General features: G+C 46.0%; 18 protein-coding genes, 1 long non-coding RNA gene, 1 other non-coding gene and 4 pseudogenes across 21 annotated transcripts; 6 read left to right on the forward strand and 18 right to left on the reverse strand.

The window, feature by feature from the left end:
- Positions 1–4968: 4968 nt before the first annotated feature.
- On the reverse strand, positions 4969–6602 carry LOC117863472 (uncharacterized). The gene has a single exon (XM_034747186.2). It carries the CDS (start codon positions 6522–6524, stop codon positions 5193–5195), a length of 1332 nt encoding a protein of 443 aa, XP_034603077.1. The 5' UTR covers positions 6525–6602; the 3' UTR covers positions 4969–5192.
- Positions 6603–12702: 6100 nt separating this feature from the next.
- LOC117841567 (peroxidase 70) lies at positions 12703–14693 on the reverse strand. The gene is made up of 3 exons (XM_034721987.2): positions 13925–14693; positions 13652–13843; positions 12703–13513 (listed from the first exon to the last, which is right to left on the reverse strand). Exons 1-3 carry the CDS (start codon positions 14138–14140, stop codon positions 12950–12952), a joined length of 972 nt encoding a protein of 323 aa, XP_034577878.1. The 5' UTR covers positions 14141–14693; the 3' UTR covers positions 12703–12949.
- Positions 14694–21457: 6764 nt separating this feature from the next.
- Positions 21458–23081, reverse strand: LOC117841569 (peroxidase P7-like; annotated as a pseudogene).
- Positions 23082–29362: 6281 nt separating this feature from the next.
- LOC117841570 (cationic peroxidase 1) lies at positions 29363–30820 on the reverse strand. The gene is made up of 3 exons (XM_034721989.2): positions 30510–30820; positions 30219–30431; positions 29363–30104 (listed from the first exon to the last, which is right to left on the reverse strand). Exons 1-3 carry the CDS (start codon positions 30732–30734, stop codon positions 29601–29603), a joined length of 942 nt encoding a protein of 313 aa, XP_034577880.1. The 5' UTR covers positions 30735–30820; the 3' UTR covers positions 29363–29600.
- Positions 30821–38123: 7303 nt separating this feature from the next.
- Positions 38124–39966, reverse strand: LOC117841568 (peroxidase 70). The gene is made up of 3 exons (XM_034721988.2): positions 39416–39966; positions 39128–39319; positions 38124–39013 (listed from the first exon to the last, which is right to left on the reverse strand). Exons 1-3 carry the CDS (start codon positions 39623–39625, stop codon positions 38450–38452), a joined length of 966 nt encoding a protein of 321 aa, XP_034577879.1. The 5' UTR covers positions 39626–39966; the 3' UTR covers positions 38124–38449.
- A 17156-nt stretch (positions 39967–57122) lies between these two features.
- On the forward strand, positions 57123–59535 carry LOC117841448 (thermospermine synthase ACAULIS5). The gene is made up of 7 exons (XM_034721813.2): positions 57123–57450; positions 57804–57870; positions 58012–58106; positions 58216–58646; positions 58768–58826; positions 58917–59053; positions 59144–59535. Exons 1-7 carry the CDS (start codon positions 57275–57277, stop codon positions 59220–59222), a joined length of 1044 nt encoding a protein of 347 aa, XP_034577704.1. The 5' UTR covers positions 57123–57274; the 3' UTR covers positions 59223–59535.
- Positions 59536–60001: 466 nt separating this feature from the next.
- On the reverse strand, positions 60002–66620 carry LOC117847316 (peroxidase P7). The gene is made up of 4 exons (XM_072293841.1): positions 66163–66620; positions 65879–66073; positions 65237–65779; positions 60002–60672 (listed from the first exon to the last, which is right to left on the reverse strand). The coding sequence occupies exons 1-4, from the start codon at positions 66373–66375 to the stop codon at positions 60244–60246; spliced, it is 1380 nt and encodes a 459-aa protein (XP_072149942.1). The 5' UTR covers positions 66376–66620; the 3' UTR covers positions 60002–60243.
- A 1923-nt stretch (positions 66621–68543) lies between these two features.
- On the reverse strand, positions 68544–69502 carry LOC140221294 (uncharacterized; annotated as a pseudogene).
- Positions 69503–106566: 37064 nt separating this feature from the next.
- On the forward strand, positions 106567–108797 carry LOC117839379 (peroxidase P7). The gene is made up of 3 exons (XM_034719700.2): positions 106567–106948; positions 107090–107281; positions 107803–108797. Exons 1-3 carry the CDS (start codon positions 106724–106726, stop codon positions 108361–108363), a joined length of 978 nt encoding a protein of 325 aa, XP_034575591.1. The 5' UTR covers positions 106567–106723; the 3' UTR covers positions 108364–108797.
- A 4350-nt stretch (positions 108798–113147) lies between these two features.
- Positions 113148–117104, reverse strand: LOC140221295 (uncharacterized; annotated as a pseudogene).
- Positions 117105–121156: 4052 nt separating this feature from the next.
- Positions 121157–122549, reverse strand: LOC117864105 (uncharacterized; annotated as a pseudogene).
- Positions 122550–126483: 3934 nt separating this feature from the next.
- LOC117852380 (shaggy-related protein kinase eta) lies at positions 126484–131012 on the forward strand. The gene is made up of 12 exons (XM_034734452.2): positions 126484–126774; positions 127503–127592; positions 127692–127751; positions 127837–128109; positions 128213–128287; positions 128372–128428; positions 128861–129001; positions 129107–129157; positions 129255–129350; positions 129637–129720; positions 130219–130320; positions 130525–131012. The coding sequence occupies exons 1-12, from the start codon at positions 126655–126657 to the stop codon at positions 130618–130620; spliced, it is 1245 nt and encodes a 414-aa protein (XP_034590343.1). The 5' UTR covers positions 126484–126654; the 3' UTR covers positions 130621–131012.
- Positions 131013–131153: 141 nt separating this feature from the next.
- Positions 131154–138576, forward strand: LOC117852362 (probable LRR receptor-like serine/threonine-protein kinase At5g45780). 2 transcript variants are annotated; one of them, XM_034734428.2, is made up of 12 exons: positions 131154–131525; positions 131616–131734; positions 134026–134158; positions 134307–134378; positions 135743–135886; positions 135962–136033; positions 136119–136178; positions 136643–136716; positions 136796–136945; positions 137020–137355; positions 137552–137943; positions 138028–138576. In XM_034734428.2, exons 2-12 carry the CDS (start codon positions 131626–131628, stop codon positions 138343–138345), a joined length of 1860 nt encoding a protein of 619 aa, XP_034590319.1. In that variant the 5' UTR covers positions 131154–131525; positions 131616–131625; the 3' UTR covers positions 138346–138576. The 2 variants fall into 2 exon arrangements, with proteins under 2 accessions (XP_034590319.1, XP_034590311.1); XM_034734420.2 differs by lacking the exons at positions 131154–131525; positions 131616–131734 and adding an exon at positions 133657–133896.
- A 554-nt stretch (positions 138577–139130) lies between these two features.
- Positions 139131–143525, reverse strand: LOC117852372 (aspartate aminotransferase, mitochondrial). The gene is made up of 10 exons (XM_034734439.2): positions 143069–143525; positions 142871–142956; positions 142302–142508; positions 141959–142064; positions 141518–141622; positions 141253–141425; positions 140705–140864; positions 140498–140593; positions 139591–139685; positions 139131–139480 (listed from the first exon to the last, which is right to left on the reverse strand). The coding sequence occupies exons 1-10, from the start codon at positions 143252–143254 to the stop codon at positions 139408–139410; spliced, it is 1287 nt and encodes a 428-aa protein (XP_034590330.1). The 5' UTR covers positions 143255–143525; the 3' UTR covers positions 139131–139407.
- A 216-nt stretch (positions 143526–143741) lies between these two features.
- LOC117852384 (berberine bridge enzyme-like Cyn d 4) lies at positions 143742–145783 on the reverse strand. Its single transcript, XM_034734463.2, has one exon. The coding sequence runs from the start codon at positions 145551–145553 to the stop codon at positions 143859–143861; it is 1695 nt and encodes a 564-aa protein (XP_034590354.1). The 5' UTR covers positions 145554–145783; the 3' UTR covers positions 143742–143858.
- A 21350-nt stretch (positions 145784–167133) lies between these two features.
- LOC117846483 (uncharacterized) lies at positions 167134–171056 on the reverse strand. Its single transcript, XR_004638321.2, has 2 exons — positions 170562–171056; positions 167134–169218 (listed from the first exon to the last, which is right to left on the reverse strand). It is a non-coding gene; the product is annotated as an uncharacterized lncRNA (long non-coding RNA).
- A 3929-nt stretch (positions 171057–174985) lies between these two features.
- Positions 174986–177430, forward strand: LOC117846469 (large ribosomal subunit protein uL16z). Its single transcript, XM_034727653.2, has 4 exons — positions 174986–175142; positions 176320–176821; positions 176897–176978; positions 177158–177430. Exons 1-4 carry the CDS (start codon positions 175133–175135, stop codon positions 177236–177238), a joined length of 675 nt encoding a protein of 224 aa, XP_034583544.1. The 5' UTR covers positions 174986–175132; the 3' UTR covers positions 177239–177430.
- Positions 177431–178016: 586 nt separating this feature from the next.
- LOC117846476 (actin-related protein 2/3 complex subunit 3) lies at positions 178017–181816 on the reverse strand. Its single transcript, XM_034727665.2, has 4 exons — positions 181194–181816; positions 178999–179107; positions 178648–178917; positions 178017–178473 (listed from the first exon to the last, which is right to left on the reverse strand). Exons 1-4 carry the CDS (start codon positions 181194–181196, stop codon positions 178331–178333), a joined length of 525 nt encoding a protein of 174 aa, XP_034583556.1. The 5' UTR covers positions 181197–181816; the 3' UTR covers positions 178017–178330.
- A 25464-nt stretch (positions 181817–207280) lies between these two features.
- Positions 207281–208232, forward strand: LOC117860101 (uncharacterized). Its single transcript, XM_034743361.2, has 2 exons — positions 207281–207796; positions 207898–208232. Exons 1-2 carry the CDS (start codon positions 207500–207502, stop codon positions 207913–207915), a joined length of 315 nt encoding a protein of 104 aa, XP_034599252.1. The 5' UTR covers positions 207281–207499; the 3' UTR covers positions 207916–208232.
- Positions 208233–208826: 594 nt separating this feature from the next.
- Positions 208827–214092, reverse strand: LOC117860008 (protein HIGH CHLOROPHYLL FLUORESCENCE PHENOTYPE 173, chloroplastic). The gene is made up of 16 exons (XM_034743246.2): positions 213824–214092; positions 213124–213339; positions 212858–213019; positions 212698–212748; positions 212094–212228; positions 211975–211998; positions 211750–211861; positions 211260–211385; positions 211111–211160; positions 210687–210845; positions 210484–210579; positions 210052–210167; positions 209800–209923; positions 209541–209654; positions 209371–209451; positions 208827–209277 (listed from the first exon to the last, which is right to left on the reverse strand). The coding sequence occupies exons 1-16, from the start codon at positions 213887–213889 to the stop codon at positions 209137–209139; spliced, it is 1773 nt and encodes a 590-aa protein (XP_034599137.1). The 5' UTR covers positions 213890–214092; the 3' UTR covers positions 208827–209136.
- TRNAQ-CUG (transfer RNA glutamine (anticodon CUG)) lies at positions 213491–213562 on the reverse strand. The gene has a single exon. It is a non-coding gene; the product is annotated as a tRNA-Gln (tRNA).
- Positions 214093–215373: 1281 nt separating the features above from the next.
- Positions 215374–218452, reverse strand: LOC140222923 (G-type lectin S-receptor-like serine/threonine-protein kinase SD2-5). The gene has a single exon (XM_072294059.1). It carries the CDS (start codon positions 218019–218021, stop codon positions 215499–215501), a length of 2523 nt encoding a protein of 840 aa, XP_072150160.1. The 5' UTR covers positions 218022–218452; the 3' UTR covers positions 215374–215498.
- A 2378-nt stretch (positions 218453–220830) lies between these two features.
- Positions 220831–223735, reverse strand: LOC117859915 (U-box domain-containing protein 4). Its single transcript, XM_034743144.2, has one exon. The coding sequence runs from the start codon at positions 223424–223426 to the stop codon at positions 221225–221227; it is 2202 nt and encodes a 733-aa protein (XP_034599035.1). The 5' UTR covers positions 223427–223735; the 3' UTR covers positions 220831–221224.
- Positions 223736–230126: 6391 nt separating this feature from the next.
- LOC117858535 (uncharacterized) lies at positions 230127–235777 on the reverse strand. Its single transcript, XM_034741620.2, has 7 exons — positions 235541–235777; positions 235349–235447; positions 234332–234514; positions 233399–233569; positions 233114–233323; positions 231384–231469; positions 230127–231134 (listed from the first exon to the last, which is right to left on the reverse strand). Exons 1-7 carry the CDS (start codon positions 235626–235628, stop codon positions 230508–230510), a joined length of 1464 nt encoding a protein of 487 aa, XP_034597511.1. The 5' UTR covers positions 235629–235777; the 3' UTR covers positions 230127–230507.
- Between the last annotated feature and the right edge of the window lie 10502 nt (positions 235778–246279).

Below are 246279 nucleotides of genomic sequence, written 5' to 3' on the forward strand. Positions count from 1 at the left end.
AGCAATTAGAGTAGGACTCTCTAGTCGAATCCGACTAGTATTCTTGTAAACAACTGACCTGTAACCCTGCCCCCGGCAATATAAGGCGAGGCAAGGACCCCCTCCAAAAAAGTTCAACCGATACAACACAACTAACACATTGGACGTAGGGTATTACGTGACATAAGCGGTCCGAACCCTGTCTAAATCGTGTGTTCGAGTTCACCTTCGAGTTCCTGATCTCGACGAGCCCATAAAACACTACCTTGGGTACCCCCTCGGTAGGTTGCTGGGTCTATTCTTCGATTCAACCTAAGGCTCGAGGGCTACTCCGTATGGAGTGTGATTTTCATCGCACTTCCAATAAAATTCAAGATTGAAGATTCAAGACCAAGTTAAATGAGGCTCGAGCACATTCTAGCCGCATGACAATACTCGAGTGCGTTTTGAAGACTCAATCCGATCGAGTACTCAAAAGGAGCACCACAAACTAGTAGAAGACGCCTATATAAGTACTCGGAACTGCTACATTGGACTAAAAAGCACTCTGGGCTTGTCAGCCATACATCTATGGACCTACCAGAAGGTTTGGATAATCCTAGATACGGGGCTGTACACCGAGACGTGTTAGACATAGAGACTATGGTGCAGGATGGCGTGGTCTACATGGAGGACAAGAACTAGTCGAGGATTAGGAAACTACTCGTAGCAATTAGAGTAGGACTCTCTAGTCGAATCCAACTAGTATTCTTGTAAACAACCAATCTATAACCCTACCCCTGGCAATATAAGGCAAGGCAAGGACCTCCTCCAAACAAGTTCAACCAATACAACACAACCAACACACAAGACGTAGGGTATTATGCGACATAAGCGGCCCGAACCTGTCTAAATCGTGTGTTCGAGTTCACCTTCAAATTCCTGGTCTCGGCGAGCCCCACGCATAAAACACTACCTCGGGTACCCCCTTGGTAGGTTGCCGGGTCTAAACACTAACAATATGTGAGTGTTTCTAAAACCTTCCGCATTCAATTTTTTTTTTTTGACTCCGGCTGGATGTGGATTCAAACTTTGGTGAGGGAAGTTTCAAGCTCAGGTGAGTCACTAAGTATCTCTAGTGAGAAATTAGGGTTGGGTTCGGGTTTTGGGGTTCAGGTTTGGGAGTTGGCGAAGTCCGACTTGCTTAGAAGGATGGTGGCGATGGCAGTCTGGCTTGGTGGTGGTGGCAAGCGCTGGGCAGCGAAGCAAGGAGGCGCGGATGTCGTCGGTGCGACCGGTGGAGGACATTCAGTATGTGCGATTGGGTAGGAGCGACGACAACAAGGATGTCTGTGGCGGGAGGGGTGTTGCGACATGCTAGGGTCTCATCGATGCTCCATGTTGATCTGGCTAGTGTGGAGCTCTGGTGAGATGCTGAGACCATAGCCCACAGTTGTAGGGCAGTAGCACATGGGGGTGGTACCAGGTGTAGGGTAGAGGAGGAAGGAGTCCACAATTGGAGGTAGCTAGAAGTTGAAGATGAAGGTGGTTTGTTGGATCTTCATCTAAAGGTGTAAAGCGTTGAGTGTCTAGATTATTGTAAACACTCTAGTAGCATCAAGATAGACCCATCTAATTTTCCAAACACCATGCAAGAATGTCCAATCTAATAGTGGAACAAATACTTTACTAAGGACTAGTATATTGGTATCATCCGATAGATGGTCTCATACATTGATATGTAACCTTGCGACGATTTAACAAACAACCTATAAAATGGGTTGTCTTTTAAGTTGTCTTATAGTAACTCTCTACCACGTGGAGGGGATGCGGTGAGGTTAGTGGACTATGCACAGGAGGCAGCAAGCCAGCGATATGGGGCCATCAAGTGGAGGAGGTGTGCGTGGGTGTTGGTGGCAGTTAGCGCACCAATTGGTGAACCGCAAGCGCACGGATCAGTTGTAGCTTTTCCCTTAGAGTCTTCCCCCAAGGTTTATCAATCCGTGGAATAAGTGGATTGCACGCTTGACTAAGCACTAATCACTAATCAACATAAATAGAAAGCTCTATGTATTTGAGTATGATTAAGCTAACAAAAGAGCTAATAGTCTAGATCAAGCTGATGGAGATGTGAATGTAAACAACATAGATGGAACGCTTGTCCAAGAGATCTAGGATCACCAAGAGCCAAGAGTGAACGAAACTGATCTAAATGTTATCGTGAGTGAATGTGAACCATGCTCATCACTTTCCCTCCCGCATATTGTCACTACACAAGGGTAATCCACTATTGAACAATCAGAACACGGCATGATGATAATTCTAGGTATGCAACAAAGCAACCCAAAATAGCGTTGGCTAGCCATTGCATGTAAAAGTATCATCAATAGATAAATGATAACAAACTTATCTCAACAAGAGGTTCGGCGATTAGATCTCCTTACAATCCCAAGGATAAACAGAGACTTTACCACATGATCTTACACATGTTGACGCACAAAGGGGTAAAGAAGACTTTGGAGATCAACCAGATCAAACGGGGTGACGAATGGGAGCAAGAATGCCCCAAGTTGATCGACCTGGGCATCTCCAAGATGTTCGGTTAGGGGTGTTTCCTCCTCCTGAGCTCTTCCTCGGGTGACCTTCTATTGATCCGATCTCTTCTTTGTTCCTGACCTTGTGGCGGCGGTGGATTGGTGCATGCGTGATATTTCTCCTCCCCTCTAGCTCTTTGTTGCATGTGGTCCTTCAAGGGGTATTTATACTCCTCTCACGGAAGGTTGGGAGGCGGCTCTAGGCGAATGGTCACTAGAAAAACCGTAGAGGCTTCGTAGACTTCACACCGAAGAAATATGAGTGCAGCCAAGCCATGGAACAGATCAGGCCGATCGGCCTGGGCCCTTTCTAGCCTATTTGGTCCTCCCCTTTCACGTGTTGACCTTTCCCGACGATCCACGTCCAGTTATGAATTCAGCTCCGCATGAAAACCCTCTAATTATGTTATATTTCCTGTCAAAACACAATATGCTCCAAAATACAACACATATGCAATAATGAGGTTATTTCTTATACCAAGTGGCGGGTTAGTGTAACAATTGATCCAAAAACACCACTTAGATAGTATAAAAAGGGTGGCAATAATGAGCGCCAACAGTGAGGATGCGGTGGGCTGGCGCCAAGACTGACAAAGGAGGTGGCTGTGCCGCGTGACTGGGCTAGCAAAGGAGGCGCGTGGGGCCCGTGACATGGCCCGTGAAGGAGGCGATGAGCTAGGGACGAGCAAAGGCGGCAGGGGCGGCTCGAGTAGATGGGAGGTAGGGCTGGATGAGTGCATATCCGATGGACGAGGATCGATCTCCACACGAATCTCAAACACTGAAAATTCAATAAGAAATGAGTTTCTAGAAGTTATATATGATCTCCGGATCGCCGGCTGCTGCTTGCCATTCTGGCCTAGCAAACGGGCTGGCCTAGCTTGTTGCCGGGCCTGCACACAGAGCTTGGCGCACCTGGGCTACTGTCTACCGAGAAGGCCGAGCATGAGTGGGCGGCCCATGCAGTGTGGTTGAAACGATCCAAGGCCATGTGGTGGTATTGTAGCCAAACATTGAAGTAGCTTCTCACCTGCTACCGTATCATAACACAGTAGCGACAACATACTGTAGCACTTTCTCCGTGTGTGCTCCCTATCAAACTTTCGGTCGTGTGAGGTTCCATGCGCTAGAGTATTGTGATGTGAGTACTATTTTGCAAAAAAGAAATAGTGTACTATTCTTATTTTATTTTCTATTGTGTGCCATAGCACTGCCTATAGACTATATTACCTTAGCATTATACTCCCTCCCTCCTATAATATAGCTACGTTAAGCGTTCAAAATTTATCTCAAATATAACTACGATTAATGTTCCCAACCCACTTTTAACATATCAATGGACAAAAATACCCCTCATGCTCTAAACCCCCTCAGCAGTCAACGCGCTACGAATTGGTACCTACCACGCACTGAATGCATCATCGTTCTTCCCCCAGCACGATACGAATCGTCCCTTATCCTCTCGTACCCCTCCTTGCAGAATGCATCATCGTTCTTCCCCAAAATTGCCAAGACCATGTGCTCGATCTGGCGCATCGAATCACCGCTCGATCCTAGCCTTCCTCCTCTCTCCAAATCATCAGATTTTATTTTTTTAATCTCCATAGATTCATTTGCTGGTTGTTACCGTACTTCTACCCAGATCACAGATAGCATGATAACTATGGTTGGAACTAGTCTCTCTCAGGCGACGACGACGGCCGTCCACGTCGCCGTCCCTGCCAACGCCGGCGACAAGCACTCAGTTCAGGTTCAGATACAACTCGGTTCCTCTCATCTCCACATAGGGAGGAACAAATAGCTCACGCAACCTTGACAAAGGAAACTGGGCCTAAGCTATTACATGGGCTGGGCCTAGATGACCCAGTCTTTTCTATTGAACCTGGTATTGGGCTTGATGCCTTCCTGGTTCCCGCCTTTTCTCCTCTGCTGGCAGATCCTCAGTATGCGACACCTCCTTACTGATGACGGGTAACACTAGCGCCTTGCAAATGAATTAGCACGGCATGTAGACAAAACAGGCAAGCATCCCTATGCCCACTAGACTTGGTGGCCGCCACCCGGAATTAGTGTGCGTGTAGTGCCTTTACTCTTCTTCTTAATCTTACTGAAAATCTCAAAATGTAGCTATATTGTAGGACGGATGGAGTATACAAATATCCCTTTGACTATTGTCTGCTCGTAACCTGTCTTGTATTTTTACTTGAACCATTGACTTAATGCCTAAAAACTCATAAATTCTCAGTTAAAGAGATATTGCATAATGTTCGGAGGAGTACGGCACAAGGAGTAACTGATTCTGGGTGAATTTTTGTTTAGATGCGATCAATTCAATCCTGGATGTCATTTTGGTTGTTTTTTTTCTGAATTGATTCGATGCATGGATGCGGTGTTATTAATATCTTTTAGAGGCGTATGGCGTGCCAAGCTTACTGCTGGTTACCATAAAACTTGCAAGCACAATGCAATATACAAACGTACAGCGACGCAGGAAATAGGAAATACATTAGAGATCAGAGAGAGGGGAAGACACTTAGACACATAGCTGGTACTAGAGTACACAGATGCATAGGAGCTACGCACACGTACGGTGCATATCACCAATCATGGTCCCGATTATTTAATTTAAGATCGCCTGTATCAGTTGCAGTTGGCGACGCCGTCGACGAGGCCGAGGTTGATGATGCCCCAGGCGGTGCGCGGCCACTCCCGGCGCTTGGCCTTGTCCCTCATCAGCCTGCCCCACGACACCCACCCCTCCCATGACATGCGCTTGTCCCAGCTGCTCCCCCACTCCAGCAGCAGCCGCACCCCGCGCGCCGCCGCCGCCGCCGCCTCCTCGTACCTGCCGCCCCCCTCGTTGAGGAGCACCTGCGCCAGCACCAGCCACGGCTCGCCCACGAACGGGTTCCTCCTGACGCTCTCCCGCAGCAACCCTTCTGCCGCTTTCTTGCCGCCGCCGCCGCAGATGGCAGCCCAGTACAGGTCCCTCGCCGCCTTCTGCTCCTCCGGGTCCAGCACGCGGGTGCACCCCTCGAACACCGGCGGGACCACCATCTCACCCACCAGCATGTCATCGTCGCTGACCTCGACATTCTTGCCTCCGCCACCCTCCCGCAGCAGCAGCTGGTCGTCCCTGGCGATGAGGTTGTAGAGCGCCGCCATCCGCGACATGGCACTCACCCACAGCCCCGGCTTGCCGGTGCCCGGCCACAGCGCGGCCCAGTTGTCGCCGGCGAACTCCAGCCGCCCGTCCTCGTTCCCGAACAGCTCGTCCTGGTAGTCCGTGTACTGGTCGCTGAAGTCCGCCACGGTCATAAGGAGGAACGCCGCCACCACCCGCCGCGACAGCGCCACCGGCTCCCCCGTGCGGATGTGCCGCGCCACCACGCCGTCCACCGGGACCAAAGACCGCAGCTTCCGTCGCCACGCCGGCAGCTCTTGTCCAGTGGAGGCGGCGTCGCCATCCACTGCAGCCTGCGAGGCGGCGAGGTGGTCCCTGAGCTCCTGGTCGGTGTAGTGGAAGAGCAGGTCGTCGTGGATGATCTGGTGCCTGGGGACAACGCAGAAGAGGTGGACGAGGCGCTCGGCGGGGGCGCCGACGATGCCCCTGACGCGGTCGCGGCCGGTGTCGGGCTGGAAGATGGCGAGGTTGACGTAGGAGTTGGAGTAGGAGGAGTGGAAGAGGCCGCAGCGCGCCACGGCGCCCGGCGCGCCCCACAGGCGGAGGATGCGGTAGACGTCGACGAGGTGCGCCAGGAACGTGCCGTGCTTGTGGTAGCACTCGCCGGCGCCGGCCGCGCGGAGCACGGACACCAGCGATGGCAGCTCCGGGTCCGCCGCGCCTAGCTCGCCGCGGAGGAACGGGCGGGCGGCGGCGAGCAGGGACGGAAGCACCTGCTCGTCGTCGTCATCATGATGGTGGCGGTTGCCGACGCCGTTCACGATCATGTTCTTGTTGACGGTCGCCATGATCGATCGATCGATCGGTCGATCACTGTAGCGCTCACTTGTGGATGCAAGCTAAGAGCGAGTGACTGAATGAACGACGGCTACCTTGAGATAGATGTATATATAGGCAGGCGAGGGGAGGTAGGGGGCCTTCATGTACTGACTGACTGTAGAATTATTGTTGTTGGTAAAGCTGCGTGGTGACTGGTGAGGCAGAGGCCTGCAGTGTTGGTAACTAGTACCCGATGATGCTGACGATGGATCGAGGTGGTTTGCAGTTGCACCTATCGATCATCGATGGGCGCCATTACAAATTTTGAGGCCCGTGTTGTACTCATCATATCGCTGAGTGTATGCATATGATGAATAATGCTGCCAATTCAGTTTCAGCTGATGGACGATGGATCGACGACGACGATGACGCTAAGGCCTGAGGCATCCAAAGATTGCCGCCTTTGATTGGTCATCTCTGCTCCGAGACTCCGATCAGTTGGATGCAAGCTAAAACTGACGATCGATCGCGATGCCAGCGATGGATGCGTCCATGTCACCCTGAGCTACCTAGCTAGCTTTGCGTGTCAAGCTTGGAGCTATATGCCGAGGCCCCCACGTACGCCCCGTGATGTCGTCCTAAGAGTCTCGTTTCAGTCTGTGGATGCACACACAGTACAGGCATGCTGCCAAAGAGTACACAGCTAGCTGATCGATGCCGACGGAGCCAAAGTTTGCCTTCATTATATTGATTCACCCAGGCTGGTTGCAGTTGCAGTTGCAGGTAGAGAAATAGATCCATCTCGCTTCTCTTCTTCATCTCATCAGCAGCACAGCAGCAGCAGACAAAACATTCAGAATAGTATCCATTGGTCACAAAATCACAAGGTTTATTAACAAATGGTGAAAATATATGGCCCAATCCATACAAATAACCCAGAAAAAAGTCCTTTCGACATTCCTCGTGTATTGCCGTAGTCTGAGTTTCGTCCCTCATGTGTAAAATCAGGTATTAACTATCCCTCAACTTTAAAATCCATTTATTTTGGACCTCAACTATTTTGATGATGGTTCACATGACATATCATGGGCTCCACATGCTAGACAATATGTGGTGGGGAAAAAATTGGGTGGGAACGGTCCGCATACTGGATCCCATGCGGCCCGTCCCCGATGCCCGACACGTCGTCACCAGGAAAAAAATCAATGATCCGCAAACTCAGCTCAGGTTCTCATTTGACGATCCGCAAACTCAGCTCAGGCTCGCAGCTCGGGCACGGCTCCATCCAACCCACTGCCTGGAGCTCGAGCTCTCGCTCTCCCTCGCCGCACGCTTCGCCACCTGCCGAGCCGCGGCCGTCGAGTCCGGGACCGCCCGTTTCGGCTCCAGGGCGAGAGCGAGCTCGGGACCACCACCGCCACCGATTTTCGAGACGGTGGAGGAGGAGGAGGAGGAGCGCACGCGGAGGCAGAGTTCAGTGACGGGGTGGAGAAGGATGAGCAGGAGTGGGTGGGCGGCAACGGCGCGGCACGCAGGGAGGACCTGGGCGCGGACGCCGGTGAGGACCTGAGCGGCTGGACGCGGCAGTGGCCGCCTGGACGCGCCCGCGGGAGCTCTTCGTGTGCAACCTTCTGCGCCGCTGCGACGTCGAGGACCTGCTCTAGCTCTTCAGGCCCCATGGCACCGTCCTCTCCGTCGAGGTACCCTGTGCACCCGACGAGCTGCGAGCCTGAGCCGAGTTTGCGGATCGTCAATCGAGAGCCTAAACTGAGTTTGCGGATCGTTGATTTTTTTTCCTCGTGGTGACGCGTCGGCGGACGGACCGCACGGGATCTAGCATGCGGACGGTCCCCACCCAATTTTTTTCCTGTGGTGGTGGCCTCCACATGCGTCGTGGCTTTCATCTTCCCCGTCTCTTCCTCCTCCCCCATCCCCCCTGAGTGGCCACGTCCGGGTCGAGATCCCCCACACGGCGACAAGCGCAGCTCCCGACGACCGCTTGCCCCCGCAACAAAGTCCGCAGTTCGCTCCTCCACGTTCGGCGGTTGCTCATCTCCTGCCTGGAGGTCGGGTTGCTACTCACCCCCCCCCCCCCCCCCCCCCCACCTGCAGGTCCGCCGCTCCCGGTGGCTGCTTGCTCATGGTGGTAGCTTATTCCCATCTGGAGGTTCGGCAGCCGCTCGTCACCCAACCCCAGACCCGGCGATCTTCGTCCCTCTCCGTCACTCGTCCTCCACCCGCAGGCCCGCTAGCCAAATTCATAGGCTGTGCTCCCCCATCTTCAAATTGCTGCAGTCCACGCCTCAACCACCTCCAAAGCTCCATCCTCAGCCACCCTCGTACTGCCGCCATCAACTCCTCCAACGGGTATTTGGGTTTTCCCGACTGCCACTACTCTTGAGCCACTGCTAGCCATCTCGACATAGACAGCCATCCCTGGTCTTCTTCCGCCTGACCCTAGCACCTAGCACGTAGATGGCTCCTCGTGACCTACTGACACCCAAGCTCTCACCAACACCACGCGTTCGCAAGTGTGTCTGCCGGAGCGCCGCCACGTCCATGACCGTTGTCCTACTCGCCGCTAGCCACCTAGGGTTAGGGTCTCGCGGTAGCTAGGGAAATCAATGCGCCACTTCGTGCTGATGCTGTAGGTGGTGACTTCATCGCCGTTAGCGAGATAACCGCTGGTCAAGGCCGGCCATGGGGTCGACCAGGCCATTGCTGATGGCCATGCCTTCGGAGAGGGAAGGTGGAGAAAGTGACCCGGCATGTAGGGCCATAGCCACATGTTGCCTAACATGTGGGCTCCACACCACGTCATGCAAAACTACTAGTAAAACTAGGACGTAGTAAAACTAGGACGTGGTTTGCACGGTATTGTATAGTTCAAGCTATGTGATACCTGATTTTGCAAATTACGAACGAAATTCAGAGTACGACAATACATGAGCAACGTCGAAAGGATTTTTGTCCAATAATCAAAACCATATGGGCCAGCTAAGAGAACCAAGCAAGTTAAGCATATGGGCTATAATGGGTCAAGTCACAGCTAGCTCTCGATATAGCCGCCGCACAAGAAGCGGAGCCACTCGAGACTTAGGGCCTGTTTGGCAGAGCTCCACGCAGCTCCAGATCCAAAAAAACAACAGCTCCACCACAGAGCAGCTCCAGCGTGGATCTATACTCTCACCGTGGAGCTGAGCAAAAGTGTTTGGCTGAGGCAACAGCTCCAAATCCAGAAACAGAGTTTTTTGTTGGATTGTCCACTAATGTCCTTGGTGTTTTCCTTTTTTCTTCTCATTTTTTTCTGCTTATAAGAAATAAATGTAAATGTGAGAAAACTGTTATGCGCCAATTTTAGAGCACTAGAATTTCTGTAAAGGATCATGCAGCATGCAGACTAGTCCAGGCCTGTTTGCAACAAGAGTACTTTTCAGATTTTTAGGGAAAAAATAAAACTGTTTCTTCTGTAATTCTTGTGAAATTATTGCATTTCTAAAATGGCCTTGTCCTTTTGAAATTACTAGCACTATGTGCTGCTGTGCATTGTGGAGTGATGGAGAAGCCTGCTCTCCTACCTAGGCCTAGGGGACCTATGAGAAACAGATCAAAAGCGAAAAGTGGAAGCCTCCAGTACTGACAAGCGTGCCTGAGCTTGGCAATGCCGGCGGCGGCGGCAGCAGCGGCCGCGACCCTGCCGCAGCCGGAGCCGGAGGTGAAGCCGAGCGACACGGACGCGCTCACCATCTTCCGCAACGGCGCCGACGCGCACGGCATCCTGGCCGCCAACTGGAGCAGCGGCGACGCCTGCGCCGGCCGCTGGACGGGCGTCGGCTGCTCCGCCGACGGCCGCCGCGTCACCTCGCTCGCGCTGCCGTCGTTGGACCTGCGGGGCCCGCTCGACCCGCTCTCCCACCTCGCCGAGCTCCGCGCGCTCGACCTCCGCGGGAACCGCCTCAACGGCACGCTCGACGCGCTCCTCCGCGGCGTCCCCAACCTCGTGCTGCTCTCTCTCCCACAACGACATCTCCGACGCCGTCCCGGACTCCATCGCGCGGCTCCCCCGCCTCGCCCGCGTCGACCTCGCCGACAATAGCCTGAGCGGGCCCATCCCGGCGGCGGCGCTCGGCAAGCTCACCGGCCTCCTCACGCTCAAGCTCCAGGACAACCTCCTCACCGGCCTCCTCCCCGACGTCACCGCCGCGCTGCCCCGCCTCGCGGAGTTCAACGCCTCCAACAACCAGTTCTCCGGGCGGGTCCCCGACGCCATGCGCGCCAGGTTCGGTCTCGCATCTTTTGCCGGCAATGCCAGCCTCTGCGGGCCCGAGCCGCTGCTACCGCCTTGTTCCTTCCTGCCGCGCGAGCCCGCCCCGACGTCGCCTTCGTCCGTGCCTTCCTCCATGGTGCCGTTGAACCCGGCGGCGTCCTCTTCCGTTGCTTCGTCCTCGCCGGCACTGGCAACACCGGAGTCGCTCGGCGGGGCTGGCAAGGGGAGGCAGCGGCATGCGCTGGAAGAAGAAGGAGAAAAGAAAACGTCGGATGAAAAAAAGAGGGGCGGCGCGAAGAAAAGAACAGACCCGAACCGGTACGAGATGTGTGTAATCGATGGTATTGGTGGGTAATTTCCACCAACTCCATGAGGGGTTACAAAACCAGCATTTTGAGAGCACCCCCTTGGGTGCTCCATGGAATTGGTGGATCTGGGAGCTGGATCCAATTTTTTTGCGGATCTGGAGTTCACGGAGCTGCACCGTTTGGCTGGAAAAAATAGGAGCGGAGCTGTTTTTAAGGATCTGGAGCTGCGTGGAGCTCTGCCAAACAGGCCCTTATACCAACAGGAAGGTGATTCCACCGTTCTATTTCGTCCGATACTTCTCTGCTCCGCATTACATTTTTTAATCGAAATCCATGAGTCAGTGATTATGTTTCTGCGAGGATTCCAGATAACTAATAGCTACTTCACTAGACCAGTTAGCATGGCCCGTGTGTAGGATTTCCATGTTTGCTTCAGGGAGCTTGTCGCATGCAGCGCAAGCAAGGAAATGGATTGGCCTCATCCATATATGATAGATGTTCAAGATGGTTTCTCATAACCAACGTCATTGCAATACCAAAGCGTACAGTAAAAATTATGCAATACCAAAGCGTACAGTAAAAATAAATGTTCCAGGGTTCGTAGAGACCGTATAATGTAGATTCACACATCCATCTCAGAGTTTTCCTCTCACTTTATCTGTAAAACTAAACTACTTAGGCCTTGTTTTGTTATGTTTGAGATTATAATCCACCTAGATTATATAAATTGGATTATGAGTTATGGGTACTTATAGTAAAAAATCACTTTGGGATCATACTGGGACCAAAATAATCTGAAATAAGCTAGCTTATTTCAGATAGTGGTCCCAAAGTGATCTTTTACCCTACTACCCTTAGAGTATAATCCAGCTTATATAATCTAGGAGGGAAACAAACATACCCTTAGCTCCTTTCGGTATTTTGAAACAGCGCCTTTATTTCCAATTTTGTTTGATTACCGTATAAATTCAGCAACACAATGCACATGCTTAAAAACATGGTTCAGTAGGAAACTGCCTCACTAGCTAGTTCAGTTTTCTACTTCATCGTGATATCAGTACTGCACAGAACGTCGTTCGTATTAGCTCATACATGTCGGGCTAACAAAGTGCACCAGTGTGTTTAGTCAATTCGCACCGGCGCAAACAACAACTGATACGAATGAAGACTTAAATTTGCCGGTCTTGTTTCACATCAGCACGTTTACTTAAACGTACCGGTGTTGATGCTCACCGGCATATATATTTCAATATTGAAGCCGGTTTGAAATTCAACGGATTAAAATAGTTATTAAACGTAGCGGTTTGAATTTTGACTGATTAGGACGAATTTAAACGGTTACGCACGCGAGAGAGAAGTTAAACCGCTCTAGTCTCTTCGATGACGGGTATGAAATCGAGAAGTTGCAGCGCTTTGTCTTCGATGACAGTTAATTACGAGGGGTATCGACTAATATAAATACCGGTTGTGTATGCATGGCCTTTCACCAATAATTCTGTTCATCGTCTCACTCGTTGTACGTCTCTGCGTCCCGTGCCTATGCTTCCTCTAATTTGATCCATCAAAGCCCCCCTTCTCCAAAAGTAGTGTAAGTTGTGACATACATACATAATTGTTGTAATTTTTCTTTTGTTTATTTTTGAATCTTAATTTGTATCCTTTAATCTATATCGATATCTGGCTGGCGTGGACACTGGCGAATAACCGTCGGCACCAATTCAGGAGCTCTTCGTCTCTCTCGACGCGTGCTGGCTCAACTAGGCGTCACCAATGGTGATCAGAATATCAGATGGAGGTTGTCGTGGCATACGTTGAGAAGATCGTTGGACACGGACGGTCCGAGATAGGCAATGACCTTATATATAAACCAGCTAGCTGGTCAGCTGCTGTTGACCACACTACAGTTGGCCCTGATCTGGCCGGCGTTTCCGGTGAGCGGGCTGATGTTCCCCAAGTTTATCATCGCCGCCACGAAGTCGGCGAAGAAGAGCGCGCCGTCCGTGCTGTAGTCCTGCACCAGCGAGTCCTGCGACCCGCCATTGAAGAGCTCCTGGTCGGAGCGCAGCAGGACGCGCCTGGCCTCCAGGTCCGCGTAGTAGGCGTTGTCGAAGGCCAGCTCCGTCCGCTCATCGAGCGGCGCCAGGTTGCCATCGGTGGGCCCAGCCGTGTAGTCGCAGCTGCCCCGCCGCAGCGCGGCGAACGCCGCGTCAATGTCGGTGTCGTTGTAGATGTGGCTGCGGAAGTTCTTGCACTGCGCGTAGCCGACGGTGTGCGCGCCGGAGAGCGCCGTCATGTCGCGCGCGCTCAGGCCCTTGTTGCCGAACGCCGTGATGAGCGTGGCGAGGTCGGAGGCCGGCGACGGGAGGTCGCTGCTCGCGAGGGTACGGCTCGCCGTCGTCGAGTCGCGCCGGCCGAGAGGCACGTCCCAGCTTGGACCCCCGAGCTGCGATGCAACAGAGATCGAGAATGTATAAGTAGATAAGGATTGATGACAGGTGAGAGACGGCGACGAGCTCGATCGCCGGCGCCGCTCACCACCATCGAATTTCTGGCTCTAGCGGTCTGGCCTGGCGCCGCGTACCAGAACGGTGCCGTCTCGTGCGGCGAGGGCGACGATGTCGGCGCAGGAGACGACGCCGGGGCAGTTGGCCTCGACGGCCGTCTTGATACTGTCGATGACATCGTAGCCGCGGACGGAGTTGACGTTGGGGAAGGCGGTTTTCTCGCCCACGAAGCTGCCCACGTCGTCTAGAAGAATAGAGGCGTCGCAGCCCTGCATAACCAGACGATACATCATTCGTGACACCCTGAATGAGACACAGTGCATGGACGATCAGAGGAAGAAAATGGGTGCCTGAACGAAGCAGTCGTGGAAGAAGAGCCTGAGGAGGGAGGCGCCCATCCGGCTGTCGGTGGCAATGGCCTGAGCCACGGCGGAGCGCACGATGTGCTCTAGCGCCGGGCAGCTCGAGGCGTAGAATGACGTCGAGAGCTGTCCGTATACGGCGGAGGAGAGCGGGAAGAAGGCAACGAGTAAGCAAAAATGGCTTGTAGTGGACGAAGAAGCCATGGCTAGCGTACGCGTGCTCACAATTGTACCAAGTTTGATCAGCTATGCTTTGTGTATTGCAAGTGAGGTGTGCCTGCATAGGCCCCCAACTTATAGCGTGGTCTTGCTTTATTTGCATACATGCAATCGAGTAACTCGATTTGCCACTCTCTCCCATGGGACACGTACGTGCAATACACATGGAGAAAGTCATAGAATAACGCGTGCTCCTCTGTGATTCTGTTCGGATTTCGAGCATCTCCGACGTCGTCGCCGGCTGACGACGGCCGGGGTAACGTGCAACTACGATGAGCTGCCGGCACATGTGACTACCCGGCGGGAATCCGGGATCATCGCAGGTCTTCATGCGAACGAAATATGCCGCTATTTCTTCGTCAATTTCGCTAGCTCAAGGTTTGATATCGTCTATTATTTCTTTCAGGAGAACAGAGCTTTTTATACTACTAAAAGACAATATTACACATTCCAGAGCAAGATTGCTCAACACACAATGGGTCTGTGAAAAACCAAACTGCTGTGTCTCGTTCGCTTCACCAATTATGCGACTCATGCGCTAAACTATTACCCTCTCTTCGTTCTCTTGTGGACACCTTCCACCTGGGGAGCCTATCGCCAGCTTGAACTGCATCTTCAATGATAAAGAATTAATGAAATACGTGTTCTCACAAAATGTGTGCATGTGTCCGTTTTGTTTTCATTAATTCTGTGATATTACAAAATACATGAATACATGACTCGGCAACTTTGTCTTCTCTTGTCTTCTATGCTCGATGCTTAAAGAGGTCTGACTTGTAGGGATTGCGTGGTGATCTTAAACCCTCTCACTTCGCTAGCATCTTGGCAATAGAGTTAAAATTCGTTTCAAGGCATTAAGCTTTGTTGGCACTACTCGGCAGCCAACAACAGTCCCTCCTTGCGTGCCAGCGCCTTCATTTTCTCCGCGTCTCTTGCATTCCTCACATATCGTCATGAAGTAAGCTGCAGAACACTGCTCCCATCGTATTCCGGATGGTCACCCAACGCCACCCTCCCCGGATCAGAGCTGTCATCAAAAGCACCATCAACATTAACTTGTATTCATCCCTCATGCAGCTAGCAGTGCAATAGTCCCGTGCACGTTTCGAGCTAAGTAGTCTTGATGACACTTGGACCTTATGCACCAGCATCACGAACGAATCACATAACTAGAGGGTTTTGCTAGCAATGATCTGATTGTTGGGCAAAACTTACCATAATTTCAGGCTGCAAGATTGCTCGAAAATAAACTGTAGGCTGCATAGGTGCGTCAACTAAACGTGACGGTGAAGACACTTTTCGATTCTATGAGAACATTTAAATACCCTATAATCAGCACATAGAGTGTGTCACACACCTCAGCAACATGTGCACACTACAGGCATGGGCACACAAGCATGGGCGATTCCGCGATTGCACATCAGCCCGCATGCAACGTAACGTGTGCGCAAGATGAACGATGAATGGAAACTTTTTTTATGAAGAGAAGGGAGCTCTATTTATTACTCTGAAGTAACAATACAATCCTGGGCAATAATCTGCTCTACACGTGCCTGCGCTCTAAATCTCCAAACTGCAGACTGTTTTGTTCGTTTCGCCAGCTGTGCAAGCTCATGGGTCGCGTAATTTTGCTACCTTTTGTGTGGACAATCTTCCACTCTGGTAGGCTTCTCCCAGCATCAAATACTTCCTCGACTATGAATTTCATATACGATCTCTGCCCTTCTCCCTTCCCCAGCATATGCGCCATTGATGTGCAATAAGTTTCAACTTTCAAGAACTGTCCTTTGCCTGCACCTCTGCCGCACGCTGAAGAGTAGTAACGTGATCTAGATGAGTCTTGGAGTGTAGGTGTAATGCACACTAGTGAAAATTTCCACTAGGTAGCTTAGTTGAAGCCTAGAGAAGTGAAGAAGCAAATTCAAAACTAGAAATTGAATTGGACAACTTTTGCAGACTTTAGCTGCACCTTATATAGCATCACCAGACCATCCGGTATCAACAATAGCTTCATCGGATGGGTCGGTGTCAGTAGTTCAACTGTTGATACTTTCTAGATGGAAACAGTGCCACACCGTATGCTCTGTTGTTCGCAGTGACAATCACCGGATGAGTTAGTGATCATCAGCTCAGTTCAGCATTGTCTCAGATTCGGCTCTAGATGTTCAACTGCCACACAGGATGTGACAATGTCGATAGTGTAAAGGCGTCACCAGACTAATCGGTGCTGTCGTGACTACTGAATTCAGGTGAAAAGGTGTCACCGACTTATCTAGTGTCAGCAGTAACATGTCATTGGATAAGTCAGCGACCATGTTTTCTGCAGCAAAAAGAGGCCAACAGTAAGGTGCTTGCATTGGCCTACAAATACTTGACGGGTTCGTCCATTTTAACTCTCTTGCTAAAGGACCGGGATGGGTGATCAGAGGGGATGTAAGGGAGATTTTAAAATTCTCTCCGAGAACAAGGTATGTATTCCGATTGCCACCCCAAATACATCTCGCTTCTAATCGTCAAGATAACGCAAGTCAATTCATGACAAGCTCACCTAGGAATAATTAGGAAAGCTCAAAACGTAGCGGAAGCAAAGCAAAGTGAAGCACAAGAGATTGATCACAGCTCAAAAGGAAAAGGTCAGTTATAAGCTTTCCTGCACACTGATTTATTTAAGCTGTCAAAAATCGGAACAGAACTGAACCTGTGAGCTATTCATAAATAAATAAGCAGGCAGTCACACGGCAGAGCTAAAACAAACTACGAATACCACCAGCTAGCTAAACAAGCCAAAGGAACTAGCAATGATGGCCTGTTCGCTTCAGCTTATTCAACCGGCTTATCAGCTATCAAACAGTATTTTTCTCTCACAACAAATCAGCCGTTTCAGCTTTTCAGCCGGCTTATAAGCTGAAACGAACAGGCCCGATAACCTTCACTGTATCTTAGGATAAATAAACAACCAACATTAGCTGCTGCTCAATTATGTGCTACGGCTGCCATCGACCATACATAACGGAAACAAACAAGCAGAGCTGAGATCACTGAGCTGTGACCTTGCTGCTTACCTGCCGTGGCCGCTGAGGACACATGCCGATGCTTACCTGCTCTGCTCCAGGCCTTGCGCTGTCTTGGGCTGCTGCGCCAGGAAGGCCGCCTGCCTGAGCCGCGCGTGCCTGGTCCGAGCCGGCCTGCTGGGCTGCTCGACTCAGCAGCTGGGCCGCTTGCTCTCCTGGCCCGCGAGGCAGAGCAGCTGGCCTGCCTCGCCTGGAGCTGGGCCGCCTGCTCCTCCTCTCGCTTGGGCTGATCGCCTCGCTGGGCTGCTGTGCTCCCACGCGGGCCGCGTCGCCTGGTCGGCCTGCTGGCCTGGCCTGACGCGCTGCACGCTAGCTACTGCTTAGTTGTGACGCTTGTTATTGACCCACTTTTAGTACCATTTAAGTATTTTCATGCATATTCTTATACTAACCCGCCACTTGGCATTTGAAATAACCCCATATTCTCATGTATGTTGTGTTTTGGACCATATTGCAAAATCACAGGAAATACGACATAATGAAGGGTTTTTCTACGAGTTGGATTTGGACCTGGAATTTGCTGGACCAATTCATCGTCCAAATGCGTCCATGTTCAATGAACCATCATTCCAGATGACATAGAGGCGAAGTATGTGGTGATTTGGCAAGTTAATCTCGTGGTCAAGCTAAGGGAAACCTAAGATTTGAAGCTCAGAAGGCCCGCAGAAGCAGCAAATCTTGCACGAGGCATATCTCCCTCGTCCGGATGCTAATTAGGGAGAGTTTGGTGTCTAAATTGCATGGCCGAAAAGATCTACAACTTTCATATAGAAAGTTTTAGCATTTGAGGCCTGGAAGGTGGCGAACTCGCCTAGGCTGATCAGCCCAATGGGCCCAGGCCGATCGGCCTTGCCCGTTTTTGGCCCCGATCGACATGCCCTTTGCCCCACGGCACCTCTGAACTATAAATATGCCCAATTTTTATGGGTACACGGAATCCATCCACCAGAACTCGATGAAATCTAGGGCATTCATCAAAAGGAGCTGATGGCCGCCGCAAGTCTTCGGAGTTGTCTAGGAGATGGCTTAGGCTAGACCTAGCCGCCATGGCCTCCCTATGCAATTGTGCCATAGTGGAGATCAGGAACAGAAGTAGATCATAGATGGTATGTACTCAGAGGTGATGATCTAAATACATCTATTATATAAGCAATGTTCTTCATCATCCGATCTGTTAACGACTCATTGCCTCTTTCTATGCTTTCTGTCTATCGTGGATACGCTTGTTCTTAGTCTAGTTCCAAATTATACTATCTAGCATGCTTGGTGTAATCATGGTGGTTAATAGTATGTCAATCCTTCATGGTAGTTAGACATGTTCACCTGTGTTCGTGCCCTTAAACTACTGTGCCGATAGAGGGGATCGTGACGGGGTGTGCTTCCGTGTAGGGTGGGGATTTTCAGGAGGTTGATCGGAACTAGTAGTTTCAAGATAGCTTTGGATGAGATGCATAATTTACTTGCTTATTAGCTAGATTTACAACTAGAAGACTATAGGTCCTTGTTAGCCATGGTTATTCTATCTCATATGAATCTATGGATGTGATTAATCTATACTCTATCATTCACATCTATTAGGTTTACCCTTCTTATGCAATCCATGCTTCATGTTAGGAATAGATCCATTGAATTAGATAGAAAATCCTAGTTAGTTCCCTGTTGATCCATGGATTTATAAACCTTGGCCGCATACTCTAAGGAAAAAATTACGATGATCCGTACGCTTGCGGTTCACAAACTGGCATGCTAACTGCCGTCAACAAGCTTTTCTGGCGTCGTTGCCGAGGATCGGCAACTCAAACCCTAGGGCGATCTATCTAATTTTTTTGGACTAACCATAATTTTGCTATTGCATATATCCTATTTTTTTTATTTGCGTCCTTGGAAACAGGTAAATACTAGACACCTGATGATTGAACATGGACTTCATCAAGTCTCAATTCACTCCGATAAGATCATAACAACGTCAAGCTCAGCTCTTTAGCAGTAGGTGCTAACTCTGTTAGTGGTCCGGCATCTGTTATTGAGTCCACGCTAATGAATACAATACAAATTATGATAAACAAGATATGCCACTTTGTCAATTAATTTTTAAGACTAATGTTTCTTGGAGATTTGTTTGTTTAAGTAGTAGGTGTTGAAAGCGACCATGTCAAGTAAAGAGGAAAAACTGTAGGACCTCTTTGCATATAAGGTGATGATTTGGGGTTGATCAAGACCGGAGGCAACAAGATTAGAAGCACCATGACAACTACCAATCTTCTCCAGTGGGATGCTCAAGAGCTTCTAATTGAATGATGCAATCAAGGAAGAAAACTATTTAGATCGTCGACACAAAGCGCAGGAGCCTCCTCTGATCCCGGCACCTTAGCTAAAGCAAGAATTATGGAGAAGACGCATCATTGCTGCCATGCTACTCGCTGGTGCAGCAATGGTGATGACCTTGAAGCCAAAGGATGTATGACATAATGCCCCAAAAACCACAAGATCAAGATCATCAACATCTCCAAATCATTCTATGAGAAGCTACTATTGTCATCGAGATTTTTGCTCGATCTTAGAAAAAAATGGTAGAATATTTTTGGATATTCAAAATCCCCATAAAGTCTACGTTCCAACGAATCAAGAATCAAGGCAATCAGAGATTTCTACAAGCGGTTATGGCCAAATCATTGAACATCGCGCGTCAGTTCTGGGCAGCGCGCAGTGCTAAAATAAAACGGGCATAACTCTCTTATTTGAACTCCGTTTTAGATGAAATTTTTTTCAAATTTCATGGAACTCGCGAATTTCACTGATTTTCGGTGACCAAAAACATAAGAAAAATAAAATTTAAAATCCACTGGGACCAAGATTTATTTGTTGGAACTATTATGGTTAAGAGTATGTATGTTTTGTTTTGCAGCCCTCCATTTTCTATCGTAGAATTCTTGCAGTGGAGAAGAAATTATCTAATTAATTTATAATTATAACTTATATGGCACAAACTATATTCGGGTGGCAAGACTTTATTATAGAAAAGTAAATGAACATTTTTTTAAGAAGGCCTTCAATTGAAACCTAGCTAAGCCCAGTCCATTCTCTTTTCCTCTCTGTGGCCATGTTACTCTACCTTTGGGCCACAACTCTCAGCCCATCTCTTGGGCCAGTAATAACTCATTGCTAGCCAGTGTGACGATTTCCATTACAGTGATCCTACAAGTATAGCGATATGTTTTATCGTACCGCTTCTCCTCTAGTTGAACAAGGACGAAAAACATGGCCAATACGTTCCACCGGTGACCTACATCACAAAAAGTACTCTCTCTCGCCCCCCCCTCCCCCCTCTCACTCTCTCTAATTTTAGATTGTTTTGACTACATGATTTTTCTATGCACCTAAATATACGTTATGTCTAGATATATAGCAAAATAGATGTATCTAGAAAAGCTAAAATGACCTACGATTTGGAACAGATGAAGTAACTCAGTTAGACGCATCAGTTTAGTTTAGGTGATCCAATGATATAAAGTAGCTACTCTAACAAAAATTTCTAATAACATATAACTTTCAAACATATCGGTCCTACATAGAGAAAGACCTACAACTATTTCCCTTTCTATATTCTTAATGTGAGGGAAAATAATTTCCCATATCATTTTATTGGATTACATATTCATTCATACTTTTCTAAAATATTTCATTCAAATTTAAGGTCTTAAAAGTTAGATTTCATGTACTTTTCCTTGAATTGTATTAGCCATGGAATTTTTTCTTACATGTGTACTTATAAAAGGCAATCCTTAAATTTTTTCTAGCCGACAGATCTTAAGATTGAAGGTCTCAACATAGACGCATGTCACCTACCACTAAAGAAATAGTGTTGTTAGTTCTTCCAATAAATCTGAGGGAAAACAAGTGCACATTCTTCATCTAGCACTTGAGTCTAGGTGGACATTTTATACAACAAGGAACCTAACCGAGTGTTTCTCACATGACATTTTTAGTTGTACCCCTTCCTTTTTTCTCTTTATTTTAGGGTATATTATAGGATTTATAAAGAGGTCAATCTTTGTAAGTTTTGACCAATGATTATATTCACACAAGTGTATAGGAACTGCATTCATATTCCATATATCTTCATTATTACATATCAATTTTTTAATGTATTCGGAGAGAAAATAATGGTCAAAGTTTGTTTCCAAAGACATTTTCTAATGGTAATATGCCTTGCATAAAAAAGGAAGGAGAATTAGACATTGAATCTCGATTTAATTGTACTTCGGAACCGACTAAATATTCTTTTTATGGATGTTAAATAAATATGGTTTTTATTACTAGAAAATGGATACCATTTCTCCGAAGCGTATTAGACATCAATTTGCTTTTGAACTAACAGCTTGCGTGCATGTGGCCGGCCTCTCAGCTGTTGAGACAACCCCAAATGATGACCAGCAACAATGAGCTGCTGCTGTTAGTTAACCACAGTACAGTTGGCTCTGATCTGACCGGCAGTTCCGGTGAGCGGGTTGATGTTCCCCATCTTGACCATTGCCGTGACGAAGTCGGCGAAGAAGGCGGCGCTGTTGGAGCCGTACTTCTTCACCAGCGCATCCTGCGAGCCGCCGTTGTAGAGCTCCTGGTCGGAGTGGAGCAGGCCTTTGTTCTTGAGCAGGTCCCCGTAGTAGGCGTTGTCGAAGGTGAGCTGCGTCGCCACGTCGAGCGCCGCCAGGACGGTGTCGTTGATGCCCTGCGTCGCTGGGCAGTCGCTCTGGCGCAGCTTAGCGAACTGTTGATGTTGTTGTCGTTGTAGATGCGGTCGCGGTAGACCTGGCACTGCGCGAAGCCGACGGTGTGCGCGCCGGAGAGCGCCGTCATGTCCTGCGCGCTCAGGCCCTTGCTGCTGAACGCCGCGATGAGCGTGCTGAGGCTGGCGAACGGCGAGGGGAGGTCGCTGTTCGCTTGGTCCCGGCTCGCCGTCGTCGAGTCGCGCCGGCCGAGGGATACGTTCCAGGTTGGTCCGTTGAGCTGCAATCATTAACGAGCGTAAATGGGGCATGCGACGAGGGAATCGAATCAAGTATTTTCGTGTGTCGATCTGGCTGTGGCTCGCCGGCGGCGCGCCGGGCACGAACCAGCACGGTGCCGTCCCTCGCGGCGAGGGCGACGATGTCGGCGCAAGAGACGACGCCGGTGCAGCTGGCCTCGACGGCGGCCTTGACATTGTTGATGACGTCGTAGCCGCGAACGGAGTTGGCGTTCGGGAAGGCGGTTTTCTCGCCGACGAAGGTCCCCGGCACGTCGTCGAGAAGAATCGAGGCGTCGCAGCCCTGCACAGCGTACCAAATGTCACACCAATTCATCGATCGTTCCATGACGGTATTATAATCTGGGGAGAATACTGCTTGTTGATTACGAGAGGGCACAGTACAAGCATATATATGGGACTCGTCAATACCTGAACGAAGCAGTCGTGGAAGAAGAGGCGGACAAGGGAGGCGCCCATGCGGCGGTCGGCGGCGATGGCGTTAGACACGACGGAGCGCACGATGGACTGCAGTGACGGGCAGCTCGTGTCGTAGAACGACGTCGAGAGCTGGCCGTAGGCAGCGGAGGAGCGGAGAAGAAGGACGAGGAACAGGCAATGCCCGGTCGTGAACGAAGCCATGGCGTGTCACAAATTGTTGGAAGCTTAGCCAAGGTCCCTGCTGGTTAGTCTTTGCTAGCTAGCTAGGGCTTAATTCCTTGCGAGTTGCGACTGCTGGCATTAGCTGATGAGATGGTGTCCGTGTGCGTGATGTCCTATTTATAGTGCTCTTCCGTTGCATGTAAATGGGGTAGCTTCTGCTTCTCGCTCCTACCCATGTGAATCTAGGACAACTTATACGATACCGTACTGCATATAGTTGCAGAGATGATCTGTGTTTTCATAGTTTTGTCCTGAATTCCCGTATCCGTCGCTGTTAAAGTACAATTGCAACCATCTTCCGGCGGTATCCGTAAACAAAAACTAATCATTCTTCTCCCAACAGAATTTTGGTTAGGTTTCTTGTCATATAAACTGTTCATTAATATTTGGGCTCAAGTGTTCGAACTAGTATGACCGCTAATATTTTTCTAGATTTATTGCAGAATAAACAATAATATTTTTAATGGTAAACAACATGTTTATCCATTGCAAAGCATTTATGGTGACTTCGCCAATTTCAAGAGCTATCAGCCAAATCTCTCTAGGTGCTAAGAGAGGAAGGGTCGCATGCATATATGTTAATGTCTATGCTTTGTGCCGCATGTTTTGCAAATATTTGAGTGGGGTGATGAGCTAGCCTACATCAAAGTATCACCCATTCCTGACACTTGAATTTCCATCCTAATCGTTAGATCTGCAAACGTCTATAGCATGTTTCTTCCCCCTAAACTCTTAGGGTAGTCTCTCAACCCAAGACATTAGTCATTTCCATAAATTTCACATCATCAAGAAATTAGTATTAGACACTATTCTTCCAATGCAAACACCACTATTTCATACTTGCATTTAATACTACTCATCTCTCATTATATCTTGGATGGTGTGTAGAAACTAGGTCTCATGCAAGACTTGATTTCCTTTTCTTTCTTCATTTACTCCCTTGCCATATCATCTTTTATCCTAGGTAGCAGTTCATTTAATTCTATGGACATCATCCTAGTCATTGGGTTGGTACTGCTCTTGTGACTCAAAGCCACAAGAAGATTTTCCAACACCTTCGCCTCCATTAATTGCACAGTTATTCGCATGTCCTCGCTGGCTCCCTCTAGCACCGGATTCACCCGTACCCACATGCTAATCCGTTGAAGTAAGTTTTAATTTCCCTACCCTAAATCTCTCCCCTACATGAATAGATGCACACACAATCACCCACTCATGAATAATAAGCGTAGACAAATCCGACCCTTGTGAGCATGCACAGTTCCGAAAGAATGAGCGGTCAGATCTTAAAGTTGACGAAGACAAAAAAAATATTTTGCTGTCAAAGGGCACATCGCTTACCAAATTAAAAGTATAGGGCTGTTAATTTCTAGAATAAATTAAAAAACTTAATTTCTAGAATAAATTAAAAAAAAATTAAGAACATTATTTGCCGAGTCTTCGAGGACTCAAACCCTCAACCCAGTTGACACATATACAATTAATGGACCTTGTAGCCTTGCTGGAAAACTCAGCCTCTCCCTGCATATATTATGTATACATGATTTTAGTTGGGTGATGATAAGAAAAAGAATATCATAAGAAATAATAATCCAGGGCAGGTACTGTTATACGTAAATCACATGCTAACCTGTGGAACTGAGTTTTAATTTCCCTACTCACAACCTCTCCCTGCCGGTCATCCTACAAATGCTCTGTCACCAGATTAAATGTGTTATCTGAAGGTTATGATATATAGGCCCGACGAATCATATATCCCATAAGAAACCAGCAGCTGCGATGTTTCTAGCTTTCCATTCTGCGATGAGCGCCCTTGACATTTTCTTACCACCAAATAATGAGCGACAAAATAAAAGTAAAGAGCGCAGCTCATAACCAGGGTGTTTTCTGTTTTAATTTTCAGCAGCCAGAGCATGCAGTGATCGATCGAGGCCGCCAACCGAAGCATGCAACCTTAGCTATAATCCGATGGAAATGCTTTGATTTGCGCGCGGCGGGGGAAGATGCTGCTTTGCATGTGCTCCCAACACAAGCACAGTAGTATGCGCGGCGGCGGCGAATCCGCTTCGCAATCGTAGCTCTCGCGCGCGGTCAACTGAACACGAAGATCATTATCGAAGCTAGGGAATGTTGACCTTGATTGTTAAATGCATGGAATATGAATATATCGCACCTACACCACAGCAACATGCACATGCAAGCGTAACTTGCGCGTGCAGGGGAGCTATGAACCAACGCGCCACCAGCCACTAGCTATTATTCCTGCCTGGCCACCTTGAGGAATAACAAGACTGAATTATAAGTAAACTATATCGAGCTGGCTGCTGCTTGTAATTTTATTTTTCTTTATCATCACGCAACTATAATCATATATATACGTAATATATGCAAGTTGTGGCGACGGCCGGCTGGGAGGGATTGGGTTTTCAAGCTAAGGCTATAAGGTCAAATAATTATATACATGTGAACTGGGTTCAGGGTTCAAGTCCTTGACTCACGTAGGTACTCACGTTCTAAATTTATTCCAGAAATTAATGACGCTATTTGTTCAGTATAATAGATGATGAGTCCCTTGACAATATCCAAGGTCTATTAAAGGTCAGAGAAGATCTTCTGGGATTGTGGAACATTCAAAATAAAGGATGGCACACAAATTAGATTTTGGGAAGACACTTGAGCGTGGGCTAAACTCTTGAGTGTGGGCTAAACTCTTAAGGAGCAATTTCCTAGTTTGTACAATATAGCCTACTACCCACACACACATTACCGTGACAAGTGTTTTGAATCAAATGCTGACAAATATATCCTTTTGGAGAGCCATAGTTGGGGACAAGCTTATGGATTGGCGTAGCCTAGTAGCTAAAATGTCTCACTTCCAACTCTCTAATGAAAAGGACATTTTTACTTGGGGCTTACACAGAACTGGCAATCAATACTTGATTAACCAAGGAACCCCTTTCACCAGTAATTTCATCTAGAAACTTGAGCTACCTTTGAAAATTAAGATCCTCCTTTGTAATCTGAACAAAGGATAACTCAGCTAAATGGAATTGGATTGGGAGTCAAAAGTTTGTTTCTGTGATTCTAATGAAATAATTAAACACTTGTTTTTGATTGTCAACATACTAAAATCATTGGAGAATTGTTCAGATAGCTACCGGGCTAACCCCAACTAGATATGTTAATCACATGCTTGGACATTGGTTAACAGGCATTGGGAAGAAAGAACAAAGTTTGCTTTTTGCGGGGGCTGCAGCCCTTGTGTGGGTAATTTGGTGCACTCACAATGATCTAATCTTTGAGAAAAAAATATTTTACTTCTTTCATGCAGGCTACCTTCAGGGGAACGTATTGGCTACGATTTTGGGTTGCAATGAGGACACAAGGGAGATTATTCGTTTGGCAAGCAGGGCAATGGAGATAGTTGCTTTGGATATTTTCATCAAGAATGGATGGAGAAACAATAATAAAATCACTTTAATTGTTTTTGATCATGTGTGTGTTCAATTCCCTTAGTTGTGTAATCAACGGTATGGCTGGAAATTGTAAAAATAAGCAGCGTGCACTTGCAGAGGCAGGATTTAGTTCTTTTTCTAAAAAGAATCCAAGGTGTTTGCCGTGACTTTGCCAATTTTAGGATCGGTCGGCTCATTTTTTTCGGAACTGCTTTTACGAGGTAGAATTTGCATGCATATATTAATAGGTTAGGTGAATGCGCACTGTGATTCAAATTAAAAAAAAAGATTGCATATGTGTAAGTGGCCGCCGTTCCTCAGCTGTCTCCTTTGTATGCCTTAAGTATTTCCTAGATGGGCCGGCACTGCATGCTACGGAAACCAGGCCCGACATTGATTTAGCCTCATGATTTGAAACATTTTATTGTTCTGCGCTGGCCCAATATTGGTTCATTGGCCCGTGTACCGACCTTGTGTAGTTTTCAGATCAAGTGTCCAAATCAAACTCTTGCACTTTGTATGCTTGATAACATATTTGAAATTAGATTACGGTTAACTGTATTTGGATGGCTTTCCACGTGGACTATTTTTTTAAGGTGAGTGGGGTCTGCTTCCTCCGTCTCAAAAGATTGTTCATTTAGCCTTCAAAACTTGTCCAAAAAAGTGTCTATATAACTTTCAGACAATCCAACAAAGGCTCTCGTAATACTTTATGGCTGTTAACAAATCGATCATTTACTCCACCATCGATGCCCGAACTAGACTCACTAAATAAGGAAGGCTAATAGGTCTGACAATTACTGCAAGTGTGCATACATAATCTCGGTAATCCATCCAATTAATCCATCCAATTAAGAAGAGTTATTAGAGATACTTTTAACTTTTAGTATTGCTACTATCTTGTCTAAAATTTTCTAAACGAACAGTCTTTATGGGATGGAGGGAGTAGTTTTAAAGTCTCGTCACACGGAACACAAATTTGATTTGAACGACATCTGGTTTGGAAACTATAGATTTATTTGTTTTAAATCTCTCTTTACATGTTCCTTCTCGAGGTGCGTGGCCTGGCAGATGGCCCACAATATCCTTCCGTGACAGGTGCATACAGCATACCCCAGTCGCGTGCACGACCCGTAGTACTCCGAAATCCAGTTAGCGGAGAAAATGTGTAGTCATTGGGGAAAAATTACTCTATTCATTTGAGATTATAAAGACTTATGCTTGTTTTGAAATCACAACACCATCAAACAAAAACTTAGAAAATTAGAAAACAGGTAGTGACCATAAAATTAGAAAACTTTTTGTGTGCTACGTGGCAGCTATACAGTCATCAACAATCGAGCTTTTGTGATGCTTACTAGACTGGATAATGACGAAAACGAGTGTCATAAAATTTGTGATAAAAAAGGATCATCTCAAGATCTATGATAAAAAAGACATGTTTCATCACAGATCATAATTTAACATGCATGCATAATAGGTGGTGAAATTTTTTTTATCACGTAGCATCACGTATTTCGTAAGATGACAAAGTTTTTAGGTTAATCTGACATAAATGAAATTTCACATAAGGTCACATGTTACAGTGACCACCAATTTTACCGTGTGCATGGTACTACTATTTGAGCCTCAGACCGAGAAAAGATTACGATTGAGACATAAGGCCCTCCACTGTCTTGAGAATTTGTGATCTACATGCACGTGCGAGATGGACTCACAATTACAACTACATCTGCCTTTATCTCTAAAAGAATAACAATATTTATGATATCAAATTAGCGGAGTGGTTTTGCTGCGGAGCGAGGCCCGCGGGAGCTGGTGGGATGGAGGGAGGAACGCGGCAGAGGAGCTCGTGCCAGCAGCAGTCCTCGCGGCTGAACAGGAGCACAGGTACCACGTCCTCGCCGCGCTCGCCAATGCTGTCACTCTCACCCTGCGCTGGTTGCTCCTCGTAGCCTCCGCGCCCGCGAGAATCGTCCCGGCACCTCGCGTCCTTCCCCCTGCTCCTGATCTGGGACGCGCTGTTCCATCACGCGCCAATGTCCAAGCGGATTATCTGCCATTGACGGACTTTATCACGCAACTTAAGAGCAGCAGCAGCTAGTGGTAAATAAGCTATCTTCAATAAAATTAAGAGCATATGAGAGAAGAGGAGTCCATGGACCATGGATTTTACCCGTGCTTGTTGCAAATTGTTGACCGGCGGCGATTGATTTGGCCGGCAGCGCTGGTTGCATGAGCGAGCAGTGAGAGAAAGCAAGGAAATCGCTGGCTTGGCCAGCGTGGATCCCTGCCGCGGCTGCTAGCTCCAGCTCCACCGCGAGTCTTGCCACCGTTGCGAGCCCTGCGGCCGCGAGGTCCTGCCCCGCCGCAAGTCTTGCCCCCGCCGCTCGCCTTGCTCCATGGCCTACGTGGACAGGCGGCGCAGGGAGCAGCTTGGCCGGGGGCGCTGACGGGCGACGCGGGGAGACGGGCGGCCAGGCGCACGGACGGGCGGCGCAGGGAGCCGGGTGGCTAGGGCCGCGGACGAGTCACAACTGCAGCAGGTGGAGAAGGGGAGGGTAGAAGAAAGATCTGAGAAGTGGGCTCACGCCAGCGTGGCATGCCACAGTGGCAAAACCGTCATGCGAAACCACCCAGGGGATAATTTGAGTGGTATTGCATAGTTTAAAGTCTACAAAATCCACTTTTGTAGTTTGAGGGTGAAGTAGTCCGCTTGTAATAGGTTGGGGGTTATATAAACTTTTTTCCAATTAGAATAATTAGGGATCATTGGGAGGGCTTACTTCATCAGTGAAGAAAAAAAAAACATCTAGTTTACTTTTGTTTTGATTGGTGGAACGACTTGACGATATTGTACCTCAAGGTGCGTGGAACATGTGAAGTTGAAGCCACTATAAACCCTCCCCAATGAGATCTTAGATATGCTATGAAACACTATTTTCATAGCCCACTTATTTGATGTGGTAAATTTTAGTACTCTTTTTATAAACATTTACAAAATTTAAGGTAGTTTGACTTAAAACTCTTACTCATAAAAGAGGAAGGAAGAGCGCGGTAAACTGCACTTACACGATCCACGCACTCGAAACACTAGAAGCCACCGAGAGACTCGTGGTAAACTGCTGTCCCTTTGCGAACGCGACGACTCACCGCGCACAGACGCAAAAATTAAATTAAATCGGTACACATAGTAGACGGTAGACCGGATCGTTGTACTCAGCGGCTAGCACCGGTCAACGGCAACACAGCTAGTTATTGAGCACCCTCCTGCAGTCGGTCCTGATCTGACCGTTCGTTCCGGTGAGGACGCCCAACCGCGACATCCTCTCCATCGCGATCGCGAAGTCGCGGAAGAAGGTAGTCTGGTTGGATTTGTACTCCTCCACGAACACCTTCACGTCCTCGCGGCTCGTGAGCACCCGGTCGGAGTGCAGCAGGCCGCGCTCCGGCAGGTTGCCGTAGTAGCTGTTGTCGAAGACCTCAGGCGTCTGCACGTCGAGCGGCCCCGGCGTGCCGTTCAGCAGGCATCGTGCTTGCTGGTTTTGTTCGGCGAATTGGCATTGTGCCCGGCCGATGGTGTGCGCGCCGGAGAGCGCCACCAGATCTCTCGCGTTGAAGCCCTTGTTCTGGAACTTTTCGATGAGCTCGTCGAGGTTGGAGTTCGGCCCCGGGAGGGCGGTGTTCGCTGCGGTCACGTTCGCCGTCGTCGAGTCGCGACGGCCGAGCAACAGCGGCCAGGTTGGTCCCTTGAGCTACAAACGCCGCAACGACGATTGAAATATGCATGGATGTGTTAATATAAGCAGCTACATATAAAGCAACTACACGTTTTTGCATGGTAGGTATATGTCATGTTAAGCTCTTACTTCGACGACGGCTGCCCGCGTGGCGAGGGCGAGGATGTCGGCGCAGGAGACGACGCCGCGGCAAGCCTTCTCGACCTCGCCCTTGATCCGGTCGATGACCTCGAAACCGCGTAGGGAGTTGCGGTTGGGGTCGGCTTGCTTCTCGCTCGAGTCTATTATTCTTCCCTTTGTCACGTCCGCGTTCATGTCCAGAAGAACAGAGGCGTCGCAGCCCTACATTATTCACAACCAAATAAGTGAATGTCATATATGATACCTTGAGTGGTTTTCAGGATCGCGCACGGTATATACCTGAGGTAAGCAGTCGTGGAAGAAGAGCCGAAGGAGGGAGGCGCCCATCCGGGGATCGCCGCCTCGGGGTCTTGACAAGGCACGAGACACCTCCTCTTTAACGATTGTACCCAACTTCGAGCAATTTTTGGCGTAGAAGTCCTCCGAGAGCTGCCCATAGGCGGCGGAGGAGAGAAGGAGAAGAGCAAGAAGGAAGCAATGGCCGCCGGCGGTGGACGAAGCCATGGTGCTCGCACGGAGTCGGGTAAGCCCTGCTAGCTAGCTAGGCGACTGCCTTCGTTTGCTGGTACTGGCACGAGCTCAGATGTCTGTATGGTGGCCTTATTTATAGTGCCGTTTCGTTGCATACCTGATTATTGGACTGATTTGCCTAATTCTCCCCCAATGTCCATGTGGAAGAGATCTGGTAAAGTTATACGATGTGTGATCATTATGTCCTGAATGTTCTGCAACCGTTAGTTGTTGCGTAGGGTACAACTACAAGCAGTTTGCCAGCCTGCAGATTGATCAAATATTAGGATGTTATAATCTTTTGCTCCCATTTTGCTCGCCATTGTATTATGAATGCACTGACCTCTCAAATTGTGATCCAACCATGTATGCTTATTCACCTCATTTGATGACCACTATCTTCACGCATCTAGCCACAGCAATGGTGGTAAGTCAGAAATTACCAAACAAGACTACTTTTCCCCAACAACAAATAGAACACGCGATAGAGGTTTTGACTAAAACGCTATAGCTCGTGCACGCATGTCATAATGACCCAAGAAACCCAACAACAGTACGACGTGCCTGTGGAGCGGCCAGCATTCTCATCATATGCTGGCAACTCGCAGGTCGTCGCCTCCAGCTTCAACGTGCTAGCATGTTGCCAAGGCTCGTGTGACACGCGGTTTACTAAACTACTCCTGATAAGCTGACCTGACAATAAGCTAATCTGCTATATGCCAAATTGCCAAGCCAACCTCGGTTATATATACATGCACAATGCCAAGTACCTTGAGCAACTTACAGTAATTTTAGGTGATGTTTGGTTATTAACTCAAATGTAATATAATCTGGTTACTGAAGGTAACGAATCCCATTACATATGTTTGGTTGCGGTGGGTTGTAATCAATTGACACTATAATCGAATCCCTTACCTAAATAATATCTATACAAGCTTGTTACCCTTCCTCCCCCACCGTAATCAGATACAACACCCACACTGTAATCTGATTACGTTACCAGAGTGCAACCAAACAACTCATTCCGCCACCAAATATATTGTTATCTGATTCACTTTGCGTTTACATTACCTTAGCACAAACCAAACACTATCCTATACATCTGTCCACTCCATCTAGCCTGGCTGGCTCGGAGAAGCACTTGTTGCGTGCAACTAACATTCATATAGATGCAGTTGTGTGTGGGTTGATGACTATGAAAAAGAAAATGTAGCTAAATTAGACAACTCAACGTAATCCTTCATATCCATTTGTTTAATACTATTCATAATGAACTGCCTGTGCATTATTTGCTGGGACCAGTCAAGTTCTTTTTTTTTTATTTTGCAGCAAGCAGAGAATTGCACAGCCAGCCAAATGTATACACATAAAAAGCCACTAGTTACTCTTTTTTTTCAATCTATATATACGAACCTTACTGTTTACGAGAGGTCAGGGCTGATTTCTAGCATCCTGGGCATCTTTTGTAGTTTTGTTGATAACATAAATATGGTTTCCATGCACACCAAAATATCAAATTCCTTTTTCTACTTCTGTGAAACAACAGTGAATAACACTTCTAATCCAAGTTGATGTTGTCCAAGAAGCACTAATCAAATTTTAATGATCTTGGCCACTATTTTATACAACAAATTACTTATATTTTTTAATATGCAATGATATTGTTTCCTCAGTGTTACATACATATGTATCGTTAATTACAATTTTATCATTTTTGTTAATATATATGTTGAAAAGCTAAGTAGCTAAAGTGTACAAGGAGACTGATCGACCTATCTATTTACATAATAAAATATCTGCAAAATATGAACAAGTGTTGCCTATGAAAAGAACAAATTTATTTTATAAAATAAAATATAAAAATCATTTCTATGTTGACATATTACAAAAATTTTGCATACTTTAATTAGTTTTACAATTGTTCATTTTCCATGTTCTCTCTAATGCAAAGAGCAAATTCCCTAGATCTAGCTAGAAATTTTGGGACCAGGGTATGTGTGTCAACCTTTTGAGAGGATATATGACAGTTTTGTAGACACATACTCTAAGAGCTCAGTCAGCTTACTATCGGCCCAGTCCGGGGAAGCAAAGGGCTACCAAGTATGGCCCGCTAGCAGGAGGTTCGGTGGCTTTTCCTTTTTTCCGTTTTCTTTCAACTTCGTGTGTTGTACTGTCATTATTAATCCATCATTCATGAAGGTGTAATATTTCAAAAAATAGTAAGTAAAAGAATTGCTACTCACTCTGGATGGATATTTAGGTAGACCTATTATGGATTTTTGCTAGTGTATAGAAAGAGAATCGTGTGCCACATACATAGGAAAGATAGAACTCCATTCCTTCTCTGGTCCTTTCATGGTCCATGATGTACAAAGGCTAATACAGGAATAGAATTACTTAGGAGCTGGGATGGGATGTAGAGTATAGCCTAGAGTTTCTTGGTAGGAATACAACATTAATAGAATTTGGAATGGGACTTCAGCATTTTCCTCCAGCACCGCTTTGTTTGGGGATGGTTGATTGCTTTTTGATTCTCTAAATCCATGACTAGAAGGCACACTTCTTTTTTATTTTTTTATTTCTTTTTCCCATTTGCGCCGGGTAGTTGATCCACAACCTTACTTATATGTTGGCTTTCTTTAACAATGGAACTGAAACATGCTATAGGCACCTCAATCGCAGCGTGCCTGAGACTTTCCTTCTTCTTTCTCTCATTTCAAGATCATATACACATTTTCTCCTCTTACAATGCAACAACCAAAGCACTAGCCAACTTCTGAAACTTAATTCAAAAATTTTATCAAATTTTCACAAAGGAAGTTGTTTAAATACCTTTCAACATTCTCCAAAACTTTATCCAATAGTTTGGACAGATGTTTTAGTCTAAGAATAAGCTTTTGTATATAATATATACAAAATATTTCTATCATAGTTTTTAAAAGCTTTGTAAAATTTGTCATATGATGTTCTGGGCGAAAAAATTAATCCCCCAGTAAATAAAAATGTGCTAGTTAGGCAAATTGAATGCCCTAGAAGCAAACAACATGAAACTTTTTTCATTTCTCCCACTTAGCCACTGTGAAACAAAAAATGATGGTAGGAAACGGGATAACTAAAAAAATGTTCCAAGCAAAGAGAAAGTGTTTTGAGCAAGAAAAAATGTTTTGATTAGTAGAAGAAATTGTTATGAGCAACAAGAAACATGTTGAGCAAAAACAGTTCTAAGAAAGGAAAAGAATAGTCCCATCACATGAAAAAGTTGAATGTCTCAAAATTTGAAATATATTTGCATACGATCTTATTTTGTTGCATCAATTGCGAGTACATCATGGTGCAAAAATATTTCAAAAAATTGTTTGATTGGAAGAAAATTACATTCAAAGTCTAAAAACACCCTAAAAGTCACATTTGGAACCATGAAAATACAAATGGCCTGATACGAATAGTGTCAAGTTTGGATTCAGTGAGGATGCCGAGGCTGTAGTGGCTCACGATAGTTTGAGACCGGGATGATTAGCATCAGGGGGGACTTGTATGAGATCTATGGTGCACCGTACCAACGATGGCATGTAGATCGAGAGGTTGGGTTTGTGGTGGGGTACACAAAGCAAGAGCGCTCAATCCTCGTGCGGTGGTAGTTCATTTGGGTTTTTGTTTTTAAAACATAAGGTGAATTTATAGAGATGTGGTTTTTATAATGAGTAAAATGGACCACCATACAACAACTTGCAACATTGTATTATTTTTTTCCATCAAGCTAGGTTCAAATAGTGCAATACGGTGCATGAATTTGTCATCTACATGAATGTACAGTCAAAATTGTCTTGTTGGTAGACTTTGCGGACACATTCACACGGGTCACACATTAGGCAAATCGTGCTCTCCCATATTTTTTCCACATGACCCCCTATGTTGCGGACACATTCACACGGGTCGAGCGATGATTGTAAGAAAGTAGCGGCAGGAGAGAAGACGCTTCCCTCTCCTTTGAACTAGATGGAACCACACCAGCGGAACCAGGCGACCTCCCTCCCAACAACGGTAAATCTACATTTTACGAAGCAATCTGTTAGCTCCAGGCCTACGGTACGTAGCAGTTTGCTGGTAGGAATAGGAAGCGAGATGAGGGAGAAGGGACCCACTGCGATCTACCCCGAATCCCTATGGCAGTAGTTGGCCTAGGCTCCACCACCGTTTATGAGGTCGCAGCCTCACATGGCAATCTATCTCTGGCCACGATTCGTAGATGTGTGTTGCTGGAGCTCCATTATGCATTCAGGTGATCGATCTGCGATTGCTAGCTGCTACAGCTCTACTATGCTAGGCTCCCATTGCAATTTAGTCCTTATGTACCAATGCATGCCAACCAATTGCACTTTAGTCTACAACATCAAGGCTACCTGAATTTACAAATTAGATAAGACATTATTGTGTATAATGCCTATCGCTTGGTCCCCGCGTATTGGTTAGTGCCTCTCAAGAGAGATGAATTGTTCCCCTTATCCCAAAACTTGTCCAAGAGAGATGATGCCCTTCAGTTACAAAGCTTTTTTTAATTTTGTTAGAGACGGCAACCAAACAATGGCAGTGTTTGCTTACATTATTTCAGGTCAACATGTCCTTAGATAACATACTGTTTGCGTTTGCATCTCCATATCCGAACCAAACAACAATTGAAGTTCCTTTTTTGTTTTGATTCAGTCATATATGGATATGGTGTGTGTTGTCCAGTCAAATTATAGCACAGTGAAATCAAGTTAATTTTACTAACTTTTTTATTTGGATTCATTATGAATTTTACTATCTTTTCTCAAGAAATCATGTCCCTAATATGCTTCATGTTCATGATCAACTAAGAAACAACTCGAGGCAGCCACCACGTCTACTTCCGGACTCAAGTTTCGTTGAACATCACAAGGATACAATGCCACCTCCAAGAGTACTGCCCACTGTAATGGCAAGAGGCAGTATAAAGAGGGCTAGGGCACTAGACGTGGTGATGGCTCAAGAGTGACCAACAATGACATAGGAGGGCATGGTGGGAGGGCAAGCTGTGCAATACGACATGGTGGGAGGGTTAGCAGCAGAAGAGAATATGGTAACCCGATGCAAAATCCATACATTGAGGAGATGGAAATAACCCAAAAAAATCAGTACATAAACTCATTTATCATTGTTGTAGCCGCAGAAGTTTTAGACCTCACAGTCACGTGACATTAAACCCTTCAGCGGTCCATGTCATGCTGCCACCATGGCAAAATACACTGACTTGGCGTATTTAGGACCGTATATGCAAACACTTAAAACTTGTTGCACGTGAAATAACGTTACAAGTTGTTGTGTGGTGGGTGCAATTTACTCTTATATAATTTTAAACTATGCTTTGGAAGATATTGATATATGTATGTTTGGAAGTTATGACCAGAAGCTTAGGCAAAAACTTCGCATTTATAACTCGATATTCCCACATGTCACCAAAACAGAAAAACAATTTGAACATGCAGCAACGAGCAGGTTGCGGGGCCGGTTGACAGCAAGTGCTTCAATGTTGATTCATGTTTCATCGTGCCATACTTACTGGTTTTACTATAAAAAAGTATGAAACAATGTCTCTTCAGACGCCTAAACAATCACACTCTATATATTTACACTATTCTATTTGATTTGACTCAATATAGTTTTCAACCGAAAGTAGTATATCCACATAGACGGTGGCGGTAGGATATTCTGTCCTCCATTGTCTCAAAGATATTATTTGACCTCTTATTTCTCCTATATTACACTATCCATGATAGTGAATCATGATTGCAATCAATTACTTTTAAACATAAATCAAATATAACAATTTTAAATCAAAACATGTCAGAATATACATATTGGTTACAACTCTAGAACAACATTAGTGATGGTAGATCATCATGTCATGAAATTTTCAGTGTGATGAGGAAAAATTGTTACTAATTTAGGTATTCAGAGACAGTTCTAAACTACCACATCATTAATAACACCAATCAGAGACCCAGCACAAATTCATAGTGATGTGTTGCATCTTCAGTTATCTCTAATCTTACACTAATGACTCATTTTATTTTAGAGTTACTAATATAGGTGTCTCCTTTGTCTGCTTCTGACATAGTGGTATCTATAGATTTTTAAGGTAATTGCTGGTCAAATTCATGATGTTTAAACCTTCAAGTGCTTGGACACCACTACTTGTGAAACCCTCGTCACTGCATGCTCATAAAAAGCTTAATGATCAGTTAGAAACTAGGATTGAAAATCAAACCCATGCGATTTTTCATGCGAAATTATCTATGTGTGCAATTTGTGGGACTCCAACAAATAACCCCTAGCCTCACCCATTATTTCCTTGAGGTCCCATATATGTAAGGTTCATTGTTGATAGCAACGGGAGTTTTACTTATTTTGATATTTGTTGGCCAAAACTTTTGATAGTACTTTGATCATCTGAATGACTTCAAATTTAAAATTTCTCAACTATAAATTATAAATATCATTGTGAGCTACCCGTGCTTCAGCATGGGCTAGTAATTTTGAGATACATAAGTACAATTTATGAAAAAATAGGGCCCATACCTAATAATAAAAAATGCTTATGTTGCTTTCTCTATCGTACTCATAAGATACATACATATATGTATCCAATTATAATAGATTCTATTTACAAAAGCTTTATCCAGTTTTTCACCAATATTAATAATTTTCCTGCTTTGCATCACAACTCTATATGTGTTTGACATAAGTTTAATTGAACCATTTGGGCTATGCGTTTAACACAGAATCGGTATTCTCATCATTTCTTCCACATACATGTATGCATAGTCTACATGGTGACACACATAAATTGCACATGTACCTTTAAGTTAGTATCTTCCATATTAGCAATGGTAAAAAAAAGGTCATTTAGAATAATATTTGGTGTACTTTGAGATATTTTTTATAATGAAAAATGTAGATAAATTTGATCCAGATTTGTGATTACTTTAGGTTATCTCTAATAATGACATATGTTGGTAATTATATGTAAATTTAGGGGTTATTGTAGATAACTTCTTGTGATGACATATAAGGGTAATTTAGATGAATTTTAAGGGGTTACTTTGTTTTTTCATATGGAAAAGTTGGATAAATTAGATATAGATTTAGGGGTACTATTCTTCATAATGGCAGATGCAATAACTATGATGATTAGAATCTGATGACCACATGTTTCTTTTTTTTAATTTCTCTTATTCATCTATTATTCTAGCACGTACTGCGAGGATTAATCACGGAGACTTGAAAAGAAGTCTACAATTACTAATTAGTAAGATTTTTCTTGGTGACTTGTCAAATAAATTATACTTTTTGAAAACTGTGAAATACGAACCAACTTCAATCTGCATATCTATTACTTTGGCAACTTGACATGAACAGACTGTTGGTATTTAATAGGCTTGAGGCTCACCCATTCTGGATCATTGGCCCCATGCCATACAGAGGTGAACTTTTGATCAAGTTCTTATTCTCCCATGCATGGTTGGCTACCTTTTGAAGCCAACCGAGCGACTTCCAGTCTGCGACACACATACTTCTCTACCACAAAGTACTCATACTGTTGGAGAACATATGAAGGGGCCAAGGGGGTGTCTTGTACACTGACTGTCTGACACATCAATCGTACACGTAATAGTTCGCTGGCGCAGCAATCAGCGGCTGTTGACCACCCTGCAGTTGGCCCTGATCTGGCCGGCGCTCCCGGTGAGCGGGCGGATGCTCCCCATTTTTATCATGGCGGTGACGAAATCGGCGGCGAAGAGGGCCGGGTTGGCGCTGTACTGCTGCACCAGCGCGTCCTGCGACCCGCCGTTGAAAAGCTCCTGGTCCGAGTGCAGCAGGCCGCGCCTGACGAGGAGGTTCCCGTAGTAGGCGTTGTCGAAGAGCAGCTGCGTCGTCACGTCGAGCGGCGCCAGGTTGCCGTCGCCGCTTCCCGCCGCCGCGGGGCAGGTGCGCCGGCGCAGCGCCGCGAACGCCGGGTTGATGTCGGTGTCGTTGTAGATGTGGTCGCGGAAGTTCTGGCACTGCGAGAAGCCGATGGTGTGCGCGCCGGAGAGCGCCGTCATATCGCGCGCGCTCAGGCCCTTGTTGCCGAACGCCGTGATGAGGGTGGCGAGGTCGGAGGCCGGCGACGGGAGGTCGCTGTTCGCCAGGCTCTGGCTCGCCGTCGTCGAGTCGCGCCGGCCGAGCGGCACCGCCCAGGTTGGCCCTCCGAGCTGTGCAGTATTGATCGTGTTAGATTTCGCTCAGCGTGAGTGCATTGTGTACTTTGATAGTACACGTTAACGTTGGCCTGTGTCTATATATGCACGTGTGTTTGTGTAGTGTACCAGGAAGGTGCTGTCTCGGGCGGCGAGGGCGACGATGTCGGCGCAGGAGACGACGCCGGGGCAGAGGAGCTCGACGTTGGCCTTGATCTGGTCGATGACCTCGTAGCCGCGGACGGAGTTGACGTTGGGGCCGGCGCCCTTCTCGCCGACGAAGCTGCCGACGTCGTCCAGGAGAATCGAGGCGTCGCAGCCCTGATGACGAGAGCAAAACCATATTTCAGCATATGCACGGGCAGTCTCGATCCATTACCACTCTGGATCAGGGTTGTTGTTATTAACAACGTGTACCTGGACGAAGCAGTCGTGGAAGAAGAGCCTGACGAGGGAGGCGCCCATCCGGCGCTCGAGTAGGAGGGCCTTGATCATGGTGGCGCGCACGATGAGCCCCAGCGTCGGGCAGGTCGTCGCGTAGAACGACGGCGAGAGCTGCCCCTGCGCCACCGAAGCGAGCATGAGCAAGGCGACCAAGCAATGCCAGGTCCGGAACGAAGCCGCCATGCTTGCTCCGTAACTAGGTAACTAACTGATCAGGTGATTTCTTCCCAACTAATCACCAGATCGAGGACCACTAGCTGCTAGCTCAGTAGCTTGCTTGCTTGCTTATCTGGGAGTGACACGAGCTGTCTATTTATAGCGTCGTTGGCAGTTGCATGCATGCAAAAGCGTAGCCCTCCATGCCGGTACTGGAGGTCAAAGTTAGGCCGCTGGAGCTGTGGAAAAACGGGACGAGTTCATGGGCCTTTCTCCCGCGGTTGACAAAGCGAACGGCACACATGCCAACAAAACCTTAGCATGTCATTTGCACATTCCTTTCCTCAGCGGTGCTCCCAAACTAACGAAGATCGATCATGTCGTGGCTGCAGATAAACAATGGCAAGTTGAAGCGTAGCTTGTCGTTACGGTTAGGGATCGCATTCAGACAGCTGTTTTGAATTAGGCTTGACGCGCGTCGTCCCAATGCCTCGAAAGGTTTGCTCTACTGCTGTGTCTGTGCGTGTGTGAACTAGTTTTTAAAGATATCTTACCTGAAAGTGATCATGCGTGCATGGAGGCATTGGAGCTATCGTGTATGTGTCCCACGAATTAATATGATGGAGAGAAACGAGAGGGATGCATATGTGATATGTGTAAGCTAGCAGCTAGCTGTGGATGTGTGAATGTGTCGTGGACTTAATTGGGTGTCTGAGCAATGCACTAATGCAGGATCCTGATAAGATCGGATGGAAGGAAGTGATGATGCTAAGTGCGCATGCTTACTGATGATCTGAAAGTGGTGCAAGCACCTAACTAAAATGCATGGGTCCTTGACACATACTACTGATCATCGGCCGACAGTTTTTGTGGTTCAGGAAAAAGTCATGCACGCGTGATCTTTTGATGAGGTGTCGGTAGTCGGTACTGATTTGTAGCGATCGACGCTCTGAGTTTCATGCTCTATCAACCAACTCATCCAAATAAAAGCTTAACCTGATTGAGGGAAAAGCTTAACCTCATGACTTGATGTGGGCTTGTTTTTCGATCACCACTTGAGACCATCACATCCACAGCCGAAAACCAGCGCAATTATAGGATGATCGACCAGCTAAACCCGTTGAAATTCTGGGCACGCCAATTCAAGGAGGAGACCGAGATGGAAGTTGGATGATGAGAGTTTTGCACATGTAGTACTCGAGACGACTCGGCGCGAAATGCGCAGGGACGATGCATCAGCCAACGAACAGGCCTGGAGTCAACGTGTGGCCGACCTGCTGTGCAAGTACAGTAGTCCAAGCAGTCCAATTTGGTACCTAGCTGGGGGAGCTAGTCAGAGACGCAGCTGCTGTACACACACTCCCAGCCTTGGCTTCTTCTACACCCGTCATCAACTAGGATTTTGGCTTCTGCGAGTGCCGATCACATCACTCATCTGCCTGCGAAATCTTTTCTGAATTTTCCAATAATCGATGACGACATGGGGGCCGGGGATATTCTACAACGGGTTGGCATGCAGTCGTGTCCGGTTGCTGCTTTCAGCTTGCTTGTCTCTTTCCGTCGTTCTGCTACTTGCAATGGAGCGGCAGTAGTTGACTGTTGCGTCCACGGAGGTAGCTCTCGCTCCAGCTCAGAGATCATGTACGGTAGCACGTACTTCGCCTCGCGCAACCTGTTTTTGCCCGATTCGACCCTATCACTGCCATGTAGAGTCAATAAATATTCCACAATCGACGGTTCGACGTGCACCTGCTGCTTGCCAGATTGATTGGAATTAATGTTAATTGCTTCCTTGTGCTAAAGGAAAAATTGTGCTTTTTGGATGTGGAAAAAAAAAGGTCTTTATTCTGGCCTTGCAATCTTCAAACATGTTGATTCAAAAGCATGTGTTTTTATAGGTACAATAGAAGTAGCAAAACATCTTTTCTACTCCCTCCGATCCAAATTGTAGGTCGTTCTAGCTTTTCTAGATTCGTAGATGTTTGTATGCACCTAAATATAGTGTATGTCTAGATGCATACAAATATCTGTGAACCTAGAAAAACCAAAACGACCCACAATTTGGAACGGAGAGAGTACAATTTTGCTTTGGGGCTGGATTCTTATTTTGCACAGTGTTTTTTAAAACAGAACATTCGAAACAAGCAAACTCATAATCAAGCATTGATTGGATGGTTAGCAGATAAAACCCAGATTTGATTTATGACATTTGTGTCTCATTAATATGTGTCTGTTTGTTTCGTGGTAAGCAACATGATATTGACATTGAAATGCTATGATGGAATTATCAATCTCAAGATCCACGTTCATAGTTGTGAGTGCGTGGATGTGTATGGTAATGGTGTGCATGTGTGTGGTCGTCTGAAAGATTGTATTGCGTCTCTAAAACGAAGGAAATGCACAATATTTCCCATGAGCCATGCTAAAAAAAAGAGAAATCAAAATATTTCTCATAAAATATCGAAATATCAATTGTATAGACTGATAGCAATATGTGTTGGATCTAATTTTCTTCCAAATTGCCCCCTTCCACATTATAAATACTCCTATAGTGTAGTACTCCTTCTATCCCAAAATATAAGACGGTCGCATTTGGTACAATCTCTAATATTATCAGTTGACTCGTAAAAAGGTACTACAAATCTAGAGTTTTAATAAACATGCCAAGAGTTCTTTTGGAAATTGGAAAGCCAAAATATAGATTAATGAAGGCATGATAAATTGTGCTTTACTGCGTTAGCAAGAGCTAATATAGGTAAAGCTAAGTTTCCAACTAAATATATGTCAAACACATGAAGGTAAGACGCAAATGGAAAACTACCGATAAGACAAGCATCACAAGTTCACAACTGAGCACCAAGAGAGACATGAGGTAGAGCGCCAATAGCCCTATTTTGTCTATTTATTTCAGCTCACAATCAATGCATCATAGCAATAATTAATTTTTTTATGTGTTTCTTTATTCTAAATGTATAACTAATCATGTTTATTATATTACAAGTTTCAACATTCTTTTAAGCTTGATTCAACAATCTACAAAAGCTAATCCAATTCAACGTTCTAGATAAAACTGATTTCACATTTTTATGTGGAAATATTGATTACGATATGTTTAAAATGTTGAAATATTACATTTTTATTATTAATAGTTTTTTGAAAATAAAAAATAAGTAGATTTTAGTTTAGAAAATGGAATGCCTCCTGCAACCGCACACAACGTAGAATGTATACTCATTTTATTACATGGGTTGCCCCTACTCTAGCACTTTGATGTGCTTCCTGCTGATTCATGCCCGCGTGCCCACAGCCCCACATCTATAGCTGGCAAGGTGGGCCAGACCCACTGGGCAGCTCAAGGCCCAGCACTAAAAAGCCCAACACTAACACGGCCCAACCTGAGACGAATAGTGCCCGGGTTAGCCCAGCACTATGCATCGGGTAGTGCCTGGGCCACCATCCCAGCCCGTAGTGCTAGCCCAGGCACGTCACGATTTTTGACCAGCCCAATGTGGCCCGACGGCCTACTAGCAACTTCCCACTATCCCATATAAATATGTAAAAATCCTAACCCTAACCCCTCATTTCTCCCCATCCCCAACACCCAGCAGCCGCCGGCCCTCCCTCCCTTCCTTGCTCACCCACCGTCGCTACCCCTCCCTCCCTCCCCTGCTCACCCAGTCACCCCCACCGCTGACCCCTCCCTCCCCTATTCAAAGAGTCACGCACGCTCGCTGCTGGGAGGCAAGTCGGATGGCGCTGCCACGGGGGCACGACCGGGACATGCGCCAGTCACCACCAGGGCTGCCACGGGGCGCGGCTCCGCGGCCAGGAGCCACGTTGATCTCCGCCGCTGTCGCGGGGTGGGGCTAGCACCCCAGGAGGCATGCCCTGCCACTGCTTCCATTGGGGGCCGCCACCAGGTGGCGTGCCCGTCACTGCCACAGGGGCGGCGCGGCAGTGAACGACGCCAATCAACCCAGCCACGCCCATTGCCGGAGATTCATTTCGATTGATATTGTGTGACATATTTGATTTGTGATTATTATGATGAATTTATTGATTTTTGCATCTTCATTCAATTTCCTCTTCAATTTGCTTGAGGTTGTAGTGCTGGGCCCGGCACTAGCACAGTAGGCACTACCGTGTTGTTGTAGGGCCAGCCCGGCACAATAAAAAAGCCTTAGGGCCAGGCCTAGGCTGGTAGTTCAGCACACAACGCCGACCCGGCACGGCTAAGCCACTGCGTCTGATAGTGCTGGGCCCAAGAGTACTAGGCCTAGTCGGGCCAGGCCAAATCAGGCTAGTGCCGGGTGAAAAACCTATCCATCTTCCGGAAGGTAGGAAGAGGTGGAACTTTCTAATGTTTGAGATTCGTGCAAGGAATAGCTACTATTGGATCGTCACTTCAAACCCTAGCTCCACTCCGCCCTCCCCATGGTTGCCCCAGCCGTTGCCCTTCTGCGCCGCCGCTGCAATCAGCCGCAGGGCCCCCTATACGTCCCCCACACGCAGCCGCCCTCCCATGTGCTGCTGCCGCCACCACGCGCCCCTGTAGTGCCGCCGCTGCGCACCCCTTTAGAGTCGCCGCTGCGCGCTCCCCGCGGCCGATCGCGCAGTTGCTGACGCCGCCACGCGAGCTCCCCCGCCGATTGCGTGCCACCGCGCGAGCTCCCCGCTGCGCCCCGCGCGGGCTCGCCAGCCCTAGCGCCGCCGCCGCACCGCCGTGCGCCTCCTCTGCCATCGTGGGGCTGTGCAGCCGCCCCCGCGCCGGCGGCGCACTACTCGCCAGCACCGGAGAAAATGACCAAAGTGTAACATTTTCCCTCTAATCGAACATTTTTCGAAAAAAAGCATGCTCAATTTTTTTTATACGAAATAGAAGATCCAACTTTTTTTTGTGTTCAACGTTTTTTTGAAAAATATTGGTCCCAACATTTTTTGTTCAACATTTTTTCAGTTAAAATGTTGAATGGGCCGTCAATCTAGATTGAATCTATGCCTAGATGGGCTTTATAGTTCAATCACTAAACTATCTTCTGAGTGCTATACCCACACCCACCTCATGTGCATCTCAATAGTTAGATTATTCCGCCAATTTCATGCTGCATGCTAATCTCAACGCTTTGAGGGAGTGCGTAGGAATAAAAAAAAACTTGGCTGGGCTTGGAACGAGGGGTGCGGTTATGCATCGCAAAAGGCAACAGATCAACCGATGTCACCTTCTGTTGCTGGCCTGTAGCTTGATTGGTGGGCCGCGTGATGATTATTGGGCTGCGCGGGTAACAAAATCGAGTGGAGTAACAGCTCACTAGAGTTGGTGATGTCATCCACATGCAAGAGGTCCGAAAATTAAAAAAGTTATAACTCTTGAACCGGACCTTCAAATCAAATTTTGATTGCACCATTAAATTTTGATAACAAAGATCTTCAAAACAAGACCCCACTTGACTATGTTTGGAGAATATTTTTTAGAGACGGATTAATTAGTTATGACTACTACAAACAAATGCTTGAACACCACGAACAAATAACTATTTTCTAAACATAACAAACAAAAAATAGTATAATGTGAACAAAAAGATTGAGCATCACGAACATTTGATTGTCCAGGAAAAAATATAAACTGAACATCATGAACAAATAAATCCACATCATCGAATAACTTAGGCTGCAAAACTACATAAATAATTTAGAAAATAGTATAAGAAATGAATCAAACAAAAACTAAAAAGAAAAAAAGAAAAAGGAAAAATAAACCATAACATAGTTTTCGCCTGAAACAGTGATAGACCTCCTTACTTTAGCAGTGCATGCAACAATGTGGAAAGAAAATACATCGCTGCATGGAGCAGTAGATAGCATGCATGCATATAAACAAGATAAAAGTTATGATATGACCCACATGTGAATATGAAAACTAAAAAAGTCATAATACCTAAACCGAGCATCTGAATTAAATTTTAATTGCACCATTATATTTTTTAGACAAAATTCTCAAAACAAGACCTCACTTGATTATGTTTGGAGATTATTGTTAAAGATATATTTTTAGGTATGCATTAATTAGTTATGACTACTGCAAACAAATGCTTAAACATACGAACAAATGCTAGAACACCACGAACAAATAACTATTTTCTGCGAACAAAAATTAAACTTGACAAACAAAAACTAGTATAATGCTAACAAAAGATTGAGCACCACAAACATTTAATTGTTCTTTTAAAAAACATATAAACTGAACAGCATGAATAGATAAATCAACGTCACCAAACAATTTAGTTTGAAAAACTACATAAATAATTTAGAAAATAGTATAATAAATAAATAAAACAAAAATAAAAATGAAAAAAATTTAAAAAGGAAAAAATAAACCATGACATGAAAAACCAATTAAATAATAAAGAAAGAATAGAAAAAGGAATAAAATGCAAAAAGACTACTATAGGAAAACAAAACAAAAGAAAATAAAGGAGTAACGAAATAAACAAGAAAGAAAGAAGGAAATTGAACATCATAACTATAGAACAAATAAAAGAAACTGAACACCACAAAAAAATTACTATAAGCATGAACAAATAAATTAACATCAGGAATAGATTATTGTTACAAATGATTAATGGATATATACACATTGTGAACAATTTAGTATACAAAGAGAAAAGGTAAAATAGAGGAAAAGATGAAACAATAAATTTTTATCATGAAAACAATCAAAAATATATTATGAAATAATTACTACTATTAAATATATTTTTTATTATTATCTGAAATAAAGATGAATTTTATGAACTATGAAGAAGCATGAATTGCAATCTAAGTAAATCATACATAAACAAAGATCGAGAAAAAAGTAAAATAAGATAAAAATGAAGAAAATGAATCAATATATGCGAGAGGAGTAGATGGAATAAATGAAATAGAAAGGAAAAGAAAGGTAGAAAGAAATAAATAGAACAATGTATATATAAATAAATTAATATATAAAGCGAAAAATTTAATCTTACGCTTGAATAAGTTAACCTATAAACCGAATAATAATTTGACATTATGAATGAATTCATATACACAAAAAGCATTGAATCATTCATCTCTATGCGAGCAAATATTTAGGACAATCTGGTATAATATTATTAACATCCAATTATATAAATTATAATGATGGATGATATGAACCATTAAGAAGACAAATTACAATCCAAGGAAGGATACCTATATCAAGCTAAGAACGTAAACAAAGATCGAGATAAAATAGTAAATATAATATACATATAAAAATGAATAAACAATAGAGAAAATATGGCCATGACTAGCCTCAGTAAGAAAAAGAAATACAAAGAAAAAAATAAACACAAAGATAAAAGAATGAAAAAAGGAAAAGTAAAGAAATAGAAAAGGTAAATAAACACTAATGGGAAAATATTAATACAAGAACCACTAATAAGAAAAAGCAACCATAATATATCAAATGGAATGGCATCATAAAGAAATACTAAAAAAAAGGAATGGAAGCAAAGAAAAAAAAAAGATGAACCTCCACGGAAGGAAAGCCGAAGAGAAGAAATGCCAAAAAATAGAATAGAAAATTGGAAGAAAGAAAGAAAAGAAAAAAATATGGGAAAACAGAAAAAATAAGAAGGAAGTAACAAACATAGAAAAAGTTAGAAGAGAAGAAAAAAAGAAATGCGCCTCCTCAGGTGATCACGTCACATGCGAATGTTCTCGATCTACAGCAGCAACGGAGGGAACTTCGTCTGGCTCAAAAACTGCAGCGCCTGCAAACAGACTGCGCGGGCCGAATACAGCCGGCCGAAATCAACTCAACGTGGGCTGTAATTAAGGTGCGGGCCCGCTTGAATCTCTTAAGGCGACAGCGGGAATTCCATCGCATACGCGATTCATAGCCAGGGCGTGGGACGAGCTTCAGCCTCGAATCGTTGCGGGCCGCGGCCTATGGGGTGTGCACCGTATATCTCTGGAGGCCTCAGCACACATGGGCCGAGCTTGTTCTTCTTTCAGCAGCTGCATGTCTGCAGCGAGCAGGCTGAATTGAATAGCCGAAAGCCCGAAACACCAGGCCCTGTGGCCCACCGTGTTCCATGGCTCTCCCCCGTTAAAAGCAGCCACTCCCGTCCTCATAGAGACCGCCGCCGCCGCCGCCGCCACCGGCGTGTTCTAGGGCTTCCCCTCTCCCTCCTAATCAGTGGCGGCGGCTGCGTGCTAGTTGATTTCTCCCATGGATTAGCAGGTCCAAGTCGGATGTTCCCTTGCCTCTGATCCTGAACCTGTATTTTTCTTTGTCCATTTCTGTTTCTTCAATCCGAGGCGATGATGGACCACATCACCGATTTGTTCTCGTTTCTCTATTTCTTTGTTCGATCTGATCTGTTCGTTTCTCGCATGGTTGCGATGCATCCTTATCCTATGCGGTATTTGCTGTGCTACCAAGCATCAACCGAGCACACCGATATGTCCTCTGGCATGATTACTGAGTTACTTAGAGTGCAGTGGTGCTCGGATATGAATCGACCATGGTGGAGTTTGTCAGACTTCTCGTCGCCTTGTGGCCTTGGAGTTTGGAATACTCTCCAACATTTAGGATCCTCCTGGATCTTGGATCAGTTCAGTCGATTTCACCCAACTTTTGAGAACCTTGTGAAAATAATTGAAAACGTTGACGATATCAAACCGAATGTTGTCCTGACGATTTGAGTGGGGAAAATTGCGGCACCACTAAATGTTTCCTAGCTACAAGGATTTAGAATTTATTCATGCTACCACAGAATTTTAAGCTACAAGATTAAAAATGTATGCTGCAATATAATTTCTAATCAGTATCATAGTACTACTTACTCCCTTCTGATTTAGATTTATACTGTCGTTGCAGAGCTTCGTGCAGTGGATAAAAAATTTTCTTGGAGCAAATATTGAAGGCTTCGGACGAGTGTACCTTGGTTGTAATTGCTGTGATTTAACAATGCCTGCATATCGAGCTCTTGGAGAGCTAGACGCTGCAGATCGTGTAAGCTCTTCTAGGCAATCGATGCGAAGCTTTTGGAAATCACAGCACCGTTAATTACAACCAGGGTACACTCATCCAAAGCCTTAATTATCTTCTCCAGCCATAGAAATTTTCATCCACTCCACGTAACTCTGCAGCGACTAGAAATCTAAAACTGGACAGTAATAAGGATGGTAGTAGAAGGATGGATGTTGCGCCATTTCCCCTCCAAGTAAACATTTCATGGCTTCAGCATATGTGCATTCCATTTGTTGTGCGCATTAGATTGATTGGACCCGCTATCAACCCAGTAACAGTCCTCTGAAACTATGTACATGCCATGTTCCAAATTTTCAATACTGAGATCAGAATAAGATTTTCCTCACAAGAAACTGAGAGCCAGATATTATTCTTTGTTATTGCAGTCCTTAGTGAATTTCAGTCATGACTGACGCAGTGTGAGCCAAGTTCTCTTGCTGGACTCAAGGAAAAAAGCCGGCGACTGTTGACCAGCTGAATGATATCCGGTGAAAATTGCAGCCTACTTGTTGACCAGCTGCTCACTTCAATTCAAATTATAATCCTGCAAATCACTTCATCATTGAGCCTTGCTCATGCCATCTCAAAGTGGCATCAAGTATTAAAGTAATATCGTTTTCCACGAAAAATCAGTTAGTGGTTGCAGAGTTGGTAGAAGGACAGATATGATGCGCCATTTCCCCTTCCGTTGTGGACATTTGGCGATGCAGGTAGATACGCATTACGTTGTGGCGTAGACGCACTATCAACCATGTTGCACACCACAGTTCATCAAGTATTTGCCGTCCTCTGCACTACACATTCAGAATCAGAAAGGAAGTAACCGTCTAGTGGAAGCACAGTTCATCCAGTACATTGTGCACGCGCGTTTGCTCAACTCAAGTGACGGCCATTGTCGAATCGTGCACACTACTACAATTTGTAACGCTTGCATTTCACTTGCCAAGCGAGCGAGGATAATTCTTGTGGAAAGACGAAAGTATGTCTCCGCATTTGTCTTTTTTATAAATTTTGCACGTTAATTATTATCAGGTTCTGGGCATGGTCTGTTCGCTTCAGCTTATTCAGTCGGCTTATCAGCCACCAAACAGTATTTTCCTCTCACAACAAATCAGCCGTTTCAGCTTTTCAGCCGGCTTATAAGCTGAAGCGAACAGCCTTCCCGCGCCGAAATAATAAGTAGTATACTCTAGATGGCAAATTTTCTTCCCTTTTTCTTGCACCTTTGTCAGTGAAGAAACGTTATGCAGTACATAATGTACATTGTAGTTTCTGGAATCTGGATACACCTTTGGTGCTAGTTCTTTTGGTCACAAATATAAATTCATTAAAGCATCGATATAGAGTCTACAATATGATGATTTGACAAGTTATATTACTTATATTCTTGAGCAGAGGAAGTAGTTCTCACAAATTTCAGGCTGCCGGAGTCCCTAGTTCAGATGTGGATTTTTTTTTATAAAAAGAGTTTGTGAGAGTCGCCGGATTTAACATGAAAGATTAATAAGCACTCATTCTTCTTTAGCCGATAGTGCCTAGGAATACATAGCATAGCAGACTAATCAAATTCATTAGAGCAATTCTCATGATCTGTTAGAGAATCTATGCATGTTTTCCCCGGCACTTCAAAATTTACATGCTCTTACGAATGAACCATAGCTAATGACCTTAAATAGCCAATATTTTTTTTGCCTAAATGAGGCATTTTTTCGAGAGTTAATTTCCAGGTGGTCACCACTTTTCTTTTTTGAAATTTTGGTTGCTGGTCTTGCTTGCACGCTAATCTGCTTTCACCATAACAGTGTGCTTACGCTAGACTATAAAATCCTTAACACCTTATAAAAATTAGTAAGAACAGTAACCCTTGGCCATTAAAAATGTTCGCAAAAATTAATACCATGTTGACAGGTGCTAGAGATTCGAATTCGTTCGTTTTCCTTTCGGAGAACGCTATATAGCCACTGCATCGATCCACTAACCCTTTGACGAGTGGTGGTGATCGATCCACCAGGTGCAATATTATTGTTTGGTTGGATCCACTGCATTTTTGCACGCTGGGTGCGATCCGTATTCATCATGCGAATAATGTTGGGCGTGCATGGAAGAAATAAAATAAAAAAAAAACCCCGGCCGAAACGTGCCGCGTACACGTCCAAATTTGTGATGTTGCCAACCCGCATGCCTCGCGCGCAGCCAATCCTCTACGGAGCGCGTGCCGGTGGAGTTGAGCTTAGCCATTTGGACCCTGCCTTTTCCTCCACGCAGAACCGTGGCCTTTCCAAGCGTGATCGCTTAACATACAATAATTTTGTCTTTGCAGTGGAGTGTGGCATACAAAGGATTGGCCTTTTCCCGTCGATGTTTGACCACTATTTGAGCAATGGGGCAGCTTGATTAGCCTCGTAGCCCACTGGCAGTACTCCTCATGGAAACAAAACAAGGGGCCGGAGGAAGCACAATGAGTGAACCCATGATGCAGATGCAGGAGCTGGATTGGGCAGAGTGTACCTGCAATCCACAACCAAGTAAAAATCATTCTTTTTTTCCCCGCGGAAAAAAAATAAAGCCAGAGAGCACATAATGTTCCACGATCTTGGACGTGCTGACCTGCCATTGTACCACGCGACAAGCACTCAAAAGGATACGCATGCGGGCAACTTCATGTGCCTCTCCGCCGGCATGGTATACTTCGGCGTTTTTGGCCCCAGCTAGTCCCCCAAGATCGCTGCCGACGGCCCCCACCCGCCGGCGCTAGATTTTCCATCCAGGCGCCGACCGCGACCAATCATCCACGGCCAAAATTAAGGCGTCCCATCAGGGCACGTACATCAGTTAGACGCCACCCGTCTATATAGCGCCACATAGGCAAAAGGAGCCGACGTGTACAGTATTGAATGCCCGTGCTCCGAGAACACGCCGACGGGTTGTACAAGTCATCTTCTCCCGACGACGGCGCCCGCTGATCCGATTCGCGCAGCTGCGCACGCGACTGCCTGATGATGGCGCTGCCCGATCTGCACAGATACTCATTTTGCTGGGAAAAATCAGCAACGGCGCACATACCTGAGCTGCGTGTGCGTCACGCCGGCCGCCTGCTCCACGCTGCCAGCCGGCCGCCCGCACCGAGCTGCGACATCTGCCGGATGTCTCGGCGTCCATGCCGCGTCGCGTCGGCCGCCGGACGTAGCGCAGCCCGTGCCGAGCCGCACCTGCCGCTGGATGCTTGCTGCCGCGCCATGACGGATCGAGGATTCAAGAGACGGGATTGAGACTCAGAGGGAGGAGAGTCAACGGGAGAGAGGGAAAGGTAGTTCAGATAACGATCCTTGCTACTTTTACGATATGTCCATTAGCACAAATAGAAATCAAAGAGAGGTCCTTTTTAACATCAAGAAGATAGAAAATAAAAAAACTATTACATTACAGTCCTTCTAACAGTATTGTAATCTTTTGCACGGTATACACCTTGTATTCTCTCAAACAAGCAACAAAGTGGTATACAAAGATCATACCCATGCCTCATCATCATGATTTATTTGTCCAATAGTAAATTAAATAGTTTGCATACAATATATAGACAAATCATTGTATGAATTGTATGTTTGTTGTCTATATGTGCTGTAGCAAATCTTTACAGATGGCAGCCGCCTGTACTTTTGTACATGCCCTCATGCGCCGACCGATGGGCACATGCACGAATGCTGAATTGCCGATGCCACCCGGCACGGCGGGGCGACATGCCGTCGACATGCATGATGGTGAGGGGGTGGCGATCATTGTTGCGCCCTGGTGAGGAGCAAACCATGCATGCACACCGAGGTTTTGAGTAATCTCAGCAGGTCACCGGAGCTTAAGGGGTAATGAACTTGGACACTAGTACTAGACTAGACACCATCACTTTGCGCCTGCGAGGATCTGCTATTATGCTGCATGCAGTTGATGCCATGACTTAAGACTGTAACCTAACAAACTGCGTGCACTTTGAGGTTACTGCAGTGCTTGTGTGGATGCTTTTTGTTTGAGTCCTTATCCTTTATTATAGGAAAAACGTACGAGAAGACAAATAAGGACGAAGGTGGACGTTGTATGAAGATCCAAATTGAAGGCCATGAAGAAATGTGACTGAATATCACAGTTTTGTTACGAGTTCATATGATTTTAACAGTAAGTAACAGCTAAGCTTTTAATAGGGTATGGGGAAAAGATACCCTAGTTCTAAATGAATCCTCAAACCTCTTGAAGTATATGTGTTATAGTTACACACTCATATGGCCTCATGTCAAAATGAATCCTAGAAACCTGTTCGGCTGAGATTGTTGTAGCTGCGGCTGCAACAGCTAGCCTGCTAAAACTACAGGAACCGGTGTTGATGAAATTGTAGCCGCAGCTGCAGTACAACGGTAAGAATCACAGCTGAAAATGAGTCTGCTTCTCTCCAATATTCCTTTAGAAATGAACATTATTAGTTCCATGCGGTCGATGTTAGAATGGCGTTTCACTCGAATGGCACTCAAGGTGGTCTGTTTTTGGTTATGGTGTGGCTCACCATCATGATGCCAAGGGAAAATGCTTTGACCAAGTTGGAGGTGTTAATGGTGGCTACTATCAAAGAGATAACAGGTTCAGGTCAGAAGGGTTTAGTGGGACTGAATCCAATGGGAAGGGATAGCTCCTGCCAGTGTGGCTAAGGAAATGACAGCTCTTGGATTTTGCGTGCTTTTCATTTTTGATACGAGATCATGGATTATCTAGGTAGATGGGCTTTGTGCCCCCACTCGGGAGAACTCATCCCTTCATTTGACAAGTGCGTTGAATTTGCAAAGAAACCAGTGGTCGCCACTTGAAACCAGATACCTTGGACATTCTTTAGCTGTTTCGTTCATGAAACTACACTCAGAATAAAAGAAACGTTTTGCCAATCAAGCATATCGCGAGCAACTGTTTAGTAGTAGTATTCCGTCTTTTTATTCCAAAGTAATTAACTATTTCTACTCAGCAACGTTTTATGAGAATATACTAGCAAAAATATGGCCCATGCGTGAGGCAAAGATACCGTTTAGTAGTGGTATCCCCCAAAAAATTGGTTTCAACTTTCCAATGCCTTTTTTGTTGTGTTTGTGTCTCCATTCCCCCCTTCTTTTTTGAAACGAGTCTCCATTCCCCTTTTGTCCTTTTCCCTTCTAGCTCAATGCAGCTTCTTTGCTTGACAATCCGCAGCGGCAGTGGCACTCAGTCGCTTAAACCAGGTGCTGGCGTGCTTACCGTCCACTCGCGGCCTCAGCTGCAGCTGCGGATCCTCTGCAAGGACGAGGAGCACTGCGTGTATCTACAGACCCTGTGTAGACAAGGCATGATCGGAGAGGAAAATATTCTAAAATGTAGTGCTCTCTTTCATGATATGTGATATGTCTAAAGGAGCATTTTCAAGAAACAACTAGGCTTATGGTGATATACATTTTGTTATATGAAAATTGTATCTTAAATTGACATGCGAAAATGCTATTGGTGCTACAAATATTGTATTGTAAAGAAATTAGAACCATAGTCTATCTTTGAATTTTGTACCGAGTATGTTTGAAAAAGACGGAGTAGTACCGAGGTACAATATGATGATGAGATCTCTCAGCATTGAGAATTCTTTTGAAGCCTCCATGTTGATCTTCATGAGACGTGTTAGAAAAATAGATAAACCACATCGAAACTCTTACAAAATCATAAACATCTTGCCATCAATTATGTAGATTCAATCATCATAACCATTTCATCTATTATGTTTTCAAAAAAATTATCCACCCCTACCATTATAAAATATTCTAATCTAACCCCTTAAACTATAACTACATTACTCACCTCACATAACCTAAAGTAACCCTCTAATTTTGTCTAAGTTATCCACCTATGTCATTATAAAAGAAAGAATCCATACGAAATTATTCTCTCTAAATTTGCATCTAAATTGCGGACACCTATCATTAGAAAAACGAACTAAAGTAGTTCTTTGCATTGGCAAATTAGCAGTGTGTATATATCGACTCATCTACTACCGTAGTTCTTTGCATCCTTTCTTTTTCATCCATTTTTCTGACTACTCTTGTGTTGTGCTTAATATAGGGACAATTTGATATTGACACCACCATTCAATCTGTCATAGAGGGATGCACTGACATGCTCAAGTCACAACAGAGACAGGGGAGGTACCGGGTCAAGAAAAAGTTCTTCAATGATCTTCCAGCAAATGAAGTCCCAACCAAATCTCATGTGACAACACAAAATGATGACCAGTTGAACGATCTGATTACGATGTGATCTAGCCCACCTCACCTGGTATGATAGAACTTGAACTTGCCAATAGCGCATTTGCATGTACTGATTTATTCCTCTTATTCATGTATCTTACACGAGTGTTCATTATTGTAAAGAAGAGGTGTAGTACAAACACCGTTAATCGTGGGACGGTCAGGTATCCTCAGCGCTTAGGATCTAGAAGCTATGTTGCACAGGCTTATGTTGTGGTAAGCAATTGAACAAGTCAAGTTTTTATTGTGTACTTTATTTGATAAACCTGCTCATGCTCCTTGTTCCAAGCTAACAGTTTATGCCTGTTTTCACATCATATTAGAGGGAGAAGCATGCTGAAGGAGACCCAACTCCAATAGATCTTTTCAAGAACTTCGATTGCAGCAAAAATAGCTACACCGCTCTAATACAGGCAACCATTGTAAGTACTTATTTACTTTGCATTCTTCTTTGCAACAATAATACTAGAAATATTTGTGAGTACTTTTGTGAGACTTTTCATTTTCTTTCTGTTATTAGGCTCGGATGGAACAAATAGTCGCACAACGTAGAGACGACCAACCAAAGACTGCTGCTGAAGCAGTGGCTGATTGTCCAATCTAGGATATTTCAGGAGGTTGCTGGCATTCATCCACCCTCAAAGAAAAGGACTAGGATTGGTATTGTGCAACAGGTAGAAGAAATTCAAGCTGATCTTGAGAATAAGAAAAAGGGGGCACAACTTCGGCAAAAGATTGCTGAACAGGAGTCCGAGATGGGTGCACTGAGATTGAGGGCTGAAACGCAAGAAACAACATTGAAGTCTCAGATAGAAGAGCTCAAAGCTTTGAAGAACACCACAAAGCAGTTGCATACTCTGATTTCTAGCCTGATTCACTTCAGCACCAGTCAAAACCACGTGAATCCTTCCCTCAACTGAAGTGTGTTGCTGGTGAACTTGTTGTTTGTTGCTGATAGACTTTTGTTGTATGTTGCATTATTGATGCTGAACTTGTTCTATGTTGCATTATTGTTGCTGGTAAACTATTCATTGATTGTGATGTGAACAATATGAAAGTTAGAAATGAGCTATTTTTATATCTGTGATTGTGATGGTGATCAGCAGCCAAAATTGAATATATGGCACTACAAAATGCAATAATGGGCTAGGGCCTGAAAAAACGGCCCAATATGGTACTACGAAATGCAATAATGATTCTTTGTTAGATGGGTTAGGGCCCAAAAAAGGCCCAATATGGTGTGCAACAAATATTTTTCGGTTTAAAAAATAGCGCGGAATCCTAAAATGGGCTAAAAATGGCCCAACAAAATAAGGCTCATAAAGGCTCTTACATGGACTAATTTGTGATGAACCGAAATCGTCATAACACCCCTGCCACATCGGAGCCGCGTTGGATTCTTGTCCAACGTGGCGCAACCTTCGAAATAGTTTTATGATGACATGTGGGACGAATTTTCATTCGTCATTATCTTAGTAACACACCGAAATAAGGAATGTCACTAGTTGTGGTTTATGACGCTCGACAAATGATAAAAGGTTTTCGTCTCTCCCACATCATAAATCATAGTTTATGACAAAAAACGTGTTTATGACACTTTTTGGTTCGTCACTGGTCGGAAGATTTCTTGTAGTGATATCTCCATGTATACCCCTATATGCTTCTAAGTTATCTATGCCTACCATTGTTAATATAGAAAATACTAAATTAAAGTGTCCATGCATGATGTGTGTGATGTATGGAACAGAATAACGATTTTCATCCAACGAAAAGTGCAGTCCTGGTGTTCGAAAGAAAAAAAATCCCACGAAAAGTGTAATATCTAGAAATTAAACCACAACTGGATCAGATTTGAATTGCATGCTAAAATAAACTTTTAAATTATTTATCGACGTCAACTGCATCCTTCGAAAATCAAGTTAGTTCACAGCGTTAGCACACGAGCCACTGCAAAATGCTTAACCGCACCGCGTCCACTGCAGTCAAACACACGTTAGTTGCAGAGGATTCGAGGAACCCGTTGCAGTTGCAGAGGATCACGGTGCAGTGCATGTACTGGCGTCTCCATCATGGTGCACCTCCATGCCGTATCGTGCTGAGCATCATGTGACATGTCCCTGCCCCCTTGTGCGCTGTGGTCGCCCCCATTCGATCTCGATCTCCAGGAGGATTTGCCCCTGTACCATGCCTGCCGGCCGGTTCCTCCCCCTATCCTATAAATAGCCGTCGAGAGGCCATTGCCATCGGCATTGACACCTAAAGCTTACTCGTAGCTCGGTAGCATATTTTGCTGATCTTAGCCAGATTTCTTGTGATTGTTGGCTTGTTGCGATCGACAAGATGGTGGGAGCTGTGCAGGACTACGGCAGAGTTGGTGAGTTGAACGGCGGGTTGGAGACGAATGGGTACGAGAGCAGGGTGGCCATGGCGAAGCAGCAGCCGCGTCGTGAAGAGGAGAGCCAGTGGTTCGAGGAGGAGATCGACGACGACCTCAAGCTCTGCTACGCTATCAACAGGTAATAATAATATAATATATGCGTGCATGATCATCTCCGACGAAATGGCTGTGCATCATGCCCGGCCGTGTGATTTAATCTGCACGCTGTCCCTAAAAAAATAATTTTGATGTGGTTTTTCATCTAGAGAGATTTTATCCACGTGCATGTAAAGTATGCAAAGTTGATAGGGCTAGTACTAGTTTTGGCAAACTGTAAGTCCATGTTACTCTACTTGCTGGCACAAAAGAGGAAAACACATAGGAGAAAATTGACCTGTTGAAATTGTCTTGGAGTACGTCATTCTAGACAGAATGTTTATTCTTCTCTACACGGATTGCATATGTTCTGTCCTGCGTCGTGCGATGGTCAAGTGTGCTTCATCGAGGGGCAAGCAAGTACCAGGAGATAGCTCTCATCGACACAAAGCATTTCGGCAAGGTAATATATTATATACATGTACTATACATTTACTGTTCTTGCTTGTGCAACTAGCTAGCACTCTAGCAGTACAGTGAGTGTACACATCCATGTTGCGTCTGAACCTTGTTTGATCGGCTGATGATCCATCCACCGTACCAGGCTCTGATAATCGACGGCAAGATGCAGAGCGCGGAGGTGGACGAGTTCATCTACCACGAGTCGCTCATCCACCCACCCCTTCTCTTCCACCCAAAGTACTATACTGAGAGCAGCTATCAATTATATCCCTTCGTCGATCAGCTAGCAGTTCTGTTCCTTGCGCACGGACACACATAAAATTTCTAATGCATGCGTGGCGTGCAGCCCGAAGACGGTGTTCATCATGGGCGGCGGCGAGGGCTCCGCGGCGAGGGAGGTGCTCCGCCACAGCACCGTCCACAGGGTCGTCATGTGCGACATAGACCAGGAGGTGGTGGACTTCTGCCGGACCCACCTGAGCGCCGCCAACCGGGCCGCCTTCGCCAGCGACAAGCTCCGCCTCGTCATCGACGACGCCAGGGCCGAGCTGGAGAGGAGCCGGGAGAGGTTCGACGTGATCGTGGGCGACCTCGCGGACCCCGTGGAGGGCGGGCCCTGCTACCAGCTCTACACCAAGCCCTTCTACGAGCACGTCGTCAAGCCCAGGCTCAGCGACGGCCGCGGCGTCTTCGTCACGCAGGCCGGGCCGGCCGGCGTGCTGACGCACAGGGAGGTCTTCTCCTCCATCTACAACACCCTCAGGCACGTCTTCAAGTGTGAGTACCCTGCTAACTAGCTCTCATGCATGAGTCATACATGAATACGTACTGAAGATGGGTAGACGAACTGGCTGTCTGAACTGATCGACTGAACATGTGCGCCTGGCTCTGATCACAGATGTGAAAGCATACACTGCTCATGTGCCATCGTTCGCTGACACCTGGGGATGGGTCATGGTACATGCGACTTTCGCTTGATTTTGCACTGAGGTTCTGATTTGCAATGTTTCTCATTTGATTGCGCTGCGTCGACCATTTTTCTGCAAGGCATCGGATCATCCGTTCGTCCTGACGGCGCAACAAATCGACGAGAGGATCAGGGAGAGGGTGGACGGGGAGCTGGCGTACCTGAGCGGGGAGTCCCTCATCTCCTCCACCACCCTCAACAAGAGCGTCTACCAGTCGTGAGTAGCCAGCATCTCTTATAAAAGATTTGAGCTGCACGCGGTTGAATTGCGAGGACACAGGCCGGTGAAATCTGAAATGAGATGCAGGCTGCTGAAGGAGACGCACGTGTACACGGAGGACGACGCGAGGTTCATCCATGGCCACGGGAGGGCACGCTGCGCCTGAATGCCACATGCTGATCAGCCTTCGATCGATCGATCTGAGAGCTTCAGAGGCTCCCTTTATGTAGCGCTTCTATGTACACGAACCGCAGACGAACGATCGATCGGTACTTGACGAGCCGACAGCAGATGGTCAGATGTTAATAGCACGAAGCAGAGGAAACAAACGAGCCGTCGACGGTGTACCAATGTAAAACCTGCGTCTGAAGAAGTTCAATTTCCTACTGGAACGCTGCAAGGAGATAAAAGGAAGAAATAAAAGGCAATAAATCGAATCGGTTGGAAGTGGAGAAAATGAAAAATTATAGTGCAAATTATCTGATTTGTGTCATTTTTCCTGCTTCCTGTGCTCTCTGCAGCCAATCGCTCGTTGCAAAAGAGAGAGAGTGAAACGAAACCGCATGGCAGGCCTCCGTCCATTGGGCCTGGCTACTCTTTTCTCCTCTCTCCTCCTGCTGGCCTGCTGCCCCCACCCACGCACGGCACGTGTGGGCTCCGCCCGACAGCCCCACCAGGCCACCACCCCACGTCGTGGAAGTGGAACTGATGAAACAGGCAAAACACCTGCCGACGGTAGCGGCTTCACGCGCTTTGACAGCTGACAGCGAGCACGGTACACGGGCACGGCCACACGGGACACAGCACACATCACCCCAAGCCGCCGACCTCAGGTAGCTGTCACCCGACTGTGTTGCACTTTGCACCATGCCGTCGCCATGCCCATGCGCGCCCCAGTTCAGAGCCCATCACGCAACCGCGCGGCGCGCCCGGATCCCCAGCATCTCCAAACACCGCAGCGCGCACGCACAGAAGCATCCACGATTTAATCACATTCATCTCAGACTAAAACACCTTCTCTTTCTGTTGGGGTATGAACAGATGAACGAACGAATCGAGCTACAAATCCTATCATATGTTTCTGCACGATCATCTTGTACAATGCATAATCATCTCTATTTATCCTCGAGCAAATCCTGCATTGTCGACTTGCTCGCCGACTCGCTTCCTCCCAAAAGCAACAGAGCCTAGTTGGGCCTCCGGCAGTTGATCCTGACCTCGAGCGGCGTCCCGGGCGCCGGCGCGAGGTTGCCCATCCTCACCATCGCCTTGGCGAAGTCGCTGAAGAACGCGGCGCCGTTGCTGGCATACTTCCTCACCAGCGCGTCCTGCGACCCGCCGTTGAAGAGCTCCTGGTCCGAGTGCAGCAGGCCGCGGCGCTCCACCAGGGCCCGGAAGTAGCCGTTGTCGAACGCATCGGGAGTCACCGGGTCCAGCGGCGCGAGCGCGCCGTCCGCGCCGCCGGCCGCCGGGCACGCCCCGCGCAGCCCCGCGGCGAACGTGGCGTTGATCGCCTCGCCGGCGTTCGCGTTGACGCGGCCGCGGAACTCGGCGCAGCGCGCCCGGCCGACGGTGTGCACGCCCGACAGCGCCGTCATGTCGCGCGCCGAGAGGCCCTTGGCCTTGAACGCGGCGACGAGGGCGGGCAGGCCGGACCCCGGACCGGGGAGGTTCGCGTTGGCGGCGTCGCGGCTGGCGGATCGCGCGTCCCGGCGGCCCATCCGCACGTTCCACGAGGGGCCGCCCAGGAGCGACACGGCGTCGCGGGCGGCGATCGCGAGGACGTCCGCGCAGGAGACGGCGCCAGGGCAGGCGGCCTCGACGGCGGACTTGGCGGCGTCGATGACCTCGTAGCCGCGGAGGGAGTTGGCGTTGGGTCCCGCGCCCTTCTCGCCGGGTGCGGTGCCGTCGTCGAGGAGCACGGAGGCGTCGCAGCCGTTGACGAAGCAGTCATGGAAGAAGAGGCGGAGCACGGCGGCGCCCGCGTTCGGGTCTGCCGCCACGGCGCGCGCCACCGCGGACCGCACCGTCGGCTGCAGGGACGGACAGCGCTTGTTGTAGTACTCGGTCGACAGCGCCGCGGCCGTGCCGGCGAGGCACGAGACGGCGGCCAGGAGGGCGAGGTCGAGCACGAGGAGGACCCTGGACGAAGCGACCATGGTTGAGCACTCGATCAGCTGAGCAACCTTCTTGCTTGGGTGATCGATGGAGGTGGCAGTGTGCGAGAGGAATGAACGAACTGAAGTGGCGGCAAAGGTGGCGCTGGAGTGCTGGTATTTGTAGTGTTGGGCTTAATGTGATGGCCTGATGGGCATTCATGACGACGGGGAGATGGAGATACGCATCCAGAGAGGGAGGCAGTAGCGGGTCGTCGTGGTCGGTTGACCGCACGCGGAATGGGCTGCGCCGTGGGCTGTGAGTGAGCGAGCCACGGCCGGGCGTGTTCTGGAAAGTGAGCACCGGGCGGCGAACTGTTGCCTCGCTTGGACGCCATGCCTGCCGTTGCCGTGCCATCCCCTGTGATGACTGATGAGTAGTCACCTGCTTTCCGTGTGGTTCAAGCGGCGGCAGGAGCAAAGGAATTGATGGACATGGATTGGCGGTTCCGCGAGGGCGCGCACGCCGGAGCCGGGTGTCACGTACCGCTAGTCTGCCCCGATGCAGCAGAGGCCGGCGCTGCATTGCCAGTAACGGGAAGGGCCCAACCGCCCAAGCTTGCCTGCCGGGGGCCGGCTGGCCGGTCAGGTGCGTCGTGCGCGGAGAAGTTTCCTGGCGCGAGCACCGGGGATGGCAGTGGCAGGCCGGCGGGCGCGTGGGATCGGACGGGTGGCGCGCGCGGATCCGGCAGTTATTGACGCGGGGCCCGGGTGGGTGTGGGTCGCAGCCTCGTAGGGGTTTTGCGCTTTTGCGGGCTGGCCAGCGCTGGCGAGCACTGTGCGCGACCGTGTGCGGCCGCGCAGCCTTCCGTGCAAGGCAGTGCCACTGCTCCCACCGGCCGGCCTGCCGTATTTGTCTGTCTCCTCATTGGCGGCTATCCCCGCCTAGCCGAACCGGATACGAGTATCGACGCTCTACAGAGTACAGACTACATGGGCAGAGATAGACGGAGACCGTGCGCGTTGCTCGTTGCCTGTGGCCAGCTGATGGGTGGCGCCGACCCGTCGAAACTCGAAAGCACAGTGACGCACGGCACCCGCGTGTCTGTCATGGCGATCCCGGCTCGGGGTACAAGTATACAGCAGTCACTCAAACAATCCCTCTGTGCTCCTATATCGTCCCTGGATTATGGAAACAGGTATGGATCCTGTCAAACTATCCTGTCACCTTTAAGAGCGAGTACATTAGTATCATCTAATAGTCGGTCTCATACATTGACACGTAATTTTGAGATGATTCAACAGACAACCCGTACAATAGGTTGTCTTATAAGTTGTCTACTAGAGCTATATAATTTCTTAATTTAATTTGTATATATGAAAAAATAAATATTATGAGTTGCATGGTAATAATAACTCGTACAATGGTTGTTGAGTTGTCTCGTAGTCTTACAATTTAACTTATGAGACGTAATCTATGAGACTGTTGACATATAGCAATGTAATTGCTCTAAATAAATTTCTTGGTAGACTTGAGGTTTGATACATTAGATTTTATTTGTTTTAAGTTGGACCTTTTAGAATATTGGATTAAGTTCATTCAAAATCTGTAACGGGAAACATGGTTAAATTCTCAACTGAAGCTCTCTTCAGTAGTAGAACTTGGCAGATGGGGCCTACAGTTCAAGATTTGTGTGCTGAGCTAGTGCCACATCGTTGCCACCTGCTCGGCAAGTCGGCATGGTGCCAAAACACCGAAGAGGTGATTTACATGGTACCAAATACCTCAAGTCTTTAATATCTATTGTTTACATTATACAAAGTGCTTATCTAGATGAACACAATACTTTTCATGGGTGATTTTTTTTGAGTGAATGACACGTGGAAAATAGACTTGTTCCGTTGCACTAAACCCAAAGTGGGCTTCTAAACCACGAAGACCTGCATGTTGTTGATTAGGAGGGCCCAGGCCCGTCCCTAAGTGTGTGCGACCCGTGCGACGGTACAGGACCTCCATTTATCAAAGCTAATCAAACCTACTAATCCCTAGCTCAAAATATGTTTCTCCTTGTCATTTGGCTCTCTGAAGCAATGCCAAATCCCAAAGTTTTTCATCACGCCACCACCATAGTGGAGGCTGGAGTCGTGGAACTTGATTCCTTAAGACCTTCTTGTTTCTGGATGGGACGTACTCACTTACTGAGTTGCACAGTCAGAAGACAAGCAAGTTAGTCGCAAGATAGTTTTCCTTTTCTTTACTCGATTGATCAATTCCTTCACATGGACTATATAACAAGCTTTTGCCTTTTTTTTTATACATGCGCATCAAAATGGTCTAAATATCTAATATTTCTAATCGAAGCCTTATCTTCTGCAGACCAACTAGAAAATATGATTCTGATCACCAAAAGTGTAAGAAAAAAAACAAAGGATAGGGGAATGAACTCAACCTCAGAAAAAAAACTATGAATAAGTTTATTATAAAAAAATCACTAGTTGACCTTGCTTATTTCTGTACGGGACCTCGGTTTTTGCCGGGACGGTCCTCCTTGGTGGCCTTGAAATTCTGTCTTTCTTACCCATTTTGTGGGCCGCGGGTGGCTGTCATGTTGGCCCGGAATCCTATGTAACTTTCGAAAGTATTTTTCACTTTTTACTGTTTGAGATTCGTGCAAGATATAATTACATGGTCGAGCAGATAGTCACCAGCATGCATGGAACAGCTGGCACAATACCATAGGAGGGAGTTAGACGTGATGTTAGCGAATTTCAAACTTTAAATGCTCGTCTCTTCAACTATATATCCGATTTCAAATCGGTTTGAATCGTAGTATTTGTTTGAATTAATGCAACAAATGATCCAATATGTTATTACAAATTTTTTATTTTCGCATTTCAACATTTCGATGTCTCAACATTTTGAATATGTTGTTTTCAACATTGGTGATATACTATTTCAACATTTTTTTAAAAAAAAATGTTGAACTAGTTTTTCTAAGTATTGAATTAGTTTTTTTCCAAATGTTTAATGAGTTTGGCAAAAAAAAGTTGAATGTTGTTTTATGAGGATCAGAATAGGAAAACAAATGAAAATGTAAGAAACAAGAAATAACAATGTTCATTGCGCTTTTGAAACTTCTCAGTTGTGCTTTTTCACTGCGTGCACCGTCTTTGCCATGCTGATGTTGCTCTCTGCGTTTTAAGCTGTAGGCTGCTAGCCTGCTATGTTTATTAACCAAATGACGCATTAGACGGGCATGGCATGAAGCAGGGATCAGAGGATGGATGGGCAAAGTAAAGCGCTGCAGAAATTAACTTTGCTCGTCCATGCGCCGGGAACCAATTGGAGACTACGCACTGACACAGCACAACCAAGCAGAGACGATTTGTACGGATTTTGTTTTGTTGGCAAGTCCTTTTCCAAAGGTTTTAGAAGCATTCAAAAACCGCATCACGCCCGACCCGACGTGCGCGTCTCGCCGGAATTCTCGTCTTTCCTGCCAATCTCTCTGCCGGATGGATCCTTGTATTCTATCACGGGCACTTGGGGTTTGTGGGTCAGTGGTCCGCTCACTGACGGACGCTGCTCACTCACACTCAGGCTGCTCGCAAAGCCGCACACGCGAGGTTTTGGACAGCTTGGAGATATGCTTTTGTTCAACAGCGCCTGTATTAATGGACAACAGGCGAAGGAATCCTTTCAAGCGGCTCAACTTATTCGTCCAGTTGTAAGATGAGGAATCCTTTCAGTCAAAAAAGAATTAATGAGCCTCCAATTCGTTGGATATCTGAGAAAAGTGGACTCTGCAATGGCCTCTGTTACTGATGACTACTAGTGCTCTTACTAATTTTGAAGTAAAAGTAAAATAAAAGAATGCACATTATATTTCCCAAAGAAAAAAATGTATGCGTAGATTAGCTCTGAACAAACAAGAACTCTCTACAAATTTGACGTACAGGTAGTTACTATCTGTCTGCTAATGAATTGGCTCGTTTGTACTCCATTTCCATAGCATGCTTTATCATCCATTGCAGCAATGAATTAGCAACAAGCTAGCATCGTGTATGCAGATCATGAATTCACTTTCCTGCAGTCGATCCTGATCTCCCCCGCGGAGCCCGTGAGCGGGCTGACGTTCCCGAGCCTGACCATGGACGCGGCGAAGTCCGACGAGAATGCGGCGCCGTTGGCGCTGTAGAGCCGCACGAGCGAGTCGAGCGGCCCGTTGTTGAAGAGCTCCTGGTCGGAGTGCAGCAGCCCGGCGCCGGCGACAAGGTTCCGGTAGTAGCCGTTGTCGAACTCGGCTGGGGTGGACGCGTCGAGCGGCGCGGCGGTGGCGTCCCCGCCGGATGCCGGGCAGAGCTGCCGCCCCTGCGAGGCGAAGGCGGGGCTGACGTTGTCGTCGCAGTAGACGCGGGTGCGGAAGCTGAGGCACCGCGCCATGCCCACCGTGTGCGCGCCCGAGAGCGCGGCGAGGTCGCGGGAGGTGAGGCCCTTGGCGGCGAAGGCGGCGACGAGGCGGTCGAGGGAGGAGTCCGGGCCCGGGAGGTCCGTCGCGGCGCCCGTGGCGTTCGGGGACGTCGCGTCGCGGCGGCCGAGCGGCACCGCCCAGCTCGGGCCGCCGAGCTGCGTCGCGTTGTTACATGGAGTGAGGCATGGCGTGGCGTCGCTTTGCTAAAAAATGTGAGAGTAGGGGATGGGAAGAGAGATTGCAGACGGACTGACCAGGTTGACGCTGTCGCGCGCGGCGAGGGCGAGGATGTCGGCGCAGGAGACGGTGGCCGGGCACGCGGCCTCGACCTGCGTCTTGATGTCGTCGATGAGGTCGAAGCCGAAGGTGGAGCCGCCGGCGTTGGCGCCGGCGCCCTTCTCGCCGGGCGTCGTGGGGGTGTCATCCAGCAGCAGCGAGGCGTCGCAGCCCTGCGCATTTAATTTGCAGTGCGATTAATCACATACCGAACGTGGCCCAAATCAGATTTCAAATGCAGAACGATTTTTGCTATACTCACGTTGACGAAGCAGTCGTGGAAGAAGAGGCGGAGGATGGCGGCGCCGCTGCGCGAGTTGTTCATGACGGCCTGCGACATGACCTGGCGCACGACGCCGTGCACGCTGGGGCAGCTCGCCGAGTAGAACCCCGCCGAGAGCTGCGCGTCGGAGCCGCGCGCCACCAGGAGGACGAGCGCCGCCGCCATCAGGAGGAGCAGCCGCGTCGCCGCCATGCCTATCCCACCACCTCCTGGCACAGAAGATGATGTGCAGCTAGCTATCGGGCGGCAGGAGGAACAGTGTTATCTGTCAGGCTGATCAGTGGCCGAGTGGGGGTACTGCCACTGGCCACTACTGCCTACTGGCTGGCAGTGGCAGTAGGAGCAAAGCAAGCCAAGCCAAGCCAGCAGCAGCGCGCGCGCGTCCACAGCGGCGGTAAACGTGCGGATGATTGTGGCCGTCCGCGCGTGGGTGGGGGCGACGGAATCTAGCTCGGCCCGTCGTCCATTTCCCTCGGCGCCACGCTAGGTCGGGTCCAGGGTCGGCGTCCCGGCGTGGCGGCATGGGCATCTATCTGCTCTATCCTTGGGGTGGCGCCGGCGCGGCCGAACCTGCTGCGAGTGCACGGAGGCACGTCGTCGCGGCTGTTGAATTGAAACCTGTCGGTTATCCTGTGTCTCGGTTATTCGTAGCGCGGCGCATGATTACGCCTGGTGTACGTAGTACTCCGGAGGTTGGGTCGTCTGGTCCGTGCCGTGAGGGTGGGCGGGCGGCGCGTGGGCAAGCGCAACCACCGGTTGGTTTGTCCTGGTGGTGGAATTTCTCATTTCTGGGCGAGCGCGGCAGCGCGGGGCATGGTGGACGGAGAGGAGAGGAGCGGGCGGGCATGGGCGTGGCAGTGGCCGGTCGCGTCGTGCCGCGGTGGGTGCGGGCGCTGTTGGTGGTGGGGTTCGGTGGCGCTTGCACTGCAGTCTGCAGTCCAGTCGCGATTGGTACTCGCGTTGACGGATCATGGGACTGCGTTGCACTTGCGCAGCGCGTCTGCGCCAGTGCCTAATAACGCCGCCGCCACCAGGGGTGGCTTTTCGATGGGCTTGGGCTGATGTTTAGGCCCGCAGCATATGAGCCCAAGGGCACGTGCTTCCAGTCCTTTTTAGGGTGTGTTTGGTTGGGCTGTGGCTTTTGGAAAAGCTGCTGTGAGCTGTGGGCTGTGGAAAAGCAGCTGTGAGAAAGCAGCTGTGAGAAAAGCAGAAGACCGTTTGGTTAGAGGAGCTGTGAAACTGTAGGCTGTGTAAGAAATACCTGTAATGCCCCTAAAGGTCTGTGAGTGTGTTTATATGCAAATTGCTCGTAACAAAATAATGCGTTCACTAGTTCAAATGTAAACCACTATTTTAGGGAAGAAACAAAAAATAAATTTTAAATGTTTTTCATCCATTAAAGTAATTGGTCCACATAAATAGAACTATATCGATCAAAAAGTTCTATACAAGGATGCCAACCCTCAACATTACTCTCCTCCTCTCGCACTAACCAAAGCATCAGCTATCCTAGTGCGAATGGTATTCATGGTATCCTCATTGTCCACATCGTCACTATCATCTCCTTGTGTTTGTCTCATACCACATGTATGTTGTACCAAGTAATCCTCATTATCATCACATCTCTTGAACTCCTTATCACACAAATTGCTATCACGAATAAAATTATGCAATGCAAGACAAGCCATAATGATATGTTTCTGAGTACGAGGTGAGAAACTTGGCATGTCCTTCAAAATACGCCACTTCTGCTTTAAGACTCCAAAAGACCTTTCAATGACATTACGAAGAGATGAATGCAAAAAATTGAACATCTCGTACTTTCCTTGAGGAGGCCCCGAACGATGCTGAAATTCTGGTATATGGTATGTGCTTCCTTTGAAAGGCGCAAGATACCCAATTCGGTTTGGGTAACCTGAGTCCACGAGATAATACTTTCCTACAAAATCAAGTTAGTAAGGTACATTTTAATACAAATTCAGGTAATTTGTTGAAAGAATCATGTATACCTTTAGGAGGCAGGGGAAATGAAGGAAAATTTGCCAATGCATGATTGAGGATACGTGTGTCATGTGCAGAACCCGGCCACCCGGCAACCGCAAAGGTGAACCTCATATCAAAGTCACAAATAGCAAGCACATTTTGAGATGTATATCCATGACGGCATGTGTGGTTAACCACTTCGTCCACTGGTACTACCACTTTGACATGTGAACCATCTATTGCTCCAATTGCGCCTTTAAAGTATGGCCAAAAACGGTCCTCTCTCACCCTTTCATGCTCCGTAGAAAAAGTAGGATCCCTCGGCTTAATATTATCCTTAGCTAACTTGCGCAAACATTTCAGGACTTCGTGAAACTTCATGTGAACTGTCCAAAGTGACCGTGTGAAACGATTTTCAGCTTGTGAAAAAGATTGTGGTCCTCCGACGATCCACAAGAACAGTTCCTAAATTCAGGTTTCATAATTAAGGAAGCGGCTGTGTGCATTAGAGCAGTTCCTTCTTGCACCCCACATTCTTTCACCATCTTCATAGTCTCTGTAATGGTAGGAGCTAGGTTAGTTGGAGGAGCTGATGATGCTTCAACACTTGTGGAGATCCTCTCTGCACATTTTCTATCTTCAAACAAGTGGACTTGTACAAACGAAAGAATGGGCTCTTCTCATCCTTCTCTTCAACACCAATAGAGGTACCCTTGCGTTTCCTTTTTTCTAGGTTCACTGTCATATCCTTCTGCGTAGGTTTCACTACCTCATCCACATTATCATCACTTGCCTCATCGGATGATATATCTCCAGGACAGGATGCAGAAGACCCAGTTACATGTGCCTTGCCAAACAAGATATGCAGGTCATCGAGGAACTTGGGTCCTTGTTTTCGAAACTTTATATGGTGGCATTTGATTCCTTTCTCACGATTGTTGCATCTCTACAATTAGAAAAAAAATTAGCAAGGCACACCATAAGAAAGAATGGAAAGAATATAATTATAAAGAAACATAGTTCTTACAGCAAGGTGTTCGTCCCACCATTCATCTGAGCAGTCAATAGTTTGTTTTGCCTCATCCCATCCAAGACCAGTTGCACAATTCTTGAACTCCATAAACGTGACATACTCCTTTTTCAGAAGATCTAACTTGTTCTTCAATTGTTTTTTTGTTCTCGTTTCACCGGATTTTTCTGCAAACTTGGAAACAACGTTCTTCCAACCGGTAGTAGTGAAAATTCCCATCGGCCTATTCCCTGCTTCAATCTCTTCTTTGCAAGCATCAATCAAATGCCTTAAAAAAGTATCACCCCAATCCGCCTTATCACTCATTCTTCAACCAATCAAAGAAAACTCATAAGAACTAAGCTAAGTCATAACTATGAATCCAACTATCCAACTATTAAACAAATGGGAAATAAATAAGCATAGATGTCAAAGTACAAACGTTCATCCATTACATAGTTTTGAATTATCATTTTGCATTTAACCATACTGATAGTAGAAAAGTGATTTATCTCATACCAGTACAATTGATTGTTCATACCTCAAGAAATTCCTTTTCGCAGGTAGCTTCCTATTTGATTTTGTGTTGTAATTGTACCTGACAACATAAAATAATTGAATTAGTATAAATAATTATGGTGCTTTTAATACTTCCATATATTCATAAGTTCTCTGTTGCATTTTGTGATCTAAAAGTAGAGGCCTATATGTGATTCTTTCTGTTTATATCCAGCAGAAACTATTTATAGAGTATTCTTTTCAGTGAAGAGGGAAATTAACTAGTAAATAAATAACAAGCAGTGCCTATCGCCCACTGATTTATCAAGTTATGTCATGCAATTCACAAAGTGTAGAGGGTATTGATAGTTATATTGTATAAAAATTGCCAGCAAAGCAATTCACAAGGGGAAGAGATTTACCTTATATGCTCCTGGTCATTCACTAGGAGCAGGACAGGAGCCGGCGATTGGGGGGCGCCGGCGATGGGGCGCCCTCCCAAGGGGGCGGCGGACGGCCGGGGGGCGGTCAACCGTGGCGGCGGCGGGCGGTCAAGGGCGGCGGACGGCCGGGGGGCGGTCAAGGGCGGCGGCGGCGGGCGGTCAAGGGCGGCGGACGGCCGGGGGGCGGTCTAGGGCGGCGGCGGCGGGCGGTCAAGGGCGGCGGCCGGCGGGCGATGGGGGCGGTCGGGGGTGATGGGGGCGGCGCGAGGCCCGGCGGCCGTCGGGGGCGATGGGGGCGGCGGCGCGAGGCCCGGCGGCCACGGGCGGCGGCGCGAGGCCCGCCGGCGGCCAAGGGAGGCGGACGACCGGCCGGCGCCAAGGCGAGGAAGGCCGGCGGCCAGGGGAGGCGAGATGCGTGCGGGTGAACGGTCTGTGCGTGTGGGAGAGAAAAATTAGATGAAAGGGTACATCATAACCAGTGGCAGGTGGGTAATTTTTTACCCCAAAAGCACTTGAAAGCAGGGGGGAAGGTGCTTTTGATTTTGTACTAGAGCAAAAGTAGCTTTTGGGCAAAAGCACGTAGAGCTTTTGGGCCCTTTGGTTGGCTTTTGGCTTTTACAAAAGCAAAAGCAGGTTGGAAAGCCCAACCAAAGGGAGCCAGCAGGTAAGGGAGGGGCTCATCTATTATCTTAATACAACAGTGTTAAAAAAAGTTATGACGTTCGTCGAGAGGATCTAGAAATTATCACATTAATTTAAAAAATAAAAGAATATACACCATTAGATTTTATGAAGATCTCTAAATCCAAAACTCCCATATTAATCATGAAAAAAAAAAGAAAACCATTCATTTGCAATTATTGTGGTTTAGATTAAAACAACAAATGTCCACCTAAAACACGGCGCAAAGCTTTCACGAGATGTCCAAAATATAGATATTTTTTTTGAAACGTAAAGGGTAGGAGCACTGCCATATCATATAAGGAGAAGAGAGTGTGTCAAGTTTACATTAAGTGGTTTACATAATGAACATTGAGCTCAAAACTCATTACAAACGGTTGCATTATGAAATGCTTAATCAACACTTGGCGCTCCGCAAGCCGTCTGGCGCATTCAAATTTCTTCCTTGATCAGATGGAATACCTGACATGGATTGGATCTGCTACCTTCAAAAATTCATCTATTTCTCTCCTTCCACAAGTTCCAAGCCGTGTACATTAGGATGCCTGCTCCTGCTTTCCTCTTTTCCTTTGCGATCACGCTCAGGGAGGATGACCACCATTCCTGAATAGAAGCATTAGCCATCAGCACAGCAACCATGTCAGTCCAGTTACTGACCAATTGCCAAACCTGTATAGCAAAAGGACAATGAATACACAGATGAACGGCAGTTTCAGGCGCCCCTTCACAAAGAGGGCATGTTGGATTGCATGGCCAATTCCTTGCCAGCAGCTTATCAGCAGTTAGGATCTTGGTTTGTAGCAGCAACCAGGCGAGAAATTTATGCTTTCCCTCCATTTGCCTTCCATATTTCGTTTGCTTGGAAAGAACAGTATGACCTTTTGAACTGAACCACATAGGCAGATTTAGCAGTATAGGTTCCATTTGTAGTCCATCGCCAAACAATGTCATCAGGCTCATCATTGAAGGATATGTTCTGAACCAGGTCTCATAATGTCACAAATTCTGCCATTTCAATGATGGTACTCATTCTCCAAAGCTCTCTTGTCCAGTTATGCTCATTGATCTCCTCCTGCACCTTTCTGTGCTTTCTCCAGGCTAGCTTGTACAGGTTAGGAGTAATGTCCCTAGGTGCCTTACCATCCAACCAAGTAGAATTCCATAATACAGCTATGAGGCCATTTCCAATATGAACCACTGCACTAGCTCTGAAAGTTGTAGATCAATTTCATTGACAGGTGCTTCACCTCCCACCTAGAGTCTGTCTGGTTCTTTCCATTGATACCACACCCATCTAAGTCTTCTACTGAAAAGCTCCAGGTCTAGTGGACCAAGACCTCCTAGTTTCTTTGATTTAATCACTTTGATCCATCTACCCAGACAATGGCCCCCGTTGGCCTCATCTATTCCCTTCCAGAGAAAACTTCTCCTGATTTTATCAATTTGCTTGACTGTCCATTTTTTTGGGCAAAGACAGTAAGAAAATAAGTTGGGATTGCTGATAGAACTATGTTCACAAGTGTGAGCCTTCCAGCCTTGTTTAACAACCTGCCCTTCCATGCTGGTAACCTGGCTGCTACTTTATCAATAAGTGGCTGGACATCCACTTTTCTAAGAGCTCTTAGATGCAGGGGCAACCCAAGATATGTGCATGGGAAGTTTTTCATTGGGCACTGAAAATGCTACATTACCTCTTCCAAATTGATTTCATTGCATTGAATTGGGTACGCTGCACTTTTAAATTTGTTTGTGATCAATCCAGATGCCACCCCCAAACTCTTCTAGGATATCACTAATAACTTTCATCTCATCACTGTTGGGTTTCAGGAATATTGCCACATCATCTGCATACATGCTCAGTCTAGCCTTTGTTGATCTGCTATGAATTGGTGACAGCAGCCCCTCTGTCTCTGCAATTTTCAGCATTTTGTGCAGTGGTTCCATTGCAAGGATAAAGAGCAATAGGCTCAGTGGGTCCCCTTGACGTAGTCCTTTTCTATGCCTGAACCATGAACCTCTTGCTCCATTGAGCAACATTGAAGTGGTGGCAAAAGACAGCAAGGTTGTCACCCATCCTCTCCACCTCGGCCCAAATCCCATGTAAAAAAAGAAAAAAGGCAATAACTTACATGCTAGAACACCCATGTGTGCATGCACACTAACCGTACAGCAAACCAAATAATAATCCATATGTATTAGGCAAAGTAGCACATAAAAAACAAATCTAGACTCTATGCAAATGCTAAACGATAATCTAAATGAAGGAAGCACTACTCTCGCTTCATCAAAGTTATAAGGTAAGAGTTTTCCTGTTAAAAAAAAGTTAGGTTCCATGAGTACAATTAGGTTATTGCAGTCTGTATAAAGTATATGCCAAACTGTCCACCCGAGAATTAGTGTTCTATATCACATCGTCATCTGCGATCCTTCCATGCCACGACAACTCCATTATAGTGCAAAACAACTCACATGAGATAGATGGTACAGCCAGAACAATGGCGAAACGTACCATCCGTGCAAGATCAAGTGTTCACAAATCACAATTGCATGGAGGGGGGGGGGGACTAGCTACAACGAAAGAGTGGATGGCATCTTGGGGCTTCCTGGCAGCAACAGGGTGGTGAATCCGTTCGCACTTGAAGGCGAAACTGACCTCGGAGCAAGAGCAACATCAAGTCATGCACGTGAGCCACAGGAGAATTTTCTACATGAACAACATAGATTGGTAGGTACATGTGCTAGCATACGTCTTCTCGCGCATGACCATGGTGCAGACTGCATACCAACAAGAGAGTTGCGGTGGACAAATGTTCAACACGAGACATGGAATTTTCTTTAGCATGCTAGATTTTAGCGTGAAACACCATGTAGGGGGAAAAGTGTAATAAATTGTGAGCATGTGTTCCAAGCATACTAAGTGTAATAATTTGTGGAACTGATTCCTCCTCTACGAGGAGGTTGAAGCCGAATTTTTTAGCCATTATCTAAAAAATGTAGGGGGCAAAGTGTACATGCCAAGACTACAACATGATGAGCTGTGGTTAGCAACCAAGCTGGGACCGCCAAATTCATGCCAAGGAGAGATAAGAGTGTAGAAAGTGATCAAGCTTGGGATGGCAACAAGGGATTATTAGTAGGCAACGGCATATGACATTGTTAGCGAGAATTTAACAATACCAGTAGAGTCACATATGGTGAGTACTCCCTCCAAAATGTAGGTCGTTTTGGGTTTTCTAGATGCTAGGTTTTGCTATGCATCTAAATATAGGATTATGTTTAGATATATAGCAAAATCTATATACCTAGAAAAGTCAAAATGACCTACATTTTGAAACGAGGGAGTAGCTTGGCCACCTCACTCATATCACCGACGAGGCCATGATGTAGGCATACATGTACGAGTGAAAGTAATAGGGATTGCGTATAATGCGTGGGATAATAGATTGATTAGGGTATACAACATGTACAAATATATAGGCAGCCCTTGGTGCAGTTTATAGAAACACAACCAACAAGGGATAAGACTGCCCATCCTAATCCATCTAGGGCACGACAGGGAGCTAGCCTGGGCCTGGCGCAGGCCTGGCGCACAGCCAGGACCCATGTACACACAACACATACAACACATACACATCTTCTAACAACGAGCTTCGTTAGAGGATCACTAGCCTGAACAATATACCATAGCTAGCCTCACCAACATGCATTGCAATAGTGTGTGAATTATAAACAACTAGGACTAAAAAGCCTAGTACATCTATACACAACAGTACGTAAAAGAAAGAAGAAGAGAAGCAGGAGAGGGATTTACAACTACTATAATAGGTATTAACTAGGAGCTGTGGCATGGGAGTAGGTGTGGTGGAACTGCCCAAATTAACCTGACTAAAATGCAATGAAGTCGCCTGACACGCGATTATGCACTTTAAGCAAGTCAACTTGGTCGATCGTCGGATTTCCTCCGATAAACCACATAACAGGATCGAGAAGCATTGCTCACGCGAAGGTGAGTAGCACAGAGATTACAACATTCCATCATGACAACATAGTTCCACAATTTATTACATCAGAGTTTTTGAAATTCAAACCGAAGTTTTGTAAGGTTCGAAGTCAAATAAAACTAGCGGAAGCTAAATGTCGATACATGACATCATGACGGAGCCGATCATGACATCAAAAACTCCTTCCCTTGCCGTCCGAGGAAGGATCCCACTCGACGGTCCAGCCTGGGGGAAGCTGGGTCGGCCAAGTGGTACCAACACCCAAGCTATTGACATTACCTAAAAAAGATTAGCCACAACAAGGCTGAGCAACTAGTACTCAGCAAGACTGACCCGTCGGAAAAACACGACCAAGACCTAGACATGCAAGGCTTTCTGGCTCTGGGGTTTTCTTTGCCAAAAGCGTCTAAAGTCGGTCCTTACTTTCAACATTTTAGCTCATGTTCTATGTTCTTTATCCATTCTAGATTAGCAACTGATAGTAAACAAACATGATTTCCAAGCAATTACTGAACAAGCATCAAGATTAAAATCCTCATTATGTTCCATCTTTACTCAGTGCAGAATAGCGATCAAGTAGTCCCAATCTGTGAGAGGCAGACGAATCGATTCGAATTTATTAACCATGCATGGCAAACCTAATCTCACGACATCCGCGCACCACTAAGGGTCGCTTCATTTGTCAGCCGTCCCCATCGATCCCTTAGGCACGTGTCAGGGCCAACTTCCTTTGGCATGCAATGCTCCACAGTCCCGGCCTATTGCTGCACTGTGACCGCACTTGCACCCACATGATGCACCATGGGAACGACGTTCCAAAGACAGCCGGAGAGTATGCCACGCCCCAGTTCAATCAGGTACTAGGCTTCCCCATCCCATACTAGGTATGAGATTAGTACTTTCAAACACTTGATCACGAACGCGAACACGTTTCGACCTTAGTTCATTTTCATTTAGACAGACGGGGCAATCCACCAAGTATCGAACATAAGCCTGACCCCGTCCGTCGTCCTTATAGTTGCGACAAATCTGAAACATTCAACTCCTATAACTCGTGAGTGACAGGGAATCACTCGACTTTTACTGAAACCTATTAAGCAATGCAACTACTCGACCTTAGCAACTAGTATTCAAAAACAAGGTACTAAGTTATGCATCTAAGGTTTCATTACAACTCCTCAAAACGTAAATGCGCAATCAAGTAATCAATAATATGGCATGAACTCAAGATAGGAATTTATGCTCCGGGGCTTGCCTCCAGGAAAAGCTTGCGGGTCCTCGGGGTCTTGCTCCGGTTCGGGCTCTCCTTCGCAGGGATGCAGTTCCTCGGCGGGGTTTTCTTGCGGTGCTGGATGAAGCTCGTACGTTCCGTTAGCGAGATTCAACTCTACATAGAAATACAATGCAGGGGTTAAACATTTTGGATGGTTATTTCAACACACTCATGTTTTAACACGGACACTTGTAGCAAAGCTACAGGAAAGGTGGGGGAGTTCAACTTCTGTTGGTGGAGAGCAAGATGAGAGGGTCGGATTGGGGAGAACTTAGGGTCTGACCCTCAGGTTTAAGGAAAACCGTACCGAGGTCCTCAGACTCAACACAGAGGAATCCCCGAAAATATTTCACCGATACCCTCGGGTCAAAGAAAAAGCTACAACCGAGCCCTCGGGAGACGCGGAGAAAGGGTCGGCGAAACTTGGCAGGGTCGAGCGAGGCGAACGGGAAAAGGTCGGGCGAGACGAAACGAAAAAGGGTCGGGCAAACCGAAACAAAGGGGTCGGGCAAAACGAAAAGGACAGGGGTCGGGCGTGAAGCGTCCCCACATAAGTAGAGACTAAATGTGATACAAATATCAGTCCTAGGAGGCTGATAGCACATTTATTCGACAGGTAATTCAGTTACTGTACAACTCCCGAGGGAGTGGGCGTGAAAGCCACGCAGCGATAAACAGTAAATAAATAACGGTGGCTAACCAAGCGACTGTCAAAAGACAGCACTCGGGACTACACGGCAGCAGCAGCATCTTGGGTAGGCCAACACCACAGGCAGCGTCGGGTGCAGACACAACCTCTACTCAAGGTCCTCGGCGACGAAGTTCGGGTCTTCCTCTGTAGCAACGAAGCAAGGGTGAGTACAAACGTACTCAACAAGTCCAACCCCATCCACGGAGGGGGATACAAGCAAGTTTATGCACAGATACAACAAGAATAGGCTATAGTTTATTTGCGGTAAGGCTAAATTTTAACACATGCAGGGGATCATTTTCGAAAGGGTTTTTGTAAAGGTTTCCATTAATACCCGAAGTCTTGAGTGGGGTTGATCCTACACAAAGGATCCAAGTTTTTATCGCTATCGGACTCCCCGTCCGCCATAGCGCACGGCACATCTGCCGAACTCTTCCAAAATCCAACAGACACACACACACATGACATCCTTGCCCAAGTACTAGTTATGTGACCAAGCCGTAACTCGTCCAATGCCGTGGACACGGCTACCCGGATAGGTTTTAACTCTGCAGAGGTTGTACACTTTTCCCACAAGTAGGGTACCGCAGCACGATCACCTTAGTGCCGGTGCGGATCCTAACAAAGCCATTACCCACCTTAGCTAAAACTGGCTAGCCCTCATGGAAGCACCCAAGGGGTTCACGGCTCGCTCACGAGACCGTAACCGGGACCTAAGTCACCAAGATCTTATTCCTTTTCCATGGGCTCCCGCTGCTCACCAGCACCCCTGAGGACTAACAATTCAGCTAGTGGGATTTATGCTAAGCCGTTGCCCATACAACGGTCGAGTGGTTGCACGACGGTGGAATTAGGCGAGATGACACATCAACTCGGTCCTTAGTCACGACAAGATGGATATCTCCCAACATTGCTCAACCACCAAGGTACGAGCACCACATTCTGGCATCCCACACAAGGAATACCCATCCATCCTGTCTACACACCTTTTCCCTTGAACCCAAAAGCCATTTTTCTCACTTGAACACACACACACATTTATTTTCCGAATAAGTCAGTGTAATAGTGATTGCAGTCGAGTAGCAATTTCCTAAGCATCCTAGCGGTGGTTATCGACCAAATAGAGCGAATCATATTTAGAGACAACCATAGGATAACAAGGAATGTTCATATCAATCAAGGGGTGGCTATCCAACCATGTCTTGCGATGAAATAATATGCATTTTGTAAAACAGGCCAATGGGTGGTGTTTGAAAATTAGGTGTTCAATATGCATCAAAGGGTGAGATTGGACTTGCCGTCTTCAAAGCCTTCCGGGAGTTCTGGCTCGCGGTACTGGTCCTCGGGCTCGGGCTCGCGGTCAAACTCCTCCTCGGGCTCCTCCTCGGGCAATCCGCGATCTACGGCACACACAAACAGACACACAAATAAATAAAAGAGGAAACAGTTTTTAACCGTGAGCTCCGAACAGGAAACGTGAACGGAAAATAGGTAGAAGGATTATTTTTGGGAAATTTGGATATAGATCGGCGAAAGTATTCTGGAGGATGACGTGGTGGAATTTGGGATTAATTGGAGGAAGTTTGGTGCATGAAATGACGGGTTAAACATGAATTAGGAGCTTAAACGAAGGCTTAGGGCTGATTTGTAATAAACCAGGGACCTATTTGTAAATAATTTCGGAGGTGGAGGGGCCTATTTGCGAAGCTGTTATGAGAGTGGTGGGAGGACCTATGTGTAATTTGGGGAAACTTGGGGGTCGGATCGGAATTGGAGAGCTTTTATCTCTTCTTCTTCCAGGAAAGGAAGAGAGAGAGAGTGGGGAGTTGGGGGGGAGGGGGTCCGGCGGCGGCCGGCCGGCGGGGCTCCGCCGGCGGCGAGCCACGGGCCGGGGGCGGCGGTGGAAGGAAGCTCCATTTGGCCCCTTACCTTGGAGCTTCGGCGCGGGAAAAGGGGCGGCCGGCAGTGGATTTTTGGCGGCGGTGGTGGCGGCGGCTCGGGTGGTGGAGGCACTGGCGGCGGCGGTGCACGGGCGGCGGTAGCGAGCTGGCGGTGGAGGTGTGGCGATTGAAGCCCGGCGGACGGCCCCTTTTATAGCCCGGCGGCGGGTGGGGCTCCGGGTAGTGGGGGCGCCGGCGGTATGGTGTGGAGGCGGGGTCCGGCAGGCGCGGCGGGGCGGCGCAGGTGGCGTGCCGCTTGGGCCGGCGGCGGCGGTGGCCGGCACGGCACGGTGGCGTGGCCGGCTGGAAGTGGGTGTCGGTAGGGGCCGGCGGCCGGCGCGCCGTGCGCGCGTGGGGCCGAGGCGGCCAGGCGCCGGGACGGGGCGGCCCAGGTGGCCGGGGCCGGCCGGCGGGCGCGTGGCCCGAGGGGAGGCGCCGGCCGGGCGGCGCGAGCCCCGTGGTGGTCGGGCGGAATGGCGCCAGTGGCGCCGGGGAGTTAAGGTGTTGGGGCCGGTTGCGGGTGCCAGGAAGAAGAAAGAGAAGGAGAGAGAAGAAGGAAGGAGGAAGAAAGAAGAAGAAAGAGGAAGAAAGAAGAAGGAAAAAGAAAAGGAAAAAGGGGGAGGGAAAAGAGAAAGAAAAAGAGGGGGACCGGCGGCGATTTCGGCACGCGGTCGGAGCACGCGCGCGGCATCTGACAACGGCACGCGGCGAGATTTACGGGCACGGATAGAAAGGTAGGGGTCGGCATGGGTACCGGGACGGCGAAATCGCCGGGGAGATTTCCGATTTCCGGGAGCTCGGCGGTAAAAAGATTTTAAAGACGGTTTTTAACGGGTGATTTTAGTTGGTGATTTCTGCGGATGTTACAGGGCGAGACGGAAAGGATAGGGAGATTATGTAGCTTACCTCCAGGTCTACCGGTGAAGCCTTGGGGCCGAACAGGAGTAGGCTGGGGCGGGAAGTCGTACGCGCTAACGCTTGGGCAGCGGCGAGACTTCGACTGTGGTCCGGCGGCAGCGATGCTTCTTGCGGACACCAGCAAGCTCGAGTACCGCGTGGAGGAGCGGGTGGCTGGTGTGTTGGGAGAAATGGCTTGAGGGTGGCGGCGAAGTCGCCGGAGCGTGGGGGTGGCACAAGGGGGTGAGCTCCATGGAAGCTCAGCGGTGGCACGGGGAGAAAGCAGTGGCTCAGAGGAGAAAGCAGGGCGTAGAGGAGAAAGCGGCGGTGGCAAAGGGGTGGCATTGCCGGCGAGGGGGTTCCCTTTTATAGGGCCGGGGTGGCGCGGAGGGTCGAGGCGGGGCTCCGGTGGGGAAAGGATAAGGTCGGGAGCGGCGAGTGCTCGGGCGAGGCGGCCATTGGCCGACGACGCCATTGGGCAGAGGAGGCGGAACTCCGGGTGGTCTTCAGCGGCGATTGGCCTTGGGCGGCGCGCGTCTAGGGCTTTCGGTTTGTCGGGTGGGCGAGGCGGAAAGGCTACCGTGGGGGTTGGGCGAGAGGGCGGAGGCGCGGGATGTCGGGGGCGTCTCAGCTTTCTCGGCGAACGGGCGGAACAGGGTTGGCGGAGCAGAGCCGTGGCAGGTGGAAGGCGACCTGCGCGTGGCCGGCGATTGGCTAGCCCTGCGCTTGCTCCGTCCTGTCACTGGCGCGGGTTGGGCGCCGTGGCTCTCGTCCTGTCGCTGTCGCGCTGGTGATAGGGCGCCGGCGAGCTGCTGGTGGCCGCCGGCTGTTGGGATACGAGGTAGGCTACACTAGCGCAAATCAAAATTTCGACCGCGTAAAACCAGGAAGAACTGCCGTATAAGGATCACGGGATTACCACTCGACGCACTACTGGTGCGGAAGGTGTAGATATGCGTCGATGCAGTGAAGACGATCACGTAGTCGTACGTAGTCGATCAACGTAGTCGTACGTAGTCGATCACGTCAACGTCCAGCAGCTCCTCAGCAGCTCGTCCACTTGCAGCAAGATCGCCCCTGGTGCCGCGGCTTGTTGTCGGCTCGTCGTGGCTCGTCGGCGGCTCGTCCGAGTGCTGCAGGCGCAACACCTCCAAGGTATCCACACGTGCAGGGAGGAAGCGTCGCAAGCCGGACTACTAGATCCGCGAGTTGCAACAGGCGAGGGCGTGGGAGGCGCGGCAGATGTGTTTCGCCAAAAGGTGTAAACCCTAGGGCGCCCCCACCCCTCTATTTATAGAGGTTCCTGACGGGCCTCTGGGTCCGAGGCCCATTAGTACCTCTAAACCTAATCCAACTCGGATCAGATCCGAATTGGGCTTCCAGCCCCTTAAGTGTGTGACCCTATGGGTTCGGATACGTATAGACATGGCCCGAGTACTCCTACTCGGCCCAATAGTCGGTAGCGGCCTCTAGCAAGACGTGCCAACTCCTATACGCACACGAAGATCATATCAGACGAACCATCACAACATAATATACATGCTATTCCCTTTGCCTCACGATATTTGGTCTAGCTTTAAGCCGACCGCTCTTTCTCGATCCTGTGATTCGGAATCCCTTTGTAGGTTAACTCTTAACCGTACGTAGCATGGCCATGCACTTTCGGATCCGATCACTCGAGGGGCCCAGAGATATCACTCTCAATCAGAGAGGGGCAAATCCCATCTTGATTGACCATGTCTCATAGCAGGCTTCTTGACAAACCCGAAAGCTAACTTTATAACTACCCTGTTACGGCGTAGCGTTTGATAGCCCCTAAGTAAGTCGATCCACATCTTGAGTACATGCGACAATCTCAGGTCTAAGGATAAAGCGTATATGTTGTGAAAAGAGAGAACTACTTCTCGTGTTGGGTCAGTCCTAGCACATGTCTCCACATGTGTCCACATTATTAGTTCAACATCTCCATGTCCATGACTTGTGAAACATAGTCATCAACTAATACATGTGCTAGTCTAATATTCATGTGTCTCCTCACATGAACTCCGACTAGGGACAATTTTAGAATAACCATACAAGTAAAGAGTTTCACATACAATTCACATAATTGCAAATCAATTCAAGTAGCCTTTAATGGATATTTAATGAACACAATATACAAATCATGGATACAAATGGAATATCATCATCTCTATGATTGCCTCTAGGGCATACCTCCAACAGCGGCCACGCGGCGCGTGGCGCGCGAGCAAACATGCTCGGGCGCGCGGGCGTCGAGGCTCCCTTCGGGCAGCAAGCCCGACCAGCTTTGGAGCGATCCTTCTCCGAATCTTTCAACACAACTCCCGAAACTCCCTTAAACAAACTTGTTCAACTCTGATTGTTCTTCAAACTTTGTTTAAGGTGTTGGTTTAGATTGTGAAAGGATTCAAAGATATTTCCGGCCAAAGTTAGCCAAAAATCTGGAATTCCAGACTTAGGATTTAAGGCACCAGGGGTGAGTTGACTGGTTTACCTCACTTTGACCGGGATTTTGAACAAGTTCGGGTCCGATTTGGATCTGGGTCAGTGTAACAAAGTTGGAACACTCTCGAGGTACTACAACTTCTATTAAGGCTCTGACTCGAGTCTAGATAGGAAAACGAGAGATGAAAGCTTGCAAAGATGGAGGAAAACTCGAATTCCAAGACTTAAAGAGATTTTCAGGGTCCTTTAGGAAAGCCGGCTTTGGTTGCTGTTTTTGACTTTCTTTCACTCCGAAATGGTCAAAGTTCCTTTAACAAAAGTTGTTGGAATTTAAAAGTTTTACAACTCTTATTTGGGCAGAAACTTAAGTTTGTATGAAGAAAAATCAAGCTTTAACTCAAACTCCAAAAGAGCTTCTTAGGTTTACAAAGGTCATTTCACTTCTTAAATTAAGGATTTATCACTGGTTTAGAGTTAAAACCACTTAATTTAGGTAGAGTTGTTACAGCCTACCTCCTTTAAAGGAATCTCGCCCCGAGATTCAAGTGCAGAAAGAACTAGTGTGGCTGGGGCAACGTACCTCCTTGACCGAAAAGAAAACTGCGGAAGTTAGCGTTGAGATATTCTTCCGTCTCCCATGTCGCTTCGTCTTCCGTATGGTTACTCCACTGAATTTTTTACATCTTGACCATTTGCCGACGAGTGTGTCTTTCCTTCTGGTCGAGGATCTTAACTGGATACTCCTTATACGATAAATCGGGTTCAATCTCTAATTCTTCTGGGGTAATGATCTCAGTTGGAATCCTGATGCACTTCTTGAGTTGCGAGACATGGAAAACATCGTGTATCGCTGCAATCTTCTCTGGAAGTTTAACTTGGTACGCTACGGGTCCACACGCTTCTACGATCTCATAGGGACCAATATAGCGCGGAGCTAACTTTCCCTTTACTCCAAAACGTTGTACGCCTTTGGTCGGTGAAACCCGTAGGTATACAAAATCTCCAACCTTAAATTGGATGGGTCTTCTTCTTTGATCGGAATAGCTCTCCTGTCGAGATTGGGCGGCCTTGAGATTTTCGCGGATGACTCTCACTTTTTCTTCGGCCTCTATGACCAGGTCAGGTCCATACACCGTTCTCTCTCCGGGTTGCGACCAGCTCAGTGGGGTTCGGCATCTACGTCCATACAAGGCCTCGAAAGGTGCCATTTTCAGGCTAGCTTGGTAACTATTGTTGTAGGAGAATTCCGCTAATGGCAAACACTTATCCCAGTTCTTGTCATAATGAATAGCACAGGCGCGCAACATATCTTCCAAAATCTGATTAACCCTTTCAATTTGCCCATCGGTCTGAGGGTGATATGTGGAACTGCGGATCAATTTCGTGCCAAGTGAAAACTGCAACTGCTCCCAAAAGCGTGCTACAAACTGACTACCGCGATCAGAGATGATCGTTTTAGGTACACCATGCAAGGAAACAATCCGATCAAGGTACAGTTCTGCATATTTCTGTATGGTGTGGGTGGTGTGTACTGGAAGGAAATGTGCCGTTTTGGTTAGTCGGTCTACTATAACCCATATGGAGTCATGCTTGCGGGAGGTATTGGGTAGTCCGACTATAAAGTCCATGCTTATGTCTTCCCATTTCCACGAGGGAATAGGCAGCGGCTACAAGGGGCCAGCTACCCTCAAGTGGCTTGCCTTAACTCGCTGACAGGTATCACACTCTGAAACATATCAAGCAATGTTGGGTTTCATCCCACTCCACCAGAAATTTTGTCGGAGGTTGTGATACATCTTGGTACTGCCGGGGTCAATCGAGAACTTGGACAGGTGTGCTTCGTCCAGAATTTGTTTCTTAAGTTCGGGATCATTTGGAACTACAAGTCAAGTTTCATAAAGTACCACTCCTTTCCAATCCCGTCGGAAACATTTATATCCTTTGTCCTCCTGTGCAAGTTTCGCTTTGATCAGGTTTATCTCTTTGTCCTCTAGCTGTGCTAGAATTATTTGGTCAAGCAGGGTGGACTCCAGAGAAATATGACTTAAGGTGCCGTGTGGAACAATTTCCAAGTTGAGTTTAGCCATTTCGTGACACAGGGTCTCGGCATAATTAACCGCCGATAAGCAGTTGCAATGGACCTTGCGGCTGAGTGCATCTGCAACTACGTTGGCTTTTCCTGGGTGATAATACACTTCTAGGTCATAATCCTTGATTAATTCTAACCATCTCCGCTGACGCATATTGAGGTCTGCTTGAGTGAATATATACTTAAGACTCTTGTGATCTGTATAGATGTTGCATCGGGTTCCCATGAGATAATGCCTCCACATTTTCAGAGCATGAACGACTGCCGCTAACTCAAGATCATGAGTAGGGTAGTTCAACTCATGTGGCCGTAACGCTCGCGAGGCATAGACAATGACTCGGCTGCCTTGCATAAGAACACAACCAAGTCTAGTGCCAGAGGCATCGCAATACACATCAAATGGCCTAGTGGTGTCGGGCTGAGCTAAAACTGGCGCAGAAGTCAATAATTGCCTCAAGGTGTGGAAAGCTTCTTCACATTTGTCACTCCACACAAACTTACTCCCGTTCCTCAGCAGTTCCGTCATTGGCTTAGCTATTTTTGAGAAGTCAGGGATGAAGCGACGGTAGTAACTGGCTAAACCAAGAAAACTTCGAATCTGATGAACTGAAGTGGGCGGCTTCCAGTCCATTACTTCTTGCACCTTGCTTGAGTCTACTGCTATACCATCTCTGGATATGGTGTGTCCCAAAAATTTAACACCGTCCAGCCAAAAGTCACACTTAGAGAACTTGGCATAGAGTTGGTGGTCTCTTAAGCGTTGGAGTACAGTATGTAGGTGCTCTGCATGTTCTTGTTCATTCTTCGAGTACACCAAGATGTCGTCAATGAATACCACAATGAATTTGTCGAGTTCGTGCATAAAAACCAAATTCATGAGGTACATGAAGTAAGCCGGTGCATTAGTAAGCCCAAACGACATGACTAAGTACTCGTAGAGTCCATATCGTGTAGAGAAGGCAGTCTTTGGAATGTCGCACGGGTGGATCTTGATTTGATGGTAGCCAGAACGGAGGTCAATTTTGGAAAACACTCTAGCTCCAGCTAATTGGTCGAACAGAACATCAATGCGGGGTAGGAGGTACTTGTTCTTTATCGTCACCGCATTGAGAGGTCGGTAGTCCACACACATTTGCAGACTATCGTCCTTCTTTTTCACAAACAAGGCGGGGCAACCCCAAGGTGATGTACTTGGGCGAATAAAACCCTTTTCCAACAAATCATGCAACTGAGCTTTCATTTCTTCCAGTTCGGCTGGGGGCATCCGGTATGGTCTCTTTGAAATTGGGGCGGTACCTGGTTGCAACTCAATGGCAAACTCGATGTCTCTCTCAGGCGGCATACCTGGCAAATCATCTGGAAACACATCCGTGTACTCGCACACTACTGGGATATCTTCCAAATGGGCTTTAGACACGGGATAGGCACAAGAAGTTTGGCACTCTCGGGGAGGTAAGTGTATAGTGGAGCTACCATACTTGGGTGAATTTATATGGATTGCCCTGGCAGGGATATCTAGGGTCACTCGGTGTCGGGTCATCCAATCCATACCCAAGATAACATCTATTCCTTCTATTCCAAGGGTAAGCAGGTCTTCCTTGAGAAGGGTTCTCCCTAACTGGATAGGTACTTTGCAGCTCACTTGGTGTGAAGCTACCTTTCCACCCGGGGTAGAGATTATGTAGGTACCTTTGGTGTGACAGAAATCTAACCCACACTTAGCACTGATTCTAGTCCCAATGAAACTATGAGATGCTCCCGAATCAAACAGAATAAGGATGGGTTGATCACAGATAGAAAAGGTAACTGTCATCACTGGTGCGCCCTCTGGAAGTTCTGCAAGGGTGGTGAAGTTCAGCCTGCCTTGTCGGACCTGCACCTTTGGCTTCTTCCCCTTGTTGCCCAGTGTATTGCTTTGACCGGGTCGTTGATTATGGTTGCGGGGGCAGTCCTTGGCGAAGTGTCCTGGGTTCCCGCAAGTGAAACAGCGGTTTCCAGTGACCGGGCGCATTGGCATCGGGAGAGCAGGGCGGGGTCCTTGCGGCTGGAAACCGGGGAAACGAGGTGCTGCCTGCGGTGGAGGTCGAGCAACCCATCTCCCAGGCTGTGCAGGCCTGCGAGGCGCTTGTGGGGGAACCATTCTGTACTTCTGGGCAGGCGGGCTGGGTGCCGGCATTGGGGCCTTCCTCTTCATGTCGGCCTTGAGAGCCTTCATGCAATCTTCCTGGGAAATTGCCACGTTCACCAGTTCATTGTAGGAATCCACTTTGATGGGGTTCAACCTTTCCTTGAGCTCCAAACTCAAGCCTCTGCGGAAGCGGTCCCTCTTCTTTTCATCGGAGTCCGCATGATAGCCTGCATAGCGACACAGGTCGTTGAAAGCCTGCGCATAGTGCAGGACATCGTGGCCTCCCTGGGTGAGAGCTAGGAACTCATTGAGCTTGCGCTCCAGAAGACCCTCAGGGATGTGATGGCCCCTGAACGCCGTCTTGAATTCCTCCCAGCCGACGACGTGGTCGGCCGGCTGCATGGCGTGGTAGTGTTCCCACCACAGGAGAGCAGAACCACGCAACTGCTGCACGGCGAATCGAACCTTGTTCTCATCCGGGCAATATGCGGTGAGAAGGGAGAACTTGGACTCGATAGCGTGAATCCAGGCATCGGCGTCAAGTGGGTCCTCCGTCTTGTGAAACAGAGGAGGCTGGGTCCCCAGAAAATCCTCATAGCGAGCAACATGTGGCTGATGATGGGCCCTTCCTCCTTGGGGCTGCTGCTGCTGCCCCTAAGCGATGTGCCTCAACAGCTCGGTATGGGCTGCCAAGATCGACTCGAGGGTGGTCGGAGGCGGAGGTGGGGGAGGCACCTCGCCGCCACTGGGAACGGAGCCAGAGCGTGTGCGATGCGCCATCTGTAAGATTCACCTTTCCATTAGTTCCATAACCTCAGAAGTATTCAAAATAAAGTGGGCATGTATGTGTTAATTCCGCAAATGCAACTTTTGTAACCCAACACATATCCTTATTAAGGAGGTGCACAAATCTTAGCTAGCAACTGGCCCGTTTCTGCAGCGTCCTTTTATCCTTGCTACCAATCGGAGAGGTATTTTGATCCATGTTTTGTAGAGTCCACAAGATCCGGTGTCTCCCTGGTTGGTCTGCACACACCCTTGGGCGAGCCAAAACCTTATCCTCAGGGTCCCACTAATTTCCGACCTCTGGTGCCGGGGTCGGGCGAAACGGAGCTTCTCAACACGGGGTCGGACGAGGCGGAGACCTTTCAACATGGGGTCGGATGAAACGGAGCCTTTCATCCCGGGGTCGGGCGAGGCAGAGACCTGCCACGAGGGGTCAGGCGGGGCGGAGACCGTCCGCGAGGGGTCGGGCGCGTTCGACCTCGCGACTCGGGGTCGGTCAACTTTGGACAGGCCCTCAGGAAACGGGTGTGTTCACCGCACCAAAACCCACACTCTTGACATCCATGACGTGTCGCAAAGTGTCAGAAGTCGAGTCAAGAGTGAGGAACTGCTTTCACCAAGATCATTTCATTGCTGGTCTTAAAATACAGGAGGAGTACTCAACTCAAGGCTAACCTATTACATCATTGGCCAAAAATATAGGTCGCCGAGGAGTACAATCAAAAACAAAATAGATCCGCTCAACCTAGTTTGCCATAACTAGAAGTCGTCGAGGTTGCCCACGGAGGCAAAGCTAAGGACCGGATAGTGAGCATCACCAATTTGAGGCTGCGGTGAGGCATTCTCATAGTCCATGCTCGAAAAGCCTTCGATCTCCTCAGGCTCCTCCTCCTGGGCCATCGGCTCGTCCAGCTGCACCTCTAAGGCGTGGATGGCATTAAGCTCATCGTGATACTCCTGCAGGTGCTCATTGGCGTTCGCCAGCTCCATGTTCACATCATAGAACTGATCAGCCAAGATCTCCATATCGTACTCCAAATCCACAATCTCTTCCTCCAAACGAGTAATCTTGTCCTGCATCTCAGCAATCTGAACATCCTTCTGTACCAGCTCGAGCGACTGGTCCACCATGCCACTCTGCACAGTAGACAAGGCAACCTGGTTGGCCACTGCCATCCCAATCACCGTAGCCATCGCTCGGCTCTGCAGCTCAACCATCCTGTAGAACACATTCAGGCAACGAGCTGAAACAAAAATCGTGCGCTGAGGATCCATAAGCCCGAGCAAATCCATATGCTCCATACGATCCAACCAGTCTAGGTCCCTCATATCCCGGGTAGGGAACAACCCAATCGGGTCTAGCACGATCTCAAGAGGGTGTGCCCGGCAGAACTGGGTCAAGGTCTGCAAGGCTGCGAACTCCCAGGCGTCGTGGAGCGTGTGTCCCTCAGCCACTACCTCCAACAGCGGCCACTGTGGCTGGTCCGGAGGCGGGGGTACCCGCACGTGTACGCGGCTCCGCGGAATCCCGTGGTCCTGGTACGCACGGCCCGCATAAACCGGTGGCGACTGGTACCCGAAAGAGCGCAGAGTGTCCCACAACACAGCTGGAAAACCCTCGTAGTGAAGGCACCATGAGTAGGTGGTGCCCTCCGTACCGACTGCCACGTGCACGGGCTGCGCCATCTGCTGGAACTATTCAGACCGAGTCAAGATAAACTGAATACATCTTCCAAACCAGAGACTTAACAAAACCAAAACTCTACCAGTAAGCCCTTCACTAAGTTCTGAAAAACTCTGCTTAAAGGACTCCTCACAGAAAAGGTCCTTAAGGTGGTCGAAATAGCAGAAACTCTGCTGGTGTGCACTTTGGGCTAACAGCCAACAGGGGGTCACAAAACTGATCACAACTCTCAACCCAAATGGTAGTACCTTGTGGCAGTTTACTTGGAAGATTTAACACAACTTTCTTATACAAACCTTCTGGAGTTAGCATGGCGGAAAAAGGACAGCTAGATAATCCTTAACGCGGTGCATTACTTTTTACGACGTACTCGAGTTTGGTTTTATTTCTGAATGCATGCACGTCCTAGTCGTCCTCTCAACCAAAAATACTTGCCAAAAATCTTTGGACTTACGTGGTTAGTGCCGGTGGCAAGGCAACAATACGGCTCTCACTATAATAACTAGTCGAGTTACTAGGCATCGTTTCGAACGCAACATTTGTTAGTGTACCTGCAGAAAAACACAACACAGCTTGAACCTTCCGTGCGAGCACTCACGAAAGCGTCCACAATCATTACCGTTCACTATAGAAATGGCACCCATGCGTTTAACGCTGCATGGACAGCGCAACAACTGTGGAAATAGGTTCCTTTGAATAGAATCCTATAACCCTTCGCATTCTCGCGATGCGGAATCATGCACACGTGTAACAAACGTGGGCGAACAACCGTGACGATAAGCTCGTTGGAATCGAACCATACTATCCTTCGCATGTATTAACGTACGGAACCTGCGCACGTATAATAGATGTGGGCGAAACAACCGTGATGATAGGCTCGTTGGAATCGAATTCCCATCACCCTTCGCATACTCTCGATGCGGATTTCGGCACACGTATGATAGACGTGTCAAAAAGTGCTGGAAGTTAGAAGATAACAAATAACTATTAGCCACCTTAAAAACAACCCCAAAATCCCCTAGGGCTCCTCGAACTAAACTTGTCCTTAGCGAACTTACGAACTTCTCGATTTTACTTCTTGCAAATTTCAGTTAGAAAAAGAGTTTTAAGGTTTGTTGTTCTCCGTACTGTGCTTCGAGCTCTGATGCCAGTTGTGGCGGAACCGCCCAAATTAACCTGACTAAAATGCAATGAAGTCGCCTGACACGCGATTATGCACTTTAAGCAAGTCAACTTGGTCGACCGTCGGATTTCCTCCGATAAACCACATAACAGGATCGAGAAGCATTGCTCACGCTAAGGTGAGTAGCACAGAGATTACAACATTCCATCATGACAACATAGTTCCACAATTTATTACATCAGAGTTTTTGAAATTCAAACCAAAATTTTGCAAGGTTCGAAGTCAAATAAAACTAGCGGAAGCTAAACGTCAATACATGACATCATGACAGAGCCGATCATGACATCAAAAACTCCTTCCCTCGCCGTCCGAGGAAGGATCCCACTCGACGGTCCAGCCTGGGGGAAGCTGGGTCGGTCAAGTGGTACCAACACCCAAGCTATTGACATTACCTGAAAAAGATTAGCCACAACAAGGCTGAGCAACTAGTACTCAGCAAGACTGACCCGTCGGAAAAACACGACCGAGACCTAGACATGCAAGGCTTTCTGGCTCTGGGGTTTTCTTTGCCAAAAGCCTCTAAAGTCGGTCCTTACTTTCAACATTTTAGCTCATGTTCTATGTTCTTTATCCATTCTATATTAGCAATTGATACTAAACAAACATGATTTCCAAGCAATTACTGAACAAGCATCAAGATTAAAATCCTCATTATGTTCCATCTTTACTCAGTGCAGAATAGCGATCAAGTAGTCCCAATCTGTGAGAGGCAGACGAATCGATTCGAATTTATTAACCATGCATGGCAAACCTAATCTCACGACATCCACGCACCACTAAGGGTCGCTTCATTTGTCAGCCGTCCCCATCGATCCCTTAGGCACGTGTCAGGGCCAACTTCCTTTGGCATGCAATGCTCCACAGTCCCGGCCTATTGCTGCACTGTGACCACACTTGCACCCACATGATGCACCATGGGAACGACGTTCCAAGGACAGCCGGAGGGTATGCCACGCCCCAGTTCAATCAGGTACTAGGCTTCCCCATCCCATACTAGGTATGAGATTAGTACTTTGAAACACTTGATCACGAACGCCGACACATTTCGACCTTAGTTCATTTCCATTTAGACAGACGGGGCAATCCACCAAGTATCGAACACAAGCCTGACCCCGTCCGTCGTCCTTATAGTTGCGACAAATCTGAAACATTCAACTCCTATAACTCGCGAGTGACAGGGAATCACTCGACTTTTACCGAAACCTATTAAGCAATGCAACTACTCGGCCTTAGCAACTAGTATTCAAAAACAAGGTACTAAGTTATGCATCTAAGGTTTCATTACAACTCCTCGAAACGTAAATGCGCAATCAAGTAATCAATAATATTGCATGAACTCAAGATAGGAATTTATGCTCCGGGGCTTGCCTTCAGGAAAAGCTTGCGAGTCCTCGGGGTCTTGCTCCAGTTCGGGCTCTCCTTCGCAGGGATGCAATTCCTCGGCGGGGTCTTCTTGCGGTGCTGGATGAAGCTCGTACGTTCCATCAGCGAGATTCAACTCTACACGGAAATGCAATGCAGGGGTTAAACATTTTGGATGGTTATTTCAATGCACTCATGTTTTAACACGGACACTTGTAGCAAAGCTACAGGAAAGGTGGGAGAGTTCAACTTCTGTTGGTGGAGAGCAAGATGAGAGGGTCGGATTGGGGAGAACTTAGGGTCTGACCCTCAGGTTTAAGGAAAACCGTACCGAGGTCCTCAGACTCAACACAGAGGAATCCCCAAAAATATTTCACCGATACCCTCGAGTCAAAGAAAAAGCTACAACCGAGCCCTCGGGCGAGGCGGAGAAAGGGTCGGCGAAACTTGGCAGGGTCGGGCGAGGCGAACGGGAAAAGGTCGGGCGAGACAAAAAGAAAAGGGGTCGGGCGAACCGAAACAAAGGGGTCGGGCGAAACGAAAAGGAAGGGGTCGGGCAAGACGGAAAGGACAGGGAGGTTAAGTAGCTTACCTCCAGGTCTACCAGTGAAGCCTTGGGGCTGAACAGGAGTAGGCTGGGGTGGGAAGTCGTACGTGCTAACGCTTGGGCAGCGACGAGACTTCGACGGTGGTCCGGCGGCGGCGGTGCTTCTTGCGGACACCAGCAAGCTTGAGTACCGCGTGGAGGAGCGGGCAGCTGGTGTGTTGGGAGAAATGGCTTGAGGGTGGCGGCGAAGTCGCCGGAGCGTGGGGGTGGCGCAAGGGGGTGAGCTCCACGGAAGCTCAGCGGTGGCACGGGGAGAAAGCGGTGGCTCAGAGGAGAAAGCAGGACGCAGAGGAGAAAGCGGCAGTGGCAAAGGGGTGGCATTGCCGGTGAGGGGGTTCCCTTTTATAGGGCCGGGGTGGCGCGGAGGGTCGAGGCGGGGCTCCGGTGGGGAAAGGATAAGGCCGGGAGCGGCGAGTGCTCGGGCGAGGCGGCCATTGGCCGACGACGCCATTGGGCAGAGGAGGCAGAACTCCGGGTGGTCTTCAGCGGCGATTGGCCTTGGGCGCCGCGCGTCTGGGGCTTCCGGTTTGTCGGGCGGGCGAGGCGGAAAGGCTACCGTGGGGGTTGGGCGAGCGGGCGGAGGCGCGGGACGTCGGGGGCGTCTCAGCTTTCTCGGCGAATGGGCGGAACAGGGTTGGCGGAGCAGAGCCGTGGCAGGTGGAAGGCGACCTGCGCGCGGCCGGCGATTGGCTAGCCCTGCGCTCGCTCCGTCCTGTCGCTGGCGCGGGTTGGGCGCCGTGGCTCTCGTCCTGTCGCTGTCGCGCTGGTGATAGGGCGCCGGCGAGCTTCCGGTGGCCGGCGGCCACGCGGCGCGCGGCGCACGAGTGAACATGCTCGGGCGCGCGGGCGTCGAGGCTCCCTTCGGGCAGCAAGCCCGACCAGCTTTGGAGTGATCCTTCTCCGAATCTTTCAACACAACTCCCGAAACTCCCTTAAACAAACTTGTTCAACTCTGATCGTTCTTCAAACTTTGTTTAAGGTATTGGTTTAGATTGTGAAAGGATTCAAAGATATTTCTGGCCAAAGTTAGCCAAAAATCTGGAATTCCAGACTTAGGATTTAAGGCACCAGGGGTGAGTTGACTGGTTTACCTCACTTTGATCGGGATTTTGAACAAGTTCGGGTCTGATTTGAATCTGGGTCAGTGTAACAAAGTTGGAACACTCTCGAGGTACTACAACTTCTATTAAGGCTCTGACTCGAGTCTAGATAGGAAAACGAGAGATGAAAGCTTGCAAAGATGGAGGAAAACTCGAATCCCAGGACTTAAAGAGATTTTCAGGATCCTTTAGGAAAGCCGGCTTTGGTTGCTGTTTTTGACTTTCTTTCACTCCGAAATGGTCAAAGTTCCTTTAACAAAAGTTGTTGGAATTTAAAAGTTTTACAACTGTTATTTGGGCAGAAACTTAAGTTTGTATGAAGAAAAATCAAGCTTTAACTCAAACTTCAAAAGAGCTTCTTAGGTTTACAAAGGTCATTTCACTTCTTAAATTAAGGATTTATCACTGGTTTAGAGTTAAAAGCACTTAATTTAGGTAGAGTTGTTACAGTAGGATTGTGAAACATAACTACGCTACCATGTATCTTCACTATCGAGGGTCACACCTTCTACCGCTGAAAGAATTATTCAAGAAAAATATCACAAGGAACTTAATCAGCTAACCTACACTAAGTTTACAATAATCTATATTAATTTCTCCATTTGAAATATATGATGATTAAAATAAAGTAATCATTTTATCCTAAATGTCATATATTAAAAACAAATGGATACATTTTAAGGGTAAGTAATTTATTTTCTCTTATTTTTATTTTATATACTTTAGTTTTGAAGCATACTACTCCGTTCAAAAGATAATAATTAACCTAAAGATTTATGATAACAAAAACAAAAGGATAGTGAGTCTATGAAATGCCATACTAGGGATGCCATAGCATCTATGAAATGCATTACCCTAAAATACCCAAATAAAGAGTCTATATAAAATATAATTAATTTGAACTAAAAATAGGATTAGAGCATGAAAAAATATTTGAGCTGAGCTAGAGTATTATAAGATCAATTTATAGCATCGTGGTAAGGACAAACGATTTCTCATGGACATGCCTCCGGTCAGAGCAAGGTGCTACCAAAGGACATGAACATCATAATGGATATGCAGGCAAAGCTCGCGATGATGAATGGGGAACATGGATAGCCTGCAAAACAAGCTAGAGTAGGTGCACACCGCAGAGAGGAACCATAACAATAAGGCAAGAATAATGACACGCCAAAGCCTAAGGCGGGCGGAAAGCACAAAATAAGACACTACTACAAAGCATGAGGACCAAGATAAACATAATTAGAAGAGCATGTACCAAGGTGGAGGGAGAGATCTAGATCCATTCCGAACAAAAAAGAAAAGAGGTCCATTAGAATATCAATGAGAGGTTTAGTTCATGATGTCGATGGACTCCACATGCACAGAGATAATGATCATGAGTGAGGAATGGTGCATTGGTGTACGTGCTAAGAATGAACCTACACAAAAGCCGGATTCTATGTGATAAAAAAATTAGTAGGAGAGTACCAAGCTGGTCCAGTTCAAGATTTCATAGGCTTCAGATAACAAGCTAAACACACTTAAAAGGGACCAATGTGATATGAAATAGCATAGGTCTATTTCATTATGTCCATGAATCAGATGCACACCAAGATCTTGATCGTCAAAGAGAAAATTGGTTTCCTCAAGGCATAAGAAAGAAGATAGTACATTGATGTAGTTGCTCAGGAAGAGAACAGGAGAAGAACAACTCAAAAAACCCTACACATGTACTTCATCACCATGAGAAAAATAAGACAAATATCTAGAGAGAGAAAAGTTGCATGTTGTTATTACTAATTAGTATGATAGCTCAAAATCATACTAGCCACGCTATTAGCGCGTGCCACCTTGCTAGTTCATTCATTATTGAAGACGCGGATCAATTTCCATAGGAAACCTATATGGCTTTTCTGAATTTTTTGTCTACTCAACTTCCACTTGGTCAATCAGCATGCTCAGAAGATGCAAGCAGAAGCATGACATCGATCGAGAGGCATGCCACTCCGGTGCTCGACGAGCTGACCAAGAACGCGAGCACGAGGAAGCTCGAGCGCGTGCGGAGTCGCTCAAGAGTGACCTCGTGATGTTTTATCTGGATAAAAAAAATACAAATATTAATTCACAGCGAATTTTATACTAGTGACCAATCATATGGATGTGTATAAAGTGTATCTCATGATTTAGAGGCAAAATGTGCAGCAGTGCTAATAACCCCAACCAAAGAAACGAGCCCGCTTTATTTGCCTCCTAAATTCGTTTCAATCTTGTCCTCTACCGGGACCCCAGCTTAAGCTGACATTTTGCTTCCTTCGACGTGTTGGATTTAGGCCTATATGTGACCCAATAGGTTGCCTTGCTTAAATATGGGAGTCTCTTCTCTATACAAAATAGGTGCAAATGAGGGAGAAGGAGACTGTTGCTATACACACATGCAGCTCGCGCGCATTTTCGCGTGAAAAATCGCGTGACTTGTGACTTTGTGACATGCTACGCGTATGTGTACAACAGGCTATTATTTGTGCAGTTTCTATTTTTTTATGCCGAACCTAATGGCACTTCAATAAGATTGAAACTACCGTTTTAAACAGCAATAAAGGTGCATCAGTTTCTACTATTTGATGGCAGTAGTTTCTGTCAAAGTTTCTACTGCTTGATGATGATGCTTGATGAGGGAATTGATACACTATGAGATCCTATAACACTAGGAGACGTCCTGGTTGAAAGGCACGCTGTCACACGCTCGCCTCCCCACTCGCTGCGTTGAACCTCTTGCTGTTGCGCCTCATCGCCCTTTGAATTCGGTGTGCACCGGACTTGAAGGAAAGCGGGATCTCCGAAACCAATGCCGCGAGACTCCTACACGGGACGGCAATCAGGTTTTTAGGCAGCGTCTACACGCGACTGCTTGGTTGTCTGCAATATCTACTTCAACACGTTCGACTACGTTCTGCACGGGATCATTGAGTAATTTCCTTGCGCAATCCTATTCTAGTCAGTATGTTGCCTGTTTACATATTTTATATGCTTACATCATTTTTTATCTATGTGTTTTTCCTTCAAATAAAATCTGGAATGTATTTTAGGCATATAATTTCAACAATCCAAAAATCTGATTGTGTCTATTTCTGTGATCTAGCAATGGCAAATGGCAAATGCATCTGATGCCATGAAACCTAAAAGGTTTGGAGGTGAGAACTTTCGCACATGGCAGACAAGGGCCAGGTAGCCATCAACTTAACGGCACTTCCATCATCAAGGCCATGGTGATAAATATATGCCAGCAGCTGTGTATGTATAGCAAAGACGACACACATGCTTCTGGTCGTTTGGTGGCCAGTAAGCTAGATTAATTTTGCTGTATGCATAGCAAAGATGACATATTGCGATGGTGTTTTTTGAACTAGCGGACATGAGACGATGCCTTTTTCTGCTGGTATAGTAGCTGGAAAAAAGTACAAGCAGGCAGCATGGGAGGCTGCCCACGGGGCAAGTTAACTGAGTTGTTTTCCTCGCAAGTAATCTCTTTAGCATCCTTAGTGGATGGGCTTTGGTTGTGATTTGTAACAACAATCATGTAATGGTGTTAGTCTGTGCTGGCACCTATCGCCACATGTTGTTTGAACTCTCTAATTTTATTATAATGATACAGCACTCTCCTAATCTTTATCTAAATTATCACCAATGCCATAACAAATATAATATAGAGTAACTTCATACATTTGCATATAAACTTCCCACTATTATTAAAAATGACTTAATATAAACCGTGCACATATACCATTACAAAAAAAATCTAATGTAGTTCTCTAAATCTGAATATAAAATACCCACCTTCACTATTATTGTTACAAAAAACCTTAATTATTAACCTATGAATCTACACCTAAATTATCTGCACATGTCATTAATCCGCCTAGCGACTAGGACCACACAATGGGCTTGCTGCATTGGGCTGGAATATGTAGAAAACATAGGGGAGTCCAACTGTCTAAGGCAGAACTGAACCAAGACTAGGCCATGGGCCTAGTTGGAAATCCACCACTTCCCAAAGCCCTCTCATATATGCTTTTAAATTCCCAACTTCTGTAATTGTTATTTTTTTAGGAAAAAACTAACTCAATGTATGCATACATGATGTATATCACCATGTAAACCACGAGTTATGTATGCATGAAGCAACGATCATATTGCTTTCTATGTCATACACATTGGTCGAGCTAAGGTTTAACTAAACACATGTCAAATACATATGGATGTGTGATTCTGAGAGGAAAAGTATATATGAATGGGGATGGAAAAATTATATAGAGTTTGGTAACAAGTCTTCCACAACCATATAAAAGTAAGAAAGTATATTATATCTACTTTGTTAGAATATAAACTAATTAAAAAGAGCAAAGATGATTGCATATTCATGGTCCAAAATTTTACTAATGGTTTTTATAAAATTTATGCCTCTTAAATTACTATTCGTATCGGAAAATAAATCAATGGACTAGATGAAATATGTTATAAGAGAAATGAAAGGTCAAATATACTTTTGAGAGGTCACGCTATATTGCGGTAGTGGAGTGCCCATGTGTAACACTCTCAACCTGGCTGGTTTTGAGCCCTGACGCTGCATGGGTCGTCCAACCATGCACCTCGCTGGTTCCTGCCTCCTTTTTGGGCTTTGATGGGCCACCCTCCCTTAATACGACGTCAAGGGACATCTCTTCCTTGATCGAGATTTTTTTAAGAACTACATTTAGCAACTTTCTCCAAAAAAGTATGCCCACCATCTCAGAATATAGCCATATTTAAGTTTATCCTAAGTAAAGCATTTTTAACTTTGATTATGAATAGCGAAGAACCAGTGAGATTTACAATGTAAAAGTGATGTTTAGTAGATTCATCACGAAACCAACACAATATGTACCCTATATTTTGAAATAATTTATTTTAAGAGATATTATTGATTAAAGTTAAAAAATATTTGACTTGGAACAAATCTAAATGTAGCTGTATTATGAGACAACGAGGAGGAGTGTGTGTTACATTGATGGCTGGAGGGGTTAATATGCAAGAGTTCTAATCAAACTTTAAACTTCCAAAATCAAATCAGAGTTTTGAATTAGTTTGTTGAACAGCTTTAATGGTTAAGTTGCAATCATGTTTTTCTTATCACATTCTTCATTTGAAAATACTCCCTCCGTCCCAAATTACTATTCGTTTTAGCTTTTCTAGATATATAACTTTTGCTACGTATCTAGACATACTATATATTTAGGTGCATAGCAAAATTTATGAATCTAGAAAAACTAAAATGAATAGTAATATGGTATGGAGGGAGTACATTTTAAAATATTTCACCTGGAGGTTATTGGATTTTTATCAGATTCTTCATATGAAAATATTTCACCTGCAACTTATGCTTTCTTTAAGGTAATGGACATAATCCCCAGCCTGTGCACCAGACTGGATACAATTAGATGTGTGAATCAAAAGATCTTTCCTGGAATGCTGGTGATTGACATCCAGAGTACTGGATTCCATTTCTCGTGACACCATTAGTGGCGATTGAGACGCCGGCCGGCCCGGTTGATTATCCTGGATGATGGAAACAGAGCAATTTTGGCTGTACACCAAACGTGTATTGGCAGGCGCATGTGTATGTAACTTGTCTTCGAGGCAAAAGTCTTGACGGGACCAGAGAAGAGTCCAACGATTTGTGTTCGTTGCAGCAGCCTTGCAGGCAAACAGCGGCAGTCCCTGGAGCAAGATGAGTCTGCTGCGACTTTGCATGCATTGATTTGCAGCTGCTTTCTTTGACAATTGATGTAGCACATCTATGTGTTGCATGAGGCTTGTTGTCGATTGACATAGCTGACTGTCAGCGAACACTCACTATAGAGCTTCTGCTGCAGGGCGTATAAGTTTTCCAATCTTGCTAGCTGTACATGGGGTTGTCCTAAACTTTAGCACCTGTCACATCGAATAATTGGATACTAATTAGAAGTATTAAATATAATCTAATTACAAAACTAATTGCACAGATGGAGTCTAATTCACGAGACGAATCTATTAAGCCTAATTAGTCCATGATTTGACAATGTGGTGCTACAGTAACCATTTGCTAATGATGAATTAATTAGGCTTAATAGATTCGTCTCGCGAATTAGTATAGAGGTTCTGCAGTTAGTTTTACAATTATCTCATGTTTAGTCCTCCTAATTAGCGTCCGAACATCCGATGTGACACTCCTAAAGTTTAGTATCTCGTATCCAAACACCCCCGTCAAATGTGGAAATGCAACAAGGAGTTATTTCAATCATTTTCCCTCGTTTCTTCTCGTGTCCCTCCAGAGCATTAATTGATAGATGTTCACATAAATTTATTTTCCTCTTTATAATAATAAGCATATCTCACTATATCATAGGGCCGGTGCATTTCCTGGCCATCACAATCCAAAACTGGTCAGGTGTCCTACATCCCTTAGTCTGTCTACTCAGTAGACACGTTTCACAAAAGATGGAGAAAGTACTCATATAGTTTGCTTTTAATGGAAATTTGACAAAAGCTTATGCTTCTTGAAGGACCGAAATGATAACACAGGGGTCAAATTGTAGGTCATTTTGGTTTTTTAGATTCTGGATATTATTATGTATCTAGATATAGTGTATGTCTAGATGCATAATAATATCTTATGTCTAGATGCATAATAATATCTATGAATCTAGAAAAATTAAAACAATCTACAATTTGAAACGGAGGGAGTACAAAATTAGTAACTTGTGGTACTTGAGATTGAGAATACAAAGGAAAATACTTCACCTAATGCGACAAAGGTCCCCTTTAGGCACATGGTAAAGATTCCCCACAACTAACCAAGCAAGCACACCCCATGCTATGCTACCACAATCAGACAAGGGACGTGCAACTAACCCCGGCAACCTTTCATCTGCACGCATACCATGGCCAGGCCAATCGCCATTTTTCATTCACTAACCACTAGGTGCACTTCTTCCCCAGCAATGCAAGACCTCTGCCATGTCCTCGTTAATCTCGCCATCGTCAACTTGGTAACCCAACAAAGGTCTAGCCGTACTCGAAGATGGAAGAAGCTTATTCAAATGTATGGATCGGTCACTGCATATCGGGCGTTTCGTCGTCTTCACAAGGCCGGGTCACAAGGCTCCAAACCTCGCATGTGCTGGTGCCGATGTGATGCAGGGTTCGATCCACTCCAGCCAGTACGATGCAAGCCAAGAAACACAACTGCTCTCTGCACAGCATCGGTCGCCATGTTTATCCATGGCTGTTTGCTACAACATGCATGCATGGTTATCCATGGCGTCAGCTAGCTTTGCTCAGGTCCAACCATGCGTTGAGACTTGGGAACTATTGCAGCGTGAAGAAGAGGACAGGAACGTCAAATGGGCACCAGCTAGCTTTGGATGCACGTACCAGGCTGGGTCTCCATCAGCTGGAATGGTCGAGCCAGCGCACTCTGCTTTGGCCCCTTCTCTACCAAGACAATTTGCAGGCCGACGGTAACAGATCCACTGCAGCTAGGTTCATCATTTTGTGTTTGATTAGTCCTGGGCACCTAGCTAAGGCCGTTATACTGCCAACTATATATCTCGTTGTCAATTTGGCTCCAAATGCAATCAAATTGTTGTGATTTGTGTTTTAGGCTGAGAGTTTTTTTACATATATGCGCCCCCATTCTACATATACGCATTGCAATAGGGCAGCAGCGGACCGGGTCACTGTTTGACATTGCCCGTTCTGAAAGGTATGTCTCCTTAATGCTGATGCGAGCCTACACTTATCTCACTCAAAACCTATCATCGTCATCAAGTTGCCATATACATCAAACCATATATAAGTTGATCCAATTAAACTCTCGAAAAAGGATTAGCACACATAACCGTCGATCAATTATGGTCATCCCATTTTGCATGCCTCCCTGGATATGCATGGTTGGGTGCACAAAAGGAGAGATGGTGGAGCTAAAAAAGGTGGTAAAGCTGGAGATGCGATTCATGATTAACGCAGCGGCAAGCGCCTCCTAATCTAATCGCAGCCTGACTCACAATAACAGCTCACATGGCCATGGGGGCAGGTTGATAGCGCCAGCCCAACCAGCGGCCGCGCAAACCCAGCTGCAAAACCCCCCTCTCCAAGCCAATCATTCGCCGTTGGATGCGGGGGTACGGGGCGTCCTCGCCTCGTTGCCGCTGGACGCTGGTCTGCAGACTGCAGGTCAGCACTGGCTTGATGGATTGGCGCCAGTCAGGTCAGGTCAGCCTCTCCAAAAGTGTGTGTTTGGGAGCAGGGCAGGGGTAGGCCACAGAGACACCTGTGCCTACCAAACTATACTCAATTGAAAAAGGGAACTAAGAATGTAGTGGTTGTATTATGCTTTTGCAGTGGGATGATTATTCTCACCTAGCTAGTGGTTGCATATTATTGGGATAAACAGAGAATTTTCTGTTTTTTATAAATGTAGTTGAGCACGATATACCAGGTAATATTGGTTGGTTTTTCTCTATGCAAATGTTTTAACGCCTTTAAGTTTGATGATATCTCTATTCACTAGAGAAACTTTTGAGTCGCGTCAAATACTTACAATTAGGATAGTTGGATTTTCAAAGTCGATATTGGAGTTTGAGTTCAGATTTCAGAAATGGATTTCAGAACTTTTAGTTTCAGTTGTTTACATTGCGAGTTTACATAAAAAAATTCGAAATTAGGAATTGAACCGAGGATGAGAAACTTCCACTTAAGTATATTCAACTAAAATTATTCTATTAAAAAATAAACGTTCTCAAGAAGTGACAATGTCAATGCACTGTTGCATGCCTCATAACGTTTAGCTGTGCCATATCAATTAACCTCCTAATATCATCAACACCCCATTCCCCTCTCTTCAAATTTAAGTGGACTGAGAATGATGTGCTTGGTTTTTTTGGACGAAATCAGCCGGGGAAACCTAAACCTATTTTTTATATTTTTTTATTTCAAATCTGTTTAATTCACTCCCACGGGGACTCAAATCCAGACCTGTTGGATGTTACTCATGTGCTCTAACCACTAGGCTAGAGGCCGTTTCGTAATGATGTGCTTGGTTGCCAAGGGGGGATTAAATATTTTTATTTTAATACAAATTACTCCGCAAATTTGATAGCTTCATCATCTTTTTCGCAGACAAAAATTGAGTTTCATCAACTGGGTGGATGAAAATAATTTTTACCCAATGAAGGAAAATAGGTTCTTCGGTTGAAAAAAGATTTTTTTCAAAAATAACTTTTGTCCATTGGATTGATGAAATTTAAGTTTCGTCCATCCAACCTACTATGTGGCTATATTTTTGTAATTAAATTTAATAATTTTGTCGATAACATAAAAAATATTACTAAAATAATAAAATAGATATTTTATTTTTCATAGTACACCAATCACTTTTTTTTCCAAATATGGGGCTTTTTTTAACAACTGCCCTTTCAAATCTCAACGGAAAATGAGAACACTACGAGTCTACGACGGATTGCCAGAGCGCAGAGCAGGATGGCCAGCTAAGATATGGAATGTCGAAGTGAAGAAGATGACAAAGAATAAGATGAGGGAAATTTGCTATATTGCCCACATGTGGTGGACCCATTGTACCCCAAGTGAAAAAAGCGTGAGCATACCAAGATAATATTGTAATGCATCTCAATCTAAGTGAATGTTTGCTCGCTAGTGATTTGAGGTTATGATGATGTGAATCCCACATTGAGGCAAAAGCATTCTCACGAGGGACAAAAATAGTCTACTAGGAGTAGCTAATTTTTTCTTCTCGAAAAAGGAGTAGCTAATTTTGTAACATTGACCTATTTCTTGATCGCGTTCTCTCGTACAAGGGAACCACATCTTTCTACAACCTACGAGGGCCCAAGCTCCAGAACCCTGCGATTATACATCTAGTTTTATCTGTTCCGTGGATGCAGCGCATCGATTCCAGCTCAGCATGCCAATGCAAACTCGATCGTACGTCCTACGCAGCAATGATTGACAATCTGAGTGATTGTGATTTTTAGATGCTAGTTACCAGCAATAGCCAACTCAATGGTTGCAGACTTTTTGCTCACTCCGGGCGAATGATTAAAGCTGCTGCTCCTTTGATTTACATGTTGATACTACGTAGTACGTTCTGTTCATCATTTTTCTACTCGACAATATATATCGCATAATTGAATCTTGATGAGCAGGCAGGAATTATTGCATTTCCTTTTGCGAGGGAAAGTTTATTGTTTTTGCATGGATGTATATCGTATATGTGTTTGTTTTCTCCTTGGTGTTATATATCCCCCAACAACCGTCGATCCAGAATATTTGGTTACTCATACTCATGCACGTGAACTTTGTCCATTTGCAGCTACATGTGTCGGGGACAGATAAGCTTGGCAGAGTAAAACAGGATCATTGTCTCTCTGATCTTGCTTTCCTGAATGACAACGTGAATCACAAGCCGGGATGGACTCCTAATTAAGTGAGAGCGTGCACAATAAAGGCACCGGCTGTTTAATAATTCTTCTGTAGGAAACAGTTAGCATCAAAATTTTCAACAACATATGGTGTTCCAAGAAGGGCTTAGGCTAGTCTCAGTGGAGATGTTATGGGGGGTTTCATGGTAATAAATTGCTGGACACATCAGTATATTTGCTGACTTAGCAGGGTTTTTATGAGGAGAGAGGAGAATAGAGTTTCATGGCTACGACACTCCTCCGACATTGTTACCAAGATCATGAAACTGGATGAAACACCCACTAAGACTGTTAGCGCTAAGGGAACGGGGTCCCTCAAGGAGGCGCTTACAAATGGGCCCACCTGGAGAAAAGGGGTTTTTCCTCCCCATGAAAACCCAAATAAAGAGGTGGGCCTAGAAATCCGAGGCCTTAGTACGACAAGAGAAATATTGCGCGCGTGGTGGGACCCGTGGAGGGTCCGCATAGCATGAGCAGGATACGCTTAGTGGGCCCTCGGGAAGGCCCCCGGAAGGCTCGTTTCGGGGCGAAGCAAGTGGTAGTGTATCCAGGTGAGGAATGGCACGGGCAGTCAAGGCAGGCTCTCAGCAGGCATCCTGTCCTCGTACAAGCACCATCATTACAGTTTCATTACGGTTGATGGGACGTGCCTGGGCACCTCGGGAACTCACGGGCTCACCCGTCCTGTCCAACAGGCGGCAGGCGCCGCCCTTATGTCAAGAGCATCCGCCTGGCTCCCGAGTGGCCCCTGCCAGAGGAGCGGGCCCACACCACTGTCCCGGGAAGCGGCAAAGGCCTCCCGGGAAGGACCCCGGGAGCCAGATTCAACGGACTCTGCCTTGGGACAGTGGGTCTGGGCTAAGAAGAGCAAGGATTATCAGGGTAAGATGGTAAAAAATGAGATTAACACACAAATGACCTTGTCATGATGCCTTAGCGCCGTGCGCGCCAAGGTGAGGAGTGTCAGAAACTGTAGCAAGGAGTGCGGTTATTGGGCCGCCGCATTCACACGTAAAGTAGAGGGGAAGATTGGGGCACAAGGTTTCCCCCGATCAGCCCTCCTTGAGCCTGGCCTATAAAAGGCCAGCCTTTGTACAAAGAAAAGGGCAACTCTAAGTAACACAACACACAGAACGTAGGGCATTACGCTTCCGAGCGGCCTGAATCTATTTGAAAACCCTTTGAGTGCTATCGTCGAAAAAACTCCCCTCAACGCCTCTCGAATCTCTTTACGCGAACTAACCCCCAAGCCGAATCTCTAAAAGGGGGTCCCATCGAATCCCCATTCTCAGTGCTCGGCCACCATCAAAGACCCTTTTCATTTCATCCGATGACATATTTGATCATAACATTATTGAAGAATTAAATGCTGGAGTCTGCAACTGTACAATGAAACTTTGCATTGAGAGTGACAATTTTATTTTATTGAAAAGCTGACATGACAGTCTTAGCTTTAAGTTCTGTGTAGGTAGGACCCGTCAAAGCTTAATCGATGCAGTTTTCCACGTGTGCGTAGTTCAAAAAAAAAGAAGTTTTTTTTTGTCGGATCATATTGAAATGAAATGATAGGACAGGGTCTATTCCACCATGAATCTCAAACAAGACATGAAGCTATGACGAAACCAATGGTGGTGCACAACCTCTTGCAACGGACGTGGGCCTAAAAGAAAAAAAGAACTCTTGCATTTGAAGTTGCACATATGACCACGCTATAAAATTGCAACAATTTTTCAAATTGTGGCAATACCCCCCACTATCTAATGCAACGACCGAAGCAGGGACGGATTCAAGGTTCAAGTGTAGGGATGCTCCTTTCCCTCTTCTTTCTCCTTCCTCTCTTTTTTCCTTCTTCCTTCTCTTCATCTATGGCTAAAATTTGGAAGGGGTGACTTCAACGGGGTAGGGGACCACTGCCCCACGTTGGATCCGTCTCTGAATCAGAGGTAGTATCGTTACTTGAAAACTTTTCGCTTAGGAACACCACCTGTTATCTTGCTGCCATAGAGGGTATGGCCGTATGGGTTGCCCTCTATACGTCCTTTTCCCGCGCCTTTCTCGCCGCTGTATATGTTCAGTTGTGCACCCCTGGAACCACACAAACATCTTGACAAAATTAAACAAGCGGTCTAAGAGCTATCACGGCGCATCATACGCGTGCGCACATATGCCCAAGGTACGCGTACATACGTGCCTCTTGTATAGCATCGATCGGACGAGATATTTGGCATTTGCTGGCTGATGGCGACGTGCCCGTGTCCCAAAAGGTTGACGACAGTCGCGCGCGCGCGCGCACAGGGCGCAACAAGCGCAATGCAATGCCCACTTCCGCTGTGCTAGGTGTTCCCAGCTCGGTACGCCGTCGTAGAGCCGGCCCTCACCTACCTACCTACCTACCTACCATGTACTCCATGTACCAGCATATGCATCATCCGAGTTACCATACCAAGCACCTCTGTAACACATTCACGTTGTACAGAGCAACTCCAAGAGGCTGCTAATCTTACCTACAATACTTTTTTTTTGAAAAAAAAAGAGAAAAAACGAACTCCAATAGTCCACCCAAACCTTCCCTAATTTTTTTAGCAACGCTAAAAAACAGCCTACCACCGCGTATATTTTAGCGTTGTCATTCCTCCCCCAATCCTGATTCCCGCACGCTCGCGCGTCCCTTCCGATGGGCTCAATACGATGACGTGGCCTGTTTTAAAATATTGGAGGTTATTTATTAGCGATCTGCTGTGGATTGATATGTTTTTGGGGAAGAATTTTTTAAAGTACTCTTGCTCGACGCCATCCGGTACTTACGTTCTAAAGGCAAGATAGATGTATATGTATATATGTATATATGTATATATATAAATAGAAGAGCAGTTAGGTTATTCGATCATCAGCTTGTTGCTAGAGTGTCGAGGACGGCTCCAGCAGTGGATGTGTTTAATAACTGAGCAATTTGGTCATCCTGGGGGTTCACGGACTGGAACTCGGCACACGCCTGCTGCTCTGTTCTGTGTCGGCCCACGCTTGCAACCACCGCGCGCGACCGCCCACTATATAGCCCAGGGCGCGCCGTGCTGGCTCCGCAGCAGCTCGGAGGCGGCAGTGTACTGGCCGTAGCTATCACCTATCAGCTAGGTCTACTCCCATCATTCTCCTTCCGGAGTCGAGCAAGTAGATACGCACAGAGGAGGGAGGGGAGAGGACAGAGCTTGCTAGCTATTTATCCATGGCGGCGGCGTTGCTATCCTCGAGGCGGGCGGTGGCGGCGGCCGTGGCGTGCGTGCTAGCACTGGCGCTCGGCGCCGCGGCGCAGCTGTCGCCGACGTTCTACGACGGGAGCTGCCCGAACCTGCAGTCCATCGTGCGCTCCGCGATGGCCGCCGCCGTGCAGCAGGAGCCCCGGATGGGGGCCTCCATCCTCCGCCTCTTCTTCCACGACTGCTTCGTCCAGGTACGCACCTAGCTCCCATTCAATTCGCACGGTTGCACGCAGCTAGCTGCCGCGCCTCCCTCGGCATCAACATTTGAATGCGCGCGCGGCCGCTAGCTGGAGTGACGCTGACGTCGATGCTTGCCGGCGCGGCGCGTGCAGGGTTGCGACGCGTCGGTGCTGCTTGACGACTCGCCGACGCTGACGGGGGAGAAGAACGCGGCGCCCAACGCTAACTCCCTCCGCGGCTACGAGGTCATCGACTCCATCAAGTCCCAGGTCGAGGCCGCCTGCCCCGGCACCGTCTCCTGCGCCGACATCCTCGCCCTCGCCGCCCGCGACGGCGTCAACCTGGTCAGTACTCAGTAGTAGTGTTACCTTCCCGCTTCATTCTCCTTCTCCCATGCCTCTACTGGAGTATAGCAGTGGTCTCGTACACCACCTGCCGACACCCATACCACATGCTGCCACCAATCAGGCAATCACCATGCACGCCCATCAAAGTTCATCGATCTCGTTCACCATGCATGCACTCGACTCGGCTAGCTCGAATGGTCCCGTCAAACATGCTCCGGGTGACGTGGGGGCCAGGCAGAGCCAGCCTTCACCAACCGCCTACTAGGCACGACGGATGCTTCCTGATCTGAGCGAGCCCGTTTTGTCGCCAATGCCCACTGAGCATGTGCCCACTGTTCGTCCTGCGCCCCAGTCACAGTAGCAACAACTTGCAGTCCATGGCACTCGAGGATCCAATGCACGGCAAATGCCAATGAAAAAACAACAACAATAGAGTAGTAGTTGTTGTGCAAGAGAGCATAATTTAGTCAGTTCGTTTGAATTTGGTTTCACTTTGATATACTGAATAAATGGTGCAGCTGAGCGGTCCGACGTGGGCGGTGCCGCTGGGCCGTCGCGACACGCGGACGGCGAGCCAGGCGTCGGCGAACAGCAACCTCCCATCCCCGTCCTCTTCCGCGGCCACCCTCGTCTCGGCGTTCGCGTCCAAGGGCCTGGACTCGCGCGACCTGGTGGCGCTCTCCGGCGCGCACACCGTGGGTTCCGCGCGGTGCTCGAGCTTCCGGTCGCGCGTGTACAACGACACCAACATCAACTCCGGGTTCGCGGCGAAGCGGCGGCAGATCTGCGCGGCCCAGAGCGGCGGCACCGACGGGAACCTCGCCCCGCTCGACGCGCTCAGCCCCGTCCGCTTCGACAACGGCTACTTCCGCAACGTCGTCGGCCAGTTCGGCCTCCTCCACTCCGACCAGGAGCTCTTCGGCGCCGGCGGCCCCGTCGACGGCATCACGACGCAGTACGCGCGCAACGGCGCGGCGTTCGCGCGGGACTTCATCACCGCCATGATCAAGATGGGAAACATCAGCCCGCTCACCGGGTCCAGCGGCGAGATCCGCGCCAACTGCCGGAAGCCCAACTAGGTGGCCGGCCGGCCGTCCTTGAGATTCGTGCTGAGGGAAAGGAAGGACGGACGGTGGGGGTGGGTCGACATGGCCAGCTAAGAGGAGTGTGGCTTTGTGCGTGGGAAAAGTGTGGAGTGCGTTGGAAGGGAGCGGCAGAGGGGGGAGACGATGATGATTGAGCGGGGGATTTGGTGGGTGGAGCGGCGCTGTCAAGAGGTGGGAGACGAGGTGGGGCCCGGCGTGCCGTGACACATCGATCACACACTAGCTGCATGGCCACTGCTTGCTGCTTTTTAATTTGGTTCCATTCTTTCTTTGATTTGTACCATATGAGGTGACGGCGATTTGAGCATGTAAGTTTGTACGTACGTGGCCGATTCATACTATTATTTTTCACGGAGGACACGAATAAGATCGAACAGATGGAATGTGTTTTCGTTTTCCCCAACAAATTCACAAATGGCGTCGTGTTGATGTGTGCATGCGAGATACTACTATACTAGTAGATGTTTTCCTTGCAATTGGTCAAAACCGGGAAGTGTATGTCAATGGCCTAGTAGCAGAAGAGTAGTTGCACACAACAGAATTAGGCAGGGAACAAGTACGTGCAACTAGTACCATGATGAGTTGCGAGTTGCCCCCACGGCATGCGACGGGCCGGACATGCACCGTCGACTGGCCGGCGTCGCGCTAGTGGTGTTTGTTGATGTGAGAGGTAGTAATGTCTGATGAGCAACGTGCTTACGTGCCTGTCGCGGCCAATTGCCACACCGACAAAGGGGCATTCTTTCTTTGTACCATATGATGATGACGATTTTAATTAGCCCGTAATTAAGGTTGTACTTCCTCATTTTAGCATTTCTAAATTTATAGAGTTTGCTATGCACCTAGATATACACTTATATCTAGATACATAGTAAAAGTTATGAATTTAGAAATTCCAAAACAACCTACAATTTGGGACTATAATTTGGAATGGAGGGAATACGTATGGACAGAATTGACCACTGTTTGGTAAGGAGGGGTGTCAATGGGCTAGCATGCACTAGCATAGTAGTTGCACACACGACGACCGTAATTGACAACAGGATTAGGCACTAGCTAGTACTAGCAGCATGATGGTACGTAGCTGCTTCCTGTGCATTCGACGTGCCGTCACGGCTTGGACGATCGACCTTTCGTACCGGTTACTAACTCCCTTTAGTACCGTTTGTTCGGTACTAAATACCACACCATTTAGTACCGGCTAAAATAACTAGTACTAAATGGGTCATTTAGTACCGGTCGGTAGTACCAACCGGTACTAAATTGCGAGCCACGTCACGCTGTTACGGACGACAGTTTAGTATTGGTGGTTTTACCAACCGATACTAAATGATTATTCCTTTTTTTGTTTTCTTTCATTTTAATTTGTGGGTTGGTTAGTATTCATATTAGTACACTATCTGTTTATCTGTTTACGTATAGTAGTAATATTACACTAATATATATATTGATCTAGCATATAGTAAAAGTTACATATATTATATTTATAAAATTTATATACACTTCAAATATTACAAGTTTTCCAAATATGTACTACGCGTCGTCATCCGAGTCCCTGATTGGATGAAGTTGACCCACACTTGTTCCATCATAATAGAATTCTCTCTTTGGATTTACGACCTCCTCCAAAAGGAATCCACATAGTTGTTCTTGAATTGCCTTGAGTCGTTCGGGGCGATGAGATATTCTCTCATTTCAGCAATCTGTCACGTGCAAATTGACATCATCATTTTAAACCAATATATGTGCAGATTGAAAAAAATTGAATTGATATGAATTGTGTTTACATACATGATGTTGACGGTCCCTGCCTTGCTTGGGACCTACAATGCCGTGGATGAACTCACAACAGTAGTATCCACATAAGTTGTTTCCATCCTCCTACCTCAAACACTAAATATGGAAAAAGGAGTTATGAAATATTCAAGCAGTCGTGGTTTTTAAGAAATGACATGCACTAGATGTCCAAATTGAAATCATACCGGAAAGTTATCCCTGATAGTAAGTTGTTCCTTGAATGATCCTGGGTGTTTTTTTATGAAGCGAGCCCATACCCTATTAAGTGCATTTACGAGGCTTCAGTACTCTGCTTTTGGTTTTCTCTTCGGGTCCATCACTGTGACGTGACTTCGATCAATCTCGATAACAATTCGTATCCAGTGGAACTTGTTCATATACATATACACACACGCAATGTTAGATACACTTATTATTAACTTGAACGGATGATGAAAAAAGGGATGAATGACTCACTGAAAGTTGTATGGCAAAAGTATGTATTGCATGTTATGATGTTTATCTAGGAAGTTGAAAATAGTCTTCAAGGTCCAATTTGGCCATTCCATTAAGCATTCCTCATTTATAACATGTGGGTCCATGAAGCCGACATGATAGTATTGTTTTCTCTGGCAATATTGAATCTCCATTCTGCATGATACAAAATAAAAGAGGGGATGAGGCGGTGCACAATTAATGTAAGAGCTAGGATGTAGATATCAGAGCAAACACTTACAGAACCCATGCACTAATGAGGAACTTGTCAAGGGCGTCTCGATGGTACAAGTACCATAGACTTTCAAACTCAATCCATATGTCATCTGGCCCTCGAAAGTAATCATGATCTTGAATCCAAGTAGCGAAAATGATTCGTCCATCTACAGCTGCCTCCATATACCATTTATGAAATGCATACATTTTCGTTGGTAGGTGAGGCACCAACTGTGGCCGCTCAAGAGGTTGCCCCAACTTAAACTCCCATTTACCAGCACCTGGGTGAGTTAACCATTGTTGATAGGTAGAGAATTGAAATCATGTACATGTATATAGTGATTCATATACCTCAGCAATTTCATCCTCCTCTTCAAGTGGAGCATCATCACCGCCATCACCGGTCATATTTAGGTGTTGGCTGCCATCATCCTCTTCGCCTGAAGCATCATCTACTTCTGCGTTGTAGTTGCTGCCTTCATTAATAATATTTTGAATAAACTCCTCTTCGTCCCTATCTCCCATTTCAACTAGTACAAACAAAAAAAAGGTATTTAGAAAGTAATTCTAAATAAATAATTTCTACCAATTTCCTATATTTTGTAATAGTTTTCTATATTGTTATCTCCCATATTAACAAGTAATTCTAACCGTTACTAAAAGAAATAATTAAGAAAGTAATTGTAAATAGAATGAAACTAAATTCAACAAAAGAAATAATTATAGGCATCATGTAAGTAAGTTTCCATGCCATTTTCCGGTAATCTCAATGATTTCTACCAATTTCCTATATTTTGTAATAGTTTCCTATATTTTTATTTTCCATATTAACAAGTAATTCTAAACATTACTAAAACAAATAATTAAGAAAGTAATTGTAAATTGAATGAAACTAAATTCAATAAAAGAAATAATTCTAGGCATCATGTAAGTAAGTTTCCATGCCATTTTCCAATAATTTCAATGATTTCTACCAATTCATTATTTATTTTCTAATTTCCAGTTGTTGACATCATCATGGGGCTTGATGATGTCATTGATCGGGGTAGGGGTTGGGGGCTTACGTACACAGACGAAGGGCCAAGGGTGCGGCGGCGGGGGCGGAGCCCAAAGCACGGGGTCCTGGCGGCAACTGGCGGTGGCAGAGGTCGGAGCGCGGAGTCCGCGATGAGGGCAGAGACGGTCGGGCCGGGGGCGGCCAACTCACAGCGAGGATAGAGGCGAAATGCGGTGGAGCACGGCGAGCATGGGGGCGGCCAACCAGGGCGCAGCGGCGGTCGGCGTCGGGGAGCCCGGAATCCTGCGAGGCGGAGTATGCCGCGGTGCTAGGGGAGCTCCGGGTGTGGCCGGACGTTGAGGATGTCAAGAAGGAGCTGGGGCCATGGCCAGTGAGAAAGGGGGCCAGTTGGTCGGGGCAGTAGGCAGTGTGGATGTCAAGTAGGAGCATGGGGTGCGGCGTGGTAGAGTGCGTCGCACTGCTGGGGAGGGTCGGGTGCGACCGGACTTTGAGGAAGTCGAGGAGGAGCCGGGACGGCGGCTGGCAGTGAAGGGGGTGGTTGGCCGGGACGGTGGACGGCACGGACGTCGAGGAGGAATGCTCCATGCGGCAGGACGGAGTGCGCCGTGATGCCGTGGAGCACCGGGTGCGACCGGACGTCGAGGAGGAACCAGGATGGTGGGTGACGGTGAACGACGATGGCAGGGGTGGTGGAGTGGCATCGGGATCGGGAGAGGAACGAGTGAGCGGCTAAGTGTTGGAGAAGACGAGGGGTGGGAATTTTGTAGGTTAGGTCAAATTAGTACCGGGCGGAGACCTTGTCTGGTACAAAATGGCTTTTAGTACTGGGCAAAGCCACTGCACGATAATAATTTGGTCAAAAAAGGCAGGAGGCGAAATTGGGGAAATTTAGTACCGGGCAAATCCTCCACCCGTTACTAATCTTCCCCCAACATTTTTTTTCTCGCCAGCATTCTATTTTCTTTTCTTATTTCTAAAATTACTATTATATTAGTTTTATGCTTAATAAATGGAGTAAATTTAGGAAAAATAATTGAAAAACATTTCATACCTTAATGTTGATTATCTCTACACCATACAACAATTAATTTATGTAGTGAAATTAGAGGTTTTTAATTACTAATACGATATGAAATGTTTCCATACTACTGGTAATCCATAAAAAAGGAAAAGGTTACTATTTTGAACATGCAAAAATATTAAGAAATATGAGCTATAATAAATTTGACAATTATGCCATCGGTATAAAATGTACTTGTATAATTGCCTCTAATTTAATGTTTTTAGACTTTTGATGAGCCAAAATAGTATCATTAATCGAGAGAAATACCACAAAATTGTTCGAATTGCACAAAATACATTACATAGTTCATCACATGACCACATAATACCAGATAATATTAAAGTTCTAAAGCGACTCATGATTATTCAATGGAACATTGATAATCTTCTTGACAAACATCCCTTGCTCATGATCACGGCGTAAGTACGGAGCATCTTTTTTGGATAATAAGATGCTGGGGTCAACCTGAACTGAGAATGGAGGAAGGTCATCAAACTGATCGAAACCTTCTGACTTGTCCGAAATGTCCTAAACTCTAACGATTTTACTTTTCACTAGCAGAACTATATGGCATTTTGGCTCAGCTTCTGACTTTTCACCGGCCTTCATCTTGGGTTTGCTTGATATGTCCTTCACATAGAAAACCTAACTCACATCCTTGGCTAGGACGAATGGTTCGTCTCTATATCCAACCTTGTTGAGATCCACTACTATCATCCCATAACGGTCTTTTGTTACGCCTCCTCCAGCAACCCATTGGCAGTGAAACAGAAGGATCTTCAAAGGTCCATAATCAAGTTCCCAAATCTCCTCTATGACACCATAGTAATTTTCCTTATTCCCATTATTGTTTATTGCAACTATACGGATACCACTATTTTGGTTGGTACTCCTTTGATCTTGGGCTCTCTTATAAAATCTATACCCATTTGTCTTGTACCCTTGGTATTGCAATATCAAGACAGATGGTCCCCTAACCAACCATTGAAGTTGTTCATCAATCGTCTCGTTACCCATGACGTGTCGTCGGATCCATGTTGCGAAAGTATCTATATGATGCCGTGTAATCCATGCCTCAGACTTCCCTGGATTTTTGGACCGTAAGATATCGTGGTACTCTTCCATCTATGGAGCCACCAAGGATGAATTCTACAGCACTATGAAGTTTGCTTTGTGAATTTCAGTCTCATGTATGTTCATATTAGCTTTCTTCCCGAGTGTGCCCTTTCCCTTCATGTGGCCCTCATGTCATGACACGAGGACCCCTATCGAACTAAGTCCACCAATAAAGTCAACACAAAACTCAATGACCTCCTCTGTTCCATATCCCTTGGTGATGCTTCCTTCTAGACGAGCACGATTGCGATCCTACTTCTTTAGGACTGACATGAACCTCTCGAAAGGCCACATATTATGCAAGTATACTAGACCTAGAATGGTTATCTCTTTAACAAGGTGAACCAAGAGATGAGTCATAATATTAAACAAGGAAGGTGAAAAGACCATCTCAAAGCTGACAAGGTATTGGACCATGTCATTTTGTAGCTTTATTAGATTGTTTGGATCGATTGCCTTCTGCGAAATTTCATTGAGGAACGCACATAACTTTACGATTGCCAACCTCACATTCTCTAGTAGAATACCCCTCATTGCAACCGGAAGCAACTATGTCATCAGGACGTGGCAGTCATGTGACTTTAGATTTGTGAATTTCTTGTCTTTCACATTTATTATTCCTTGTATATTAGAGGAGTATGCGGACGAGACCTTCATACTATTCAAGCAAACAAACATGCTTTCTTTCTCCTCTTTGCTGAGAGTGTAGCTGGCAAGGTGTAAGTAGTGTTGTCTATTCTTTCTCTTTTCCGGATGTAGGTCCTCTCATTGTTCCGTACATTTCAAGTCCTGCCTTGCTTCCAATGTATCCTTTGGCGCCCCATAAACACCAAGGAAGCCTAGCAGGTGTACACAAAGATTCTTCGTCAGGTGCATCATGTCAATTGTGATGCGGACCTCTAGAACTTCCCAACAAGCTAGCTCCCAGAATATAAACTTCTTCTTCCACATGGCTGCATGTCCGTTATCGTCGTTCAGAACAGGTTGGCTACCGGAACCCTTACCAAAGACTACCTTCACATCATTTATCATAGAAAATACATGCTTTCTGTTACGGTGCAAAGACATAGCACGAGTGTTGTGCTCCCCTTTAAAATGCTTTCCTTTCTTTCTTAAAGCGTGATTCGCAGGAAGAAATCGACGATGGTCCATATACACCATCTTTCGACAGTGTTTCAAATATATGCTATCGGTTTCATCTAGACAGTGGGTGCACACCCGATTTCCCTTGTTCGTCTGTCCCGATAGGTTACTACGTGCAGGCCAATCATTGATGGTTACAAAAAGCAATGCTCTGAGAATGAAAGTCCCTTGTTTGTCCTCATCCCACACAGGTACACCTTCTTCCTTCCAGAGCAGTAAAAATTCATCAACCAACGGTCTTAGGTACATGTCAATATCGTTGCGAGGTTGTTTTGGGCTTTGGATAAGGACTGGCATCATGATGAACTTGTGCTTCATGCACACGATCCTGTGAATGTGACATGGAAGCTGTTGAGATAACCGTAACTACTCAAGTACCTAGCTCCATGCAACAAGTCTTCACCGCGTCAAAGAAGCTCACCCCAGCAGAACTCAAAATTCCAGAAAATAAGTTAGGAGCCACTAAAGTCAAGCCAGCAAATGACAAGGATTTCAAAACTATTGACCTCAAGAAGAGGAAAGCACGCTCGTCGGTTTCCTTCGGGCAAACCGAGACATTTTCACGTGGAAACCGGCTGACATGCCAGCTGTGCCTAAGTAACTGATCGAGCACTCTTTAAGGTCTCTCTTAAGCCTCTCCTCTTTCTTCTGTGCATCTGCAAAATAAAGGAACTCAAGAAAAGATATTGGCCTCATCTACCCAAGGTAGATCTTCCATAAGGAATGAAGCCATACCAGTCAGCAAAGTGCTAAGGTCGCCCTAGACCTCCCTGGTGATCTTCTTCTACTCCTCGATATCTCGGTCCTTTTGTCGAATTTGCTCTGCGGAATCCTCCTTGCCCTTCTTGAGCTCGATCTTCAAGTGCTCGGCCTCGAGGCAATACTCTTCGGCACGGTGGATGGAGTCCGCCCTCTTGAGCGCACGATCGGATAGATTTTGTACAAAAGTTACTCCAACAATTCAAAGACGGAAGATAGGGGTAGAAGTGAATAGCAAGATTGGTCGGCCAACTTACGTATAACACCTCTCCGACTTTGGCCACGGCTTCCTTCAGGACGGCAAGATCTTTCATGTTGGCGGCAGCATCCTGCGCTAGGTCCATCCCGGAGAACTCCAGGGTGGTGGAATCATCCTCGTGGGCATTGACGTCGGCGTCATAGCCCGCCGCCTCTACGTCAGTCGGCGCTTCCCTAGGGTCTCCTCCATCTGCACCTCGACACTAGCATCTGTGGCCCCAAGCGCGGATACGACAGCGTCCTCGGCGACATCCTGGCACGGTGAAGACCTTGGCTCGGGCCCCTTAGGTCCCATCACCAGGACACTCTCGCTCCTAACCTAGATAGACATCGTAGATGCAGCCCCTATGGTTGCATCAGGAGTCTGACCTTCTGCACGGATCCCGACACCAACATCCTACAGGCCCGACTCATCCTCCATCACTGCCTTCATGCTCAGACGACGAGACATAGAGATAAAGTGAAGCAATGTACAAACAAAACTTCCAACAATATACGATGCCATGACCATACTAACAATGTGCTCTTCTTCGCTCGAAACTTTAGGCGAAGAGGGGCTGGCGGTGACAGGATCGTCTTATTCTGCTTTCCCCTGCGGATCTCCATCTTTAGCCGCTCCTTGAGCCGCTTCGTGTCGGTTGCAGTCATCTCAATGAGCTCGGCCTTCTTCTTATTGGTGGCCGGGCTGGGCGATTTGAAGTCGTCGCTTGGCACCCTGGATGAGGTCTCCGCAGGGGATGCCGCCGCCACAACGGGTGCCTTCGGCTTCGTGGCACCCCTGTTCTTGCACTTCTTCTTCTCCGCCTCCAGCGCCTTGGACTCCACCACCTTGAAAATGGCCTGGCACGTCCGCCGCCCAGTAGGAGCCATGCCCCCAGCCTCTGTCCCGCTGCCCTGGATCAGTACGTCATCGTCGGAGTTGTCAAAGGAGGATTCCGACTCCCAGTCCAAGGCGGTAGGTGGCGGGTTGGGCGAATCTTGGGTCACTACTGCTCGGCCCCTCCAGGAAGCGGTGACGGACAGAAAAACTCATACTCTTGGCTCTGAAAAGTAAAATAGAATCAAGCAGAAACAGGCGCAAAAGCGAAGCAATCAAGCCAAACGATGAAATCAAGAACTTACCGGATAAGCCGTCCTAATGAGGGAATACACCTTTGGGCATTGCTTGATCTTGATGACCCCGCAGAAGAACTCAATAACCCAACCGGCAACCTCTTCCTGGGTAACCTTCCGCCATGCCTCCCGGGTCGGATCTAATGGCCCCGAGTACTCATACGCCGGGTAGACCCTGTCCTTGATGGGCTGCGTCAGCCTCTGGCAAAAGTTGATGCTCACAGCCCCGGTTGTGAGCCCACGAACTTTTAGGTCGACAATCTCCTTCAACAACTGCTTTACCTGGACCATTTCCATGGAGGTCGGCTGGTTCGACCACTCCGGCGTTGTCACGGGTGCATACCCGAGGCGGACGGGCAGCTCGGGCTTCTGATTGGCAACAAGGAACCATTTCTTGTGCCACACCTTGTTTGAGTTCTTGAGCTTCAGATCAAAATACTCTTGGACCCTCTTTGGCCGTAGTGAGAATCCACACCCACCGATGACTCTCAGTACTTTCCCTTTGTCGCCACGATCTTGAGTTGGTACAGATACCGCTAGAGATCGAAATGGGGACGAATGTTGAGGAAAGCTTCACAAAAGTGGATAAAAGATGTGACATCCAAGATGGAGTTGGGGTTGAGATGTACCAACTCGATCTTGTAACAATTGAGCAGTCCACGGAAGAAATCTCCTGTAGGGATCCCGAATCCGCGCTCGAAGAAGGTTGCGAAGATGACTGCCTTGGTCCTATCTTCGGTGGGAACTCTTGGCCCGTGGTTGCCTTCCATTCCAGGAGGGACTTGGGACCGAGCAAGCCCCGGTCAATGAGGGCTTGGATCTTCTCCTCCATCATCACAGACTTCACCTAGTATGTGGATGGATCCGATGCCTGCTCCGCCGCCATCTCTTTGGTTTCTATCCCCTAGGACTTAGATCTAATGAAGGTGGACCTCTTTGTTCGCATATGGCGGTGTGGCGGCAGTGGATCTGGGTTACGACGGAGGAGGCGAGCGAGTCGATTTGCGGACGCGGCGGCGAGACCTAGGGCTATCAGGCACGGCAGCGATGGTGTTGGAAATGAAAATGGAACCACGCCCCTTCGGCTTTTGAAGAAGTTGATGGTGTAAACCTAGCAACGGAATCCACAAGTCCCCCATTACGGCGCACGTGATAGATAGAATCCATAGGATTTCTGTTAAGTCTCACGGCGTGGCTCCGCCAGTCCTTGCACTCAGGGGTTGGGTGCCTACCTCAGGTCGGCATGCCTCCGTGGCTCCGCTAGTCCTTACGCTCGGGGGCTGGACGCCTATCTCGGGTCAGCGTGGCTCCGTGTCTCCACCAGTCCTCGCGCTCAGGGGCTGGGTGCCTATCTTGGATCAGCGTGCCTCCGTGGCTTCACCAGTCCTCGCTCTCGGGGGCTGGGCACCTATCTCGGGTCGGCGTGCCTCCGTGGCTCTGCCAGTCCTCGCGCTCGGGGGCTGGGCCCTATTTCGGCTATTTCAGGTCGGCGTGCCTCCACGACTCTGCCGGTCCTCACGCTCGGGGGTTGGGCGCTATATTTAGATTCTTTTTTGCTACAGAAACAATACATCATTTTCTTGACCATTGGACCGATTATTTTAATTGCTTCAGTGCTCGGGGGCTACACCATATGGAGTGTGTCTTGCGACACCCTCCATGTGCTTCCCTTCGATCTACAGGATGTCGACATCCCAAAGCTCGGCAGTCGCATAGCCATGCGCATTCAGTCACATGCCTATGGAAGCTTCAATTTTTTTTCATTTTTTGAGCACTGCGCAGCCTCTCCATCACTATGATGACTCCACAACTTTAGCCGAGTACATTACAAGCTTCATTGCACATCCGTTAGGCTCCTGTTCGACTCCACATTGCTCGGGGGCTTAAGGAATAAGGGTGCCCACGGGTGCCCACCGACCAGGATACTGGCCGGTCTGACAAGTAGGCTTCGCCCGACCATGACGTGCGGGGCAAGGCATGAAGGACACGTGGAGCACAGGTTAGGAGATTAGGCAACCAGACTCCACCTAGATATTGCGAGATATACGTTGTAGTCTGACTCAGATTGTTTTTCATGTAACAACTGACTAGGATTAGATCCTATCCGATTGTAACTCTAGGTCGTCAGCCTATATAAGGCGGCCAGGGACGCCCCCCGAGGGTAACACACATCAACTCTTCACATCCCATACTAGCAATACAATCCATCAGAACACAGGATGTAGGGTATTACTCTCCAAAGGTCCGAACCTATCTAAACCTTCGCCCTTGTGTAACCATTCGAGCTCTTGGTCTTGCGATCTCCCCCACATACAAATCTACCACCTGGGTAACCTCCTGGTGACTGCCGATCACTAAATCCGATAATTATTTTTGTTTCAACATTGTACTTATGTTATTTAGGTAAAGCAACATAAGTAATTAACACAACACATATTTGTCAACATTCAATACGAATTTCTCAATATCGAACAAACTTTCATGAGTAAAAATTCTACATTCTACATGCAAGTATAAACTAAAAAACTCTCCATTCATCCTTGCTCTAAAAAGTACAAAATTCTCTAGTTACAAAGCATAAAACATAGAATACTAATTATGAGAGGAGGGAGGATGAAGTTCCTAACCTTTAGAACAGTTGGAAGAATGAAATCTTCCCAAATTGTGGGAAAAATAGGCAGCACCTCCCCTAGGTCGCCATGGGAGTGAAGAAGCCCAAGCTCTCGGTCAAATGGTTGAGCTCGGGCTCGGGGAGGAAGAAGGAGGTTATTTTATAGTTTGTACGTCAGTATCGATTGGTGGCTCTAACCGGTACTAAATTGTGACATTTAGTACCGGCTGAAGCTAACAACCGGTACACACGTGCATGAACATCATTTAGTACCGGTTGAAGCTACCAGCCGGTACTAAATGGCTTCCATGGGAATCTAGCCATTGGCCACCCGGTCCCCATGCCGCCATTTAATACCGTCAAAGGCTCCAAGCCGGTACTACAGGGCTCCGATGGTACTGTACGTGACGACCAGTACTAACACCACGCTTTAGTGATGAAAAGGCGTATTACTAATGTGTTGAATAAATGTTCAGTTTTTCAGTAGTACGGTTACCTAGGGCGTCTGGTGTTGACGTGACAATGCCAGGTCTGGGTCACGATGATGAGCCAAAATGTGGCGGCCAATGGCCATGCCCATCCATCGTGTCACACTCGCACGGTTGTATGGTTGCGCAATCATCGCAGGATCGAACGCAAGCGCGGCAAAATGTGATTAGGGGACGGCTCTCGTCCCGCCGATGTGATCGATTTGCATGGCGGGCTGCCCGGCTGTATAACTTCTGGTTGCCGGACGTTGCGTTGCGTGGTCAGATCGGAGTTGATTGAGCCGAGCGGTTTGCTCAACGGAAGCGGACGTGTCGGTGTTGGTTTGCAGCACCAGCCGATGGTCCTCGCCGCTACTCTTATTTCGTTGTTTGCTCCTTTCATTTGAAATTGTAGATTTTATTTAGTATTTCTAGATGTATATATTTTATTATTTATCTAGATATATACTATGTCTAAAATAGATATATAATAAAAATTATAAATTTAAAAAGGATAAAACAACGTGCAATTTGAAAAGAACCGGAGCGAAGCAAGTGCCTGGTCAAGTTGGGCCGCATCGGAGCGCCAGAAGCAGAAGGCCCAATAATGTCAGAGTTTATGTGCCGGAATGGACTGAGCCAATGTAAAAGGATAGCGTGTTGTGGCGTGAGTCTGCCTGTGCCGTGCGCGCACAAGGAGAGAATGGCAATAGGACAAGAGAGACAGGAGAGGACAAGAAACTTGTGACACAATTCTGAGCTCCTTCGATTTTAGTTCCTCTCCAATCCCATTGCTGTTCGTCACCTCGATTCCCCTTGCTCCCTTGCAAATATTGGCAGGGCGAGTACGTGTGTTCTTAAACTACAGCAGACACTTGCAAATATTGGCGACCACAGATCTTTGCGCAAAACAAATCTTATGAGCTTAACTGTAAAATTTAAGTTAAACCCGCGCCACTATACAAACCTTTGTCACTGATTTAGAAGAAAGAACCCCTATACCAACTTTCAGATCGAATATATACGGATGAAGAACCAAACTACGTGGCAATGGATGCCTAAGCTTATCTTGGGCTCCATGTTGAGCTTCCGTCGCCTCGACAAGAAGTACCAAACCACGGCGGAGACAATGGCGGCCGCGGCGGCCACCGACCCCAGCACCGCGAGCAGTATCACCAGCCACGACGTGCCCTTCTTCCCGCCGCGCGGGAACCTGTCCACCGTCAGGTCCCACCCACTGACGCCGACGAAGATATCGCTGACCGATGCGGCGAAGAAGCCGACGAACGCGGTCTGGGTGGTGCCTCTGCCGACGAGGCTGAGCGGCACGTCGAGGAGGGCACCGGGAGGCCTGGCCTCGCCGGCGCCGGCGACGCGCACGGACAGGCGGTGCGCGGCGGTGACGTACTCGATCCGCACGGCGCGGGCTGGCGCCGCGCCGGCGGGCGTGACGGTGACGTTGAGCCCGACGTTCGGGGCGTCGGGGCCGTACGACCTCACCGCGGCCACCTCGACGGCCGCGAGGCCGCTGGAGGCGTTGGGCGCGGCGGCGGAGCCGCTGGCGTCGCCGCGGAGGCCGGTCGCGGCGTTGATGGTCGGGAAGCCGTCGAGGAGGACGGCGAACGCGACGGGGGCGGCGCCGCGGAGCGTGAAGCTGGTGTTGAAGGACGCCTCGCGGCGGTCCACCGCGGTCGGTGGCGCCGCGGCTCCGGCACCGGCGCGCCAGACGTCGACGGTTTGCGAGAGGAGCAGGAAGCCCTCGAAGCTGTTGAGCTCCGGGTAGAGCCGCTCGGGCGGAAGAGGAGGGAGGCCGGCGCGAGCACCGACGAGTTGGTGGCCACCACGAGCGCGTCCGTCGTGGCGGCGTCGAAGGCCGGGAAGCTGTAGGCGTCCACGTCCTCGAAGCCCGCGGACGCCGCCGCGACGGTGGCGCGGGCGGCGATGGTCGCGGCGACGGCGGCGCAGAGCAGCAGGGCGGCTAGCTCCCGCGGCGCCGCGCGGAGCGGCTGAGGAAGACGGCTGATGCGTGCTGGACTGGTCTGCGGAGCTGCAGGCCGACGCGGTCTGCAGCTGGATGGACACCGACCATACATTACTACATACGTGCCACCAGGCACCAGCAGCAGCCCCCTTTGCTGGCTCCGGCTCCGCCCGGATACTGTAGCTTTCCCGTTTGTTTGTTGGGCTCGTTGATGATCCGGACTTGGACACTTGACTGGCTGGCATTTGTTTCGCGCTGGGCTTTTGCTGTTCGGCCCTTCTGCCTGGATTAGGCCTGCATCGCTTCATTCGCGTGGGCCATGTCAGGACTCCTCCTCGACAATATATATGGAGGCCTGCATGATAATTGATAAACGCGCAGCATCAGCAGCCTTTTTTAACACCATGTCATCTCTTTTTTTCCTATCAAAAAGAACAGCTCATTTTTTTCTCCTCTAAAGAAATACGAAGCTCGCGCGCTAAACAACTTCTTTAAGTTCTTATGCGTAGTCTAATATGATAAATATGGATCCTCTGCCTAGAATTCAACGGACGAACTGAACGGGAAAAAGGAACAGGAGAACTTGACCACACTCTGCTAATGTAATAAAATATTGGAGGTGCCATGTGCTAAGCTAAGGATATATTTTGATTGTTCAAGAGAGAAGATTGGTGGAAAAGGAAGTGACATCTCTCATCTTTTCTTGTTTCTCTTGCTCCGTTGTTAATGCCTAAAATTAGGCTTGCTCCTTTTATTCTCAACGTACTATTGTTTTATGTGATGGGAGAAGGTAGCATAGTAGTATGACGCCATATCAGACAGAGCCAAAATAGTAGTCCTCAGTCTATTTTTGTAAAAAAAAAATTAGGACGTGGCTAGCTAGATTATCACGAGTGTCATGTCCGATCAAACTAAGATAAGTTCTTGCTCTAATATTGAAATCTCATGCAAAATGGGGGACCGTCCAGTCTTGTCCGTGGACAATGCCACGTGACTATATTAAATTTTCTTAGAATTTGTCAAACGATACTAAGGAAACTAAAACAACCTAGAATTCTCTACCATAAACAATATTAATCCGTTGTCACGAAACAACATTAATACTCCAAGTCGTTCTTCAATCTTCATCACCCAACCTATGAGGTGGGTGGTAATATCCTTTTCATTCATATTCTCAATCAACAAAGAGTTTTGACTTGTACTTTCGCAAGAATTCCATTGTTTCTACCTATGCCCCCACGGAGGTAGGTTAGAAATCTCCATCATACTACATCCTAAACAATATCAAAGATCCCTTGGAAATAAAACAACTCCATCTGCGAAGTTCCTCCATATCACCTTTCACACTCACCTTCGCACAATTGAGGCTGTGAACGGTAAACCCGAAAGCTGCAGCGCCCTTCAGTTTTTTAGGACTTAGCTAGATAATTATGAGTGTTTGTGTCTAAGTCCTTGCTCTAATACTAAAATCTCACGCAAAATGGTGATTGTTCAGTCAATACCAACCATATCTTGACCATAGATATTACTCATCCATCCCAAATTGTATGTCATTCTAAGAATCTTAGAGAGTCAAAGTATCTTAAGTTTGATCAAATTTATATGATAATATAATAACATTTATGATATCATCTAAGTATCATTAGATTCTTCATCAATTATATTTTCATAGTATACCTATTTGATGTCATAAATCTTTATAATTTTCTCTATAATTTTGGTCAAACTTGAGATGCTTTGACTCTCCACGATTCTTGGAGTGACTTACAATTTGGGATGGAGGGAGCACTACGTAACTATATGAAATTATCCTTAGAATTTGTCAAATGAAGCAAAGGGAATTAAAAACGATCTTAGAATTCTCTATCATAAACAATATTAAGCCACCATTATGAAACTTCGTCAATACTCTAATTAAGTCATTCTTCACCGCATAACCTATGAGGTGGATTGTAATATCCTTTTGATTTCATATTCTCAATCAGTAAAGATTTTTTTTACTTATACTTTCACAACAATTCCATCATTGTGCTTGTGACCCCACGGATCATAAATCCTAAATAACATCAAAGGTCCCTTGAAAGACAACTCCACCTGGCGAGGCACCTCCACGTCACCTTTTAAGCGCCGTTGAGGCCCGCCGCGAACGGTAAGGCAGTTTCAACCTTCCACGTCGTCCAGTGTTCATAAAATTTATTAGGATGCCACCAAAAGTAAAAATCTCATGCGGCATGGCTCTGGTGTTTGGCAGACGGGGGTTAAACTTTAGCTCCTGTCATATCGAATATTTGATACTAATTAGGAGTATTAAACATAGGCTAATAATAAAACTAACTGCAGAACCTCTAGGCTAAATCACAAGACGAATCTATTAAGCCTAATTAGTTCATGATTTGACAATATGGTGCTACAATAACCATTCGCTAAAGATGAATTAATTAGGTTTAATAGATTTGTCTCGCGATTTAGCTTAGGGGTTCTGCAATTACTTTTGTAATTAGCTCATATTTAGTTCTCCTAATTAGCATCCAAACATCCGATGTGACAGGACTAAAGTTTAGCCCCTGGCATCCAAACGTCCCCTAAACTAAGTCGTCGCTTGCACCGAGACACACGAAATGACCAAGAGGGTGTTTAGTTTCCACGCCTAAAATTTAGTCCTATAGTATTAAACTAGACTATTTACAAAGTCCATTACACAGACGGAGGCTAAATGGCGAGACAAATCTATTAAATCTAATTAATTCATGATTTGATAATATGCTGTAACTATTTGCTAATGATGAATTAATTAATCTTAATAGATTCATCTCACCGTTTAGCCTCCATCCGTACGATTAGTTTTATAATTAAATCATTCTAATTAGTCTCAAATATTCGACGTGACACGGGGTATCCATAACAAAACACCCCCAATTTTTGCGTTGGGGGCGAACCTTCGTTTCTTCCGCACGCACTTTCCCCTTCCGACCGATCTGCTGCGCCCGTCCTCAAATCGACCACCTGTGCTCCAATCGGCGGTGGCCTTCCTGCCGTCGGTGGTGCCACATGGCCTGGTGGTGCTTCCCCTCCAGGCGTCCATCCTCCAGTTCTTGGTGTCAATGCACGGTGGCCGGCGCCCCCAGTTGATTCGTCTCCTGGACGCACAAATCGACCACCCTGCAATCCAAAATTTAAGCTCTACTTCTAGGATAGAAGTCCTTGCTTACCAAATCTCCACACTACTATCAGGATGGACCTCCTAATCGCTGCAGATAGAGGCCTAAAAAGGATGGGATCTTAGCTCCATGGGGGATCGAGCTTCTCCCTGTCCGAATCGATCTCCTTTCGTCCAGGATTGAGCTTCTCCCATCCTGGATTGAGCTAGTCAATGGAGAGCAGGTGGAGGAGAAGAGGAAAAATAATGTTTGCTGGAGGAGGAAGAGGAGGTCAGAGGAGGCATTGGTGGGACTGGTGTAGCTTGCTTTCTTTTACTGTATAAGAAGATAAGGAAGTGGGTGTAGCATCAATTTTTTTCCTCGTTTGTTTGGATGGAGGCATAACAGTATTCCATTTTTTATTAGCAAAAATGAAATCGCACAGCTTATCCGAGTGTTCAGCGAATTGTCGTGTTGCAAGAGTTACCGCAGTTAATCCTATCTATTTGTTGAGCATGCAAGAAATAATTAATTTACTTATCTTGGAAGATACGAGGTGGTAGTGTTTACGTTCATATTTTATTATTCTCTCTCGTCTAGAAATCACCCGCAGACATCATGGTTGGGACTGTCCGTCTTTTTTTTTTTCAAGACCGGCTTGGCCCCACCAGCCCAAGAGAGAGAGACAGGGGAGGAAGGGAGAGCCAGACTGACACATTGACCATGTCCCCCACCTCCCACTACCAAACCCCATTCTTCCACCTCGTAGTCCTCGGAATCACAAATACGTCCATCCAGGGACACAATTGTAAAAGTTGCACAGAGACGTCAACACCGGCGCGGTATTCACGTAAAGTGCCCGTCCTTGTCCGGAAAAATGCCTCCTTCCCGTAGCAGCGTAGTGGGTGGCGGAGGACGGGAATAAAAAACATGTTGGAAAAAAAAGGCGAGGGGCGGGTCTCATGGCGCTGCCTCGCTAGCCAAGCCGCCCTCCCTCCCCCAACCTCCTCACCGAGGAGAGAGAGAGGGTAGAGAGAGAGAGAGAGGACAGAGGAGAGAGAGAGGGGAGGTCCATTTCCGTGTCGTCTCCGCCCGCAGCCCCACCCTCCACATGGCCGCTCTGCCGGGTGGGGCCCACGCCGCCGGCGCCGTGGACCCGATGCAGGTGGACCAGCCGCGCCCCGCCGCCGCCGGCGCAGCAGCGGCAGCGCCCGCCACCGCTGACGCCAAGGTGAGCCGATTTTCCTCCGCCGAGGGCGCGTGGTTCCGGCGACCCGGAGCGGTCGCGCCGGCCTCCCCCACGGATCTCTCTGAGCCTGCGTTCCATTTTTTTTCCTCTCGCTGTTTGGCTGTTCCCGCGTTCGATCCGCGCGTAGATCTGCGCCGGGCGCCGCGAGGCTAGGGGTGGTCGCGTCCCCACATCCCACGCGCGCGATTTCTCTGGGGATCAGGTAGTTGGAGGTGGAGGAGCATAGCGTTGCTTGCCAGGGGAGGAGATGCGCTGCCTTCCTTTGGTCTGGTCTTTGCGTGCGCGCTATGCAAGCTTCTAGCCCCCTGCTTCAGCCAGACCGGTTGGCTTGGCATGCCGCCCTGGACCACCTTTGCAAGTGTTTGCTCCTGTATACTGCTGTATACTAGGTAATCATGACTTAGGTGTTCCAAACGGGGGAATCAGACTAGCTAATTCCCTTTTTTTGAGATGATTACAACAGTTAATCTAGCTCTTGTGGCAAAGGCGTAGTGCGATTAGCACATAGGACGCTTACGTTGAATGTTTTGTCCTGTTGGGATTCTAGTTTTGTTGTGTGGATAAGGCTTTCATGAATGGTGGAGTTTCCATTTCAAGCAAGCCCAGTTTGTGCAAGGCCAGCCAGGCTGCGATTCAGCAGTTCCACTGCTTTGTGACCATTGGTGTTCCGCTATATGATGCCTTTTCTTATGGATTTTACTTCGTTACAGCATGCTGGTTCTATGATTGAAGGGGGCGATCCAGTCACTGGTCACATAATCTCAACAACCATTGGAGGCAAGAATGGAGAGCCTAAAAGGGTAATTTTTAGCAAACCCAGAAGTCACAGGGCATTATTGAACTCTATGCACACAATGATCTCTTTCCTAACTTGGGCTGTATGCTTTTGTGCTTCTTAGACTATCAGCTACATGGCAGAGAGAGTTGTGGGAACTGGATCATTCGGAATCGTCTTCCAGGTATAGTGCTGGTTGCTTTGGTGCATACCGCTTCCTGAGTTGTTTGTAATTGCCCTGATTGCATTTTTTGTTGCATGGATGGTAGGCTAAATGTCTGGAGACTGGTGAGACTGTTGCAATTAAGAAGGTTTTACAGGACAAGCGTTACAAGAATAGGGAGCTGCAAATCATGCGATCCATGGATCACTGCAATGTTGTCTCCTTGAAGCATTGCTTCTTCTCTACCACAAGCAGAGATGAACTTTTCCTTAACTTGGTGATGGAGTTTGTTCCCGAGTCACTATATCGTGTGTTGAAGCATTACAGCAATATGAACCAGAGGATGCCGCTTATATATGTCAAGTTATACACGTACCAGGTAAGAAAGTCACCTATATTCTTTTGGAATGTTTACTGCTCTTTCTTGATAAATCTACAATAGTTTGGATGTGATTTTAGTTTTCCTTGGTCTTTTTATGCAGATATTTCAGGGTTTAGCCTATATTCACACTGTACCAGGTGTTTGCCACAGGGATGTGAAACCTCAGAATCTTTTGGTATGTCCTTTCCATACTTTTGAATTTGGTCTCACAGCATCTTAATTCTTAATTAAGATGATATTCACTTCATTGGTTTTATAGGTTGATCCTCTGACTCACCAAGTGAAGATATGTGATTTTGGGAGCGCCAAAATGTTGGTAAGCAAATGCAATATGCAGGCTTGTAGCTTTTCTACAGCTAATTAGATCAGAGTTATCCTGTACTGTTTTAAAGATGTTACTCATCAGTTTGATTTGCATGCATCTTTTGGTGGTAAAGTAGCTTCCTTTTGTTATTGAAAGTTTCTATTGATTCTCAAACTTAGGATGCTAGGTTTTAGAGAAAATTCCTTGTAAACTACTGGATAATGAAATCCTTGCCTTTGAGGATGTGTCTGGACTCAAACTTAAGCAAGTGCTTGAGTGGCATATTAAGGGATGAGAGATTAATCCAGCATCACACTCACACCTGAATCGCCTTGTCTTTTACTTCTGATTTAATGCAAGCCATTTTGTAGTTTTTCAAGCTTCTATATACACGCAACTATATTCTTTACTCATTTTCCATATTTTAAATCACAATCTGATCAGGTCAAAGGTGAAGCAAACATATCATATATATGCTCACGTTATTACCGTGCTCCAGAGCTCATATTTGGGGCGACTGAGTACACAACATCAATTGATATCTGGTCAGCTGGATGTGTTCTCGCTGAGCTGCTGCTTGGCCAGGTTAGTTCCTGTTCCCAGCTTTCCCACAGATCTGCCTATTGTTATGTATCCATCTGAGCAGCAAACTTAGAACTAAGCATCTTTCTGTTAAAATTATTCTATCAGCCTCTCTTCCCTGGTGAAAGTGCTGTGGATCAGCTTGTTGAGATAATAAAGGTGCTTTGTTGTTCTATTAGTTCTAAAGAAATGTACTCAGTAGTGTTTTTTTTAATAAAAAAATTCCATGCATCGAATGAATTTGCTTTGATGGCAGGTTCTTGGTACTCCAACACGTGAGGAAATCCGATGCATGAATCCGAACTACACTGAATTTAGATTTCCTCAGATCAAAGCTCATCCATGGCACAAGGTATGTGAAAATTTGTTTGTCAACTTTTTCTGAAGAAAAAATGTGGGGGAGTTCCCCACAGCGCTTCAATTTAAAAGATATAAAAGCAATATATACAGGTTGTTCAGAGATACTTACAGAGAGAAAAGAGAGAGATGGGGAACGGTAATACTCCCTCTGTTCTGATTTATATGAGGTTAGCTCAAATTTGAGCTAAGCAACGTCAAATAAAAAAGAACGGAGGGAGTATTATACAACATTATCTAGCCATTGGAAAACTAAAACTGAAATACCTTTCCTGTTTCAGATTTTCCACAAGCGGATGCCTCCAGAAGCTATAGATCTTGCTTCACGTCTGCTCCAGTATTCACCAAATCTACGATGCACTGCTGTGAGTTCCCCTCCCCCCTCTTGACTGATTCTAGTCAACTAAAGGAGCCATCTACCTATCAATGATTGCCAACATTAGTAATGACATTAATTGTTTCTTCCTAGTTGGTTGGTCATGTTCGTCCCATCACTTTCTAATTAGCTGTTAAATGTTCCAATCATCTCAATTTATGTGTATAAAGCTAGTACTGATGATTGGATATGATGTCACCTTTATAATTTTTTTCCATACTATCTCATGAGTTTTGGAACCGACCTTCTTAGTGGGAAGACAATGTTTCACTTTATACCATCCAAAATGAAAGACTTCTCTGTGAGTTTTCACCTATTGGAATTGACTGCCAAGTGTTAAATCCTATGCTGTGAACATCCTCGCCTGTATGCTGAGTTTTTTAAGAGGACAAATGGACAATGATTTAATGCATCAAGTTTGAGATCCCTAACCACTCGTGCTGCTCCTCTGTGCTGATTTTATTGCTAATTCTTGCAATGCTTGCAGCTTGAAGCGTGTGCACATCCATTCTTTGATGAGTTGAGAGAACCACATGCAAGGTTGCCAAACGGACGGCCATTTCCTCCACTGTTCAACTTCAAACAGGAGGTAAGTAGTTTCAAGATTGATACACCTTATTATGCTTGTCATGTGCTTTTTATTTGAGAAACTAGGCAAACCAGTTGTGCCATTGTAGTTGTGTTTGATGGAGTGATAATTTCAGCGTGCAGTTGACAAATTGCCTAGCTGACAATAAAAAACAGATGCTTTTCTGTATATAGAAGATACCAACATTTTTCTGTTAATTTGCAGCTAGCAAATGCTTCCCCGGAGCTCATTAACAGGTTGATCCCAGACCATGCTAGGCGGCATCTTGGGCTCACTTTCTTGCCCGCAACTGGACCATAGGGAAGGTTGTACGGTGTTCTACCTTGCACTTCCTATGCTTCTATGTGCCGAAGGGCAACCTGCATGTTCTCACATTTAAGGTGTAGAATCTGACCATTATTGGAAAGCCAAACGTGAGCTGGCGCCAATGTGTTGCATAATGGGAGGTGGTGTGTTTCGCGCAGCCAGCCATTGTTGCTTGTTTTAATGCTTCATCCAATTTAGCCTAAGTAGTGGGAGGGGGAGGGGGAGGTGTATTGTTAAGCCATTTGAAGGAATTCAATCTCTACTATCGTATTACTTTCTCCAATGTTAATGTTGTAGTGCGCCTGTAAGTGTTCCATATCCCTGGGTGTCAGTCAATGTAATTCTGTAAATGTTATTGATGGGAAAATTATCTTGTGTTATGGTAATTATCATGTCATTTATCCTTCGCCTCGCCAACTCCACTCGCATATAACCTGTTTTACAGGAATCACGTAAATTGTTTCATTTTCAATTTCGATCTGGTTGAGCATGGATTGTGCAATTGTTTGCTATCATTTCCGCTGGCATCCTGCAAATGGGTTTATCAGAAGATATTGCCATCCTAACTACGAATTTCTAATCCTTTCTATGTTACATGGATATGGATGATCTGACCCTGGATGAACTGTCTTGGAAAGATCATGAAATAGGCATGTGTCTAGTGCAAGCAGAAGAGCCAACAAAGCTATAATGGGGGAATAAAAGGCACAGGTGAGGGCGAATGGGTTCTGTCGGCTACGGGCGTGGTCCACCGGCGATTGATTCTGTTCGTTAGCGTGGTTGAGCAAGCCGCCACTTGTTCGCTTTATCGCTGACGCCGACACCGTGATACACCTGCTCAGTTTTCTGTCTCAACGGCTTTTGGAGTTGACCTGTCATCAGCCTACAAGTTGCTAAAGGCAGGCAGTTGTTTTCCTCTTTGAAGGTTTATTGATTTCACACTGGTCGATACTTGAATCTGATACGTTGTCTCCCTGCATAATTTTCAGTGTTCTTTCCATGGTCAATAATCACGACGAGATGTTGCGATTGAAAAATCAACAGTGCTGCAGGACAGGTTTCCAAGTGAAGCAGGTGGAGGCGTGGAGCTATGGATTCCGTCAGTTGAGTAAGGCCTGTTTTTGCTTTTGAGCTTTTTTTTTTTTAAAGCTGCTGCTGGATTTTTTTCCTAAAAAGTCAACACTAGCTTTTAGAAGATGTATTTAGCTTTCTAAGCTCAAAAAGTTACGGAAAACTTGGAAAACTGAGTTTTTCATCTTTTCATATAAACTCGACACTTTTCTGAGCTTTTAACTTTTCGAAAGAGAAATTTACCGTTTGTTTGAGCTTCTGACTTTTTACGCTGATAAGCTGCTAGGAAGCTCAAATAACCTGAAGCTTATTTGGGGCTTGTGGATTCGTACCAGGCTTAGCACTTTTAATCTCCCCTTTCTATTAATCTTTTGGAAAATGCATCCCCCGGAACCCACCAAGATGCTGGTCGCTGGGCGTATGGTACTTTTGAGCGTGAAGGGGCAGGGAAAGCTACCACGTAGCAAAGTAAAGTTGGTGCCTTGGCGTTTTGTCGAACAGATTATGTGCATGCATGAGAACCATAGCATATGCTTCACTTATTCAAAACGTCAAGCATACGAGCTTCTAAAGACGATTTACTCGCTGCAATTAATCCGCTACAACTACTCCAAGTTTTGCTGATGCAAACAATTAGGGACCGGATACCAGGGGCTAAACTTTAGCCCTGTCACATCGAATTAGGAGAACTAAATATTAGCTAATTATAAAACTAATTGCAAAATTCCTAGACTAATTCGCGAGATGAATTTATTAAGCTTAATTAATTCATCATTAATAATAGTTACTGTAGCACCACATTGTCAAATCATGGACTAATTAGACTTAATAGATTCGTCTCACGAATTAGTCTCCATTTATGTAATTAGTTTTATAATTAGACTATGTTTAATACTTCTAATTAGTAATTCTAACATTCGATGTGACAGGGTTAAAGTTTAGCTCCCCTGAGCCAAACACCCTCTTAGTTGTGTAGGATATTGATACGTTGTTTGAGGACATTGTTTCTTCTACAAAGATATGTGAACTTAAATACAAAGAATGAAAGAAGCTTTGGGTTAGGGGAGAAGCTTACTCAGTGATTTTTCAGAATTTGTTCAGAGGTTGTAAATTTTTTGCCAGATAACCCTAATTTTAAATCCTAATGACAATGATGTACAAGCCAGCTAACGCGGGATGGTGCTTATGGTTCATGTTGTCCAATGCACCTATTGCTCCTATGGTTTATGTGCCTATGCTAATTTTAGGGCGTGCTACAATATAATGGTAGTCATGCTACATGCTATTTGGAAAAGAAAAGACATTTGGATTTTTCCAGAGAAAACAAACCATTGACCACAGAAAATGTGCTAGATAAATTACAACCCTGTGTCAGGGGGAAGGACGAAAAACAGACCATAGAGGCCAAATCCATGGCACCCTAAACCCTATTAAGAAAAAACAGCATTTGGAAGAAACACCAACAACTGTGTCAGGGCTCAGAAGGGGAGAGAAAAACAAAAAAACAAGCATGAACAAACAAACAAACAGGTGGAGGAGCAGTAGGTGGCGTAATTGGCAGACCGGAAGCGCCAATTCCCTGGCCACCCCTTCCATGATCCATCCATCTCGAGGATCTGTCTTGCAGCTGCAGCCGAGTCGTCTCTTCTCCTCGGCACACCACAAGAAAAACAAAACCGCGGCGACAAAAAAGAAGGGGAATCGAGGCCGGCCGGACGCCAAACACCGGGCACAATTCCCCACCCTCCCTCCGCAGCCACCCGTCTCCACTCCCCTCTCGCTCTCGGACAGTGCCCCCACTCACTAATCGCCCTCTTAATTAACAACGTCCCAAATCCCCACCCCCTACCCCACACCCGCGCGCCTTAATTAAACCCCGCCCTAATTAACCTACACTAATATACTCCGTCACCGCTCTCGATACGCTTCCAACCCCCAAGCCCCCAGCCCACGGCCGGGTAATATACCATGGCCACCCACGCCAGCCACGCCCTCGCCGCCGCGTTCCCCGCTCGCGCTGCGCTTTCCCAGTCAGTCTCGCCCCACCCGCGCTCGCCATGGCGGCGGCGTCGCCGCGGCTCCGGCTCCCCACTCCCTTCGCCGCGGCCCTGGCGGCGGCGGCGTGGGTGCTGCTGGCCGCTGCGGGTTGGGCGGCCGCCGGGGACCCGCCGCTCTCTCCCAAGGGGCTCAACTACGAAGGTGCGTGCGCGTGTGTGCGGGGGTGGGGTTTTGGGGGTTTAGGGTTTGGTTGCTTGACCTTAGAGGGAGGGATGGGATGGGATGGGGTTCCTCGGTTCCTGATGCTGCGTCTCCGCTTGTGTGCTGCAGTGGCGGCGCTGATGGCGGTGAAGAACCGGCTGCGGGACGAGAAGGGGGTCATGGCGCTGTGGGACATCAACTCCGTCGACCCCTGCACCTGGTCCATGGTCGCCTGCTCCCCCGACAAGTTCGTCGTCTCGCTGTGAGTGACCTCTCTCTCCGCGAAGTAACCCTCCCCCCAACCACCCCGTCTCCGATCCCGCCCTTTCTCCTGTCGGGTTGGATTGCTGCTTCTGTTTGTTGCGGATCAGTGACGGTCTTCTTTTTTTGCTCTCGCGATGGAGCTGCAGCCAGATGGCCAACAACGGCTTGTCCGGGACGCTGTCGCCGAGCATCGGGAACCTCAGCCACCTGCAGACAATGTAAGGGTGTTTTTCACCTTATCTCCCACGTTTTGTTCCTTGTTTCGTTTCATTTAGCGTCTCTAACACGGCCTATCTTGCGACACAGTAAAATTGGCATGTTTTCGAGCCGAGCTTGATTGAGAATTGCATGGTTCATGGGTGTGGTTGAAAATAGGATAGCAACAGTGAGTAGGGAACGAGAGTGACAAGTTTGCCCAACTCCTTTGTCAGTTAGTCCTACAGCAGAGCAACTGATGTGTCACTCTCTCATGTCAGTTTCAGAGCTGTGAATTGGCGATACAAGGAACATTACAAAAAACCTATTGGCTTATTATTAAGTTGATGAAAATCCTACAATAGGATTTATGTACTGCCTATAAGCCTGAACCCTCAAGGCCTCAACCCTCTAAGGCCAGGACAACAACAACTTATAAAATATGATACAGTAGTTCACTATACAAGAGACGATGGACACCACAACCACAACCTTTCCTGATGACACCTTTGCCCTTTTATTGTCAATAAGGTAGCTCTGCGTGTAATCAGATCTTTTTGGAATCATATGAAAGAAAATAGAGCCCACTTTCTAACCATTGACAATGTTAGGATGGCTAGAGTTCTCATCTGGGTTCCCTCAACCTTTTATGTATTCTTCAACACTTCAACACACTACCATTTGTGTAACACGTCGCTGCTATGTCTTATAGGCTTATAGCTCCTAACTCTATAGAAGGTTGCCTATCTGTGTGGTACTTTTCTTAATCCAGACCGATTCATTTGTGCAATTGCAAAGTGTAGTTTCGCATAATACTTGGCTTTGAATATATCATAATAGAAGTTGATTTATTGTTTTTTCCCCTTTAGCTTGAATGATAAATATGCTAAGATATCATTCAGTTTGAATACCCCCCCCCCCCCCCCCCCCCAACCCAACCCGGGTGACTATTTCAACTATGGCCATTTAACCACACGTCGTGGGCTTATAGTATATAGTTGTGCTTGTGCAACACGGCCTAATGTTGGTCTGTTGGATGTAGAACCTTTGCCTCACAAGTTTTGTTTCTAAAAATGTCTGGCAGCACTATTTGCTTAGATTGGTGATTATCTCTGGAATGAGACAGCAAGAGCAGAACTGTCTGATTGGGTTAGTGGGATGGCCATCCAATTCTAAAATTATGCCAGATTGTTCACCTATCGTAAAATGCTAGGGCATTTAGCTAATAGCTATTTGATGATCACCTGACAGTACTTGCTCATATCGATTATGGACTTGTATCTAACTTGCTGCAGGGTTTCACTGATTTCCAATTCACCTCCCATCCTTGTGAAAATGAGATAGTATCTGTGCTCAGTATCTCAGTTTCTTTGCCGATTTATTTCAGGTCACTACAAAACAACAAAATATCAGGTGATATTCCTCCAGAGATAGGGAAGCTGACCAATCTGAATGCTCTTGACCTTTCTAGCAACGAGTTTGTTGGTGATATCCCAAGTTCTTTGGGGCAGTTGACTCGACTAAATTATCTGTGAGTTGATATCAAAATGCTTCTTCAGTTTCCAGCATGTATTTTGTATTGATTATTGCATTGTCAATCTGTCAGGCGCCTTGATAGGAATAACTTGTCTGGGCAGATCCCTGTAGATGTTGCAAAGCTTGCAGGCCTCACATTCCTGTATGTTTCTTTCCAACTTGTTTGTTTCTCCTTTTGCGCCTCTGTGTAACTATTGGCTTTAAACTGACAAGGAAATATGTTTCAGTGACTTATCATTCAACAATTTAAGTGGCCCAGTTCCAAAAATCTATGCACATGACTACAGGTAAGTGTTGGGAGTATATGCACAATAAGCTTCTATTCTCTTACTCAAATATATTTTTAAGTGTATTTCGATCAAGCACCTAGATTAAGGAGGCCATGGCATCCATGATTTGAATCTCTCAGGAATAGGAAATAGAATAATTACTGTGGTTGTTTATTAAAAGATATTGAAGGGAGGGAGGGCAAATGAGGGCAGAAGAGAGAAAAGGTCATTAAATTTGCACATGTGCCTTGTATATGAAAAGAAGATTACAAAACTATAGGCTGTATGTTTTCAAAATGAATGGGGGTACTATTTTGCTCCATTCGCTCAGCCAAAGTCTTTGATCAGCTGCAATGATGTTCTTTCTGACACTATAGTTCTCTTATTATAGTCCAATTGGTTATGCTCAAACTGAGCGTGCACCTTTTCTTTCTGATAGTTTTGATACTTCATATAAAGTTACTCTTTCCTTTGCTTCTCAGTCTTGCAGGAAATCGGTTCCTTTGCAACTCATCCGTTATACATGGTTGTTCGGATCTTACAGCAATGACTAATGGTAGTTATTTTACCAGATGCCCTATCTTTAACATGTCTACTCTTAGAAACTAGAACTTAACTGTAAATGCTAATGGCAGGGACGGTGTCTAGACAGGTGCAAAAGGCCAAGAACCATCATCAATTAGCGCTGGCAATTTCTCTAAGCGTCACTTGTTCCACAATATTAGTTTTGTTGTTCGTGTATTGGCTAAGTTGCTGCAGATGGCGCTTGCCTTTTGCTTCTGCTGGTAATTATCTAACCACATGCACTCTTACTGGTGAAAAAGCATGATTTGATGAATTTTTTCTTTTGTTTGTGTAGATCAAGATCTAGAGTTTGAATTGGGTCATCTGAAGCATTTCTCATTTCATGACCTGCAAAGTGCAACGGACAATTTTAATTCGAAGAATATATTAGGTCAAGGAGGCTTTGGTATTGTTTATAAGGGCTGTCTGAGAAATGAAACTTTAGTGGCAGTGAAGAGACTAAAAGATCCTGATGTTACCGGTGAAGTTCAATTTCAAACAGAAGTTGAGTTGATTGGTCTTGCTGTGCACAGGAATCTCTTGCGCTTGTATGGGTTTTGCATGACCTCGAATGAACGATTACTTGTATATCCATATATGCATAATGGCAGTGTTGCTGACCGATTGAGAGGTAACTTTTAACTGGCTGTCGACGACATTTCAATGTTTGTTATTTCTGTCTAGTATTTTCATTCTGTGCAAGTCTTTCTCATTCCTTGTAAATATTTGCTTTTAATCTTTGTTTTGGTTGGTTCTTTGCCACGGTTATATTATCCTATATGCTTATATAGCCTTTTCTCGCTCTCATATCGAGTTACAATTTTCAGATTACTGTAATGGAAAACCATCTCTTGATTGGAGTAAACGCATGCGGATTGCTCTTGGTGCTGCCAGGGGATTACTCTACCTTCATGAACAATGCAATCCTAAGATCATTCACAGGGATGTCAAAGCTGCAAACATATTGCTCGATGAAAGTTTTGAAGCAATCGTTGGGGATTTTGGACTGGCAAAACTTCTTGACCGACAAGAATCACATGTTACTACTGCAGTTCGGGGCACTATTGGGCATATTGCTCCTGAGTACCTCTCAACTGGACAGTCCTCAGAAAAGACTGATGTTTATGGGTTTGGTATTCTCCTGTTGGAGCTGATTACTGGTCCTAAAACCTTGAGCAATGGACATGCCCACTCTCAGAAGGGCATGATTCTTGATTGGGTAAACTCCGATTCACATATTTAGGTACAATTTACTGTATTTTGCTCCCAAGTGGGAGAGATTTAACACCCTGTTCCTCTCCAGGTTAGAGAACTGAAGGAGGAAAAGAAACTGGATAAGCTGGTTGACAGGGATCTCAAGGATTCATTTGATGTTGCTGAGCTAGAGTGTTCGGTCGACGTGATCATCCAATGTACGCAGACAAATCCTATCCTGCGGCCTAAGATGTCCGAAGTTCTACACGCTCTTGAAGCTAACGTCACTCTGGCTGAGAGCAGCATTGAGTTGCATAGGGAACCTGTTCCTTATGGGGGCACTTATAGTTTCTCCATAAGGCACGAGGATCCTCATGACTCGTCGTCCTTCATAATAGAGCCAATTGAGCTGTCTGGCCCCAGATGACAGCTATTGCTGTAGGTCTTGTGGGAGAAAAAGGAAGATACAAGACTGATAAAATTGTACAAAACATGTATATCCTGGATGTAGTTCTACTTAAGAAATGGAAAGAGTTTGCTGGGGGCTGCTGCACCTTAGAGACCATTTTGAACTTGGAACTGGGGAGATCATCATGGTCATTTTGTCGCATGATCCATCCAGTTCAAATCTGTATATTTAGCCTCTAGTTTTGCTTTCCTTCTGCTGCACCTAATGCTGGTCGCCGATTTTTTCCGTGACTTGTTCGAAATATTCATGGAGATCTTATCTCTCTTAACACTTTTACCGTGATAACTGATAACTGTATTGCTGGCCGGGCCTGGCGCACCTAACCGAAGCTAATTTAAATGTTTTAGCCGAAGAATTTGGTCATTAGCAGCTTCTAGTTCTCTGAACAAGAGAGCTGGATCATTAGCTGCTTGCTGTAGCTCTCTGAATAAGAGATCCAGACTTTCTGGGCGAGCCATTAACCTTTCCCTTTCACAAAAGGGCAACGAAAAGCACCACTTGTAATGGATCAAATTGGTGGGGTCAAAATCCTCGCTCAGAAGTCACCACAACATCGGCTAGAATATAATTTACCAGCTGATTAGTATAGCAATTACGAGTAGAATACAAATTACAAAAATGCTTAGGGCAAGCCTTTCGCAACCAAAGTAGCTGACTAGCTGAAACGCCCCAACCAAAGTAGCTGAAACACCGGGACAGGATGGTCCCATCCTATGGTATCAAGCTGAACGAAAGAAAACCCATAGTTCTCAATTCCACCGCTTTTATTTTATTAACACCTTAAATCATGCTACAGCCATTTGCAGCTAGTTTAAGAATTGTCATGAGAAGATGGATAAAAGGAAAAGAAATGAACAAAATCAGATCGAACTCTATGGTTCTCATTCTTGTGAAATTCTCCGTTGGACAGCCCCAACAGGCTCAACTTATTCTCGAGAATGATAATGTTAATATGTCAGGAACCAAAAAAGCCGCTTGGAAGCCTCATTTCGTTGGCTGATGAGGGTAGTAGGACGATACTCAATTTGCTTTGGTAACCTCATGAATAGCATTTGCCAAGTAAGAAACATTTCCTGTCGTCACACCAGCCATGCTGAAATAGGTACACGAATGAAGTAAGATAACTTATTTTCTCCATCCTCCAGAAGGTATAAAGAGATACAGCATTGCATCAACGTTATAAAAAATCGAGAAGTGTCATACCTTATCCTCCCATTGCGGGTCATATAAATATGATATTCATCTGTCAAACGGTCAACTTGTTCAGGTGTCATCCCACTGTAGCAGAACATTCCAATCTGTACAAAGATACATACCCTTTATCCACATACAAATCCACCAAATAACTAAAGGTAACATTGCACGTGGAGTCTGACCTCAAAAGAAACAACACTGAAATAAAATGCAGTAGCAGACAAAAACATGACAGAGATCTAAGTTGTTGAGCATTCCTATCCAGTTGACGATATAAGCAATTCAGAACCACAGGCGATTGGTCTGGGTTGGTAACTCTGTATACTTATAATTGGCTGATGTCATTGGCTCTTAGTTTGCAACTTCAAAATTTTGGATACAGTCCTTCCATTCTACTTATTTGTTGCCTAGAATGCATGCACCCAACATTTATAAAATTTTGAGCACTAATATGCATGTCACTAGAAATTTGATTCTTACAAATACCTGCTAGCATATCACCACAAAATCAATGATTGAGAAGGTGTATTTTAGACTGTACGTTCAAAGAATTAACTACAAAAGAAGCCAAAACTAGTGACACTTGATGCCTTTGCAAAAGGAAAAAACATATCAGCCACAACGGGGTTCTGTGTCATTCTCCATTCCCAACTGTCTGTGCCAAGGTGAGCCAGCTCAACAATCATAGTATTTGTAAATGATTTACTAATCCAAACCCTGTGCTGAACCGTACTCCAAAAACATTAAGATACAACCCAAACAACCTCTAATAATACAGATGTCACTGTCGTAAACTGGTAGAGCATACATGTCACTGAATTACTCTAACAATATCTACAACTATATTCAGAATTGTTTTTACCTGTCACTGAATTACTCTAACAATATCTACAACTATATTCAGAATTGTATTTACCTGATTAGTAATGTGCTCCCACGACAAAGGTGAACCTAGCTTTTCAAGATTTTCCTTAAGTGCCTTCCGCATTCCAATGATACGATCAGCCATACCCTGGTGATTAAAATTGCTTGTTAATGCAAATCTTTCTTTATTTACTTACAATAGATTTAAGAATTTAGACATTCAAGAACTTAAAGTAGATGCGTAGGTTTCACAGTTTACCTTGACCTCTTTTAACCATAAACTCTTCAGCTCTGGATCATTGAGGATTATAGAAACAACCAGGGCACCATGAACGGGTGGGTTGCTGTACATTGGTCTTGCAATCTGTTGCAGCTGGCTCTTGACAGCAACTGCTTGCATCTCATCCTCACACAAAATACTGCGTATTGTTAACAAACACAAATCATTGTATTGATCAGAACTGGTCGTGCATCCCTAGTCGATGCAGAGGTCTGAGTTATACTACCATTGTCTAAAAAAAGTGATAAGACTATAGCCACTATTGGACCAAAAGTTTAAACAATGGACCACATAATTTTATTCAATATTATCCAAGCAGACGCCCCCTCCCCCCTCTCTGAATGCACTATATCTTGAGAAAACCAACAGCTATTTTTCTCAAAAGCTTCCTTTCAAAAACAAAATTCTCAAAAGTGGCCCGTGACCATACTTCATTTCACAAAAGCATGCACGTCATAATACTACGAAGTAATGCAGGTGACAACGCTATATGTAAAACAATAGCTAGGCATTGGTCAACTGAATACCTGAGGCATCCTGCTCTCTGTCCATAAAGCCCCATGTTCTTTGCATATGACTGAGCACATCCAATTTGGTGTCCATCTTCAAGGAAAATTCGGATTGCCTTGGCATCTCTCTCTGGATCACCGCTGGCAAACCCTTGGTAAGCCATGTCAAAGAATGGAAAATGTTTCTTCACCTATAGAGGAACAAAATTGAAGTTGACAGTTGTCGCTGGTAGGAGTTCAGTACAGGAAATACTGTTGTCTGATACTTTTGCGTTCCCCTTACCTTGAACTGATGCGATATTTCTCTCCATTGTTCCTCTGTAGGATCTACACCAGTAGGGTTATGAGCACATGCATGGAGCAAAAAGAATGAACCATCTGGAGCATTCTGCATATGACAGAGAAAACATAAACAAATGGAATTTCAGACAAATTGTCAGCAGGCCAGAGCCACTGGGCAGAAAATAGTTTCTCTCTCTGGGTTCCAATTTCCAAGTTTCAAGTGACTAGGTATTTGTGTGCCAAAAGAACTATAAATGCACATAAGAGATCTCAATTAGAGAGGCAAGACTGCGACAAAATAAACAAGAGAAGCTAAGTTGGTAGCTTCTTAGCCACGAGATCTAATAATGAAATCTGTAAAATGGTCGATGAAGGAAGGAGCAAATAAAGGAGTCAAAAGAAACAATATTGAACATATAAAAATGCTAAAGAAATGAATCACCTTGATATCATTCATCAATCCTGAAAAATCAAGCCCTCTCGACTCTGGATGGTAGTATGTGAATGTCTTCTGTGGCACTTGAGCATCCCTCCAAATATTGTGATGGCTGGAGAAGTTCACAGATTGAAGTTAGCTACAGTGATTTATAAATAATACTGACAGGCAAAAGGTAATTCAGTGAAAAATCCAGGATGGCTGCCACAGCAGCCAGAATTACAATGAGACTAACTCTCTCTCAAACAAATAGCAATACAGTGCACTAATCTCCATAGCTCAGTTTCACTCCTTTTTCCTGAGAAGTAAACAAAATTTCAATCGGTGTCACAGCAAGATGCCAACTCACTTGGACCACGTTGGTGTAGGTATGTAGATCTGCGAATCCGGCAAGAAACGCTTCTGAAAATCAGCAAAGAGCCGGCAGGCACCAGTGCCCGAAAGCGCCTGCACTGCAGCGATCCTCTTATCTTTGATGAACTCAGAGTCCTCTCCGTACGCCAGCTTCAGCGATTCTTCGATCATCTTTATACTACCTCCCATTGGAAGGTACTCCCTGTTTCAAAAATTGAACTGAATCAATAACAGGGCAGTGATCAGAACCGATGGCATCCTGTTCGGCTACGAATCGGTAGCAACATGTGTTGGATGAACAAATCAATTTTACGATTGTAGTAAGGAAGCAACTGTTGTGCTCCGGAATCCAAACTCCTAAGAGAAAGCCAAATCGGTGTCCTAGTAGTAAGCTTGAAGAAACTGGGTAATGCTAAGCCATGAGCTGGATCGTAGAGAAAGTCCGTCCGGAAAGAAACACGCCGCGTAGCTCCAAAACTGTCGTTTTCACGAGATAGCGGAAAAAATGGGGGAAAAAAGCAAGAAGAAAGACAGGCGGATGGAGGAGGGGGAGATCTCACTGACATGTTGAGGTTGCCGGCGATCCGGCGCTCGGCCTCGCGCACGCAGTCGAGCACGACGGGCTGGCCGTTGTCGTCCCGGTAGGCGCCCTGCGGCAAAAAGCGCCGGCCCCATTCAATCAGGAACCTCGGACAAGCAAAGCAAGCAAGCAAAAGCAAGATTCGTCGATCGCGGTCGCGGAGAGGGGATGAGAGGACTTACGACGCCGACGTTGACCTTGTCGGGCGAGGGGTCGGCGAGGAAGGCCTCGGTGACGCCGAGGATGGGGTCCTTGGGCGCCGGCTCGACGTGGCCGAACAGCGACGACGCCATCGCCCTCGCCTGCAGCTGCAGCCTCGGCAGCGGGCGCCGGATCGCGGAGGAGGCCGCGCGGGACAGCGCCGCCATGCCGGGACGGTGGTGGTGGGAGCTAAGTCTGGTGGCTTGCTGGGTGGCGCCGCCGCGCCGGGGAGGAGGGGAGGGGGAGGAAAGCTGTGGGCTTTGGGTGTGGTCGCTGCGCCGCTGGTTTTTGCTCCGTTACTTCGCACTAAAGAGTAGGTTAATAAAGAAGCGCAGCCAGCTTTGGTATGCTGCGACGGTTCGCTGCGGCGGCGGCCACTCGGCTCCGCCGCCCCTCGCCACTTGCCTCAAACAAACAGGTCAGGACGTCATGTCCATCGGGGCAAAGCCACCTCGAAGCGAGAGAGCCATTTGGCCCCTTGTCCGGCTGCCCCACATTCCTCGTTGTTGTGACAGAAATGGTGGTCTCTCACTCTCTGTTGCACCACTGCACCATTCCTTGTCAACCTCCACTGCACAGAAATTGCCACACTGAAATGCTGAAACTAAGCAATGATCCGAAATAACTGAACAAGCAAGAGGGAAAAGAGCAAAATTCAGAAATTGCCCTGCCGATACATCATGTGATGTCATTCAATACACTATATACAGTATTTAGTTAAAAAACAGTACATCCAGCATCCAAGAACAGAAGCTCAATGCATCCGAACAATCAGGTGTCCGAAACAAGCCCACTCTCACTCTGCCTCTCCACAAACAGGGGAGGGATGCTCTGCTCGCTCCAGAACACCTGCTCGGGATCCACCTCGGCCTTCACCATGGCCAGCCTCCTGAAGTTTCCCCTGAAGTACACCTCCCCCCACGCCCTGGCCTTCTCGTAGCTCGTCTCCCCCTCCACATTCATTCCCAGGTCCAGGTCCCTGAAGTTCACGTACGCCGCTCTCGGCCCCGAGCTCACGTACGGCGCCATGAACCCGTGCACCCCTCTCACCCACCCCAGGTGCCCCTCCTCCTCCTCGCCGCCGGCGCCGCCGTGCCACTTGACGAAGTACTGCACGTTGTACAGGTACCCTCGCCGATGCGCGTACGGCGTTGCGGACTCCGGCGTCGCGCCCATCGCGCCGCCCTGCGGGTCGATGTCGATCGAACCGCCCCCGTCCTCGACGATCCTCGCGAGTAGGCCCCTCAAGCCGGCGGCCGGGATCGGGGAGGTCAGGTAGTCCAGCTTGACCTTGTAGTACTCCTTGGGCTGCAGGGTCCGGTCGAGGAGCACCTCGGCGGGTTGCCCGTCGGTGTAGCCGTAGAAGTAGAGCATGGATTGGATCCAGCTCATGTCGCGGCAGTCGCTGGGCGTGACGCCGAGCTCGGGGAGATGGGTGCTCATCTCGGCGACCATGCCGCTGCAGTTGCCGAGGAACAGCGACTTGAAGGTCACCAGTGGGCGCCGCTCGCCGGGGGCGTCGAGCTTGGGTTCAATCGCCGCCTTCACGAACAGGTCGTCGGGGAGCGCGTGCGCCACGCGCTGCCATTTGGTCAGGAGGCGCACGGTGGATTCGGCTTGCCGCCGGTCTCCGCGCCGGAGGAGGCGGCGGACGTTGAAGGTGGACACGACGGGCGGCACGGGGACGAGCCGCACCGTCCAGGAGACCACGACGCCGAAGCTCCCGCCGCCGCCGCCGCGGAGCGCCCAGAAGAGGCCCTCGCCCATGGCCGCGCGGTCCAGGAGCCTACCCTCGGCGTCCACCACCTCGGCGTCCACCACGTTGTCGGCGGCGAGGCCGTGCTTCCGCATCATGGGCCCGAACCCGCCGCCGCTGACGTGTCCCCCGACGCAGACTGTGGGGCAGATCCCGGCGGGGAACCCGAGGGACCCGCCGCTGTCGCGCGCCACGGCGTAGTAGAGCTCCCCGAGCGTGGCGCCCGGGCCGACACGCGCCTCGCGCCGCGCCGCATCGACGCGGACGCCGCCGAGCGCGGCGACGTCGACGACAGCGAAGGGGCGGGCGCCCGCGGCGCGGGGCGGGACCGAGCGGTAGGAGAGGCCCTCGTAGTCGTGGCCGCCGCTTCGGGCGCGGACCGTGAGCCCGTGGCGCCGGCAGCAGGCGACGCAGGCACGCGCATCGGCGACGGTCGCCGGGGTGAGGAGCAGCGCCGGGCGCGGCGTACGCGGCGAGGCGAAGCGGAGGTTCTGGATGGTGGCGTTGAGCAGGGAAGGGTAGGAGGCCTCCGACGGCGCATGGACGAGCCGGGACGGGTCGGTGGTGGCCGGCGAGAGGCTCGCGACGCAGCGGAGGAAGCTCTCGTGGAGGGCGCCGGCGCCGTCGTGCTCTTGCTCCTGCGGGGAACAAGGCCAGGCTAGGAGGAAGACGAGGAGGAGGAGACAGAGGTGCGCGAAGCTTGGCTGCATCACCGCCTTCGTCTTGATCCTGGCCTTGCCTTCTTCTACCTCCAGGCTCCAGCGACACTGGGCTTGGTGTGGCTAAGCAAGAACGGATTAGTTGGGACTGGATTCAACGATGTTGGTGATGTGAACTTAGCCTTTGAAAAAAAATAAGAAAACAAGACGACGTACAAGAACAGAGAAACAGATAGCTTCAGAGGAAGGTTTTATATGATCTGCAAGGCTGCAACACGAGTACTCCGCAGCAGTGTAGTACCATACTAGTACCATTGTAGACATAAAATAAGGCTTTTTTTAATGCAGAAAAATGCCTTACTTCATGCTAGACGGAGGACCTGTTTGGCAACCGGGTGTTAAACACCCGTCACATCGGATGTTTGATGCTAATTAGGAGTATTAAATATAGGCTAATTACAAAACTAATTGCACAGATGGAGTGTAATTCGCGAGACGAATCTATTAAGCCTAATTAGTCCATAATTTGACAATGTAGTGCTACAGTAACCATTTGCTAATGATGGATTAATTAGGCTTAATAGATTCGGCTCGCGAATTAGCACAGGGTTCTGCAATTAGTTTTATAATTAGCTCATGTTTAGTTCTTCTAATTAGCATCCGAACATCTGATGTGACACTGTTAAAGTTTAACACCTCGTATCCAAACACCCCCTGATTTGTATCTCTTGCTGAACTTTTTATCTGTTGCAATGCCCACGCAGACCCAAAATTTGTCATGTCGCTAAAAAATTCTTGCAAAGCTGAGCCATTTCCGATACACCTGCTTGCGTTCAGTGACGATGGGGAGTGGGGACGATCGAGGAAAATGGTGAGTTGGTGACGGAGATGGCCGGATGGGTCAGTTCTACACTTCTACTACCTGAGCTCAGCCGCCGTTGTGCCGTCGCTTTCAGGTGCGGCGAGCTTTCAACGGTAGCTCAGCTGAGCTCACCGTGATTCGACAGGGGGCCGAGGAGCAGGCATAGCCCATAGCTGATCGTGACACGGACTTTGGTTCATGCTGTTTCTCTAGCAAGAAAGCGGAATTCCACGCCCCAAATGTCACCGAACGAAGTATCGACCATATGAATAGCATGGCCTAGTACGGTTTGGGCGCTGCTGACCCACCCCGAGAACAACTCCTATGTTACACCATTAAGATGTTACAGTGTTATCAAATTCAAAATGCATGTCTGCATTGATTGAAAAATTCCAACAAAAAAATATGAATGGATAGCTCATGTCATCTTTTACCACCATGCAAAGTTTGAGATGCTACCGAAGCTTGTACAAGATGCAACAAAAAAGTGAAATATGCACTTGAATAGTGCTACTTGCAACTATTCTTCACGGACTCCTACCCGGCAATGTTCATGTGTAAATTTCTTTTTTTTTCCCGTTGCATCTTGTACAAGTTTCCGTTGCATCACAAAGTTTGCATGATGGTAGAAGATGACATGAGCTATCCATTCATATATTTTGTTGGAATTTTTCGATCAATATAGACATGCGTTTTGAATTTGGTAACACGGTAACACTGTAATGGATGGTAATATAGAAGTTGTTCTCGACTCCCCCTTCGTGTCGCGGTACATCCAATCCATGCGTTAAGTGATTAGCTAAAAAATCTATTTGAAAAATTCCTTATATACCAATGAAACTTATAACCATTCCTTCTGTACCATCCAAACTATAACGATTCCTTCATTGCCATTGTATTTTGATTTTAAACTCAACTGGTAAGATTCCATGTGGTGAACCTGCCTACTCGTGTTTGAATCCTCCACTTGGCACGTGTACTCGTATTTTCCTAGATTTATTTTAGGATCTAATTGGTTATATACTTTCAGTGGTAGGCAACGTGCCCGTCGACAGCGAGACGGCAGTGGCTACTTCGTCAATCTCGAGGATCTACCAGCTCAGTCTCTCGGAGATGCTCATAGAGGTAGGATTGCGTGTTTGTATTCATAAAGGTTGAGTGTGCGTGTGTGTTTGTGTTTGTACTGTATTTTGCAAGAGAAAAAAAGAACAAAGGGGACACGGCGCGGGCCGCGAGGCCTGAACTCAAATCGAATAGGCACGTCGTGCAGATGCACGGTGGAATTTAATAGAGATGTTTCATTAGTGCCGTATAAGGGATAAAAAATCAAAATTCAATGGCAGTGAAAGGATCACTATATTTTGGATGGCATGTAAGAGATGAGTATAAGTTTTGATGGCATAGAATGAATTTTCTCCTTTTATTATTGGTATACACTAGGTGCTTCCAAAGAGAATAAGATATTTAAGTTTGCACATGCTGTTTAAAGACTAAAAAATAGGTAACTGAAGTTATGTAAGCACCTATTTGCATTTAAGAGATTGACTTTTTTTATAGGTGCTCAATGATTTATCAATATTCTCCCTGTCTAAGCATATTCATGTCTAAGCGGTACTAAATGCCCAAAACATCTGATTGAAAACCCCAAGCTACGAATACATCTTCTCAACTAAAAAATTGGCAAAGTTCCACCCAGTTTGTGAAGTAGAACCCAAAGGATCTAAAGTTTTAAATTAAATTACATACACTTGCAATACAATTTCACATTCTTTCAACTATATATTTGCATAAGCTTGCTCATAAGTATTTTCTTTTTAGGATGTGCACAAGCTTTTTTGCACACGAAAGTAGCATCTAAATCAATTTTTCTTTCAAGTAAAAATAAAATAAATAAATAAAAAAGAAAAACACCATATAGAACATCATAGTGTTAGCAATGACAACAAAGGATTGATATGAGCATCTAGGTCAAACAAAGAAGGCATATTCTTTCAGAAATTTATTTTAATGTTAACTAAATGAATCTAAACTCACTCCAAAATAGATCAAACCTAGACTCATCTCTACTATTGATTGAGTTAATAAACTATAGAAATTCCGAACATCCATATTTTATTAATTCTCTTTGCTCATGTGTAACCTTTTGTATGTTATGAAACTTGGAGTACTTCAAGTCATTTTATCTCTTGTAGTATGTCGGCCTACCACATGAGTTTCAAAAGAACTCTTAGTTTCAAGTTTCTACTTTTTGTAAATCAGTATTTGCTTGTGTGTGTATGTATGTCCATTAAATAAACCCTTATGTAGAGCTCATCAGTCATGTCCCTCTTTTTTCATCAAGATTAGTCTAGTATCTAGTCTCACTACTCTTAGTTTCAAGTTTTAATGTAATGCTTTAACTTGTCTCTACAGGAGAATATGATTGATGACTCGTTCCAACCCTAGAACAAGCAAGGTGGTTAGGTTCAGAACCAAACAACCCTGATACTATATTGTCATAATGAATATGGTATTGCTGATGTGAAGTGAAGGGCTATGATCAAATACACATACTAATACCGTGAATTGATGTTGTGCCTTGATGAAAGAAGAATCACAGAAAAAAGATATAGCTCGAAGAAAAATTCCATGTTCAATTGGAAATACCATGAGAAACACAAAGAAAGCATCTAGAAATCATTTGATACTCTTAGCCATGCTCTTATAAGGTACAGATATAGTCATATTAAAGCTGAGTACTTCTATATGTGCAAGCATAGAAGTTAATTAGCAGTCAGACTACTATTGGTACACATGTATTAAATTTGGCCAGATGTTTATGGTTGCCCTATATCTTTGTCATAGTTATAGCTTGTATTATAATAGTTTAGATTAGGTCGATCTATATAGGAACGCTGATTAGTTTAAGAATTCTAGTTAGTGCTTATTAAAATATGATGTCTACTCTTACATGTATGAAAACTTTATTTTGATTTGTTTCTCTCTTGGTATATCTATGTTTGCTCAGATTTTTTTAAAGTCATATTTCTGGTTTTCTAATCATGTACATGTGTTTAAGTTCAAACTTGTCTTCGATAATATTTTATGCAACAATGTACATCTAATAATTAAGAGCTTTTGAAAATTTAACATGTGATCTTTATGGGCATTGCACCATATTTAATTCCATCACATAAATCCCACTCATGTCTTTTTGAACAAAAGCGTCATGAGAAAATTGTTTGGAATTATAGTAGATCTCATATAATTATATGCCCCTTCTTTATGCTACAATATACTAATACTAATTATTTGTTTGGAACTATAGTTGGTTTCATGTCATTATATTTCCTTTCTTTATGCTATTAGTTGAGGATGCTTGCCTGGCCGAAGTGTGTGCTCAGTTCTCTTGTGCCGCACAACCGCGTTACCAAAAAAGCAAATAGTGTATTATTTCCCCCCTGAGTAGCTCCTCTATGAGAATAACTGGTGCATACATATGATGACGTAAATACCAAAGAGCTCTCGTGAAAAATCATTTCACTAATGAGGAGTATATAATGATGTGATTAATTGGATCCTATGTAGGATCCTTTTTCTTGATCATTGTGGTAAGGTGAAATATATTTATCAATATAAAATAAAGGGATGAACTGAGCATAGATCATCTAGTAAGGTTCATGTGGTGGAACCTGCCAACCTGGGTTCGAGTACTTGACACGGCATGTGTGCTCGTATTTTCCTGAATTTATTCCAAGAAGCGACGTGCCCGTCAACAGCGAACGCCTATGGTGACTTCCTCAATCTCGAGAATGTGCTGGCTCGGTCTATGATTTCGTATCTCAAGGATGTGCTGGCTTAGTCTCTTGGAGGTGTTCATAGGTTAGGATTGTGTGCGTGTATTTGTAGGGTTGAGGATGCATGCATGTATGTGAGCGTCTGCGCCTGTACTCGCAAAAAAAATAGAGGGAGTAAATTAAAAAAAGAATAAAATGTTGTACATGAATTCGGCAAGTAACAGCTTAATCTTCGCAATGGAACAACGAGAATACTCCCCCCCCCCCAATGACTAAGAGCAACTCCAACATACCCTCTTAACAGCCTCCTACTCCAAGTTTATTGGACTACTCCCTCTTTTTCAAATTGTAGGTTATTTTGTCATTTCTAGGTTCATATAATTTTTGCTATGCACCTAGATATATATTATATCAAGATACATAGTAAATCTATGAATGTAGAAATACTAAAGCGACCTACAATTTGGAATGAAGGGACTAATTAAAAAATGCACTCCAGCAGACCCTCTACTAGGCTCCCCATTCTTGGGAGGCCTCCAAATTTCCCCCTCCACAATCCATTCTTTGGGATCTCTAGGGAGCTCTCTATGGGGTCTATGGGGGCTACTGCTGGAGTTGATATTTTTGTGGCCCCTAAAAGATTAAAGAGAACCCTATTTAACCTTTGAGAGCTTTGTTTTGCGGGCTATTGCTGGAGTTGCTCTAATGAATATAACAATACTGTACCAAAACGGCTATAAATAGTGGACCTTTGATGAAAATTGCACAAACATTGGAAATGTAACATTATTTAAAAGCATATCAAAGATTTTTCTCCTCACAAAAAAATTAAGAAAAAACTTTTGCCAAGTGTAAATGCATCTGTGGTCTATATACACACAAATCTCAAATTCAAACTTATTGTCGTTAAATATTAAAAATGAAGATTGTTGGATGCAATACGTGACAAACTTTTGTGTGTATGTAGAACATGGATGCATGTATACTAGAACATTTTAATTCTCTTTTGAAATCATTTCTTTTTTTAATTTTCACTATTTCCAATATTTGTGTTATTTTTCACCAAAGATAACGCATGAGAGTGGATTTGGAGAATGGAAAGGGTACCCATGGCAGCTCTAGGGAGTAAGTTATTTTTCTCTAGAAACATTGTTGGATGTGATGAGTTGAATCTTGAACTTTGGAATTTTTCTCAATTACTTTTGAAATTAATGGCTCTAGGATATGATCATGACATGAGTGATTTCTGGGGGTTGAACAACCGATGTACTTCGAGTCTTATTCAAACCAAGATCCTCATATAAAGCTATTCCAAGTGAGGATTTCATAGAAGTTTCATTCTCATTTAATGATGCAACACATCAGTAATTTTAATGACATGGTATGCTAATTATGAAGAGAGAGAGAGGGAATGAGTTTTGTCAAGATGAAACTCTGTATACACTATTTCCAAGACTATGAAACTTGATAAAACTAGCATCGAGTACTAAAGAGTCTCATTTCATCTCATTATGTTCAGTCACATGCCTCGCAATTAAATGGTATGTCCAGCCTATGAAACCGCAAAATGAAACTCTGCATTGGGAGACCCTGTTTCATTCATCTACTCAAACCTCTTTCGATGACATGTCACTCTTGTTTTTTTTTTGAAACAGGAGGGTAAGCCCCTACTAATTATATGTATTAATTTAAAAGGGCAAGAAGTATAAAGAGGTCTCAAGAAACATGAAAAGAGACAAAAAAAAAGATAAGAAAAGTTACAATAGGGAGTCTAGCCATAATTGAATTGTCAATCTGACTCTCGTTTTTTGCTCGAAGAATAACCGGAGCAAATTCTTTCTTAAACCTCCTCCAGCAAAGATTAACTTCGTTCCTTTGAAAATCAGATCATTTCGATCCAACTCATAAGAATGATAATATCCATGAAGAAAGGTTGTTGAAGTTGCTGTCTAAAATTGGAGAGCACATCATATGGTTCCTCATCAGTGTCAATTGACAGGTTCAAAAGCATCCAACAGGACTGAGCAAATTCACAGTGCATGAAGAGATGGACAAGAGTTTGTTCACAAGACAAGGAGCACAGAACACAATTATAGGATTGTAGCTCCTTCTTCTAAGTATGTTTCTTGTGCTCATTCTATCTTTAATCAACAACTAAAAGAAGACTTTGTGCTTATTCTGACAAGAGGATTTCCCAATCAGGTTGTATGCTTTCTGAGATGAGTACAAGAACGATCCCCAAATATATGACCATTGATCTTGTTCAATGTCCTGTGGTAGATTTTCCAGACATAGGGCTAACTATTGTAACTGATCAAAAGCTTCTGCAAACAATGGTAGATGAAACGGTTGACTGATCTCATTTGCAGCTCTGGCATCATGAATATTGATGCTTTGATTTTTAGCAAAAGAAAATAGCTTAGGGAAAACTTGATAAGGAACCATTCCACGTGACTGATATGTCCATAGATGACATGTCAACACATCCTTTACAGAAACAGTAGCCATACCCTTAAAAGCAGTCAGAAGCCTTAAGTTATCCCTCCACCAAAAGTATCCTTTCATAGTCTCATTTGGCAATTTTCCATTCCTATAATATTTTTTCCAGATCAAATGCACCCAAGGGATATCAGCTCTGTTGAAAAATGATGAAGGTTTTTCAGCAACAATGCTTCAATTTGTGACTTCAACTGCAGAACACCCAGGCCTCCTTCAGATTTCGGTAAACATACCATTTCCCAAGCTACTTTTGGTGGAGACTTTGCATTAATAGCTGCTCGCCAAAGATAATGCTTACACAGTTTATCCACTTGCTCTATGACCGTCTTATGCATTTTAAAAGTACACATGTAAAACATAGGTAGAGAGGTGAAGATAAAATTGGTGATCCGTAATCTACCTGCTTGTGATAAGAAAAGTGAAGTGCTGACAAATCTTTGTTCTCTCACACCTGGTCACCAGAGGTAGGAAATCAACTACCTTAGGTTTTGTCAGTCCAAGGGGCAGTCCCATATAAGTGAAAGGTAGAGTTCCTACTACACAGCCAAAACCTTGAGCCAGAGCTTGAGCAGCATTATTCTCCATGTTAATAGGGACAAGAAGAGACTTTGAGTAATTGACCTTTAAAGAATAGCGCTATTTAATTCTTGAAATAAATTCAGGAAAATACACGAACTGTTGTTGAGTCGAGGACTCAAACCTATGTGCACAGGTTCCACCACAAGTCCATAAGGAACCTTACCAATTTGTTGTAACTATGGTCTTGTTCAATTAGCCTTTCCGAATCCCATCTGTCAGATTATAAGTTTTATTATCAATTACAACTATACCAGTGCTTGTTAATATAGTTAGTGTCGTTGGGTGCTTAATTATTTGTCCTTTTTGATCTCAGTTTGAAACTGTGGTGAATATTGAAGTCCTAGTTAGCTTTTCCTTCCATCAAAATCTGGATGTTATCTGGTCGCTTAAAATCCACCAGAGCTGAAATGGTTGCCATTAGATGTTTTTGAAGTGTTATAAAATCCACAAGCACTTACAAGAGTGGTGCCAAATGATTGCCGCCCCGTCTTCCCCTCCCCTCCTCATCCTCCTTGTTTCCCCTTCCTCTCCTTCCTGGCTTCCTCCCTTTGGGCATGACTTGTGTGGTCAAATCTCTATTTAACGATTCAAAGATGCGCATGTCATAATTTAATAATTTTTAGTTGACTGGGATACACATATGTAAACATACATTCAAAGGTGCGCATGGTAGATTTTTCGACTGAAAAAAAATGGCTCTCACTATCTTCTAGTCCAGTGCATATCCTAGTGGCCTGCTTTGTAGCAAGTCCCGTCCTTTGGGTGCTTGAGGGCATCGTGGCACGCGAAGCAGTAGAGGGCCTCATCAGGGCCGGCATGATCTTCCCACGGCTCGCCGGCGAGGCCGCCGACGCGGTCGTCCTCCGAATCGAGGGACCGGAGGCAGGTCGGGACCATGGTGTCCCTCTCCAGCTGATGGTGCACCTCGGCGAAGAACAGGCGCTCCTTGCTGCCGCCGCGCGGCCTAGCGACGAAGTTGACGTGGGCGTAGCCGATGAAGATGCAGTTGCTGTGGGTGGCCTCGACGAGCTCGTACTTGACCTCGTTGCCCGGGTCCGCGTTGTAGTGGTGCAGCGCGTACTCTCGGCGTATCTCTCCGCCTGGCGCTGCGCTCCGGCGGGGTCCGGAGGGTCGTCCTCGTACACGCAGCTAGGCTCAGGCCACGCCTCGTCGTACGACTCCGACGAATAATACCCAGCAGCGTCTACCATGTCTTCTTCTTCGTCGTCGTCGTCGTCCACCATATCGTCAGCTGCCCCAGCGTCGGGGACGGTGGGACTGTAGCTGTATACCGGCGAGGTCGGAGATCGTGGCCGGTCGGCTCTTGCGTAAAAGGCCTTGTCCTCCTCGTCGTCCGACATGTGGTACTGCACCGGCGGCTCGCCGCCCCATCCTCCTCCTGCCGCCGCCATTACTATACTCGTGGATCTTTCCAGTGAAATACTAGATCAATGGATCGCGAGGTTGAATGCCTGATAAGGGCAATGTGAATAATACCGCGGCGCCGTGCATTCGATTATATAGGCCTCACGGGGGCGCCGGAATCTGGATGCCTTGCCCTTGCCGAATCGGATTCCAAGTTGCCGGGAAAAGAAAATTCCTACAAGACCACGATGCCTATGATGACTCTACCGAACTGGATCCCCTTCAAATCGTAATACTATGCGGCAGCACAAATCTTGAAACAATCATCCCCGCTAACTCCTAACTCCCTGCCGCCGTTAACCCGTAATTATGTCATTCCTGATGGCCTTCTCGTTTCTGCCACTACGCCAGAAACGATTTGTATTGGTACAAGCAAATTAGCGTGCTGGCGGGCGTGATTGGCACCCGCCAGCACAAAACTTCCTCAGGCCGGCGGGGGAGCACCCGCTAGCTCAGTGCAGGGACATGGCAAGGTTCATCCAATGCGAGATTTGTCACGAGGAATGAACATTCTTTGATCCAAATGGCGTGTTGATGGCGGACAAATGCAAAGATCTTCGTAGATAGACGAAATAGTTTTAATATTAGCGTGGCAAAGAATAGCTCTATTCCAAATGTTGAATTATGTGAATTATTTATTATTCAAGTTTGTTGAATAATGTGAATTATCTATTATGTACGATGCATTTTAATAATGTGAATTATTTATTATTTAAGTTTGTTGTTATGTGGTTGCAGATACATATTTAAATTTGATGGCTAAAAACTAGCGGGAAATAGAAATTATAAATAAATCACGGGAAATAATATATATAGGATGGGAAAATACATATTCCTAATGGGTGGTTATACCACGCGCCAGCACAGAAAGTCTCTGTGTTGGCGGGTGGCTAACATCACCCGCCAGCACAGACACCCGCCAGCACTGACGCTATTTGTGCTGGCTCAAATTTGCTGGCAGGTGCTCAACCCGCTAGCACATAACCCTTTTAATCACCACCATAAATCTTTTGTGGTCTAGTGAGCTTCCGATCTTGTCGCTGCCCTTCGCTGCCGGCAAGATCAAGATGGGATTTGTAAACACATGTACGTATGGCCAATCAAGTTCCAAGTTAGCAAGTCAGTCAATGACAAGTGGGGCCTATAACCAGCTTTTTTTGTGTTGATAAAACATGAAAAAAATCCCATGTTACAAATATCTATGCCAATTAGCAAGGACATGTTGATTGCACAATGCACGAAAGCAAGAATCTGCAAGGAAAGACATTGAACAGACATTTGGTGTATTTCGTCGACCAGCACATCTGTAGGAGCTTGAGTTTATGATGGCTTGCGTCATACTCACTCCATCCTAAATTATAGGTCGTTTTGACTTATTTAGATTTTTGTTATGCACTTAGATATACTCTATGTCTAGATGCATATAATAATATCTATGAATCTAGAAGAGACAAAACAAACTATAATTTGGAATGGAGAGAATACTTCATAACATGGTAGTTGAAGATGAGAAAGATGATGCTGATGATGATCTTGGTTTGAATGAGAGTACAAGCACATCGCGTTGTTCAACCACCAGAAATCATTCATGATGATACCCAAGTCATTAATTTCAACAAGTACTTGAGAAAAAGTTCAAAGATCACTCGACTCGTATCCAACGTAGAAATGACTTGGTTGACCACATTTGGTAAAAAGTATGGGAACCAGCAAAGTTAGCCAGTAACCTATACTATATGTATCTATTTTATCTCATACTCCCTCTATCCTAAATTATGAGTCTTTTTAGCTTTTCTAAATTGATAGATTTTGCTATGCACTTATATTTATATATATATATATATATAATGTCTAGATGTATAGTAAAAAATATGAATCTAAAAAAGCTAAAATGACTCATAATTTAGGACGGAGTGAGTATTATATTAAAGTTAATCAATATATTTCTATTATATCATATATCATATATATATATATATATATATATAAAACTAAGAATTTGTACTCTTCATCGTTCGCGGCAACCTTAGATATTGGAGTATAGTACTATGCATTTGGGAATAGTCTTCGTATCAGTAGTATTAACTATACTGTAATACCTATACCAGTGTTGTTAACGAATCCTTGTTTCGAGGAAAAAAAACTTACTCAATAGAGCTATCAACGAGTACCGTACCCTTTCCATTATCCAAATCCACTCTAAAGAAAAAACTGAAAATTCAATAATAATGAAACGATTTCAGAAGAATTGAGACGTTCCTAGTAGTGTACAAGCATCCGTGTTCTATACACACAGAAATTTGTCATGTAGTGCTATTGCATAAAAAATATTATTTTTTAATATTTTAATGATAACAAATTTTTTTAATCACACGGTACAAATGCAGACGCTCAAATACCACTGGCAGAATAGCGCCGGTTAAATCCTAGAATAAATTCAGAAAAATACGAGCACAAGTGCCGAATCGAGGACTCAAACCCTGGTGTGTAGGTTCCACCGCAAGTAACCTAACCAGCTAAGCTACGCTTAATTCGCTAATGATAACGAATTTGGATCTAAAATTTTGTGTGTACATAGCATATGGATGCATTTACACTTGTGCAAAGTTTCATTTTTTATAAAAAATCATTTTGTATTTTCTAAAATAAAAAATCACCGTTTTCTATGTTTGTGCAATTTTCATCAAAGTCACACCTGTAACCTGTTTATCTCACTATATAGGTACAGTGCTTTTATACTCATTAGTTCATTATTGTATTCTTTTTTTAAAAAAAAGTATTGGTAACATTTGGGGCGTGGAAATCCGCTTTCTGGGTATAGAAACGGCATCAGCCAAAGTTCGTGTCACATGCTCCACGGCTAAGTTGAGCTACCTTTGAAAGCTAGCACACTACCACAGAATGGAGATTTTGTGAGGGTTAAAAACCCTCACGAAAAATACAATTACCGCCATGAAAACGATTCGTGGTGGCGTACCGCCACGAAATAACCTTCATGAATCAAACATCACGGAAATATCATTTTCATGAGGGTGAACTGATGGGAATTATTTTCGTGGCAGTAACTGTGACGGTCACTCCCATGAAAATTCCGTCGTCGTCAGGTTTCAAACTTGTATTCATGGCAGTTCATCGTCAGAGAAACGCTACACGAAAATAATTCGTGGTGGTGGACAACTCTCACAAAAATAGTTCGTGATGGTGAACAACTCTCACGAAAATTCATTTTCCTGTTGCACGAAATCTTTTTCTGGAGGTGAGCAACTCTCACGAAAATATTTCCTGGCGGTGAACAGCTCTCACAAAAATTCATTTTCCTGTTGCATGAAAATATTTCCTGGTGACGAACAACTCTCATGAAAATTCATGAAAATAGCACAGAAGCTACCAGGAACCTTCGTTTTCGTGACTACTGCACCCCGCGAGGGTGGAGGCGCGGCGTCAGGTGGGGGGGTGCGACGTTGGGGGGGTGGAGGCGCGGCATCAGGTGTAGGCGCGGCGCAGGAGGTGAGGGTGCGGCGCGAGGGGGCTGGGGGTGGCGGGCGGGTCTAGGGATGGGGAGGGCGGGAGAGGGTGTTAGGATTTTGCTAGAGGCGCTGAGGTGGGCCGAGCCTGAAAAAGAAGCGCGTGGCTTTTGGAAACAAGTGAAGGACTTGGAAAAAAAAGCGCCAGATAGAGAACGGACACGCGAACCTGAAAAAATTGGCGCCACCGCTAAATGACCGTGGTTCGTAGCATTATTTTTGTGGCGGGATATCAATTTTCATGAGAGTTTGAATAACCTTCACGTTAATTACAAGTTTTCATGGCAGTTTGTGTGCAGCGTTCATGAAAATAATGGATTTTCATAAGGGTATGTTCGTACCTCCCACGAATATATGTTTTTATGGCTGTTCGTGTGCAGCCTTCGTGAAAAAGATAATTTTCATGAGGGTTTATTCATACCTCTCACGAAAATCCTCCCTCACGAAATCTCCATTCTGTGGTAGTGGCAGCACCTGAAAGCGACGGCGCAACGGCTGCTGTGCAAGAGCAACTAATCAATTCTTGCTTCCTGCTAACTAATCCGTGTCAACCAAAGTCCGTGTCAACGTGCTCCACGGCTAACTAATCAATTCTTGCTTTCTTATAAAAAAAACAAATCCATTCTTGCTTCTCCAGTGTCCAGTTCGATTTAGTGGACTTTACAATTCGCATGTTTGGTTCAATTGCTGGAGTGATAGTAGCCGATTGGTAAGGCCTATAGTTGAATAGAAAAAGGTAAAAGTAAAGCAGAATTTTGGTCCTTCTGTCTGTGTGAAACAGTACACAGAACAGCAACACATGCAGCTGTTGGATTTTTTATTCACCAGAGTTCGACCTCTATGCAGAGTGCGATTTGACATATAAAGTGTCGAACCACACTATATGTTCTGTTCGATTTTAGCTAACGCTGGAGCTAGCCTTACTAATTGCCTCAGAACAGAGGAGCCAAGATTCGTGCACCTCTCTCATCCTCTTTGTTTTCCTCCTAGCCGTGCCATGTTCCCCGCAGGAGCAAGAACACGTTGGCGCCGGCGCCCTCCACGAGAGCTTCCTCTCCATTGCGTCTCGAGCCTCTCGCCGGCCATCACCGACCCGTCCCGACTCGTCCACGATCCGTCTGAGGCATCCTACATACCCTCCTCTCCACAACTCCACAATCCAGAACCTCCGCTTCGCCTCGCCGGCGACTGTCGCCGAGACGCAGGCCTGCATCGCCTGCTGCCGGCGCCACAGGATCAATGTCCATGCCCGCAATGGCAACCACGACTATGAGGGCCTCTCCTACAGCTCGGTCCCGCCCTGCGCCGCCGGTGCTCGCCCGTTCGCGGTCATCGACGTCGCCGCGCTCTACCTATCGCCTTCTTTTGGATTTTGAAACTTTCGTTTCAATTTTCTCTCGGACGGTGAACGTGTTTTGGATTCCGTTTGAACTACCGTGTTATTTACAATTTATACAACAAACAACAAACAAGATTCAATATGAGAATAGATTTTTACTTTTCAATATTTTTTAAAAAATCAACATTCGGAGTATATCAGTTCAACATTTTGAATATGTACGTTCAACTATTTAAATATACTAATTCAGCATTTAATATCAAATGTTGAACCAGTTTATTAGAATGGTTGAACTAGATTTTTCATAAATGTTGACTCTTAATAGATTAAAATGTTGACTATATTGGTCTAATATTTTGAACCACGCTAGTTCATAAATATGTAGAAAACATAAAGAATCAAGAAACATTGACAAAGACTGAAAAAACGAAACAAAACAAAAAAAAGCTTAACTAGCACTAACCTGACCTGCTGGCTGCTGCGCGCTGTTGCATGGCTGTGTGACTGTGTCTATGCCTGCATGCTGCTCGGCTGGTGTGCTACCTTGCTGTCTGCTTGTAATTGGGCCGTGATGGGCTGTGAGATTCCATGGCTTCCATCTTGCAGAAGATGCAATGGAGCCCCCGCAGCAGCTAGTGCAGGCGCATCGCCGGGCAAATCTCCTTTGGCAGGTGGCCGGCGGCAGGGTACCTGCCAACGGAGTGTTGCCCTGCAATGGACCTCCACAATCACACGTCTCAAGTATTCCTATCAAATTGTGCTGTAGGATTTCACAACCTCTTTCTTTTTTTCCCCAGCTCACCCACCCACACTGTGCTGCTGAACCTAAGTTTTGCTTCAGGTTCAGTTCAGATGCTACCGAAGGAAGCCATGCCGTTTTGGGAGCTGGCGAGAGGAGCGGTGGCGGCGGCGCCTACTTATACTGGCATACTGCCATGCCGGAAACGGCATATCCGGCAGGACATGCTGCGTCGACGACGAAGCAAGGCCGGTGATGAGCCGGAGAAAGAAGGGAATAGAAAGGATGTGCCAACAAAAGCGAGCCAGCACCCAGCATCCATCGCTTTATTCCGATCGAGAATTCGAGATAGATCCTGCCTGTTACGCGACGAAGGGCCGCTGCGGGCACCTGATCTTGCCTTTGTCCGTTTTCCTCAGCGACGAGCAGCCTGGCCATAAACAAGTGCAAATTGCGAAAGAGCGGACCATACCAAATTGCCAACTTGCCAAGCTATAGCTTAGAGTAGAGGCTTGAATTTAGCTCTTCGATAATTCAGAAAGAAAATCGTTTCAGCTTGGCAATGGGCTGTTGCTTAACAGAGTACTCTATAGATTGTTGCAGATGTCCCTAATAAGCTTGAAACCAGAAATTAGTTAAGATCCTTGAAACACAGCCTCATTTCAGTTGCACAGAGTTTGTGAGTTTCAGCATTTTGTCTGTTTCAGTCTTTTGTAGTTCAGCTGCATGCACTGATCAGGCGGCCCTTGGGAGACCCAACAGACCCTTCTGACGGGATTGGCAATGCCAATTCGTCGCCCTTTCCAAGGTTCTTCGAGAAGGAGAAACTGGAGGAAGATCCATGCGAATGTCCTTGGACAAAGCCACAATGTCACACTTGGAAAAAGAAAGAAGAGAGGCACGAGTCAATCAAGTTTCCTTTTCTTTGACGAGATGCGATTCACCGCGCATGGTCCACAGGATGCGATGTGCTCCGTCTCTGTAAGTACAACTTGTACTACTCTGCTCTCTGCTTACTTCGTTCCCTCGAGGCAAAACTAAGAAGCCTCACGTACTCTAGTATGTTTCACCATACCAACTCTGATCGGCCAGTCAGATCACGGCATCATTTGTACTGCTCTCTGTTGAATTGCATGTACCACATCTTAAGGCAAGCAGTGGCGGCAGTTCGAACAAAGATACAATAAACAATTAACAAGCTATAGCTGAGGATGATACTGATGAAGATCTTTTTTGAAATTAAGATACTTATGAAGATCGCCGTGGCGTTTGGATGGCGTGCGATGGCGCCATCATGGCGAAACATCGGAAAAAGGGGGAGGCAGGGGAGGAGGAGAACCATGCACTTTTCTAAGGTGAGGCAGCGAGAATGGCACATGTATGCATGTAGCGCAGAACAACCATTTGAAAAGAGAAGCTTACCCCGGACCCGGAATTGTTCCGATTTGGTAGCATATGCCGAGCATATCCAGATTTCGTCTTCAGCTCTTTCCTGTAGTATTTGCAGCATATATATAGGCAGCTTTGGTAGGAGCCTGGAAAGCAAGGTGGTGAGGGAGCTAGAAAGAAGAAGAAGAAGAAGAAGAAGAAGCAAGCAAACAGAGCAAAGAATGGCCAGAAGAGCAAGCGTGTCCCTGTGTGGGGAGCGGGAAGAGGGTGAGAATCACAGTGCTGTTCTCCTCTGGCACGAAGGCAGGGAAGCCTGCCACATGGCTAGGCCACCGGCCCTTCCTTGCCAAAGGAGAATTGCCCTGCCATTCATAGCCCTCTGGTAGGTATCCTCAGAGGCGTTGCCTCAATCTAGCTGCTGGAAGCTTTGCATTGGCACTAGGTTTTTATCTTTCTTTTTTAGTCCTTAGCATTAACATTGACTTGGTAGACAAGGGAAGCACACGTTCTTTTTAGAGAATGGTTTTTAGTTTTGCAGCCATTTCAAATCAAAAGGCTAAGACTTGCTCTCGCCCTGTTTTCCAAATAGGCGTGATATAGCTAAGTGATATCATATCATCTCTGGTTAACCAACACGGGGGTCTCTCAATGTAAACATCCATCAAACAATTGTGAGAGGAAGTACATACGGCAAGCTTAACGCTGACCTGAACATTCTGTTAACCTGATGTAACGTTCAAGCTACAAGGATTTAGTTTTTTTAAAAAAAAGGAATAAGCAGGACTTCTGCGGTTCTGCCTTTCATATATTAATAACAATAAAGAAGAGGAGCAAAGTTCTGACCAACCCAAAGGGGTCTAGGCCCAAAGCAAAGAAAAACAAGGGAAAAGAAAACTCAAGCTCAAGCTCTCCTGCTAAAAATCAACGCCTGGCAACGACCCCTCAAATCTCTGGCGCCCACCAAGTAGCAGCTCGGAACTCTTCTTTGATTTTTGCTATTAGCTTTGAAAAGGATTTTGGGTGTAATTGAGGCTCTGTCACCAGAATTATGTTGTTACAAGTGCCATCTTACTATTACTAATGGAGGCTTCTTTTGAAGCCTCCAGGTGAAGCCACTCCTAGGTGGACACTACTCCAGAAAAAAAAGAGAGAAATCCTAGAAAATCTCACGAAAAAGCAAAACATCTAGCCACAATCGGTAAACTCAAATCATCGTAGCCATTGGATTTAATATATTTTCTAAAAAATTACCCACCTATGCCATTATGAAAATAGCCTAAAGTAACCCCCTAAATCTATATATAAATTACCCACCTCCACCATTATATAAAATAAATTAAAGTAGCCCCCTAATTTTCATCAAAATTACCCACTTATACCATTATAAAAATAATTTAAAATAACCCCTAAATTTGCAACTAAATTTTCCACCACTAATACTTAAAAAATAACTTAAAGTAACTCCTTAACTTTTCATCTATATTACCCAGTGACTGAATTACACGGCTACTACTTTCTTGCCAAGTCACATGAATGCTTCTTCGACCTACAATTCAGACCTCTTTTCCGTTTGGATGGACTTAAATTAATTTTTATGGGTGGAAATGTTCCCGGGATATGAATGAAAAATCATATGCCATTATTAAAAATAACATGAGGTAACCTAAATTTGAATCCAAATAACCTTAATTAAAAAAATATACACTAATGTGTAATTCTAAATCGTCTATTTCTTACACTTTGGTATATAATATTATAATTAAGGTATATTCGCATGATGTGTGTTATCATTTATAAATATATAGAGGAAGTGATGAGAATATATATTTCTATGTTAAAATTATAGCTCAAACTTAGGGTCCATTAAACAAATTCAAGTGCATACGTGTGATTTAAAGTGAAAAGTTAAAGATTATAAATGTGGATGAAAATATTATAGAGTAATTACTAACTAAAATCTATCACAATCGGATGAAGATAATAAGTATATATCTATATAAGTATTGTGTTTGAATATTTAACAAATGAGATGTAGCTCAAGGTAATAATTTTTCTAGCAATGCGGCCTCATTCGCATTAGTTCTCACGAGACACGCTAGGAAAAAAAAGATAAATCTTAGAAATTCTCACAAAAATCAGAAATATTAAACATTAATCCTGTAAACTCTAATAATCATAGTCATTGGTCTATTATATTTTCTAAAAAGTTACCCACCACTATCATTATGAAAATATTCTAAAATAAACTCTACACTTATATCTAAATTATTGAGCTCTACCATTATAAAAAATAATCTAAAGTAACCCTATAATTTTCATCCAATTTATTATGCATATCATAATAAAGTATAACTTAAAATATCATTCTAAATTTGAATCTAAGTTTTCCACGTATTTCATTATTAAAAATAATTTAAAGTAAACATCTATATCTTAATCTAATTATCTTCATATGCATCATACACAAATGTTCAAAAGTAAAATAATATATGATTCTAAATTACCTGTTTATGTCATTGTTAATATAGAAATACTAAGTATATATGCATGATGAGTGTTAGCATGTAGACCATTTATACATGTACGTGTGGAAATGATGAAAAATATTAATTTTTATGCTAAACACATGTATGAAGGTGTGATACAAAACAAAAAAGTGTGAATGTGGATGAAAAGGTGTATAGAGTAATTACTAATTAAAAATAAATCATGATCAGATAAAGATAAATACATATGTATATAAGTATTATGTTGAAGTATTGAAAAGAATGAGAGAGTAGTAGGTAAACAATTTTGATTATTACCAAAGAGTTTAATTTTTAAATAATTTTCAAGTACAATAATTTTTAAAAAATATTAGCCTATGCGAGAGTACGGGTTGATGGACTAGTATAATAAAAATGCTAATCGTGAACTTTGCCTCAATTTTCAATTTCTTTCTAGAGAATGGTCTGTAGTTTTGTACCCATTTCTAGTCAAAAGGCTAAGACTTGAGGGTAAAATTTTGATCTCGGCCAGTTTTTTCGAATAGACGTGATATGGTTGAGTGACATTGGTATCATCTCTCCGTAACCAACACTGGTCTTTCAGTATAAACATACATCAAAAAAGTTTGAGAGGAAGTACATACAGCAGGCTTAACGCTGACCTTAACATTCTATCAATCTGGTGTAAGGTTTCAAGCTAAAAGGATTTAGGTGTGATCGAGGCGCCATCTGCAGAACAGTTTTGAATTACAAGTACCATATAATCTAAGCAGTAGTGGCAGTTCCACAAAGATCCAGCGGAAATAATGTCGAAAAGTTCTTATACCAAAAAAGCAATGCAATGGCGAAACGTGGGGCATGGCAACTGACAACACGGAGGACCATGCAAACATGAGTGAACTTGTAATAATTTCTACGGCGAGGGCAGCACAAGAATGGCTTACGTACATACTATGCAATGCAAGAGAAGAGACGCAGCACAGCCATCTGAGAGAGAGAGAGAGAGAGAGAGAGAGAGAGAAGCGCCCCGGATCGGTTCCGATTTTGTACGTGGCATATGCCGAGGCATATCCGGACACATTTCGTCTTCAGATCTTTTTCTTGGTGATCAGTCCTGAGGCCTCCGAACAGGGTGAGAATCGTAGCGCGGTTCTCATCCGGCACGGAGGGCACGCGCATGACCCATGCTTGGTCGCCGGTCCTTCCCTGTCAAAGGAGAATGTCCCGCCGTTCGTAACCCACTGCCCTCTGGTACATGTCAAAAGGCTGTCCTGTTTGAGAAGGCTAGCTTCAAATGGATCCGACTTCCTGCTATGTAGATTATAGTGTTACGACGAGCCGAAGCTAGTTGAAGGCCTACCAAACGGACAGGGGCTCATTGGGGGCTCTTCTCTGCTTCCTCCTCTCCCTTCCCATCTTCTTCCTCTATTTCTTCTATCTCTTCCTGTTTTCTTATAGATTATAGATTTGCAATGAAGTGAATCTTTTCAACGTATATCACTATAGTTCCATTTCAACCTATCTCTTATCCAAATGGAGAAATCTGGATTTTTACCATCCCAAATATTGAGCTTCGCAAAATTACCATCGTAAACATAGACTCCGCAAAATCACAACCTAAATCGTTGACAACCCGTTTTGCTTATCATTTGCTCTCTTTTTATTCATTTTTTATTTACTTTTCCATTTACAAGTATGGGAAAGGACCAATCTGCCCTTGCTTGTACATGTACGCATACCTTGTGGGGATTGGATCAATCCTGTTCTTCATCGAGTCAGATTAGATACTTCTATGCACCGGTCGCCCCCGCTCGTCCTCCTGGCCACCGTCACCCCTACCCCCGTCAGCCTCCTACCCGCCTCCATCCTCGCCGGCCACTTGGCCCTTGTCGCCCCCGCCGGCCTCCTAGCAATCTGTGCTCCTGCCCACTTTCTAGCCGCCCCCGACCCCTGCTCGAATGCTGCCCCTGCTGGCCGCTGCCCCCGCTAGGCACCCCCGCCTGATGGCCAGGCTGCTGCCCCCGCTGGCCGTGTAGAGTCTGCCATCAAGCGTACCGTGTTGCCTCTCCTTTGCCACACTTGATTCTGGGGCGCGGTGAAAGACGGCCTCGCGAACCTAATCGGGGTTGTGGCCTGGCGAATGGCGGCCTAGGAACGGCCGCTCTTGCGATCAGGATCGAGTTCACGATTGCTGCGGCCTCAACACGGCACCCAGTAATTAGAGATCGGCTCGCGGAACTGGCACGTGGTGCCGGAACTGCCAGGATTTGATTTTGATTCAATTGATCAAAGCAGACGAGGCAATGGTAGATTCATCGGTTAGTTTAGGTGCCCAGAAAATATAAAATGAAAAAGAAAACACTAAAATGAGGAAAATGGTAAGGAAACGAGTCGTCTTGCGAAGCTCATGTTTACAATGGTAATTTTGCTGTTTGGGATGGTAAAATCCAAATTTCTCATCCAAATGAATGCTTGCAAGTTATGCATGAGTGAACTACGACCATCTATGTAATAAAACTTTCAGAGAAAATTGTTTTATTCATCAAATCATGACACTTTAAATGATGTCACCTTTGAAAATGATAAAATAAATTCATTGAGGGAAACTTATTTGTTCACTTCATCATGACACTCTAAATGACGGGAGAAGAAAACCCTTACCTAACCTAATCTGAGAGGCTAAGACACGGTTGGCAGTTCGAAATTCAAATATGAGCGTGACCGGTGAAGTGGTGTCACCGCCCGCTTCAACGATATTTTGCCTACTGGCTCCTCTTAGGGTGTGTTTGGTTGCTCGTATAAGCACTGCTCATATCGGTGGATTCATATAAACTCATAGAAAAGTGTATTTTGTTGCCCGTTATGAGTGGATGCAAAATACGTTCTCATCTTGGTCCAATGGATACATCCAAATTGGTTGCATCCGCTCATGCAGGCTTGGTGCATGCATTGCATCTGCTTCGAGCCCACTCATCAGGCTCGCATCTAGGGTCATTTGCACTGGCTCATACAATCAACCAAACATCTTCACAATGTTCACTATATCTGCGCATGCAACCAACCAAACCTCCTCCTTTTCACTGTCACTGCATCCGCTCAGCCTGCTCCCCTTGTTCAGGATATACGATGCAGCTTTGCGAAACCCCGTACGAGCAACCAAACATGTACACTTACACACCTCTAGAGATCTTCCTCCGCCTCCCGACACATATGTTAGGGCTGCGCTCGCCTGCCGCCCGTGGCTCTGCGCCGTCGGCTCCTCGCCGGCCTTTCACCGCCGCTTCCGCGCCCTCCACCTGCCGCCGATCCTCGGGCTTCCTCGATGCCGAACGCCCCGCCCTACCCGATCTCGCCGCTGTGCTCTGCGCCTCCCTCCGGAACGGTGGTGGCGGCCCCTTCCCCGGGTGGCGGATCACCGACTGCCGCTAGGCCCACCCGCCTCCTCCGCAACCCGGGCGGCAGGGCGGGGCCCTCATCACGCTGAACCCCCTGACCTTGTTCAGGGACACCCTCCCGCTGCCTTCCGGCGAGATCAGGGCGGGGATCAGCCGTGGTGAGTTACGAGGAGCCCCGGCCGTTCGACGTGGTCTGCGTCTGCAGCGACTTGGGCCATCCATACGTGGCTTGACGTCGGGGCATATAACAACAGGAGGCCGTGGTTCATAGCACATAGCAGGCGCAGTGGTGGATGGTTCCATTCGCTGGCTGTTCAATGGCGAAGGGCGCATGCTGCTAATTCTGAACACCGTGACAAGGGGTTTATCTCTTGCCCTGGCAGTTGACAGCATAATGTTCCAATTATAAGGTTTGGGATACTAAGGATGGCAATTTCTGAATTGACTGTGCATGTGCATATAATGTCGTCATTGTTGTTTGGATCCTATAGAGTGTTTGGCAATGGGATCCAGAAGACCAGAAATGGTTGCCACAGACAACTGTTCCTTGGAGACTTGGAGTGCAGAGTTCTGTCGTACTGGTGGGCTCGTGGAAGTGCAAATTGTGGAGATTAGGGCCGGCACTTTGTAGTTTGTACTTGGAAACAACTCAGAAGTCAAATCATGACCTACCCTACGGGTTCTTCTCTAATTGCCTGGAGAGGATGAAGCTTGAGGGAGAGGCTCTTTACCAGGAGATTTAAAGGGCCATTTCTATCCGTACATTATGGCTTGACTTTCTTGTTTGATTGGTGATGATAAGAGCTTTGGGCATGAAGTTCGAGATTACGAGTGAACTGTGGAATTGGCTGATAATTCTTCAGGTATGAAATATCTGCAAGACTCTGTTCATATGCTTTGAGTGCTGCAAATATGCCTATGCATTAAAAAAATAGAAGTTCAAAGTCTTGTCTATCTAGGAATGCTTATTCGAGTTCAATTCTCTTGATGCACTGAAATTGTTGTCACTATTCTGGAGATAATAATCGATTATGTAAAAATAATGGATTTTTAGTTTTCTATAGCATATATTGTCATTATGCTGCCATTAAACTCCATTATGGCATTGATCGTCAATCTGGTCTTCTATTTTCAGCTCTTTCATCATTATTGAGGAAAAGTAAACTAGAATGCTGGTTCTTAATTTTCTCTCGTGAATATTTGTTGGCATAAAACTTAAACACAATAAGAAATTTGAAATCGCACCCATGTTTTTGAATTGCCATAAACACAGCAAGGTTTATGAATTGCCAACTGCAGTTGACTTGTTTCCCAGTTTTCATAGCAGAACCCTCTGCTTCCTAGGATTCCTGTCTTCAGCTCTTTTTTGTTTTTGTTGTGTGTGCAGCTAAATGACATTGTTTTCCCCTAAGTGCTCAACTAAATTTCTGGACTAGTTTTTACTCTTCTGTTGTGGGTTCGTTTTTACTTGTGATACCTATATAACTATTTTATGTGGTTGGTGCCCGGAGGCTTAAAGATGGGTCTGAAGTGGCAGGTTACATGAATACCAATTTGTCAAGTCCTAATAGAAAGTGATACTATCAAGCCTAACAAACACTTTTTCTTCCACTGTTAGCCCATCCATCTTGTTATAGCTTCAACACTTGTCAGGGGCCTCTGGCTTTCAAGCACTCCGGATCTGCTAGCAATAATCTTTCCACCTGTTTACATTTGCGGCAACCTTTTTAAAACATGTGCTTGTTTCTTTGTAGCTGGGTATTTGAACATCATGAAAGAAACAGCTCATTTTAAAATGTTTTCTTAGCTCTAGCTTGTGATTTGGCTAATGCTAGCTTATAAAATACCTGAATATATTTATGCATTTCTACAGTATTGATTCAATGTCTCTCAGAACAGTTTTGGCAAGTCTTTTGCATGCCATTTTGTCCTGATGCTTGAAGTAGGCCAAGCAATATCTTGATGGTTTCCTTGCAGATATTCAATGCTCAAAAACACAACCAGTGTTTGGTTAGACAACAAAATGAGTTCTTTGTTCTCCAAATATTGAACAAAATATTCTCATAATTCACAGTTCCACAGTGTTCTTTGGTGCATCAGTAACTGTTTAAAACATTGGTAATACCAAATCAACACACATGTCAGATATATTTCATCCAATGTCATCTTGATAGTAACAATATCTGTTAGATTTCTAATGATGACTTCATGACTTCAGTCAAAGGACCTCATAAAATTTTATGGGATTGAAATTTTTCTCAGAGCTTCTAATCTCCCATAATAATTTCAGAGTAGTAAATTTGTTAAATTGAGGTGCAAATAAGTGAGGTGCTTTGTGTAAATTAATTTGGGTAGTAAAGAACCATATGACTGTACCCTGATTAAGTAGGGGTAGTAAGGGATCAAGGGTGTGATCTACACCTAACTATTGCCATTTTTATACTACGATTACTCGTCTTTGATACACAAAGGGATAGATTTTGGTGTAAAAAACCATGAATGTTGGCAGGTTATAATTAGCAGCTAGGTGTGGTCATGGTGATCTTATATGGTGATTTTTGTGCGCAAGAAATAGATTGTAATTACCACCCTTTGCATGATATTGAAGAGGATGGTTCCCAATGGGAATATGGGATCGATTCCTTCATCATGTTTTTTTTCCCCAAAATCAACTATTTTTGAAGCTGCAACTTACCAACTTGCTCTCACGCACTGTCACAGTTTAAATTCGCAGGTATTAAACTCCACAATCCATATGCTGCTCTAAGTTCATGTGAATCGGTTCATATAATAATAGACATGTTGATCCCTCTATGGAGTCAATTGACAATCGTCAATGGGATCATAAATGTGTTTCCCTTTTAAAAACTTTTGTCATAGCTGGTTGTAACCAAGAGAGGCTTTACTTGGTGGCCTAGGAATGGTATACTTAACTATTTTTCATAAACAATAGCAAAACGAAGTAACTATTTTCATGAACGATAAACAACAAGAAAGCAAGTTCCGTAGAAAAGAGATAAAAAAAACCAGATCCATGGACATATACCTTCATGTGGTACACCTGACAACGTTCTGCTGAAAACAGCTCAATATCTGGAGATTGTGTTCTGGTTGCAGGATTAATGAATGTCAGGGCAGCTCTCCTTTGGCACAGAAAGGCTGGAAATTACATCAAATATCTATTGTTCATGCCTCTCTCTGCCTCCATGCCAGAGGAGAGCTGCACTGTGATTCTCACCCTGAACTACTTCACTTGACCTTCTTGAAGCTGCTGTAACTGCTTGTTCAGATCCTTTCTTTCAATGTTTCCTTGCCTTGTAGTTTTAAGTTTCCATGGTCGGTATATATACCACAAAGCTCTTTGATCAAAATCTGGATATGCCTCTGAATATGCCCAAATAAGGAGAATGCACGAGAAGCTAAGTAACGTCACTTTTGAATTTGCTCCACGTAGACAGAATTTCCATCATTGACATGCGGTTACAGATAACTTGGTTATAGCTCTCCATTTTTTCGGTTGCAAAAGGAGACCATTCCTAACATGAGCATGCGTCCAGTGGACCAAACCTGCAACATGTCCTTTTCCAGATCCTATTGATGTTATGCTTTGTCGTGGGACATTCTTATGGATCTTCCCTTCATAAATCCAGAATAGATCTGATTCCTTTAAAAAAAGAGGTGGCTATAACTTTTCACATGGAGCATATGCGTTTACCCAGATTAAGTGATCGTTCATTCCATCTAGAACAAACTGTTGCTCATTAACTCACCAAAATAAAGCACTCAGCAAATCTTTGATAAACAGTAGCCCTAACTGTGTGTAGACAAGTATCTGAATAACAACACATTGTTTCTTTGCACAGTGCAATTCTTCTGTAAGAAATTCCCCAAGTTATAAGAAAGGGCTCGTGACTGTTAAAATATGTCAGATCTGTTGTGGATGCATTTGTGGGCCGCACTTATCAACGCTGGAAGCACAACAAGAAGCCCGAGCAAGCTCCGGATGTTTAGGAGGAAGATCTCGTTAGTTGCAGGGTATTAGCATTAGTTAGGCTCGTGGTTATCCACCAGCTGGTTGTTAGTGATTTTGTTAGCCCGGCATTATATAAGCCGGTTAGTGTTTTGCATTCAGCACGCGCCCTATCAGATCCCTGATCAGGGAGTTCATGGCTTTATTCAAGAATTTATCAGTGCTCCTAGCATTAAAAAGGGACCTCAGTTGACTTCTGATTAATTACAGGTATAACTACATATGTTACACAGTATTGAATTAGCTCCCAGAAGAAATAATGCAAGCATGCTAACTGTGATTTAATTTGGTAGTTTCAGTTGTGTTGGTGATCAGGCCAGCTACCTTGAGAACTAGTTACACAGGACTTGTGATGGATGAGTGGTGAGTACTCTAAAACTAGAGAACTGTTTTTTGAAGTTCTATGTCTCTAAATTTTGGTTACCAAAAAAAGTTGGCAATGTTCACCATACCTGGCATGCAGTAAGTCTGTTGCCAAAAAAAAAAATCAAATGTTTCTGTTTCGGAACTTTGGATTCACATTCTTTGCATAGTTCATTTTTCTTACCAAATTCCAGTCAAATCATGAGCAAACACCCATGTGTGACCAAAGTTTGGCACAAACCAAGTAGCATATCAGTTTTGGGATGATCAATTTTCTAGTTGTTATTGCCATTTGCTGAATAGTATGGTCTAAACATATCTTTAGTTGTGGGACGAAACTGGTCAGGGGTCCTGTATTTTCATCAAAAAAATAAAAAGAATATCAGCATCATCGGAAAGAGTATAAAACCTTTAATTAATGTCATTTATTTTTAATTCACGAGATGACCATGCCATGCTCTTCCTTTGCTTGAAAGGGCCAAGTTTACATTCGTTGATGTCATTTGCCTGTGATAGCCGCTCTATGTTAGTCAGTCATATAGTTTGCACATAATGATGCAAGAAAACTGCAAAGCACAGTAGTATAGTCAAACTAGATCAAGCACCCAAGAGCCGCTCATCCTGCACACTTTGGTTTACTTCTTAAAAGCACCAGATGCATATCAGGTTATTCACAGCTTAAAGGACATAAAATGAGAAAGAAGGTCCATGAGGATGTTCCTTGTTGAAGCATAATCTCAATGACATCTTCACATGAAAAGGAACATTATTCGCATGGTCCACCAATTGCATGTCCATGCAAAAGATTTTGGAAAAAAAATCATGTAGTGTCTTATGTTAATGTTTACTTGCTGTACTAGCAATGGTACTAAAGGGAATGTGGAAAAGGTTGGCTTTTTGGATCAGATGAGAATAGGGACCATTCTAATTTTCATGCGCAACTTGGAGACACTCCTGATTACGAAGCATATCCTGGCAGCATATCCATACACTTCTTCCTAGTCTCTGCTATCTCTCTCTCTATATATATTCATATACTTGGTAGAAGACAACACAAGACGAGAAAAAGATTGGGGCAGACAAAGATTTGAAGATAGGGCAATTAACCACGGAATAAGGGTGATCGGTCAAACATTGCAGTGCCTACCCCAACTTGCTTGGAACTAAAAGAGGATTTGTGGTTATTGTCAAACATTGGAGTATTCAGGGTGAGAATCACAGTGCAATTCTCCTCTGGCATGGAGGCTGGTGGGTCTGGCTGGATCTGTCAACAATGCTACTGCCATCCACGCCAAAGGAGAATTGCCCTGCCATTCAGAATTAGCCCTGCTTTTATAGCTCACAGTTTATTTTAAAATGTAATAGCTACTTCTTTTTGGAAAGAACATTTTATGTTTCTATGGATCCTCCAAAAGCCTATGTTTCTTCCAAATGCTGCATCTGTGTGCATGGTAGTGGCTGCACTACATCACGCGTTCAGGAAGTTCGATGTATGGCTTGGCGTGCCCACGAACGAGCAGGTAAGCCAATCAGTATAACGCAGCTATTTCAATCAGACAATTAGGCCACATGGATTTGTTGCTTGATGAATTAACAACCACATCAGATTTTATTTTGATTTGGGCGTATGACCTGGTAGTTCTTCTATTCACTTACAATGACTGTAACGCGCTGGTACTTTATGTGTGATTACATTTAGGCAGCTGCACGATGCGACTTTTGAACTTTGAAGAAACGAATTTTTCAGTGACTGATGGGATATGAGTTTTTGACTCTAGTTTCCCATGTTTTGTGATTGATCTTATCATGACTAAGGGAGCTGATTGCGGTCATTGTCTTGCTATGATGAACTCTGTTTAAGCTTGGTTCATGATTTCTTTATAATAGAAAAATGGGAACCTTTACTTCTTTGTATTCAAAAAATGGATCACTTTCACTCAAAAAAAAAAAAATGGATCACACTGGTGCCGTATGTCCAGAGTTCAGACCCTGGTTGTTTGGATGTAACACTGGCCGGCTGTTCACTTGGTCCTGTAGTTGTGTTTTCGTTTGTGGCAGAGGTGCAATTGCGAGACAGGTTTAGTGTCCGATGTGTATGGCTGAATGGCATGTAAAGAATGTAGATTGCTATTTTGTTTCATTGATGCTTGTCAGAGAGTATGAAAGAGTGTGGGAGCAATGGTCTGGTTACATTGCGTTTTGCAAGCCCTTTTCGTATATGTTGCCCCTCTGCCATCATTGTAACATTCTCTGAAACAATTTGCCAACACAAAGAAATAGTTTCGCCAATTCTTTTGTTGCGTAATTATGTGCAAGTTGATTGACCTGGTAATCCACCGTTTGGGCCTTCCGGACGCAGTTTTGGGGCACCCTTTTCCAGGTGGACCAGTCGCTTGATGCTTCACCGCAGCGGCAGCGCCTGATCGTTCATGTTGGTACCCTGGCAATGGTGTCTGCATCAGTGTGCTGCATTATGGTGTTGACTGTTGAGGAAGAAGAGTTCTCATATAACTTGCTAGACGTGTCTGCAGATGGCTACAGCTGGGGAAGCACGTCGGATTTCAGATATGAAAAAATGATCTCTTGTTGAGGTCTCTTGTTCATCCTGCGTTTCAGTTAGCACGGGCACGGCCCTGTGCTCGTGCCGGTTGGCTTCCACATTTCTTGATACCATCTCGGTGGCGTATGTTGCAGCTAACCGATAGCAGTGAAACTGATGCCAAATGTCTGCAGGAGCGAACTGATTATGCGATTGCACTCTGTAATTCTGCGATCAGAATCAGGACGGTTTTTCGCGCACCTGGAATAGCTGTTCACCTCGGTAAAATGTTGCTAAAAATATATTTAATAGTTTTCAAACCAAGTAAAGTGTGAAATTGTTTTAAGGAGAATAAATTACATTTTATTTTGAGCGGGAGTGAAATGCAGTGTTTTTTAGATGGAGTAAAATGCTGTAAGCCTGTAACACAAGCCAGCCAGTCGGTGCAGTAAAATGAAGAAGGGCCTGAGCTCTCAGGAGAAAAACGGGAAGCTGGTGGCCTCCGGTTCACGTGGGCCTTGAATGATCCGTCAGGATCCAAGCCCAAGCCCACCACGCAGACGCAAGCGCACACACCACTCCTCTCACCACCTATATAATAGCCTCCCTCCAACCCTAGCGCGCAACTGGTGCTCCCCCGCCGCCGCCTTCTCCTTCTCTACGTCGCCTTGCCTCCACCGTCGCCATGGGGAGAAGTAAGATCACTCACCTCGCCCCCTCTTACCCCAACTATTTTTTCCCTCTCAACGTTGCTCGGTTCCGTGCTGCCGTACGGTAGTGTCATCTTTCTAGGATGGGGACTTGTTAGATCCCGTTGCCCGTGGCTGTATATGCCAGTCTGACGGGCTACGAGAAATCCGCAGATGATTTTGCGGTGCTTAGCTCCGCCAAGTGTGTGCGATTAGTTCTGATCCATCTAAACGGCTTCATGTTTCGTGTGGGTGAATGAATTTTCGGAATTCAGCTTTTCTCATTGTAATTAGGTGCAAAATGAAATGAATGGCATAATGGTTCAGATGAGCACGTAGAGTTAATTCTGTTTCTTTTGAATTCGACTATCGCTGATATCCTGGACCATCTGAATTACTTGTCTACCTACCTTGATATGTAGAATTCAGATTATCCATTTTTCAGTAGAACAAGGGTGATGATCTGATTCTCTTACTATATACCCTGATGCTGCTATTTATTCCACACTGCAATCTTATTACCTTATCGAATGTTACCTTTAGTGCTAGCCATGTAGACCTTGCAGTAGTGCATAGACTATGAACAAGCATCAAATTCAGCTTCATTTCTTTGGAGTGTTGTTTCTAGCAAGTATGGTCTGTTTGTCTATAATAGAGTTGCTGATTTGTAACTGCATTGTCTTGTCTGAAGCATAGAATTCTCTTGATCTCTGATCTCTTTCCATTCTTTCTTGGTGGATGGATTTGTATATGCTATATAGATGCTGAATTTTGTTAGTACAAGCAAAATAGTTGCCTTTGGTCCTATGGCTGGTACTGTGTGGCCTGTAAATTTTTTTCATGTGAGCATCTATTTAGGTTTAAAATGTGTTTTTTTTCTAATACTGTTCTCTTATGAGTGTTGAAAATCCAGTGATATCTTATTGGCATTCTTGTTGTGGCATAGATAGTTTCTTGATAGAATGTTTTAAAAGGTGAACTTTTCAAGCTTGCTATTCTAGTCCTTATTTAGGAAGTGTTTAAAACTTAAAAACTGCGACTATGTTATGAAATGTTGAGGTAGGAGGGTAAGGTTGCTGTGGGTGCCTTATTTCATTGTCTGCAATTCTATTTCTAATGATATGCTATGATTCAATCTCATTTTCTGCACACTTAACTAGGTGCTATATTATTTTGTGACCAGGACCCGCTAGATGCTACCGCCAGATCAAGAACAAACCATACCCAAAGTCAAGGTACTGCCGGGGTGTCCCTGACCCCAAGATCAGGATCTATGATGTTGGGATGAAGAGGAAGGGAGTGGATGAGTTCCCATTCTGCGTTCACCTTGTGAGCTGGGAGAAGGAGAATGTTTCCAGTGAGGCCCTTGAGGCTGCCCGCATTGCTTGCAACAAGTACATGACCAAGAGTGCGGGGAAGGATGCCTTCCACCTGAGGGTCAGGGTCCACCCGTTCCATGTCCTTCGCATCAACAAGATGCTTTCATGTGCTGGGGCTGATCGGCTCCAGACTGGAATGAGGGGTGCTTTTGGCAAGCCCCAGGGTACCTGTGCTCGTGTAGCCATTGGCCAGGTCCTCCTCTCTGTGCGCTGCAAGGAAAGCAATGCTAATCATGCTGAAGAAGCCCTCCGCCGTGCCAAATTCAAGTTCCCTGGCCGCCAAAAGATCATCCGCAGCAGGAAGTGGTATGTTGAAAATGAAGATAATTGCTATTGAACCCAATGCCATGTCATAGCACTGACGAAAGGTTTGTTTTTCAGGGGCTTCACCAAGTTCACCCGTGCTGAGTATCTCAAGTACAAGAGTGAGGGCAGAATTGCGCCTGATGGTGTCAATGCTAAGGTGCGAAGTTGTTCCAGTTATTTATTTCTGTGTTTATGTTTTAGCATAATATGCTTCACATGAATTCAACTCAGCTTGATTTCATATTGCTTTATGCTGTAATTGCAATGTCTGATTTTAATCTCCGCGCGGTCTACCCAATCTATTTTTCACTGGTTCATCTTTTGGCCTTTGTGCAGCTGTATGGTGTCCACGGTCCCCTGTCCAAGCGTGCCCCTGGGAAGGCATTCCTTGCAGAGAACATTCAAGTGTCTGCATAGACTAATATCTCTTCTGGAACTCCAGAGATTTTTTGCTTAGATGATCTAATTCCGCATGCTAGAACTTGAGTAATATCTTGTTTGAATGATCAACTTGTGTAGCCAGTTTGATGTGGAGGTTAAATATCCATAATATCTTGTTTGAACCCTTGCCTCAGTCGTTATCAAAAGGGTTCATCTTTTTGGGCTGAAGGATCTTTTCTGAACCCCTTGTGCTCTGATTTGCATTATTTTTTTCCTGTCTTTGTACCTTTTTGGTCATGTTCTCAGTTTTTTGTTTGGGGGCCGATTCAGAGTCCCATGACAAAGGATCGGGTTTTCAACATTGTGGGAAGTTAACAATCAATGTCATGTCTCATGTGTCATGTGCTGCAGGTAGTAGATTCAGTATATCTGTACTAAATATCATAGTGTCATACGGAAAGACATGCTTTGATTCAAGTTATAACTGTTCTTCAGTTCCAGATTTGCACTATTCATCGTGGCTGAGAGAACAGACAACCTCTGTATGCAAACGTCTAGCCATAGGACCTGGCGATAAAAATTGAGAGTATTTTTTTTATCGCACGTAACAACAGCATAAATTATACTATAAATTGGAAGAGCACGCGGTTCACAGCCAAAGAATCTGATGCATCTTCAGGGACAGCTTAGACGAGCAACTGATTAGATCCATGACATTTGTACTAAGAAAAACTGGCCAGTAACCCAGCTCTTATTGCCGACTAATTCTGAGAACATCCAAGGGTCAGGATCTCAGGGTCGGGATCACCACGAATAATTAATAATTACTACAATATATATATATGCCACATTTGCAGTAGGCAAAAGATTAAAAACATCTATACAAAATATCATCTCGTTTTTAGATTAGACACATCATTTGAGAATATGCCCAGTTTAAGGTTTGGATTCAGAGAGAACTGGGGAGAAAATAGGCTAGACAACATGACAGCTTGAGTTCTCCATTCATCCAAATTTGCAACAGATAATTTAATTTAGTAGAGAACTTTGACTTCACATAATCATAAGTGATACCAACCAGGATTCCTACAAACAACTCTAACGTGTTGCTGAAAATGCCAATGTCGTCTAAAGGATGACAATGTTCATGAACTTCCTCTTCGCAAAAGCCAACCACCATTTGTTTGGAAAGCCATTAGCTCTGTATGCACAGTTGAGCAGTCTTCCACTTGTTTCCTCCCTTATCTGCTTCAAATAATTCCTCAAAAGTTCTGAATTTAGACAGAAATGCTCAGTCATCAATTTATCATCGCAATTCCAAGGGCACATGAATGATAACTTAACTACTCTACAATGTAACAACAATACTACTTAGGTGAAAAGACTTAATTTTAATTCAAATAAATTCATATAGCCATGCAACTGAAGTATATCAAGCTGAATACCTGCTTCCTCCTGGGACTCGGGAGGAGTGAAAAGTCCAGGGAAAGGAAACCCTGGTTCCCCAGGCACAGGAACTTTCTCCAAGCCCAGATTAATGATCGCCTTAGTCCCAACAGCTAACGTCCTGCAGCCTTCTAGCCTTTTCAAGGCAATATTTATGTAAAATGTCAGATAGATCAGTAACTTGTCTGCTGTGCTTTTCACACGGAAGTTTTTGAAGAAAACATTTGCTCGAAAGAAAGTTATGGCTTCATCAACTATGTCTGCTTTATCTGTAATAGCATAAAAAAATTATCAGTGTTCTCGTGTTGGTGGAAGTAAATCATCAATTGTGTTCAATGTTAAAAGGATACCTGGGTCAGAGGCTGGGGCTGGGCCCTTAATATGAGTTTTTAGTGGAAGCAAAGGACAGCCGCAAGCTTTGGTGATACCATCATCATCAACGAAACTAGAGTGATAAACCTGCCCACAGTTGATTTATGCTGTGCTTATTGACCATTCTTAAAACAATACAGTACTTAAATATATCACCAGTTAATTAGAACTACAACAGGAGTAACATAATCAGTTCGAGAAAAACCAGGAGAAAGAGATATGAGTCCATTTGTTTGCTATGACCCATCTAAAGCAATTAAACTCTCACAAGTCTTCATTAGCAGTGTGACTCCAAGTTGAGAATCAGGAATTGAAACAAGTTGTCAGCATATTGTACTTTAGATATGGACATCAACATATTAAATTAACTAAAAACAATACTGCTTTAGTGGCAATAAATACCAAAGATCTTTTCATGGAATTCTGCAGTTTGTTTGGCAGCCATTAATTGTTAGTCACAATAGATTTTTCTAGCTACTGTTCTACTCTAGAGTCACCTTCCCCAAAACATTACAAGGTACATCACTAGTAACCCCATTGCCTCTCGCTATGACAAGAGTACCAGATTTGAACTTTAGACGAGAGTAAAACAGTACTCACTCCATTTCAAATTGTAGGTCGTTTTAGCATTTCTAGGTTTGTAGATTTTGCTATGCGCCTAGAAATACACTATGTCTAGATACATAGTAAAAACTATGGTTGTGTTTGGTTGGGTGGCTAAGTCCCTAACCAGGCCAACCTAAACCAAGATACACATGATTGGTTGCCTGGCCAGGGCACTTAGCCAGGCCTGACTTATGAAAAAAGGCCTCCTAAGCCAGGCTAAAGAGAACGCCCAAACCGGGCGTAGAAGTCGAGCCAGGCCGGGCTTGGCCATGGCCCACCATGTGCTGGCCCCGGAAGACATCTCCCATCACCACTCCAACCATCACCGCGAACAACGCCTCTTCATCCTTCAGCTCGCCGTCGCAGCGCCACTTCAGCGGCTCCGCTTCCCGCCGCTCAAGTCGGCGCTCCGCCTCCCGCAGCAACAGGAGGATGGCCGGCCTCCCCGCGCACGTCCACTGAGTTGAGCACAGCGTGCCGTGGATGCTCAACATCGCGGTTCCTGCTCCCTTGCTGGAGTTTCATTTTAGATGGTAAATTTGGGGCACAACTTTGAGTCTGGATCTATGGGGACTCAATGTTCGCTGTGTGCATCAGGGGGAGCAGCAGGAGCAGCCAACACCATGACAGTGGCGAGCACCTGGATGGGCAGAGCACGCATGTTTTGTTTCCTTGTTGCTTGTAGGCCACCAGGTACCTGTTCTTGCTGAACGGTGGTTGTGCTCTGGAATTGGTTTGGGGGAATCTTGAGTGAATGAATCATACATGGGAAATTTGGGCTAGCGGTGCTCTGATTTGGGTCAAACCGGATAAATGGAAAGATTAGAGTCATTGGTTCAATTGCTTTTTGTTCCTGTTATTTCAGGAGCAGATCAAGTCGATAGAATATTATCCAGTTGAGTCGAGTCTCACGTGCTCTGCAATTTCCGGCTTCAATTTGCCTTCGGTAATTCGGTTCATACTATGGATTTGCTATTAAATAATAAAATGGAAAGATGAATGATATAGGAGTGAGAAAGTGGTGACCTGCTCGTAAACTCACCTACCCATATAAGAGGTGATCATACACAATGCAAGCCATGCAACCGAACATGATCTTCAATGACCAGGCTAAGTTAAGCCAGCGAACCAAACATGGAGTTGATTTCTCCCACCATACAGGCTAACTCTAGCCATGGCTAACTCCTACCCCAGGCTGGATCTAGACCAGGCAACCAAACACAACCTATGAATCTAGAAATGCCAAAACGACCTACAATTTCGGACGGAGGGAGTATCACCATGACAGCGAACATGCACTTGACCTCCATTTCACAACACCAAGGAACAACTGGGACATGTAAGCTATCTACACCTTATGATAGGCTGCCCTAAGAATTTAGCATTCTGGTTTCACAATAAGCAAATCTCAAATGGCTAATCCTACACTCCCACAGATAAATTTCAATACCAATGCTACTCAGGTGCTGGTACACACGTCAACAGAGCAATTTCGGATCAATAAGGTAAATCTAGGGTGGTTTTTATGCATCTTGCCACGCGTAGGACGAGATAGGGAGGTGCGTACCATTTTGCCGGTTCCTCAGGTGCTGAAGCTGCTTTCTCGTCCTGAAAGGCTGCGCCGGCGATCTGGCCGGCCCAGCAGCGGCGTGGCAGTTCCCCGAGTTGGAATAGGTGGATCAAGCCTGGACGTGGCCGGAGAAGAGAGCAAGCCGGAGGAGGAGACGAAATCTGGGGGGAGAGGAGGATTGGGGATTTGGAGGAGGTTGTGAGGTATAAATGGCAATGGAATGGAATGTGTTTTTGTTCTTGTGAAGGAACGGTTAACGGCCTCTTAGCACTCGCCCTCCCCCCTGGCAAGTCCCCTTATCCACCTCGAGGACGGAATCGACGGCGGCGCTAGGGGAGGAGGGAAGAGGATGCCCAGCGAGATCCGAGCGCTTGGGGCTCGATCCGGGGCGCTTGGGACTCGATTCGAGTGGAAGAACGCCGATTTGTGGTGCCTGGGGCTCGATCCGGGCGGAGTATGGTCGATCTGAGTCGGAAAGGAGGAGGAACGACGGCGGCGCGTAGGGCGGACGACGGCGGCGGTGCGGAGGGAGGAAGCGGTGGTCGATCTAGGCCCAGTATCGTGGGGATAAAAAAACAAAAAGTCTATCCCACGACCCTCAACTATCGACGTCGGGTTTTAACCCTCATCCCCAAAACCAGATATTTGGAACCGCCAGATGTTGAAACCGTCCGTTTAACCCCCTAGATGGTTTTCGTGGGCTGTTTTCGCACATGTGGCGCCACGCCACCTAATCTGACGTGAAGTCGGGTCCACCGAGGGGTTCTGGCCCAACACAGCGCCCTCCTCGCCCTCTGCCACCTTCTTGCGCTTTCCTCCTGCTGTTAACCGGCCAGTGCCGCTGGATGCTCGCCGCCGCCGTCTCTGACTCGCGGCCTGCTAGCTCGCTCAGGAGTGTCGTGCTCCTTCGCCGCCTTGCGCATCGGGCTCGCTGTCCAGTGAGCGCTCGGGGAGGCCGGTGCGCGCCTACTGCCCGTCGAGGAGTCCGACCGCCGCAGACCGCTCATCGGGGTCCCGCCTGCTGAGCGCACTACCGCCTTCTCCCCCGTCGCCGCCAGCATTAATGCCATTGATGGCGGCGGTGAGGGATCGCTTCGACGGTAGCGCCATATCGGCCTCCCGCGCGGAGTGCATCTGCCGAACGACGCTCTCGGCGGCCCGTCTCGCCGCAGACGGCGAGAATTGGCCGCTGCAGCACCTGATGCCGGACACCACGGGGGATGCTCCCACCGCAGCCGCAGCACCAGCAGATGCTGCTGGCCGCCATCCGGCTGCTGCCTCCTGTGCGCCGACAAGGGTGACGATGACCTCGCGTGCCCGTTCCCAGCGCCTCCGCCACCCCTAGGCTTGCTCTCCCTCTCTCTCTCTCTCTCCTTCGGCGCCGTCCTCCCATTCTTGGTGGGCATGTCCACCGCCGCCCTCTTCTCCACCTCCCGCTTCGCTCATGGCTTCTGCAGCTTCGCCATCGCCTTCTCCTTCACCGCCGACTCCACCGGCGCGGTGTCGTTGGCGCTACACGCCTCAGACGGCGCCTCCTCCTCCGCCTCCGGCTGCTCCTGCCTCCGCTTGATCGGCTCCGGTTGCGACCTCGGCGGGCGGGGCACCGGCATCTTGGATAGCACCACCTCCTTGACCTCCTCTCCTCCACGTCCACCTCCACCACCAGCAGCAGCACATGATGAGCGGACTCCTTCTCTGCAACTATGAGCGGGGCCGCCACCTTACTGCCCCTAGCACCGGCGACCGTGCCAGCGCGGGCGGCCTTCTTGCTCACGCAGCTGCCTATGCCGAGTTGTCAGGTTTTCGTGTCCAGTCCTCTACAATCCGCTCACTAATTCGGACCCGACTCCACGTCAGATTAGCTGACGTGGCGCCACGTTTGCGAAAACGGCCCACGAAACCAAAGGGGGTTTAACGGACGGTTTCAACAGTTGGCGGTTCCGAAACATCTGGTTTTGGGGATGAGGGTTAAAACCTGGACTACGTCAATAGTTGAGGGTTATGCGATAGACTTTTTTTTAAAAAAAACTAAAACCCACTTCTATGAGATCCACTCGTAAAGACTACTTGATCCACAAATATTGCTCTTGTCCTTATTGAACATGCGTATACTGAAAGGTAAATAGTACCCCTCCGTTCCAAATTATAGGTCCTTTTGACTTTATTAGATTTATAGACTTTGTTATGCATTTAGCTATACCCTATATCTAGATGCATAATAATATCTATAGTCAAAACGACCTATAATTTAGAACGGAGGGAGTTGTATATTGTTTAGTTTAAGAAATAAACTTATCTAGAACTGACTATTGATTGATCCATGTAGGGCAGTAGGGCCATCTCATGTTTTGTGATTTTTAGCTGGATGAGAGAATTTCTAACTATCCTACATTCCTCAAACCAACTAAATTAATTATGTTCAGAGTTAGGAACCAATGATATATCACTGACCCACTTCTCAAATCAAATGCCATATAAATGGCCGTGTACATCCAAGTAGTTGCAGAGCCCGGTAATTACGTACGTTACTAATAGAGGATTAAGTTTATTAAATTACTTAATTGGTGCTAATTGAGTTATGAATTCAATGACCCAAAATAACTCTGTGTAACGAAGCTGTGCAAATGAGCTTTAGTAAAGTCTTTCACATATTTTTCAAAAAATAGTCTTTCGGAGTACTCCCTCCATTTTTATTTATAAAACGCAGCGCATATCAAGATTTAAATTTGTAATATTTAACTAATAATTTGATTATTAATTTTTTATTTTTATAATTTAAACTTTATATGGTTGGATTCGTTATCAACTATACTCTATAATGATTATAAGTTTATAACCATAAACAATATAATATAAGATAAATGAATGGTGAAAGTGTTATTTGGAAGACCGAGCCAAGTCATACCATGCCTTTTAAATATAGATGGAGGGAGTAACTTACAATGTGGTGCTAAACATACATTGATTGGATAAAAGGGTAGTGGAAGCTGGAACAATTATTTTTTTTAACAAAATAAAGTTGTGCAGAGTAAGCAACTCTAGCGTGGAAGCACACGGGTCTAGGGAGTCAACATCAAAGTGGATTTTGGGTTTGTGGAAGCTGATGCTCCCATCTCAACGGCAAAACCGCAAAAAGGTGCAGCAATGTGCACGGTAGGTGCCCAATATTCCCTTCGTCGGTTTGGCTGGATCCTACTCCATCAAAACTGGTGAGCTCTAAAAATCTCAGTCGTTTTCTGAGGCTGTTTAGATCGTGCTACAAACATTCAGAATATATCCTTATTATTTAACCTCATCGCATAAGTTACCCCGAGACACATGTATGTTCATAAAACAAAATGGCTACTGAGGGATACCGTCCCCACCGACCGACCACTAGTCGGTCTTGACAAGTGAGCCCGCTCGACCATACCGTGTGAGTCAAGATATGAATATGCGTGGAGCACAAGCTAGGAGGTCGGTCGAATTAATTCAACCCAAATATCACGTTATACTTGTTGTAAACCGACTCAGATTGCTTTTTATGTAACAACTGACTAAGATTAGATCCTATCCGATTGTAACATAGGTCGTCAGCCTATATAAGGCGGCCAGAGGCGCCCCCCCCCCCGAGGGGGACTCATCCTACCTCACGTTAACTCTTCGTATCTGCGATCAGTAATACAATCTACCAGAACATATGACGTAGAGTATTACTCTCCGGAGGCTCGAACCTGTCTAACCTTGCGTCTCTATGTTATCATTCGAGTTCTTGGTCTTACGATCTCCCCCACCTACAAATTTACTACCCGGATAATCTCGGTGGATTGCCAGTCACCAAATCTGACAGTTAGCGCGTCAGGTAAAGGTGATTGCGAGATCCTCCCAACAAACTTGATGGCAGCTATCATCAACAAACCGGCGACGCACGGAGGCAGAAGCGGCGCCACCGCCCGTAGGACGCCGGCGTCCCGTCGGCTACGTCCTGGCTGTCGCTAGGCGCTAGGAATACCCCGCATGCGGCCGCGCACGTACACGGATATGGCAGGTCGCCTGCAAAGCGGCCGAGCAGAATTTGAGGTCTACTAGGCCAAAGCTGACGTGTTGCTGCTATGCATGCGGCTCTTCTACGCACGCTTGCTGGATGGATCGGAGCAAATTGACGAGTCCGATTGGAAAGCTTTTCTTTCTTTCTTTATTGTTTAATCTGTTCCAATCCCCTTCGTTTACTCACGCCAACTAACAAATCCTTTTCTATATTATTTCCATAACACGTGAGAATTACCATCCTTTTCTATACTATTTCCATAACACGTTAGAACTACCTTACGAGGATTCGGCAAGATGGACCATGCATCATTGGCTTGCACGAGATCTGCAGTACAGCCCACAAATGCCGTGCTGCGAGCGTGGCGACTACCCGATGGTCGTGACGACTCGGCGGCAACATACTACGACCGCAACCATAGGCGACGCCGACACGTCGCCGACAACTCCAACAACACCAACTCGTTCTCTTCGTCAACATCCGCAGATCACAACAATCATGGTAGCGCCCGACGGCTTATAAGCCCGGATGCGAGGATGACATTGACTCTACAACTTGACCACAAATCAAGCTAAATCTTATTTTTAATTAAATATTTTATGGCTTCCGGACATCTCCACACACCTTCACGCCTCGGTTTTTTTATGTCTCCATGACTTTCATCGACCACCCTGGTCACACCTCTGATTGCTTATACAGCTTGGTCCGTCCACTAAATGAGTAGTTGGGGGCTGCGCCCTACAAGTGCCCAGTGCACGCTTTCGCTTTTCCGCACAGTTCCGACTACTTTGCGGCTTGTCCATCTCTCTTAACGGTTGCTAAAGTACTCGCGTAGCACACGCCTTAATCTGTGAAGCCTGGCCCTCATGTGTTGCTTCCTGCTAAGCACGCTTGAGCCCGCTCTCAGCAACACCCTGGCAAGGTCAGGTGCTTAAACTTAATGGGCTAACTACTCGGGGAAATTACCTAACCTACAAGAGCAGGACGCACAAGAATTTACCTTTACACCAAATAAAACACCGAGTTATTCAATTATTAAATGTTCTACGTTATGCTACATAATCTTTGTATTGTCTTTTACAGCGCAGTAGTCGACTCGGCGTGCCTCCTGCCACTCGACCGACCTCCGAGGCTCGGGGGCTGGGTGCGGCAGGCGACTTGGTGTGCTTCCGTGGCTCTATTGGCTCCTAAGCTCCGGGGCTGGGCGCCACAGACGACTCTGCGTGCCTCTCGTTGCCCAGCCGACCTCTCTGGCTGGGGCAGGAGGCAACTCGGCGTGCTTCCGTGGCTCGACTGGCTCCTAAGCTTGGGGACCGGGTGCCACAGATGACTCGGCGTGCCTCCCGTTGCCTGGCCGACCTCTCTGGCTCGGGGCGAGAGGCGACTCGGCGTGCTTCCGTGGCTCGGCTGGCTCCTAGGCTCGGGGCCTGGGTGTGGCAGGCGACTCGGCGTGTTTTCATGGCTCGTCTAGCTCCCATTACAAACGACTCAGCGTGCCTCCGGCCGCCCGACTGACCTCTCTGGCTCGGGACAGGAGGCGACTCGGTGTGTTTCTGTCGCTCGGCTGGTTCCCAGGCTTGGGGCTGGGTGCATAATGCAGATGATGCAGACAAATAAACTCCAATAATGTGTCAGTTACTTTCCTTGGGAAGCCTAGTAGCTATAGTATTTATTTTCCAATAAAACATAAAGAGTCCTGCATGCATACATGCATCAGTTCTAAGCTTTTCAGCTGCTATCTTAATGGCCTTGCGTGGTCTATAGCTATATATATGTAAGGAGATTTGGGAAGGAGAATAGTTTTTGGATAATAAAATTACTCACTATCATTGGTGACCACTAGACGGGAATTGTGAGTTACAATTTCATCTAGTTTTATTTGTCTTGTTCGTGTGTGTTGACGCCCGATTTCGTCACTAGTAGAATCGGCACCAAGAAGAAAGGGAATCGGAGAAGCACAGTTGGTGATCGGCCAAATGGTGCTACAGTGTGAGATCGGCTGGTGATTTCTGTCTCGCTTCGGGTCGAGTATACCAGAGTCCCAATCGGTAGCCTTTTGCCGATGAGGAATCGGCCGATTAGGAGGATGGGCTAAATGGGCCTGTATGGGCTTAGAAAGGAATAGAAGGATGAGGTGGAAATCAGCCCACGAAGCGTGGAGTAACCAACCTAGCACGAATCGTGCTTGTAGATATTTGTTTTCGGTTTGAATTAGGGATAGAGTTCTAGTCGGTTAAAGAATTATCTGTACGGGGCTATAAATAGCTACCTTTGTAAATCTGTAATCATCAACCAATCAATACAACAAACTACTTTTTCCTCGTACTTACTTTCAAGCAGGCGATTTCGCCATTATTTTCTTCTTTTCCACGAGTTCGTGCGGGTTGGCAGGGCTGCATCATATTGATCTCCGGCCGATTCTGTAAGTTCCGTTTATCGAGTAATATCTAAGCTTTAACTTCGGGCGTATCGCTATTGTTTCGTTTAGATTTATTCACTAGTTATCGATATTTGCTAGATTCATAGGTTTTACCTGTTTTTCTAGTCTTTATCACCAGTTATCCAGCTAGGAATCGGTAGTCTCGGCTTTCTTTACTTTCTGTTGTTAAATTCATCTATTGCCGATTAGATCTATTCCTAGTGTTGTTATCATAAGCTTTGTATCGATTACTCTAGCAATTCTTTGTCAACAAGGCTGCAGAGATCAGGCTGTCTTATAGCCGATTTCATTACTACAGTAAATCGGCCGATTCGCTGATAAGCTCTCTCGAGATCGGAAACTTAGCCGATCGGGATTCTTGAATCTGACACGTATTCTTCCTTGCCAATCAACAGGTCAGATTGGCTGGCACGCCGCGTGAACCGCACCAGGGCAAATCACCCGAACAGGAGTTAAGCAGATTCTCCCGGGTCGTGTGTCGGTCGCTAGGATTCGGTTGACCGATTTCTAGCGCCAACACACTTTTGGCACGCCCGGTGGGACAAATACAACCGCCATCATGTCGAAAGCTGCTGAAGTCTCCGAAGAAAACGTCATCGAAGTGACGGAAGCAGATCTGAAGGACGACCAGAAGGAAGAGCTGGATAAGTATACGGCCCAGTTCCGGAAAGCTTGCCTACAGTCTTTCAGTCGTTCCAGAAGCGGGGAGACTATCAAGAAGACTCCGTTCCCTGCTCCCCGCCAGATCACGATTTCTGAGGATTCGGACAAAATGTCCGATATGATTCAACAATCTATTTATCACGCCTTCGTTGATCAATCCCCAGTACTTTCAAATATGGTGCACAACGCTGTTGTCAACTCCTTCGCTGGTGGGATCCTCAAGGGTACAAGGGACCGGCATATTTTCAGCCGATTCCACCAAACCAGAATTATTCAAATTCGGCTTCACAGCCGATCCAATTTTCTATTGGGGGTTCGGGTGCTTCCTCGTCATCAGCTCCTATGGGGTATAACTCCATACCACTGTCCTCTGCACCGTTCCCTCCAGTCAGCCCATCACCATGGGGGGCACCTTCAGTCACGGCCGGTCAGAACCAATCGGTCAGCCAAGGAAACCCTCCATTCCAGGCATCCTTCCAGGCGGCCATTCGGCCGACCGTGCCACCATATCAGCCTGTCGCTCCGGAAGTTAACAAGACAGCAGAGCTCATGCTGTATGATGAAACGAGTGGTTCATTCAGACAACCGATGTTCAATACGCAACCGGTTTTTAATCAGATGCCACCTGCTTTCACTCAGCCTCAGATTATTCCGCCTCCAGTTTACCAGCACGTGCCGATACCTCAGCCGACGATTCACCAACAACAGCCAGATTGGTCGGCACGTATTGCGGAGGTGATGCAAGAACAATTCGGCTTGAAGCCGAAAGTACAAACTTATACCTACAGAACACCATACCCGCCTACATATGATCTATTGCCGTTTCCCCATCGGTATAAAGTTCCTGACTTCACTAAGTTTTCGGGGATGAATGACACTTCAACCGTAGAGCACGTGAACAGATTCATCATCCAATGCGGGGAGGCAGCTACGCAAGATGCTCTACGGGTACGGTTGTTCTCTTCATCTTTGTCTGGTTCGGCCTTTCAATGGTTCACGACATTGCCGCCAAACTCGATTATCACATGGGCCGATTTAGAAAGACAGTTCCACAAATATTTCTACGCCGGGGTGCATGAGATGAAGCTATCCGATTTGACCAGCCTCAGGCAAAGAAGTGACGAGCCGATATCCTCCTATATACAGAGGTTTCGGGAAATCAGGAACAAGTGCTACTCCCTGGCTCTAAACGACACGCAGTTGGCCGATATAGCTTTTCAAGGCCTTCTGCCCCACATCAGAGAAAAATACGCCTCACAGGAGTTCGAGAGTTTGAGCCAGATTGTCCACCGACTGTCTGGACAGGAGGTGCGTTCCTTCGATTCACGGAGGAATTTCCAGAAGAAAGTGGCGTTCCTGGAAGAGTTGGAGGACGAGGAAGATGTTGAAGTCGGACTTGCGGAGTGGATCAAGGGGAAGAAGCCGATTTCATGCCCATTCGGCAAAAAGGATCCGGAAGTGTTCGGTTTTGACACAACTAAGGCCGATAAAATCTTCGACCTTCTCCTCCAGGAAGGGCAGATTAAACTCTCGCCGTACCATACAATACCTTCTGCCGAACAATTAAAAAAGATGAAGTATTGCAAGTGGCACAATGCCACATCCCATGATACCAACGGGTGCAAGATCTTCAGGCAACAGATACAGTCGGCCATTGAGCAAGGCAGACTTAAATTTGAAGTGCCGGCAAAATCGGCCAAGCCAATGAAGATTGACCAACACCCCTTTCTTACCAACATGGTTGATACGGGAAAAAATTCACTCCAAACAAAAGTGCTGACGTCCGAATCGGCCAAAAAGAGTGGCACCGTCGATCCCAGAAATCAAACTACGCCTGAAGATGTCAAGGGGAAGCAGCGGATAGAGGACGACGATGGTGAGTCAGAAGGGCCACGCATTACTTCCCGGTTCCTGCTCCAGAAGTACCAACGTCAGCATGAACGCTCAAGGTCCCGAGAAGAAGCAATGCGTCGGCACGAGGAGCACTGGAGATGCCCGTTCTTCATTCATTGTTGGGAAAATAACCTCAGGCTACCTTCGGCCGATACTTGCCCAGAATGCAACAGTCCTTATCGTGGCAATCGGCAGTTCAACAAGTCTCGCTCCAGAGACGGAAGGCCAGAACCGATCAGCAGGAGTTGGCGCAACCAAGATGACCAGCGCCCTCCCGTGCGTGATCGGCTGGGGGGCAGAAGTGACCGATATGATCGGTCGGAAGATAGACGCTATGACAGGCAGGGGGGCAGGACTGATCGGCATGACCGGTCAGAAAACAAGACCAGCGTTCACAGCCGGCTCGAAGAGATGGCCGATGCCCGGGTGTCAGACGAGAACCCGTTAGGACGCGAATCGGAGTGGGAACGCGCCAAGTCAGGGGGCAAACCAATAAACCCCAGGTGGTGTCCCGATGGATTGACCAAGTCTCAAAAACGAAGAATCCAACGTCTCCGCCAATGGGAACAGCAAGAAGAGGAACAACAGAGCACGACGGACAAGAAGGAAGGAAGACCTCGGGTGTGGCGCCCCAAAAGAAACGATAAAGGGGACGATGAATCAGCAGGCGACGGATCGGCAGCCGAGATCGGCATGGTTTTCATACTGCCGATGGAATTCATGACTCCCGCCGATCAACAGAATGTATCGGCGATAGAAGAACAAACAGCACAGTTGGCTTTGGAGCCAATGATGGCCACGTTCGAGAAGCCCGAAGACGACGAACGACAACACATGAAGGCGCTGTTCCTTAAAGGGCACGTTGACGGCCGTCCCCTCACTAGATTGATGGTAGACGGAGGAGCTGCAGTCAACATCATGCCGTACGCCGTACTCCAGAAACTTGGGAAAAGTGACGACGACTTGACCAAGACGGACATGATGCTCAAGGACTTCGAGGGCAAGGTGTCAAACGCTCGCGGTGCTCTCTACGTCGACCTCACCATCGGCAGTAAGACCCTTCCTACCACCTTCTTTATTATTAATGGCAAGGGATCCTACAATATGCTACTTGGCCGAGACTGGATACACGCAAACTGCTGCATCCCGTCAACAATGCATCAATGCCTCGTACAATGGGTCGGCGATAACATCGAGGTGGTCAAAGCCGACTCCGCATACAGCATTGCGGCAGCCGACACGCAGCAGTGGAGCTGCGAAACCGTCAGGTGCATATCAGGTAGAGTATGGGAGACTGATTTCCTGAAGGTCACCGATTTTGGCCTACAGCCGATCCGAGCAGTCGGCTCCGAAGATTCAGAATAGATGGATCAGTTCGCCCGAGAAGATGGGAAGCTAGGGCACGGGTTCACGTCGGCCGATTCATTGGAAATGATAGATTTAGGCGATGGTACCAAACCAAGGCCGACTTATATTAGTGCAAATTTAGATCCAGAGTACAAGTGTAAATTGACAAATTTATTAAAGGAATTTAAGGATTGTTTTGCTTGGGAGTATCACGAGATGCCCGGTTTAGACCGATCCATTGTTGAACATCGGCTACCCATAAAACCAGGGTATCGGCCGTACCAACAACCCGCACGGCGCTGCAATCCTAAAATTCTACCAGACATAAAAGCTGAAATAACTCGGCTAATCGAAGCAAAATTTATTCGGCAATGTCGTTATGCCGAGTGGATTTCTAACATCGTACCAGTATACAAGAAAAATGGGAAGCTACGCGTTTGCGTTGATTTCAGGAATCTTAATCAGGCCACACCGATGGATGGTTACCCCATGCCAACGGCCGATGTACTGATCGACGCTGCCGCGGGGCATAAAATCATTAGCTTCATAGACGGAAACGCCGGATACAATCAAATACTTATGGCTGAAGAGGATATACCCAAAACGGCCTTCAGATGTCCAGGCCACCTTGGTTTGTTCGAGTGGGTGGTGATGACTTTCGGCTTGAAGAACGCTGGCGCTACATATCAGAGAGCTATGAATTACATATTTCACAAACTCATTGGCCTTCTGGTAGAAATCTATATTGATGATGTCGTGGTCAAGTCTAAAGGTCACGAAGAACATCTGGCCGATTTGCGACAAGTGCTAGAGTGTACCAAAAAACACGGTCTTAAGATGAATCCCAACAAATGTGCTTTCGGCGTATCCGCCGGACAGTTCTTAGGATTCATGGTACACGAACGAGGCATAGAGATCAATCGGAAGACCATAGCGGCCATCAACAAAGTCGTGGCCCCACAGAACAAAACCGAACTGCAGTCTCTAATCGGCAAGGTGAATTTCATCAGAAGATTTATATCTAATCTATCTGGACGGATTCAGGCGTTCACGCCACTTCTGAAGCTAAAGCCGGACCAGGAATTTATATGGGGAGAAGAGCAGCGCAAAGCACTGGAAGATATCAAGCAATACTTGGTCTCGCCACCAGTATTGGTTCCTCCTCAAACTGGTAAGCCGTTTAAATTATACTTATCAGCCGATGAAAAAGCCATTGGATCGGCTCTGGTCCAGGAGTTCGAAGGCAAGGAACGGGTAATTTATTATGTCAGTAGAAGACTTCTGGACGCTGAAATAAGATATCCTCCGGTGGAGCGTTTGTGCCTATGTCTTTACTTCTCATGCACCAAACTCAGGCACTATCTACTGTCGGCAGAATGTGTGGTCGTATGCAAAGACGACGTAGTAAAATACATGCTATCACTGCCGATCTTGAAAGGTCGAATCGGCAAATGGATCTTAGCTTTGTCAGAGTTTGACCTTCGGTATGAATCGGCAAAAGCCGTCAAGGGTCAAGTCATGGCCGATTTCGTCGCCCAGCACTGCGGACCGGAGATTGCCCTCGTAGAGCCGGCACCCTGGACGTTATATTTCGATGGATCATCATGTGGGGCCGGATCAGGAATCGGCATCGTTCTCATATCGCCTCGGGGGGCAAGCTATGATTTTTCTCTGCCGATAGAAACCACCGCTACTAACAATCAAGCGGAGTACCGAGCTGTATTAAAGGGCCTACAACTATTAAAGGAAGTCAAGGCCGATTCTGTTGAAATTTTCGGAGACTCCATGCTTATCGTGGATCAACTGACCGGAAGGTCTGAATGCAAAGATGACGTATTAAGAATTTATTACGAAGATTGCCTACAACTTTTAAAAGAATTCAGATCGGCAGTAATCGAGCACATCCCGAGGGACCGCAACGAGGACGCCAACAAACTCGCCCAGCACGCATCTGGATATCGGCCAATTTTGGGCGCTATGGCTCTAGAACTCACGGCCGATGATTGGCGTAAAGAAATTGCCGACTACCTGAAGGATCCGTCTAAAAAGGTGGAGCGACGAGTACGTTTTCACGCCACCAAATACATGCTGCTCGAAGATGACCTATTCTACCGAACGATCGACGGAGTTCTTCTCAAATGCCTTGGGACAGAGGAGGCCAAGACGCTGATGGGAGAAATCCATGAGGGGGTGTGTGGAGCACACCAATCGGCGCATAAGATGAAGTGGATGATCAGGAATAATGGATACTACTGGCCAACGATCCTCGAAGACTGTTTCAAATATTATAAGGGCTGTCAGGAGTGCCAAAAGTTTGGAAATGTCCAGCATGCACCCGCATCGGCCATGAATCCCATCATTAAGCCATGGCCGTTCAGGGGATGGGGAATAGACCTTATCGGCCAAATTTACCCACCATCAAGCAAAGGGCACAAATTTATTCCGGTGGCTACTGATTACTTTACTAAATGGGTAGAGGCAATCCCGTTGAGAGCCGTGACATCGGCTATCATGGCCGACTTCGTAAGGGACCACATCGTCTACCGATTCGGCATCCCTCAGACTATAACAACCGATCAAGAAACAATGTTCACATCAGGGGAGTTTGAGGAATTTACAACCGATATGGGAATCAAATTGTTAAATTCTTCTCCGTATTACGCTCAAGCCAATGGTCAGGCGGAATCCTCTAACAAAGGGATAATCAAGTTGGTCAAAAGGAAAATCGAGGAACAGCCAAAGAAGTGGCATTTATGTTTGACTGAGGCCCTGTGGGCGTACAGGATGGCTTGTCATGGGGCTACCAAGTTGTCTCCCTACCAGTTGGTGTACGGTCACGATGCAGTACTACCGTGGGAATCAAGGGCAGGATCGAGGCGTATTTCGCTCCAGGACCAGTTATCGGCCGACGACTACTCATCACTTATGAAAAGGGAACTTGACGATTTGGCTGGCCAACGATTGAGGGCTCTGATAAGCATTGAAGAAAATAAAAAGAAAGTAGCCAGGTGGTACGATAAGAAGGTCAAAGTCAAACAATTCTCCCCTGGGGACTTAGTATGGAAGTTAGTATTGCCGATTGGGTCAAAGGATCCTAAATTCGGAAAATGGTCCCCTACATGGGAAGGGCCGTACAAAATTGGCAGATGCGCCCCGGGAAATGCTTACATTTTGGAAACAATAGAAGGAGAGGAATTTACTAGAGCTCTGAACGGAAGGTACTTAAAAAGATACTACCCCAGTATATGGGTCGGAGCATAGGAAATTGATCGTGACTAGACCACACATAGCCGATACAAATCGGTCCAAACACTTAGCCGATACAAATCGGTTCAAACACATAGTCGACCGGTTTGGCCGATTGCATTCATTCGGTACGGGCGACAGGTTACATGGCCGACAAAACATTAGTCGCCCTTAGAGCAAAAAATACAAAAACTAATTATTCTTCTTCTTTGGCGCCTTTCCGTTCCGCTCCAACTCGCTCATGACGCGGAGGTATTCTTCTTCTATTGCCTTCATTGAAATCTCCGCTTCAACTTGACGAGGGAGAGAATGACTTCGATCCACGGGAGGTCGCGAAGTTCCTGCCGCCGCGTCTTCGAGAACGACTTGCCGAGGAAGCGGATGGCTCCTGTCGGTGGGATGTCGCCGGCTCCCGTTGCACTCCATAAAGTCCAAAATCGTACGGGCCGCCATGGCAACATCGTCTTCAAGGTCGCCACAATGAAGGCTCCTGACAGTTGGAGATCGTCGGCTACTATCACTCTCCATGAGACCCAAGACTACACGTGCCTCCGCAGTAACGTAATCTCGAAGCTCCTCATGATGAGCCATAATCAGCTTCTTGTCCTCCGGCGTCAGTGGGTCCTCAGAATGAATAAGCTCAATGGCGCGCACGAGCTCGGGACTAAGACGTTGAGGCTAAAGCAAAAAGGAATAAGAAGGGGCGTTTTCTTCCTAGGATCTAAAAAGGAAGGGAAGTCGAGGTCAAAATTTCACCTGGTTAACAGAAGAAGAAGACGCCGATGAGGCCATGACAGGAAGTCGCACCGATGAGAGGAAAGAAAGAGTAAAACCGAAAGCCAAAATGATATTATCGGGAGGAAATGCCTAGGCCGGTATTTATGGGAAAGAGATACGTGGAAATTTGGTAAGGCTACATCCCATCGGAAATAAGGAAGGCAGTAAATAGAAAGGGCGTCGCGAAGGACGGTCAAAGAAGATAGTAAATGTCCGTACAAAACGGTCAGTGTTTTACAGATTACCCAGAAGGGTATCGATAGCCGTGATTGCCCGACGCCGGATCTGATCGGCAGAGTCAAGAACCCGTTGGTCTTCGTCTGCCGATCCGGGGACTTCTGATGTACTGCGATGGAGCTTTAGGGCCTCGTGAGCAAAGCGCTGCCTCTCCCGTGTCAAATCGGCAATGACAGAAGGTAGCTCTTGGAGTTTTTTCTCTTCGGCACTGATTGCTTTAGTCACTTGCTCCATCTCCTTGGCAAGTTCCACCCTCCGACGCTTGAGGCGGTCTATCTCACCGATGATCGTCGGGCGAGAATCTTCCAGAACATGGATGCGCCGATGCGCCTCTTGAGCCTGACGCTTGAACGCGTCCTCCTCTTCACGAGTCTTGGCAAGCTTGGCACGATCGGCCATATGATGAAGAGCCCTGAAGACTGGGATCCTCATAGACTCGATGAAGGCCGCCGGTGCCAGGGCTTCCTCCGCCTCTTCTGGTACCCGTCCGCTGATGTCATTGAAGAGCTGCCGAATCGGTGAAGCATCTTCTACTAGTCGACCGATGTCCCCTTGAAGGAGGGATCGGATGCTGGAAAGTTTGGCTCGGACGTCATCAGGGACGGAGCTCAAGGCAACTTGGCGAGAGGCAACCTCTTCGTCGTCGGAAAGGGCGACCGCAAAAGAAAAGAGGCTGTTGTCGGGGGTGTCCTGTTCCTGGAGATAATAAAGAAAAGAAATAAATCGGCTGGAAGTAAAAGCAAATCGGCTGGATAGAAGCCGAAACAAAACTTACCATTTTGAAGCGAATTTCCTCGTGCTGCACTTGTGAAGCCGCCACGCCTTGCTCAGGAGCCTGCACCACAGGTTCATCAGATGAAGAAGATTCCACAATAATCGGCGCGGTGCTTGGACCAGCTCCCTGAGAAGAGATCGGTGGTCGAGGAGCGCTTGGTGTGCCGATGGCCTGTGTCAGAGGATTGAATAAGTACATTAGGCAAATACCAAAGGAAATCGGTAAAATAGTACTATACCTCAACGGATGGAAGCAGGGGCGCGCCGATGGTTGGTTGAGTTGCCGCCGATTGTTGTATTTCCATAAGGGTGCTCTGTGCAGTCTAAGGATAAGAAGGGTTAATATCAGAATAACAATCGGAAGCAGTAAAATTCAGGTTTACCTGTATGGCCTCCAACAACAACGACACGGCGGCTGCTCCAGCTTGCGCAACGGCTTGGGTATCGGCATCTTGGATGACCTGAGAAGATGGTGCGGCCAGGGTCTCTGCCGATACGAGCACAGGGGGATCTGCCGATTCTACACGAGCTCGGACTCGGCGACTGGTTTTCTTGGTAGTCCTCTTATGGACTTGTTTTGATCGGCCAGCAATCACGTCAACAGACGGAGCGTCATAGCCGATAAGAGGATAAGTTGTGTATGGGTGACTTTCTATTAGCCGTCCGCTGCGGCTGTGTGTTGGAGGGGTTCGATTCTCGGCCTGAAAAGATAATAGAATCATTAGTGCTTAGTCATGTTGAGAGGAATAAAAAATTGGCTAAGTGAAGTACCTCGGCGTTCGGGTCGATGTTGGCTGGGTCCAGAAGGTTGCAGTATGCCGATGCCGAGTTGCAGAAAAGAAATTGCTTCCAATCGGCCCACCAGAGTTTGAACGGCTGAACAGCAAAGGGAGCTACTAGCCAGTCGTTCAGGTCAATTGTACTGGAGTTCGGGATGCGGTCTCGTAACCGACTGTAATCCAGACCAGATGTGAGCTCATCCCTAAACTTGATTCGGCCAGCAAAGTACACTTGAATCGGCAGCTGACCCATGCCGAATTGACGTGCTGCAGCGGAGGGGTTGTAGAATTCGTACGTAGGGGCATCCTTCCCCGAGAAGAAATTGGTTGGTAGGAGCCCTGGCTTGATCAACTCATCATAGAGCTCTTCATCAAATCGGCCGGAAGCCGAATCGAAGCAAGTGGGGAGTTCAAAGACCGGGTCGTCTCGCTGATACGAAAACCAAATGGTTGCATCTTCACTGAAGCCATTATAGAAGCATCGAAAGTACTCGGCTACCTTTGTAGCAGAATACATGCAACCTGGAAAAGCCGATGCCGCTTCACCAAAGGACATACATCGGCGACGTTCGGTAGGGTCTTCTGCCGATTCGATGTTGGGGAACGTCATGCGATCCACTGGCTGCTGAGTAATTCTGCTCATATAAAGGTTCAGCCACAAGTTGATGAACCACCAGGGCCCGCCTTGATTGCCGATCGGCTCTCCCTTGGACAGTCTTATGCCGATTTGATGTAGCATGTGGTACGCGGCCCCTAGCAGATGTTTCCCAAGAGGGACATGGTTTCCCCTGGACAGTGCTTCAGCTAAGGCTTGGGTATCGGTTGTCGGGCCAGCGGCTCTTCCGCAAAAGAAGTGCTTTTCTAGCCACATCATCAGGAAAGCTGTGTGCTCCCTATTGTCAACAGTCCCGGTCCTCTTGTTGCTTCTGATGAAACCCTTCCACCCGCCGATTCCCCTTGTATCCAGCCGATGTGATGTTACGGCTAGGAGGTGGTAGGGTGTGTCCGGGGAAGATATGTCAAGGCCGGTCAACAGGACCACATCGGCCAGTGTTGGGGTCATCGGACCGTGCCCAAATAAAAAGGCATTAAGTGCGTCAGACCAAAAATAAGAAGCCGCCATCACTAACGGCTCATTTTTCTCCATCTGGGATAAGGATAGGTTGATGCACTGGCCGATTTTGAGCTCTTCCCATGAGACGCTCTTTGATGCGGCCACCCGTTGGTACCACTCCCTCCAACCTGGGGTTTCATTCGGCCAAGACCTAAAAGTACCCAGCCACTGATCTAAGTCCATATCAGACAGTTTGAAGGGTATCCTGTGGGTTTCCAAATTTATAAGATCTATTGGATCTGGGTTTCCCATAGGTCCAAGACAAATGAGGCCGGGATTTCCCGTGAGGTGAATGGTAATTCGATACCTAACTACCTAAAAAAGGAAAGTGGAGTGTAGAAAAGTAAGAAACAGATCTAAGGTAAATATATTGCCGATAGAAGAAGGATTCGGTATTTACCTCTGGGATGAAGTTCTGAGTGATCGGCGTGGTCGCCGGTGCAGATGCGGACGATGGGGCCGCGATGGGGATCTCCGATGAAGCTCCTTCTTCGGTGGAAGGGGCCACGGCTGTCGTCACCACCGCCGAAGGTGCTACTTCTGGGACATCGCGTGCGGGAGAGCTGCCGGAAGGAGCCGCCATTGAAGGAGAAGAGGGAAGAGTAACAGGAGGTGGAGCTAGGAAGCTTCGGCGGCAAGGGAAAGGTGCTGAAGGAGGAAGAAGGCGCGCGCGCTGGGAAAAGAGATGTGAGCTTGAAGATGAGGTGCGGGTGAAGCGCTATTTAAAGGATGCCTGAAGGGGGGTAAAAATGGAATTTTTACCGCGCCGGCGCTTCGAGTTTTTCGGGAGTAGTGGCTGTCGTGGGCGCCCGTTTCGAAAAATTGCAATGATCAGCTGGAAGACCGCGAAACGGAAGGACATTTTCACTGCGGCCGTTTCGGAGGGGACGTTATAAAGAATTTCGAAGTAAAAGACTATGTTTTACTCCGAAATTGGGGGGCATGTGTTGACGCCCGATTTCGTCACTAGTAGAATCGGCGCCAAGAAGAAAGGGAATCGGAGAAGCACAGTTGGTGATCGGCCAAATGGTGCTACAGTGTGAGATCGGCTGGTGATTTCTGTCTCGCTTCGGGTCGAGTATACCAGAGTCCCAATCGGTAGCCTTTTGCTGATGAGAAATCGGCCGATTAGGAGGATGGGCTAAATGGGCCTGTTTGGGCTTAGAAAGGAATAGAAGGATGAGGTGGAAATCAGCCCACGAAGCGTGGAGTAACCAACCTAGCACGAATCGTGCTTGTAGATATTTGTTTTCGGTTTGAATTAGGGATAGAGTTTTAGTCGGTTAAAGAAATTATCTGTACGGGGCTATAAATAGCTACCTTTGTAAATCTGTAATCATCAACCAATCAATACAACAAACTACTTTTTCCTCGTACTTACTTTCAAGCAGGCGACTTCGCCATTATTTTCTTCTTTTCCACGAGTTCGTGCGGGTTGGCAGGGCTGCATCATCTTGATCTCCGGCCGATTCTGTAAGTTCCGTTTATCGAGTAATATCTAAGCTTTAACTTCGGGCGTATCGCTATTGTTTCGTTTAGATTTATTCACTAGTTATCGATATTTGCTAGATTCATAGGTTTTACCTGTTTTTCTAGTCTTTATCACCAGTTATCCAGCTAGGAATCGGTAGTCTCGGCTTTCTTTACTTTCTGTTGTTAAATTCATCTATTGCCGATTAGATCTATTCCTAGTGTTGTTATCATAAGCTTTGTATCGATTACTCTAGCAATTCTTTGTCAACAAGGCTGCAGAGATCAGGCTGTTTTATAGCCGATTTCATTACTACAGTAAATCGGCCGATTCGCTGATAAGCTCTCTCGAGATCGGAAACTTAGCCGATCGGGATTCTTGAATCTGACACGTATTCTTCCTTGCCAATCAACAGGTCAGATTGGCTGGCACGCCGCGCGAACCGCACCAGGGCAAATCACCCGAACAGGAGTTAAGCAGATTCTCCCAGGTCGTGTGTCCGACGCTAGGATTTGGTTGACCGATTTCTAGCGCCAACAGTGTGCCTCTTGTATTGATCTATTAGTTCGTTCTAATCCACTGCATCAGTTGGTATTCAGAGCGGAGGTTCGAGTCCATGGCAGGAGGGCGAAGGAATCGAGGTCGTCCACCCCAGCGAGACGCTTGGGATGGTGACGCTGAGGGAGAGGAGTCTCATGATGAGACTCCCCGTCGTCATCGCGACCTGCGGGACATCAATGCCAAACTGAGAGATCAAGATCAGGAGTTGAGACGTCAAGTGCAAATCCTTGTACAGCAAATGGAGGCCATGTAGATTCAGATGGCTCAATTGGCTGACACTAGGCAATGGAGGGACAGGCCAGAAGACCAGGGTGAGGAAGACGCTGATTATGACAGTAACAGCTCTTCAGAAAGTGACCTGAGGCGTCCTGAAGTAAACCCCTTTGCGCAGCATTGACATGGAAGGAGTTGTGTTCCCGCTAGACGTGAAGCTCTGCTGAAAATTTTGTGGATTGGTTGGATCAGCTTGAACATATATTTGAATATGCAGATGTGCCTGGGGAAGAGCATGTCCCTACAGTTGCAATGCGACTAAAGGGACGTGCTTCTGTTTGGTGAAAGAATCTAGAGAAGAGTTGACGAGTTCGTGGCAAAAGAAAAATTGATACATGGCTCGCCATGAAGGAAAAGATGCAACGGGAATTTCTTCCTTTCAATTACGAGGAAATATTATTTATGCAGCTCCAAAGTCTTCGCCAAGGCACTATGAGTGTGGATGAATATACAAATCAGTTCTACCCGTTAGTTTCCTGTAACAACTTAAGTGATTCTAAAAGCCAATTGGTAGTAAGGTATGTTGGTGGCCTACATAAATTGATCCAAGATGTGTTGGCTTTGCATACAAATTTCACACTTTCAGAGGCATATCAACTGGTAGTCACTATTGAGAAACAACAACAGCGAGCATGGCGTTCAAATACCACTCCATCTCGTCCACAGTCTAACAGTCCAACATCAGCAATGGAGGTTACTGGCAGCAGAGATATGCGATCTACAGGCTCTACACCCAAGGCCAAGGGAACCACTGAGGCACCCAAATCATCATCTTCTAGGAGTGGTTGTTATTTCAAGTGTGGCTCTTCAGACCATCTGCAGAGAGACTATCCAAAGACTAACAGTAGGGATGGTAAGGGCTTAATGGCTGAATTTGATGAAGAAAGTCATCAGCAAGACAACCCTGTATATGACAATTATGATGAAAAATAGGAGGATGAGGTTGAACTTGAAGGAGATACAGGGCTGATGCTTGTGATGGAGCGTGCATTAGTAGCACGACCAAAGAATGATGAAGATTGGTGAAGACGGAATCTATTCCACACTCGATGTACCATTGGTGGTAAGGTATGCCATGTCATTATAGATAATAGTAGCTGGGAGAACACAATATCTGAAGATGCTGTTAGTAACTTGGACTTGAGAAAATCAAACACCCTTATCCGTAGAATATGAGGTGGTTCAAGTCTGATAAAGTATCAAAGGTTAAATTTAGATGTTTAGTGTCCTTCTCTATTGGTAACAAATTTTTTGATGAGGTTGAATGCGATGTGGTTGATATGGATGTTAGTCATCTCATTTTGGGGCGACCATGGCAGTATGATTGACATGCAATGCATGATGGCCACAAGCACATATATACTGTCATGAAAAATGGGCAAAAGTTTGTGTTGAATCCAGTAAATATGGAAGATCTATCTGCGTCAAATAGTGGGGAATCATCTGGAGCTACCACTCTGGTATCTTTCAAGAAATTTTTGTATGAGGCACATGGAGAAGATATCTACTTGTTGTTAGTTGCAGAGCAGAGAGATGGCATAACAGTACCCAAAGAGGCACAAGGGCTGCTTCGAGAATTTTCTGATGTGTTCTCTCAAGAACTCCCATCTGTATTACCTCCTATGCGGGACATTCAGCATCACACTGATCTAGTACCAGGAGCTAGTTTGCCAAATCATCCGGCTTATCGCATGAATCCAATAGAGTACAATGAGTTGAACAGACAAGTGCAAGAATTTTTTGACAAAGGCTTTATTCATCCTAGTCTGAGCCCATGTGCAGTTCCAGTATTGTTGACACCAAAGAAGAATGGAACCTGGCATATGTGTGTAGATTCTCGAGCGATCAATAAGATTACCATTAAGTATCGGTTTCCTATTCCTCGACTCAATGATATGCTGGATAACCTGGTAGGTGCTGTGATGTTTTCCAAAATTGATTTGAGTGGTTATAACCAGTTGAGAATTTATCCAGGTGATGAATGGAAGACCGCTTTCAAAACAAGAGACGGCCTTTATGAGTGGTTGGTTATGCCTTTTGGTCTCTCTAATGCCCCTAGTACATTTATATGGTTGATGAATCTTGTGTTACAGCCTTTTCTTTGGAAGTTTGTTGCTGTATATTTTGATGATATACTCATATACAGCAGTAGCATGGATCAACATCTACATCATTAGAGAGAAGTGCTCTCTGCATTAAGGCATGATCAATTATATGCCAACTTATTGAAATGTGAGTTGTTGACTACTTCTGTGAATTTTCTGGACTTCATTATATCAGCAAAAGGCTTAGAACCAGATCCAAATAAGGTTGCAACTATTACCAATTGGCCTGCTGCACGTACTTTAACAGAGGCTCATAGTTTTCATGGTCTTGCTTCTTTTTATCGGAGATTCATTCGGAATTTCAGCATCATTATGGTCTCTTTTACTGACTGCATGAAAAGAAGTGGAATGTTTGTACTAACTGAAGATGCACGTAAGGCATTTGAGGAGATTAAGAAAAAATTGCTTCTGCTAGTTGTTTAGCCTTACCAGATTTTGACAAGTTATTTGAAGTAGATTGTGATGCTTCTGGAGTAGGAATTGGTGCTGTTCTCAATAGGATCTCACCCTGTGGCTTTCTTCAGTGAAAAATTGACCGGAGCACAACTTTGATATTCCACTTATGAAACTGAATTATATGCTGTGGTTCGGGCCTTGCGACATTGGAGGCATTACTTGTTGCATCATGAATTTGTTCTCTAAAGCGATCATGAAGCACTTAAACATTTTCGAAGTCAAGCTACCTTGAATTACAAACAAGCACGATGGGTTAGCTTCCTTGAAGAATATAACTTTGTTTTGGAGCACAAACCTAGTGCACAAAATAGAATGGCTGATGCACCGAGTCGTCGAGCACATTGCCTAAGCATGACAAGGACTAAAGTCATCGGGTTTGATGTGCTTCCAGAGCTCTATGCTTCTGATCCTTACTTTAGCGACATTTACAGCTTTGCACAAGCCAAGAGGTCCGCTTAGTATACTGTCCATGATGGTTTTCTCTTTCGTGGGTCTCATCTCTGTATTTCTGATTGTTCTATTCAGGAATTGATTATCATGGAGATTTACAATAAAGAACATTGTGGTAGGGACAAATCTGTTGAAATATTGTTGCAACACTATTTTTGGCCTCATGCTCGTAGAGATATGGAAAGGTTTGTTCAGCGGTATTATATTTGCTAGGTTTCCAAGGGAACAACTACCAATGCACGCTTGTATGGATCATGGACAGATCTGAGCATGGATTTTGTGTTAGGCCTTCCCCGTACGCAGTGCCGTGTGGACTATTTTTGTTGTGGTTGATCGGTTCAACAAGATGGCTCATTTTATAGCTTGTCGGAAGACATCTGATGCAAGTCAAATTTCTCATTTGTTCTTTCGTGAGGTCGTGCACCTCCATGGTATTCCATGCAGTATTACTTCTGATCGAGACACTAAGTTCATGTCTCATTTTTGGCGATCTTTGTGGAGGCAAATAGGGACAACGTTGATTTCAGTACTGCTTATCATCCGCAAACAGATGGTCAGACAAAGGTTGTGAATCGGAGCTCGGGCAATATGTTACGGGCTCTTGTTGGTGACAAACCAAAACAATGGGACAAGGTTTTATCCTATGCAGAATTTGTTTTCAACCGCACTCCAAATCGTTCTACTGGATTTTCTCCATTTGAGGTAGTATATGGTCGAGTTCCCAATGGTGTGCTCGAATTAACACCTCTGCTTTCTTTTTGGAAGAAAAACCAGAATGCTAATGATTTAGTTGCAGAGTTTGGCATGATTCACAAGTTAGTTCAACAACGACTCTGTGAAAGCAATGCTAAATACAAGGCTGCAGCTGACCAACATTGTCGACACGTTGTGTTTCAAGGTAGCGATTATGTGTGGGCTGTCTTAACCAAAGATCGTTTTCCTGCTGGACAGTATAGTAAGTTAAGTCAACGGAAGATTGGATATGTAAAGTTCTACGAAAGATCAATGATAATACCTGTCAGCTCAAGCTACCAAGTCATTTGCGTACATCTGATGTGTTTAATGTGAAACACCTTCTTCCATATCATGGTGATCCGCTGGATGATGGCAACACGAACACTGGTAGAGAATTGGGCTTTAGTCCCGGTTGGTAGGGTGCAAATATCTCGGAAATCCATCCGGGATAAACCAATCGGGACAAAAGGGGGGGTCTTTTATCCCGGTTGGTGTTTCCAACCGGGATAAAAGGGTCGAGAGCGCCGGCATTGCAAAAAAAAAAATCCTGAGCTCCCAGGCAGGCGATTTTTTTCACGCGTAATATGCGCGTGCGCGGTTCGTGGGATTCGAACCCACAACCTCCAGCCTCGCGCGTACCTTCCTTGCCATCCCACCTACACACCACATCTGAGTATGTAGGGGATGCTATCCTTTTGTATTAACTCGTGGGGGACCCTTTTATCCCGGTTGGAAACACCAACCGGGATAAAATTTTATCCCGGTTGGTGTTTCCAACCGGGATAAAAGGGTTCGAGGATTTAATCCTCTTCCGGTCACCTTCCAGTCACCTCGTTGGGGACCCTTTTATCCCGGTTTGAAACACCAACCGGGATAAATAACCCCCTTTTATCCCGGTTGGTGTTTCCAACCGGGATAAAAGGCTCTTGACCCTTTTATCCCGGTTGGTGTTACCAACCGGGATTAAGGGGGGGTCTTTTATCCCGGTTGGTGTTTCAAACCGGGATAAAAGGCCTCTCAGAGTCTTTTTTTCCCACTAGCCTTTGCAACCGGGATAAAAGGTCCCGGTTGGTGAGCCCCCCACCAGTGACCGAGTTTTAGTCCCGGTTGGTGAACCTTTTATCCCGGGCCAACTTTAAACCGGGACAAAAGGGGGCGCATGGAAAGCCAATTCTCTACTAGTGGAACTCGAGGTCGAGTTCTTTGCCCAGGGAGGATGATGCAGACAAATAAACTCAAATAATGCGTCAGTTACTTTCCTTGGGAAGCCTAGTAGCTATAGTATTTATTTTTCAATAAAACTTAAGAGTCCTGCGTGCTGCGTGCATACATGTAAGTTGTTATCTTAATGGCCTTGCGTGGTCTATAGCTATATACATGTAAGGAGATTTGGGAAGGAGAACAGTTTTTGGATAATAAAATTACTCACTATCATTGGTGACCACTGGACGGGAATTGTGAGTTACAATTTCATCTAATTTTATCTGTCTTGTTCGTGTGCCTCTTGTATTGATCTACTGATCTACTAGTTCGTTCTAATCCACTGCATCAGTGCGGTGTTGCCCGGGGGACCTCCACTGCATCAGTGCGGTGTTGCCCGGGGGACCTTTCTGGTTCGGGACGGGAGGCGATTCGGCGTACTTCCACGACTCGACCGGCTCCCAGGTTTGGGGCTGGGCACCTTACTTTAGTCGGCGTGCCTCCTTAGCTCCGTTAGTCCTCATGCTCGGGAGCTGGGCACCATATTCAGATCGGCGTGCCTCTGTGGCTCCACCAGTCCTTGCGCTCGAGGGCTGGGCGCCTTACTTTGGTCGGCGTGCCTCCTTAGCTCCACCAGTCCTCGCGCTCGGGGGCTGGGCGCCGTATTCAGGTCGGCGTGCCTCCTTGACTCTGCTAGTCCTCGCGCTCGGAAGCTGGACATCGTATTCAGGTCAGCGTGCCTCCGTGGATTTTTTGAGGCAAATCCGGCAGCTACTAATATTTTGAGGCAAATATAACCTTATTAGCTCCAAACTTTTGACCTTAATATGAAAGGAAAATTAGTGAACAAAACCCAACGGCTATAGTAGTTTGATTGCACCCAATCCAAAACATCATTTGGTTTGATAGAGTATCAAACGCAACACCTTGGATTGGAAAGTCTTTCCCTTTAAAAAGGTGATATGATCAGATCAAGGGATCCAAAAACACGTGCTATCCCATAAGTACATGGCACGACTTGAGAGCATCTAATGCCTTGTGTCAACTGTTGGTGTGCACCACAATTTAATTTTATGCAACGATTGACGGCATGTTATAAAATAAGCACAAGTTTAAAGCTAGCCCTTTTGCATGCCATGGTTGGGTTGTGCGTGCGCGTGCCGTTTATTTGCTTGCACCGCCATCATGCATGGCAACGTCTGCAGATCTGATCTTCACAGCGGTGCATCACATGAAGGACCTAAAGAAAGTTCCATGGATCGGCTAGCTGGTCAGTGGTCACTCATGAACACAACAATGGCTGCTCTGACTGAAATTGAAGGTAGGAGAACAAAGGCACATATATATAACCAGCACTTACAAACTATTATATATAAAAAAATATAGGTGAAGAAGATAGTCCAAAACCTAATCATGTAGTCATGCATGCCACGTCACATCACACCATGGCAGTGTCTAAAATAATAGCAACATAATTCCCGCGATTTTTTTTTAAATTCAACATTCTAAACAGAGGACGCTGAAACCAACAAATCAGGTCCTATCACCATCCTGAACTAGGAACCAAAAACAGCAAAGCCGGCAGGAGATTCTTTGTGTTCTCTCCAATCTCCATCCCTCCCAGCCCCACAGGCATCTTGCCCGGCGTCCAAGCAAGCACAACAGCTCACCTATCTCACCTATCCATCCATCCATCCACCCGTCCGTCCTTGTTTCCCCTATGCATTCTTTCTGTCTGCCTGATCAGGACAAGCCATGGCGTCGTCGTCACCATCGCTCCTGGACCTCATGAGCCTGTCGCCTTCCCACGACGGCTGCACGGACGACGACGACTCCTCCGAGGGGAGCTGCGGCGGCAGCACGGTGCAGGTGGTGCCGAGGGACGTCTCCGACGAGCTCCTCGGCAAGTTCGAGGACGCCGGCGAGTTCGGCTTCGAGTACGCCCGGAGCGGCCTCTGGTCGCCGCTGGTGCTGCGGCCCGAGGTCCTCGCGATCGCGCACCGGGGCCGGGGGAGGCGCGGCCGCCGGAACTGGAGGAGGAAGGTTGGCACGGTGAGCTCTCTGCATTATCTTCCATTGTGCATGTCCAAGGCTAGCTGCTGCAGGTGTTCTGCTCCCCTAGCTGACACTGTTGTTCTTGTCTACTGATGCAGGTGTTCTGCTGCTGGTGACATCCATCCAGGGCTCGTGAGTTCTTGTGCGGTTTAGTTGGAGTCTGCTCATGTAACTATTTTTGTGCTTTAATTTGGCGATGAAAATAGTTTGTTTGCACTTCTGTTTGAAGAAAAATACTTTGTACTGGGAAATGTAAAGATAGTAGTAGGAATGTAGGATGCTTGTGGGCATGTATGTAATGTTGTGTGTGTCCACTAATTAGTTTGCTCAGAATTCTGATAAGTTTGCAAAATGCACCAAAATTTGCGTAGTGTTGTAATTATTCCTTTTGAGGGACTCGTATCAATATACCCTGTTCTCACTGCTGTGAAAATTGAGCTTTGTTATCGTTTCTCAGATGCAGCTTGCACAACGGAAGATCATAAAAGAGGAACTGCAAACCTCTCTTTTCCACGAGGGAGCTGATCCATACATACGGGGAGAAAAGCCCTCAGCATCCACATCCACTTAGACGATATACTACCTCCAACTTTAATAGGCCTTTGAGATTTTTTTTTTTTTTGAGAATTATTATATGGGCTTGGCCCATAAATCCTCCATTTTCATGTTTGTTTTTTCCTACTATGTTGATGACAGGTTGCACATCAAAAGATCATGCATAGATGTTCTGAAACACTGACAAAATGAAGAGGGCTTGCAAACCCCTTGGTCTTGATAATTTATTTGACTTTACAAAATGGTCTATCTAAGTACATTACGACCACTACAGAATCTAGTCAAAAGGAAAGCAAAAAGGTATATAATCATAAAAAATACGCAGGCATATGATTTGCTCTACACTCGATTCACATCCTAGATCTACCATCCAGATGTCACCCCGCAATTCTATGCGACTCACGTTTCTCTTGGTAATTTCAGATTATATTGTCACTGCCTGCTCTTTTTACATTATATATCAAAATCGATATTTCACAAAGAATCTCCCCTTTAGTATTAAAATCATCATGGATGCAAAGTATGCAACATCAGGATTATAGCACAAATCATCAAACACTAGAGCTACTGACACCGTATAAATAATGAGTTTCAGGTTTCAGCTCAGCTTTAGGATGCACTGCTAGTTCTCCGGAATATTCATTGGTCTGAGCTTGATCTCTGAAATTCAGCATTATAATGCCATCTATCTTCTAGATGGATTAAGGCGTGCAAAGTGGAGGATTACCATTTCAAAATTTACCAAAAGCAGATAATATTCTTCATGCAACAATTCTTCAGAATTAAGCAGGTGTCACTTCTAGTGCCTCTTTACCCGTGATGCCTTCTTTGAGTTCTTTGAAGTACACTTCATAGTCCTTTTCAGGAGGGGGATTTGAAGGGTCAATCACATAGGGTTCACTGAATGGAACAGTGCTCTTGACCTGATCAAAAGAATTGCCACCATTAGCTTTCTCCCAAAGATAATTAACAATAATGTCTGTTCCAGTCTTGGAAACAAGTTGCAGAGTTTTAACCTCGAAAGTTTTCCCCACTGCATTTGGGCTTGCCAGAGCTGCTACACAAATGCAAGCAACTTCTTCTCTTGATATCTTTCCCTGAGATGGTGCAAGAAGTTTATTAAATCGATCAAAGGAAAAAGAAGAGCTCATTGGGATGTCATGACGATGGTGCTTCCTGTACGTACTGTGATATTGTCCCCTTGATCGAATATAAGGTCAGCTCCAGCTGGTTCCTCAGTTAATGCACATGGTCGTACAATAGTGTATGGAATGCCACTTTCCCTAATTAAATCCTCTCCCTGAAATGACACCTCAGACGGTATAAGGGTTTCTACTTTCAAGGTAACCAACATGGTAGATATCCTTCAAAGTATTATATAATATGCCAGGGAAATAAGAAGGCATTCACCTTTTATAATTATGAGTTTAAGGCAGTGAGCATACCTTCAACTTATAAGTTAAGATGGAGCCAAGCTCTTTGTTCAAGCGAACAGCAGGCGGTTGTTTGCTTAAATCTAGCCCTGGTCTTTCAGGTCTTGTAACTCCTGCAGAACTCACATGAACGAACCTGTGAATAAAAGACAAACAAGCTCAATTAGTACTGAATAGTTCCAGAAAGAAACTGAAAATGAAGTAGCTAAATTTATTCTATTGTTGAACTGATGTCATCTCCTGAAAACTACTAGATAGACATACCTTGGAGTGATTGGCTCGTTTATGTATGCTCTAATACTTGAAAAGGGAAGTTCAAATGGACCTTCAGCAAATGTTGGGTTGAGTTTTCCATCATATTCAAACTTGCTGAACATAAGCTACAAAATTATCAAATTAATGTTAGATAAATGTTTACCGAGAGTTCAATGAAAGCAATATGGCTCGGGGAGATAATAGATTGATTATGAGGTGCAAAGCACGTACAGATTATATAGGCAAGGATGTCCTAGGGTTTATAGAAATAGAACCAATCAACGGAGATCCTTGCCTAATTAACATATCACCTATCCATCTATCCCAGGGGTGGGCACAAGGCCAGAGGCCTGTGCGGCAGCCTACCCTAGGCCCAAAGGGCTGCCGTACATACCCACAAACATACTTCTAACATTCAAAGTTTAAAAAAAACAGAGATACCTGCAGTGAAGTGATGTTGCTTGCATCGAATGGTGGAGCATCAGTCATAGTACGAGCACGGAATACAGGTCTCAGAGAAGAGAAAGGTACTTTAACCTGATCAAGGAATAAGAACATAGCTCTAAGTCACTGCAACAAATAATGAAGATATTTACAATATAGTATGACATATTTCCTAAAAAAAAAAGCATAGCATGACATACACTTTGCCATTCTCCCTTAGTGGTGTCAAAGCTTGCTGTGTAGCCAACAGTATCCCATTCATAGCTAGTCCGAATAATGAGTTTATACCGTCGTCCATCACCTTTAACTCGTAATTCAATACCATCATATGCTGACAGGTCCTCTGGCACTGTAAAATTCTGCAGTCCGAATGAGGTAATATACTGTTAACAATCAAACATCACTATAAACAGGAGTCACTGGCAGATAAAAGTAATAATAAAGTTATAAATTATTGAGTGCCTCCATAGTTTACACTTGCTTATGTTGCCAGAAAGAAAATTTTCATTTATTTCCATGAAACAACATAGAATAAAATTGATGAATGCAAACAACATATCACATAAATAACAATCATATGCTTAGCAGTAATTTTCTTTTCCCATAATATATGGAAGTAATTACCTTTGTCCTTATACTAGTAAACCCACCATTATTTGAAGTAGATACAGTACCTAGATAAAGGTGATGCACAGGAAAGGTAAGCTTACAATAGCAACATTTCAAGCAAATGCAACATCTCGTATACAAGGTTGAAGAAATAAAATAAATACCTTTGAACAACCCAGCTGGCCCACCAGTTTCACTTCCTGTTGGTAGGATTTGGAACGTGCTTTCACTAACACCACCCATTACAACATCATCAAGAGCTCCCCACACGATCTTTCCAGATAAGTTGCCTACATAAAAATGAAAATATTGCACTAAGATTCATGAACTTGTAAAAAAAGTAACCAAGACATTGACATGAAGTAGAACCATCATGATTAGGAAAAAAAAAGGGATTTACTCTAAGTTTTAATATCAACAGGAAGTAATATGCTATGCAACAATAGCCAAATGATCAATTATATGTAATTATGGGAACATAATTTTGTGGTCCCAGGTCCAAATGTCAGTGATACACTCGGTGGTATCTCTTTGTACGAACTGTGACTTTTGTGGCACCATGGAGGTCATTGGTGAACATAGTAGTGCCAGATGGCATATATGAAAATAAGTAGAATAGAAATTTTTAATTTGATCAAGCAACGAAAGATATACCTTTGAGCCCAAATAGAAGTTTCCCTTCACTTAGTCCAACACTATTTTTTATGGCATTAATCAAATTTTGCATTCCAATGTACTCTACCATTTCAGGTGAAGGTCCCTTGATCTGATTGGAAAAAACATATAATGTAGTGAACTTGGAGTCTCATAAAGCAAAAGTTACAATTTTTAGGAGAACCAGGCGCTACTTATGCATGAGAAGATTTCTTGATGCGCTACCTCAGGTTCAAAAAACTTGATGCCCTGCATGAATAAGAGACTGAAGTGTCATACCATTGTAGCCAGATGGTAGAATGCATAAACTTTACATGTCATAGAGTATTGGGCATATGACATACTTGTTTGTACTTCTGCCTATCTGGTGTATCACCTTCCTTTGGCCCAACTATGACAGAGACTGCATTCACTACTTTCTTGATCCCTTTGAAGAGCTTAGGATCGAGTGTATCTTCCTTTGTAACATCTCCTATGATCTGAAACCAGAAGTAAGCTGGTAACTTCAAATATGAAGTTTATGAACCACAGGCAATGAGATCAGAAGAGCTATGTCATAAGTCAGCATATCTCTGCACGTTATTTTATTTTGACCTTCAAATAACATGTCAGAAATATCAAATCTGTACCCAAATTTGGTTTCATATAATACCGACCACTTCCATAGCTTTCTTTTCTTCCAACAGATAGGTTTCAGATGCATGTAACAGCGCCATCTATGCCAGGCGACGTAACTGTTGACCACTATTGAGTATTGCCAAAATGAAATCTTTTGGGAACCTTATTTATTTTGGCATTAAAGCTTCCTTTGTCTAAATAAAAGTATCAAGTAATGCCATTGGGTTGCTAATTTACTTGGTTGCTTTGAAGTAGGTGCAAAAGCGCGGTTGACTGATATTAAATCCCACAGCACAACATGTAGAAATTCAACTAAACTAAGTAACATACCAAATCTACATCCGTCCCCAACATGCTCCTTGCCTTATCTTGGTTTCTAGCCTGAAGTCAGAAAAATGGAATAAATATCATAGAGATTATTAGAGCAACAGTTCATGTGATAAATGGAAAATGTGAAAAGCCAAAATGAGTTTGGTTGACAGTATGATACCAATACTCGAACTGGTACGCCCTTCTTCCGCAAGATATCAACCACCCGTCTCCCAACGCCACCGGTGGCTCCAGTGACCAGCACCACATCTGATGTTTCCATTTTCTTGGGCACTTCAGTAGAAGCAGAGCCAGTGAAACTGCTAATGATGGATTCTACAACCTAAAAGGCAAAGCAAAAACATCAAGAGCTAAAGACATCATTCATAACCCCAAGCTGACTGTAAAACGACAGCAAACAGAAAGTGCAAAAGTTAGTGACAGAACCTTGAGAGGGTTTGGGGGGCCGTTAAAGAAGTACAAAGTCCTGACAAATCTGCCGATGTCCCAAGACTGCTGCCCAGCAAAAGCTATTACCTCTCTCCGCGACAACCGTGATGACGCACGTCTTGATGGGCTGTATGTGAACCGTGGAAACCGTTTTGAACCGAGGAAAAGCACCTTCTGGTCTGTTCTTGTGGAGCAGGAAGCAGTAAACCTCACCTGATGACAAAAGAGCAATATCGGATATCATTTTATCAGGGCACTTCGTATTAGCAGGAATTGTTGGTCTCAATAGTTGGATGTAGTAGCTCTGAGCTAGTCAACCTGATTTCATCAAATAACAAATTTAAAAAAAAATGGATGAAAAATTAGGTCCCACCGAGATTTGAACTCGGGTTACTGGATTCAGAGTCCAATGTCCTAACCGCTAGACCATGGGACCTTTGATGCCACTGAGCTATTAGTAAACTATAAATTCGTAACATCCTAAGTGAAGGGTCTACTAAAGTGTTTGGTTACTTGCTTCCGTTGTTGATGGCAAATCCCTAGCGACCTTGGCGGCATCTGAGGGTTTGGTTTACACATATCTTTATCGAATATGGACTCGATTTCGATGAATCCACATGAACTCGGCTCAGCACGCGCAGGAAAGAGACAGCAAGAAGGAAAACAGATCGACGCAGGGGGGCGAGAGCTCACTCACCCGCGGCCTGGCGAGAACCACCGGAACAGACGAAACGGCGGCGCCGCAGCAAGAGGAGCAGTTCATCTTTCTTCTTCCCTCCCTGGGAAGGACGACACGACAGCAAGGGGACAGCAGGGGATTCTCTTCACCACGCCATTGGGAGGCCGCTGCTTAGGCAGTTAGGCTTAGGTTGCAGCGCGCCGCGACGATGACGACGCAGGGGATGCCGCGGGAGCGCCGTGGAAGTGGAAGGGGAGGCGCGGACCACACAAATTCCTGCGGTCCGGTGCGTGCACGTGGTGGTGCGCCCACGAGGCCACGATGAAGGCTCTCCCAGCGCGGCCTTGGGCACTTGCAATCGTCCAGTGGGACCTTGAGATTCGTGCGTCGTGAACGTGACGTTCTGGAAAACGTTTCCATTAGAGTGAGGGAATGATATCCTCGTCATTGATTTCGAAGCCCTACTTGAATTGCAGGTTTGAATGCTGCTCTCCTGGAATTTCGGCCATCTCAGCCTCAAATTTGGCCATACAAATACCAGTACTAGTAGTTTCGGGTGCGTCTTGCTATTCAAATTGACCATTCCCTGACGTGCGAGATGGATCGCTCCACGTCTCCACGGGCAGTTTGCAGGCCAGCCCACGAGCTGCTCGACGAAATGCGCGGCCGGGCACTGCCCCGACCTTCTTGTCCGACGACGGCGCGGTACGCTCCCCGCACACCCCTCCTTCCCTTTGCCATCGCATTGTTTCTTTATGAGCCGTATAGTAGTGCCTTCGTCTTGGTAAGAGTTGGCAAGGGTGTGTACTGGCTGACTGGCACTGCCATGGCTGACTGGCTAAGAGTTGCTTACTATGCTTTGCTAGCTAGCCGTGTTGGTTGATTCGTGCCCCTCTTTTTCTCTAGTAATAACTAGCATTAGGGGTAGTAATGGATCATGGCCCTCGTACCTCCTTCACAATTCAACTCAGCCCTATCTATTTTGTTCAAAATCATATAATATTATGGCCTGGCCCTTATTCACTCTGAGCCTTAAATTTGCTAGGCTAAAGGCCATTTACCACCCCTAACTAGCATAGATATCATCACATTCAGGACTGCAGTTGTTTGAAGACAATAGGATGATCAAATGTTGCAATGCCACACAACGAATGACCTGGTCTCTCACTTTTTGCACAAACACTAGCCGAACATAAGACAAATGGCATGCTTCTACATAACCCACCAAGCCACCAATGTTCTGGGACATACCATCACCATTCATCATCATTGTCTGTCAGAGCCCTTGTCACATGTCTGCTCGTTTAGCTACCATACAATCTCACCTCAAACACTAGTCAAAAAGTTTTTAAAAAAAATGATAGCACATGATTTCAAAAGTGTGTACAGTTTGCGCTGTTTACTGAATTGCAGCCGCTATCCAAGAAGCAGTTTTTGGGGCTCATTTGGCATGATGTTTTGCAGAAAACGACACTACTCCATTGATATGTTATGCTAATTGAAGCGCAAAAAAAAGTTAAGTTGGAACTTTCTATGCTTTTCTTTTATGCTTTTTGGAAGATTGTGAATGCATAAAACTTCACATTCCATTCACACATTGGAAATGTTAGGAGATAAATTTACAGAAGCACTGCACACGATAATTGCGACTAAATTACAAGTGGCCTTGTTTTCCTACTTTCCCTATAGCATATCATCTTGCAGACACCGGCACTGGGGACAAAGGGGATGAAGCATCACAGATATCATCTCTGGCTGTTGCTGCATAGCCTGAAGTGCTTTCTGTTTCCATATTACCTTCCAAGACCTTCACAACCTGTGACATGGCTGGTCGTTTACCGCAGTCGCGCTGCAAGCACCAGATAGCTAGCTTGATTACTTCTGTCATTTCAGATCCATGTAACTGGATATCTTCATCCTGATTGCTGACTATATCCAGAACTTGCCCGATCTTGATTTTCTCTTGCAGTATATTAATTAGATTATTGCTTCCTTCAGGCTGATTGTTTTCCAGGTTTCTCCTTCCACTCACTATTTCCAGCACAACTACACCAAAGCTGTAAATATCAGCCTTCTCAGTAATTGTTGATGACAGCCATTCTGGTGCTAGATAACCCCTTGTTCCCCTGATTTTGGTCATCACATGGCTTTGGTCCCTATCAATCAGCTTTGCTAAACCGAAGTCGGAGATCTTTGCATTGAACTTGTCATCAAGGAGGATATTTCCCGGCTTGATATCAAGGTGAGCAATCTTCTGGCGGCATTCTTCATGAAGGTAGGCCAAGCCCTTTGCAATGTCTAGGATAATTTTATATCGAGTTGCCCAACTGAGTGAACCACTTTGGTTCTTTCTGACGATCCATTTATCCAGAGACCCGTTGCTCATATGCTCATACACAAGGAGCCTGTGGAATTTGTCGGAGCAGTACCCAATCAATCTGACAAGATTAATATGATGGATGCTACCAATGGTGATGACTTCGGCCATGAATTCTTCCTTTCCATGGCCAATGTCACGCAAGCATTTGACAGCAATCTTGACATTTCCAAGTTTTCCCTCATATACAGGCCCGAATCCTCCTTGTCCCAGCTTTTTGCTGAAGTTATTAGTTGCTTCTCTCAGCTGTTTGTAGGAGAACCGTGTCGGCATCCCAGCCACTCCTTTAAATGGATCATCCTCTTCCATCCTCTTCACTATTATTCTTCTGATAATGAGAATGAGTAGGCAGACGACTGCAACTAGAACAGGAACACCGATGTGGTAAGCAGTTGGATTTATTTTCTTACTTGATGATGGTGGTAACATCTGCACCTTGACATATGCAGATAAATTATATCCAACTACTTCTGGCTGGTAATTCATGAGTGAGAAAATCTTTGGCACTAGAAAGCAGGAACCATTAGAGACATTTTGATGCCGGAAAAAGACTGCCTTGCATGAACAGGTCTTCAAGCATGCCTTCTTGCAGCTTTCTTCATCTGTTGTCCAATTATATGCAAAATTGAAATACGTGACATTCGGCAGTGCTATAAGCTTATGATATTGGATCATGTCACAGGACAGAGGGGATGCTAGGGAGCAGCCCAGGTTAGGTTGCCGGTCATCCAACTGATGGAAAAGGTCATCATCAATATTTCCACTCGGGCAACTGCATTGTCCTTGTGAACAGATTCCATATTCTCCACATACTGTAGGGTATGCACATTCATCAGGATACACATGCAGAACATCAGCAAGAGTTTTCCATGAAATACCATTCCATCCATAAACTCTCAGGTGCCCATCATCCTCAAGGCTCATGAATTGTGTCGATGATGGCAAAGGCAGAGAGATATCGAATAACTTGATATCTGTGCTGTTGAACCTGAGAAATGCTGATAAGCTCCCTTGTAAAAAGGAAATGTAAACCGTACTATTCTTCACTTGATCAGAGGATATGTTCGTCTTTGATTGAACTATTGCACCAGTAATGTTAAAGTTTTTCTGATAATAGAGCTGTGGAGGATCTGCATTAATGAAAGCATAGAGGCCATTGTCGAGCACGGTGAGGTAGAACTGACCTTGAGTACTATTTGTCACCGAGGAAGTGGAACTAAGCCTCTTCCCTTGCCACAATGACTGTCCAATGAGGAGTGTGTCAGTTGGGTGCGCAAATGATTCCCATAACGTCTTCCCCATCACGTTGAAGAGAATCAGATTCCCAGTCTCAGCAAGATTCATGCCGACAACAGGGCTTCCTGTTGTATTCGTGGACCAGACTAACGAACCATCGAAGTCTCTGAGAATGAGATTTCCATCCTTGGTAAACTGCACTGATGCATTCTCCTTCACAGGACGGTACCTGTTAGCTGTCCACACGACCCTTGGCGTGGCTGTGGCATTGAAGGCAGGGTTGCTTGGATCACCAATGGACATGAAGAAAACTGCAAAGAGGAAGACATTGCAGGGAGCAGTGCAGATGAAGCCGCAGCCAAAGGATGGACCAAACCCGGCAGGCTTCTGCCTGACAAGAATGGCTCTGATCGTGGAACCATCATCGTAGGTTGTATTGTAGGGGATAGTAGCTTCATTGTTGGTCCAAAGAGAAGGAAGGTTGGCAATGGGGCTAGGGTAATCAATGGACCAAGCTTGGGAGATTGGAATGGACAGCATGAAGAGGAGTAGCAATCTTTCAACTCCAAGCATGGCAGGTTTCTTAGTACTTGAACTGGACATGGAGATCTCTGCAGATCGTGTGATCTTTTGGTATGGACAATGGAAGGAGAGGTGATCTCAGAGACAAATGAGGGGGGAGAGACATGGAGTTTAGAGCTTGTCTGAAAATTCAGCAAAGACAAGCATCCGTGCATCAGATTAAAGAATTGGATATGGGGAGGAGTGGAGACTTAGTGGCATTCAAGTCCTGAAAAAGCAAACATAAAGTACACTGGAAACAAAACTCTGGTGGTCGTTGGCATCAGGGTTTGACAAGGTTCATGGCATTGTGCCAATTCCAACACCATTGGTCCTTGTTCTGAATCCAGTTACTGAAGTTTTAGCAGACAATCATGAAATTTTCTGCCCGAAAACCAAACTGTCCTTGGAGCTGACCATATTTTATTCAACTGAGACCTATCATTAATGAGTAAAAATCAGGTCCAGGAATCAGGCGAGCTTGGATTAGATAGTTTAGAATTATCCCGGTTGTCGGAGGTTGTCATGTAGAGCAGTACCCCTCTATGAACTAAACAAGTCATGTAGAGCACTCGATGCGAATCAACTTCCTCACCGACATAAGTGGCCTGATCAATTTTGGGCCCACATGAGAGTTGACCTATTTTATGATCTATCATGTTAATTAGTACCTGAATATTTTAAAAGGAAATTGGGTCAGCAATGATCTACCACAAGCAATTTTATTTGGTCACCCTGCCCTGGTTCTGTATCTTCACTCTTGAGTTCCCTTAATGGACACTAATGGAACTTTTTGTGACGAACTTGATGAAGCATTTGATTACTTGTGATGGAAAAGAAAGTCTTAGCAAACTTTGACCTGAAATTGCATATTTCCAGTGTCATGACTAGATTGCTTCGATCAGCTGGAAAGGAATACAATTAGCAGTTTGTATTCAGTTTCCTTGAGAACAAGCAAAAAATGCAACTTTCTTAGCTAAAATATTTGTTTCTGCAGTCGCCTCTGAATGTTTACGGAATGAAACTATCAAGGAAGTTGTGGGATCCACGATGGACACGACAGAGACGGCGAGACTACACGGGCTCTCCAGTATGGACGTAACGTAAGCGTAAACATGTATTCTTCGAGAATACATTCACGTGGTTGTGCTTTGATTTATAGTAGTCTTTTACATGAAAGTATCATCCAGGAGCTAAAATCTGCTCATTCTAACCATGGACACGTCAAATTTCAGTGTCCCAGTCTCCCAGAGCTGTCAACTTCACTTGCTGCCCTGGGCGGTTTGAAGACGGTGAACGGTGGTTGTGGGTTGGGCTTTACATGTTAAGACTGTTAGTGACCTGAACTCCTGAGGGAACCACACAATCATTCTTGGAGCAATTCCAGTTCTCCTGATACGTATCTTGCAGTTCCATGATCAGCCTGCTCCGGCGCATCCACATCAGCTTCAGAAAGGAAACAACACACCCAGCTTCCTCCTGTCAAGTGTGAGTCCAGCTCGAAACCTAACAAAAATGATCAACTGGAAACCTCCAGTCACATGGCGACTGGCATCGACATGATTCCAGGTGTGGACAAGTCTGGCAACCTTGTAGACCTGGTCTGGTTGAACTCTGGACGCATCGAAGAATCGTGTGGTGTGAAACTGGACAGAGCTGCGGCGTAATGAACGGGCGGGCCTTTTTTTTCTCTGTTTCCAGGCAGAAAGGTGCAGAAGGCACACGGTTTCGTTTAGAAATGAGGTTACCTGAAAGACCAGAATGAACTACTAGTTGGTATCAACATAACGTGAGCAGTATGCAAAGGCCTCCAGGAGTCTTCTGCTCAAACAAGAGAATTGCTGAACACCTTTTTTTTTTACAAAAAGTTTTTGCTGATGATTCATACATCCATGAAGTCTGGAAAGGTTCTCTGAACTTTCTAAACGGCTACTAAAAGGTTGGCGTTTGCATCCAAAATGTTTCAGTGAATTTAATTAAGTAAAAGAAAGTTTCAGTGAACAGAAATGCCATGCTGGAAAGAAGTTGCTGCAGAACCTAAGAGAATCTGTTGTTGGGGCCAGAATCAAGTACTAAAGGGCATGATAGATGGTTCAGCCTAACTAGGATGTTTCTCCAGAATAAGTCTGTCTGCAATCTCATCTCATAATATGATCCACTTGTCCGGTTGTTGCAGCATGCAAACAGACAAAGTATCAAAATGGGTGTGGGCAAATCTCCATCTGGGACTGGGAGAACAAATATTCCACACGGTTTCTCATGAAGAACACACCCACAGCTGCAGAATGGAAGGCTGTGGCCTGTGGGCCACCTGAAATAAGCAGTCCATAACCAGTGGTGATATGTGAACGTCAAGGGTTACCATCAGATCAGATGCCTTCTTCCATTCTGTTTACCTGCTGAGCTTCTTGCTGGAGGCGCCTCGCTCCTGCAGGTCCTGGCAAGCACTCTGTCCATTCAAACTTTTGTGTGAAACCCCCAGATCAACATCATTGCAAGTTGAAACCTTTGTTCATCTGATTGATACTCAGCTCCTCTCCAACGGATCTTTTTTTTTTCTCTTAAGCTGGAGTCTTTTACAAATTTCAGCAAGAGATTGTCTTGGACACATATATACCGCACTCTGCACTCTAACAGAATCTTCAAATAATATCTTTCTGGAGATTCAGATTCTGGTCAGAGCTCAATTGTTTTGCCAAAAAGGTTGTCTTCAGCTTAAGATTATCTCCAAGAATCAAGACGTTCTGCCTTTTTGGGGATATTATTCAGATTGGCACATATTCTCTCTCCTATGCTAGAACCAGCACCAGTTCTTATTTTTGTCCCCAGATCAAAAAGCAAGACAAGTATATGTTCAAGATACGTTTGCGATAATTCATCCTCTGTTCTATTACAAGTCCATCGGTGAAATGATATATCATTTCTTTCCAATGTTGCCTCAAAGTAAACTACTAATTATGTGAACAGTTTACAACAAGTAGCATACATATTCGGTGTTTTTAAAACTGAAACAAAAAAATAAATAATTTCCAAGCTTGCCAAGGAAACATCAAGCTGGAATTCTACCTGTAAATCTATATCTGCACAGTTATTCACAACCAAATACACATAGGCACATCTGATATATTTGATTCTTTGGATTAAATTTGTATACCTTCATTTGAGCATGAAATGAAAGAATTTTGGGGACAAAACTCACCCAGATGTGACAATTATGTGGGCTCTGTAATGGAAACTTTTTCCATCTAGGGCACGGGCACTGAAATTGACACAGGGTTTGACAACTCCCCACTGCCAAAGCTTGCAGCACGCCTCAATGTGCTGTTCCCTACCAATGAATGATCAACCACTGTCAAGGTACTTCCTAGCCCCAATGCCGATGGCATTTGGCTTCTCTGGCACATTTTGACAATCAAGCTTGCTTTCTTCTTGGCACGCTTTGTTCCTGTGAGTGTGATGTTCTGTATTACTGTGTTCAATCCAGGTATCCTTGCCACACGCTGTGCCAATGTTGATCCACCTCTACGGCATATCTCGTATAAAGCTGATACTGCATTTTCCTTGCCCTTTGGAGTTCCTCGCCTCATTAATCCAACAAGGCTAGTGATCACAGTTTCGGAACTCCCAACAAGATGCACAATGGTGGGCTGTTTCATCAGCAAAGCCAAAGCGCCAGCAGCTTCCTCTGACACGGTGTCATTTCTTAGTGACTCGATTAAAGCAACAACTGCAGATGACTCAAGCATCCGACCTGAGCTTTCTGGATGTGTTGAGAGGTTGAAGAGTGCCATCACTGCATCTTTCTTCCCCCTTGGTGTCCCTCTGGTCAGCATAGAGGCAAGCTCCTCTACGGCCCCTGGCTCATTCATGATCTTCTTCTTGTAATCATGGACCACGGATAAACTGAAGAGCGTTGCTGCAGCATTCTCCTTGGCCTCCGTAGTCCACCCATTCTTCAACACACTGACGATAAGCCGAAGGCAACCCTCTTGTTCCATAATCCGCATCTTGTTCGGCTCATAGATCGACAGATTGAGCAGCGCAGTCACCGCGTTCTCCTGTGCCATCCAATCCGACGACAACAGCAACCTGCATAGCAATGGGATCGCACCCAACTCGGCGATGAATGCCCGGTTCTGCTTCCCAGTCTTTGCCAGCAACCGGATTTCCCTAGCTGCAACTGGCTTTTCACTATCGGATCCCTCCCTCAGCATCCTGACCAAAATCCTTGCTGTGGCCTTGTTCGCCTCAATTGCTGCCTTGCTGCTGCACGATGCAGCAACACATTCAATCATCCCCTCGTTGCTCTCCGGTGAATCAAACTGAAAGCCATGCACTCCACACCACTGTGAAATCAAGCTGCGGAGCGCCCGGTTTGGCACAAGCCGTTTGTCGGCGAGGGCCTGGCCGGAGTTGGGGCAGGTAGAATGACCCTCCTCGATCCACTGTATGATCGACGGCCGGTCATACGTCTGCCCAGTGGAGACCACCACGGGGTCGCGCATCAAATCCAAAGAAATCGGGCACGAAAACTCCTTGGGCACCGAGAAGGAGCTGTCGTCGCTGCTGCTCCACGAGAGCAGCCGCTGCCTGTCACCCATCGATGGCCAAACACGCAACACCTTTGTGTTGCCGGGGTCGAAGAGGGAGAAGAGGCAGTACCGGAGCAAGGCGACAACGCCACCAATGAGGGGGAGGTCGGTGTCCTCCTCTTGGCTCAGGATTTGCTCCTCCAGGTAGTCGATTTCAACGCGGCAAGAAGCGGCGTCCGAGATGCCGATTTGGGCGAGGAGGGATTTGAGCTTGGAGGGGTCGGGCGGCTGGCCGAGCTCGAAGTGGCGCAGGGCGGCGAGGAGGCGGTCCCGGAGAGCGGCCTCAGCGAGGTCGTGGTACTGACCCGGCGCGCGTCGGCGGCAGCGGGCGCGGAGCAGGTCCAGGTGCTCGGCCGCGTCTCGCGAAAGGCAGAGCGAGGCGGCGGGAAGAACGTCGAGGACGACGGCGAGCTCGGCGTCGAGGTCCCGGAAGGAAGCGGCGAGGTGGGGCCCCCTGAGCAGCGCCCACGAGCGGCCGGCGGAGGCAACGTAGGAGACGAGCAGGTCGGCGCGGAAGAGCACGACGTAGAGCTCGCGGAAGCAGAGGTTGGCGGCGTCGGAGAAGGCGGCCTCTCCCTCGTCGCCGAGGACGAGGAGGAGCGAGTCGAGGAGCGCGGAGAGCAGCGCGAGCCGCCGCATGAGCGCGTCGAGGTTCCGGCGCTGCGACGGCGGGCGCGGGCTCGCCAGCAGGTCCGCCGCGAGCGACGCTAGCGCGCGGAGCAGCGGCGCGCCCGACAGCCCCGTGGGCGCGAAGAACGCGCCGGCCAGTGGGGGCCTCCGCCGCTGCCGCGGCGGCGGGCGCCGCAGCAGGAACTCGACCGGCGACGAGGCCGACGCTGCAGGCGCGGCGGCCATGGGCAAAGGGCACCAGGGACCGCCCAGGCAGGCCCCTCGCTTGGCTCGGAGGAATCCCCTCCCCCCTTCCTTTGACCGGCCCCCTCCCCCGCCTAACGAGGCGAGGCGGATAGGCGATCGATTGCGGGGGTGGGGCGTTAGGTTAGGTGGGGGACGGGCGGCGACACGCGGAAATGGTCGCGCTCGCTCAAGCGCAGGCGCAACCACCGCTCGCGTCGGATTGCGCGGCGGCGCCGCCGGCTGCGGATGGGAAGAAGCGGCCGGCCGCGAGCGGGGCGGAGGCGGAGAGGAGGGGGGAGAGGGGGGAGGAGGAGGAGGCGGCCCCGACCCCGACCACGGCTTTCGTCTTCTAGAGGTGAGCGGTGGGCCCACGGCGCCAGCCGCTGACATGTCAACCTTCCTCGCTTCGGGCGTTTCGCTCGCTTCGGTTTCCATTGGGATCCACGGTTTTTCTCAATTTTATTTAGTTTCCTTCGGTTTTTTATTGTTTTTTATTTTTCTATAAGCGGCGCGCGTTGTGAGTCGTGACGTGCCGGGTGCTAACGCTACGCGTACTGGAGGGATCGGGAGGTTCTGAAGTCTGCCTCACTGACGTTCTGGGCCCCAGCTGCATGTCTGGTTTTTTTTACATGTCATTTTTTAACATTTTGTTTGCTGAACTCCAGATTTTCCAGCTGTTTCTAAAAAACGAGAGGATTTTCATGTGACCATTCAATCAATTTTATTTTGACAATCCTTTATCTAAACTAAACTGTTTCTGAAAACTCTCAGAATATCATGGTCGAAGGGATGATAAAAAGCAGAGGCTAAAATGGTCTTTGGTTATGCTTTCCAGGCCCGACCACAAGCAAGGAGAATAGAGTCGAAAACTACAGATTGTCCACAAATAAATTGTTTAGGGACCGAAGAAGTACTACGTCTCATGTCTTTTATTGGTGGATGGAATTTGTTTCTGAGCAATATTTATGCCTTGAAGCCATCGTGCTCATGGATATTTACCCATTGCTTATGATCACACGGTATTTGAAAGGATCATATTTTTTTCACCTAGACTATTGTTTTCAATATATAAAGGTGGAGTCGAAAGTGACACACGAATTACACTGTCCTACCACTTAGTAGAACAATGCCGATGGCGCTTTGCCAAGTGACACTAGTTTCCTTTTCCCTTTGATTCACCACACAGATTGTGTTCTGCACCACCACTAGTCTCCCCAAAAAGATCGCAGCTCACAGGCTCCTATCCTGCATGGAAATAGCTTTTGCTCGTGAAAAATGAAATGGAGGGCAACTGGTGCTCGTAGTAGCATAGCATCGTAGTACTTGAACAGGGGTAGAGTGGTCAAAGCACAGGCCTGTTTGAAAACCAAGGCGTAGGGCTGCGGGAGCCTCTGCGTAGGCTTTCAAAAGGGTTGGAAATCTAGGGATGCGTGACCTTTGGTTTGGGACTCGTACGCATACGATGCTGAGAAAGTCAACGTCCGCAGTCTGCCACGCCAGAGAGGCAGGCGGGTGGGGCCGCGGGGAAGGAGAGGAAAACGACCTGGGCCTGCGCGGTGGCAGGCAGGCCAGGCGCGTCGCCCACCTCATCTGTGGCCTGTGCCGTTGTACCGGCCCTGCTGTGTCATCCGTCACCGTCACTCACCCCACCCCGAGGCAATCTCTTCTTCACGGCTTCACCTCAGCCGCTGGTACTGTACGACCACAAGAGCAGGGAGTGGTGTTCCTGTATTTGAGTGCAGTAAATGAAAAGGCTGGCTCATTTTTTTTTTGTTTTTTTTTCATGGTGCGGAGTCTGCCTGTCTCTTGCTATTTCTTCAAATGGAGTTTCCTTTTGTGGGGAGGGAGGGAGGGCGTCGAGGTTGGCTATAGATCTTCTATTGTTGTTTGGTCCAATCTGGAATTGACACATTCTGTTTTTCATTTGGAATTGACACATTCTGTTTTTCATTTGTGTTCGAGCTATGTTCTATTCCTTGCTCGTGTATGTTATCTTTATTTATAAAGTAAACCTACATCACTTTGGTATTTTTAGGTTAATAGTTTTCGTTATTCATATAGATAAACTATATCAAGATACATAGTAAAAAATTATAAATTTGAAAATACCAAAACAATGTACCGAGGGAATGTATTAAGCAAGGGAAGGGAATGTATTAAGCAAGTGCATGTGTTTGTTAGCTCGGTGCAGTTAGCCCCAATTATTAATTGTCTTCTTGTGTATTGTATTTGGTATAAAGTTGGTGTAGAGTTGTGGCCTTAAGAACCAATGGTCTTCATATGCTTTCTAATTCATACAGAAACACAATTTGACACATTGAATTCGGTGATGCAGCCTCAGCTTGCCCCCCGCATATTTCAACTAAGTCAAGGCAGCCCAAACTTAAGTCTTGGAAGTTAGGCATGCATGACTGAACGATGCAAAAGCACAAATGTTTAACGCTGAAAGCAAAAACCAAACCTGGAGTAACAAGGAACACACACACCCCAAAAAAAAAGCAACCGAAAACACAGTGCCAAACTGCCAACGAACAAATGGCAGCTTATCTTGAGGATTGAATCAGATAATAGCCAAGTTCATTGGATTCGAGCCAAATCGCACTGTGCAGTTCCCGCCATGGCCATGGCCCACATCGCCCCATGGTCAGCTTGCTCTCTATCTGTGTGTTCGTAAAAATCTCGACTCCTTTCTGCAAAAGGAAAAGGGGTTGAAGGCACTCGAACAAAAGAGAGGTAGGTCTCGGATCCCATTTCATTTCGTGACGACGTGCGTTACCTAGCTGTGGCAGGACCCCTTTTGTCCCCGGCACCATCGGATGCTGAGTGGGTGCTCGGTCGGCCACATCACGAACGCAAAACGCCACAAAGAGCGCTTCAGCGATGCGCTATTTATCTGTTCTCAATTTCAAAAAAAAAAATCTTTATGTTCTGGATATTTTAGTTACATATACCTTGCCCGAGTGCCAATACTATGAAATTGTATTTTGAAGTTCCTAAACTATTTAAGTCAGTCATCTAGTCCAAATTAGCCACGCCACGTTTCGGGAGATGACACAGGATATTGACTATGGAATGTGGATAACATCTAGAACTCATATGACATTCCTCTTCTCCTTTCTTTCTTTTTCGCCGCTCGCCAACACAGTGCAAAGTGCAATTTCATAGTTGAGATTTGAATTTTTTTAGTGGAGATTGAAGTGTGTTAGGGGGCCTAAGCCCCCAGCCTGTCCTCACCTTGCTTCTGCCATTGTTTCAAGTCAAAAACTTATCAAATATTTTTTAGTTCATGTATTTTGTGAAGTCGTTAGTAGACCTGAGCAAAAGTCGGGCCAGATCGAGAGAAAAAAAATCAGATTTGGGTCGAAAAAATCATGCCCATGCCCACCCACGAGCGATATGGTGTCGAATTTTCAGGCCATTATTAGGCCACCCACTATTTTTACATGTAAAAAAAATAGAATAAATGAGCCCCTGGAAGTCCGAAACTATTAATTGTTTTTTTCTAAATACAGGCGGCATGCTCATGTGCAACCAGGCATATATGATGAATTGATGATCTTGTTAATCTCGAAATCTACTGATCTATATCTCTTGCATTTATAGGAGTGCAATAGTATGCGTGTATGCAATCATAAGGTTGGGTGTGCACGCGTGAAACTTGCGTGACTGTACGCCGCTTTCGAGAAAAGAGAAGATGAATGACTAAATTAGACCCTCTCAAATTTCAGGGGAAATCGGTCCATTTTACACGAATTTCTTTCAATCAACCAGCGTTGGTTGGGAGACGTTTTGATATATCGCTGTCGTTTTCGTTGACGGGTCACGAGGAGAATAGTCAGGTCCGGGTACGGCTGGGGATTGCTGTACGCATTCAAGCTACTGTTCTGTTCATTCATGTCAGAAACTCGTGTAGGTGATGGATGGGAGCCGTCAAAGTCCAAACGTCAGGTAGCAACTGCATCAATCAATTCTTTACGGGGCGATCTGTACCTACCGTTGATTTCTTGGACGAATCGATCGATCAGCAGGACGAAGCGTGCTGCGAGTACTCTGGGAGATACAAGCTACTCCTACTAGATGAAGCCTGAGCTGGTGCATATACGTATACGTATACGTATATTATAATATGTTTGTGGTTTAACTGTTCAACGCATTGCTAATTTAAGAAGACATGCAGGGTTGCGAGAGTTGATGGCTTGACGTGACGTGCCGTTGAACGGATCCGTTTCTCCGTAGTCAATTATGCAGGCCGCACATGAGGAAATGTAATCGTCGTCTCCAAGTGTACGACGAGGACGAGAATTGGATTGGACGGTATCGTGCTCTCTGAAAATTCAACATTTTCTAATTGTATATCTACGCCTCTATATATTGGGTAGAAAATAAATTGGGAGTCAGGATTTATGGTACGGTAGCGCCAAATTGACTCGGACGATTTTCCGTTGGATTTTTCAGATCTTCTGCCCAAACCATTCAAATAATTTGAACCTGTACCCTATGGCACAGGGGCAAACTAGTCTCTCCGATGGTAATGGGTAAGTTTATATTAAAAAATATATTTTTCACCCCGGCGAAAGTTTGACATGCATCCCGTACTAATTAATAATGACTTAAAGTAATATGTCAATAGTTTAGATCATGCAATTATCTACCTTATCACTGCTTCACCATGTCATTAGACCTAAGTATTTTGTGGACCGGGATGAAAAGAGCTAGGTTCATTTCGAGCTGAAAATGTGTGCTCACAACCATCCCATGGGCGTTGTTGGTTGAGTTCTCAAACTGGGCTCCGGCCGCTTGTTCTTTTTTAAGTAGAAAAATAAATAAAGCTATCCATTTGAGTGGACTCGAGCTGGCTCGATTTTTTAGCTTTGTTTTCGCTGACCACGGCCAGCCCGGAAGCGAGCGTGGGTGGACCAAAACCCATCGGGCTCGAACCGGCCCGCAAGCCCAGCCGGGCCGGGCTTAAAATGCTCACGTCACAAGTCTTAGGTGTGAGATTCTAGTCGAGTGTTCTAGGGACCAACGGCGCCGTCCGCCGTAGATAGCTACCAGGGCCCAACCTTGATTGGCACGCCGTCTATCGGGAATTTGGGATCATGGGCTCGCCGTCCTGCCGTCCTTTCCGGTTTCAGTTCGTCCGCCGCATCCATCTGTTTGTTAGTGTTTGTCTCGTCGTGGCAGTGGTGTCCTCTGCTTGTAACCTTCTTGCTTCCTCATTTCTGCCCACCATAAGATCATTCCTCTGCTACGGTTCTATAGCTATGTAAATTTCACCCTGGTCCAAGAGACCAAAACATGAGACCAAAGTAACGATCCCAGTTGTTATCGTACACACCGCTCCAACTTCGCAATCAGGGACAGCTCGACTGACAGAGGATCAGCAACGACGAACCGGAGAAGACCAAAGTGAACAACCTAGGACCGACCGACCATCCGTCCGGCTCGTCGTCGTGGCGTTCTGACGGCGGCCAGGTGCGGTGTGAAATGCGCCGCCGCCGCCACGGCAATTTCTTCTCTGACCTGGCGGCCGGGCCGGGCTCCGGAATTTCCAAATCCCTTGCTTGCGTGTCTGGTCCACCGGCGATCCTGGGATGCATGCACCGGAGCGTTGCTGCTGGCACATGCCGAGGTGAGATGAGATGAGATGCAACTGCGTGCGCGCCACTTACCACCAGCCCGCCTGACTTGTAGTGCAATTCTAAATTCTTTACTGAGCTGCTAAATCCAAGTGGCGGTGCATTGAAAATCGACGCGTAGTCGCGTAGAGTAGCCAAGGCCCAGGCCCATATTTCTTCTTTCGATCGTTAAGGAGCCTCATCGCATGCTCTGGTGCCCGAGAGGGCGTGTAGCCTCCCGTTTGTTCCGGCCTTGTTTCGGTCTTGTTAGGCTGCGGGCATGTTCTTATGCGAACTAACGCCTGACCATTGACGTCCTGGCCGTCCGAATTTCCCAAAAAGAAATACAGTAGGCATGAACACCTTTGCAACTTGCGAGCGACAGCTCCTGCGGCTCTTCTAAAAAATTGGGCTGCCGGAGACCACTAGGGCTCCGTCGTGCATGCCAACATTTGGATGACACCTACCTCTCCCATCTTTGTTCCATGCCTCTGCAGAGGATAGACCGCCGGATTTGCGAAGGTTCCAATCCCAACTCCCGAGAGTGGCGTCCAGCTACATGATGATGGCAGAGCCACCGCTCCCGTCACTATACGAGTCGTGATAGGCCGGTCTACGTAACGGCCTACTACACATCGGTCGCGTCGCGACCAGCTCATCCACCGAGCGAGCCTACCTTTGGACCCCTCCCAAAAAAACAAAGGAAAGCACCCTTTGACTGCCACCGCTCGCGACATCGGAGTTCTCCAAAAGGAGCTCGTCTCCCTCGCTTTGGCCTGCCACTAGTGAATTTCTCCCGTTCCGCCACATGCGGAATGGACCCGACCAAAGTTCGGCAGGGGCACGCCGGCCATGGAAGAACGTACTAATAGAACAGAGACCACACACGACGACACCATCTTCAACGCGACGCCCTCTCTTTCCGAGTCAGGTTTCGGATGGCCACAGCTTTCGCACAACAGAACTGGACCCGACCGGAACGAGGCCTCGCTTTCAGAGACACACACTTTTAGGGACAGCAAGCCTACCAAGCAGCAGCAACAGCTGGGCTTACAGCAGCAACAGCACCTGTGGATCACTGATTCGGCAAGGGGTTATTTACCTGGCAGTCACGAGTTGTCGCCTCCAGTCAGGCACCGACACGCGCCGCAGGTCACAGGCGACCACAACCATGGATGATGGATGGATACATCTAACTGCCGATCAAAACTAACGCTAGGCTACATGTCGCTCTCTGCCAAGATCACACCTGGGCATCCCGAAACTGGATGCCAGTCGGCATAGGTTCCCACTTCCCACCCACCTAACTAGGATCACTACTTTGCCGCATTCTCATGGGCACCCACCATAAGCAGCACTTCCGCTTTGCAATTGTGGAGGTTCACACTACAACATTGCCAGGTAGATGCCGGCGTAAGATTTCGTCACGCTGTTTCGCCAGCGGGACGGCGAGGAGGCTAGCTTCAGTACCTGTACCCACTCTCGGCAGCGTACTTGCTCCTGACGTAGTGATCATACTTCGGGTCGCTGTAATCCGCCGGCTTCGCCTCGGCGGGCCTCGGCTCGGGGTGAGCGGTCCCGTAGGGGACCTCCCCGCTCTTCTCCCTGTGGCGGTGGCGGAGCCGGTCCTTTGGGAGCTTGGCGCTCGCCGCGGCGGGCTCGGAGGTGCCGTAGAAGTCGGCGTACTCCTGCCTCTTGGAGGACCTGTGCTTGCTTGACAGGGTGGAGTCCCTGAATTTGGATGGCTTGATGCTCTTCTGGGCCTTTGGGGCCGTCTCGGTCACAGCGTTAGGTGCGTGGAGCGTCTCGGGCCTCATTGGCGTGCTGCTGAGCTTCTGCGCTGTCGAGGTCTCCTCTCTGTCCTCGGGCATCACGAGCCTGTCTTTGAGTGGAGTGAGGTCTGTTTTCCTCTTCGGGACAATGCTGAGAAGTAACTTCCCCACTCCTTCGATAGCAAGTTTCAAGAGATCAGAAATAAGCGTCCCCAAGGATGGCCATCCAGCTCCTGGTTCCTCTTTCAGGCTCTCCACAACCAGAGGTGGCTTCCCAAGAGTGCTGCTCTCGTGTTGCTCGTTTTCAGGTGCCTCTACCTGGATTGGATTGGCATCAATATATAAAAATTACTATGCAAGCAGGAAATAAAAATTCAGAATGCAGAGAACCGAGTGGCAGATATTTTCTTTTGCGGCCCACTATATATTGAGAAAGAACAGGATGCTATTTAAGCATGATTACAAACACTTCGAAACCAAGTGCTTCATTGAGATTACAAATATGCATCTCATATGGGAAAACATATGGAAATAGACAATATTGAACAAGTGTAAACAAACAACTACCTTCTCGGAGCTTGAAAATCCAAACCCATGTTGGAAACCAGAAAAGATATATCCAGCCACAACAGCACCGATGACCAATATGATATCTGTGTACAGTACAAATGATTAAGTATGGAACTAAATTTTGCAAATACTAGATCAAGTACATCAACAAATGAATGACTAGCCATCAATATTGATACATTTGCCAGATATAATCATCATGAAACTACTAATCACAAATCACAATTCGGATTATCACATTTAAGATAAACCAGTGGTGCAAAAGATCGATTATTCAGCTAGCTACACGTATGGTATCCAGCGATGACAACATTAATTATAGAGAAACAGGTCTATCAAGGACCACATGGGAATCAAGAATTTTCCATGCAAATCTCAACATGTGAGATATAGGGATATGGTAGATCCCATCATCCCAAGTTACAGTTCCCTATAAACTTTAGCGTTAAGATCACAATATAGCATGTACACCTATGACCGCTTTGATACTATTAGGACAGATGTGGATGGAAAGAATGGTTTCACATGTTCTTCTAAAAGGATGAGAAAGTAATAATGTCATCAATGCTATACTCTTAAAGGGAGAGAAAGTGATCATTTCATCTATGTTCTTCTAAAAGGGTGAGAAAGTGACATTGCATCTACATCATGACTAATTAAAGAGGTTCATAAAGAATTTAGAAAGGTGAATAACTATACCTGACAACGTCTTAAAGAACTTACATAAAACATTTCATGATCAAGAGACACTATACCTGCATTTCTTAAAAAGGTTCCTTATATGCCATAAAAAATACCTCAGTCAGCATTTTGACATGGGCAGACATGTTATCCCTGTCTCCCTAAACTTGATCCATCAGGACTATAAGTTTATCCATCAAGTGGGGCATGAAAAGATAGCTTTACATCATCGTATTTCAAATAAAAGAAACAAAGGGAAAAGTAGAAGGGGACCAATACAACCAAAATGCCAATACAGTTCTTCTCCCTCATATGATATACATAGGCACCACCAGTAATCTCCTTTTTCTTTGTCTTTCAAGAATATGACATGGTTCAAAATGGTTTTTTCACATCTACTTGAAGCCTAAACCCGCAACAAAATTACGGTGACAGCATTCACGATATAGTGTGTTTTTATGGCAGATCATAGCTTGGAGAGTTATCCTGCTGGCATATAAGGACTAAGGAGTATCCTCTTTCTTAAATGGACTATATGGTACTATACAAATTACATTCAGACATTCAGTGGATGCTATTTAGAAGTCAGCATAGGATTATTTAGCATTTCTTCAACCTTCTAACTTCACTCCCATCTTGCCACCTCAGTTTTTTAAAACATAGTCTGTGGTACTCCCGTATGGGGGTCTGAGTTTGTTACCAGCCTATTGGAGCCAAGAAAGTATAAACCAGGAGCCTTAAATAAAATTTGGTCCTAAAAGGGAAAGATCTAAATAATAAATACCAAATGATTTCATGATTTTGCTGTGTTTAATCCCTATATATAGTATCATGGATACATGTAATAATTTTGCACATAACCACGAAAAGGTGTCAACACAGCACTTGGCATATTTTTACTTCTCCTGTTTTCCAACAAACCATCTCGGAATTGCACTTGGCACATCATCACCTCAAGAATATGACATGTTGGATAGTTACCCTTTTCTTATCAGAAACATCGACATATACTGCACAATTAATAGAAAAAGTGAAAGAGAATGAACCTGAAGATAGGAGGGAGGAATCCTGATAAGTGCAATCTTCTTGCGGAAGAGCAATTTTCCTAAGGGCTGCATTTCCACGGTCAATAACCAGAAGAGAGCACATTTTCTTCACATACACCACATCAAAATCAGTAGAGAACTTTGCATCTTCACTGGGGCCATCCCTATAGCCTGGGATATTTGATTTGCCACCAGCAATGGTGGTCACTCCTGCACAGAAATTTCATTCACAAATTGTTGGCATAACTAATGCATAAATCACATATCTAATAAACTATTGATCACCTGATTCCCCAATCTTTCGAATTGCCAAGTTTGCAGTGTCAGCAACATAGACATTTCCCATATCATCAACCGCAACGCCTGTGGGGCGCTTGAATCGGGCATCACTTGGTTTACCATCTATGTGACCAGAATGCCCCTGGAATGAACCAGCAACAAGTCTTCCCCTGCTATCTGCAGAGCTCCTATATTATCAGTCCACACTGCTGGACTTATGTTTACAACATTTGGATGATACTTGTTTAAGCAAAGTTCTCTTTGTTATCTTTTTCCATAGCATTTCTCTACATATGCATGATCTAAGTTAACTGGAGACCTGAACTGCACTTATTACTGCATGAATGGAAAATAGACAGGTGACTGGGATCAGGTCACAGTAAGGTGCATTGAGCCTTAAGAACAGTGTAATATTAAATATATAAATATCAGACATTCAAGCACTGTTACTAAAAGAGTAGCCCTTAGTAATTAAAAAGAAAGATCACAAAATATTAGCATGCACTGATTAGCATTGATATGTCTAACAGATACTCCCTCCGTCCCTTTTTATCTGTCGTTCTCACTTCCCGAGAATTCAAACGTAATCAACTTTGACCAAATATATATTAAAAAAAATTAATATTTATGATACATAATTAGTATCATTAGATAGATCGTTGAATCTATTTTCATAATAAATTTATTTAAAAATATAATATTGCTAATATTTTCTACAAATGTGTTAAGGGACAGAGGGAGTATGCCTGAAGAATAGTATTTGGTAGTTTGTTATTTGAAACTTCCCTAACATATAATCATGGTAAGTGTGGATTGTGACATTATGGCCACTATCCACCAGAAGGATACCACATGAGCCACATATAAAGTACAGTGTAGTATATAAAAAGAAATTTAACGAAGAAAACACCGCAATGAGGTGGTGGGAAGAGAACATACACTCAGACAGCGGCGGAGTTATTCGCACAATGTTGCTATGTGCTGAGTCTACCGCAAGGAGCTCCCCACCCTCAACAGGGGACACCCTGATGGTGTGCGGCGTGACACCAAGCTTGTCACCTTCAACAAGCGTCTCGACAAAGTAGCCGCTCTCAAACTGCAGCGCCACACCCACATGCACATCTGCGAAAAACAGCCAAATACAATGACCAAGTGATAAAACAAGAACACAAATATCTCCAATTGCTGGCACCTGTAACACGTATTCAGTGCCTTGGGCCGCAAATGAAGCAAAAAACCAGATCAGTTTGACCTGCTGGATCTAGACTTGGCTAACATCATTCTAGAAACGGGACAACTGAACTTCAGCGCCCATTTGAACTTGGCTGGGAGGTAGGTTTGTGTTAGCAGTTAGGTCAGAAATAGATTGCCACTTGAACTGAACCCAAACAGAACCGAGTCAGTAACACTGTAGCAGTGCGAGATACTTTTGCTTTTAGAAGCTGCAAAAGACCTGCTTACAACATGTAGTTGGATAAGAAAAATCTGAACAGAAGCATATCTAGGTGGAAGGCCTGCTTACAGCATTACAGAGACGCAAAAGAATCATGTACTAGCATAGAGTGAAGAGCAAATACTACTCTAACAGGGGTGGTTTCTGACTGATGAAGGCGAGCCCAGGTCGCGTCACTGTCTAAGTATACTTCTCATTTCTCCTGAACAGCATAAGCTTCTCATCCCATCCAAGAGATTCTGATTTACATTTTTTTTTTCAAATCTCCCCCATCCCATCCCTTGTACAACCGATTTGTCCCCCCTGGTCTTCTGCTCTCAGTCACAGACTTACAGGTTACAGCAGCGCGAGCGCCGTACATGGGCTAATCGCAGCAGAGGAAGCAACAAATCGCAACGCAGGGTTGGCAACATTGGTATCCTCTATCCCCGCGCAAAAACCCGCTAGCTAGCTAATCCCCCAGGAAAGCAAACCCCCTGTGTAGTAGGGCGCGGGCAACTCACCGGCGTACTGGGAGTGGGCAGGCTGCTTGGCCGCCCCGTGCGGGGAGGCGGCGCCCCGCGGCCACTTGACCACCGACGAGAGCTGCTTCACGATGCTGCCTGCAACCAACCCCCAGAGACCGGAGCAAGCAGTGAGTCAGAAGAGAAGAGGAAGGAGTGCGAGATCGAAGAACCCCCGACGCGACTCATCACCTGTGGTGGGCGAGCCGAACGCGGCCGCCTCGGAGCGCGAGGCGGCGGCGGCAATGTGGAGGAGCAGGAGCAGGGATCTCAGTCCCATGGTGAGTGTGTGTGTGGGTGTTCGATTCGGCTCCGCTCCGCTCCGCGTCGGTCTTTGGTCTCGTCTCTAGTGGGAGGGAGGCTGGGAGTGGGAGGGGGGAGAAAGCGAGAGGAAAAGGGGCTTTTCGCTTTCGGCCGTCGGCCCTGCCTGGTGTTGCGCGACGCGAGGGAGGGAGGGTGCTGCGGCGCGGCGCGGCGCGTGCGACGGGGCGTGTCGTGGGGACGGCGCCCGGGTTCGCTCGGGGATGTGTTTCGTCACGGCGGCAGGGATTAATGCAGTGGATGGTCGGCAGTGATGACGGCACCGGTCGCATCTGCTAGATCTGTGCAGGGGCCCAGCTACGACCATGTGCGGCTCAAGAGTTACCGTAAGACTGTCGCGAAAGGTTTTTTTACATTGCGGTTAAAAATGGGCTTTACACGGTCGCGAAAAGCGAAATGGGCTCGTACTGTGCAGCCCATAGGACAACGTGCCCGATGGGCGATGATGGCTGATGCCACTGTGCGCTCGCGCTGCGCATTACATGTGCAAAGCAGGGAGGGACGGGCTAGGCCCCCTGCCTGCCTGCTACTGCTAGTAGTAGTTCCAACAAGGCCCAAAAGGCCCACACCCAAATGACGGCGGCGGCAGCAATCTTGGGCTATGCTTTCGGAATCCCAAGTGGTAAAACAAGCGAACGAGAGTTCATGGACAGCCCAGTCAAACGAGTCCCAAGTTTAATTCGTTGGAGGACTCCTGGGCGCACACGCGCTTGCACATATTACATGTAAATCGCCCTTTAAAATTTACAACACCGCCCTTTGATTTGTAAACAAGTCGCTGCCAGCGACTTGAGCATTTTCCGCCGGTTTCCACTGGATAGCAAATACATGTCGGGGAAGAAGGGAGTTATATGGAAATGTACGGATCGCCATACCTGATAAACTCAACGCTCCTTTTGGATGCATAGCCCCCCCCTCCCCCCCCCCCCCCCCCCCCCCCCCCGCCGCGGCTACTACTTGACAGGGAAATGAAGAGGTGCTAGCTAAAGCTAATCATGTATTCATGTATTGTATCACTATATTATACCCAATACTGTCATGTCAAGTGAATATATAGTGCTAAAGATGCATGGGCAAAGGAGCGAATGGTGATGAGATGGATCGGAGGAATATGAGGAGGAAAGAAGAAAAATGGAGATACGGAGGAAGGAGGAGATTAGCCTGCCTCCCTCAAATTCTTTGCTGCATCCACCATTGTAAAGATGTGTACAAACAACTCTTAAACGTGTATTTAGACTACATCCACCTTATTGTTTAAGCATGTTTTTCTTAAAAGATTACACATGTGAAAATAAAATATACATTGAGATTACTTGGATTCTTATTACGATCTTAGTTGATGTGTTACTTGTTGCATGTTGAATAGCTAGCTAGTTGGACATCACATGCACTAGTTTGTTTCGGTACACTTAGATCCTCCTGGAGATGAAGTGTAAAAGTGTTTTGAAGTTCACGGAAGCGAGATTGAAATTTTTCACCACTGATTTTACATTCTACTACTTGGATCGTACGTTTCATGTGGAACAATTTACATTATGATAAACAATTGGGAAGCTAGATGGATGGATGTTCTTTATGTTGTTAAGAAAAAAAAGAAGGGTGGTTACTGTGAGGGTCTGTCAAGCTAGTGGGCTCTCACCATCGCTTTTTTTTTTTTAAAAAAAAGATAGAACCTCCATCATCTAATGATCCGCCCATATAGCTCTAGTAGAACCTTCATTCTCCTTGCCCATGTCAACACATGCCATTGAAATTTTTTCACAATATGTGTGTTTGTGTGTGGGAGGGGGAGGGGGGCACGTGGCCCCTATCCTTTGGTCGCGCTGCTGATTCTTTGACCCTATTTGTTTCCGCTATAAACGGCTTATCGGTGGAAATAAGTGAGAATCCCGCCAAACACTTTGCTTATTTCCACCTATTCTCGCTTATGTGGTAAGCCGTTTCAGAAATTTGAACTACGAGAAGCGAGAAGCGAGAAAAGAGAAAATCTTTGCTTAGATTATAATCCAAGCGTGGCTAGGAGAAGCGTATACAAACAGGGCCTTTGTACGTTGAAGAACAAAAAAAAGTTTTACATTCTACAACTTGGGATCTTGGATCATACTATTCCATGTGAAACAATTCATTTGGGGAATCCTAAAACTACACAATAATTGGTTTATAAGGATGTTTACTGTGAGTCCTTTACGTGAAATATTCAATCAAGCTAGTGGGCTCGCCATCTTTTTTTTTTCAAGATGGAATCTCCATCGTCTAATGCATAGATGCTATAGTATACTATAGGTGGTCAGTGTTTTATGCACTCGATTGCAAGCTGATCAAGTTGAGATCGAATCTCATGTACTGGATGGTATCGGCCGGACCGAATCCGTGAATTTTTTTCGTGCGCTGCAGTACGTGACCACGCACGGTCGGCGTCCTCGCCGATCGGCTGGGTTTCTTTGCCGGAGCTTGCCCCCAGTCCGATGGCCTGATGGCTTGTGGCGCGACGTGACGGCAGACTTACTTTCCCTGTTTGAATAGTCTAAACTTTAAAATAGACTAAACGTTAGCTAATTCTAGGCTAATTAGCTCTAACCGTAATTAGCTCTTATCCATGTACAAATTAGTTCGCAATAAGCCCATATTTAACTATCCTATTTAACATTGAAATCTTAGGTGTCTAGAGAATTCGGAAATCCTATCCATCCTCCGGAAGATAGATATCTATGCATCTAGTAGTAGCCCAATAACTAGCCCATAACGACCCAACAAACTATCTCAACATTTTATATGAACTATCTCAACATTTTTTACGTAGAAAATTTGATGAATGTAAAAAAAATATTGAGCAAAATGTTGGTGAGTGAAAAAAAAAGTTAGTGCATGTAAAAATTGTTGAGCAGGATGTAAAAAAAGTTAGAGAAAAAGGCTGGTAGATATAAAAAAATGTTGGTTGATATCAAGAAATATTGATAACAATTAAGTCAATTTTTTTAAAAAATGTTGATGATTGTCAACAAATGTTGATGGATGTTAAAAAAATATTGTGCATGGGCTTATACGGACTTTAGATGAGTTGCTTATCTACCTTTCGCAAGATAGCTCCATAGAGAATTAGCACTTTTTTTTGACAAAGGACTTCCATTTCATTTCAAGCGCATTTGTACACTGATGAGGTCGTACTGACCCCAGGATACATTCTGGAGCGCTGAGCAACCTACACAACCTAACTGATGCAAGTCACAAGAGCAGGAGAAATTAGGTGGTGTTTAGGAGACAGGGGCTAAACTTTAACCTTGTCACATCGGATGTTCGAATGCTAATTAGAACGATTAAATATGAGCTAATTACAAAACTAATAGCAGAACCCCTAGGCTAAATCGCGAGACGAATCTATTAAGTCTAATTAATCCATCATTAGCGAATGGTTATTGTAGCACCACATTATCAAATCATGGACTAATTAGGTTTAATAGATTCGTCTCGCCATTTAGCCTAGGGGTTGTGCAATTAGTTTTGTAATTAACCAATGTTTAATACTTCTAATTAGTATCCAAACATTCGATGTGATAGGGGTTAAATTTTAACCCCTGTGTGCCAAACACCCCCTTACAAGAGGTGAAAGAAGTCACAGCTCTGGCTTGAAAAGCAAGTGAATGAGCTGCATAATTCTCCTGACGTCTAATTTTCACTACCTGACGAGGTTGCTGACCTTGGCATTGTAAGAACTCTGAAAGCACTTGTCGAAGCCTCGAAGGGGCAAATGCCAGATCCTTCTGTAGAAGTTGCACAGCTTGGCTACTATCTGTGGCAAAGCACATGTGCTGGATTTGCAAATATTTTGCTACTCTAGCAGCCAAGGCTAGAGCAGCTAGCTCTGCCATGAGAACAGATTCCACCTTCACCCTTGCTTGAATCTTCAAAGTCCATGATTCTGTGCTCCCTGTATAAAACAGCAAAATTCCCAATCCTGCCTGTCTTCGAGTTGCGCCAGCTAAAGCTGCATCAGAACAGCAGGACCATTCGCTGCCGATAATTAGCACTTAAATGGGCCAAATACTAGTGGCCTACTCGTACGTGTGAGGGCCTGAGAGGGGTGAGAGGCTGGAGCGCCTTGATTGGGCTGGACCGGGAAAATGGCAGGTAGGTCAGCAGGTAGGTGCAGTGGTATGTATTCTGATGTGCCTTACGTGCAGGCGCTAGGGCAGCTGCTCTTCGGAAAATGCTTATCAAAATGGAGAGCTGCTGCTCCATGCCTCCGGGCTCCACCCAGGGGCGAAGCTAGAGCCTGGAGGATCCGAGTCACTTCAATATATACGTGTAATAAAAATCTTGTCCAATGTATACAAAGTCAAAGAAAATGCTTATCAAAATGGAGAATCTGGTACGCTTGATAGTTAATATTAATAAACACCAACAAAATATTATATGGTCTGTATACAATTGGCAAAATACACTATAAGTTGACTTCTTGACAAGACAATGACTAAAAAAGTGTTAATTAGATGATCCAATGTTAAGAAAAAAATTGATTCACCAATGGGAAAAATGGTAAGAAATCAATTGATTACCTCTTAGTATTTTCGATTTCCACTTTTCCTGAAGTGATACATTTTTTATTTCTCCACATAGCAAATGAGACTATGATTCATGTACTCATCACCCATACGATTGCGCAATTGTGTTTTCACAATTTTCATGGCTGAAAATATCCTCTCAACTGTAGCTGTGGCCATTGGCAATATATGTACTAACTTCAAAAGCCGATAAACCAAATGATAGGTAAGATGTATCCTTGTCTGTATCATTTTTTAGGAAAGCTCAACAATTATATGTATGTTGGCAAATCTGTCATCTTGATGCACATCATCAATATAAAGGAAAAGCTCAGCGTTAAGATCCTCAACTCCATATGATCAAAATCAGCAAGATATAATTTATCTAAGCTTATCAAACTGTCCACATTAAAATTATGAAATGAATCTTTTGGGTTGAATGCAGCTGAACATACAAGCAATTGAGAGGTAGTCTCATTGAAATGACTATCAAGCTCTTGCAGCAACCAATCAAGAACTTCATTAAAATAATCAACTTGAAAATGATGTTTATCAGTAATTCCTATTTTTTCCTTAGCTTGGTTGGATCGATGTAAGCCTCGGTCCATTTCCAATTTGGAAATATCATGTTTATCAAAAAACTCATACACTTCAAGTACTTTCTCCCACTCATGTCGTCGAACTCGATCTAAATGGTTTCTAGTAGATCTCACACAATTAACATCATTCACAATATCTTGATCTCTCCGTTGCAATGCCGTAGACAAGGTATTTGTTATAGTCAAAATAGTCAACATGAGATGCAAATAGAACACAAACTCAAAAAAATGGAAGTACACATGAACACCCCTTGCCATTCCATCCCTGTCTTCCTTTTTCACAAATTCAAGCACTTTGATAATTGTTTGGAATAAATTAACTAAACTTCTAAGCGATTTATAGTGAGAACTCCAACGAGTATCTCCAGGTTTTTGAAGACATTGTTCTTGATTAAATCTTGTCCCAGTATTAAGTAACCCACGTTCCAAGGCCTTACTAACTTCTTTGAGATTGATATCTCGAATCATGTCCCTTCTCTTTGAAGATCCACCAACCACATTCAAGGTAGAAATATTGTTAAAAAATTCAGCAATGCATGTATGCTTTCTAGCAACAGCTACAACCACTAGTTGAAGTTGATGGCAAAGCAATGGACATAATATGGACTACTATTTTCTCTCAAGATCAGAGATTTTAACAAAAAATAGGAGCTGACGATGATCGCTCGAGGCCTCGGGCGCCGATTCCGGCTAGGAGGAGTACCGCAGCGACCGCGATGGCGCGAGCGCCGCCTCCCTCTCTTCCACCTTTCTGCGATTTCGGGGCTTGGACGATGCGTTTGGTCGAGCGAGCTGCTTCCTTCGCGGACGGACGCTTTGTGTTCTAGTGCGGCTCGTCACGCGCAACGCACACGAATGCGGCAGCTGCTCCAGTCTCCGGATGTACGCCCTTTGCAAAATTCATCGTGAGCTTGGACGCTTGGTTGATGAGTTGCTGAAAGCTGATGATTGCTATGCTGCATGGCTATTGGTGGGCTGGATGGACGGATGGTGGTGCACCTAATTGGAGTTTAGGGAGTGCACAAGTGGTATAATTGAGTTGCTAATTACTGAAATCGTTTTTTTCCTGGTGCATGCACTCGGCAAGCCCAACGTGGCTTCGCCCCTGGTTCCACACCCATATCTGCAGTCCGGACTCGGCTAGCAAACCTGTGCGGCTGGAACAAGATCCTTTAACTTTGTGTCTTCTACGTCACCCCGTCACCGTAGGTCCAAACACGATGGGACTCGTATGGCAGTGAGATTGAAAGTTTCAGAGGATCCTCTTCTGTGCAGCTGTGTGCCCCTGCCTAATCCAGCAGCCCACACAAGCTGTTTCTAGCTCTTGTACAAGCGGCTCGGACGCTCGGTTACATTGTTTAATTTGTTTTCAACGATGATCACTGTGTGTACGTTCCATTTAGAAATAAGGCCAAGTAGTAGTAGTTGTACATAAGAAATTTACAACTGCATGCACCGACGATTTTTACACGAAGAGATATAACCGATTGCAGCAGGCGTATACTATCCATAAAGAGCACCTGGTCCCTCGGAGACCGTCGTCGTCATCCGCGGGCGAGGTCACGCTCGCAGGCGCGTGCTGAACCACTGGTGTGCATTACGATTCGCATGCAAATTCCTCCCGCTGTGCAGGCAAAGGGTTTTCATTTCGTTTTTGGACAAAGGTGACTGAGATAGAAAGGAAGGTGCCCAACAACTCACTTACCGGCCTACTAGTACCTTCTATTTTTTTACACTTTACAGTTTTTCTGGATGGACAGTTCTTTTTTTCTAACCACCGTTCTGACAAATATTAACAATTTAGGAAGCAAAACTTTGCACAACATCCTGGTTAAGTAGAGAAGTTAAACGTGATACCAAAATGTAGTTCACCTCAAGTTTTATTTAAAAAAAAACAAAAAAACACGAGCACAAGGTGGGACATGGATGCTGCTACTGGCCTTCGGGCGGGCCCAAAAAGCTAAGGCTTGGTACGTACCAGGCGCATGAAGCCTCGCTCCTCCCCCTGTACGTTCATGTGTGCTGTGCTGGGGCGGCATTGAGACGCTGCAGGGCGGCGCGTGGCAGCGTAACTGACGAGGACCTGACGAACTGATCCAGATGACAAGGAGTGAGTGCGTGGTCCCCACCTTCCATTCCCTTTGCTTGCAGTGCAGTGTTGTACTTGTACTACCAGTGGATCGAAAAGGCAAGCGGCTGCGGATCTCATGCAACGAGCCAACAACAACTGCCGCGGAAAAGGGCCCTGACTACCTGAGCAACATCAGTGCAGGACTGCACGGGATGTACGTTGCTAGCTAGCTAGGGAACACATCATATAACTAAATGAATTGTGTTTGACGACGATTCATCACTAAGGAATGAAACTAACTTTAGTTTGTGTGTAGTCGGTCGCAGTCTTTGAACGAATGTACAGGCAAACAACACGGTCAATTATCTGTACGTGCCGCAGCACTAGCCAGAACACAGGCCGTAACACGGTACTGGCAAGCAAAAGTGATGATGAACTGATCGATCATGATGGCTCAAAAACGTATACCGCCGGCCAGAGATCTCGGGCTAATGCGCAGGGAGCCGGAAAAGCAGGCGGGCAGTTTAGCTGTTAGCATTCGGCATTAGCAAACAGTTTAGCACTGTCAGTTGCGTGACCCTGGGAACCCATGGCCGGGTCGTCGATCGATATACGATACGATCCAGAGCGAGGTCTACCACACGCTAGCTGAGATCGTTTCAAATGAAAAAGACTGTAACGCTAGCTGAACGACGACGTGCGTACACGCGAACCACTACTAGCTTGAGGGCGAGATCATCATCGATCCATCGCCAGATCGAGCAAGCTAGTGGCGACAAAAAGGTGAGGAAAAGAAAGTTAACGTCCGCGCGGCTCGGATCGATCAGTTGCGGCGGCGCGCGCGAGGCACCTGGCCGCCGGCGAGTCGCGTGTGCGTGCAGCGGCGCGCGGTGCGGTGTGCGCCAGTCGCCAGATCGATCGAGCTGTGGTGGAGTGTGCCCAGCACGCAGCAGGGTGGTGGTGTGGCGTGACCGCGTGAGGCGTGCTCTACCCATAGCTTCTCGGTCCTACCGGCTACTCCGTCGTCGAGCCTTCGTCATCATGCATGCGCCACCGCGTGCGGTCCCAAGGCCACGGCCGCCGGCAGGGAGCGAGTCCCCGGCCGCGCCGGCCGGTTCTTATATTGCTCCGGCTCATGAATTCACGAACAATATGTTCGACGTGAGTGTGTGGTCCGATCCTCGCATCAGCACGATGATAGACAAGCAAGCGACGTGCATGCTAGCCATCGGCCATCGCAAGTAATATGGCACGCAAAGGCAGCCGTTGCAAACCCATCGGCCTAAGCAAGCTACCGTTGGGAATGAAAAGACAAGTTTACCCCCCTCTCTTTTTTTTCTGTTATCTTCTTGTAAACTTTAATGAAGAGAAAAAAGACAAAGCATTTTTAATATTGCGGCGCCCTCACTCCACTCAATAACTCAGCAAGGAAAAAAAAACGCCCCCAGCTGGATAATCACTCGGTTGTACTAACAATTTGTGCTGGCACATCAAAATTAGCATACTGACAAACGGAATTGGCACCCGCCAGCACAAAGGTGACCGGAGCTGCTGGGCTAGTGCCTGTCAGCACAGATGGCTCTGTGCTGGCGGGTGGGTTAGGTGGCCCGCCAGCACAAATGCCGCTCAGATAAAGCCGCGAACAGCTTCTTCCCCAGCCAACCTTTCATTTGGAGCTTGCCCGAGAGGAGCTTGGGAAAAGTCCCAAAAATACCAAATCTAAGGGGGAAGGTTTTGTTCTTATTTTCGTTGGAGGAGGTGGCTATAAAAGATAAGTTTGTACTATTCCAACCTTCTTTTTCAACTTCTATTCATCATTTCTAGCTTCATTATGTTACCATCTATAGAAAAGGGAGGAGGGAAGAGAGAGAAAATAATTTAGAGATGGATTTTTTTAAAGAAAATTCTATAGTCATTGACTATTATAACCATTGAAATGCTATGTTTGTCATTTTAATATAATATAGAATTGAGTTTGATTATATTTTATCTACATATTCATTATTACATCCATAGTTTTAATTAATGAGTTTGATTGAATTTAATATATAATTGAGTTTGATTTTTTTCCTTCTACTTATTAATTATTACATCCATGGTTTAATTGAGTTTCATTTAGGGTAATGTAGAATTATTTTTTATCATATTTCTTCCTACTTATTAGTTACTAAATCCATAATTTAATTGAGTTTATAGAATTGCGACGCATAGCTCATTAAATTAGTTAATATAACATAGAATTGTTGTCATAGGTTGTTAAAGATGGATCATAGAGCATGGATGTATGGCATACGGAGATATTCGCATACATTCATGTCAGAGGTATCAAAGTTTGTGGAGGCTGCGAAGAAGCACGCTCGCATTTGCAAGACAAAACAAATACGTTGTTCGTGTTTTGACTGTAGCAACAATATTGTATGGAAGGATACTGATGTCATCAAGAGGTATTTGATAAAGTGAGATTTTGTGATGGATACACAATTTGGTCCCACCATGGTGAGGCAGGAGGTACTTTCAACAACACAGACATCGATACTAGCTCTGATGAAGTGGGTGGTAATGATGCAAATGAAAATAATCATGTTACGATAGATGATGATTATGACCGTGGAGATCAAAATGGTGATCAAACAGATGTGCGTGTGGAATCATAGGTGGACGAGGAACGTGATGTTGATATGAAGGACATGTTGCGCCACGTTAAACCGAAAGTGTTGCTAGGGAGTGCTAAAGGGTTAGAGAATTTCGAGACACTCAAGAAGGCAGTAAAGGACCGTATGTATGAGGGATGTGGGAAGAAGTGGACAGTGATGCGTTTCGTCCTTCATCTTCTGATCCTAAAAGCTAAATTTAGCTGGTCGGATAATAGTTTCAATGATCTCCTTACTCTGCTAGGCAAGTTGCTCCTGAAGCCTAACTTTGTGCTAAAAAACACATACGAAGCAAAGAAGATTATCAATCCATTGAAAATGTGTATGCAAAGAATACACGTGTGCAGGAACCAATTTGACGGCTAAAAACTGGCGGAAAATAAAAATTATAAATAACTCACGGAAAATAATATATTGAATTGGAAAATACATATTCCTAGAGGGCGGCTTTAGCACCCGCCAGCACAGAAATCATTTGTGCTGGTGGGTGATGCCAGCATAGAAAGCATCTGTGCTGCCGGGTGGCTAACGTTGCCCGCGAGCAGAGAGCGGTCCGTGCTGGCGGGCAAGCACCCGCTAGCATAGACGGTATTTGTATTGGCTCAAGGTTGCTGGCGGTGCGATACCCACCAGCACAAACCTGTTCTAGCCGCCAGCACAAATGCTTTCTGCGTGGTGCCTCTCTATGTTTTTTTAGCTGCGTTTAATTGCAGCCTCTAGTGAATTGAAGGACTGCTAAACATGACACTAT

This window comes from Setaria viridis, chromosome 1 (assembly GCF_005286985.2).
Source record: "Setaria viridis chromosome 1, Setaria_viridis_v4.0, whole genome shotgun sequence".
Taxonomy (NCBI): Eukaryota; Viridiplantae; Streptophyta; class Magnoliopsida; order Poales; family Poaceae; genus Setaria; species Setaria viridis.

Coding starts and splice junctions, on each gene's coding strand:
- LOC117841448 (XM_034721813.2), top strand. CDS start 57,275: ATGGTGGGAGCTGTGCAGGACTACGGCAGAGTTGGTGAGTTGAACGGC. Junction 57,871..58,011: donor ACACAAAGCATTTCGGCAAG/GTAATATATTAT, acceptor CCACCGTACCAG/GCTCTGATAATCGACGGCAA. Junction 58,647..58,767: donor CCTCAGGCACGTCTTCAAGT/GTGAGTACCCTG, acceptor CTCTGATCACAG/ATGTGAAAGCATACACTGCT.
- LOC117858535 (XM_034741620.2), bottom strand. CDS start 235,628: ATGGGACTGAGATCCCTGCTCCTGCTCCTCCACATTGCCGCCGCCGCC. Junction 233,570..234,331: donor AACTCCGCCGCTGTCTGAGT/GTATGTTCTCTT, acceptor GGAGCTCTGCAG/ATAGCAGGGGAAGACTTGTT. Junction 231,135..231,383: donor GATTTTCAAGCTCCGAGAAG/GTAGTTGTTTGT, acceptor AATCCAATCCAG/GTAGAGGCACCTGAAAACGA.
- LOC117852380 (XM_034734452.2), top strand. CDS start 126,655: ATGGCCGCTCTGCCGGGTGGGGCCCACGCCGCCGGCGCCGTGGACCCG. Junction 127,593..127,691: donor AGAATGGAGAGCCTAAAAGG/GTAATTTTTAGC, acceptor TGTGCTTCTTAG/ACTATCAGCTACATGGCAGA. Junction 129,721..130,218: donor CAAATCTACGATGCACTGCT/GTGAGTTCCCCT, acceptor CAATGCTTGCAG/CTTGAAGCGTGTGCACATCC.
- LOC117859915 (XM_034743144.2), bottom strand. CDS start 223,426: ATGGCCGCCGCGCCTGCAGCGTCGGCCTCGTCGCCGGTCGAGTTCCTG.
- LOC140222923 (XM_072294059.1), bottom strand. CDS start 218,021: ATGTCCAGTTCAAGTACTAAGAAACCTGCCATGCTTGGAGTTGAAAGA.
- LOC117863472 (XM_034747186.2), bottom strand. CDS start 6,524: ATGGCGACCGTCAACAAGAACATGATCGTGAACGGCGTCGGCAACCGC.
- LOC117847316 (XM_072293841.1), bottom strand. CDS start 66,375: ATGGCGGCGACGCGGCTGCTCCTCCTGATGGCGGCGGCGCTCGTCCTC. Junction 65,780..65,878: donor CGCGCGACAGCGTCAACCTG/GTCAGTCCGTCT, acceptor AACGCGACGCAG/CTCGGCGGCCCGAGCTGGGC. Junction 60,673..65,236: donor TCAGGATCGACTGCAGGAAA/GTGAATTCATGA, acceptor TTCAAGGCCAAG/GGCCTCTCGGCGCGCGACAT.
- LOC117852372 (XM_034734439.2), bottom strand. CDS start 143,254: ATGGCGGCGCTGTCCCGCGCGGCCTCCTCCGCGATCCGGCGCCCGCTG. Junction 140,594..140,704: donor TATGGTTAAAAGAGGTCAAG/GTAAACTGTGAA, acceptor TTTAATCACCAG/GGTATGGCTGATCGTATCAT. Junction 139,481..139,590: donor ACCCGCAATGGGAGGATAAG/GTATGACACTTC, acceptor TACCTATTTCAG/CATGGCTGGTGTGACGACAG.
- LOC117841567 (XM_034721987.2), bottom strand. CDS start 14,140: ATGGCTTCTTCGTCCACTACAAGCCATTTTTGCTTACTCGTTGCCTTC. Junction 13,844..13,924: donor TCCACGACTGCTTCGTTCAG/GCACCCATTTTC, acceptor CTGGTTATGCAG/GGCTGCGACGCCTCTATTCT. Junction 13,514..13,651: donor CACGAGACGGCACCGTTCTG/GTACGCGGCGCC, acceptor GTTGCATCGCAG/CTCGGGGGTCCAAGCTGGGA.
- LOC117852384 (XM_034734463.2), bottom strand. CDS start 145,553: ATGCAGCCAAGCTTCGCGCACCTCTGTCTCCTCCTCCTCGTCTTCCTC.
- LOC117839379 (XM_034719700.2), top strand. CDS start 106,724: ATGGCGGCGGCGTTGCTATCCTCGAGGCGGGCGGTGGCGGCGGCCGTG. Junction 106,949..107,089: donor TCCACGACTGCTTCGTCCAG/GTACGCACCTAG, acceptor CGGCGCGTGCAG/GGTTGCGACGCGTCGGTGCT. Junction 107,282..107,802: donor CCCGCGACGGCGTCAACCTG/GTCAGTACTCAG, acceptor TAAATGGTGCAG/CTGAGCGGTCCGACGTGGGC.
- LOC117841570 (XM_034721989.2), bottom strand. CDS start 30,734: ATGGCTTCGTCCACCGCCGGCGGCCATTGCTTCCTTCTTGCTCTTCTC. Junction 30,432..30,509: donor TCCACGACTGCTTACCTCAG/GTATATACCGTG, acceptor TGAATAATGTAG/GGCTGCGACGCCTCTGTTCT. Junction 30,105..30,218: donor CGCGGGCAGCCGTCGTCGAA/GTAAGAGCTTAA, acceptor CGGCGTTTGTAG/CTCAAGGGACCAACCTGGCC.
- LOC117846476 (XM_034727665.2), bottom strand. Junction 178,918..178,998: donor AGCCCCAGCCTCTGACCCAG/GTATCCTTTTAA, acceptor ATGCTATTACAG/ATAAAGCAGACATAGTTGAT. Junction 178,474..178,647: donor CGAGTCCCAGGAGGAAGCAG/GTATTCAGCTTG, acceptor GTCTAAATTCAG/AACTTTTGAGGAATTATTTG.
- LOC117846469 (XM_034727653.2), top strand. Junction 176,822..176,896: donor ATCATCCGCAGCAGGAAGTG/GTATGTTGAAAA, acceptor TTTGTTTTTCAG/GGGCTTCACCAAGTTCACCC. Junction 176,979..177,157: donor CTGATGGTGTCAATGCTAAG/GTGCGAAGTTGT, acceptor GCCTTTGTGCAG/CTGTATGGTGTCCACGGTCC.
- LOC117852362 (XM_034734420.2), top strand. CDS start 133,755: ATGGCGGCGGCGTCGCCGCGGCTCCGGCTCCCCACTCCCTTCGCCGCG. Junction 136,717..136,795: donor TCTTACAGCAATGACTAATG/GTAGTTATTTTA, acceptor TGCTAATGGCAG/GGACGGTGTCTAGACAGGTG. Junction 137,356..137,551: donor TGTTGCTGACCGATTGAGAG/GTAACTTTTAAC, acceptor TACAATTTTCAG/ATTACTGTAATGGAAAACCA.
- LOC117860008 (XM_034743246.2), bottom strand. CDS start 213,889: ATGAACTGCTCCTCTTGCTGCGGCGCCGCCGTTTCGTCTGTTCCGGTG. Junction 212,229..212,697: donor TGGGGACGGATGTAGATTTG/GTATGTTACTTA, acceptor TTCTGGTTTCAG/ATCATAGGAGATGTTACAAA. Junction 211,862..211,974: donor TCAAGTTTTTTGAACCTGAG/GTAGCGCATCAA, acceptor TTTTCCAATCAG/ATCAAGGGACCTTCACCTGA.
- LOC117841568 (XM_034721988.2), bottom strand. CDS start 39,625: ATGGCGGCTTCGTTCCGGACCTGGCATTGCTTGGTCGCCTTGCTCATG. Junction 39,320..39,415: donor TCCACGACTGCTTCGTCCAG/GTACACGTTGTT, acceptor TCTCGTCATCAG/GGCTGCGACGCCTCGATTCT. Junction 39,014..39,127: donor CCCGAGACAGCACCTTCCTG/GTACACTACACA, acceptor AATACTGCACAG/CTCGGAGGGCCAACCTGGGC.
- LOC117860101 (XM_034743361.2), top strand. CDS start 207,500: ATGGCGTCGTCGTCACCATCGCTCCTGGACCTCATGAGCCTGTCGCCT.